General features: G+C 38.3%; 1 protein-coding gene across 1 annotated transcript; it reads left to right on the top strand.

The window, feature by feature from the left end:
• The first annotated feature begins 61,688 nt into the window (after positions 1 to 61,688).
• TUSC3 (tumor suppressor candidate 3) lies at positions 61,689 to 224,305 on the top strand. Its single transcript, XM_032224370.1, has 10 exons — positions 61,689 to 61,861; positions 124,280 to 124,449; positions 146,851 to 146,968; positions 150,178 to 150,318; positions 152,564 to 152,704; positions 169,598 to 169,687; positions 198,103 to 198,166; positions 215,821 to 215,895; positions 217,878 to 217,968; positions 223,984 to 224,305. Exons 1-10 carry the CDS (start codon positions 61,763 to 61,765, stop codon positions 223,997 to 223,999), a joined length of 1,005 nt encoding a protein of 334 aa, XP_032080261.1. The 5' UTR covers positions 61,689 to 61,762; the 3' UTR covers positions 224,000 to 224,305.
• The last annotated feature ends 64,053 nt before the right edge of the window (positions 224,306 to 288,358 follow it).

The raw sequence follows: 288,358 nt of genomic DNA on the forward strand, positions 1-288,358 counted from the left end.
AATCTTACTATAAACAAGGGGAAAGAAAACACTTTGCATTTACTATTGAAGTTCCCAATTCATTGTTCTCACCTTTGAGTAGCTTTGAGCTGAGAAAGAGGAATATGAATCCCCTTTGACCTCTATTGCTTATCAATGCAACAACACAGATGGCCAATGAATCAACAAAATGCATATTCTCATTAATTTCTCAAATTATTTATCTGCTATTGAAAATGAAAAGATTCTAAATCAACATGACCTTTGATAGCCCTTTCAAACCCTTCAAATGTGCAAGTAATGCAACATCCAGAATCCTAGGAATAATAATTTGGACAAAACTATTCCATTGTGACTAATACTAACAATATGAAACTTTACATCTTGCTTAATTATGATCCTATTTTTGTTTGCGCCCAGTTTCCCTCTTTCTGATGTATTGAATTTTTAGGTTATAAAATCTAAACATTCTCCTTGGCAGAATTCTGTCTGGTATTTGTCTTTAATTCAAGGTTTGATATGTCTACTTTGATTTATGGTAGACTGTGGGATACAAAGATGTGGTGAAGCCTTGTCTCTTTCATATTGTATGCTTTTGATAAAATTAAGTTGGTTTCCCATTTTTAATTTGACCAACCAAGTGAGAATGGCAAGAGAATGCCCCTGAGGACTTTTGAACACAAGACACCTTTGAGCACATTTTTTGCTTCTTCCACCAAGGTATCCATTTCAGAGCATGCACAATGCAGCTAAAGCTTTTATGGAAAGTCCAAAGGGAATAGTTGGGAACATCCACATTGATTTGTCCCCTGCCTTGTCCTATAATATTCTGTAATGTACTTGATTGTACTGAAGTCATACATCTACATTTGTAATTTGCTGTAACAATTAAAACACTTGATCCTAACTTTAAGATTAGTAACAGGAATTGATATCATTTTAGGGATCTCCTTGGGAAGATTTGATTAACTGGGGAGCTGATTCTTGTTGTTTATGAAGAAATGTCTGAAGAGAAATGTTTTCCCCATTTCCACTATTCCGTAATAGTTTGTCATTCCTGCCAATTATATTCTATCAGTTAATTTTTGTTTGTTTTTGGAATTCTGCTAGATTTCCATGAACTATTAATATTTTGTTAAAAACAGCCCAGCTTCACAAAAGTTTCATTCTTCCCATCTTTGCTTTTTCACATTATTGAAACATTCATCCACTCCACAGCTTTATACATATGTACAGTACTACACATATTTAGAAAAATACATATGAACCTGATGTTGATAGTAGCCTCTATTGTATAACCTCTGATTCTGTATCACCCTTCAATAGACTTCAATATTTCAAAATCTTGTCAAGGGTTTCTGAATGATTTTATATATGTGTGAGTTTTTATCACTTTTCCACAGCACTCTATTTCTGTTAGCAGTTCCTTCTATTAGACAAGAAAAAATTAGTTTACATTTTATTTAAAGTATGCATTTCTCTGAGCATTGAAAGAAGATGTTTCTGATAAGATGTAAAGCAAATTTACGCAACTAAAGATTCTTTATATAAGCTAGGCTTGTTGGTTGTTCAGCAGATGCAAAATGAATCTCATGTTTTAGCATCTTAGAGAAACTGAGTTCTACATGTCTAATATGGGTCCTGCTTCATAATGAAGCATATAGGGAAAAAATTAGTTTACATACATATACATATACATATACACAAACACACACACACCAACACACACACACACACACACACACACAGACAGATAATATAGATATAGATATAGATATAGATATAGATATAGATATAGATATAGATATAGATATAGATATAGATATAGATATAGATATAGATATAGATATAGATATAGATATAGATATAGATATAGATATAGATATTAGATATAGATATAATTGTTTTATTTGTGCTGATAATAAATAAAGGAAGACTAGTATAGATCTATTTCAAGCTATTTAGCTCTCATCAGCTAGCCATATCCTTACTGGGATTCGAACCTGTGCTGTATTGCATCTTAGGCAAACGACTTAGCCATTATGCCACAGGTCTCCTCCTTATCAGCTGAAGCCAGGGAAGAAGGTATATATTTAGTGTCACAACCCTTGGTAAGCCCCAATTATGGGAGGAAGCTAACTGCTTCCATCATCTGTCAATCGGCTCGTCACAAGAGTCCATCACGACAGAGACCCAAGTAAAAATATTGGGTCTCTGTCGTGATGGACTCTTGTGACGAGCCGATTGACAGATGATGAAGCAGTTAGCTTCCTCCCATAATTGGGGCTTACCAGGGGTTGTGACACTAAATATATACCTTCTTCCCTGGCTTCAGCTGATAAGGAGGAGACCTGTGGCATAATGGCTAGTCGTTTGCCTAAGATGCAATACAGCACAGGTTCGAATCCCAGTAAGGATATGGCTAGCTGATGAGAGCTAATAGCTTGAAATAGATCTATACTAGTCTCCCTTTATTTATTTATCAGCACAAATAAAACACAATATAACAAAGGCAACAGTAAAAATATTGGGTCTCTGTCGTGATGGACTCTTGTGACGAGCCGATTGACAGATGATGGAAGCAGTTAGCTTCCTCCCATAATTGGGGCTTACCAGGGGTTGTGACACTATATATATATATATATATATATATATATATATATATATATATATATATATATATATATATATATATATATATATATATATATATATATTTTCTGAGGTTTTCGCGGGTGTTAGTATGTAGGTCTCTAGTTGTTCGGGTTTTCTCCCGCGTAGAATTGGAGATGTCTTGGCGACGTTTCGACGAAGTCTCATTCGTCATCTTCAGGCTGCTTCAGACTACTTCAGGTTTGGTGTTTCCAGGAGTAGTGTGAGATCTCGGCTGTTTGTTCCTTTTAACTGCCAGTAGGGGATTAAATTTTAACTGCCCTACTGGCAAGACATCTCCAATTCTACGCGGGAGAAACCCGAACAACTAGAGACATATATATAATATATTATATATATATATATATATATATATATAATATATATATATATATATATATATATATATATATATATACACACCACACACACACACACACACACACACACATACATACATACATACATATGTTGTATTTGTGTCTGATAAATAATAAAGGGAGACTAGTATAGATCTATTTCAAGCTATTTAGCTCTCATCAGCTAGCCATACCCTTACTGGGATTCGAATACAAATACAAATACAACACAAATGTAACAAAGGCAACAGTAAAAATATTGGGTTTCTGTCTGGATGGTCTCTTGTGATGAGCCGATGGACAGAGATGGAAGCAGTTAGCTTCCTCCCAATTTTATGGTAAAATGTGAGTCAGTGGCTTAAAATATTAGGGAGTCTCACATATGCATCCAATCTTTAAGGTTTCCATATACATCTATGAAGGTTTGCATATATACCTATGAAAATATTTCATAGGTATGAACAAATTGGCAGTATGGAATACTAAAATTTTGAGATGATGCACGAATTTTGGAAAAGCAAGGATCCCTAAAGATGAAGAGGAATTTCTAGACTATCAGATTGATTAAAACTATGCATCACGCTTTAGTAAAAATTAGATGGTATTATGATAACATCTGTGTAGAAAGTACAATTTTGATAAATAAATTAGCATCAGCACAATGTTTAAAGGATATACGCAGTTTTTAAAACTGAATAATATTGTTATTTTATTACATTTAGTTTACCAGCTGAAACACTGAAAGACCTTTGACCTCAAAAAGAATCTGCATTTCCTATTCTGCTCATATTCTGTTCATATATTTTGGATACATCAGTGTATAGCATACATACAAGGTTGTCTACAGTTTCAGATTATATTTTTAAAGATAAATCTGAATACTTTAGGACAGTGGTCCCCAACCCCGGTCCGCGGACCGGTGCCGGGCCGTGGAGTACCTGGCACAGGGCCGCGCAGTGGCCGGGGGCCATGATCGCTCTTTTAAATCCGCTCCTCTTAAATGCATTTCTCTCCCCCCCCCTTTGGTCCCACCCTCGGCTCTCTCTCCCTCCCTCCCTCGCCGTCTCCTCCCTTCTCTCTCCCCCCCTCCCACACAGATCCACGCCAGGGAAAGAGAGAGTGAGAGAGTGAGAGAGGAGAGAGAGAGGGAGAGAGGGAGGGAGTCAAGAAAACTGTTCCGGCGCCACTGAAATGACTCAGTAACTTTGCGCTTGGATCTGCTTTTTCAAACCTCCCCCAATCATCATCGCCTTCCTTCTCGCCCTGCCGCGCTTGGTCTGGCTCTTTTCTTTTTTTGCTCTCTCCTCGGCTTTTCCTGCTTTCTCCCTGCAATTTTGTCACCCAGATGCATGCTGTGGTTCGCGAGTGCGGCTCGGTTTTATTGTGTCCGCTTCTCTCCCTTTCTCTCCACACCCCCCCCCCACCTCCATTTAATTATTTTTTTTTAAAAAGAAAGAAAACCGTAGTTCTGCCAATTGCAAAAAAAAAAAAAGTGTGTGTACGTGCATATCTGCCGGCGGGTGTGTGTTTGTGTTGGTATGGTAGTGTGTGTGTATGCACGCGCGGAGAGAGACTGGTTGGAAAGGAAGGACAGGACTGGCGGTGTGTGTTTCTGCAGCCCCTCCGGTGGAGGCTGCACTAGCCGTCAGATCTGGTGTGTTTTTTTTTTCCCCTCTCCTTTTTCTGGCAGGTCGTTTAATCCTTGCTAATTACTTTCTGTTCTTCGCTTGCCAGCTTCCTTCCCACCTCCTTCCTCCTCCTCCCCCCCCCCGGCCGGGTGCGCCTCCCCGCTTTACTCCCAAACAGTTATATATTTATATATTTATTTATTTTCTCTCTCTCCACGGCATTCGCGCCCGCGTGCTCTGTTCGTTGCCCGCCGAATGTGGTGGGAAGGGGGAGGGCGGGCAGAAAGGTTGGTCCAGGTTGAGGGTTCAGGATGGTCTTTGAGGAACATAAGTCTGTCCGGGTGGGGGGGGGGCATATTAAAGCACTTTATATTTATGTAATTGTATTTTATTTTGTAAGGCATGTTTAAATACAATAAAATAAAAGTTGTTTAATCAAAACAATCTGATATATAAACAATCAATGTGTCGTCGCGAACAACACCCCCCCACCCCTGCGCGCGCTCAGCGGGCCACGGTAAAATTATCAAAGGCTGACTGGTCCGCGGCGATAAAAAGGTTGGGGACCACTGCTTTAGGACATTCAGATCATATTCTTCTGGAAAAATAGACCTCTTAGCAAAATACAGTATATGAATTTATATGTGCCTATAAATTATGGATGGTAGAATTATAGAACTAAGACCCACTGCGTTAATAGATTTAGCTGAACTTCACTAAAGGATGTAGTCCCCATTTTTGTATTGGTTACTGTGTGTAAGAAAATATACTAAAACTAAGTTAGATAGTCTTCTTCAGGGCAGAAACGTTCTTCTGTAGAGGTTGAGAAGAACCTTATAAAAAGCGTGATCCAGTAAAGTCTGCTACAGCTTCAAAATCTGTCAAAGCCTACATCCGCTGTTACATGACATTAAGGACATGTACTACTGTTAAGTCCTTTACAATATTTTTGATCCTTAATGTGATTCAAATTGAATCCTTATCCTAAGACTCATAGTTCTTGTTTAAAAGAACTTTATAATCCTTCATAAGATTATTCACAAATAAACCTACTGCATTCTGTAGTATTTGTACTTAAGATAGCACCCATTACAATTACATTTAATTATTGTAGCAATGAATAGTTTTTGTTTCGGTACATTAATGTCTCTTCACTGGAAGCATATTCAAATAGATTCCATTATTTACAGCTAATGCTATTATTATTATTATGGGTTGCTCACAGATCTTAGCTCAGTTGGTGGAAATTGTTAAAAGTGAGAGAAGGTTCAGAAGGTGTTATTCCCCTTTTGTGTATGAGTGTAGCATGAAAAAGCATATTTTCACATTTTCTTTTAAACTTGCTCCGTCACTGAAGTTATTAAATCTCTCTTAAGAGGAAGTTATTTTAATGTAGCAGCTAAGTATGTGAAGTTTCTCACATTTTTTAAATACATTCAGACTGGATGCAGAACTATTCTTAATCTATTCTGTATGATATTGTCAAAGAAGACTATAAAAATGGAATACAATTTCTTATACAGTCTGAGAGTTTGCTTCTTCTTGTAGATGACAAAAGTCATAATTCTTTCCCTCTCTTTTGTTCAAATCAATTGGCTAGAGAAATGCATCTCCAAATCCTTTATCAGGCCTAAGGAATACTTGTTGAGCCTGATGTTCCTCAAAGCCTTATTCTTTTATTTACTTAATTAATATTCTCCCTTTCTATTGTGCCATTAGTCACAATTCCCAGAGACTTGCAGAAATTGTTTTTAAATTGCAATATTTAATGTGACAGGAGAAAATGATTAAATGCATGACCGTAATCATACCAAGGATTATGCATTTAAATTAAAATCAAATTTAGCTTATGACTTAACCCCACCTGGGACATTGCAATGAAAGGCTACAGATGACCCTAAGTTGGGAAACTGTTGTACATATTCTTGACATTTTGGGGACAACTGACTATATTGAATGCTGTGCTATAAGTTTGCTATATGGAGATTGAATGCAAGCTAAACATTGCCAGTTTACCTAGGTCACCAAAGTACAAGGGCATATGAGTTCAGGCATGGAAGTATGACTACAAAAGACTATGATCTGAGATGCTCTGCATCTTATTTAAAATATGAGCCAGCAGTGTGCAGCAGCTGCCAAAAAAGCCAATGCAATCCTACGCTGTATTAACCAAAGGATAGAATCAAGATCACGTGAAGTGTTAATACCAATTTATAATGCCTTGGTAAGGCCACACTTGGAATACTGCATTCAATTTTGGTTGCCATGATGTAAAAAAGATGTGGAGATGGGCTTCCGGTGGGGGAGGGGCCTGTGGGAGCTTGTTGTTCTTAACAGCTCCAGATTCTTGGCTGAGTTAAACTGTCTAAACAGCAATTCATCAACTGTTTGGCAGTTTGATTATCTCTTCTTCGGGCTTAGAAGAAGAAGGCGAACTAATTATGCTGGGCAGCGCTCCAACTAACCTTCCCAGACCATAAATCTGGGAAAGGGGAGGGGGGCACCCGACAGCATAATATTCTCCGCACCAAGAATTTCTTCTGCTTTTATCTGCAGAACAAAGGCATCCACCCATCCTTAGCACAATCACAAGTTTGATTTACTGATTCCAGAATGGGCCAGAGCCTCTACTCGTGAACTGTATGTATTGTGAATTGTATGTATTAATCCTTAGTTTTCATTTTCAAAAGAATTCCTTCTGATAAGTTACTTGCTAAAGAGATATACAAAATGGCACCAAGCAGCTTCGTAGCAAATATTTCTACGGAGCTTAGAACATCTAAAGAAAAGACTGATTTGTCATCAAACTAACTTGTTGTACAATTGGCTTGCATAGAATTACTAATTGGCTGAAGAAGATTAAACTTGGAATGGCTTCTAGGCAAAAGGTTCCCTCCCTCCTCCCCCCCTTCTAATATCTCTAAAGTGCGGGCAGCCTCGCCTGCTCCCAGTACGAAATTACAGTCACTACTCCCCCCCCCCTACTGCTGCAGGGGAGCCTCTAACAAAGAAATTTTCCAGAAAGAATTGGTTGAAGCTTTAAAAAAATCATGCAGCTGCGATGGAATTAAAATTAAGGAGGAGATATCTGCTGCTTATAAAGAACTCTCTGATGAACTTGTGACTTGGGACCAGAGGACTAGGGATGATATTTTGGGGGCTTTTAACTCTGCTATCAGGATATGTGTCTGGAATAGAAGATAGATTAGAAGATCTTAGTGATTCTAATATCAACCTGGCATCGAAAATGGATGTGGTTCAACAAAAAGTTGGAGATGCTGAAAATGAAATTATTATGTTACAGTATAGACAAATGGAATTTGCATTAAGAATAAGAGGTTTACATGAAAATAACCAGGAAAATTTGAAACAGATTTTCTCAGAAGCCTTCGATAAATTGATGGGAAGGCCAGGTGGGAATTTTGAATGGCAAATTGAAAAGATTTTCGTGTTAACTCCCTCGCTTGCCAGACAGAAGCAACTACCAAGAGGCATTGTGGTGTACTTTGCTACAAGAGGCATCAGGAATATGATATTGCAAGAGTCTTACAAAACTAAGCTTCAAATTGGGGGTCAGGAGGTGACTGTTTTGAAGGAGATACCACCTAAAATGCTGAGATCAAGGAAAGACTATGCTTTTTTAGTTGAAGAGCTTAAAAATCATCAGTTACAGTTCAGATGGGATGTGCCAGCTGGACTAGCACTCATTTATCAGGGGCAAAGAAACCGTCTTAATTCAGTATGGAAGGCCCGAGATTTCACAATAACATATTGAAGGCTGGACACCCCGCCCCGCCTGGACCCAGAGAAAGAGAACAAGAAGGACAGGATAGACAGCAAACTACACACATATCAACAAGGTTGGATCAACTTTCTCTCTCAGAAGTACAAGGAGCCAAGGAACAAAGACAAACCCGTGTGATTACCAGATGAATGGACCAAGAATTAAAAAAGCAACAATTACAACAAACACCTGCCACCAGCCAAGAAGCTACAGGCATCAGTCTAGAAGCAGTGGGAGGAGCCAGGCCAAAGATTAAATTCCAGGATGTCCAGATGGCTCTTAAAAAGCTTCAGGAAGCTAAAGATGACAACTAAGTTCCTAACATGGAACGTTAATGGATTACATTCCCCCACAGAAAAAGAAGAAAATAAATCACTATCTTAAACAATTCAAGAATGACATAATTTGCTTGCAAGAAACTCACATTAGATCAACTGATCAAAAATACTTGATTAATACAAGACTTGGACAACACTTTATAGCTTCTGCTCCAGAGAAGAAAAATGGTATAGTTATCTACTTAAGGAAGGATATGAGAGCTGAATTAATTGAAACAGATTCCCAAGGAAGATACATTGCAATAGATCTGGTATTAGAAGGGAAAAGGATATTGCTACTGGGAATATATGCTCCCAATCAACAACAAGATAGATTTTATAAAAAGCTCCATGCTAAATTACTACATTGGGATTATAGATCCTGCATATTATTGGGTGACTGGAACGGTGTTATGGATACCAAGAAAGACAAGAAGGCTTTTCGGCAAAATATTCAAATGCGAGCAAAACTACCTAAATCCTTTTTTGATATGATAGATGATTTTGAACTGAGAGATATTTGGCGAGAAAGAAATGCAGAAGACTACGACTTCACCTTTTTTTCTGATAGACACCAATCCTTTTCTAGGATTGACTTCAAACTAACTACCAATGATTTGCTTTCTAGGGTAAAGAAGACAAAGATATGTTCCAGAGTTTTATCAGATCATAATCCGGTTTGGATGGAGTTGGGAGTTGGGACGCAACCAAGAAGGTCTTGAAGATTGAATGAAAATTTATTTAGATATGAGAAATATATTAATGAATGTAAAAAATTGTTAACAGAATACTTTGTTTTTAATATGAATAAGGGTACATCTATGGAAATAGTATGGGACGCAAGTAAAACGTATATTAGAGGAGCTTTGATAAATCTAAATAGATTACATAGACATAAACAGGGGGAAAAGCGAATCGAACTGGAAGATGAAATTAAGAAGAAAGAGCTGGAGTTAATTTTAAAACCAGGAGATAAAAAGATTAAAGAAGCAATTACCTTATTAAAAGATCAATTTAATATGCTGATTTCAGACCAGGTAGCTACTAATCTGCTATATGCAAAACATAACACTTTCTGTAATGCAAACAAATCTGGTAGATGGTTAGCATATTTGATTAGGAAAAAACAAAAATCTTGTAATGTAGCGAAATTACATTATAGAGGGAAGGAAGTGTATCAACAGGATGAGATTCAAAAGGTCTTTCATGAATTTTTTATAGGATTGTACAAGAGTGATAAAATTCATGGCCTAGATATAGATAGATACCTGGACAAAGAGCAGAGGGAAAGATTGAAACCAACCAATAAACTTCGGGAGAAATTCTACAGGTAATTAAACAGTAAAGGTAGGGAAGCACCGGGTACAGATGGCTTGACAGCGGCTTATTATAAAAATCTACAATTAGAAATGGTAGAACCTCTTAAGGAATTATTTAATAAGATTCAAGTGGAAGGCAAGGTACCCCCATCTTGGAAGACAGGCTTTCAGATCCCTGATACCCAAAGAAGATCAAGATTTTACTCAACAAAAAATTATAGACCTATATCATTACTTAATGTAGATTATAAAATCTTTACTAAAATACTAGCGAATAGGTTAACATTGGTTATTCAGCAATTGATTCATAATGATCAAACAGGTTTTATTCAAGGGAGACAAATGAGAAGTAATGTAAGACTAATTGTTTATACACTAGAATACTTGGGAAAGAATAACCAAATCCATGCTGTGCTTATATTTCTAGATGCTGAGAAAACCTTTGATCAAGTTAATTGGCAATTCCTGCTGAAAATATTGCAAAAAAATGGCAATAGGAGAACCACTTCTTACAATCAATCAAAATAATATATCAGCAACAAACAGCTCAAATTATAGTTAATGGAAGTTTAACAGATTCCTTTCAAATTGAAAAAGGTACAGGCAGGGTTGTCCCTTGTCCCATTATTGTTTATCATAACTTTGGAATTATTGTTGAATAAAATACGGGCTTCGGAGGAGTTACAGGGAATTAAGATTAGGCAGCAAGAATATAGAGTACGTGCTTTGCAGATGATTTGGTTATAACATTAACCAACCGCAGGAATCTAGTAATGTCTTAATGACATGATTAATCAATATGGTAAAGTGTCCAGGATTTAAAATAAATTTAGGGAAAACAAAGATATTAGCTACAAATATGAATAATGAACAAGGGAGAACTAGAAGGAATGACAGGATGTGAAATAGTTAAAAAGGTCAAATATTTAGGAATTTATATCTCCACCTCAAATGGAAGCTATACAAGTATAATTATGAACCACTTTGGCATAGTATACAGACAGAGATGAAAAAATGGGGGAAATTACAGGTTATCTTTGCTGGAAGAATAGCAGCAGTGAAAATGAATATTGTTACCTACATTTTTATTTCTTTTCCAATGTTACCAATACTTAAAAAGATGTGTACCTGCTAGAATGGCAGAAGGGCATTAATAAATTTGTCTGGGCAGGGAAGAAACTGAGAGTAACACTAAAATATGCAAGATGTGCACGAGAGGGAGGTTTGAAATTACCAATTTAAAATTATATTACGATGCAATAGTTTTTATCTGTAATTAGTGACTGGATTAATTTAACAAATGATGAATACTTATAATTGAGGGCATGATTTGGTATATGGTTGCATGCTTGGATCTGGTTTGAGGGGTAGTGAGATCTTACCCATGTCATGGTCGGACCACTACCTACTGAGGCTGACTTCGGAGACCAAACCTCACTGTAGGAGAGGGAAACCGATTAGGTGGTTCCACCCCAGGCGACTATGGGAACCCTTTGGGCTTTCAGACGGAGCTTGGTGTTGTTCCTGATACCCCTCGCCCGCAGTCCGGCGGAGACTCTGGTTGCTGCTTGGAATCAGCAGCGGCAGGGGCTCTTAACTTGATTGCGCCTTTACGGCCGATCTGAGGCAGTGGATCCAGGAGGCTCCTTGGTTTACTGAGGAACTCGGGAGATGAAGCGCCAAAAGAGACGCCTAGAGCAATGATGGAGATCCAGTAAGTCTGAGTCAGACCGAGCACTTTTAACTCCAGCATCACGAGCTTACCTCCGGGCAATTAGGACGACTGAAAGAAAACACATTGCCTCTCTGATTGCTTCCGCTGAGTCGCGCCAGCCGCCTTGTTCAGGATAACTCGTTTCCTTTTAATAGGAGGGATACGAGCGATCCTTGCAAGGCAGAGCTGAGGATTATGTCCAATTCCTCGCGGAAATAAAGTTGCTCGGCTTCGGGCGGACCTGGACTCCAATTGCGCAGAGCAGCTGAGGCACCAGGGGAGAATCTGGCAGGACCATCCTGGATTGATTTTCAAGCTGTTACCCCTGAGGACGTGGATAAGCCATGGGAGCTGTAAGTGCCTCCACATGTGTACTGGACCCGGGCACTCTGGCTGGTCGCTAACAGCAGGGAGGTGACATGGGGCTGGATCCAGGTGGTTGTAACCACCTCCCTTCAGGAGGGGTTCTTTCCCCCCGCTCTAAAGGCAGCGGTGGTGAGACCCCCTTCTGAAGAAGCCATCTTTGATCCAGCCGTTTTAAACAACTATCGTCAGTCTCCAACCTCCCCTTTGCGGGGAAGGTTGTTGAGAAGGTGGTAGCCTTTTCAGCTCCGGCGGTCCTTGGAGGAAACTGATTATCTAGATCCCTTCCAGTCGGGATTTAGGCCTGGCTATAGCACGGAAAACCGCTTTGGTCGCATTGAATGATGATCTCTGGAGAGCCAGGGATGGAGGTTATGCCTCCATCCTAGTGCTCCTTGACCTCTCAGCGGCTTTCGATACCATCGACCATGGTATCCCTTCTGCGATGACTGCGGGAGGTGGGGGTGGGAGGACACTGTCCTACGGTGGTTCTCCTCTTACCTCTCGGACAGGTCGCAGTTGGTGTGGTTGGAGGGCAGAGATCGACCCCTAGGCACCTGACTTATGGGGTGACACAGGGTTCGGTCCCTGTCCCCCCTCCTGTTTAATATCTACATGAAGCCGCTGGGTGAGATCATTCGACGGCACGGCATAAAATACCATCAGTATGCGGACGATACGCAGCTGTATCTGTCTGCCCCGTGCCAACTCAGTGAAGTGGTTGACGTGATGTGCCAGGGCCTCGAGGCTGTTAGGGACTGGATGGGGGTTAACAAGCTTGTTCTCAATCCAGATAAGACCGAGTGGCTGGTGTGTTTCCCTCCTACTAATTGGCCAAGTGTTCCATCTCTCAGGCTGGGGGGTCAAACAGTATGCCCCTCAGACAGGGTCCGCAACTTGGGAGTCCTCCTGGACCCACAGCTGACTTTTGAACATCACTTGTCAGCTGTGACCAGGGGGCATTGCCCAGGTTCGCCTGGTGCACAGTTGCATCCCTACCTGAACCGGTAGGCCCTCACAACAGTCACTCGCGCCCTTGTGACCTCTAGTCTGGACTACTGCAACGTGCTCTACATGGGGTAGCCCTTGAAGAGCAAGCGGTGACTCCAGCTTGTCCAGAATGCAGCCGCGCGAGCGATCATGGGTGCACCTCGGTTCACCCACGTAACACCTATCTTCCGCGAGCTGCACTGGCTGCCTATTGGTCTCTGGATACACTTCAAGGTGCTAGGTCGTCACTTATAAAGCCCTTCATGGTATTGGACCTGGGTACTTGAGAGACCACCTGCTGCCAATTACCTCCACTCGACCGATTAGATCCCACAGATTAGGCCTCCTCCGAATTCCATCCACCAGCCAGTGTCGACTGGCGACTACCCGGAGGAGAGCCTTCTCTGTGGCTGCTCCGACCCTCTGGAACGAACTCCCTGTGGAGATTCGAACACCTCACCACCCTCCAGGCCTTCCGCAAAGCTTTAAAACCTGGCTGTTCCGACAGGCCTGGGGCTAAAGAACGGTTGCCCCCGTCTCGAATGGTATGACTGCTGTGTGTTTTAAACCATGTATTGTTTTGTGTTGTTTTTAATTTTGTCTGTATCCCCCCTTCCCTGGGTTGAGTTGTGAGCCGCCCTGAGTCCCCTTCGGGGGAAAAGGGCGGCATATAAATAAAATCAACATTCAACATTCAACATTACCTGCTATATAACAAAAAAGTGGACAAGAATTTTAAAAGTCATATTTTAAGGAATGCTCTACTGCAGGTCTGGAAAAAATATCAATACAAATTAAATGATAAGATACCCATGTGGGCAATTCCCAGACACACAATAGAAAATATGAACATACTACAAAAACAGGATGTAATTACTTACAGACAGCTTCTTACCCTAGAAAGAGGTGTACTACAACTAAAACCCTTGGACGAATTAAAAGAGGAAAAGGTAATCCAAACATGGTTTCAGTATGGGCAGCTACAGGACAGGTGGAAAATAGATCAAAAAAGTTGCTTTATGCAAGTCGAGGATAATTTACTCAAACAAATAAGAGATCAAAGTCCAATGCATATAAAGAGATTATATAATGTATTAATAGAAATGGACTCGGAAACAGAATTAGTTAAAGACGGTATGATAAAGTGGGCTCAAAATATTGAAGAACCAATAATGTTGGATACATGGGAAAGGATTTGGGTAAGAAATGTAAAATTTACACAAGCCCAAACTTGAAAGAAACTTTATAAGATGTTTATAGATGGCATTTAGATCCTAAAAAGTTGGCTTCTATGTATCTGAATTTACAACCTAAATGCTGGAGATGTGGATGCTACATATTTTCATATATGGTGGACTTGCAAAAAGATTAAGGCATTGTGGATAAAAATATGGTGGATTATGCAAAATGTTCTTTAAAAAAGGATAAAGTTTACCCCTCAGTTATTTTTGTTAGGTATAATTACTGATTGTACCGCTGTAGAGATTAATTTATTTTGCACTTAAAAACTGCAGCTAGATTGTTGGTGGCGCAATATTGGAAGAAGGAAGATTTGCCTACTATCCAAGAATGGACATTGAAAGTCACAAACCTAGCTGAGATGGCTAAAATATCTGCATATCTTAAGAACTATTCAAACGAGAGATATATAACGAGAACTGGAAAAAATGGATTGATTATACTCAAAATAATATGGGACTAAGATATTCCAGATAGCTTCTGATTAAGATCAGGAATGATATAAATTGTTTAGAGCTAGCCTAGCAAGGAGAAGCTAAGCTCAATTTAAAGACGTTATTAATTTTCTACTCTCTTTTCAAACATATTTTAGACTGTTTTTGTTGAAGACTTATACCTTGTATTGGTTCTGGGAAGTCGGGGGGAAGGTTGGGGGGTTGGGGGTGTGGGTGGGAGGGAGGGAGGGAAGTATATTAGGCTTGAGGAGGGGTGTTGGGTTTTAAAGTAATATGATTGTACATGTATACTGTCTTGTCTTATTTTTTTTAAACAAAGATATGTTATGTATATTGAAATGGAATTATAAATACCATCAACACAAAATGGAACTTGCTCAGAAGCTGAAATACACCAAGTGAATGAGCGGAAGAGTGGGAAGCAGAGGAGAGAAGAAAGATAGAAAGAGAGAGATAGGAGAGAGGGCAGGGGGAGGGGAGATGAGGAGAATAAGGAGGAGTGGAAAGGGGAGACAGGAGAAGGAGAAAGGAAGGGGAAGTAGAGTAGAAAAGGATGATGGAGGGAAGAAAGGAGGTAGGGAGAGGGAGGAGAGAGGCAGAAGAAAGTGTTGGGTAAGGCATAAATATGGTGTATGGAGAGCAGAAGAGCCAATATTTGGTTTTTCTTTTTTTAAAAAAAAAATTTCGGGAGTTGATGGCAAGATGAATTGATGTAATTATTTAATAACACAACATGATATTGGCTATGTAATAGTATACACGTGATTATATGTTATGAAAATGGAAAATAAAAAGTTTTTATGATAAAAAAAGATGTGGAGACTTTAGAAATAGTGCAGAGAAGAGCAACAAAGATAATGACGGGACTGGAGGCTAAAACATAGGAGGCATGGTTGCAGGAACTGGGTATGTCTAGTTTAATAAAAAGAAGGACTAGGAGAGACATGATAGCAGTGTTCCAATATCTCAGGGATTGCCACAAAGAAGAGAGAGTCAAACTATTCTCCAAAGCACCTGGTGGCAGAACAAGAAGCAATGGGTGGAAGCTAGTCAAGGAGAGAAGCAACTTAAAACTGAGGAGAAATTTCCTGACAGTTAGAACAATTGATCAGTGGAATAGCTTGCCTCCAGAAGTTGTGAATGTCCCAACACTGGAAGTCTTTAAGAAGATGTTGGATAGCCATTTGTCTGAAATGGTATAGGGTTTCCTGTCTAGGCAGTGGTTGGACTAGAAGACCTCCAAGGTCCCTTCCAACTCTGCTATTGTATTGTATTATGGGCAAGTCCATATAAAGGGATCACTTATGGTAAATCTCCAGATTTTAACTGAGATCCCAAACCAATTGGGAGGCCATAGATTACAGAATTAACATCTCTATGGTTGTTGTTTTTTGTATAGTTACTATATTACAATTTCTGAAAATACCTTAAAAGCATTCCAATAAAGCTTGATCATTCAGTCTGGGTAGGTTCAAAGCATAGTCACATTCTTGATATGCAACATTTCACCCGCTAAAACTGACCTAAGAACTAAATGAGCCTAATATCATCTTGGAAACATGCTGTCTGACCACTGAATTCAAATAATACCTAAATTTCAAAGTGAAGTACGAGTGCATCGGTACACTTAAAGTCAATTTTGGCTCCCATCAATAGCACTTTATTTTATTTTGGTGAAGCTTCAGTTTGTTTATTAGTACAAATTACATTTTCCAGACACTATTTAGAAAGTGATGATCTTACTATTATATTATCTGTTATGTCCCATTCCCTATTTTAGAATGGAAAAAACGATTCTTATAGTCTATTCGTGGTTTTAACTCATAGAAACTACAACACTGAACATTTGAAAGCGAGAACTCTTTAAAATCTTAGACTACTTTACTTGGTCAGTAGCAATCTTTATTGAAGACTTTAAAAGCTCCTTTTAAAAAGCTTAGTCTAGAATGGGGGACTAAAATGATGAATATACTATTCTTTTGTATTTTGAGAATCATATCATTTTTAGGTGTCCTACTTTTCTTTTTCCATCTTTCTTCTCTAATATTTCTTAAGGCAAAGCATTGTGAGTTTTGCCACTGCTGTTCTATCAGATACTGTCAATAGGTTGGCAGAGGTCCCATTGGAACAAGTTCATCATACATTTTGACATACGCATAGCACCCCTGGTTGTCCCAGAATATGTAACATTGACTTGATCAAATTTCAAAGGTATCTACTTTAATATGGCATCTACTTTAATATGGGTGGCAGCGGCTCAGAGTTTAAGACTCTCGGTTTATCGGTTGGAAAGCCTGCAGCCCAGGTTCAAGACACAAACACCACAAAACAAAATGAGCTCCCATCCTTGCCCCAGCACCTGCCAATGTAGCAGTTCAAAAACATGCAAATATGAGTAGATACCACTTAAATGGGAAGGTCATGCTGGCCACATGATTACAGAAATGTCTGTAATGTCTCGCTGGCTCAATAACCTTGAAATGGAGATGAGAGAAGGCAATGACTAGCAGAGTAAAACCCGCAGGGACTCCTTTACCATTTTTACCTACTTTAATATTTAAAACAATATAAAGGCAGTAGATGATATGATTTCAATATGTCTGTTAATGTGGATAATATTGAGAACTTTAAAACAGTTTTTCAAAAAAAATTCTCAAAATAACTACATTATATTTTGCATTGAATAGTATACAATAGAATAAAATTGCCATGTCACTCATTTTTAAATCAAGAAAGAATTTTTACATGCTTTTTGTAGCAATGCTTTATATCTATCTCAAACAGTGCTTCATTTTCTACCAGGATTTTCATCATTATTCATTTAATTTTATATATACAACACTAGATAAGGATAAATCCACTAATTATTTAAGCCCTGAACTCCATAACCATGAGAGATATTTTAAAGCTCTATCACCTTAATAATATATTTTGGGCAAATATGTCCATTTAACCTTAGTGTATAAAAAAATAAGAGAGAATGAAAGAAAATTAAAGATTAAGATAGGAAGCAAGCAGCTCAAAAGGAGGCTGGTTTAACAAGAACAACAACACTGATACATATTTATATCATTTTAAAAACAAATAGGAAAATAGCAATATTATTTAGGGCTAAATAGTACCTGACAGGTTCATTCATACGTGAAGAATCACATAGATAAGGAAATGCAAAACTTTCAGCAACTTTTGATATTTAAATATAATTTGGGACTACAATTCCCAGCATTCATAGGTCCCATGAAAGTGAAAGGGTCAGTCAGGAATGGTAAACTTAGCCATGGCATTTGGAAGATCAGCATACAAACAGTATAATCTAGCATTGTGTTATATATCCAAGATGAAATACAGTTGACAAATTCTACCCCAACTCCGATCATGCTTTGCTCGCACAAGAACAAAGCTGAAGGCACCAGCCTGAAGATGGCGAGTGGGACCTCATCAAAACATCACCAAGATACTTTCAATCTTACACGGGAAAAGACCCAAATAAGCCAAGGCCTGCATACCTGTACCCGTGAAAATCTACAAAAACATACATACATACATACATACATACATACATACATACATGCATGCACACACACACACACACACACACACATATGTGTGTGTGTATGTGTGTATACCAAGCACAACCCAAAAATTAATGGGATTAAAGTTAGGTCCAATTTTCAAACCCTTTAAATTTTTTCTGTTTCTCTCCCATTTCTACTCCCATTTTACCATGCAGTGAAGTTTTACATAATCCAACCCTATTGATATCAATGCTCATGAAGAAAAAGTAAAGTGGGGGGGGGGTGGAATACTTGGATTCTTCTAAATAAATCCTTATTTTCTTTAATGGTAGACTTTCTTTCAACTTTAAGATGTCCACAGTTTTTCTTTTAATTTATCCTTTCCATTTAAAAAAATATTCTAATTTGATTTCAGCAGTTTTCTTAGAAGGTTTTAGATATCCATATAATGCGGTATAATCTTCAGAGGTGGGTAGGTGAGAGAAAGAATTTTTAGTTTTTCCTATTTGTTTTGTTGATGAAGTGTGAAGGAGCCTTAGAGGAGGTTTTGCAGAAAAAACAACAATATCTTTTTGGAGCATCTTTTTTCCAATTTTTTTTTCTCTTTTGATGCTTGCAGCATCCATTTGTAGAATAGCAATTTTTCTAATAGGAAAATAATTGAATATTATATTGTTCTATGACTCACACAATGATAGAAGTATAATTCAATAAATTTTGGTCAGAAACTAACAGTAAATATTTATATTTATAATATTGATACTTGGATATATAGTCAAGATCCAGTCTAGAGTACAAGAAAAAGGGCTGATATAGAAGGGCCAGACAAGCAGCAAGTATTGCTAAATCTCAGTTAGAAATTGAATTGTCCAAATGTCAATGGTTAATTTCAAGGAACAGAACAGTTTCTTGCAGTTTGTCATATACATCGTTTTAACATTTGAATAAATCCAGGTATTATTTTAACCCAGAAATTTCTGGTTTCTATGCAAACAGAGCATGAGTTGCTGAGATTTGGAATTATTAAATTTATTTTCATTTATTTTTGCCACAAAACTAGTATTACCAAGACTATGCACATTCAATCTTTAAGAAAAATGTTTTTAAAAGTTAATGTTAAAATAGAAGTTAAGAAATAAAATGTCCATTACCTAGTGAGAACATCCAACACTGAGCAATCAACTTTAGAACATAGCAAACTCTAGAACAACATTTGGCCACCATATATGCTGTACATATGTGAAGGAGAGCCTTCAAAGGGCCAACATGTGGTCTTCCCTGCCTTTGTTACTTTTGCCCCAATGACTTTTAAGGAACACTATTCCATAAATATGCACCAATGACAAAAGTAAAATAGCACCTGAGTGTGAATGTGTGTTGGAAAAAGATTCTTGTTGTGTGAGAGACAGCAGACAGGAGGTATTTGCAGCTGATAGGGTGAAGGAGCCATCAGGACAGGTTCAGTTTACCAATGCCAGATGGTGAAGTAGGAGTGGGCACACTTTTCACAAAACCAGTAACAGAAGTTCTGAAAGGGAAAATGAAGTACACAAATCTCTCTGCTCCAAGAAAGATGCTAACTGCCTACAGCCAGCTGGCCAGTGGTAAAACACCTTTCTGTCCCAATATAGCTAAAAGGCTGTATACAGCCAACTCTTTAGCAGCAGTTTGAAGCCACAAGTAACATTACTGTCAGCTAACTGCAAATTGCCTAAATGGTGGCTAAAATTATTACAACTCAAAATAAGAAGAATTGTTTATAGAACTCTTTAAATTCAATAAATTCATGTAGGCATAGACATGCAGGTACAATAGGTTTGATGATAAGCATAATGTGATAAATTCAGAAATATGTTGAGTTTTTAGTAAAGTCAGAAACTTTATTGTAATACAAAGAGAATAGGAGTGTGTTTATTGATGGCCTAGAAAACCCCCACATCCTTTTCATCTGTATGTTAATAGATAAAATACAAGTCATTGGTGAGCCCAAAGTTTCAGCTAGAATAGAGACAAATACTGAATAAAACCTACTAAACTGTCAGGAAAATAGCCTACTAGGAAGAGACTTACTTTCAAGGATACCTTTTCAAAGGTCTAAAATTATTCATTTCTCTGTTTTCTTGAAGGCCTAAATGTTTTTGTAGACTCGCTAGATGTGTCCTTGTTTCAAATTCCAGAAATTGCAGGGGGGGGGGAGGCAGAAATAAATCTTAAGAACCTGCAGATTTTTATAACCAGCAAAATGTGGTTATTTTTCATAGGAAAGACTAATACAAATTTTAAAAAGAGGAAAGAAGAAAATGAGACAATTCTCTCTCAGTGATCTTTGCCATAAACATGCTTCTTTTGTTCTTCATTGCCCAATTATGTGTTCTTTCCATAGTAACTGAAAAATGAAAGCAGCTCAAAAAGGATTATTTAATTACAGAAAGCCTTATTACTTCTTTATTAAACTCAACCTGTCAGAGTACTGCAATGCGTACGGCTACAAAGAGCTTCAAGTTTACATTCTCACTTCATCTCTTCTCATTTTTTCCACAAGATTTTCCTCATATTGCTACTTTCCAGATATGTTGGAACTATAATTCTAGCAATTTCCAGTGGATGTTTAGAGGCCACCAATTTGGAGGAAAACTCATTCAGAACAAAGAAATTAAATTTGAGCTTTGACCTTTAAAATTTTCTTTAACAAGCAAAGAAAGGTCTGAAATGTTTAGCCCTGCCAGAAACAGGACAGAGAGGGAATCTGATGTAGTAAGAAACTGCAAATTCTAGGCCCACTTTAGGCTCAAAGCCAGCTAGATGACCTTAGCCCCAAAAAAGAAGCAATGGCAAATTACAGGCAGTTTTCGATTTTCGATCTTACCAACCATTGAAGTCACAATAGAACCGCCCTCCAAAAAAGCTACTTATGACATGGTTTTGAAGTTCTGAAATCATGCCCCTCCCAAAATCGAATACATATTTTGAGTAATTTACAACTTGCCCACATGTATGTCTGTTTGCAATGCCCTCACTATCTTGTGACTGCAATTTACAACTTGCAAACTGATATTTACTTTGTTTTTTGGCAAAAAAAAACAACAACCCATTGTGAACAATGTGTTTGTTTAATAACTGCAGTGTGTTCTTAATGATCCCAACAAAGAAGGTCATAAAATTTGGTCCATTCCAGTCTACTATTATTTTTCCATTTTTCCTACTTACCACTATAGCCTCTAGCCATGGGATTCCTTAGTTGTAGGGTTTTTACAGTGAATCATCTGAATGGTGATGAAACGTTGATAGAATTGTTTCTATAGCTAAGAAATTATGGTTAGCAATTCTTCCTACTTCACATTTACCTACTGGTTGTCTTTATTCTATTTTGGATGAAAAAGTGATTCATATTCATGAATGGTTGAATTTGTCTACTTCTCCTCCTAGAAATATTTTTCCTTATCAACAGGCTTTAGAAGAATTGATTATGAAACCACGACGAATATCTTTGCAATTAATAGGTCATGACCTGGATGGAATAGCTTTCACTCGTACTAAACTTGAACATGAACATTTGATGACTGTTTCATATTCATATCTGTTCTGACCCCCCTTCTTCGCTCGTTAACAGACGACAGTCAGACAGACTTAAAAGGAAAGAACTTTATCAGTCTCGGCTCATGCTGGCTGCGAGCCCAAAAATAAACATAAATAAAGTCTCTGACAAAAAGGTTTTACAGAAAGAAAGCAAATCACTTCTCCAAGTGTCTCTTGAATCAAGCAAATCACTTATCCAAGTGCCTCTCACAAACAAACCACGACCGATGAACGATGAACCACGAATGAATGAATGAACGTTGACTTCTGCCACCAGGGCATGATAGTGTGTTGCTGAGGGATGGCTGCAGTCCGCACAATCCTTCTGTTGTTCTTGGGGCAACTCCCTGCCAGGTGTCCAAGATCCCCACAGTAGAAACACAATAGCTCAGCACGTCGTCTATCCATCTCTGTACGTGACACTTGAGGTCTGACAGCACTCAACTCCATGGGCTCCTCACAGTCCACTGCAGTCTCTTGCTGAACCAGCATGCTGGTGGTCTCCTGGAATGCATGGCGAGGCCTTCGCCTCTGTAGCTGGGCGTCTATCCAGAGGCACAAGTGGACCAACGTGTTGAACGTCAGTGGCCTGTCCACCCTCGCCAGTTCATCCTGCAAGGCCTCTGACAATCCATCCTGGAACGTGTCCATCAGAGCTGGTTCATTCCACGTGGAATCCTGGCTACACAGCCTGAATTCACTAACATAGTCCTGCAATGAACCACTCCCCTGCTGCAGTGACTTCAGACTTCTCGCTGATGTTTCCCCCTTGATAGGATCTTCAAACAACTGTTTAAACTACTGACAAAAACCCTGGAAGTTGTCCAACAAAGGGCTCAGCTGAGTTAGCAAGGGGGTAGCCCAACGGGCAGCTGTGCCTGAGAGCAAACTGATAATAAATCCCACCTTCGTCCGATCAGTGGGAAAGTCCTCCACTCTTGAACTCAGGAACAGCTGGCATTGTCCCAGAAATGCGGCAAACATGGCCTGACTCCCATTATATTTATCTGGCATGGCTACTGGGCATTTCCTCCTTGGCTGGGGCGGGGGTTGCAGCGCCCTACAGCTGTGCAATTTGGTCCACCAATACCGCTATCTGTTGAGCCATTTGCCTATTTTCAGCAATTAATTGCTCCATAATTAATCAAATGGAGGCTTGTTTGGCAGAAGTCAATCTGTTCTGACCCCCCTTCTTCGCTCGTTAACAGACGACAGTCAGACAGACTTAAAAGGAAAGAACTTTATCAGTCTCGGCTCACGCTGGCTGCGAGCCCAAAAATAAACATAAATAAAGTCTGACAAAAAGGTTTTACAGAAAGAAAGCAAATCACTTCTCCAAGTGTCTCTTGAATCAAGGTTACAGAAAGCAAATCACTTATCCAAGTGCCTCTCACAAACAAACCACGACCGATGAACGACGAACCACGAATGAATGAATGAACGTTGACTTCTGCAACCAGGGCATGGCACCATCAGTCCTTTTATCTCCAGAAGACCACACTAACGAGCCCTAGCTGCATTGTTATTCCTGCATTCTGACTCAACTCACAGCAAACTTCTGCTGAGTCATAACACATATCAAATTGCCTTTTCACACTACCTTGGTGATATTCAATATTCTTTACCTAAAGATCCTAGAATAAAGATCTTACAAATACATTGAATCTTTCCTTTTCTTCTATTTTTACTCATTCTCCTCTTCCTGAAGCTTTAACAATATTCACAGATGGATCACCCACTCGTGGAGTTGTGGTTTGGACGGATGGTTTTCTAAGTTCACTCCTGTTCAGACATCTGCCCAATGTTCTGAGTTGGCAACTGTTATTTTGGCTCTGAGATTATTTTCTGATCAGCCTATTAACTTGATTGTTGATACCAAATATGTTTTTCTTGCAATGCAATCTCTTCCTTATGCTTATTGTGCTGTTTCTCTTGACGTTAATCTTTTGTCTTTATTTTTATCTTTAAAACATGTTTTGGAAGAACGTGTCTTTCCTTTATATGTTGAGCACATTAGGAGCCATTCTCCTTTTCAAAATCCTTTGACGGAAGGAAATAGACAAGCTGATGAGACTCTCAAAGAAGTCACAACTCTTTTTTCAGATCCTGTTGCTAGTTGTTCATATTTTCATCAAAATGCTAAATCTTTGGCTAAACAATTTTCTGTTCCTATGTCTCAGGCTCGTGACATAGTTCGAGGATGTACTTCTTGTCAACAATTTGCTGTCCCTTTTCCTATGGGAGTAAATCCTTGAGGAACAAAAGCTAATCAAATTTGGCAAATGGATGTCACATGATTTGCTACCTTTAAACCATACACTTATTTACATGCATCCACTGATACATATTCTCACTTTTTATGGATCTCACTGCTGCTAGACATGAGCGCACTTTTGATGCAATGTCTCATTGTCTTTCTGTTTTTTCCGTAATGGGCCGATCAATTCAATTAAAAACTGATAATGGTCCTGCGTATACTAGCAAGGACTTTAATTCTTTTTGTCAACAATGGAACATTCAATTGATACATGGAATTCCTTACAATTCTCAAGGGCAAGCTATAATTGAGCGAGCTCATCATACATTCAAAGCTACATTAACTAAATTAGTAAAAACTGAATCTGGTCCATTCAATTTGATTCAAAATTTGATTTCTATTGCTCTTTATGCATGGAATTACTTAACTTTTCTAGATTCCTTTTCAGACATTCCAGTCAAATTTCATTTTCAGACGTCCCCAGGTTATAAGTTGATCGTGGTTATAAGTTGGACGTGGTTATGCTGCAATTGAAGATTTGCAAACAAAGCAAGCTGTGGGGATTCCAGGCCGGTGTGTTCGTCCTTATCATGGAAAAACAAATGAAAAATTCAAGGATGCAACGTCCTCCAATCTTGCCTTGGAATCAAATTGAAGATCAACCTCAATTGAAAAAAATTCTCTTTTCTCATGTATTGTTTTTTCTTTTGCTTCTTCTTTCCGGTTTCTACTAACTCTGAGACAACAACTGCTTTTTCTCTTAGTCCTAATCTTTGGATTCGTCACGCTCAATATATGTTTTTGATTCATGGTCGTAATATAACTTTATATTATGAACCTTCTATGGCTCTTGGTCAAGTTGCTTTTATTCCTAATCTAATTAATTCTTCTGCTTTCATTGTTTTGCAACTTCAACATATTTCTTCTTCTTGGTTATTTTCTACTCCTCCAAATGAATTAAATTTAGTTAGATGGAACTATATTTGTATCAACCAATTTACTAGAGGTTTATGTTTTTGTTGTTATGCTCGTCATAATTGGCTTAATCAATGGTCTGATTACCCAAAAGCTAAACGTATTTTAGATAAAGTAGGGAATTATAGTTATTGTACTCAGAAATATTGGTTATGGGGTACTATTAAAACATCACAAGGTCATAACACCATACCTGATACGTATCCTGAAAAATTTCTTATTTTTCAAACTGACTCTTCTAATATTGGAACAGGTGGATCAATCTGTGCTGGATGGCAATTGAAAGATCCTGCAATGTGGTTTTTCTTTGACAAATATGCAACTAACGTTCACCCTCAGAAGTATCAATGTGCTGCCATTGGATATTTGTCTTTACATGTACAAGTGGGTGTTTATGGAAGTTTACCAACTCGAAAAAGACGTGCAGCCTTGGGATCAAAATGTTCTGATGAAGTTATTATTGATATTCAATTTTCTTTATTGCCTACTTTTGGACGTGCATTAGTTGGAGCCATAACTAGAACTATTACTTTGGGATCATACCCAGGAATATTAGCTCAAGAAAATAGACATTCTATTTTAGGTCTCACATGCCAATTGGAGAAATCAATTAATGCTACTGCTGCAATTATTAGAGATTTGCAAAATGAAATTGAAGAACTTAATCAAGACTTAATTCAACAACCCTTTGCTATAGACTATTTGCTAGCTTGTCAAGGTGGATTTTGCAGCTTAGTTGGTCAACGTGCTTGCGCTGTGCATTTTCATTCACTTAATAAAACTATTGAAGATGAATTAGCTAATTTACAAGCTTCTATAAAAAATAATGTACATGATGAATTTTCTCCTTATGCTTGGTTAACTAAATGGTTACCTGATATTTCTTGGTTAAAACAATTGTTTTTCTATGGTGTGAACATAATCGCATTACTTATACTTTGTTGTTGTTGTATGCAATGTGTTCCTTCATTTTTTGCCATGTTTCGTAAGTCTCCTGCACCTACTTTTAATGTGATTCAAATGCATGCTCTTGAAAAATCTCTTTTTTCATCATTAAAAACAAAAAGCGAGGAAATGTAGGGTTTTTACAGTGAATCATCTGAATGGTCCTTGGAATTGAGGTTACACGTGTAAGTAAAAACTGCAGCAATCTGCAGAAAATATTTGCATGTCAGCTATTCTTTGCTTGCAGTATTCCCAGGTATGGTTCGAGGGCACAGGATGAAACGAAGTAATAATATGCAACATTTTATTCAATCATTTGATGACATTTGATTTGTTCAGCTATAACAACGTGAACGTTCTCACGTATACCAATGATGTAAGGACTAACCAATTATTGTGCCTTAGAGACTTGTTAGCCAATAATGATATAACACGTAAAGTAGGTAGAGCTCAAAGAAGCTGAAAACACTATAAGAATGATGTTTCATGATGAATAATTTTGTTGTTGATTCTCATGTCAATTCTGGTTGCTCAATAAACTTATGTTGGTTCAGCTATCTGTGGATTGGATTATTTTTCCATCTTCAGCCTTGGGACCCTAAATGCTACACTTGGTGATCTTCCATGCAAGTTGTAACAACTTCCTGCTTAGCTGCAGAGTCCAGCCTATGCATCCATATTTTTTTATTCTTTTTTTAGTTTTCTTTTTTCTTTTTTTGCATTCTGTTCACATAGAAAGTTTTTATTTTCCATTTTCATAGCATATAATCACATGTATACTATTACATAGTCAATATCATGTTGTATTGTTAAGTAATTACATCAATTCATCTTACCATCAACTACCAAAGAAAAAAAAGAAAAACCCAGTTATTGGCTCTTCTGCTCTCCCTACACCATATTTATACCTTATCCGACTCTTTCTTCCCCCTCTCTCCTCCCCCTTTCTACATCCTGTCTTCCCTCCATCATTTTCTACTCTACTTCCCCTGCCTTTCTCCTTCTCCTCTCTCCCATTACCACTCCTCCTTATACACCTCATCTTCCCACTTCAACCTCTCTCCTATCCCTCTCTTCCTATCTTTCTTCTCTCCTCTGCTTCCCACTCTTCCTCTAATTCACTTGGTGTATTTCAGCTTCTGAGCAAACTCCCTTTTGTGTTGATGGTATTTATAATTCCATTTCAATATATATATAAAAGAAAAATAGCAGTATACATGTACATTCATAATACCTTAAAATCCAACACCCCTCCTCCAACTTAGTAAACTCCAGTCCCTCCCACCCTCCCCCCAACCCCCCCAACCTTCCCCCACCCTGACTTCCCAGAACCAATACAAGGTATACATCTTTAACAAAAACAGTTTAAAATATACCTAAAGAGAAAGTAGAAAGTTAATAACATCTTTGAATTGAGCTTAGATCCTCCTTGCTGGGCTAACTATAAACAATTTGTATCATTTCTGATCTTAATCATAAGCTATCTGAAATTTCCTAGACCCATATTTATTTTGAATATAGTCAATCCATTTTTCCCAGTCTCGTTTATATCTCTCGCTTGAATTATCCTTGAAATATGCAAATATTTAGCCATCTCTACTAAGTTTGTGATTTTCAATGTCCATTCTTGGATAGTAGACAAATCTTCCAGGATTCCTGGGTGGAGCCTGCTGGTGGTGGCAGCAAAAAACCAGCTGCCTTCGAATTCCTGGCTACGTACCTGTTTAGAGGATCTTCCATCTGACGTCTTATCAGGTTTTCTTATCCTTCAGGCAAGAAGGAAAGAAGAAATTGTTTTGCTGCCAAATGCTCTTCGATTTTTGCAGCTTTTGTGCTTGCAGGGAGAGGGGGGCTAGCCCAAGGCAGAACGGCTGTCCGTGCTGGGAACTTCAAACTGCCTTGTGCAGGACAAAGTAGGTCTCCCCCACTCAGTTCAAAGTTTTGATTGATTTAATCTTATCACGAGCTGGATCCGTATTACGTGGGCAATAATTGTTTATCAAGATTTTAGCTTCTTTTCTTTTTCTCCTCCGAAAAACTATTTACTTAGAGGTTTTTAAAATGGCGCCAAGCAGGCTGGTTTCTCCGGTAATAATGAACACTTTTTGTTAACTGTTACAAGAATTCAAAACAAAGGAGATTGCTTATCATTTGTTTTGTTTCACAATCGGCCAGCAGAAGCTTTTTAATTAGTTTCATTTCTACAATACTTTCACTCCCTCATTAATCTTGCTTATCTGGAAGTTAAATGGTGATGAATCTGCTGAACTGTCTTGTTACAATGTTTACTCACTGAAAGTTTTGCCAAGCCTTAAACTTCAAAGTAAAAGGGGAACTCAGCTTCTTTACTTAAAGCTGCATATTCAGGCAACAGAGTTTTATTAATTGCAGGCAGATAAATTTTGAAATGGCTTCAAAACTAAATATTAACTTGAAGTCGTCACCCTCTACTTCCAGGGGCACATCCCCAGTGCCTGGCACAAAGCTACAGCCTCCGCTTCCTACGCCCCCTGCTGGGGATGTGCTAACGAAAGAATTTTTCCTGAGCAAACTAAGCGAGGCTCTTAATGCACTGACAATTAAAATGGAAGATAAGTTTAGAGATAATAGAGAGGTGATAAAGCAGGAGAGAAAAGAGGAAATAAAAGAAATGAAAGAAGAATCAAAAGTGAAATAAAAGGACTTAAACAGGAGCTGTATGAGAAAATCGACGCTAAGGTTGTTAAAATTAGAGATGAAATGCTGAGACTTGTAACTGTATTAACAGAACATACTTCTGGAATGGAAGACACTCTAGAGGTTCTTAATGATGCCAATACTAACTTGACATTGAAAACAGAGGTGGTGGAACAAAAAGTGGAAAATGCTGAAAAAGAAATTATTATGATACAGTACCGACAAATGGAGTTTGCATTAAGAGTAAGGGGGCTGCGTGAGGAGAAACAGGAGAACTTGAAACAGATCCTATCGGAAGCTTTTGACCGCCTGATGGGAAGACCAGGGACCAACCTTGACTGGCAAATTGACAAAGCTTACCACGTTAACTCTTGGCTGGCAAAGCAGAAGCAGCTTCCTCGAGACATCGTTATATATTTTACTACAAGAGAGCTTAGAAATATGGTACTGCAAGCGTCTTATAACACTAAGCTTCAAATTGGCGGTCAAGACCTGACTGTTTTGAAAGAGATACCACCTCAAATGTTAAGAGTCAGGAGAGACTACGCTTTTTTGGTCAAAGAACTCAGAAATCATCAGATACAGTATAGATGGGATGCACCATTTGGCATTATATTTACATTTGATAAGCAAAGGTATCGCCTCAACTCTGTATGGAAAGCCCGAGATTTTTATTATAATATATTGAAGGCCGGATACCCTGCACCATCTGGACCTAGAGAAAGACCACAAGAAGGACAGGATAGACAGCAAACTACACAACCACCAGACAAGATGGAGCATCTCTTTCTTCTAGAAGTGCAAGGTGTTATGGAACAAAGACCTAGCTGCATGACTACTAGACGAATGGAGAAACAAGCTAAAAAGCAACAGCATCAACAATCACCGGCCATTGATCAAGGAACTACAATAACAAGTCTGGAAGCAGTGGGAGGAGCTAGACCTAAGGTTAAACAGGCCGTGCAGGAAGCTCTAAAAATGCTTCAGCCAACCAAAGATGACAACTAAGATTTTAACATGGAATGTCAACGGACTGAATTCTCCACAGAAGAGGAAGAAAATATTTCATTATCTCAAACAGTTTAAGAATGATGTAATTTGTTTGCAAGAAACTCATATCAAGTCATCTGATCAAAAATATTTGATCAACTCAAAACTTGGTCAACACTTTGCAGCTTCCGCTATGGAAAAGAAGAATGGTATAGTTGTATTCTTAAGAAAAGATATGAAAGCTGAATTAATAGAAGCAGATCCCTTCGGAAGATATATTGCTTTAGACTTAATCCTAGAAGGGAAAAAGACATTACTTTTGGGAATTTATGCTCCCAATCAACAGCAAGATAGATTCTATAGAAATCTTCATGCTAAATTAGTACAGTGGGACTATAGTTCCTGTATACTATTGGGTGACTGGAATGGAGTGATAGACACTAAGAGAGATAAGAAGACTTCCCGCCTAAATACTAAGATGCGAGCAAAGTTACCCAAACCTTTCTTTGACATCATGGATGACTTTGAATTGAGAGATATTTGGCGAGAAAGAAATGCAGAGGAATATGACTTCACTTTCTTCTCGGACAGGCATCAATCCCTTTCAAGGATTGATTTTATACTAACCACTAATGATTTCCTTTCTAGGGTCAAGAAGACAAAGATTGCGGCTAGGGTCCTTTCGGACCATAACCCAGTTTGGATGGAGTTGGGAAGGGTAGTGCAGGCAAGAAGGTCTTGGAGATTGAATGAAAACTTATTTAGATATGAAAAGTATATTAATGACTGTAAAAAATTACTATCTGAATATTTTGTTTTGAATATGAATAAGGGTACATCTATGGAATTTGTATGGGAGGCAAGCAAAGCGTATATGAGAGGAATCTTGATGAATATAAATAAAACACATAGAAATAAACAAGGGTTAAAACGAACACAACTGGAAGAGGAAATTAAGAGAAAAGAGTTGGAGTTAACAATGAACCCAGACGATACAAAGGTTAAGGAAGCTATTAACATATTAAAATCTCAATTTGACATGTTGATCTCTGACCAGGTAGCCACTAATTTATTATATGCAAAACACAATACTTTTTGTAATGCAAACAAACCTGGCAGATGGTTAGCTTATCAGATTAGGAAAAAAAGGAAAACTCGAAATATATCTAAACTGATTTACAGAGGGAAGGAGGTGTTTCAACAGGAAGAGATTCAAAAGGCTTTTCGGGAATTTTTTACAGAACTGTATAAAGGGGATAAAATTAATGGTTTAGATATAGACAAATATTTAGATAAAGAGAAAATACCTTCAGTTAGAGAAGAGCACAGGCAAAAATTGAATCAACCAATAACCTCGGGGGAGATTTTGCAGGTAATTAAGCAATTAAAGTCAGGGAAAGCACCAGGTACAGATGGCTTAACAGCGGTTTACTATAAAAACTTACAGTTAGAAATGATAGAACCTCTTAGAGAATTATTTAATATAATTCAAATGGAAGGTGAAGTGCCTCCATCTTGGAAGACAGCGTTTATATCTTTGATACCCAAAGAAGATCAAGATACTACTCAACCCAAAAATTATAGACCTATTTCATTACTGAATGTAGATTATAAAATTTTTACTAAAATATTAGCAAATAGGTTAATGTTGGTTATTCAACAATTGATACACACGGACCAAACAGGTTTTATATAGGGGAGACAGATGAAAAGTAATGTCAGATTAATTATTAATGCATTAGAATATTTGGGAAAGAACAACCAGATCTTTGCTGCGTTTATATTCTTGGATGCTGAGAAGGCCTTTGATCGAGTTAATTGGCAATTTCTATTGAAGATATTGCAAAAAATGCAGATAGGAGATATTTTTTTACAGTCAATTAAAGCAATATACCAACAGCAAACAGCACAAATCATAGTCAATGGAAGTTTAACAGACTCTTTTCAAATTGGAAAAGGTACAAGTCCTTTGTCCCCGTTATTGTTTATTATAACTTTGGAAGTATTGTTGAATAAAATACGGGGCTTGGATGGTTTAAAAGGGATCAAGATTAGGCAGCAAGAATATAGAGTCCGCGCTTTTGCGGATGATTTGGTCATAATATTGGAACAACCGCAGGAATCCAGCATGGTTTTAATGAATACGATTAATCAATATGGTCAAGTGTCTAGCTTTAAAATAAATTTAGGAAAAACCAAAATATTAGCTATAAATATGAATATTAAACAAAAGGAAGAATTAGGAGTGATACTAGGATGTGAGGTAGTTAAAAAAAGTCAAATATCTTGGAGTTAACATTTTAACTTCAAATGGGAAATTATATAAGCATAATTATGAACCACTTTGGCATAGTATACAGACGGAGATGAAAAAAATGGGAGAAATTGCACTTATCTTTGCTGGGTAGGATAGCGGCAGTGAAAATGAACATTTTACCAAAAATTTTATTTCTTTTCCAAATGTTACCTATACTTAAAAAAGATGTGAACCTTTTAGAATGGCAGAAGGGTATCAACAAATTTGTATGGGCAGGAAAGAAGCCGAGGGTAAAGATGAAAATAATGCAAGATGTACGTGAGAGAGGAGGATTGAAACTACCTAATTTAAAACTATATTATGATGCAGTGGCATTATCTGTAATTAGTGATTGGACTCATTTAACCAATGATAGAATATTGAATATTGAGGGACACGATCTGGTATTTGGTTGCCATGCTTACCTGTTATTCAACAAAAAATTGGATAAGAATTTTAAAAGTCATATTTTAAGAAATGCTTTACTGCGGGTTTGGAAAAAATACCAATATAAATTAAATGACAAGATACCCATGTGGGCAATTCCTAGACACGCAATTGAAAATATGAATATAGCACAAAAACAGGAAAGAATTACTTACAGACAGCTTCTTACCTCGGAAAGGGGGGTATTACAATTAAAATCTTTAGAGGTATTAAAAGAGGAGAGGGTAGTTCAAACATGGTTCCAGTATGGGCAATTACAGGCTAGGTGGAAAATAGATCAAAAAATTGGTTTTATCCAAGTTGAGGATAACTTGTTTAAACAAATAAGAGATCAAAGTTTAATGCATATAAAGAGGATATATAATGTATTAATACAGATGGATTCGGAAACAGAATTAGTTAAAGATTGTATGATAAAATGGGCTCAAAATATTGAAGAACCAATACTGTTGGATACATGGGAAAGAATCTGGGTAAGAAATGTGAAATTTACACAAGCTCAAAATCTGAGAGAAAATTTTTACAAGATGTTCTATAGATGGCATTTAGATCCTAAAAAGTTGGCTTCTATGTATCTGAATGTACAGCCTAAATGTTGGAGGTGTGGTTCTCTCGATGCTACATATTATCATATATGGTGGACCTGCCAAAAGGTTAAGGCATTCTGGATAAAAATATGGTGGGTTATGCAAAATATTTTTAAAAGAAGGATAAAGTTTACTCCTCAGTTATTTTTACTAGGTATATGTACTGACTTTACAGTGGTAGAGACTAACTTGATTCTGCACCTAATAACTGAAGCAAGACTGTTGGTGGCGCAATACTGGAAGAAGGAAGACTTGCCTACAATCCAAGAATGGACATTGAAAGTCACAAACTTAGCCGAGATGGCAAAAATATCGGCATATCTTAAAGATCACTCAAATGAGAGATATAAACGAGACTGGAAAAAATGGATTGACTATATACAAAATAAATATGGGACCAAGAAATTCCAGTTAGCCTATGCTTAAGATCAGAAATGATTTAAATTGTTTAAAGTTAGTTCAGTAAGAAGAAGCTAAGGTCAATGTAGAATGTCATTAATTTCTTTATTTCTTTTTTCTCAATAGATTTTAGACCATGTTAGTTAAAAAATCCATACCGTGTATGGGTTCTGGGAAGTCGGGGGGGAAGGAGGAGGGGGGTTGGGGGGGTGGAGGGAGGGAGGGGCATACAAAAAAATTGTATTTCAATGTTTTAATGATTGCCGAATGATGAAATATTTGTCTTTTTTAAATCTTCCTTCTTCCAGTATTGCACCACCAACAATTTAGCTACAGTTATCAAGTGCAAAATCAAGTTAATCTCTACTGCTGTACAGTCAGTAATTATACATAACAAAAAATAGGTGGGGGGTAAACTTTATCCTTTTTTTTAGAACATTTTGCATAATCCATCATATTTTTGTCCAGAATACCTTAACCTTTTTGTAAGTCTACCATGTCATTTAATTTATATTAATGTTTTTTCCCCAACCAGCAGTAAGGCATTCCTTAGAATATGACTTTTAAAATTCTTATCCACCTTTTTATTATATAGCCAATAAGCAACCATATACCAAATCATACCCTTCAATATTGAGTATTCTATCCTCTGTTAAATTGATGCAATCACTTAACATTCCAAATTAGAGACTTAGTTACCATCATTAACCCCCTGAAACTTTTTAAGAGCCATCTGAACATCTTGGAATTTAACCTTTGGCCTAGCTCCTCCCACTGCTTCTGATGTAACGCCTGTATGCTCCTGAACGGTGGCTTGTGTACGTTGCTTTTTTAATTCCTGTTCCATTTGTCTAGTAACCACGCGGTCTTGTCTTTGTTCTTTAGCTTCTTGTACCTCTGAGAGAACAAATTGATCCCACCTTGTTAATACTTGAGTGGTTTGCTTTCCATCATATCCTTCTTGTTCTCTTTGTCTAGATCTAGAGGAAGGGGGTTGTCCACCCTTCAGTACGTTGGTGTAGAAATCTTGTGCCTTCCATACTGTATTGAGGCGATGTCTTTTTCCAAGGTAGCTAAATGCAATGCCGGCTGGCGCATCCCATCTAAACTGTATCTGGTGATTTTTAAGCTCTTCAACTAAAAAGGCATAGTCTTTCCTAGATCTCAGCATTTTAGGTGGTATCTCCTTCAAGACAGTCACCTCCCGACCCCCGATTTGAAGCTTATTTTTGTAGGACTCCTGTAATATCGTGTTCCTCATATCTCTAGTGGCAAAATAAACCACTATATCTCTTGGTAAATGCTTTTCTTTTGCCTGCCAGGAATTAACGCGGTAAACCTTTTTGATTTGCCAATCAAGATTCCCTCCTGACCTTCCCACCATCAGGTCGAAGGCTTCAGAGAGAATCTGTTTCAAGTTCTCTTATGTATTTTCAGGGAGGCCCCTTATCCTTAAAGCAAATTCCATTTGTCTATACTGTAACATTATGATTTCATTTTCTGCATCGCTGACCTTTTGCTGGACCGCCTCCATCTTCATTACCAAGTTCGTATTAGAGTCACTAAGATCTTCTAACTTTTCTTCAAGGCCATACACATAACCAGTTAAGAATTCAGAGCCATCAGAAAATCCCCTCTAATCGTTTGATTACATGTCATAAGTTCTTCAGACATCTGTTTGTTAGAAGCAACTATCTCTTCCTTAAGTTTTGCTTCCATCGTATCAGCATGATTTTTTAACACATCGATTAATTCCTTCTGCAGAATTTCCCTTGTCAGGGGGTCCCCTGCAGAAGTAGAAGGGAGTAATGATTGTAATTTAGAAGAAGGCGCTGGTGAATTTCCGGCACTTTTCAATGCGGGGGGGGGGAGGAGGAGGGAATTTTTGCTTAGAAGCCATCTCAGGTTTAATCTTCTTTAGTCAGTTAAAAAGTCCAGGCAGTCCAATTATACAGCAATTGCTATTTGTTTTGATAATAAATCACTTCTTGATAATAAATCACTTTTAGGCTTTGCAAAAGTTCTATCCAAGTCACGCTCGGCGCCATTTTTATAGAACTTTCAACAAGTAATCAGCAGAAGGAATTCTTTGCAAATGGAGCTAAGGATTTATACATACAATTAAGATGTTCACAGATATTGGTTCAGCTCGGCTTGAGGTCCATAGTAAATCATTGTGCTGAGGATGAGCGAAAACCTTCATTCTGCAACAAAAGGCAGAATGAGCTATGCTCGGAGCAGCTATGCAGCCGGTGCCCCCTCCCTTCCTCCCAGCGTTTAGGTTGAGAGGGTCAGATAGAGGGCTTCCGATGCATAACTTCTCACCTCTCTCTTCTAGGCCCGAAGAGAGGGTAAATAAACTGCTAGACAGCTTGATGAATTGCTGATTAGACAGTTTAACGACACCAAGATTCCAGAGCTCTTAAGAATAACAACCCTCTGTCAGGCTCCACCCACCGGAAGTCTTATACATCCATATTTGAAAACATGCTGTATCTATGAATAAACTACAGCATTATAGCACACCACCTTTATTGTAGTTCTAGATGCTGCAGAATCTTTCTGGCTCACACAAAAGCAGGGGGGGCAGGGGGAGATCCATACTGAATTCTTTAATGAATAGCATAGAAATTCTGTATTTCTTCTGCATCATCTTCCAAGGATCTACATACTAGTGCTCAACTGTTCAGTGAATGATTTTTGATTAGTACACATGCATCCTCGGAGGGACAAATAATTTACCAACCTCTGGCTTTATATTAAATAGTACAGTAATGCTTTATCACTACATTGTTCTCATGTTCCTTAGATTGCTTACTGCTTTCCATGATGCCTTCAACTAATTATTTTTATTTATTTATTTGTATTTACGTAGTCACCCACTCACTCTCAGTGACTCTGGGTGGCTTGCAAACAATCAAAACCCAATATAAAACAATACCCACACACCCCTGGTGACAACCCAGAATAAAGAGAGCCAGTGGATAGGTTCCATGCTATTTTGGGCTCCTTAGGCCCCATTGGCAGAACCAGGTCTTCAGGGCCTTATGAAAGAGCGGGGACCAGTCTGGAGAGATTTTGCAGGATGATATTCCAAAGGAGGGAACCACCAGAAACTGGGTTTCACCAGATATACCTCCTTAGAATCAACAATATTTCTTACCTCCCTGCTCTAATGGGTCAGGTAGATGTAACTGGGAAGAGATGGTCCTGTAGATAACTCATCCCAAGCCATAAAGGGTTTTAAAGATGGCAACCAACACCTTGAATTGTACCTGGAAGCAAATTAACAGTTAAAGCAGCTCCCACAGGAGAGATGTAACATGTGCACATGTGGGTCTGCACAAAAACATGCAGGCTACTGCATTTTGAACTAATTTGAACTTCTGGGTGCTTTTCAAGGGCAGCTCCATGAAGAATGCATTGCAATAGTCAAGATGGGAGGTAACTAGGACATGAGTGACTGTGAGCAGGGATTGTTGGTCCGGGAAAGTGTGTAACTGGCGCACACCCCTCAGTTGCACAAAGGGCCTCCTGGTCATGACTGCCATCTGCACTTCAAGAGGACTCATAGATCTAGAGGACCCCCAGATTATGCACTGGGTCTGTTTGGGGCACTGCCATCATTTCCAAGGTGGCAATTCTTCATGGACTAAAGAACCCCAAACCCAGAGCCACTCAGTTTTAAAACCTAGATTATCTGCTTTAGTTTATGCACCCTTATATGTGGAAATCCTCATATTAAGATCTAGTTATAGCGACCAAGAAAAGGAAGCAATTTCCATTATGTTTAGTGTTAATGGGAAAACAAGCATTTTGAAATGTTATATGTTTAATTTTCTTCCTCTACTTCATTCCAAAATAACAATTTCTCTAATTAAATTGTTCTTCCAAGGGTAAGTCAGCAGACAGAACTTTAAGAATGCAGTGGCGCTTCATGTTGAAATCACCTTTTTCAAAAAAGCAGAATTCAAAAGTCACAAAACAAAAGAACTGAGATTTGTATCTCAGTCCTCCATCCCAAGATATGTTATAAGGTGATCCAGATTTATTTTTTCACGACAGACTTTAACAAAATATTTTCCATTTGCTGTAGTTAAGTATAATCTTTATTGTCATTGTACTTAAATACAATGCAATTGGTTATATTGGTTAAATAAATTCTGAAAAGGCTAAGTGAGGCTGGAGTTTGTCTTTTTGAAAACAAAGTTTGGCACCATAGGATTGTTGTTCTATTATTCCACACAAATGTTTAATTAGTTCTCCTTTTTTCTCCTTTGGCAGTGTTTTTTCAAAATATGGAAGTTTATGGATTTTTTTTTAAATAGTTCTATAATCATTTTTGCAATATCTTGTAATTACCTCCTAGTATAGTTATTTAACTATACTTAAAGGTTCCTTCTGCTCTATGATCTCCACATTTGTGTATGTGTTTCTGTAAATTTATATTTGTTTCCCAGTACAATTGTAGAATAAAACGTGCTGTGGACCCAGTCTTGAGCTCAGAATGCAGGGATTATGTCAAATGAAATCAAAAGTTAGTGAGAGCTGCCTTAAAATATTTCTTGCTAGGGGCAATCACAGAATATTATTCACAAAATAAATATTGCCAGTCTAACAAGCCTCTTTACTATGCATTTGCCCTCCAAAAGTTGCCCCTGTCAAAATAAAAGTGGGGTTTACTATCATGTCTAAAACTTTCCAAAGAAAGTGCTGATTGTGAATTAGAGCTGGTGGTTAGCAAAATCTAATGAAGAGGCTTGGATATGTCTTTCATTCCAATGTCTGAATCAGTTATAACTCAAATATTTCTGTGCCATCAAGCTGATCCAATGCTGCAAGAACCATAGTTGATGGGTGGCTATACAAAGAGATGGTTAATTTAAGACTAGAACTGATATTTCAATTCCGAACACATTTCAGAAAGGAACATGGCACTTTAGTCTATGAGATTGAATGAAGGGACTCCTTTGTCCATTAATAGTTTCACTGAAACAAATTGCTTCATAATGTATCAGCACATTTTATTTATTTTTTTATTCAATCTCTATAGTTATCCACTTCAAACAAGACTTTGGATGGTGAACAAAACAATTACAATATACTGTAATATAAAATTAAACAAATATGGTAGCTGAGAAAAAAAATGTTATCATGACTGTCAATATAGCTAGGAAACAGGGCCCTTCACAAACTCAGAGCCCCATGTCTGGGCACAAAGCAAAGTCAAATGCCTTAGAAAAGGTCCACAGTCCTCCTCAACTCTAAAGGGACAATGTTGCAGATGGCAGGGCTTATGGCACAGAAGGCAGGCCTCCTAGTTTCAGCAGCCACATTCTTTGGCAGGCCCAGCCTCCAAGACCAAATTGGAGAGGTAGAAACCACTGGGAAAAGACCCTCAGGTGAACCAGTCCCAAACCATTTGTTGTTTTATGCATTTCAAGAAACTAAATCCAATGTATCCATTTCCTTTCCAGATGTTTATTTTTCTCATACAGTCTGTCTGTCTGTCTATCATCTATCTATCTGGTTTATTTGCTAGAGGCAATTCTGGGCAGCTTACAAACTTTAAAAACAATAAAACATTGAACAATTCACCATCAGTCAATTGCAAAAGGCAGCTTTACTTGGAATAGCTTATATCCTGTAACAATATCTGTACCATCATCAAACATCCACATCTTCCTATCACAGGTCCTTGGGAAAGACTCAACAAGTGGACAAAATGCCATAATAATAATAATTTAAAAGTAAAAAGATGGTGTGCGAGAGAACAGGATATGCAAAGGGCGTATCTTGTCTTAATCAATTTCCTTATTGTTATGCAGTTTTCATGGTATGTACACAACACATTTGTGCGTATAAATTGTATGTGTTTATGTGCGTGTGCACAAACATTTGTTTGTATATATATCTCCTCTACTCTGTGCTACTTATTTGTGAAAGCATTAATGGGCAGGTATGAAGAAATCATGATCCACTGACCGATAACTAAAACAGTGCAACTTTTTGCTTCTTTGATATAATAATCCAGCCACCAACCTAGAAAATCTTAGCTGATCTTGAAAAGGTAAGCAGGGTGAGATTTGGCTACCACTGGACATAACACAATTAGAATTGTAGCTAGAGGGGAAAGTCATGAAACATTCCAGGATACAGCATTGCAAATGACTTAAATATTGCTGTTAAGACAACCCCATGGATATGTCCAAGAATTCACCCAAATTCAAGCCCAACTTGGGGGCAAAGTCTTTGCCAATTTGGTAATCATAGGTGTTCAGTGACATGGATTTAGGTTATCTGAGGATGCCAAATAAAAAGTCTTGTGGCTGCATACTATTTGTGACTGAAGATTTTGTATCCTGGATTACACAAAACAGAAGCTAAACAACAAAATGTAAAACTTTCATTATCTAACGAATTGCAATTGTTTGGTTCTATCTGGACAATCTTGTCAGTTGTTTAATAGCTCAGCCACGTGTCAACCTGAACTAGATAAAGAAGGAATGAATTTGATTTTAAGAACTATCTGATACCGCTAGAAAATTAGCTCTTATCTGGAGTTAGGCAGTGAAATAATAAGATGCGATAACTGACTGTCTAGATATAAAATCAGCTTCATGTCTGCACATCCTGCTCAAGTTAAGAAAAAAAAAAGCCAGTGCCATTTGGTTCATCAGGATTTATGGCACACGAGTTTCTTGCTTGATGGAAATTCTGTTTGTCTCTATACACAAAGGAGACAGATGTGCCACATTAATAAGTGATCTGTGGTGCTGTTAACATCAGTTTGCCTAGAAACAGTTAGCTGCTGCATACTAATCCCACTAAAAGAAAAGATACATATGTTTGGATAGCCTTCTGAAACAGCTGCATTGCCACCTGTCTCAGTTTGATGAGGACGTTTTCTACACTTTATGGCTGTCACCGCAAATCTTGCATCAGATAGCTGTAGGGTTGAAACAATGGCATTTCTCATTTTTATTATCAGCAATGCCCATGGAATGAAACCACAAAGACATTGCCCTAAAATAGTTTTTCTTTTGTTTGTGCATTTCATCTCTATGAACATCATAATTTTTGTTTTTGCACTTAACATTTTGCAATATTCTGGCCAGACAAAAGTAATTCTGTAAACCTATAAAGAGATTTTTGATTCCTTATGAGCCATAAACCACTTGCGGAAGGCCTAGTTCCTCTGTTTGTTGTTACACATTTTTCTATTTATTTGAAGTCTTACAACTGCATGTGACTCTTGGCTCCTCTTTGCAGCTCTTCTGTCTCCTTCCAACCATGTCACTCAAGTTTAGTAGCACAAGATCTGAAAACCAATGCTATTTGGGACAAGAAACATACTCACAGGTATATTATAAAATATTAAATATGTTTCCCATTACTTAAAAATATCCTAAAGGGGAAAAAATCTGAGGTCCACAAAAACAAAAATTAGTCTTTCCTACATATGAGGTGCGGTGGCTCAGTGGCTAAGACGCTGAGCTTGTTGATCAGAAAGGTCAGCATTTTGGTGGTTTGAATCTGTAGCGCCACATAATGGAGTGAGCTCCCGTTACTTGTCCCAGCTTCTGCCAACCTAGCAGTTCGAAAGCATGTAAAAACGCAAGTAGAAAAATAGGTAGCAGTGTTCCATGCACCTTTGGCATTTAGTCATGCCGGCCACCTGAACACAGAGACGTCTTAGGACAGCACTGGCTCTTCGGCTTTGAAATCGAGATCAGCACTGCCCCCTAGAGTTGGGAACAACTAGAACATATGTACAAGGGGAACCTTTACCTTTACATATGAGTCGTGGCCCTACCTATTTTGTTTTAGCAATTGGTACACCATACATCTCACTATACCCAAGTTAAATGTAGATTCTAGGCACCAAATGGTTGTCTATATTTGGTTTTAAGAGCACCTTCTGTCACTCTATACCCTAAAATCCCCATCAGCTTTGACCATTTCATCAGACAGTAAGGCTGGCTAGGGTACTCTGTGAGTTGAAGTCCATAAATCTTAAAACTTGCCTAGATTGGGGAACTAAAGCTAGAGCATTTGGTTCATAATGATTCAATACATTATGCATATCTAGAAACTGGATTAACATGATATAAGAATGTTGTGTAGTACCCTGCCAATGTGCCCTAATACAAACTAAAAGTTTTAAACTTCTAATGTTGAGAATGGCATGCAGCATTTGAGATTGTGCATTTCTCCTGAGCTCCTGTCCTGACTCTCTCAACCTGAAGACATTCAGATCTGTTGGACTGCAAATTCCCCTCTAACCTAGCTCAAAAAGATCATTTTGGGGCAGTTTCACATGGAAACAAGATGCTTTAATTCTATTGAAAGATCAACAAAAGAAAAAAATAAAACACAAAATAATCCTATAAAACTTGAAAATGCTTCAAACAACACTATCACAATTCTTTGGGAATGCATGAGAAGTAAAAGTAAAATATTTCCAAGTCAGTGGTGGGTTTCAAAAAATTTTGGAACCTCTTTTGTAGGTGTGGCCTGCGTTCCGGGTCTACTGGTGGAACCTCTTCTAACTGGTTCGGTAGATTTGACGAACCGGTTCTACCGAATAGGTGCGAACTGGTAGGAACACACCTCTGTTCCAAGTCCACCCTATTAGTAGGAGGCATCATCTCATGGAACAAAGCTGGTGATTTTATTAAATCTTGTTTTTAACAGAAGTAAGAGTATATTTTTGATGCAAATGTTTTTGTCCACCACTCTTTTCTAAGGTCATTTATACAATACAATACAATAGCAGAGTTGGAAGGGACCTTGGAGGTCTTCTAGTCCAACCCCCTGTCTAGGCAGGAAACCCTTTACCATTTCAGACAAATGGCTATCCAACATCTTCTTAAAGACTTCCAGAGTAGGGGCATTCACAACTTCTGGAGGCAAGCTGTTCCACTGATTAATTGTTCTATCAGGAAATTTCTCCTCAGATCTAAGTTTCTTCTCTCCTTGATTAGTTTCCACCCATTGCTTCTTGTTCTGTCCTCAGGTGCTTTGGAGAATAGTTTGACTCCCTCTTCTTTGTGGCAACCCCTGAGATATTGGAACACTGCTATCATGTCTCCCCTAGTCTTTCTTTTTATTAAACAAGAAACACCCAGTTCCTGCAACCGTTCTTCATATGTTTTAGTCTCCAGTCCCCTCATCATCTTTGTTGCTCTCCTCTGCACTCTTTCTAGAGTCTCCACATCTTTTCTACATTATGGTGACCAAAACTGATGACAGTGGTTTTACCAAGGCATTATAAAGTGATATTAACACTTCAACATAATCTTGATTCTATCCATCTATTTATGCAGCCTAGAACTGTGTTGGCTTTTTGGCAGCTGCTGTGCACTGCTAGCTCATTTTTAAATGGTTGTTCACTAGGACTCCAAGATCCCTTTCACAGTTACTACTATTGAGCAACGTACCACCTATACTGTACCTGTGCATTTCGTTTTTGTTGCCTAAATGTAGAACCTTACTCTTTTCACCATTGAATTTCATTTTATTAGATAGTGCCCAATGTTCAAGTTTGTCAAGATCCTTCTGTATCTATAGCCTATCTTCTGGAGTGTTGGCTATTCCTGCCAGCTTGGTGTCATCTGCAAATTTGATGAGTTCCCCATTTATTCCTTATCCAATCACTGATGAAGAGGTTGAAGAGTACTGGCCCAAACAGAGCCTTGGGGTACTTCACTGCATAGGTCCCTCCATGAAGATGCAGTTCCATTGAGGACTACACGTTGAGTGCGGTTGGTCAGCCAATTACAAATCCATCTGGTGGTGATGCTGTCTAACCCACATTCTTCTACTTTATCTAGTAGTAGGTTATGGTCTACCTTATCAAATGCCTTACTGAAGTCCAAGTAAACTATATCAATGGCATTCTTCTGGTCCACTAATTTTGTCACATTATCAAAGAATGCAATAAGATTAGTCTGGCATGATCTGTTTTTGACAAACCCATGTTGGCTTTTGGCTATTACTTTGTTTGCTTCTAGGTGTTTCTTAATTCATTGCTTGATTATCTTTCCCAGAATCTTTCCTGGTATTGAGGTCAGGCTGATAGGTCTGTAGTTTATTTATCTGCATCTATTATTGTTGACTGTGTGAATATAGTTGATAGTACCAGAAGACTATCTTCACATTAACCTATAGCAGCTCTATTATCAGCCATGTTGATCAGGACTTATTAGGAACAATGGTCAAGCACACCTAGAGGGTGGAAAGTTGAAGAATACTGATATGGCAGTTGTATAATCTCTTTCAATTATAACACATGTGATATAAACTTTTAAGCTGATCTTTCTATCTGATGCAGGAACAAAGATAACCTTGCCTTCATGCTTCAATGCACTGTCTATAACTGTCTGAAAATTGAGAACTGCACAACAATGCTACTGATCTCATGTCAGAGAATGGAATGAAATACTGATAATTAGTCTAGCCTTTCCAACTATTTTGAATGTAGCCATCATCAAAGGAAAAATAAGGCAAGAAGTAGTGAAGGGAAAAGGCAGAAAAGAGACCTAGCAGCAGCAAAAGACTAACTCAGCAATGATCAGGTCTTGTATTAGTTTTTATTGTTGCATTACTCCACTGGATTGACAATGGAGGATCGCCTCCTGCCAATTACCTCCTCGCGACCTATTAGATCACACAGATTAGGTCTCCTCCGAGTTCCATCCGCCAGTCAGTGTCGACTGGCAACTACGCGGAGAAGAGCCTTTTCAGTAGTAGCTCCGACCCTTTGGAACGATCTCCCGTGGAGATTCGTACCCTCACCACCCTCCAGACCTTCCGCACAGCCTCAAGATCTGGCTATCCCGTCAGGCCTGGGGTTAAGATTGTAATCCGTCCCCACCCGAATGATGAATGTTGCTTCTATTTTTAATTATGTATTGTTTATATGTCATTGTGTGTATTCCCTACCCCATAAGTTGTAAGCCGCCCTGAGTCCCTTCAGGGAAAAGGGCAGCCTATAAATAAACTTATCTATCTATCTATCTATCTATCTATCTATCTATCTATCTATCTATCTATCTATCTAATTGGATTATTCTTCTTACCACCGGTCTGTCAAACATTACCATCATAGAAACATGCTAGCTCAAGTAAGAATGAGTTGACTAAAGATGTAAAAGATGGTGGTCTGCTGTGACATGATTAGCATCACTGAACAAACTCAGCTAGGACTGGTCTTTTTTTTAGTCAAAACAAACATATTGTGTTCAAAGGTGGATTGTGCATTTGAATCCACTCTGAATTCATATCTGGAAGTTGCTTAACCCATCCCCTGTGTCAAGGAATAACACAGTCTGAGCCACTTGCTGATTTGTGCGTAATTACAATTAGGTGCAACTTTTTCATTCCTTTAGAGCAGTGTTTCTCAACCTTGGCAACTTTAAGATGTATGGACTTCAGTTTTCTTACTTCCCCAGCTAGCATGGAAAATGAACTTACGAGAGATGAAATCCACACAGGTTGAAGTTGTCAAGATTGAAAAAACACTGCTTTCACTGAGAATTCAGTGTAACTAGGTGTGGGGCACAAGCATATTGGATAGGGCATTTATGGATTGTGAATTATGAGCTGCAACTGATTGGTACAGAGGAAGTATTTTCATTTTTTTCCAACACTGTGTACCTGAATCATTATTCCACAGTTTTCTCAAAAATGCCTTTATTCTGCTAATGACATTGTAGTTCCTACTGCACCATGGCCTCATCTAGATTTTCAGCAGGGCAGATTATCTTTCTTTCTTTCTATCTATCTATCTATCTATCTATCTAATCTATCTATCTATCTATCTATCTATCTATCATCTATCATCTATCTATCTATCTATCATCGTATCTATCAAGATATTTTATGTTGCTTTAGAGACTTGGAAGTGCACATAGCAGCATTCTTAGCTATATTTATAACATAATGGTATTGCTATTACATATTTTTGTATTTGTCCAAGCACTTTACATTTTAGTTATTCTTTTAATATGTAGATTAGACCATTGGTACAGTGGGAGGACTTTAACGTAATATTGAATGTAAATGTTGTTGATCAGTGACCAAAATAAATGATAATGATGCTGCGTTAGTAAGTGCAAAATATTAACATTGCAATGATTATAAAAAACAAACTTATCCAGTAGAACATCCTAGTAATTCATTCATCATAGAAGATCATATTATATCCAGAAAACATAACACCATATATCATTACAATTTACCTTCATATATTCTGGGTAGCACTAATTACTCACGTCTTCTATATATTGAAAAAACCACATTTTTTCAGATTTTTTTAAAATATTAGAAATGAAGGTGTGGACATTATTCTTGACATGAAAGCAAATATTCTGATAAGAATTGATATCTTGTTCTCTAACTTAGTTTTTAAAAATCCTCTAAATTTGAATACGAAATCTAAACTAGACTCTAATTTTAATTTTTGAGAAAGGTTCATATTTCATAATGAAATATGATCATCATTCAAGGTTTGATGTAAAGCCTACATACATACATAATTGAGATACCTATGTGTAAGCAACTCTGTATATTCCCTTCCCTTTGTTTAATTATTTTTTGTTAATTAATTATCTGTCTCTTTCTGTCTCTCTCTGTCTCTCTCTCCCCCCTCTCTCTGTATGCCAAAGTATAGTAGTAAGTTAAAAAATTGTTTTTTAACCATGAACCTTAAATCATTGCAATAGAGAATGACAGTCTCTCCATTGAGGTTGGTCTTGCTTCCCCTCCCCCTTAAACCCCCTTCAAAGCTTATTTGAAAATTTTCTTTGTACTGGATTCAAGCTGACATTGTGTGTCTTCCAGTAATTGGTGGGTAAATATTTAAAACATCATTATTTAGCATAGCTTTCTCTGTTGTGTTTGGTTTTTAGATTTCATAATCTCACTTCTTACTCACTGTTGGACTGGTCCCAAACTATCATTATTTGTGTTCACTTGTTGGCATTTCTAGTGAAATTTCCAGGAACGCAACTAAGTTTTGTTGATAGCTATCATTTAAAATACCCTGAGTCTGAGTCTTATCTGATAATGAAGATTGAGGGTTTTCCTTCCTTCTTTCCTTTCTCGTTCACTCCCTTCCTCCCTTCCACCCTTCCCTAAGAAATCACATGACTGCAACTGAGTTTGCCATCATCAGCTTTATTTTGCTTCACAAGGTTGTACTGGTTGCTTATTTTTTCATCATCTTCATAACTGCCTTTAAGTGTAACTATTAAATTAAATAATAGAAATCTACAGTATATTAGCTATCTTTGAAAAACCATTCAGTATGTAAATTCAGATAAAGTCACTTTTGGAGTTTTTTAATTGATGAAATAGACAGGTGATGATTTGGCTGTTAATAATCACTCTGCATGAATGTAATCTAATGCATATTAATTGCTTCTTCGATTTTCACCCTAGCTCTTTTTGGTATTGGAGAAATACATTCTTTTAACTTAAAGATTCCCCCCCCTCTATCTTATTCCAGTAATTTTTAGCTTTTTTATTTCAATATAATAAACTGGCAAGTTCTGCTGAAAGTTAATCTGTTGCTTTGGTTATTTGTAATATGATACTTGATTTTCCTTTCACTTTCCTTTCAGTTCGCTTTCTGGTGCAAGCATTTTGTTTTTATTTTGTTCACTCCAAGAGCCCACCTATAGTCCTTATCTGATCTTTAAAAACTGCCTTCATTTAATATAGTTTTATTGCTACAGCTTGCACAATGCCTATTGAAGAAATAAGGGACAGCCCTTATACGAATCACCAACATGGAGCTGATTCAGAGCTTCTCTTAATTTGTAAATAGTAGCAGTATGCGAGTTGTTTAAATGGCATTTATGCCCTATTTCATGGCAGTGATTCATGATTTCCATGTGCAATTATTGCTAGTCTTAGAAGATGACACACTGTAAGTAGTCTGAACCAGGAACTTTTATACTCCCTCCAAGCTGAATATTGTCAATATTCCTACTGAATTAAATTGAAATGAAAATAGACAGTATTGGCCACACAGTTTAGTGATGCCAGCTTTACAAGTGAAGGTATACTGTTAGAACAATTTATTTCATCTGTGAATGAACAGCAGCGGATGGAGTGAGGTGCACAAGAAACTTCCATATTATAGATTTGTGAGATTTGCCAGAACAGACGTTGTGGAGGCAGGAATCACAGCACTCAATGGCTTTCACTAAAAGAAGTTGTATGTTTCTGAAAGTTGCATTAAAAAGGGGGAAATCATTTTTTAAAAACACACACACATTTCAAATTGCTTCTTAATCTGTTTAACTTCCTGGAAGCCTGAGTTAACATTCCATTAAAACCCTTGGAAACTCAGATATGTCTGACGTTTTTGTGTTTTTGACAGTTATAGTGGATTCCTTATTATTTTCTGAAAATAATGCAGAAGAAACTCAGAAGAGTAGTATTAACGGGCAAATGAAAGAATCTATTACATGTTATTTCCCATTGCCATGTTAACATGCACTGTTCCTGGCCACAAGTTAGCAATATCAACAACAACAACAAAAATAATTGCCCTTATATCCAAGTGCTAATATTTTTCAATAATGAGGCCAGTAAATGGTATTGTCTTTCAAGTTTTCATGTTGGACAATTTAAAAAAAAGGTTGGATTACCCTCCCACTAAGCATCATCTGCTAGTGTAAAAACAACCATATATTGTCTCCTGAATCTGTGTTGGGGAGGGGTTGTCTGGAATGGAGAAATTAGCTATATGTCAGATTGCACTAGTGTTAGAACCCTGGACCTGTTCTTTAAAATATAAAATGGGGAACAGTAACTAATATCTAAAGAGAGAGAGAGAGATTGCTCACAAACATCCTATGGTTTCAGGATCAAACAAGAGAGAATACTCTAGTGTCATCCTACATTTCTTCATCATTTGTTTGACCAATCGTGGTGAGCAGTTTTTTAAGCCAGAGGTATAGCATTATCCTGAAGAGTGTTCAATCATGTTTAAAAATAGGCTAACTTAGAAGTCACAGGTATAGTGACTTCAAGAAACATTAAGCAGCTGAGAGAATTTCTTTGCTTGAACATGTACAGTATAGGATAAGAAACAAAGAATACTAGCCATGTTGTAATATACAGGTCTGATGCTCTTTCAAAAGACTTCTGACTCATGCATAAAAACAGGTCACAAGCCCTTTCAAAGAGTATAAAGGAGATGTGTAATAACTGACCGGCAGTTCCAAAGCACAGGTCAAACATTGAATTGGCATTGACCTTTATGAAAACATTGTGTCCCATTTCTTCAGAAATATGAATCAAAGTGGCTGTGGAATGAAATGTCCAATAACCAGAGGGGAGAAATAACCACCCATAATAATGAAAATCATTTAAAGAAGTTGGAAAAATCTCAGCCCTTGATTGCTGGCATGAAGTGTCATAGGTTTAGCCACAGTCAAAATGGTGTTGGGATATAAGAGATAACACTATTTTAAACTCAATAGCTAAATATGAAGGCAATCTCCTCTGAGAGCTAGCACTACACTTTATTAGCAGGGTATTCTCATGCTATGGTTTGAGAGATAGGGAGATGAATCTATAATTCAATACAATGAACTGGTCAATACATTCCACTATGTAATAACACAAGATGGGTTAGCAATGTTAAGAACTGTGGGCAGCTAGGCTCAATCCCCATGGCCCACATAGGCAATGTGACAGCTTTTTGTGATATCATCAATTGCTTGAAATATCAGATGCTGCTGCTCAGATAAAGAACACTGAATAAACATCCTAAAATAATCTCAGTTTTGTATATAAAGCCAGAAGTCCAAACAATATTACATTTAGATTGCAACAATCAATAGAGAAATTCTAACCCACGGAGATATATGTACTCAGATGAAAGTTTTGTTTCCAGCTTTATTGACAAGGAATTCAGTAGAATCATTATGTTTCTGATAGCTGCCAAACTGAGTCTTTTTGGTTCAGTGCCTTGATGACAGCTTGATGCCAAGTAAGATGAGCTTTCAGGATTGGTAGAAAACAAGGATGGTGAAATCTGATTTTGCTTTTCATTACTTTGTCAAACATTTGCTCATTTAGGTATGATTTACTATGATTAATATTTCTATTACAAAACTGGTGCTTAAGTACAAACCCAGATGCAATTTTCTTCCAACCTATTCTTCATTTCATTTATTTGTCATTCCAAAAGATCTGATACTATGAATCATTCAGAATGAAAAATTATGTCACTTGTAACTTAATGTTGTTCTCTTACCATTTTCTAAATGTTGCTCTGTGGTGCAGGGTTATGAAACTCAGAACTGTCTCAATAGTTAGCAATCTAAAAAATGATTTAAAGAATGGATTATGATTAAATAGATGTTGAGGAACTGCTACTGGACTTATAATTTCTGAAATAACAGATTGCATAATTTTTTTTTGAAACAATAATGGTTTTTAAACTTTCTACCTCTTATTAATGTAAACTGAAGCCTACCATTGGAGATTTATCTGGTAGCACAGACAGGATTTTTAAATACCTTCTTATCCAGGCCTTAGCAAGGCTGCTGATATTGGAAGACTCTGCAGAAACTTATTAAGTCCTTAAGCAGCATTTGCAGATTTGGTTATATCTGGTGAAATCTAATTTTTAGCTCCTTAGAAGAGCAATAATCTGAAGTCTGTAGACTTAAGCATTAAGTCTTAGAGCATTCCAGTCTCAGCAAAGCCAGTTTGAATATTTTAAACTTGAAGAAAATGCTTTGTATTCCACAGCATTGTTCTGTGGGATACAAGTGATGGTATTCCATAAGCTTTGTTATGAGCATATCTCATCCTCAGACTATAGGGCCATTTTTGTTGGAGGTCCAAATTCAATGAAATAAACTCTTCAAAGCTCCAAGACCTCTTGACCAAGAGAGGCATATAAGATGTAGATTGACAGATAAGGATTTATTCTCTTCTTCTTTTTGCTTATCACTTTGCCTTCTATTTTGTCTCTAAGAGATTGTTTATATGAGTCACTTCCTTCTGCATTTCTTCTCAGGCACATACTATAGGACTTTTCTGGATTGTGGGGCCCTTTGCTCAGTCACTCATGCCCTAGTCATCTTTTGCTTGGATTACTATCCCGTGCTATACATGGGCTACCTTTGAAGAATATTTAAAAGCTTCAATTGTCCAGAATGCAGCGGCATGGACAGTTTTGGAGGCACCTAAGTGGCACATATAACTAAGGTGACTGTCACATTCTGAGCATGCTCAATAAAGTTGCATTTAAGCGGGAGTTACTCAACAGCTGATTGGTTGGTCGTTTGACAGCTCCGGGTATAAAAAGGAAGCTGTCCAACGAACAGCTGTCGTTCCTGTCTGAAGCCGGTTCCTTCACTGTTAGCTTGTACTGTTAGGGAATAAAGTTGTTAGCCTCTTTATTCCCGTCTCCGCCTCAGTTATTTCGGCTCGACCCAAGGTCCTGGTACACAATACTGGCGACGAGGATGGAATTGCCGAACTGAAGTCACTAGCTGAGTCACTAGGAACCATGTTTCTCTGCTGCGACGAGACGTCGCTGACAGCCTGACAGAAATGGCCACGTTACATTTTGCGGCATTCAACCATGGCTCTGAGACATGGGAGTCCTACACGGCCCGTTTTGAATGCTTTATGGTCGCCCACAACCTCACAGAGCTAACCGATGAACGAAAATGCACATTCTTCCTGTCAGTTTGTGGAACGGACGTGTTCCATACTGCAAGGGCTCTCACAGCCCCAGACCCTATTAAGGCCATCCCGTGGCCTGTGCTAATGGCTAAGCTGAAGAGCCATTATGCCCCATCGCCTTCTAAAATTGCCCGCTGGCACGCCTTCCATCAGTGGAACCAAACTGAGGGGGAATCTGTCAGCTCCTATGTCGCTGCCCTATGGTCTGCTGCCCTCCATTGTGAGTTCAGATACCTTGACGAGGCCCTTCTCGACCGCCTTGTCTGTGGCCTTCGTGATCTCAAACTCCAGAGACGACTCTTGGCCAAGACAGACCTATCGTTCCAGTCCGCTTTTGATGAGGTTCGCGCCTCTGAGATGGCCGCCGCATCGCTGGCCACCATCACGAAGAGCCAGCCTGCCGCCATTGCACAACCCTCCAGCACCTTCAGCATGGCTACCGGATCCCAAGAGACTGAGAGTGAAAACTCAGACTTCGATGGGGAGGAGGACATTAACCGCCTTCATGAGGCAAACAGAAAGAGCTCCCAAAGGCGGAAGGGCGACCCTAGATCTGCATGTAGTGGGTGCAGTGGCAACCACAAAAGAGCTGAATGCAGATTTAGGAAAGCCCTCTGCCAACGATGCGGCTGGAAGGGCCACATCTCCAGGGTGTGCCGAGCCGCTCAACCTATGTCCTCCTCAAACTTCCAGAGTGACAGATCGCGGCAGTTCCAGGGCAGGAAAGATGGCCCCAAGAAGCCCAGGGTAGATTGCCATGCCATCCTTCGGCACGCCGTGCACGGTGACCGGGCCAACTGGCAGTCGTGCCACAGTCTCCAAAAGAAGATCCAGCTAACTGTCACCATTGAAGGCAGCCCGTGCCTGGTGGAGTTAGATACCGGCTCCGTGACCTCTATTGTCTCCTGGAGCACCATCAAACACCTCATTTCACATCTTTCCAAGCGCCAATTATAGAGTTGCAACTTGACTCTAAGAGACTATCAGGGCAACCTGATTCCAGTAATTGGTGCCAGCAAAGTGAGAGTGAAATTCAAGGGGTTCGAGGGCCATTTACCTCTCATCATTGTCGAAGGGAAGCTGCCCAGCCTTCTTGGCCTTGACTGGTTCCAGTCCCTCGGGCTGCAAATCAGCGGCATACATCACCTCGGCACCTCTGATCTAGACTGCCTTGTTAATGAATTCCCTGCTGTGTTCGATGGAAAGCTGGGCCAATACACAGGCACCCCTGTGTCTTTCAGCCTCGACCCCTCAGTGCCACCGGTCAGAATGAAGCTGTGCAGGGTGCCTATCGCCCTCAAGCTGAAAGTGGATGCTGAGCTTGACAAGCTCGTGGCTCAAGGGGTCCTAGAGCCAGTGAACCATGCGCGGTGGGAAATCCCCATCGTATTGCCAATCAAGCTGGATGGCAGTGTGAGGATTTGCGCCGACTACTGCTGTTCCATCAACCTTGCGCTGCCTTCCAATGCATACCCGGTGCCGGTGGTCCAACACCTCCTCCACACCTTGGGTGAGGGGTCCATTTTCGCCAAGCTGGACCTCGCCCAAGCCTACCAGCAGCTGGTAGTTGACGATGCTGCAGCTGAAGCGCAAACCATTATCACACACTGGGGTGCCTTCAGGTGCCGCCGGCTGCAATTTGGGGTCAGCATCGCCCCAGGACTATTCCAAAGTTTAATAGAGTGGCTGCTCCAAGGACTCTGAGGTGTCGTCCCATACTTTGACGACGTCCTCATCTCTGTTGCCACCCATGAAGACCTAATGGTGCGACTGCGAGTGGTGCTGCACAAATTCCAGCAAGTCGGGCTTAAAGTCAAGCGCGACAAGTGTCAAATAGCTGTCGCTCAAGTGAAGTTCCTGGGGTTTCTAGTCAATGCCCATGGCATTCACCCAACAGCTGCCAAGACCAAAGCCATCATGGAGGCTCCTCCTCCTACAAACAGAGCTGAACTACAGGCCTTTTTAGGCCTTCTGAACTTTTATACTGTGTTCCTGCCCCACAAAGCCTCTGTCGCTGAACCGCTCCACCGCCTCTTGGACTCTGGCGTGCCCTGGGTGTGGGGCCGCCGTGAGGCTACCGCTTTCCAGGCTGTCAAGCACCTCCTGGTCTCCAATGATGTGCTTGCCCAGTACAGCGAGCACTTGCCTCTTGTGCTCGCCTGCGGTGCCTCACCCTATGGGGTGGTCGCGTACTGTGCCACCAACTGCCCAGCAGTGCAGAGGTTCCTGTGGCATTCTTTTCCTGCACCCTGTCTGCCTCTGAACGAAACTATGCCCAGATAGATAAAGAAGCCCTCGCTATTGTGGCCGCAGTGCGCCGTTTCCACCACTACGTTTATGGCCGTCGTTTCCTCATTGTCACTGATCACAAGCCGCTCCTCGGCTTGCTGGCCAGTGACCGGCAGGCCCCACAGGTCATGTCCCCTCGCATGACCCGCTGGTTTGTCTTCCTAGCCGCCTACGACTACTCACTCCAGCACTGCCCCGCAAACAGATCGCACATGCCGATGCCCTCAGCCGATGGCCCCTGCGTGCTGGCCTCGAAGATCCTGCTGCCGTCTCCCCGGTGTTCCTGGTCGACGACCTCAACCTGCCGGTCTCTGCCGCCGACATCTCCCGGTTGTCTGCAAAGGATCAGGTACTTTCCCGAGTCCTAGACTGGGTTAGGCAGGGGTGGCCCAAGGACCCCGTGGAAACCGAGTTCCTTCCCTACAAATCTAGGTTGGCAGAGCTCTCAGTCCAATGGGGCTGCCTTCTGTGGGGCCATTGCGTAATCGTACTGGCCTCACTGAGGACTACTGTGTTGAAGCAGCTACATAGCGCGGATCCTGGCATTGTCCGGATGAAAGCCCTGGGCCGTAGTTATGTTTGGTGGCCTAAGCTAGACTAGGACATCTCTGCCCATGTTCCTGGATGCCCTCAGTGCCAGGCAGGCCAGGCGCTACCGCCCAAGGAGGAGCTCCGCATATGGGAGCCGCTCTCTGCGTCCTTGTCCCAGGTGCATGTGGACTTCGCTGGCCCCATTCTGGCTGCATGCTCCTCCTTGCTGGGGACGCCTTCTCCAAATGGGTGGAGGTCGTCCACATGCCCTCGACTACCGCCGATGCCCTGATAGCGGCCCTCTGCTACTTGTTCTCTACCCATGGCCTCCCTGATGTGCTGGTGTCCGACAACAGACCCCAGCTGACGTCCGCCAAATTCGAGGCTTACCTGGCCTCGCTGGGAATCCGTCATGCCCTTATCGCCCCATTCCACTCGGCTAGCAATGGACTGGCGGAATGCATGGTGCGCTCCGTTAAAGAGGGCCTTGCCAAAATGGGCCCACCTTGGCTGGCAGGAACGCATTAACGCATTCCTCTTGGCTCACCATGCCACCCCATCCCCGGACACCAACACCAGCCCTACGGAACTCTTAATGTGTCACTACATCAGAACGCCCCTGGACCACATGCACCCCGCCTACTCCATCCCAGCACCCCTAGACTCCCATTGGGGTACCCGCTCCTTCGTCCAGGGGGAGGCAGTGTATGCCAGAAATTATGTAGGGCTACCAAGCATTGTGACTGACCAGACCGGACCCTGCTCCTACAGGGTCAGGCTGGATGACAGCAGAACCTGGAAGCGCCATTGCGACCAGTTACGGAGCAGAAGAAGCACACCGACCGACCAACAACCAATAGCGAACAACGCAGGGCCCAGAAACGAGGAGGCCACGACAGATCAAGCAGCCAATGCAGAAGTCGACTTACTTGGTGGGCCAGCCCAGTCCTTGGTACCTCTGCGGCCCGTGCTGTTGCCATCCTGCAAAGCAAGGTCCTCGGCAGATCGACCAGTTTTCCCAGGCGGCGACAGAGGGCCTCACGCGTCCAGCTGCATTAGGCGGTGCCCAGCCTATCTACAGGACAATGCTTGCGTGAGCGTAGGGGAAAGGAGTGTCATGTTCTGAGCATGCTCAATAAAGTTGCATTTAAGCGGGAGTTACTCGACAGCTCATTGGCTGGTTGTTTGACAGCTCCGGGTATAAAAAGGGAGCTGTCCAACAACAGCTGTCGTTCCTGTCTGAAGCCGGTTCCTTCACTGTTAGCTTGTACTGTTAGGGAATAAACTTGTTGGCCTCTTTATTCCCATCTCCGCCTCAGTTATTTCGGCTCAACTCAATGTCCTGGTACACAATAGTGACCAGACGTCCCGATTTCAGCGGAAGAGTCACGATTTATAACAATTTGTCCCGTGTCCCGGGGTGTTTTTAAAAAGTCCCGATTTTCTGGCTTCATGTTGAAAGCCCAGTGAATTTGCTTAAGAAATCCTAACCGCGGCAAGACAAAAGACACTCTGTCTAATCTCTCTCTCTCTGTCTCAGTACTTTCATTGAAGATATTAAAACTTTAAAGCAAGAAAACGGACTCCCCCCCCGCCCCCTTTACTCACTTTTATAAGAAATGACCCAGTACCATAGAGCTCCAGGAAATACTTGGCTAGAGAGGTAGCAAGTGTCCCTTCCTGTATTTTCCGGAGGGGAGGGGCACGGAGGTTGGACTTCGGCTCGTGTGAAAAAATGGTGGCAAAGTTTCTTTCAAAAATATTTCCCTGACTAATTTCACCATTTTAATTTGCTCAGTTCTTTGTATTAACATCTACATCATTCTGGATTGACTTGGAGTGTTCACTTGTGCCTGCTGGTAAGTGAGCTGGGTTTTTTTCTTTTATTTTTTTAATGTATTTTAAAATAATATTTTATTTATTGTGCATAGGATTTTTTTTTAGAATAGTTTTATTCTGTGTGGATTCTATTTTTAAATTGTCTTAGACTATTTTAAAAAAGATTCTCTCCAAAATAAATTGAAGTGAAACCATTTTAAAAAATTCTATGCACAATACTTTGAAATGTTTTACTTCAATTTATTCTGTGTGGATTCTTCTTTTAAATTGTCTTAGACTATTTAAAAAAAGATTCTATCCAAAATACAAAATACCAGCTGCAGTTATTCACTTAAGAACTGTAGCAAGAAAGGTGGTATAGTGACCAAAGTTACAATGGCATTGAAAAAAGTGACTGATGACCATTTTTCACACTTAGTGACCATTTTCACACTTAGCGACCGTTTCAGCATCCTCATGGTCACGTGATCAAAATTTTGATGTTTGGCAACAGATTCGTATTTATGATGGTTTCAGTGTCCTGGGGTCATATAATCACCTTTTGACAAAGTCAAATGGGGAAACCAGATTCACTTATGTTACTAACTTATCAGCTGCAGTTATTCACTTAAGAACTGTGGCAAGAAAGGTGGTATAGTGACCAAAGTTACAATGGCATTGAAAAAAGTGACTGATGACCATTTTTCACACTTAGCGACCGTTGCAGCATCCTCATGGTCACGTGATCAAAATTTTGATGTTTGGCAACAGTTACAATTTATATTTGTAAATTGTAGTTATGTTGAAATAAAAAAAATATTACAATACTATTTTTGCGTTGTATGAAATTTTTTGTTGCTCTGTATAAAATTTTTAATCACCCCCCCTCCCGGGTCAAAGGTGTCCCTCCTTACCAATCTGAAAATCTGGTCACCTTACATATAACATCACTATGTGAGCTGCACTGGCTGCTGATTTGCTTTCTGGGTTTAATTCAAGATGTTGGCTACTAGGTAATTTTAAAGTCCTTTATGGAATCATCTTTCTCCAATGGGATTTCTCCCTCCCTCACTTGTGCTGTCAGGGGCCTACTACAGAACCTATCAGCCAAGGAATTTTGGATCTAGGAAAAGATCATTTTCTGCCATGGCTCCTGCCCTTGGAACATCTTGCCACAGGAGGTAAGATCCACTTCTTTTCTTTTAGCCTTCAGGAAAAATCTTAAAACCTGGCTATGCGGGCTAGCACAGGGTCCTGAAGACAAAAATATTGGCTGGAGATGGTTGGTGTAGTAACAGAGAAGGCACTGTGATGTGGGCGGTAAATAAATTTGATAAATAACATAAATAAAGCACTTTTTGGTTCCTGACTTACACTTGTGTCAGAAGAACCAGGGCACTTCCGGTTGAAAGGATTACTTCCTGACAGGACATAACTATCTGTGCAAGGCTTGCCTACACATATAATAAATTTCCTTTATTGTTCTATAACCTGATTTACTATTCATTTCTAAGATTAGATTCTCAGAAAGAGAATGTGCAGAGAGAGAATACATTAGCTTCCAATACATATTCAGCAGTTTTTTTTCCAGTGTTGTATTGTGATTGGATTGTTATTATGTAGACTGTGATTCACTTCACTTCCCTGCCCCCCAGCTATTTCTAGCCCCATACAGCTAGTACAATAGGAGTGACCGGTTCCATTTTTGTTGCATTGCCTGAGGCTGTTTGGGCCTCATTTAAACATATCATATTTAAGTACATATTTTGTGGAAGGTTGTCCTATTGCCAGACTTGCTTGGGTTGAGATATGGCTCTGTATGCTCTTATAGATGATTCTGGATAATTGATTTCAAACATGAATGTTCTCGATTGCCTAGTAGATTAAGGACAATTCCTTAGAGCAGCTCTTTGTTTTCCATGTTGCTCCCAGCTGCAACTTCAAAAATTTCAGAATTGAACACAGTTGATTGACAATGGGCTAGCTCACGGGTGTCAAACTTGTGGCCTGCGAGCTGGATCTGTCATCCACTGACCATAACCTATCCCCGGTTTAGCGAAGGGGGAAAAAGGGGGAAGGGAGAAAAAGTTGTGATACTGTTCTGACCTAGACTTCCTGAGAAAGCATAAATGACAATCTTAGGCCCCAAACCCTCTTTTATTTAAATGGCTGTGAATTATGGTCATTCCCAGCCCAAAATATTTCACAAATAGTCTGTAAAGAGTCCAACAGATGTCTGCTCGAGTTGCCAGAGTCTTTCAGGGTAATGTTGATAAGCACCCACCTTTATCTCCCTTGAAACGATACCAGAGACCTAATTGCCAATTAGTTTTGCAAGGCCAAATGCAGCACATCAAACAGGAATTCTCAGAGCTTGAATCGACCAGATGAACTAATTGCTTCATGCAAAGGCTCACGTCCATTTGCTCCTCTTTTATGTCTTATGGGAGGGGCCAATCACTCCAAGCCTTACTCCCAAGTCATCCTTTTTGTCTTAATTGTTCTTGCCTTCATGTGCACATTGGGCACAGGCTCACACTGTTCTTCTGCCTCTGATGTCAGACTCGGGAGTTTCCAGAGGCAGCACATAACTACCAAATGGCCCTGGCCCTCTCTCTGCTTCTGATGCAGAGCCCTCGTCCGAGCCTTCCCCAGACTCCAAGACTGGCCCATGTTCCTCTCCAACCTCCTCACTGTCTGACTCTGCTGCCAGCTCCGCAGGCCACTGGCAGACCATAACAGATATATCTCGTGATGACAACATGTCATAAGTTTGACACCCCTGGGGTAGGCTAATGTGCAGCCTAGATTATAACTGCCTTATTATTACTTTGCTTCTTGTCCTTATGGGAAAGACAGGCCTCATTGGTTGGTTCCTTGCTGGATCAGTCTACTGTAGTTCCCTTCTCTTTTTTGGAACTGTTCTTTCTTCTTTAGCCCTTCTGTTTCCTTTGTTTCCCAGGTGTTTGCATGCATGGATGTTTTCACCACAAGTTCCTATATTATTTTCTTTGATATTAACACATATCATTTCTTTTTTCTATTATGGTACCATCATTGTTCTCATGCCAAGTTCTTTTGTTTCTTCCATTCCTGTAAGACAACAAAAACTTTGAACAGGGACAAACTGACAATTCATCCCCATAAAATAAGTAGGAAGAGGAAGGAAAGCCTTGTAGAACTGTGGGCAGGAGGTGGGAAAGCAAGAACATCCAACCTGGACAGAAAATGAAAAGGTACCTACCTGGTGATATGAACAAAGAATTGAGCACAAGCTTCAGGAGCTGAGGGTAGCTCACTTAATGGGGCCTTTGTTGGATCAAAGAATGGACCAAAGTACCGGAAACCATCTGGTCTAAAACCAGATGAGAGCTTGGGTGATAAACAGTTTTGAATTGAAGATGAACTGAAGATTGTGACTGGAATGCATTTGTAATGGGCTGGAAATAGGAGGAATTGCTGTCCTATGTTCCTGGCCCTAAGGAAGTAGGGAATGGCCCACCTTGGTGATGTGCTGAGCAGAAAAAGCAGTTCTCCAAGTCTTAATAAAATCCTTTGCTACAACAAACAAAGTTAAACTTGATGGTTATCTTGAATGCATTTGGTTTCTGTATTGTGTTTCCTTTTGGAGTCATGTAGTCATTTGTCAAATTAGAAAATGTGCATGTCTTTATTAAATTTCTATCTTACTGATGCAGTGACTGTGGGTAACATAATAAAAAGTTAAAAGTGCTAAAATTAGAAAAATTGAATAGTGAAGTTAAAATTATTTAATTGCATCTGTTTTATAGTAGTGTTTGATCTTTTTTTTCTGATGCAAGTTTTGCCATGGATATAATCTACAAAACTTTCTTGACAATAAGGTTAAGAAAGATTATTTGGAGTGACTACAGGAAGTAGTGGTAAATATCAGAGAAGCAAGGGACGAGGGTAAAATTCACGCGGAATGATCTACATTGTTTAAACTCTATTAGAAGGGAAAGCTTGGTGAGATTATTTTGAGACAGAATGCAAATTGATTCTTGTGTAAATTACTATTTGAATATGTGGAATGATCCACACTGCTTAAATCCTACTAGAAGGGAAAGTTTGGTGAGATTATTTTGAGCTAGATCGTAAACTGATCTCTGCATAAATCTGCATAAATTTTTATTTGAATATAAGGTTAAGGAAGATGAATTGGAGAGTCTACAGGAAGATGGGGTAAATAACAAAGAAGCAAGAGACGAGAATAAAATACATATAGAATGATTTATACTGTTTAAACATTAATAAAGATGGGGGGCTGAGCTTAATACAAAGAGTTTTTTCTTTTTTCTTTTTTTTTCTTTTCTTTTCCTTTTTATAATTTGTAATTTCTTTTTATTTAGTTTTTTCTCATATTACTTTTATTTTTAATCCATAGGATCACAAGATACTTCAGAAGGGGTTTGGCAGAGGGCAGTGCCAGGTGTGGGCCCTGGGAAGTCGGGGGGGACTAGGGAGGGGGACCTACTGGGGGTGGGTGGGTGGGTGGTAATATAGTTTCAATAAGAAGAAGAATGCACTTGTATACGGTTGTCTCTTCTTTTTTTTCTTTCTTTATATTTTTTCCCTTGGGTTTTTTTTTTAATCATATTTTGTTTCCTATTTTCTATCTTCATAGCTCAATATTAATAAATAAGAGTTGAATAAAGGAATACACCAAGGGGAGAGGTAGAGGGAAAGAAGAGGGAGGAGCAAGGAGGGAGTAAGAGGGGAATGTAAGGAGGGTGTAAGGGGAATGCTAGGGTGAGGAAGGGGAGAAAGGAAGGTTTGAGGGGAAAGGGAAGTAGGAAAGGGGAGTGTTAGAGGGAGGAAAGGAAAGTTGGAGGGGGAAGATGGGATGTATGGAGGATGGAAGTGTCAGGTGGGGTTTTGTTTTATGCTGAATGATGATGAGTTGTGTTTTCTTTTTTATTTTATTTTATTTCTTTTCTTATAGCAAATATCCAGTATATAAGTGACTGTAAAAATTGAATGTGAAAATGAATAAAAAATATATTTTGGAAAAAAAAAAACTACTTTGGGATTTCTAACTGAATGTCAAAATTACTTAGCTGACAAAAAATAAAACTTTCTTGACAATATTGTTGATGATGCAATCAGAGAGTGGATCAGTCCAGCTTCTCTTAGCTATTGTACCCTACTGGAGGCATATGCTCCATTGTAATCACTGGACATTTTCCTCCAAAGCTATTTTGAGTTGAACTTCAGAAAAAAACTGGATCCCTGGTTTTCAAACATGCATCTGTCACTGTAGTGTCTCGACAATGCACTGTGCAGGCTTATGTAAATGGATCTTGTAAGATTAACCGTATTTGTGTTCTATCTATGTGGGTTTACTGGTGACTACATATGGAACTTTGCAATATTTCTTGACAGTACTAATCAGGCTCGTATTTTATCTCCATCATAATATTCAGGAGTCAAAGAAGAAAAACAGTGCAGAATCTCTTTCCAGATTTTAAAACCATGGAAATAGAAGTTTCCCTAATCCTTATTAAAGTCAATTTATCACCCTTTTATTATTATCCATTTTACTTATTTTAGCCTAAACCTATGAGCTATAGTCTACTTTATTCAGGTTGTATCCTCAGCAAATTCGGCTCAGGACAATCCATTTTCAGCTGCACCAAATTCCGAACTGAGAAACGCCTCCAGTTCCGGACTAAAAAACGACGGTTGCTATTGCTGCATCCTCTTGTAATACAGATAAGCAAATAAAAAGCTCTTCTCTCTTGAAGGGAGAAAGAAAGCGTGCTGAGGGATAGAGGGAGACTACATTTCCCAGAACGCTTTGCCCAGGAGCTTGCTTTTGGATTGGCCGCCGCCCGGCCCAATTCGGGCCGGGAAAGTGGCGTGGATAACGGCCGCTAGCAGGTAGACGGGAGGTATTGAAGGGCGCTGTTGGGAAACCATGGCATCGCTACGGCTCTTAAGGCTGCACCTGTCTGCGGGGAGCTGCCTCCTCTTCCTCCTTTGTTTCCAGTTCGGAGGAAGCCAAAAGAAGAAGGAGGTAGACCCCTCTTCACCTGCCCCATCTTTCCTTCTTCCCCGGGAGCACCGATAAGAACGGGCAATTCTGTCCCCCACCCTTCCCTCCACGCTGCTGGCGCCCTTGTTTTATTTTACTGCATCGCTGCTTTCCTTTCTCGTCCCCACTTATGCCATTCTGACCTCGCTTTCCTTGTTCTGTGCGCGTTTTGTATTTTACGAGCGTCCATCTGGTTCAGAATTGGTTCGCAGCCATTTCACACGCAGCCCCGAATTTTCTTTCGGCAGTCTCGGAGACTGCCATCTCACGGGCTGCCTGCCGAGTAAATTTTCCCTGGGGACCGTGCATCGGTAGCCATTCTCCGTAGGTGCAGAAGTAGAAACAATGGTCCTTCAGGCCTGGCCTTCAAGATGTAAATCAGGTGGAGAGAGAGCCTAGCTGAGGGCTTGAACTAATTATCCAGCCGTAAACTGGAGCTCAGTGACTCAAGAGCCTTTTATTTTCCAAAACATTACAATAAATCAATAAATAAAGCTTATCTTCTTTGATCGCACACTCTGTCTATCATAACTTCCAAAATAAATAAGATAAATTATTCCGGGGCCTGGATTTTTCAGGGGAGGACTCAGTTTCCTTGAGCAAGTATTTGGGAATAAGAAAAATGATTTTGATGTCAAAGATGGTGACTTTTATACAGGACTTAATTGCTGGGAGGTTTTTTCATATTTTTTTCTTATTGCATTTTGCTGATATTTTGAAATTTTCGGCAATATTTAAATCCACCTGAAGCTGATTTTCTAAAAATAGAATTTTATATTCCTTGTTGTGGTCTTACAGGTCTTGATTTTTGGATGCTGAGAAAGCCTTTGATCGAGTCAATTGGCAATTCCTGTTGAAGATATTGCAAAAAATGCAGATAGGAGATGGCTTTTTACGGTCAATTGGTGCAATATATCAGCAGCAAAAAGCCCAAATCATAGTCAATGGAAGTTTAACAGACTCTTTTCAAATTGGAAAAGGTACAAGACAGGGCTGTCCTTTGTCCCCGCTATTGTTTATTATAACTTTGGAAGTATTGTTGAATAAAATGCGGGGCTTGGATGGTCTAAAAGGGATCAAGATTAGGCAGCAAGAATACAGAGTGCGCGCTTTTGCGGATGATTTGGTCATAATATTGGAACAACCGCAGGAATCCAGTATGGTTTTAATGAATATGATTAATCAATATGGTCAAGTGTCTGGTTTTAAAATAAATTTAGGAAAAACAAAAATATTAGCTATAAATATGAGTACTAAACAAAAGGAAGAACTAGGAGGGATGCTAGGATGTGAGGTAGTCAAAAAAGTCAAATATCTTGGAGTTAAAATTTTAACTTCAAATGGGAAACTATATAAGCATAATTATGAACCACTTTGGCATAGTATACAGTTAGAGATGAAAAAATGGGAGAAATTGCACTTATCTTTGCTGGGTAGGATAGCGGCAGTGAAAATGAACATCTTACCAAAAAATTTATTTCTCTTCAAAATGTTACCTATACTTAAAAAAGATGCGAGTCTTTTAGAATGGCAGAAGGGTATCAACAAATTTGTATGGGCAGGAAAGAAGCCGAGGGTAAAGATGAAAATAATGCAAGATGTACGCGAGACAGGAGGCTTGAAATTACCTAACCTAAAACTATATTATGATGCAGTGGCGCTATCTGTAATTAGTGATTGGACTCATTTAACTAATGATAGAATATTGAATATTGAAAGACACGATCTGGTATATGGTTGGCATGCTTACATGTTATTCAACAAAAAATTGGACAAGAATTTTAAAAGTCATATTTTAAGAAATGCTTTACTGCGGGTCTGGAAAAAATACCAATATAAATTAAATGACAAGGTACCCATGTGGGCAATTCCTAGACACGCAATTGAAAATATGAATATAGCACAAAAACAGGATAGAATTACCTACAGACAGCTTCTCATTTTGAAAAGGGGGGTACTACAACTAAAATCTTTAGAGGTATTAAAAGAGGAGAAGGTAGTTCAAACATGGTTCCAGTATGGGCAATTACAGGCCAGGTGGAAAATAGATCAAAAAATTGGTTTTATCCAAGTTGAGGATAATCTGTTTAAACAAATAAGAAATCAAAGCTTAATGCATATAAAGAGGATATATAATGTATTAATACAGATGGATTTGGAAACAGAATTAGTTAAAGATTGTATGATAAAGTGGGCTCAAAATATTGAGGAACCAATAATGTTGGATATATGGGAAAGAATCTGGGTAAGAAATGTGAAATTTACACAAGCTCAAAACCTGAGAGAAAATGTTTATAAGATGTTCTATAGATGGCATTTAGATCCTAAAAAGCTGGCTTCTATGTATCCGAATTTACAGCCTAAATGTTGGAGATGTGGTTCTCTCGATGCTACATATTTTCATATATGGTGGACCTGCCAAAAGGTTAAGGCATTTTGGATAAAAATATGGTGGATTATGCAAAACATCTTTAAAAGAAGGATAAAGTTTACTCCTCAGTTATTTTTGCTAGGTATAAGTACTGACTTTACAGTGGTAGAGACTAACTTGATTCTGCACCTAATAACGGCAGCAAGACTCTTGGTGGCGCAATACTGGAAGAAGGAAGACTTGCCTACAACTCAAGAATGGACATTGAAAGTTACAAATTTAGCTGAGATGACTAAAATATCGGCATATATTAAAGATCATTCAAATGAGAGATATAAACGAGACTGGAAAAAATGGATTGACTATATACAAAACAAATATGGGACTAAGAAATTCCAGATAGCCTATGCTTAAGATCAGGAATGATTTAAACTGTTCAAAGTTAGCATAGCAAGAAGCTAAGATCAATGTAGAGATATTATTAACCCTTTTTTAATTTCTTTTTTTCTCAATATATTTTAGACTCTGTTTGTTAAAAATCTATACTGTGTACGGGCTCTGGGAAGTCGGGGGGGAGGGAGGTGGGGTATTGGGAGGGAGGGTGGGGGGAGGGAGGGATATATACTAGGTTAGATACGATGTGTTAGATTCAATGTAATGCGACTTCACATGTATACTGTTTTTCTTTAATTTCTCTGTAAAAATAGGATAAGTTAAGTACATTGATATATAGTGGAAATACACCAAGGGGAGGAGGAGTGGGATAGAAGAAAGATGGGTAGAGAGGGCGGGAGAGAGGATGGGAGGGAGAGTGAGAAGGAATGGAGGGGGTGGATCGGGAGAGAGGAGTGGTAGAGGGGGAGGGGAAGTAGGGTAGAGGGGAATGATGGAGGGAAGATAGAAAGTTGGAGGGGGGTGGAAGAAAGAGGTGTACGGAGAGTGGAAGAGGTATATTGGGTTTCTATTTTTGGGGGTATTGTTGACAAGAGGAATTGCTGCGATTATTGTTTAATGTTGTATGGCTCCAGCTATGCACAGTATATATGTGAGTGTATGAAAATGAAAAAAAATAGAAAATAAAAATCTTTTTCACATGAAAAGAAAAAGAAAAAAAGAAAAAAAAACAATAAGAAAAAAAAATTAAGATCTTCCTCTAGCAAAGAGGAAAGGACTAGCTGAAAGAGCAAGGAAAAAGAAGAGAGAGACAACCTGAGTGGAGGCAGGACCACATTGATGAAAGGAATATATAATACAAAGGTCTTCAAACTTCCACAAATCTTAAAGTTGCCAAGTTTGGGGACCCCTGATATAATACATCTCTAGGATGCCTAGGCTTTACATTGTGGGTACAATAAATTATATTTTAGTCATTGTTTTAATATAAGTTATGCATTCTAGACAATTTTTATGTAATATTTTCATTGTAAGCTGTAAATGTAAAGTTCTGAAACTGAAAAATAAGTTCATAGGTGTGGAAAAATGAAGAACATCAAACTGGAGATGAAAAAAACCATGAAAGGCAAACTAGAAGCTAAGGAAGAAAAGCAAAAGTGAAATTTAAGACACAGAACATTAAAGAGCATATGAGGAGAAGAAGAAACCTATAGGTATATTCCTTTTTTCCCTGCAAATGCAAGGTCAGCTTTTTTTGGATCAAACAAGTGTTGATGCATTGATTACAGCAGGAAATGATTAATCAGCTTGTCATCCACACCTGATATTAGGTATTGGGGTTGAACTAATTGTCGCTCCAGAAGTTAAATCACTATGGACTCAACGTGCTATTTTATTTTCTAAATTGTTTGAAGATTAAAGCATATATAAAAGATTAACCTCTTTGATCACACACTGATCCATCAAAACTTCTGAAGTGAAGAAAATAAATTATTCAATGTCCTGAATTTTTCAGTGGTGTGTGTGAGAGAGAGTCTGTATGAGATAAAGAACTTTTTGAGAAATTAGAACTATGTCTATTCATTTGGTTACTTTTTAACAAACTTTATATACCATGAAATTTGCTCCTGCGTTTGGAAAATACAACTTTCTTCCTTCGTTTTAATCCTAAGATTTCAGCTGTTTATTTTTGTTATTAATTATACTATTTCAGAGATGTTACATGTGTTGAGGAAAATGAAGCAGTCCTAATATTATGATGTGGATTATTTGGTAGATTATTTTCTGCATGGTAAGGAGGAATAGAAATAAAAAGTTTATGAAATAGCTATCAGTAAACCTGAAAAATGTAATAAGATGCATAAATCCTATTTAATATCCAAACTTTCATTGAACTTAGGTGAGATCATTTGAAATAACCAGCAGTCTAGTTACCTGTGACAATGCAGGTATTCTGGCACCTACTTCTAATTTGGCTACAAAGAATAGGAGAAACAGTAATGAACAGTAATGAAACTCTTGCTTTTGTTCTTAGGTATTTTCTAAATATCGAAATATTTGTATATTGAAGCTGTGACAGCTCCAGTATTGTTTCCTGAAGGGTTACAATACTTTTGAGAGAATGTCCACAACATATAAGTCCTTCTAGACTCTGGCTGTTGCTGGATGGCCAGGTGGAAGCCATGACAATATGGTTTTTTTTTAGCTCCAGTTAATGTTCTAGCTGTTTTTGTATTACCGATTTTTAAGAATGAATTATGTTATGAATCACTGCATATGTTTTGATTTTGGCAGGTACAAATCTAGGAAATGAATAATAACAAAATTATGTCATTATATCAATAAGACTGATAAACCAAATTGCGTTTGAAGGAAACAAATGGGTAGTAAGAGAAGATAGCAGACAGATTATATGAAAACATTTCATTTTAGTGGAAAGAGAAAATTACTTTCTGTCCTTTACAGTTCAGATACTAAACACAGGGTCCACTTCTGAGCTCCCTAAGCCCAATGGTGGTATCTTAAAGCCTCTGATTTCTTGCCTTAATTACAGATTTCCAGTGCGAGATTGTGATTATTGAGGCATTTGAAGTGGGAAAAAAAAGCATCTCAATTTTTGTTACTGAACTTAGAAATATATTTGAAAATCTACCATTGCTCCCCCTTTGCCCATTAGTTATGGAGACTTGATTGGCCTTCAAATGCTTTGGAACTTTTCCTGGTTTTTGCAGGTGGCTAGGCCAATTTTGTTCCTTAGGGATCATGGGGCAAACTGCATCTGCTTCTGGAATTCTGACATGCCAAATTCTATATTTTGATGTGTTGATCTAACCTCCTTTTGTGTCAGGGACAGTGCTTGTTTGCAAATTGTAATTTTAATTTATCATTTCAAGAGGGACATTGCATTACAAGAAAGCAAACCCTAAAATGTTTTCTGGAAACTTAGTGTTTGTTTCTTTCATGTCAAGGCATAGGGTAGTTCTGACATTCCATTCTTTGGATTGAAATGCGTTAAATAGAAGTTGAAATAGCGAAGACTGATGAGCTCCAGGTGAGATAATGAGAGCTGCCATTCTTTGTCATGAACTTTGACATGACTGTTCTTTACGGAACATTTGTAATAAGAACCTGGTTGTTGGAATGTTTTGGCATAATTCTTTTTATAGGTGACAGCAGAATTGGAGTGATGGACATAATATTTGGTTCTTTGTGACAAATATTATTAAACAGTTTTCTTGAAAAAGTCCACACAGTCAATAGAATATGGTCAAATAGATACTGTCACAAGTAGGTGTGGCTCATAAATTGAAATGTCTCTATTATCATTTATCAGGCATGTATATTTTGCTTTGAATAATAATCTGTGAATTCCAGATATCAGTAGGAAAAAAGTTGTGGATACTACAACTGCACAATAAAGATTAGTATGTCTTAAACATCAGTGATAGAAGATATAAATCCTTTTTTGAGTATTATATTTTATTTAATCATATTCAAAATCAATATTCTGTATTTCTTCCAAGTGCTAAAAGTAGCATATATAACATTGCCTTTTAGTCTTTATTATTATAAAAAATATCTATTGAGTAGATTTTGCTGAGTTTGTGTAGTTTGGGATATACGTGAACTTGGATTTCTCTGGTCTTACCAGTTAAACTCCACTAGCTCTAGATCAGCATTTCTCAATCTTTCAAACTTTAAGATGTGTGGACTTTAATTCCCAGACTTCTCCAACCAGTTTGTTTAAAATTGCCACTGGCAATCGTATGATGTAAGTCAACAAGTCCCAGACTATTTGTTGGAATATATTTTGAGTCTGAAGCATGCCTATAAACTGCAGGTCACCATATTGAATGCACCTATTACTCTGTAATCCTGGGAGAAGAGAAACTTGTGCATTCGTGCCAGATTGATAATATACTAAAAGAGAAAGAATGAAAACATTGGTTGCACCAACTCCAGCAATTTGATATATTTCAAGAGAATGTCTAAAGTATTGCCATCACATGGAAAAGGATAAATAGAGACATGTAGTTTTTATTTCTGAATGAGGGATAGGAATTTTTCTTTTTTAAAAATTCTGCAGAAAGCACTAATCTGGAAAAAAAAAAGCATTTCAGATACCGGCAAGCCCAGTTTTAAAATTTTGCAGTGAGAAGCAAAGCTATCTTCTTCATCTTGTCTGCATCAGTTCTGCTGATATTTGTTTGGTTTCTCCCCTCTATTTGTTTATTTATATTATGAAATAAAGAAAATACTGCTGTTCCCTATATAGTTCATGGAACCCATTTCATGGTGTGCAAAGTAATTCTAAAACTCCTAGTCATCAGTTTTCTTTTTAAATGATAAGAATGAAGCAATCTCTTAAATAGGTCAAAAACAATATTACCCTCAATGACATGTGGATACAAAAATATGCTTCCTTATATTTTATGCTTCTTAAAATGAAAGTTGTGTATAAAGCCATTTCTTAAATAGTAATTTTGTTAAAAATTAAAACTCAAATATAAAATACCAACTAAACAAAAAAAAGTGCAGAAAAGAAAATAGAAAGAAAGAAAAAACTATATACATCAATATCTATATATAACTTTATCACAAAAATAAACAATTTTAATAACTTATTATCTCTTAAAATACAACAAATGATAATTTTTCCATATTGAATCTTATCTATAACCAAATTTTTAAAAACGTTATCATTCCAGTCCTGATTAGTAAATTTGAATTTGAATTTCTTGACATTTGTATGCCGCCCACTCCCTTGGGATTCTGGGCGGCTTACAGACAAGACAAAGAAACATATATAAAAATTAAAATAAGAATACAAAGGTTAAAATTTCACACCATGCATACTGTTAGAGTGGGGCTGGATACAGATCAACAGCCCCAGGCCTGCCGGAACAGCCAAGTCTTAGTAGCTTTACGGAAGGCCGGAAGAGTAGTAAGGGTCTGGATCTCTACGGGAAGATCGTTCCATAGGACCGGAGCAGCTACAGAGAAGGCACTCCCCCGGGGAACCGCCAACTGACATTGACCGGCCGACGGCACCCGGAGGAGGCCCAATTTGTGTGATCTTATTGGTCGTTGGGAGGTAAATGGCAGGAGGCGGTCTCTCAGGTAGCCAGGTCCTAAACCATGTAGGGCTTTAAAAGTAACGACTAGCACCTTGAAGCGCGTCCGGAGACCAATGGGTAGCCAGTGCAGCTCGCGGAGGATAGGTGTAACATGGGTGTATCTAGGTATACCTAATATCGCTTGCGCGGCTGCATTCTGGACCAACTGCAGTCTTCGAACACTCTTCAGGGGCAGCCTGTTCATTAAGTTTACCAGATTAACAACGTATCTATTTTAACCTTGATTCAGTGAACCAACTTTACATTCTTTCCTTCTATTTTTAACAATGTTGATATTTAGTACCTTCAAATTATATCCTAAGACTTTTCATTTTTCTTTGTTCCTTCTCACAAAATTCTTCAAAGTTTTAAGAAATATTTTTTGTAAAGGATGATTAACCAGGTCACTCTAATGATTGGTTTTTTGAGTTTCCCATTTAATTATTAAGACATCAGTCAGTTTATGGCAGGTTTAAAGCGTTGGGAGATGAGGAAGTGGTGTCTCACTTAAATCACGATTGACACGTACAAAAGGATTTTGGGTTCACATATCTTTCCTAATCACTTTCACTTGCTCGTTATTTGTGTTTCATCTAGTAGGAACCTTTGTTATCAACAAATTTTATAGCGTTGGGTGAGTTTCCTTCAATCTTTAGTGAAATAAATTATAAATCTAAGTTTTTCTGGAATAACCTTCAAAGGGATAATTAAAACTTTGATTTTAAAAAGTTACATATGGACTAGGTTTCTAGATATATTTGAAATAAAATTTTGGAATTAATTATAAGAATCTTTCCATGGGAAAATACTTTTATTTTGAATTCTGTAACAAAACTCTGAAAGCATGGGATTTGTAGGTTGTACACTTCAGGGAACTAGAAGTAACAAAAAATTATAGTTAAATAACAAGAGAACTTGTATTTGGCATACAAATAGAATGTAGCAAAATATTTTAACATTCAGCATATTGAAGGATATTTTTGAACAATGTTCCCAGACATTAATTTAAAATGATCTGTCTCCATAAAGAGACTGTTTAAAAGATGTTAAGAAAGAATTTCTGAATAAGTTTTAGTGGACTTGAGACTGATCTGAAAATGGATTTAAAATTAATTTATAAGAATTAACGAGTAATGTGGTAAAAGACACAGGACATACAAAAGACGTTGAACCTACGGAAGACTGAGATTAACCAACCAATTTCATTGTATATGTGATGTACAATGACAATAAAAGCTATACTATACTATACTATACTATACTATACTATACTATACTATACTATACTATACTATACTATACTATACTATACTATAGAATAATGGCTTAGTGTAGTAAAACAAGGGGAAGGATTTTTTACTTTGTAACCACAAATTTAAACTCTTGCTTGTGCTACTTTTATTTTAGTAGCTAAATGAAATTGGGAAATATAATCTGCCTGATTTTTGTTCACCTTTCTTTTTGTTTCTAAACTTATTTTGTATACAACATTGCATTTAAATATACCCAGAGCTCCCATGAAAGAGAAAGGCATTTTAATGAACATTATTAAAATGTTAAATAAAACCCATGTGGGGTGTGTGTACACGTTTTTATATTATTCTTATAATATAGCACATAATATATTGTGTGTGTGTGTGATTCAGTGGTTAAAGATGCTAAACTCAGCTGGAAAGCTGACAGCCCGGGTTCAAGATCCGAGTGCTGCACGACAGGGTGAGCTCTCATTACATGCCCCAGCTCCTACCTATTTAGCAGTTACAAAGCATGCAAATGTGATAAATACCACTTTGATGGGAAGATAACAGTATTCCCTGCACCTTTGGCATTTAGTCATGCTGGCCACCTGACCACGAAGGGTCTTCAGACACGCCGGCTTTCTCAGCTAAGAAACAGATAAGCCCTGCCCCTTACAGTTAGACATAACTGGACAAGGGAAACTATTACCTTTATATAATATATTATTTTTTATTCTGGATTCTTAAAGATCGAGGTAATGTATATGACACTCACTTGTCCATGTGTACAATAACAACCATGTGTTGATTTTATTAAAATAATTCTTCAACCTTGCACGGCTGGGGTTGAGCTTAAAACTGAGTACCAGTTGTCTTAATACACCACTTCTACTGGTATATCCTTCCATAGAACTATATTTCCAGCAGTTTCAGAAATGGTTTCTTTTAGAAGAGGAGAAACATTGCCTTTTGCTTTTTTCCAATGATATTGTGGCAATCAAGGATATACAGCATCACATATATATAATCTAATTTTCTGGCAATATGTACTCTACCCTTGACTGCGATACCAAGTGAAATTTTTTACTGTGTGATTCTTTGGAATAAAGTAATCTTACTGTCTGTTCTTTTAGGTATAAAGTACTATCTAGTATGCTTAGTAGTAGTAGGGGCAGTGTAAATATTTAGCAGACAACACATCCATTTTGAGGACTCTATTAACCCAGATCCCATTTTTGGGGAAGTAGTGATGATGTTCAAACTTTATGTAATGCCAGCATAGTATTTGTGAGCCAAGAGGGTAGGTTCCTTTGGGGAAAGTGCTATTATAGAAAAGCTCCACTTCCTAATCCTCCAAGCCCACATTTCCTGGACTTTCTGCTGGATCTGAAGTGAGGAAGTCACATAAATAATAGAGTCCCTTGTTCACAGTTTTAATATAAATACTGTACCTGAATAATAGAATATTTTTTTATAAATACTATAGGATAAAACTATGTATCAACTTAACTCTAGAGTAATTATATTTATTATGTTCTTTGTGCCAGGTATTACTTAATATGAAGTCTAAATTTAAACTGTATAGCCACACCTTTCTCTCAAAATGTTAGTTGGCTACTGTCCAGCATAAAATTAAGCATATTTTACGATGATGGAAGTATGCCTAACTTTGTATTGTAGCTATGTTTCTATAGTTACATATTATTTTTCAACAGGCATCTTGGATCAATATAAAATTGCAATGCAGTTAGAATCAGTATGAATTGCTTTGTGTAAAACATGCTGAAAATTTCTGAAACTAATGAAAGTTGGCTTCAATGTCTTACTACTTTAATTGTCTACAATGTTCAAGCAATAATCAAGTTCCAATTTTCAGAAAAACTATTTACATTTTCTTTTCATATAGGAGGATGGTAATTCTATGCTAGCCAAATATAAGTCACATAACGTTTTTTCAAAGTAATACATAAAGTATAATATTTGTGAACTGCAATACATTTTATTATATGCATGGAATAGCTAAACATATATAAGATTTTTAATTAGGATGCTTGGGGAGAGGGGCTAGTTGGGGAAATATACTATTAATATCAATAGGCAATTGCAGTGTGTTAAAATTCCATTGTGTTTGTTAAGACTTTCTGAAATAGTTTGAAACTCTTTGATGTATGTTATTTCTATAGTTTCACTCTATTGCGCTGGTGTAGTTAGATTAGCATGAAATAGTTATTTAAATAGATCTGTATTGAAATAAGTTACCTGTGCTAGTGAAGTTAGATTAGTCTGAAATAGTTACCATTTAAATTAAGGTGACCAGACGTCCCGATTTTGGTGGGACAGTCACGATTTTTAACAATTTGTCCCATGTCCCGGGGCGTTTTAAAAAAGTCCTGATTTTCTGGCTTCATGTTGAAAGCCCAGTGGATTTGCTTAAGAAATCCTAACCGGGGCAAGACAAAAGACACTCTGTCTAACCTCTCTCTCTGTTTCAGTACTTTCATTGAAGATATTAAAATGTTAAAGCAAGAAAACAGACCCCCCCACCCCTTTTACTTACTTTTATAAGAAAAGATGACCCAGTACCATAGAGCTCCAGGAAATACTTTGGCTAGAAAAGTAGTGAGTGTTCCTGGATTTTCCGGAGGGGAGGGGCACGGAGGTTGGAGGTTGGCTCGTGTGGGAAAAATGGTGAAATATTTTTCTTTGAAAAATATTTCTCTGGGACTACTTTCACCATTTTAATTTGCTCAGTTCTTTGTATTAACATTTACATCATTCTGGATTGACTTGGAGTGTCTGCCTGCTGGTAAGTGAGCTGGGTTTTTTTCTTTTCTTTTTTTAATGTATTTTAAAATAATATTTTACTTATTGTGCATAGGATTTTTTAAAATAGTTTTAAATAGTTTTATTCTGTGGATTCTTTTTTTAAATTGTCTTAGACTATTTAAAAAAAGATTCTATCCAAAATAAATTGAAGTGAAACCATTTTTAAAAATTCTATGCACAATACTTTGAAATATATTGTGCATAGAATTTTTAAAAATAGTTTTACTTCAATTTATTCTGTGTGGAATAGTTTGAAATGTTTTACTTCAATTTATTCTGTGTGGATTCTTTTTTTAAATTGTCTTAGACTATTTAAAAAAAGATTCTATCCAAAATACAAAATAGCAGCTGCAGTTATTCACTTAAGAACTGTGGCAAAAAAGGTGGTATAGTGACTAAAGTTACAATGGCATTGAAAACAGTTACTGATGACCATTTTCACACTTAGTGACCATTTTCACACTTAGCAACCGTTGCAGCATCCTCATGGTCACGTGATCAAAATTTTGATGTTTGGCAACAGTTACAATTTATATTTGTAAATTGTAGTTATGTTGAAATAAAAAAATATATTACAATACTATTTTTGCGTTGTATGAAAATTTTTGTTGCTCTGTGTCCTTTATCAATCTGAAAATCTGGTCATCTTAATTTAAATAGATCTATGTTGAAATGCCCTGAGAGGCTTAATAGTCTGCTATTACTGTTTGAAGTCCTGAGATCAAATTTGGGTCTATTTCTGTTCCTCTGGTTTGTTTATCCAGTATAAAACCTAGAGCAGTATTGCTGGCAAATGATACCATATTATCACATTAGAGGAAGAGCATGTGAAGGCATCACTAACTTTGTGTATAAGGTTGTTTGGGCCAATGATTGTGCTATTGGTATAAATATTGGAGGAAATCTGGATTTATACCCAAGATATGTTGGCATACTTGTTTTGTGTTTCATATTTTTGTGACAATCTGCTTCGGGTTGAGTGGTTGTTTTACATAAGTATGGGACTATAGCCAATACCTGAGAAAGTGTGATGTCATTGTCCAGTATGATCTGTAGCTTTTTAATGGTGCAGTTTGGTACCTTGAGCTATAAGCTGAAAGTGACAACCAAATGGTGTTTTGTTATTCTGTTTTTGTGCTCTGTCTTTGTGTCCTAGAAATTTATCTGCCTCTATTGATTTGTGTTTTGATCTTGTTGAGTGGATCATTCAGTCTCTTGAATGTCAGATTTAATTCTGCTAGATAAACATCTCTGAAAACTGGGTGAGAACAACTTGGTTGCATTGTGGAATCTGGCAATAAATGTTAAATCTGGTGATGTGTTCTGGATGAAAATTGAAAGCATGGAGGTATGGATGAAAATCTGTTGTTTTGCCACATAACATGGTGTTTATACGTTTATTGTGTAATTTTACTATAACATCAAATTTGATCTGTATACAGGTTGAAGCTGACGTTGATGGTGGAATGGGCGTTGTTGGTCAACTTGTTTGGTTATCATTCTTTTCTTGGGGACTTGGACAGTACGTTGTTTTATCCTGCTGAGATTGTCGAAAGGGGGAATTTTTTATTTAAGTTATCATTGTGGTTTCAGTGTTTTGGTGAAAGCGTTCAAAATAAAAATCTAATTCCATGTGGGGGCATTTATTTATTTGGTATTCAGTATCATCTGCAGTGACATATTCTCCCAGTATGTGTTGTGTTGATATTGCTATGTATTTGTTTCTAGTCTTGAACGTAATCCTTAAATCTGAAGTATTTCAAGGTCAGCATAGAGTTGCATATTTTATATGGGCTTAGTGGGGCAAAAGGATAAACCTCATGCAAGAATTGACTCTTCTTCACAGTCAGCATTGTGGCTCACAGCTGCAATGTGTAAGTACCTGATTGAAATATAGCTGGCTATCAAATATATATTGTGTTCACACCTAGTGGTAAGCTTCAAAGTGGTTTGCTTCATTTTAATTTAGCTGAATTCAGCTATTTTGTTTTTTAACCATAATTATGATATAAACTTATCTAATTATGGTTTATATAAAAGGTTTCAGAAAGGGAAAAAATTGTTTAGCAAGTCTGACAGTTACAAAAACAAGAACAGGTGTGAACAAGCGTGTTCATTCCAAAAGAAGAGGTAATCCGTGAAAGATATGAAGAAGAAAAGAACTATTAGAAAATGAAAATGAATTTTTTAAAAAGTTTTTTTGAATCAACATAGATGCTGAACGTTGGTGATAGCAATTTTCCTATTTTTTCCCCTAGTAAACCTTATCCCTAGTTCTTGGATCTGTTTTTGAAATTGCCTCACGTGTTCATTTCTGCTGGTGTAATATAATCTAGGTGTTTATTATACTACTTTAGCTAAGCAAGCTCTGCCTTAATGCAATGGGTGAATTTTGGACCTGAGACTTAGAATTGCTTTTTAAAGGAAAAAAAAGTTTGGTTGCTTTCATTGATAGATGGATAGTTTATTAGGAAATTCTGTAAAGGAAATTTTAGATGCCTTGCGGTGATTATCTCCCATTATCATCTCTCTTCATAATTTGTTGGTTAGCTTGGCGGTCAATTGTCCCCTTATGGCTTTAGCTTTATTACTGTTTTGTCTCCCATAGGATACCTAGGAGCTATGCTTTGTTTTTCTTTCTGTTTTAAGTTTAGCCATAAATAAAACCATTCTTTTTGCTCTTTCCCCTTGCTTCTCCCAAGATAGCTGATGTATCATTTCCACTTATGTTCATGTGTCTTGGGGCAAATAACATTGGCAGCACCTTTGCTTCAATTGGCAAGTATTTCTGATCTCTAAAAAGAAAGTGATGTGGTAATTTTGTTGATGGATCACTGGGGAAATCGATGTAAGAGCAAAGAAGAGATGATATAGCAGACAGTTGATGGAATATGCAAGTTTTAATAAAGAAGAACGGTACTAATAACAGATGTAATGTAGTGGCAAAAAGTGTGACGTTTAAACCTGGATATTCATGGTCCTATCTCAGCCTTGAATTTCCTATTTTGATCAAGCTATTGCTTCAGTTTCCAAAGAATAAAAAAGTAAGTGTAATGTTAGAAACTGTGGTTATGATTTTTTTTTTATTAAATTTTTTTAATTTGAAACAAGTACAACATCTTTCTTTACATGCTATAAAAAGTGTATCAGTCGGTCACAAATAAACTTTGGTACATCTCCTCCACAGTCAACAAACATAACTCAAGCATTTTAACTCAGATATTCATACATATCACCATCATCATCATGGCAGTGGATCTGCGTACTTGAGAGACCGCCTCCTGCCAATTACCTCCCTGCGACCTATTCGATTGCACAGATTAGGCCTCCTCCGAGTTCCATCTGTCAGTCAGTGCCGACTGGCAACTACGCAGAGGAGAGACTTTTCAGTAGTAGCTCCGACCCTCTGGAACGAGCTCCCCGTGGAGATTCGTACCCTCACCACCCTCCAGACCTTCCGCACAGCCCTCAAGACCTGGCTATCCCGTCAGGCCTGGGGATAAAGATCGTAACCTGCCCCCACCCGAATGATGAATGTTGTGTTTTATTTTTACTTGCACTGTTTTATGTTTATTGTTTTATTGTCTTGTACCCCCCCTTCCCTATAAATTGTAAGCCGCCCTGAGTCCCCTCAGGGAAAAGGGCGGCCTATAAATAATAAACTCAAACTCAATCATATATCCATTTTCATTTGACTGTAATTATTATTTAAAGATATTGATAATAATAATATTCTTAAGCAATACATACCCACACCAGTGGGAAAAGAAAAAATCACAAAAAAAGAAAAAAAAGAAAACACACACAAAAAAGAGCAAAAAAGACAAAAAGAACAAAAGACAAGGGAGGGAATAAAAAAAACAAAAAAAAAGAGAAAAGAAACGAACACAGGTATATATTATCAAAAAGAAAAAGTATATCAGCTGGTTACAACATGTTTTGGTGCATCTCTTCCATTATTTCATATTAATTCAAATATCTTAACTCAAATGTTTACCATATTAACATCATTATACCTCCACTTTTAGTTGACTATAGTTGTTTAAACATCCTTCATCCTTAACTATGCCAAAGAATTAATCCATAGCCACATGCTGACATTTCATTACTTGTTTGCAAAATCCTCTATTAACATCAAATCCTCATATCCTATTTTAGCTGAACATCCATAATATTTAATACCAGAAATTCCATCTTCCATGCAGTATAATTTATTATCATTCTCCCTTCTTTATATAGTTATATCATATATCATAACATTTTCCCTATATTAGTTAACATTTAACTGTATATATTTTATTTTATAATAGTGATAATTATTGTAATTAAAACCCTTTATATATAATCCAAAAATATTTCCAACCTTCCTTTCTCATATCCAATTATTATTTATCATATCAACTCCACATTATATACATTACTATCAATATCAATTATTATTCAGCTATATCTATTACAAATAAGAGTAATTAGATTTAGCTAATTTTCAATTTTATTCTTCAATCTATCAGCCTGTGTCTCTCCAATAGCAAAGTCCTCTTACCATTCTTAAAACAAGTTCCCCAAACGTTTTTATAGGCAAGTCCAAACAGAAATATCTTCACACCTTTTACACCTTTTTGCTTAGGATGCTTCTGATGTAATAATGTTGTCCTTGGTTTATTCCACTTAATTTGTCCTGAATCTTCAAGGGTGGTGTCAAAAATTCTGCAGATAATGTTTCATAAAGTACAGATTCTTTAATATTTCTCATTCCTTCTACGCTCTGTCTTTTGAAATAAATTTTCTGTATGGGTCCCCCTCTTGCATCTCTTTCTCTTCCTGCCTCCGAAGTGAACCAGACGCCCGGCTTGTCAACAAGATGAAAGGCTTCCTTTCTAACATTCTTCATTTGAATTTCAGGAGCATTCAAACATTCAACACTCTGACTCTTTCCTTCATATTTTAGTGTTAAAAACAACAAATAGTCTATTTTTTTTTCAGATTCTTTTTCAGATTTTTCATACGTATCAAACAACCTTTGAAAAACGGAAAAAATCTTTTGAAATGAATCACTTGAAGCAAGTACAGACGCCATGATGTGACGCAGAAGATATTCACAAGTGAAGACACGCTGAGAGCTATGCAATCTTATCTGATCTTAGACCAACACAGCCAAGCAATAAAAGTGTCAAGTTATAAGAAGCCAAATTATAGTAAATTGGTTTACAGCCCACTTAAGGGAAGCCCGAGGGGGTGTTGAAATAAAGTAAACTTTTCTTTGTCCACGTAAACAGCATTCAAAACATTTAAGAAATAGAGTAACCAGCAGCCATAAATCCATTAAAGAAAAAGCCAATTCGCCGCTGGATTCTTCTGTTCTTTGGTTTCAATTAGCTTAGATTTTAGTGCGGACCGTCTCTCATTGAGTAATAAAATCAGCTTACCAGGTGAATCCACTCAGGCCATTCTTAGGGGCAACCTGCAGTTTCAGTTAGCATACAGCTAATCCAGAAAGGAGTTGGCAGGAGGGGTTAATTCCACGCCCCCCAGAGACTTTGCGATCGTCTCTGAGGTCACTGGATCTCCCCTTACCTTTCACTGTCTTCTACGGGACAGCTAGGGTCCAACGACCCGTCCAAAAATCCTTCGGAATAGAGGAATTTCAGGAATAGCCTGAAACTCCATCTTCTCACTGCTAAGCCCCGCCTTCTTCCCACTGTGGTTATGACGGTCATTTCTGGGAGTGTCAGGCAACAGACGCTTTTGTAGAAATAAGTGACCACCAGCAGTCTCCTCCCATTGGTGGCGGTTACAACTTTTCGCCGCTCAATGGGAGAAGATCACTACAGATGCGTGGGTCTTACAAACAATAAGGCTAGGTTGGCCCTTGGAGTTCATCTCCTTGCCCCCAAGGCACTTCATTCACTGGCCCATCCCCATTGCCCCAGCCCACTGCCCCTCCAAGAAAACCCTCATAGAAACTGAAATTCAATATCTATTGGAGATCAGGGCCATACAACCAGTCCCAGTAGGGCAGGAGAAGACAGGATTCTATTCCATTCTCTTTCTAGTACAAAAAAAGCTTGAGGTGGGGTGAGGTGGGGTGGAGATAAATCTTAGATGTGAAGAAGTTCAACATCCATCTGGCGTAAAATGCTTCAAGATGGAATCCCTTCAATCCTGGGATGCATTCGAGAGGGCAACCTCTTAACATCAATAGATCTAAAGGAAGTGTATCTTCATGTTCCAATTCGGTCATCCCACATAAGGTTCCTGAGGTTTTTCTATATAGGACACTATTACTAATACAAAGCCCTGCTATTTGTCCTGTCATCGGCTTCCAGGATCTTCATCAAATTGTTAGCCATAGATCCGTGAGAGCAGAGCATATCTCCAAAGTAAACAACATATGAGTGGATTGGCTGAGTAGGACCACAGTTGATCACTCAGAGTGGCGCCTGCATCCATCAACTGTCGCTGAGGTTCGGTCAGTCCACGGTCGATTTATTTGCCCAGCTGGAGAACACCCATCTTCCCAATTTTTTCCTAGGTTCCAGTCACCAGGAGCAGAGGGTGTCAATGCCGCCTGCTGCCCTTGGCCTCAGGGTCTCCTGAATGTGTTTCCACCACTCCCTCTCATCCCAGGGTGATCAGGAAGATCTTGGCAAAGAAGGCGGAAGTTCTTCTGGTTTCTCCCCATTGGCCCACGTGGTCCTGGTACACTGACCTCATCAGCCTCTCCATGGCCAGGCCGTGGAAAATACCCCACGACCATGTCTCTCTCAGCCAGGGGGTCTTACTCCTTCTGGAGCTTCAGTGGCTCCAGTTGGCCGTGTGGCACTTGAGAGGGAGCTCCTGCAGAAGGACAGTTTATCTGGCAAAGTCATCCAAACGATCCAGGCCTCCAAATGATTGTCGACCATTAGGATTTACAACACGACTTGGTCTGCCTTCTCGTAAGGGGTTTTCCAAGAAGCACACTGATCCCATCGGAGCATCAATTCTGTAGGTCCTGGACTTCCTACAGGAGGGTCTCGACAGGGTTGTTTCCCAACACCCTCCGGAGACAAGTAGCAGCTTTGTTCACGATACTAGCAGGTGATGCCCACCAGTCATTTAGTCAGCACCCCAGGGTGTAGCTTTCTGAAGGCCACTATGAACCTGAGACCACCTGTAAGTCCATCGGTACCCAACCTGAGAACTTTCCATTGTTTTACAAGTGCTCACTTCTGCACCGTTTGAGCTGTTGAAATTTCTAGGCTCCGGCATCTGACCTTTAAGACTGCCTTTCTCATAGCCATCACATCGGCCAAGAGAATTATGGAGTTGGTGGTGAGTTGTGCATCATCCACCCGGACAGAGTCATTTTGCGACTGGACCCTTCTTTCATCCCCAAAGTGAACTCCTGTTTCCACAGGTCCAAAAGGTTATTTTGCCGAACTTTTGCCCAGAACCCAGACATCCCAGGGAACAACGTTGGCATACCTTAGATGTCAGAAGGACACTGTGCAGGTATATAAAATGGACTGCCTCATTTCTTCCAACTGGCCTCTTATGGGAGGAAGGTGACCCCATCAACCAGAGGGCACTGGTTGAAGGCATGCATTGCGATGGTGTACAAACATCAGGCCAGACTGGTCCCAGGCCTCATAACAGCATACTCCACCAGAAGTGCTGCCACCATGGTGGCCTGGGCAACGCAAGTACCTATTAAAGCCATTTGTTGGGTGGCAACTTGGGCGTCCCTGTCACCCTTTGTCAGAAATTACAAATTGGACAAGTTTGCTTCTGCTGAGGCAGCAGAATTTCTGGGAAGATAGACAGAAATTAACCCATGCTTGGATTCTCCTGCAGCACTCAGATAATGACTGTTCAGATAAGACCAACGTTCCTTATCTGGACAGTTAAAAAAAAAAACAGTAAGAAAGTACAAGGTACGAGGTATTCTACAGTGTGGGGCCATCACGTAGAAGATTTTTTTTTCTTTCGTTCCCTTGATATCCCTCAGAAATAGATTCCTAAATATCCTCTCCTGGAAGCATACATGGAATGAATGGAATCACTTTGGATGATTCCATTCACATTGAATTGAATATGGAGATGTTCAATCGTCCAAAAAGGTGTTTTTCCAAAAGGCAAATGGATTTTCTTGTTTTTTTTTTTCCTTGAAAATATTTCTCTTCTCATCCAAGATTAGCAAGAGCAATAGCAATACACATATCTACTACTTTGCAGTGCTTTACAGCCCTCTCTAAGTGGCTTACAGAATCCGCATATTGCCCCCAACAATTTGGGTCCTCATTTTGCCGACCTAGGAAATGTGGAAGGAAATGTGGAAGGTTGAGTCTGGTGAGATTTGAACTGCTAAATTGCAGGCAGCCGGCAGGCAGCAGAAGTAGTCTGCAGTACTGCATTCTAACCTCTGCATCATCTCTGCCAAGAAACGTAACCAAGAAGCAAAACGTTTTCAAGGAAAAAATCAAGAAAATCTACTTGCCCTTTGGAAAAGCACCTTTGGGACACGGAATTGAACATTTTCCAAACTATATTTTACGTTCTTTCAGTGAAAACAAGGGCTAAAATACAATCATTTATGTAAACTTTTGCCAACTGGAGGATAGTTTCTGTCTGTTTTAGAACTATGAACTTTAGAACTATAGTTTTGCCTGTTTTAGAACTATGTCTTGAAAAATTTCAGGAACAAACTTTTTTGTGTCATTTGAAATAAATTAAATGCAGCACTTAGAGCAATTCAAGATTCCTTCTGCAATTAAATTGTATTAAACTTTGTTCCCTTCCAGATGCCTTTTGTTGGCAGCCCAGCTTCCATAAGACAGTTCAGCAAGTTAATTGATTTCTATTGAACTGTGCTGCAAGTACTTATCCAACACTTCCTGAATAAACCCATGGAAAATCCAGATTGTCCAGAGGTGTTTGAATTGTAGTGCATCAAATCAGAAAGGTGCCAGAAGGCTGATGCAGTTTGAAACAGTTTTTTAATAGTATGGTGCTATATAGATAGAAGGCTGCTACAGATTCCAGTTGTTGTGTATATCAGCCTTAAGCTCTTTGTCTCCAAAGCATTTCAGCCTGGATTCGAGTTTTTCTTCATCTTTGGCATTACAATAGTTTCTACAGCTTTCAATTGAGCAGCACCTAGATAGCCTTGAAGGAGAACTTCAAGGGTGACTACATAAAATGTAAGGAGAGGGGAGGAAGGAAACTCAGAATTACCGTATTTTTGGAGTATAAGACTCTGGAGTATAAGACAAGGTTTTGAAGAGGCAAATTTTAAAAAAAAGTAGGTAGGTAGATAGAGGGATAGAGAGGGAGAGAAAGAAAGAGAAATACAGTAGGTAGGTAGATAGGTAGAGAGAATAGTTAGGTAGTTAAGTAGTTAGTTAGTTAGTTAGTTAGGTAGGTAGGTAGGTAGATAAAGGGAGAGAGAGAGAAATACAGTAGGTAGGTAGGGAGAGAGTGTAGGTAGGTAGGTAGGTAGAGGGATAGATAGAGAGAAATAGAAAGAGATATATAGAGAGAAATACAGTAGGGACAGTAGGTAGGTAGGTAGATAGAAAGAAATACAGTAGGTAGATAGGGAAAGAGAGTATGTATGTATGTATGTATGTAGGTAGGTAGGTAGATGGGTACTTAGGTAGGTAGGTAGAGGGATATAGAGAGAAATAGAAAGAGAGAGAGAGAGAGAAATACAGTAGGTAGGTAGGGAGAAAGAGAGTAGGTAAGTATGTAGATGTTTCCAGGTGTCTTTATCCATGTGCTGGAGAAGGAAATTTCTGACAAACCTTAAGACTTTGTTTCTGCTGGTGCATCACTTGATCAATGTAATTCTTATCAGTTAAAGAGCTTTCCAAAAAGAAAAAACAAGTTTTTGCACTCTGCAAACCTCCGTAAAAACGCTTCATTTTTCGTGAAAATAGGCCCAGGTTTTTTTGCTCATTTCTTCTCTCCCCAGCCCCCAGGAGCTCTCTGAAAGCCTTCATAAGGCTATGCATAGCAATTTTGGTGAAGGGGGCGAGACTTCAGGAGGCAAAAAATGCTGTATTCAATGTATAAAACACAGCCAGATTTTCAGCCTCTTTTTTGAGGAAAAAAGGTGAGTCTTATACTCTGAAAAATACGGTATTCTGCCTTGATTTTCTGTGATGTAAGGTTAGGAGAATTTCTGTTGTGCTTTTAGGATTATGTTATACCCTTTAGCAATAAAAATGTCCTGAATATTTGTCTTGGGTGATTGGGCTGCGGGGTATCTTCTGAAGAAATTTCACTGTCTTTTTTCTTTTTCTTTTTTCTTTTATTATTTCACATGTGAAACTTCCTAACAAAATAATTATGAAAAGTTTGATAGATCTTTTTAAAAACCAGGTGAAATTAACAAATCTGCCATAGACAGCTATGAGCTTCTGTCCCTCTTGTAATGATATTTTCTAATCTGAATTTCATCATTATTACTCTAACTTTGGCTAAAAGAAGAGAAATCCTAGGAAGAAGATTTCCCTTGCTAAAAAAAAAGTTTGATGTGCACACTACTTTAAAAAACTAGAATTGTGAGCCCAATGGGTCCTTTAGAAGGAATCAAGCAGCCCTGGAGTCCAAGACATAGGGCCAAGGGGGGCAACAAGTTATGATTGGAGAAGAGGGGGCATTCCCACTAGAATGCACAGGATCTTATTGGACCACAGAAAACAGAATATAAATGCAATGTAAATGCACTATTTCTTTAAAATATTACAACAGTCGTAAACCAAGGTAGGGGTCAAATATACAGAAACCCTGAGAGTTCTTCTATGGAGAAGAAAAGATAATGAATAATCACATACAATAAAGATCGAGTAAGGCAGGGAAATAACAGTTGATAGGACTGTAAGGGAACTGTGACATCACCTGCTTTATAGTAACAGAATCTTGCTGGTGTGAAAGCATGTCTCACCTCCCTCCCTTTATGTCCAAGAGGCCAGGGAGGGTCCTTTCTGAGAAGCTTTCCCCAGTCCATTCTTTCTGTAGGCTGAGATTCTTTTTGCCTGTCTGTTGTTTAGGCTGTGACTCTTCTCCTGTCCCCAAGTTTATCTCACAGCTGATTTCACAATTCGACTTAGGGACATACCTACACTTATTTTTTGAGTCAAACAATTTATTGACTTTCCCAAACTGGATTTTTAAAATGATTTCCTATCCTCTCATAGATTCTTTACTCCACTGTTCCATTTATGAAATGGCATTGTCCACATTTCCTAAATATTATGTCTGCTTCTTGTATCAATTTCTTATTTGTGATCAGTTGTCAGCTGTTTCTTTTACTGTTTGGTACCAACCAAATGCAAATTATGAAAAGGCATGAAAATAGGTCAAATGTGGGGGGGGGATCCTTATTCTTCTCAGGCAAAACAACATTTTGTGGTTTTGATATAGTTCTTATGATTAAGTGAAACGTCAAAGCATAAGACCACCCTAATTTTTATACTAAAGAATTGAAGAGAGTTTATAGTGGGATTTTATTGTGAAATTGTCCTTCTAGTAGAAATAGAAATGTGATTGAAATAACTAAAACTGTAAGCAGTGACACTTAGAAACTGTAAATGCATTTAGGACCAACTGCTGTTTGAAAATATGAAAGGGCTGAAAAAATAAATACAGATAGGAAAAACTCCCCTTATGCTCTTTAGGTGGCTAGTTTTCTATCTTAATGTATTTGCTTACCACTGCCTGACTGATTTAAATGTTACAAATCATGGGGACTTCTTTTGAAGTTACCCAGCATTCAATTTCATGTGTCTGTGGTTGACATAACCAGTAGCATTTGGGCTAGATAGCTCATTGGGCTGTTTACTTGAACTACTAGAATATCCAGTGAATTTTATGCAGCCTACTGATAAGATCTTCAACATTCCTCCTAAAATCCATTACTCAACTCTGGGACTCTATTTCCTTTCTTTGAAAGAAGGGCAGAAGCGAGCCATCATAAAATACAGGTAGTCCTCAGCTTACAACCACAATTGAGTCCAACATTTTTGTTGCTAAGTGAAACATTTGTTAACTGAGTTTGCCCTATTTTACCACCTTTCTTGCTACAGTTGTTAAGTGAACCGCTATAGTTGTTAAATTAGTCATTAAGTGAATCTGGTTTCCCCATTTTGCTTGTTAAAAGGTTATAAAAGGGGATCACATGATGCCCGGGACACTGCAACTGTCATAAATATGAGTCAAGTGTCTGAATTTTGATCCCACGACCTTGGAGGATGCTGCAGTGGTTGTAATCATGAAAAGTGTTCAGCGCTGTTGTAACTTAGAATGATCACTAAACGAGCTGTTTTAAATAACTATCAGTAAAGGAAGAGCAGAATTCTAATTATTTGAAAAATATTTAAATATTTCATGTGCTTCCACTGGCTGGCTGTGTTTTTTTGTTAATAGTGCTGCAAAAACTTTCCAATCAAAACTTCAAGAATACATGATCAGACTATTCCATTTTAGGCCAGAAATACTGAAAAATTGATCTTCCACAAACATATAACGTTCAGTTCTGACTGACAGGTAATATTCCAAACAAAGGACTTAAGCTTTAACAGCTTCTCTTATTGCAGGCTTCTTGTGGTGCTCCATAGCAGTCTAGGTTTGGCACCCTGAAGCATTTTCCTCCATGGGGTGCATTATTCAAAATTCATTTCAATGAGCCATCCATTTTTTTAGTTTTCAAACTTGCCTAGGATTATTTGCAAGGAGGAAAGGAGGATCAATTAAGTGTCTAAGAGAAAAATGTGACCACCTACTGTTTAATGTAATTGGAGTGTTCCTTCCTCCCTTTGGCCACCTATAAAGAGGTTCATGAGCACACATCTAAACCATGGGTGGGAACAGCATTGCTTTGTATAGTTGTTACAAAAGTCTTAAGAAAACCCTGCTGAAACAGACAAACAACTGTCCCATCCAGCACTCATGGTCATGCATTGACCAGCTGGTGAATTTAGGAAGGCTATAAACATGGGCAGAAGGTTGACAGCTTTCCTTCACTGTTGTTCTCTATCAGCAAATATTTTAGGCATGGCACCGTATTTTGGAGGTAGCAAATAGTTACCCTAATAGTCATTGTTTTCTCCCTTTCAATAGCTATCTAATTTAGTGACTATCCCCATATTCAGGTCTTGATAGAGTGTTTTCAGTGGTGCCTGTGATATAGTAAAACATACTGGACTGAATGAAAATATGACTTTGTCATAGTGGAATGTGCTTCCAATTGTGAAGTAGGTTGTTCAGTTTCTACCCTTTTCTCGTTTACTGGAACCTTTTTTGCCTCACCATGTTTTGTTAAAACACATTTCCAGTGCTGAGAAACAGCTTTTCTTTATGTGCCATGCTTCCGAGCAGAGAAAAGCAAATGTTTTGGTCAGTGAGCACATTTGGATTTTTGAAAGTAAATTATGGGCACAATCACAAAATGGCTGGTTTGGGCAAGTACATACCTATCCCCCAGTGCTAGGATAACTGAAATCAGCTATAAAGCAGTTGCTTAATTTCTAATAAGGTTGCTGTCTTTGAGATCCCAGCTGGACTTATTTTCTTCCATCACAGTTTATTGTTACCTTATTCTCTGCAAAGGTAAGCACATTGGATTGTAGCTGCATTTTTAATTTTTTGAAAATGTTTGTGGGTCTTATGTAAGATCCAAGGGCATTATTACGATAGAGAGTCATAGCTATATGTACCGTTGCACTAAGCCCGTGATGGTGAACTTATGGCAAGCATGCCAGAGGTGGCATGCAGCACCCTCTATGTGGGCAAGTGCCCCAGTTCAGCTCACTGCACATGCATGCGTGCTTCCCGCAAGCCAGCTCATCTTTGGATCTGCCGCACATGCGTGGGGGTGAAGTGCATATGCAGGCGTGCACGTATGCGTGGAGGGCAGGGCGCATGCAGGGGCAGGTGCATGCAGGGGTGCATGTATGTATTGGGCGAGGCACATGCAGGGGCTGCACATGAACTCACAGGGTTGCAGGGTGCATGTGCAGGAGGGGTGGATGTGCATTGCATTTTGGTGGTTCAGGCACATGTGCATTCGCACGTACATTGGTGCATGCTTTGGGCACTCGGTCCAGAAAAGGTTAGCCATCATTGTATTAAGCCTTTATTTCTTTAATCATGGTTTGAATAAATTGCACTAAATCATAAACTATAGCTGAGGGCTATAGCTTAGTGTTGTGATTAAGGCATCAGGATAGAAACCAGCAAACTAGGAGTTCTAGTCTTGCTTTAGGCACCAAGCCACCTGGGTGACCATGGCTAGTCATCCATTCTCAGCATTAGGAAAGAGGCAGTGCTAAAGACTTCCAAAATCCTCTCCAGACAATTGCCAGGAATTAAAACTGACTTAAAATCATAGGCAGCCAGACAGCAGACAGACAGATATCATAGTTAAACATCACAATGTCAGGATTCATTAAATCAAAATTAACTAAATCATTTTGACTGACTGCCCATAAATAAGACTGCCCATCTATATATAATGTTGCCCAGAAAAGGTAGATTCCTTCATCAATAAATATTCTCAGAACCATGCTTAAGATAAGGGGATTGATACAGAATAGCATAAAATTGCCAGTATGCTCAGATTTTGGTGACCATGGCATATCATGCTGTTAAAGTTACAAGACTGTCCAGTACTGGTGCTGTAGGATTTTCTAGATAATGCTTGATGCAAATTGAATAACTGAAATGTATTATATAGAGCAGAGGTGTCAAACTCATGACAACATGTTGTCATGTGATGTATCACAACTTCCGCCCCTTAGCTAAAATGGCTGGGCGTGGCCAGCACATGAGGCATCCAGTCTGTGGACCGCAAATTTGACACTTCTGATATAAAGGCTTCTGAAGACTGTGGGCAAGCATAAAGAATTTAAGCTTATAACTTTTGGTTCCATTGGATTTTATTTCATGTTCAAAATGTAGTTTGTTTTTCTCTCATATCAAATCTGCATGGAGAGCAAAAACATTTGGCAAAAAGGAACTTAACACAGGATTCTTTGATGCAGAGCACATGCTTGCTCTGCTGATGGAGAATAAATTATAACTTTGTTAGCTGAAACAGCATTTTTTAGCAATTAAAGCGCCATATGATTTTTTTTCATCTCTTTGAAATTAAATGAGCAACTTTCATATGCAAAATTGTCTTGGGAAACTATTATTTTCCAAAACTGTGTGATGCTAAACCCCTTCTGTGATGTGTCCTGATTTATTTTGTAACTGCTGTACATAAATTCTGAAACTATAGAGTGTTGACAAAGAATGGTTTACAACTAAAACCAGGATTTCTAAACAACTTAGAGAAATATGGGAAAAATAATAATTCCAACCAACATAATCCATAATTGTCTTTAAAATGTTTGGCAGTTTTCTCCCAGAAACTTCATTAATTTATTCAACGTTTCCCAGCCTACCTGAAATAAGTAGCAATTGCATTGAAATGAACTGCAGTGTGTATAAAATACCATTTTTGTGTGTGTAGGGAACATGTTTTCTGTTGCAATTTAAATCCTACATTAATTTGTCCTCTATGTGCATCCCAAAAGTAACCTGCAGCTGATGAAATCTTACGACTTTTTAATAAAAAAAAATATGTTGGAAAAGGTCTTACCAGATTCCTTCTGATTTTTTTTGTATTCATAGACTAACAGAGTTCTTGCTCTATAGTGTCTACAGTTCTTATAGGTATATCAAAAAATTAAGGTTTACATTTTTAATGTATTTTCTTGTTTCACCTTGTCCAGATTGGACAGTTCAGAAACTGACAGTATTCTTGCTAAAATATAAAACAGTTCTATGGCTATTTTTTTTTTTGCTATAATCCTCTTAAATTTTGTGTATGAGCAAGCCTAATTCTGTAGGAAATACCAGTTTAGTTTGTTTCCAAATTGTGCATTATGTTAAAAAAGAGGTATGGTTAGCAATCTCTGACTTCTATAACATACAGCACAAGACTTGTAGAAAAACCCAGATGGATTGTGGAAGTGGAGAAGAACATCAAAAATGTCTGGAGAACAGTTTGTTCAAATTCTTCTTTGTGGGGGCTCAGCATTTTTAGTGCATTATGCTCTTCTTATCACAGATTTTGCAAAAAGAAAAATGCACTGTCTGCATACTATTTTACAGATGATGTTCTCTTAGACAAGATGGATAACTAGGACATATGATTGTGTTTATTTTAAACTGTTGTTTCTAAATAGAGATTTAGAAGAGATAGCAAAAGAATAAAGATCTTAGCCCAGAGACTGCCGTTCATGTTTTCAGATAATTCTTCATGGAAAATATACTCTTCTGAAATGAAGAACTTCTGCAGGAGGATCTCTGCAAACATATAAACCTTCCCTCTCCACTTTATTATTTTCGTCCGCTGACTAATAGCAATTATAAGTATGCATCCCAAAAGTAGTAATTAGGTATTTAAAGTCTGCTGGTCATTACAGTTAAATGTAACCATATTAGAACCAGCTGTTGAAAATAAAACCAAACTTCTTAATTTATAAAGAAATTTTACTAATAAGAATGTAGCAGCAGACAGATGTTATGTTAAAAGCTTAATTCTTTATTCTAAAGCATAACTGGGTTTTTTAAAATTGTGAATGGAAACAGAGCTGAATCCTTTATAATTATTGCAACACAGTCTCAGTGGTATTACAGAAAATTGATACACAGAAATAAAAAATCTTGTCAGCAATTCTTGAAAATGCAGAGAAAAGTTAAAATGTTCCTTGATGCATTCTAGTCTTCATTTAATCGGATGGGCTTTCAAATATAGATTTTGCATCCCACCAAGATGCAATTTGTCAGAGACTTGAGCTATGCTGTTTATTTTGAAGTTGGCTTTCTCCTCGTGAGTAGTTTTCATGACCCAGCTATAGAAAATCAGCAAGATAGCAATAACACTTAGACTTAGATATGGCTCCATAGTACTTTACATTACTCTCTTGTGCAGTTTACAAATGTCAGCTTATTGCCTCCAACAACCTGGGACCTCATTTTACTGACCTCGGAAGGATGGAAAGCTGATTCAACCTTGAGCCAGTCAGGATCCTACTTCTAGCTAGGGCAGAGTTAACCTGCAATGCTGCATTGTAACCTCTGTGCCACCATGATGCTCATAACAAGATGTTTCAAGTGTCTCAGAAAAAGTTCACATTTACACCTAGTGCTACTCTATAGTTGATGTTCAGCAGTTGTCCATTTCAGGTTAGTAGATTGATTGGGTATGCCTGAGATTTCTGAAAAACAAGTGACATTAAAACAGTAATAACAGACAACTTCCGGTTTGGGCGTTACCTGAAGGAGTTGTTTTTAACAGCTCCGGACCCTTGGCTACGTTAAGCTGTCTAAACAGCATCCATCAACTGTTTGACAGTTTGATTACCTCTCCTTCGGGCATAGAGGGAGAGGTGAGAAGCTGTGTTTGGGAAGTGCTCCATTCAACTTCCCCCAGAACATAAATTTGGGGTGTGGAAGGTGTGAACTGCCCTATAACTCAGTGATTTCTCCACGCCAAGGATTTTTTCTGCCTTTTTGCAGAACGAAAGCATATGTCCACCCTCAGCTCAATGATTGATTTATACTTGATTCCAACACAGGCAGACGGATACCGGAGAACATCTAATTGTATGTATTACAGACTTTAACTCCATTTTTCTAAAAATTGCTTCTGATAAACTACGTGGCAGAAAGACAAAGATGGCGCTGAACAGCTTTGTAGGAGTGGTTATGCTGTGATGTTATAGTTTTTTACGGAACTTAAACTGTTATAGAGTTCAAGACCATCAAAAGATCATTAAATCAGTAGTGATTTATTAGTAAAATACATAGTAATTATTGCAACAAGCGGCTTTCCTGGATTTAGTAACTGGGGGCAAGAGAAGATTAAATGAGAAATGGCCTCTAAGCATAAATCAAATGCCTCAAAAAGCGCTGGCAGTTCACCTGCTCTGGCATCTAAATTACAGTCATTACTCCCCTCCCAACCCCCTCCTACTCCTGCTGGAGAACCTCTGACTCGAGAAATACTGCAAAAAGAATTAACTGAGGCTTTAACTGAGGCTTTAAAAAATCATGCAGCTGCCATGGAAATTAAAATACAGGAAAAGATCTCTGTTGCTTTTAAGGAATTGTCAGAAGAAGTTATGAGTTCGGTCCAGATTCGTAATCAAGAAATTAGAGATGATATTTTAGAGGCTTTTAAATGCTTATCTGGCTACGTATCAGGAATCGAGGAAAAATTGGAAGATCTTAGTGATTCCAATATTAACCTGGTAACGAAAATGGATGTGGTCCAACGCAAGGTTGATGATGCAGAAAATGAAATTATAATGTTGCAGTACAGACAGATGGAATTTGCTTTAAGGATAAGGGGCCTTAAAGAGAAAAACCAAAAAAAATTGAAGCAGATCTTCTCAGAAGCTTTTGATTAATTGATGAGACGGCCAGGAGGGGATTTCGACTGGCAAATTAACAAGATATATCGTGTTAACTCCTGGCTTGCCAGACAAAAATAACTCCCAAGGGACATTGTGGTGTATTTTGCCATGAGAGATACAAGGAATTTGATATTGCAAGAGTCTTATAAAACCAAGTTGCAAATTGGGGGTCAGGAGGCGACTGTCTTGAAGGAAATACCACCCAAAATGTTGAGATCAAAGAAAGACTATGCCTTTTTAGTGGATGAGCTCAAAAATGGTCAGTTACAGTTCAGATGGGAAGCTCCAGCTGGGTTAGCAGTTAATTACCAGGGACAAAGTCTTAAATCAGTATGGAAGGCTCAAGATTTTTATAATAATATACTGAAGGCTGGACATCCCCCTCCTCCAGGACCCAGAGAAAGAGAACAAGAAGGACAGAACAGACAGCAAGATATCCAAGGATCAGTATTGCTGGACCAACTTCCTCTGTCGGAACTAGAAGGAGCGAAGGAGCAAAGGCAAACCCGCGTCGTCACTAGGCGTATGGAACAAGAGTTAAAAAAGCAGCAAGCTTTGCAACAAACACACGCAACGGTTCAACAATTCACAGGTTTCAGCTCAGAAGCAGTGGGAGGAGCCCGAAAGCCAAACTACCGGATTTTCAGATGGCTCTTAAAAAGCTTCAGGGAGCTAAAGATGACAACTAAGTTCTTAACCTGGAACGTCAATGGCTTAAATTCCCCACAGAAAAGGAAGAAAATAAATCATTATTTGAAACAATTTAAGAATGACATAATTTGCCTGCAAGAGACACATATTAGATTAACAGACCAGAAATATTTGATCAATACAAGACTTGGACAACACTTTGTAGCCTTCGCCTCGGAGAAGAAAAATTGCATAGTTGTATACTTAAGAAAGGACATGAAAGCTGAATTAATTGAAGCAGATCCCCAAGGAAGATATATTGCAATAGAACTAGTATTAGAAGGGAAAAAGATGCTCTTAATGGGAATATATGCTCCCAATCAACAACAAGACAAATTTTACAAAATGCTCCATACTAAGTTAATATAGTGGGACTATAGATCTTGCATATTAGTGGGTGATTGGAACGGTGTTCTGGATACAAAGAAAGACAAGAAAGGTCTCCTGCAAAACATCCAAACAACGCGAGCGAGATTACCTAAGTCTTTTTTCGATATGATGGATGATATGGAGCTAAGAGACACCCGGCGAGAAAGAAATGCAAGAGAACAGGACTTTACATTCTTTTCTGATAGACATCAATCCTTTTCCAGGATTAACAACAAACGATTTGCTTTCTAGGGTAAAAAAGACGAAGATATGTTCCAGAGCTTTAACAGATCACAACCCGGTTTAGATGGAGTTGGAATTTGGGAAGGAAGCTAGAAGGACCTGGAGAGTAAATGAAAATTTATTTAAATATGAGAAAAATGTTAATGAATGTAAAAAATTATTGAGAGAATATTTTGTCTTTAATATGAATAAGGGCACATCTATGGAAATCGTCTGGGATGCAAGTAAAGCGTACATGCGAGGAGTCCTAATAAACTTAAATAGGTTACATAGACGTAAACAGGGGAAAAAAAGAAATGAACTAGAGAAAGAGATTAGGAAGAGAGAACAGGAGTTAATATTAAACCCAGGAGATAAGAAGATTAAAGAAGCAATTACCTTATTACGAGCTCAATTTAATATGCTGATGTCAGACCAGGTGGCTACTAATTTGTTATATGCAAAACATAATACTTTCTGTAACGCAAATAACCTGGCAGATGGTTAGCTTATTTGACTAGGAAGAAACAAAAATCTCGCAATATATTGAAAATACATTATAAAGGGAAGGAAGTGTATCAACAGGATGTGATTCAAAAGACCTTTCGTGAATTTTTCACAGGATTGTACACAAGTGACAAAATACAAGGTTTAGATATAGATAGATACCTGGACAAAGAAAAAAAAAACTATAGTTAAGGACGAGCAGAGGGAATGATTGAATCAACCAATAACCTCGGGGGAAATCCTCCAGGTAATTAAACAGCTAAAGGTAGGGAAAGCACTGGGCACAGATGGTTTGACAGTGGCTTATTACAAAAATTTACAATTAGAAATGGTAGAACCCCCTTAAGGAACTATTTAATAAAATCCAAGTGGAAGGGAAGGTACCCCCATCTTGGAAGACAGCTTTCATATCCCTGATACCTAAAGATGATCAAGATCTTAGTCAACCAAAAAATTATAGACCTATATCATTACTTAATATAGATTATAAATTTTTTACAAAAATATTAGCGAATAGGTTAATGTTGGTTATTCAGCAACTGATTCATAATGATCAAACCGGCTTTATACAAGGGAGACAAATGAGAAGTAACGTAAGACAAATTGTTAATATACTGGAATATTTGGGAAAGAATAATCAAGTCCCCGCAGCGTTTATATTTTTAGCTGCTGAGAAAGCCTTTGATCGAGTGAATTGGCAATTTTTAATGAAAACAATGCAAAGGATGGAAATAGGAGAGTATTTTCTACAATCAATTAAAGCAATATATCAGAACAAACAGCACAAATTATAGTCAATGGAAGTTTAACAGAACCATTTAAAATCGAGAAAGGTACAAGACAGGGTTGCCCCCTATCGCCATTATTGTTTATTATAACCCTGGAATTATTGTTGAATAAAATATGGGGGTCAGATGATTTACAGGGAATCAAGATTAGGCATCAAGAATATAGACTACGTGCATCTGCAGACGACTTGGTTATAACATTAACCCAACCAGAGAAATCTATCAAGGTTTTAATTAATATGATTAATCAATATGGCCAAGTATCTGGATTTAAAATAAACCTAGGAAAAACAAAGATGCTAGTTAAAAATATGAACACTAATCAAAGGGAAGACTCAGAAAAAATGACAGGATGTGAAATAGTTAAAAAGGTTAAATACCTAGGAGTCTACATCTCAACCTCAAACGGGAAACTATATAAGTATAATTATGAGCCACTATGGCATAGTATACAGGCAGAGATGAAAAATTGGGAAAAATTACAATTATCTTTGTTGGGAAGAATAGCAGCAGTGAAAATCTTGCCTAAATTTCTTTTTCAAATGATACCAATACTTTAAAAAGATGCAAATTTGCTAGAATGGCAGAAGGGTATTAACGAATTTGTTTGGGCAGGGAAGATGTACGTGAGAGAGGAGGTTTGAAATTGCCCAATCTAAAATTATATTATGGAGCAGTAGTTTTATCATTAATCAGTGATTGGATTAATTCAACAGATGATAGAATACTTAATATCGAAGGGCATGATTTGGTATATGGTTGGCATGCTTATCTGTTATATGACAACAAGGTGGATAAGAATTTCAAAAGTCATATTTTAAGGAATGCTATACTGCGGATCTGGAAAAAATATCAACATAAACTAAACGACAAGATACCTATGTGGGCAATTCCCAGACATTCAATAGAGAACATAAGTATAGTACAAAAACAGGATGTAACTACATACAGACAGCTTCTCACTATAGAAAGAGGTGTATTACAGCTAAAACCCTTGAATGTACTAAAAGAGGAAAAGGTAATTCAAACATGGTTTCAGTATGGACAGTTACAGGCCAGATGGAAAAAAGATAAAAAAATTGGTTTTACACAAAATGAGGATAATTTACTAAAAAAATGAGGGATCAAAGTCAAATGCACATAAAAAGGTTATATAATGTATTAATAGAAATGGATTTGGAAACAGAATTAGTCAAAGATTGTATGATAAAGTGGGCACAAAATTTTGAAGAACCAATAATGTTGGATACATGGGGAAAGATATGGGTAAGAAATGTAAAATTTACACAAGCCCAAAATTTGAGAGAGAACTTTTACAAGATGTTTTACAGATGTCATTTAGATCCTAAAAAATTGGCCTGTAAGTATCCGAATTTACAACCTAAATGCTGGAGATGTGATTGTGTTGATGCTACATATTATCATATATGGTGGACTTGTAAAAAGGTAAAAGCATTTTGGATAAAAATATGGTGGATTATGCAAAATGTTCTTTAAAAAAGGATAAAGTTTACCTCTCAGTTATTCCTGTTAGGTATAACTACTGATTGTACTAGAGATTAACTTGATTTTGTACTTAATAACGGCAGCAAGACTGTTGGTGGCGCAATACCGGAAGAAGGAAGATTTGCCTATTATTCAAGAATGGACATTAAAAGTAACAAACTTAGCAGAGATGGCTAAAATATCAGCATATCTTAAGGACCACTCAAATGAAAAATATAAACTGGAGTGGAGAAGATGGATTGACTATATTCAAAATAAATATGGGACTAAGAAATTCCAGATAGTTTATGACTGAAGAAACAAGGAATGATATAATCTGTTTAGAGTTAGCCTAACAAAAGAGGAGTTAAAGCTCAAATGAAAGATGATACTAACTTTCTTTAAGTTTATTTTAGAACATCTTTGTTAAAGATTTATACCCTGTATTTGTTCTGGGAAGGTTGGGGGGGTTGGGCTTGGGTGGAGAGGGTGGAAGAGGGGAGGTAAATATTTGTAAAAGCCTTTTTTTAAAAAATAAAAATAAAAAACAGTAATAACAGGAAAGCTCTATGCTTTAAAGAAAAGAAAAACAATGGACTGTTATAAAGCAAGCTATTTACACATGTTAAGTATTCCAGAAAGTTGTGTTCATATTTGGCAAAAGAGAGATCTGTAATGAGACCAGAATAGTAGCAGAATATTAGCTAAAATGATATAAGCAGCTAGCAACTTAATTAGCAATTAATCAACATTTGCTCCAATTGATTGAAGGGAAAAAGAGATCATGCTTTCTGCTGCATTGTTGGAACTACTGGGAACTACTACCCATCAATACAGGCAGTCCCTAGGTTAAGAATATCCAACTTAAAGGCAACCTCTAGATATGAACACGTTTACCTGTTTACCTAGATTCCTTTCAGTCGGGCTTCAGGCCTGGTTACAGCACGGAAACGGCTTTGGTCGCGCTGATTGATGATCTCTGGCGGGACAGGGATAGGGGTCACCCCTCTATCCTTGTGCTCCTTGACCTCTCAGCGGCCTTCGATACCATCGACCATGGTATCCTTCTGCGACGGTTGCGAGAGGTGGGAGTGGGAGGCACCATCCTTCAGTGGTTCTCCTACCTCTTGGACAGGTCGCAGTCGGTGTTGGTCAGAGGGCAGAGATCGACCCCAAGCCCCTCAATTACGGGGTGCCGCAGGGCTCGGTCCTGTCCCCCCTCCTATTTAACATTTACATGAAGCCGCTGGGTGAGATCATACGCCGGCACGGGATTAAGTACCACCAATACGCAGATGATATGCAGTTGTATCTGTCTGCCCCGTGCCAACTCAGCGAAGCAGTAGAAGTGATGTGCCAGTGCCTGGAGGCTGTTAGAGTCTGGATGGGAGCAAACAAGTTGGCACTCAATCCAGACAAGACCGAGTGGCTTCTGATGTTCCCTCCCAAAGATTGGCCAATTATTCCATCTCTCAGGCTGGGGGGTGAGATTATACGCCCCTCAGAGAGGGTTCGCAATTTGGGAGTCCTCCTGGATCCCCAGCTGACCTTAGAACACCATTTGTCGGCTGTGACCAGGGGGACCTTTGCCCAGGTTCGCCTGGTGCACCAATTGCGACCCTACCTGGATTGGGAGGCCCTTCAGACAGTCACTCACGCCCTTGTGACCTCAAGACTGGATTATTGTAACACGCTCTACATGGGGCTGCCCTTGAAGAGTGTTCAAAGACTTCAGTTAGTCCAGAACGCAGCCGCGCGAGCGATTGTGGGTGCACCCAGGTACACCCACGTCACACCTATCCTCCGCGAGCTGCACTGGCTACCCATTAGTCTCCGGATCCGCTTCAAGGTGCTGGTCGCTACCTATAAAGCCCTACAGGGCAACGGACCTGGGTACCTGAGAGACTGCCTCCTGCCGATTACCTCCCATAGACCGATTAGATCTCACAGGTTAGGTCTCCTCCGGATTCCATCCGCCAGCCAATGTCGGCTGGCGACTCTCCGGGGGAGAGCCTTCTCTGTTGCAGCTCCAGCCCTCTGGAATGACCTCCCCGTGGAGATCCGGACCCTTACTACCCTCCCGGCCTTCCTTAAAGCCACCAAGTCCTTGCTGCTCCAGCAGGCCAGGGGGCTTGTGAAACATCCAGCCCCACGGAAACTGTGAATGTTGCGTTTTTTTTAAGTGTTGTCTTTGTCTAGTTATTTCCCCTTCCGTTGTCTATTGTGAGCCGCCTGGAGTCCTTCGGGAGTGGGCGGCATACAAGAGAAATAAATAAATAAATAAATTATAAAATGACAGACTGCTAACCCGTTATAGTACTCTTTCCTCAAGTTAACAAGTCACTGAAATTGCATTGCTTTCATGAGCGTCACAACATAATGTGTATATTTTTAATACATAGATAGCCTATTTTCAGCAGTTTTTGAAAGCATTGTGTGCCTTCAGCAGTTTGTCGGCTTGAGGAAATAGTTTGTCAGCCTTTTTAGTCAGATAACTTTCCTTTTGGGAAACGCTAACCCTTCAGGACGATGAGAGATTGAATTCCAGCACGTTTTCCTTGAATTGGGTTGTCCTTGCTGGACATTTGTTGTGTCTTAATTCAGTTTTGAGGTATAAAACATAACATTGTAACCAGTTTGTTTTTAATGATTTCTCATCCTTGATACGCAAAAGTAGAGATCCAGTAGTCTTATTGATGCGTAAATACAAATTTGGGTTAAAGACAGAGTTAGGGAACAGAACTCATTTTTAAATGGTGGACTGTCTGTACCCTTGTTTCCGTATGTGGGAAGGAATATATTCATGATAGGTTTTATTATAGAGTATGTGTAAGCTTTAGAATGGTCTGTTCATATGTGTAGGTATTTAATGAAAGAAGATAGATTCATGCAGAAGCCAATATCTTTTGTCAAACTGTGTTAACATCATATTGAACCCAATGGCTTGGAACTTTAGCAGTTAAGTTCTGAATGCATTTTACATTAGGTGTAGCTGAGGGAAATGATCATGCCTTTTATGCTTTTATATGATGAAGTGAGTCTGTTTCTTATGTTGTCATTTTTGCATGTACACCTCATAAGCAATTTACAAATGAAAAGTACTGCTTCTATACTTAGAACAGATTTGAAATTGGATTCCTATATGTAACTCTGACATTTATAGAGCAAGGAGAGAAAAACAAGTAATTTTAGCAGATATTCTAAATCATCAATAGGTTGGACATTCATGTTATGCTAATTTTTGCCATTGCCCATTTCCTAGAGCTGAGAGAAAGTGACTGGCCAAAGTTCACCCAGCTGCCTTCCTATCGGACTAGAACTCACACCTTAATTGTTCACATAGGCCTCAATTTACAGCCATTCCGCTGTTTTGTTACGGAGGTGCTGAAAAAAATAAGGACCTGTCAGAGTTTTTGCAGCATGACTATTATGAGATAAACCCAGGAGCAAAACACAGCACCAGAGGTGGTATTTACCGGTTATCCAAACTACTCAAAATTTCTGCTGCTGGTTCTCCAGAACCTGACAGAACCTGATGAATTTCACCCCTGTGTGGACCCATCAGTCTTAAAAGGGTTATACCATAGCTGCAATGAATCATCCTCATTGCATCAGCTTACAGTTTACAACTTACATCAGCTGGCAGCTATTAAATCCTCAGTACCTGATTGGACCAGTCCTTGTAGTTATAACCATCACAGCATCTGACAAATCACATGATCAAAATTCAGGTGCTTGGCAACTGACATGTATTTACAAAATTGAAGCATTCCAGGTCACATGATCACTATTTGTGAGCTTCCCAGCTGGCTTTCAATGTGCAAAATCAGATTTGCCAGATTCGTTTAACAACCATGTGATTCACTTAACAGTGGTAGCGATTTGCTTAACAACCATGGCAAAAAATTTATAAAATTAGCAAGAGCTTTGCTTAACTTTTTTGCTTAGCAATGAAAATTCTGTCACAATTATAGTAAGTTGAGGACTACCTGTATATGTATTAAATGATAAATGTTAAATGATATATATGTTTATAATTTCCTAAGAATAGGAAAGTATACAAATGCTACTTGTTTGTTTTCTGTACAAAAATATGGAGAAGGTGATAATTTAAAACACATGCATCATGATTCAATGTTCATAAGTATAAGTATAGTACCCAGGTTAAATAGATGTGAAGACTGTGTTTAGAAAAAATTATTAAAGCTTGTTTTACCATGGTGGTAGTTCCAATTTTTCAAAAGTTCCAAACTGGAATTTTCCAGTATGCAACTAAATGTTTTAAAGGTATAAATATCATGGATCTCTCTGTGAAAAGGATGCATATTGGCATAGGGATTTTTTGGAGTTGTGGCATTTATCTGACTTGTCTAAGCTAGAGCAGTGTTTGTATAAGAAACCAATCAATAAAGAAACCATCTTAGCCAACCCTAAGTTTCTTGAAAATCTGTTTTGTTTTGTTTTTTGTATTTTATTCACTCATTTAAAATCAAGCACAACAAAAATCTGTTTCCTTCCCAGGATATTTCATAAGCAAAGAATGAAAGAGCTGGCATTCCGGTATTTAGAGAGCAGAGCAGTGGCAGTGCTCTCCCTCTCCCCCCTCCGTGTGTGTGTGTGTGTGTGTGTGTGTGTGTGTGTGAGAGAGAGAGAGAGAGAGAGATATCTTCCTTGTAAGCTATATCTTATCAAAGCCATACATCCATCAGTTCACTTTTATAGTTTTTCACCTATACTATGCTGTTTTCCAGTAATGCCCCATGATTTGCAGCAGTTTAATTTTCTCCTCTCCAAAGCAGCAAAGATATATCATCTTACCCTCTCTTCTTTGAGTACAGAGCAGCACACCTTGCCTTTACTACATTAGTGTTACATTCAGCTGAACATCCTGTTACCTCCATTTTACTTTGCTTCTTAATATTGACTAGCATGTCTCTTAATAAGTGTATTAATGCACACAAAAATGAATTAATGAATTCAGGTTCTTCATGGAACAGGCTGCTAAGATTGGGTGGCCAATAAAAAGTACATGTTGACCTTCCTTGAGCGAACTGTGGTTAATTACTTATCAAAGCAATTTCAAGAACAGGTTTTTGAGAACAGTTGATTAAAAAACAATAAAGTAAAGAATATGCTGCCCTTCATTTCTTGGGATATAAAACTGTGCATATTGGTTCAGCAAATGTTGTTATAAATAAATCCTTTCCTTTTAGTAGTAATTTTGTGTAGTCCGCTTGCTGGTAAACAAGAAAATGATTATAATCATTTTGAACTTGGGAAACATATACATAAAGCTATAGCAATGAAAGGAGAAAATTCTTCAAATGGCCCAAAGAGAAATATATGTGCCCAATAAATACAGAAGTAGAAATTTGAGGGGGGGGGGGCAAAATTGGAAAGAATGCCTAGTTTAGTTAAGAAAAAAGAAATGTCAGACAACTTATAGGCATTACTAATGTAGAGTTTGCTTAATATATATTTCTTTACAAAGTTGTTCGTAGAAAAATGTGAATCACTGCCTGTTTTCCTGTGCACTGCTTGGAGAGTCCAAGCAACGGGTTAATTCAGTCTGGTTGCCCTGGGTCTGAGGAATCTTTTTCCTTGGCCGCGCCTCCTGGTGTTGCTAGTCCCCAGAATTTTTCCTCAGTCTGCCTGTTCAGGACTTGTACTTGTTAGCTCCAGCTGAATTAGCCTTAGGCTTGGACTCTCCATTCTAAATTCTTTTTCCTTCTCCTCCAATTTTTCCCCCTTCTATTCCAAACAGCCTTATATCCTTTTTTAATTATTTTTTCCTGATCCTTTCCATTCAAACTACAAGATGTTGGCTTCTTCGTGGAGCCAGGAGGTAGGCGTGGTGGTGGGTGCTCCGTCACTGTGCCGCGCTGAGTTGGCTTTGGAGAGCTGCCGCTTGCTTTAAGGCGGCAAAACTCCCGGCGCAGCCCGGTGGTTCCCAGCAGCGTTTATTTTATTTTTTGCCGATTTTTGCCTTTTTCAAGGTGTAGCTTGTTGCGGAAGGGGGCGCGACCGCTTGTAACAGCGCGGTCATCGCAGGCCTCCTCATTAACCCCACACCACAGCGGTGGCCATTTTGGGAGGCACTTTTTTGTGCCCTTTCCAGGTCAGCCATTACGCTCAGCCACGCTACTGCAGAAGGCTGCAGGGTGAGCAGATGGCCCTGTCCGGCCTCCGGCTGGGTCACTGCCACCCACCTTGGCCACCTGGTGGCCTCACACCGGACACAGGGAGGGCACCTATACATTTTTTGCTCCGTTTTTTCCTTGTCCTGGCCCTCCTTGACTCTTCTGCCAGGCCTTGCAACCTCGGTGCAGGCCCCTTTCCTTGCCTCCGACCTGTATGGCTGGAAGGGAGTCTCCTTTTTGAGTAATAATAATGAACATTTAAGCCATATCTGCCTTTTTTCTAATGATTCTTCATTACTCCCTATTATTTACAGCACATCCAGCCAGATTATCCAGCTTCCTGTCTCACAACTGCTGTTGGCCTAACATCCTCTGTGGGTCATGGGCTATGGAGGCCCCCATCCCTTTGGGAGGCCCTGACAGTAGACCAGGCCCCTCGCAGACCCCTAGCAAGGGTTCCTCTTCCACCAGGGGGAAAGGGCCTAGGAAAGGCAAGGTGGCCAGTCAGGACAGTCATCCTTATGCCTTCTGTGGCTCAGCCTTCTGTGGCTGAGACCAAGGATGCTGAGAGGCGTCAATGGGCCCTTGAAAAACAATTCAAAAAGGCCCGGCACCAGTCAGCGGAGGGATGTTCCCAGTCCGCCTTCCCTGGGCAGCCATTCATTCTCCCGCCCCCTAGGGCGGATCCCCTCAGTAATCAATGAGGAGGTGGATTCCCAGGACCTCTCCCCGGACAGGTCATTGGCAGGGCTGGGCTCCCCAGCCCCCTCTTGGGTTTCTGACATGGGTCCCCCTCTGTTGGGGCCTGAACAGGATGGGCCTCCTGAGCACGCCCTCACCCAGTGGGATTCCTGCCCTGCGAGGGAGCCCATTGGACAGGACCCCGAGTCGGACCAGGAACCTGAACTCTCCGCCCACATGCAGGCTGTGGGCGCCCATGCTATTGCACAGGGCATAGTGGACGGCATGCAAAAGCAGGATCAACCTACTGCTGCTCCCAGTTCCTCCCAGGCCAGACAGGAGGCCCCTCCACCAGTCAGACGGGTCCATCATCCTTCTCTGGAATCCTCGGCTCTGAGCGAGGCCTCCGCTTTGGAAGACCCTGACCAGGAGGAGCAGGAGCTTTCGGAGGAGGAAGACCTTCCTCCTGATGCCCCTGCCTTCTCAGGGATGTTTAAGCCCAGCCTTTTCAAATCCATCCTGCATAAGGCCAAGAACACGACACGAAGGCCGGGCAGGGTTCATCTGACCCTACCACGGTCAACCCCAACGCAAGCATGTTTGATGTCCAGGCTCCCCAGCAGGAACTGATTGCAGTTCCAGGCTTGTTCTTGGATATCATCCAGCGGCAGTGGACCCAGCCGGCTTCCCTGGCCGCCCCCATCGGCGGGGACAAGAAACTGTACTCAGTTGAACCCGCCCTAGAGGACGTCCTGATCCTTCCATCTGTGGATCCCCCCATAGCTGCCCTTACATCCAACTCAATCCTCCCGGTTGATTTGCTAGAGGGTCTTATGGCGGAGGGCAAAAAACCGGAGAAGACCTGCCATAAGACCCACCAAGCGGCTGCCTGAGCTATCAAAGCGTCTTCATCCGCGTTCAACAGAGCATCTCATCTGGCTACACGAGCTACAGGCCAAACTCCCGGCAGGAGACATCCATCTCCGCCAGGACATCACCAAGATTATTGTGGTGTTCCAATACACGGCTGATGCCTCCTTGAATGTGGCAAAATTCACCTCCAGGGCATTAGCATCCAATGTCACTTCCCGCCGCCTCATCTGGCTCCGTCATTGGCAGGCGGACCAGAAAAATAAGTGGAAATTGGCTTCTGTCTGGCTTGTGTGGGGAGGTCTTGGATCCATTCCTAATTGACTCTAAGGACAAATGTAAGGTGCTTCCCTCCTTACATAAGAAGCAGCACCGCAAATCGGCTCCCTACTTCAAGAGGTAGCCCTTTTGTACTAAAGACATGGCAGGCCCCTCCTTCACTCCTCCCAGCAGACCGACTGGCCAGTCGGGTGATAGATTCCAGGACAGGCAGTCCTTTCGGAACAAGGGTAGGCAGCAGTTCAACTACCGCAAACCCTACCGAGGCGGGGTCTCCAACAGGCCCTTCCATAAGTGACCATCAGTACTCTGCACCCATAGGGGGTCGACTCCAGCTGTTTGCCTCCTATTGGGCTCTGACTACGGAGGATGCCTGGGTCCTCCAGACCGTCAGGGAGGGGCTCTCCTTGGAGTTCCTCTCCCAGCCCCTTCAGAACTTCATCTGCTGCCCAACTCCCTCTTGCCATTTCAAGAGGGAACTCATGAATTGAGAGATCCACCATCTCCTGGAAATCAACACGGTGGAGCAGGTTCCTCCATACCAGGAAGGGAGGGAATTTTATTCCATCCTCTTTCTGGTACCCAAAAACTCAGGGGGGGGTGGAAGGCCATCTTGGACCTCAAGAGCCTCAATCATCATATTGCATACAGGAGGTTCAAGATGCAGTCCCTGCAATCCATCCTGGCGGGGATCCGCCAGGGGGACTTCCTCACCTCCATCAATTTGAAGGAGGCATACCTCCACATTCCCCATACGGCCCCAGCACAGAAGGTTCCTGCAGTTCTATTATGCTGGCCAGCACTACCAATCCAGGGCCCTTCCCTTTGGCCTATCGTCAGCACCCAGGACCTTCACAAAGGTACTGTCAGTTGTTGCAGCACAACTCAGGTGCAGACCTATACAGCTCCAATGTTACTGGATGATATACTCATCCGGTGGTCGTCCAGGCAACAAGCCTTATGGGATCTCCACATAACTATGAGGGCCCTCAGAAGTCACGGGTTCTCCTTGAACCTGGAGAAAAGTCATCACATCCCAACCACCAGACTAATCTGTGGGAGGTCATAGACACCTCAAAGTGCAGGATGTTCCTCTCCCAGATAGAATAGACGGTCTCCTATCCACGACCCACAAGGAAAGATGATATCCTGCATCTCGGTCTTTCCCTGGGCCCGACTTCATTCCAGAGCGTTACAGTGGCTCCTCTTACCTCGCCAGAGAGCCAACAGAGCAATGCATCCACCACCCTCACCACCCTCCAGACCTTCCGCACAGCCCTTAGAATCTGGCTATCCCATCAGGCCTGGGGCTAAACATTCATACCGCCCGAATGGTATGAATGTTGCGTTTTAATCATGTACTGTCTTATATGTAAAAGTCTGTCCCCCCCTTCCTTTTGATTGTGAGCCGCCCTGAGTCCCCCCAGGGAAAAGGGCGGCATATAAATAAACAATCCAATCCAATCCAATCCAAGGTACGCATTCCCCCCCAGTGGTGAAGACATCCCTCAGGTGGTGGTGGTCGTCAGCTCTTCTCAAGGGACACCTGTTCAAAGAACCCACTAGGGTGGTCATCACGACCGATGCCAGCCTCACCGGCTGGGGGCACACATAGGACACCTAGTGACTCAGGACAAGTGGTCTCCGTCAGAGGCTACCTGCAACATCAACTTCTTGGAACTGCAGGCTGCGAGACTAGCACTATGACACTTCCACCGGGACATTCGACATCAACACGTTGTTCTGATGACGGACAATGTGGCCACCAAGGCACATACAAACTGCCAGGGCGGCACCAGGTCCAAAAGACTCATGGCGGAGGCCGAGGCCCTGGGCCACTGGGCGGAACGTCATGTAGCATCCATTCGTTCCAACCACATATCTGGAGTGGACAACACTCAGGCAGACTGGCTTAGCAGGACCACCATAGACACTGCGGAGTGGCGTCTGGACCCAGCTCTGTTCCGCCAGCTGTTCCGCAGATTCGGCACACAGTGATCGACCTGTTCACCACCAGGGAGAACATGCAGCTCCAGCGCTACTTCTCCCGCTTCCACTCTCCGGGGTCGGAGGGGACGGATGCTCTTCGATGCAGCTGGCCCCGGGGTCTGCTGTACGCATTTTCCCCTTCCCCTTCTCCCTCAAATTATTGGCAAGGTCATCGCAGAGAGGGCGGAGGTGGTCCTCGTGTCACTCCACTGGCCTCGAAGGTCATGGTACGCCGACCTTGTCAGCCTGTCGGTGTCCCCTCCATGGCGAATTCCTTGGGCTCAGGTCTCCCTCAGCCAGGGGGCCATCATCCATCCGGACCCCAAGTGGCTACAGCTAGCCATCTGGCACTTGAGGGGGACCTCCTGAGGAGCAAGGGCCTGTCGGAGGAGGTGGTACGTACCATTCAAGTCTCCAGACGCCCCTCAATGACCAGAATCTACGACTCATCCTGGGCTGCCTTCGCCAAGTGGTATGACTCCTACCATCTTGACCCAGCCAACGCTCCAGTATTTTGCATCTTGGATTTCCTTCAAGGAGGCCCCAAATACTCTTCGTTGCCAGGTGGCAGCTCTCTCCACCGTTTGGTCCGGTGATCCAGCTCTGGCCCTCAACAAGATTCCCAGGGTTCACTGCTTCTTCAAGGGCGCCTCCAACTTGCGTCCACCAACGGTGCATCGTAACCCCACCCTTACATCACCACCCTTTGAGCCTCTGCGTACCTCGTCTCTTTGCCATCTCACCTTGAAAACTGCCTTCCTCATCGCTATAACATCTGCGAGGCACATATCATAACTGGCGGCCCCGTCAGTTTGACAAGACCTGTGTATTATCCATCCTGACAGGGTTGTCCTGCACCTAGATCCGTCCTTCATTCCAAAGGTTAATACATGGTTCCACAGGGCACAGGAGATCATCTTGCCTAACTTCTGCCAGCGTCCAGCTCACCCGAGGAAACGCACCTGGCACAATTTGGATGTCAGGTGGGCCCTGCGGATCTACATCAAACGGACTGCAGACTTCTGCAAGTCAGAGGTCCTATTCGTGTTGTTCAAGCCTGGCTCCTTGGGCAGGAAGGTGTCGTCTTCTACGGTAGTCAGGTGGGTGAGAGCATGTATTGCTGCGGCCTACAAACACCAGTCCAGGGCGGTGCCTAGGCACATCACTGCCGACTCTACAAGAAGCGCAGCCACCACTGCGGCCTGGACTACCCAGGTCTCCATTGTCGACATTTGCAGAGCGGCCATTTGGTCTTCACCATCGCCCTTTGTCAAGAACTATAAATTAGATGTTTATGCTTCGGCTGAAGACTCTTTCGGCAGGAGGGTCCTCCAAGCAGTTGTTTCCACGACCAAATCCCGGGCCTGCCTCTCTGCCCGCCCAGATGGCACATAACTTGGGTATGTCCCGTTGCTTGGACTCTCCAAGCGGTGCACAGGAAAAAACCATTGGTTTAGCTGAAAGGTCCTTTTCTGTGTACTGTGGGAGAGTCCAACCCACCGTGGCTGAACCATCCAGGGATTCGGGACCATCGTGGCAGCTGGACTTCCCATCCTATGCTTCTTCACGTTTCCAGTCTTCACAGTTCCAGACCATCTCAAAATTCTGGGGACTAGCAACACCAGGAGGCATGGCCAAGGAAAAAGATTCCTCAGTCCCAGGGCAACCAGACTGAATTAACCCGTTGCTTGGACTCTTCCGCAGTGCACAGAAAAGGATCCTTGAGGTAAACCAATGGTATTTTCTTACTTTTGAGCTTTCTACTGAATAGTTTATAATTAATTCACAAGCCTTTTCCAAACCCATTGAACTTCCTTTTGTTTCAAAAATCAGGTGGCTTAAAAGACTTATCTCTTTTTCATAATTTTATTAAAAGTTTTAATTACAATAGTAAAAGATGATATAAAAGAAGTAACAAATAGAGTGAATAATAGATACAAGAAAATACATAAGAAAAAATAGAGAGAAAAAAAAATCAAGAAAGCAATTTCATTAGTACAAGTTATACTATCACTATCATTTCACTTCATCTTAATTAACAGATATAAACCTCTTTGTCCTATAACTCAATGCTTAAGTACAGGCAAATCCAATAAGTAGCATTGTCTCCAACCGAGGAGTTAGTAAGGTGTCCAAACAGCCCTGAAATAACATTAATTAAAAATGTTAGTCATCATGTCATATCTTAACTCATAACTGTAAACAAATGCATATTTAAAAGTCATAAAGTGGTCCCAATATCAGAGTATAAACAAAAGGCTGAATTTAAAATAACAAAAAGGGAGAATTTCTCCTTTAAAGAGAGTAAGTTCATAAACATTCCTTGCTTTATGGAAAAGACAATCAGATGCAAAGCCCACTTAACTGCTGTCAGATTAGGATACATAAAGTGACTGTAGGAAAAAGACTTAAACACTATGCCAACTGTATGCAAATCCAAAGCACAACATCTTTCTAGTCAGCAGGTCCCCCCCCAAAAAAACCCATCCAAAAATAACATGTTCCATTTCAACCATGATCAAGTAAAACATCTCTATGTTTCTTCCTTTTGCATAAAAACAATGTTGCTCCTTAATCCATTCAAATAATTGTTGATCCTTGTTTCAAATTTCAACAAAACTTTTAAAGAACCTCTTTTTTAAGTCCAGCAAGGAAAAAAAAAACATTTCAATTACTCTCTGAAATTGACATTCTTATTTTGTTCTTAAGTTTTAAGACTCTCACAGTTTTTTGTATTCCTAATGGCAAATTCTTATTCATATTCTCATATTTTATTACAAATCCTTTTATATAACAGCTTTATGTGGGAACAGACTGTTCTTAAGAACAGACAACACAGCTGATATCAGTAGTTTAAAGTCTTATTGCAATTCTTCAAAAAGCTTTGGTTCACCATTATAAGTTGCTTATCATATTTTTCTTGTTATATATCCAGGATCAAAAATAATTTTTCTTTCCACAAAACTACATTTAACCTGAAAATTAATTTCAAAATCTTATTCAAAATCAAATATTCCAATATTTCCAGAGCCCATGTTGTTTAAAACTTTCTATAGCCTGTCTTGTCTTCCTTTTTCATTCTTATTTTAAATTCTTAAAGATTTAAAGAAACATTTTCTTATATTAAGCTTTGAAGGCACTCACCCACTATTTTCACTCACTTGTCATTTCAAAGGTGTCTTAACCTCTTTAAAAAATTATTAAGTGATATCAGAAAAATGTCTATTAACTCAGCAAAGAAAGTCTGTACTGATTCTCAGTCATCCAGGTCATGGTGGTCCCAAAGGTGCTTTTTCAGGAGGCAACTGGGCTTTCTTGTTTTTTTTTTTTTTTTGAAGACGTTTCACTTCTCATCCAAGAAGCTTCTTCGCTCTGATTGGGAGGGGTGAGAATGGAAGGATTTATATTCATTGCAGACAGCTGGTCATTTGCATCCTTTTTGAGGGTTGTTGAAGCACTCGGAATTTTACCTGTGTCCTTGGGATCCCTGAATAGTTAATAGTGCTAATAGTTCCTATAGTCTGAATTTTTTTCTGGAAATCCGTTCATACTTCTACACCATTTGAAAGGTATTCATCCCAAATTGAATAGCTAAAGGTCTGTACTATAAACATCCAAATGCTTCAACAACCCTCAAAAAGGATCCAAATAACCAGCTGTTTGCGAGAAATATAAATCCTTCCATTGCTCCCCATCTAGTCAGAGCTGAGGAAGCTTCTTGGATGAGAAGCAAAATGTCTTCAAAGAAAAAACAAGAATGTCCAGTTGCCTTCTGAAAAAGCACCTTTGAGATTAGTAAAGGAATTGTCCATTTGAAAGCTCCAATTTCGGCTTGAACAACTATGGCAAATTTCTCCTGCTTCCAACACCCCCACTCTTCAGCAACCACTACCTTGGAGTTTCCTTCTGAAGAGCAACCAAATGGAGTGCAGTTTGGTTGATTCACATTCTTTCTGGGTTCAGAAAGAATTAAAGGAGCCAGTCTGTTCATCAGTTCCATGTTCTTAGCTACAATCATCAGCTTCCCTTACACAGAGCTATTTTCAATGTTCCATTCTTCCCAGAAGTCCTGGTAAGACTGATCTCACTGAGCTCATGGAATAGCAATAGCTTAGTTTTTTGTTTTGTTTTTATTTTTTGTATATACCTTTTCAGGGCAGAGGCTTCCAAGTTTAGGAAGATCTGCACTGAAATGTAAATTACAATTGCTGCAAACATCTGATTGTCTGTTCCAATAAGACTTCTTTAATTCAAAAATCTAGAAGTAAGATTTGCTTTGCCCTTTGTACAGTCCAGTGATGGTTTCCGGATCCCGTTGCAACCGGCACGGTGCAATGGGGCTAGGCATTCACCACAGGAACGTGCACAGGATACACATGCGTACTTACTGCCTGCAACTCTCCGTGACGCTCCAGCTGCTTGGCGGAGCATTGCACAGGCGCAGTGCACAGAAGCCCGAACAGCTCAAATATAGGTAAGGAGAGTGGATGGGCAGGTGGGCCCTTCGGAGCACTGTACTGGAACGGTACATGGTGCTTTCAGCAGGCACATAGCAGACCGGTACACCCCGATGGGGTGTACCGGTCATATCCTACCACTGGTACAGTCATGAATTCTGTGGGTTTGGTGATTGGATGCTTTTTTGAAACTGCTCATTATTAGTTGGGCATGGTATTAGTTCTGTTCTGATGGGTCTGCCTTTTCAGTCTGTTGTGAATGGTTTGGATTTTGTACCCGAGTAGGAGGTAACTTGTATCTAGTGTTATTATTCTGAATATGGTTTCTTCATTTGAGCCCAAGGCTTTCAACAATTCTCTGGCTCCTGCTGTTTGCTTAATGAATTATTTCTATGCGTACCTGGTCAAATGTATGGTTCATTTTGAAGGCACAGATAAGTACTTCTGGTCTAACAACTTTGTTGTATTTATGTTCTTTTCTTCTTTGCAATAATCAGCACCTGGCTTGTGTTAATAATATTGGTTGAAATATTTGCAGTTGAATCTGTATGATGTTGGTTCCTTATTGGATGGACAATGCTTTGGTTTACACAAAATTCTTTGTACATTTTTCTCAATTTCAACAGTATTTACTAAGAGACAAAAAGACACTTTAAAAGAAATATAGGCCCAGTGACCATTTGGATATCTGTAGATCTAGTGTTGTTTATGTGAGCATATCTCACAGTATCTGAAATCAGGTTGAAATTGGATTCTGACTTGCAGCCATTTCTCATTTATGTGACTGTCAAGAGCTGTTGAAATCTCTGTGTGTGCCCTATTGAGTGAGTCACAGAACAGAAAATGTTACTGTTGTTCTAATTGACCTTTGGATGCTTCTGGAAGGAGGTAGTGTAAAAGCATTTGGTTCTTCTGGAGTGTGCCTTTTTCTTGGTCCTTTTTGGCATGTCCTCTAGCTCTTGTTCTTTAATCTAATCCTAGTCCTTCTGATTGTCAGTTTCTTGTTTACATCCCAGTTTAATTGCTTAATTCTCACTGTTTCCTTGGTGGGTTTTTTGAGTGTTTAAAGCACTGTTGGCAGTGGTGGGTTCCTGCTGGTTCTAACTGGTTTGGTAGAAGAGGTTCCACAAATCTACCATACCGGTTAGAATCCGTTCCTCACGCCTGCCCCACCCCCTCGCTCGCTTCCTCCGCCCATTCCATCACTGATCGCGGGCGGTAGCTTGTGCAGCGTGGCCATACTCCTAGGACCTCCCTGAACTTGCCTAGGAGACGTGACCACCAGCAAAGCATAGGGGCATTCCAGGACATCCCCCACTGGTTCCCCGCCTCCCTTCCCGGCAAAGTTTTCCAAGGTGTAGTTTTCCTCCCATCCCTTGTGCCCAGCTCCCTCTGAGCTCTGGGAAGGAGGAGAAGAGCCTTTGGGGAGTGAGGAGGAGGAGGCATGGGGAGGCGTGTCACCTGGGCAACCGGCAGGGGCAGGAAGGTTCTCGGGAGTGCCGAGAACCTTCCTGCCTCTGCTGGACTTCGCACTCTTCTCTGCGCGCTCCTCGTGTCTGCAATAGACATCCAGAAGTGGTGGGGGCTGTCGGACTGAAAGAACCTTCCTGCCTCTGCTGGACTTTGCACTCTTCTCCGAGCTTCCCGGCGAGCGAGGGAGGATCAGGCAGCCTTTTGTTGTTCTCTCTCTAAATATTCAATTTAACTGTATCTTTCACTGCCACTTTTGACTTAGAAGACTTTTGACTTTGCACACATATTCTGCAGAATCAGTTTTAGTAACTGCTTGGATCTCTAAGAGAGCTGTTCCATTTACAAAGCTGAAGCTGTATTTTTCAGAGGATCTAAGCTCTCTCCCAGCTTTGAGCCACTTGATCTTAATGGGCTGTGATCCAACTACACGGCAAGCAAGTTGCAGAATCTTGCCTTCATCTATTGTCACTGGTTTAAGAGGTCAATCAAATACCGGAGGCTTTTTAGGTTCTGAAATGTAATAACATTAAGACAGCAAGAGGAGGAAACTAGTTAGATTACCATTCATCTTAAATTTTTAAAAAAGTACATATCAAGGGAAGAACAATATGTTGCAATGAATTAATTCCATTTTCTCAGTACAATTTTTTTTTTATAGGAAAAGAATTTTCTGTTTGGTGTTATATGGAATTCCTATATTTAGTGAGCATGTTTTAAGATGATATACAAAATGTTTGATATGCAATATCCACTACCTATATTTTATGCTAAATGTAACATGAATATTGTCAAGATGAAGGTCATTTTAAAGATGGATGGATGAATACTTCTAGCTGGATCATAGATGGGAGACAGTGAAATGAATGTACATTTTATTGGCATACTTTTATCTATAGATCCATATGCTGGTGAGTCATAAAAATTCCGTATGTATGTATGTATGTATGTATGTATGTATGTATGTATGTATGAATGAATGAATGAATGAATGAATGAATGAATGAATGAATGAATTCTGGGAGTTGAAGTCCACAAGTCTTAAAGCTGTCATGTTTTAACACCCCTGGGTTTTTTTTTCTAAAGGGTTAGGGGTGCAAGGGTCTTGTAACTTAACAGCTTTAAGACTTCCATGCTTCAAATGCCAGAGTTTCTGAGCCAACATTTTGGTTGCTAAGCAAGAGCATTGTTAAGTGAGTTTCACCATATTTTGCAAGTTGGCCATACCCACCCAGTCACATGACTGATAAGCCACTCCCACCCAGTCACATGACTGCCAAGCCACACCCACCCAGTCACATGGCCATCAAGCCACTCTCACAAAACAGGCCACACCTACAGAAGAGGTCCTAAAAAATTTTGAAACCCACCACTGACTGCTGGGTAATCTTCAAGCCACAAAATACCTTCAAAACATTCCAAAATGCATTCTTCATGTTACGACAGTGCAAGTTCAGACTATTCCTTTGGTTGGGGACATTTAAGAATGCATGGGGTGGTATTGGTTTCTCTCCAAGAAGCTTCTTACTCTCATTTCCATCTGTGTCCCCCTTGAAAGATACTGCCCCACTGAAGCAATTTTGTGGTCTTGCAGAAGATAATAAGGCTGTGTTTCATGCCTGAATTCCAAATTTTAGTGATCCCTGGTTTAAAATATTTTAATATATTAAAGATGTGATTTTTCATAAGACAAGATCTGTTAGCCTGAATGTGCTAGAAGAGAAAATAGCTTGGACCAATAAGACGTTAATGAGGGGAAATGATTGGGCTCCATATGGGAAAGTTCTTGGGGTAAAAATCTCAATATATTTGGTTAAAAATAATGCATTCTATGCAAATTAATTACTTTTGAGAACTAAAGAATCAATTAAAATGGATGTTTCTGGGGTAATGGAACGAAATTAACTGATGCGTTATATATAGTTTCATATTTTGAAACAAAATATACAAAGCTGCTTGATTATATACCATCAAGTATGTGGCAACTTAGCAACTACATAGATAGATTTTCTCCACGATTATTGTCAGAGTTTGTTGCAGAAAAATCAAATCCAGAAAGCACACACAGATAACTGATTCTGCTGGATTCATTAACTTCTTTATATGCATAATAACAGATGAATAAATGTACAATACCAATAGTAGATTCTTTCAACATGGTAGAAGTTACAAGGAGAATACAAGTAGCAGTACAGCAGAGAATTTTCAGTTTCAATTCTAAGCACAGACTCACATTTGTTTAAGCTCTTATTGGCTGACTTAGTTGCTATGCATATTCATTAGCTGACCTTGTTACCATGTCTCTCCCAGTCATGAATATTCTAACAATTATCTCTTTCTAATGTGATCCTACAGGTCTTTAAACTATGCACTCATTAACACTGGTCACCATGAGCCAACGTCGCGATGGAACATCGTGCGGACTTGACAGTCCGAGTCCGCCAATGACACTTTTGCCCTTGGATCAGTCTGGCAAGACCTACACCGTCCCGAAGAGACGGTGACTGGGAAGACAAAACCTTGCTGGTCGCAGAGACACCGCAAAGTCCCTGATCGACCCAAGGGTAGCGCTTCTAACTGGCGGCAAACAGGCAGCCCCCAGGCTGACCTAGTCGGAGACGGCTCCTGAAGGAAGAGAAGAAGTGAAAGTGTTCCATCTGGTGAGGTTTTTTTTTTCTTTCTCAAGATTGCCCTAAGAAACTTTAAAAAAAAATAATTAGTCCTCTAAGCAAGAATAAAGCGGCGAATTCAATCCCTATTGGACTGCCTTAGAAAGTTTTTTGTTCCTGCTTGTAACAATGTTTTGTGGATTGAAGTGATTGCAACGTTTCCTGCTTCTCCGCTTGAAGTCTATGGACTGATCTTTTTTCCTACCTTAACTTTTTCTTTTGGCTTAAACCAAAACTTTTTCTTACTTTAACAAATTTCTCCTTCTATTTGTTATAAAATTATACTAAAGATACTTAAGGAAAAAGCATAAAATAATAATAATCGAATCTGCCATTTGAAAGCCTAAGCCTGAAGGTTTTTTTTGAAACAATGTATCCTTTGTTCTTTTCTATTTGGTTTCACTGACTTTGCAACGGAAGGGTTTGGACTCTTGTTTATAAAACCTGATAAAGATTCAAGGGCATGAATAGTGTTTTGCAGCTGCTCTTGGAAAATATTTTGGCAAGAGAAGGAAAAGAAAAGAAAGAGACAAGAACCCTTCTACTTCGAAAATCACAAAAGAACTTGTGTTTAAGATTTAAAATAAATATAGATATATCCCTCAAAAATTATTCACAGGCCAGAGTGGCAGATTCCTTTTTCTTTTTTTCTTTTTCTTTATATTCCTTTACATTTTGAAAAATGGATCAATATTCAGATGAAGAAAACGTAATAATCCAAAACATCCTGGCTGGACTCCAAAATATTTCAGAAGGACTTGAGAGATTTGCTAAGAAATGGGACAGACTATGGGGTATCACAGTAAAAGAGGAAGGGGTTGGAGCCCCAGAGATTAAAGAAGAGAATGAAAATACAGAAAACAAAGACAAGATGCTAGATGAACCTATTAATGGAGTAAATGTGAGTGAAAGCGAAAAGAAGGGAACCTGGAAAAGTGACTTTGACAACTTGGAGCTTTTTCCCAAATTCCAAGGTGCAGGAGAAAAAAAAAGAGTGAAAAAGATGGAATTAAGAAGACAAATATATCCAGAAATAAGTTTGACAACTAAAGTTAAGCCTACGTTAATAACAATTCAAGGGCAGCGAAACTACATGAGAGATCCTTCAAGCTACAAAGTGCGGAGAGAAGTTTTAAACTCTGAAAAGGTGCTAAAAAGAGAATTGACACAACTGCTGGCAAAAGAGAAAGGAACATTTTGCTACTGGAAAGACACTGGTTGATAATGCTAGTCGATAAGAAGCAGCTAACTTTTGATTATTAATAAGTAGGGATTTTAGTATTTTGTATCTTCTAGACTGTTTTAGATTATCATTGAATGTTTATTCATTAACATATAATTTACTATGTTATTAATAATGAAATGATAACCTTAATTAGGATAAATAACCGGGCCATAAAGTGTAAATTGAGATTTGGTGAAAAGACTTATAAACCTTATAAATTTTTGTTTAGATCTTGTTATAAGGTATATATAATTTGGATCAGAAGAGAGGAGACGTGATATAAATAGCAAACAATTGGTTTTTTTTTCTTTTAACTATAAGAAGAAGAAGGAAATGTTAATACATATTCTTGGTGATTATTAACTAGAAATGTCAATATCTTCTAGACTGTTTTAGATTTTAAATGGTTATTTTGTTAACACATTAATAAATTTCTGTTTAGAGGTGGTTATAAAGGCAAATCTTTTTCAGGCCTGTGGAGAGGAGAGGTGAGAAAAATAAATGATCTTTAGCTAACTACAATAATAATAAAGAAATGTTAATGGATAATATATAATGATACAAGCAGGTACGATGTACTAGTAAAAGTAAAATGGACAGAAGCATCAACTTGTGAGTTTGGGGGAGGGAAAAAAAAAGGGAGAGGGAATGTTAGGTATCTTTTTAACCGACTTCTTTCTAGAATAAGTTATAAAGATGTAAAGTTACGGCAGATTCATTGAGACTGGAAAAAGTAATGCCAGTAGGTGGCTGTGTCCTTAAAACCCTATTAAATGAAAATGGTATAGTGATAGTAAAATACATAAATTCTAAAATGTACAATTTAAACTGAATGAAATATATGTGATTGTGGAAGAAACACACGAAATGTACCTGTAACCAATGGATATGCTTTCTACAAGATATAATGAAAGATGATTTTTTTTGTGTGTTTTCTTTTAATTAAAACAATAAAAACTTTAAAAAACCCACTGGTCACCATATCTTTCCTTTCTTTCCTTTCTTCCCACCTTTTCCATTATTACAGCCTCCTCCAGAGAAATAGGCCGGTGCATCCTAAGTAAGATAATTTTAGCCTGGTCATTTGTGCTTTGAGTGAGAAATGACTATTTTCTTCTTTTAACTTTGGTCAAAAAAGCCAATCTTATAAAATCTTCCCTGATTTCTTTAAAAAAACATTAAACTACAACTCCCCCCCCCCAAAAAAAAAAACAACCTCAGGGGTAGTTTGCTTCTCATGTATGTTTCAAAGTGGAAATCCTTCAGAATTTTAGTAGATTGCTTTTCTATCAATAAGTAAAAAGTATGCTTTTGTTTGTCACTTCTAAAAAACGTTTTGCAAATCTTAGCAGAGCTTTTTCTCTATCCAGAAGAAATAATTACCCAGATTAGTTTCCTGGTTTAATATCTGTTCATATCCTTTGGAGAATAAGTCATCCATCAGATTCAGTTTTACTACATTAAATTAATTTCATACTTTCATTGTAGCTGTTTTATAAATTTACCAGAATATGCACTGTCAGTTTTATCAAGCATTTGATACATTCTATCCAAAAATGTGATTGAAAAATATTCAAAAATTTGCACTAAGGATTTCTGCTCCATTTTCTTTGTTCTCTGGCTCTTATGTCCAGCCTTCAAGGTCACCTTATCAGAACAAAACAAAAGGAAACAAAACAAAAAGCAATATACTTTTTCCCATGAGAAAATATCTTCTAAATAATTCCAAATCCCTCTGGTCCCTTAATCTGTTATTAACTTTCTAAAATCCATATACTAAACACCCGTTTGCTGCATAGTTTAAAAAAAAAACATGGACTTTTGAAACCTTTAAAATAAAATTTACACCATTGGTCTTTTAAGGAGGCAGAAACTCACCCAATGAATACAATAAAACTTTGCCAGTCCAAAGGGTCTTAATTTGTCCAATATGCAACAAATAAAATGCAATAAAAATCCCAAAAATGTGATTAAGATACAAAGTTTGGTCAGGCTTTATGTCCATAAAGGCTGCTATGAGAGTGTGATGTAGTCTTGACTCTCACCACTTTATGCATAAGTCAACCATAAAAATGGCAGTTTCTGCAGTCTACTCACGAGGAGTAGCTGTCCTGGGTCATATGGATGATCTCAACTTCTTCTTTGTTCCAGAGAGATTATGACAGCAATTCTCTTCATAAAAGCTGCTGTGCTGGCCAGTGAAAGCCAGCAAGGCGACAGCTCACCATGGCACATTCAGGAAGTGTCACTATCTATATATTCTTTGTAATCTTCTCCAAAGCACAGTTCAAAAACAACAATACTTTTTCTATCCTGTTTCTTCAAAGTCCAAGTTTCTATTCCATAGAATATCACAGGGAATACCTTTTTCTGTTCTATTATTATCTTTGTAGGTGTAGATATATCAAAGCTTTTGAATTTCTTTTCCAAGGTCTTCATTACTGCTCTACTATTATTATATTTTTGACTGCTTGTTGCTTTATTATTGATAATGTCTCATAAAAAAGAAGAAGCTATCTCCCAGTTTAATATCTTACTTGTCAATTTTAATGGTGGTTATTATTTGTATTATTACTTTAGTCTTTATATTTAATTTTAGCCCCATTTTCACTGTGTTCCTTCACTTTTATTCCAAGAACTTGCAGATCCTTCACATTTTGGGCTAGCAAGGTGTATCATCAGCATAGCACAAGCTATTGATATTTCTTCTTTCAGTTGCAAATATTGCTTATCTTCTTTCAAACCAGTTTTCCTTAGTATATACTCAGCATTGAGAGCAGCATAAATTTATTTATCCTTTAGATTTATATTCTGCTTCTATGGCTTTATTAGTAACTCAATAGTGGTAAACATACCTAATTCTCCTCCTTTCCTAAATTTTCTCCACAACCCTATGAGATGAGTTGGGCTGAGAATGAATGCATGACAAAAAAAATGTGTTACAAAACCCCGTATTTCTGCCACACAGCCTTCAACTTTGCAAAGATGTTGGTAGTAAAACTGCCATTTCAGTTGAATAATTTATATTAATCAGAAACTGATGTTGGTGCTACAAATATTGTGGTAATTTGATGTTTATGAAATGTGAGAGTTCAAAATCTTGTATTATTGTTATACTCACTAGCACCTTATTGTCAGTATAAAGTTTAATGCATATATGCAAATAATGACATTTTATTAACCTGGTCTAAGAGGTTTCTTTACCATCATATCGTATAAAAATGTTTGACTGCCACATTATGTTGATTTTCAAGACCATATGTCAATGCATTTCTGACAAACTAATATTTTCAACATTAGACACACAAGGAATTTGGCTCTAGTGCAGAAATTATCAGTGTACATGGAGATGCAACATAACAATAACAGTAATAGTAAAAATAACAATAATATCAATGGGGGGGAGTAAAGAAGATAATAAGGATAAATAATAATAATATAGCCATACTACATGGGTAAATAAACAGACATTAGATAGCACTCTGAGAATTAGGTGTTCAGCAGTGATGATATGAGGGGGAAACTGTCCTTGTATTTAGTTGCTTTGACATGCCCTATTGCACCACCCCAAGGGAGGAGGTGAAACAGTTTATGTCCATATCTTCTCATCCCTCCTTCTGACCTGCACAATATACAGGTGGTCTATGGAAGGAAGGCTGTTTGCAGTTGTTTTTTCTGCAGTCTTAACTGTCTGTTGAAGTCTGTACCTGTCCTGTTTGGTTGCTGTACCAAACTAGACAGTTATAGAAGTACAAATGACAGACTCAATAATTCTTCTATAAAATTGTATCAATAACTCTTGGGGCAGTCTGAACTTTCTAAACAACATTCTTTGGTGTGTCTTTTTAATAATGTGTTAACTGTTTTAAAAGTATTTTTCACCCTGTTCTGTAATTCAGCTTTGATCAGTTGCTAGTATATAGCTGGCATGCTTTAAAGAAACAATGCATTTTTCAGATTGTATACATTGTTTTGAGTTATTAATCACAAAGACAGTAGGTTGCTAGCCACTTAAGATGTTTTTTCAGTTGGCAGTGTTGGCAAACAGCTCTTCCAGCCTGCCATTTATTGTATTCAAGCTTTCTTATGTACCTTGAATAAGTGTTCTTTGGATAGATTTGTTGGTATTATGTATGTATATTTAGTGAATGGCATCTTATTTATATGTATGTCAACTGATTCATTTTTTGTGAGTTTCCATCACTAGAGTTTCTCATTAGCATCATTCAGCATTGTTTTTAATCACTATAATTCAGTGAGTAGAACCAAGAGCTGCTGAGAGGTCCAGCAGAACCAACAGGGATTTTGTACATTTTGTTATGTACTTCCCAGCATAAATAATTTGCCAAGTTGATCGTGTGTATCCGTGTTATTATTTTCTTATTTATTTAGATGTATTGGCTGCTGCAGCCACCAAAAAAAGCCAATTCTAGGCTGCATTAAAGCAGGGATAGACTCAAGATCACACAAAGTGTTATTAACATGTCTTGGTAGGAGCACACTTGGAATACTGCATCTAGTTTTGATCATGTCAATATAAAAAAAGATGCTGAGACTCTGGAAAGAGTGCAAAGAAGAGCAACAAAGATGCAAGATTTGGATATGTCTAATCTAGTAAAAAGAAGGACTAGGGGTGAGATGATAGCAGTGTTCCAATATTTGAGGGGCTGCCTAAAAGAAGAGGGAGGGCAACTTATTTTCCAAAGTACTAGAAGATAAGGCAAGACAAGAAACAATGGGTGGAAACTCAAAGAGAGAATCAACCTAGAACTAAGGAGAAATTTTCTGCAGAACAATTAATCAGTGGAAAAACTTGCATTCAGAAGTTGTGGGTGCTCTATCACTGGAGGCTTTTAAGAAGAGTTTGGACAGCCACTTCTCTGGAATGGTATAAGGTGCCCTGCTTGGCAGAGGGTTCGACTAGAAGACCTCCAAGTTCCTTCCAATTCTGTAATTTTGTTCTATTCTGGACTGGAATATTGGAGATGACCTTGACAGAAATATGCAACTGTTACCAAGGCAAAGAGGAGTGAGACATAGTTTACGTTCTGGGAAGCTAGATAATGTTTGAAGTGACCAGGCAAACATCTCTCAGATTCACTAAGTTATAAGAAAGAGAAGAGAGATGGCACAAACTCTCTCTCTCACACAATGGACCCCTTAGGGTCCATTATTGAAACTTATCTCAATAAAGTATAATTTTTCTTGTGGAGTTGATTCTAGTCTGTTTGCAGGGCTGGCAGTAACCTGTATCCAGGCTTCAAACATTATCAAATCGTAGAGTGATGTTGTCAATATAGGGGGCTGATATTTTTGTCTTCCTGGATTTAAAGAAAGTGTTGAAGCCAGCATTTTATTTTGAAGATATTTTAAAGCTATGTTAGAATTTTCAATCCAGTAAAACTTTCTGTGCCTCAAAATAGTAGAGACACAGCACCATCCAAATAATCATTGCCATCTGAGGATGACATTGAGATGACACAAACATTTTGATAAAAAATAAAATATTGAAGGTTTTTGAAAATTATTTATATGATTGAATTCAGGTTTTCTACTAGCAGCCCTTCAGTTACATTTTCTGTCTTGGATGTTTTTATCAAGCTTCATCTCTTCAAGGTTCTTGTCTACATCCAAATGTCTAAAACTTAAAAAGCATCTAATATAACTGGACAAGCAGAGGCCACAGTATATTTGAGAGATTTATGTAAATCTTAGTATCCTGTGTCAACAGAGATACCAGAGATTTTATTCAGAACAGGATGTGTTATCCATTCAGCCTTGATAACATGACAAGATATTCGGAATCAACTGTTTCATATTGGTAGGAACTCAGCAACTCTCTAATCCTGTGATAATCCTCTCACCTAAATCCTAAATTTGTCATCTATAAGTGTATTGACAACTCAGAAACTGCCATTTTAACCAACCAATGGGTGTTTGCTATATTCTCTGAAAAAGTGTAATAGGAAACAGTTGTATAATTGTATAATTGTAATAGGAAAGTGTAATAGGAAACAGGTGTATAATTTTCTATAAATCATAAACAAGATAGTGGCTTTTACCCCATGAAGATTTATGAATTATTTTTGGTCAACAACCATACATTACATGACATTACAACTATGTAAACCTAAACTACATGATGTAGCTGAGTAGAGCAGGGTGGGGGTGTATATATGTGTGTGTGTGTGTGTGTGTGTGTGTGTGTGTGTGTGTATATACATATATATATATATATATATATATATATATATATATATATATATATATATATATATATATATATATATATATATATATATATATATATATATATGTTGGAGGCAGTTAGCTTCCTCCCATAATTGGGGCTTAACAGGGGTTGTGACACTAATATATACCTTCTTCCCTGGCTTCAGCTGATAAGGAGGAGACCTGTGGCTTGATGGCTAAGACGTTTGCCTAAGATGCAATACAGCACAGGTTCGATTCCCAGTAAGGGTATGGCTAGCTGATGAGAGCTAAATAGCTTGAAATAGATCTATACTAGTCTCCCTTTATTTATTTATCAGCACAAATAAAAACACTATATATATATATATATATATATATATATATATATATATATATATATATATATATATATATATATATATATATATATATATATATATATATATATTCCCACCCTGCTACCCTATATAAAAGGCTAGATTCAATATTTGTTCTCCGAATGCATTAGTGAAAAGAGCTTCCTTTTTCCAATAGATGTACACTAATACAGACCAGAGAGGAAATTAACCTAATCTTCTGCCTGTTTGTCCTATGTAGTGGCTGTTTCAGCAAAGCCCTTCAAAACATCCTAAGTATACCAAGAGACCTTACAGCCCCAGGAGGAGACAAAAAAGGAGATCTATGACTTACAGTGTAGTGACTGCAAAACTATTAGGAGAAAGATGTAGAAGGCTGGCAGAATTTATCCATAAACACCAACCAGCAGTCAGAAGACATGATGAAAACTCTTTAATTTCACAAAACATGGTACAACTTAACCATAGCTTCAATTGGGAAACCAACCATCCTAGACCAATCCAAGTCCAAAAATGCTAAAGAATTTTAGGGACCTGACACTCTGACAAATTAGCCACCAGTAGACATAAACAATATCTACATACTATGCAAAAGAGACAATCAACAAGCAAAAAAGGGAACAAAAAGACCAAAATACCTCCCCATAAGCAATCAGCATCCAGAGGATGATATGTTATTTCCAAGATTAACATCAGACCAATAATCAAGTAAACAATGTCCCAATCAAGGAACTGCAGAACAAGCCAACAGCTCAACCAAAGAATCTCTTAAGACCATCCCCACCAACATTGACAGGGCAAGCTATTAGAATATCAGCTGAGAGCAAACCCCACTCCTTACTAGCACTGAGGTTATCTGGCTTGGGTAATGAAACATTTACAAAAAAAAAAAAAAAAAAAAAAAACGACTAAGCTCAGAGATCACCAAGGACCCCTTCAAGTTCATCATTCCCTATTGAAAGGACCAACATGTGTAATTTCAGAATACTCATTTTTCCCCATTCATTCATTCATTCTGCAAATTTATATGGCTGCTCATCTTTCTTCTTTGACAAAAAGAAAAACACTTTGTGTGTGTGTGTGTGTGTGTTATGTCAAAGCACCTGGTATGCCCAAATATGGGAGGGAGCATACTGCTTCCCTTTTGCCTTTTAGCTCCACCCTAGGAGCCTTCTAGGCAGGAAACCATTTTTTTGTGTTGCATTTTTGTGCTGATAAATAAAGGGAGACTATTATAGATCTATTTCAAGCTATTTAGCTCTCATCAGCTAGCCATACCCTTACTGGGATTTGAATATATTATATTATATTATATTATATTATATTATATTATATTATATTATATTATATTATATTATATTATATTATATTATATTATATTATATTATATTATATTATATTATATTATATTATATTATTATTTTATATTATATTATATCTATCTATCTATATATATATATATATATCTATATCTATATCTATCTATCTATCTATATATATATATACACACACACATACATACATACATACATGTCAGCAAACTGGCATATTAAAACTTTTTAATGAAGCCTTTATCTTTGTGTTTGATTTCAGAATCTTTTAGCAGAGAAGGTGGAACAGCTTATTGAATGGAGTTCAAGGCGCTCAGTCATCCGTATGAATGGAGACAAATTCAGAAGGTTTGTGAAGGCGCCACCTCGCAACTATTCAGTGATTGTGATGTTTACAGCTTTGCAGCCACAGAGACAATGCTCAGTTTGCAGGTAAGTCCTCTCCTCTCCTTGCTTCTCTCTGTAGAAAAGCTAAAAAGCCATTATGAATTTTTTTTTTTTAAATGATAAAAGTTATAATAGCGTTCAAATGTCTTGCTCCTATCTTACCAGTTCCATGCAAATAATAAAAAGAGATTCTTTGTTTAGAGGAGATAAAGTACAGTTTTCATCTGATTCTTCTGCTAATGGCCTGATCTACTATCAGGTTTGGACTATGTGTGAATGTATAAAATTCATATAACTTCTGATTCATAATAATGCTGAATTGCCTCCAGTATGTCTCTTAAAGAAATGGTTAAACATTAATCAGTTATTTTCTATTTATAAAGTAAATTATTACCAAATCCAGCAACTTTTAATTTTGTTTTTAATTTTGAACACTTTTTGTAGCATATTTTTTAAAAGCGTAGTTGACATTTCATTTCTGCTTGGAACTTTGTTCCTGTTTCAATTTGCTCTAGATATTTTTTGTAACATTTTGGAGCCTATTTTCTATGACTTGTGGAGAGTATGTATGAAAGAATGCCTGGCGGAGGGCTGGGGAAGGAGGAGCAGTATACTTAAAATTGTTTTAAAATATGCTACCTAAAAAAGAAGCAGTGATTTGCTTCATTGGCAGTTATGTAGATGGAATCTTACTATTCTGTAATGAACTCAATGCAGTTTATTTAATTTTTATGACACTAAATCTTACAACTTAATGGTGATTTATAACAGTAGACCGTTACATAACAAATTCTAGAATAGAAAAAAATACAGAAGTAACAATTTCATGAAATCAATATCCATTATATAGTTTAATCTCTATACTATTTAAACTCTTGTTGATACCTTGTAATCTTAAATTGGATGAAATATTGCATCATAGAATAACAATTTTTGGAGCAACATAAGCCAAAATATTTACAGACTGCATGGATCCATGATTACCAGGGCATTGAAATTTGGCAAAGTTGAGCCCATGATAACACTACCACATCTTTTGATTACACTTCCTGGAAACCTGTAGGTTGTAGGACACAAGGAAAGTTGGAAGGGTGTATCCCCACTTATTTCTCATCTCCCTTTGGCCCTTGCACCCAATCAGCTGGTGGCAAGTCCTTGTAAGTGACTGACTTTTGGCTGCTTTAGAATGGAGGCAAAATTTGAAATATCTTAATGGTAGTAACCAGTGAGGGAAGAATGAAAGAGTGACCCTGTTGCCTGCTGCTAAGGTAAGGCTGGCTGGGAAGTGGTCTTACTTCCTGGAGGGATGGGTCCTTTGGAAACATGCTGGAATGGAGAGCAGTGGGGGGGGGGTACAGTTTACCTAGTAGTCTATGGCTTCCTTTGTCCTGCCTCCTTCAGTAAAGTGGCAGGCAGTTCTGTGGATTAGCTGAGGAAGAGGAGGAGGAAGAGGCTTCAGCACAACTTTTCTGAGGATCATGAGGGAATGGAAAATTATATATGGAAAGAGCGAGGAGAAGGGAGTAACTGGGATGCCTGCTGACAAAGTATGGCTGGCTGGGGGAGAAGGCTGCTGCCACCATGTTTCCCCGAAAATAAGATAAGGTGTTATTTTCTTTTGACCCCCAAAATAAGCACTTGGCCTCATTTTCAGGGAGGTCTTATTATTTTTGAGGTGCAGGAAACGGCAAGCATGGTCACCTCATGGCTGCTGCCGTGTTGCAATATTTTTGAGGAGGGCTTATTTTGGGGGAGGTCTTATTTTAGGACATGTACTCAAAAGCCTGATTGGGCTGATTATCTGGGGAGGTCTTATTTTCAGGGAAACGGGGTACTACTGTAGCTTCATTGGATTTCTCGTGAAGGTTATGAGACAAGGGGAAATGAGTGCCTCAGATGGGATGATTCTACCGGAAAGAGTTTGACTGGAAGAGAAATATGATTTAAGATATATCCACAAATTTATTTGTGTATTTTAGTATTTTAATTATTTTAATTACCTAGTTCTGAATCTCATAGTTTAGATTAGATTTGAGTGTTCTTTTTGCTGGGCTGGAAAGATTAGGAAAAATTGGTTGTGGTCTGTGCGACTGCAGAAGCACTCAAGGCATTCCTCTGTTCTGCAGCATGCTGACATGTTTATGAGTTGTTGGTGTTGCACACTATAGGAGTTGCTAAAGCTACACATAAGCAGACACTTGCAGTTTTGGCAACACCAGGCCTGTCTTAAGACATGCTCGGGGAGGCATTGGTTGCCAGAATTTGTTATACGCTGAGCTTTATTGGGCTTTTCTAGGCATTTGAATGTCTCTATAGTTCCTCATTGTGTTCAACTTCAGTTTTCTTTTTCCAGGAAATAAACTCTGAACAGGTTCCTGTAGTGCCTTTTTTGAGTGACAGGTTGGCATGACAGAATTGGTTTGGCAAACAGTAAAGGGGCTTATTGTTTGTTGCCAAGAAACTGCTTTATCCTCAGGAGGGTGAAGATCAGGAATGATCAGAGCAGCTTTAAATGCTTACTGCCCTGATTATTACATGAAAGAGCTAGTAACACTTCCCATTATGCTGATCTTGATGTAAATCTTTTTGTTTATGGGATTTTGTACTGCATAAATATTGTCATTTCATAAAAGGATCCCATTTACTGATGGGGTGGGGAAGAAAAGGCTTAAGATTCATCTTTTATATGCCATAGGCTATGAACATATCCCATTAATTTCAGTGAAATCCATCTCTAAATAAATATTAGGACTGCAAGCTCATCATTTTATAAGAATGCAGCTGGACATCTAAAAAAAGAAACAATTAACTCATTGCTTCTAGTTCAAAACATTTTAAATAGCTTGGATTTAAGATCTCAGCTTTGCTATAGGAAAAAAAATGAACTGAATGAAGTTGACATTTCTTTACCTGAAAATGATAACAGAAAGTTAATATTTCTTAAACAATTAAGCAATTAAAAGTTGGGAATTTCAAACATGTACATATAAAAGATAAATTATCCTAAGTTGGTGGAGACAGCAGTCATGCATGGGTTGCCAATAGAACTGAGTCTACCAAAGTGATGTCATAGCCTCTGAGGAGCATGCTCTCGCTTTTTTAGACTCAGTTCGATCGGAACTGGCTGCGCTAATTGCTCTCTCCTCAACTTGACTTATTAATTAACTATCCTAAATTAGAAATTCTGGATATCTTTAGCTCCTGGGCTTCTGGAGAAGCATAGCTGGGGCTTATTCAAGGCTTTTGCCTCCGGATTGGCCTTCGGACTTCAGAGACTCCCCAGCAAACAGCACGATTGGGCAATAGCTGTTGGAGGCTCCACTCAGTGCTGCCACCTCTGCTGGCTTTGCCTGCATCTCCTTTGCTGCCAACGGCGCTAACTGCTGCCAGATGCCGCAGAGAGCCGCCAGAAGCCACAGGGAGCTGCCAAAAGCCGGCACCGCTGCCGGGAAGCGCCACCGCTGCTGCCGAACTTCATTACCATTTGTTTGCATTCCCGCTGTCACTAGACCACTGCTGCTTCGCCCTCGTTTTGCGACCTTGCCGCAGGGCCTCCAACACCCATGTGCAGTCCGCGGCCTCGGCTACCTCGTGGCGCTGGCCCATAAGCTCTGTAGCCTCAGTGGCCATCTTGTTTGGGCGCAAAAATCATCCGGTGGCCATTTTACCTCCTTCAACAAGCCGTGAGTACAGGCCATGGCCTCCTCTCCTAATTCTGAGCCACAAGGGCCTCCAACCTCCTTGAACCCTGTTCCCACCACCGAGTCCCCTTTGTCTGGGACCACAGATGCAGGCCTGCTCCGGAAACTACTCCCACTGGACCCCCTTCCAGGACCCCCAGATCTGATCACAGGGGTGCAGCCAATCCATCCCCTCGGGAAGATGACAGTGCCTCTCAGGCCCTTCCAAAGAAAGCCAGGGCCAAGGCCAAGCACAATGAATCACATCTATTCCAGGCCCAGAGGCCTGTTCACTCCAGTCCTCCTCCTGACCTATCTTCTGGTTCGGAGGATGACCTCTCCCCTGCAGCTTCCATTCTCCATCCTGAGGATGCCAAGGGCACAGGCAATTTGGTCAGCAGTGGGGATGATTCGGATAGTGGCAGGAGCATCACCCCTAATGAGGATTCCCTCTGCACGGAGGACATTTTCCCCCCGCTGCCGCTATTGTTACTCACCTGGCATGGCTGATATGATAACTGAGGCCATCGAACGGGGCATAGCTGCTGGACTTAAACACAGGTCTTTTGCTTCTCCATCGTCCCTTGGGCACAGCTTCACAGCCACTGCCTTCAGTGGTTTCTTCTGCCGTTCCAGAAAACCAACAGCAGTTGCTCCCTACTGAAGGTCAGCTTGACTCCAGAGGTTCTGCAGTCTCTGGACTGGTGGATCTCCCTGGCCATTACTCAGGGCTCCCTCTTCAGGGAACCTCCATGTCTCATAGTTACGATGGATGTGAGCTTGACAGGGTGGGGGGCTCACCTGGAGAATCAGGTAGTTCAGGGTCTCTGGTCGGATTCTGACCTATCACACAGTATGAATTGCCTAGAATTGAGGGCCATCCATCTAGCCCTCCTTCACTTCCAATCCTCTCTTCACAACACACATGTGCTAATTCGGACAGACAACATGACAGCCAAGGTGCACGTCAACCGCCAAAGGGGGGGGGGGGAGCCGCACAATGATCAACCCAGCCAAGTGGAGCCTGAATCGTCACATCTTCGTCACACAAGAGTGGTATCTCTCATGGAATCTGCCTTTCGCCTAGGAATCTGGGAGGAATCCAACCTTTTCTCTCTCCACGCCGAACACATCTCGGGTTCCGACAATGCCAGGGCAGACTGGTTGAGCCGCACAACGATCAACCCAGCCAAGTGGAGCCTGAATTGTCGCATCTTCCACCAGCTGTCATCCAGGTATGGGACACCGACTCAAGATCTCTTCACAATGGCATCCAATAAACAACTGCCCAGGTACATGTCTCGCTATACAACACCAGGCGCGGGTGGAATGGACGCTCTACAGTGCAGGTGGCTTCGCAATCTCCTGTACGCTTTCCCTCCCCCCTGATACAGAGGGTGATTCAGAAAATGATAGAGGAGGAGGCCAAACCCATTCTATTTGCACTCCATTGGCCACGCTGGCCATGGTACGCAGACCTGGTCAATCTCTCAGTATGGCCTTAGTAGCGCCTCACAATGACACCCTCTCTTCTTCATCAGGGATCCATTCACCATCCCGACCTGCGCTGGCTCCGCCTAACCACTTGGAGGCTGAGTGAGCAGTCTTGAGAGCATTAATCTTTTTGAGACTATTATTCAGACCATTCAGGCTTCCTGCCGCCTGGCCACTAATCAGATCTACGAATCCGCGTGGCAGACCTTCATAGTGCCTTTTTCGAGGTGAGGACCCCCTAAAGCCTTCAGTCCCCCAACTCTTGGAGTTCTTGCAACAGGGGCTTGATAAGAGTCTCTCCCCAAACACCCTACAGCAGCAGGTGTCTGCTCTTTCCTCGGTTTTCTCACTTCACTGAGACGAACCCCTTTCCTTGCATCCTCACGTCCACAAATTCATTAAGGGAGCTTCTAATCTCTCCCTTCCTGTCATTCACCATTTCCCCTTGTGGGATTTGACCAAAGTCCTTGACTTTCTCACTGACCCACCCTTCGAACGTCTCAGGTCGGCCTCATTGCATCATCTCACGCTTAAAGCAGCCTTTCTGGTGGCCATCACTTCTGCACAAAGGGTCTCAGAACTGGCTGCTCTTTCCATCCGTGCTGATTTGTGTGTGTTCCACCCAGACTGGGTGGTCCTTTCCATCAACCCCACCTTTGTCCCAAATGTCAATTCGACATTTCATCGATCTCTGGACCTCATTCTTCCAAATTTCTGCCCTGCTCCTTCTCACAGTATGGAGTGCAAATGGCACATGTTAGACGTAAGGCGAGCTCTTAAGATCTACATAGCCAAGACAGCAACCTTTAGACGCACCAAAACTCTCTTTGTCTCTTTCCACCCTACCAACAAGTGGCTGAAAGCTTCTCCATCTATGATTGGCCATTCGATCAGGTCAGCAATATCAAGGGCTTACCTCTCTCATCACCTCACGCTTCCTTCCAACATTACGGCTCATTCCACACTCAGCGCAGCTATGTCAGCGGCGTGGATGCGACAAGCCTCGGTGGAAGAAATCTGCAAGGTGCCTACCTTGTCTACTCCTACCTCATTTATCAGCCATTATAAGGTGGATAGGTACGCTTTGGCGGATGCGGCCTTCGGAAGACGGGTCCTTCAGCAAGTTCTTCCTTCTTCAAGCTCCTAGTCCAGTTTTTTTCCCTCCCAGGGACCCGCCAGCTTTGGTACATCCCATGCATGACCGCTGTCTCCACTAACTTAGGAAAATGGGGCATTGGTTCTTACCTGATACGCCCCTTCTCTGGGCAGGTGGAGACAGCGGTCATCCCCACCCTTTCTAGGTCCTGGCCTAGTTCGCAAAAGGAAGTCTGGGAGCACTATTGTAACATTGCAGGATGGAGAGCAATTGTTTGGCGCATAGTAGTCTACTTATCTCCTTCGTCAAGAAAAGCGGGAGCATGCTCCTCAGAAGTGATGACATCACTTTGGTAGACTCAGTTCTATTGGTTACTGACTGAGTTAACCCATGCATGACCGCTGTCTCCACCTGCCCAGAGAAGGGGCGTATCAGGTAAGAAACATGCCCCATTCTGGTCATGTATGAAGTTTGCTGAAAAAATTTAAAGTATTCCCTATATACTGTTTTATATTAATGGAATGAACATGCATTAAGAACACAGATATTTTAATGACCTTTTTTTCATTTTGTGTTAGAATTACCTTGAAGTGATATACTCAAAGATTTAAGATCTGTGAGCCTCCTTTTGTAGAATATTGTTGTTGTTTCACTGTATTGTATAGTCATGCTTTGAATTTGAAGTATTAAAAATGTGAAGAATATTTTCAGTTTTTAAAATGATGCTCCCATTTTGGCATTAACTGCTGGTATAAAAAATGGAAATATTTTAAAATATATTAATTATCTATTGTCCAGAGAAACTCTGCTAGAAAATAGACTGATACCTTTTGGAATGAAAAGCATAAGAGGATATGTTTGTTTTAGGAAAGGAGAATTATGCTGAGAAATCAGAGGGAAGATTGGTTTTGAGTATTTTCTTTCCATCTTCTGTAATCATGCCATTATGTATAGGCTGCAGACTCCAATGAACTGAGAACCTTCTCTTGAGTGTTTTTTTTTCCTTAAGAATTTGCAAACCTTATGGTTTGGAAGACAAATATTGTGTGTTGCCCATCTCTGCAATCAGAATGATAGTGGGTAGAAGGCCAAGGCACCAGTGCTTGCTAATAATCTTTGCTTCTCCTGGGGCCAGCACAAGAAAAATAAATTATGCAAAGTAAATAGCCTTGCTTAATTGCTGTAATTAGTCAGGTTCAATGATTATCATTTCTCCATATTGGGCTTTTTTTAAAATGTGGACTTCAGCTATAGCTGACCTTGAGAGCCTGGGGTATCATTTAAACATGCTCATCACCGCCACCACCCCCAATATCCAGTTTATCGAAAAAAACTAAGGAGGGCAATCTTTTGGTTACCTAATGTGATCCCACTGACCACTAATAAAATAAGTCAGTGCATTATTTAGGTCTGCCTCTTATCATTAAGTCTCACTTGATCATTCAGGAGCTAATGATGATTAGCCCCTGGAAATTAAGGATTTCCCCCTCCTATTCTGGAAGATAGCTAAGTGAAACTATCAATTTTGCTCAGCAAATGTAGTGGAAAAGCAATCTCCTCTATCAAAAAGCTGCTATTCAAGCTGTAGCTACAACTACTGAAAGTTGGATTGTATCTGTATCAAGTAAATGAGTAAAATTAGAAACTGTCACTGTGAAATATCTGAAAGTATATTACTAGTTTAACTGTAATAGAGTCTAATGTCAACTCTCCCAGCAGTTCATAGCATGCTTTCTGCCTTTTCATTGTTCTCTAATCTTTCCTCTTTTTTTCTTTTATTTCAGTTAGTATTGCTTTTCAGAGAAATTATTATTTCTTATAAAAGTTCACATCAATAATCATAAAAGGCAAGGGCTTGATGATTAGAATTTTCAAACTAAAAGAGACAATACACAAAAAGTGGAGGAAAAAATAGACAAGCAAGATTCAAGGTCATTATTGAAAGACATTGATATCTACATCTTTATAGCCAAGTTGACCACCAATGATGTTGAAGAGAATATAATCGTTCTTAATCCCACAGGTTATAAATGAAACCAAGATTTGCTGCTTATTATCTGTCAAGTCTTCAAACAACTGCTAGTAAGAAGGGAAATATTTTATCTCTCAGGAAGAAACAAACCCCACTTTCTAGTAACTGTCCCTTCACGTGTGTGTTTCTGTGTGTGTGTTTGTGTGTGTGCGTGCCAGGTTTTATATTTGGGGCTTATATTTTATAGTTTTTGTCTACACGAGGGTGGGAATCCTCTTGCCCTTCTAATGCTATTGACCTACAATTCCTATTCCTACCATTATCCATGCTTGGTCCAGTTCTGCAATATTTTAAGACTATAGATTTAGCAAAAGGTCTGAACTTTTCCCATCTTTTCTCCTAAGCTGGATAAAACATAGAGAAGGCATTCCAATTCGTGTTCACTGCAAATTTCCTTTGGGATTTTTTATTTCTCAATTACTTTAGTAAAGATGCAAAATCTTAGGGATAAGCTCTTGAACATGTTTATGATCCCCTGAACACAGGCCAGCATCAGATTTACCACATGCGACTACTGATTTAGGCAATTGCTTGTAAAAGTTAATGTGGATGATAAGTAATGAGCTTTTAGTAGACATGCATAGATAATATCCTTCCTGCAAGCCAAGATTGTTGCAGGCTTCAGTAAGACTTGATGACATTGCACACTATAATGTGTAAGGGTATTGGCAATAGTTTGAAAGTCTCTGGGACCATTCAGATCTACCAAGCAGAATGTGAGACCCTTCAGACTATACATTTATATTCATATTTCAACATGCATGCATGTTTTTCAAGCCATGCTGGCAATGTTACTAGTAGCCACTTGTTTATGAGTATAGGTCATCCCTGACTTACAACTACAATTGAGTTCAAGATTTCCTTTGCTAAGCAAGATAATTGCTAAGTAAATTTTGCCCCATTTTTCAACCTTCCTTGCAACAGTTGTGAAGTGTATCACTGCACTTGTTAAGTTTGCAACACATTTGTTAAGTGAATCAGGTTTCCCCATTGGCTTTGCTATAGAAGGTTGCAAAATATAATCACATGATCCCGGGACATGGCAGCCGTCATCAATACATACCAGTTTCCAAGCACCCAAATTTTGATCATGTGACCATGGGGATGCTGCAATGATCATGTGTGTGAAAAACATAACCCACTTTTTTCAGTGCCTGTGTTAACTTTGAAAGGTCAATAAATGAATGGTGGTCAGTTGCGGACTACCTGTATATTGTGCCTATCTGCAGTAGCAAGGTGTGCATGTAAAAAACTTTCTTATGAACTGAAATGCTGCAATGGTTCCCTTAAGCAGTGGGATTTGGTACTTAAGGTATTGGACTGGCATCAGAAAACCAAGTTTAAGAAGTTATTTTCTCTCTTAGACAAAGATACCTTAGAGTGTTATGGTTAGGAGAAAAAGGAAAATGGAGCTCCTGAAGGAAAGTAGTATATAAATCTAAAACATAAATGTTAGCAAACAAATGTGAAAGCATTTGCATGTCTGGAAAGCCTCCCATCAGCAGACAACTGTGCTGAATATACGTAGATCAGCTGTTCAGTTATATCCTCAGTTCTACTTAGGGGAATTCAATGCAAAAAAATCTGCAGTGTTTTAGCTTTTGTTTTCCCATGATGTTTACAATATTGGAGAGCTGAATAGATTTATTTCTGGTATAGCTGCATTGCAGTAGAAATCAGTCTGAGTCTCATGTTTGTATAGGTATACATCCATACACACAGACGCTGTGGGTCCATTTCTCCTTTGGTGGAGATCTTATTTTACCCTTGCTCCTGGCTATTCACTTTCAGGTCCTATAAGTGGGTTGTTTACTTGATAGCTTTGCAGTTCTTCCTCCATTTCCCAGATGATATGTGCAAATGCTTGACTACTATTCTGTTTTGTCTTGCCCTTTTGTATTAAGTAGATGTGGTGCAATTATTATCACTGTTGAATCTACAGTGGCTTGGATACAGGTCATTCATTTTTGTTAATTTTCCTAAGTCTTTCAGTTGTAAACTGATCATGGATCCTTTTCAAACTGTTTCTGTGAGTTTGTGATACGAAAGGGGCAAGGTAGAAGTGCCCTTACACTGGAAAATTTATATGTGGATGTATCTCCTGAGCAGAGAATGAAAAATTGTTAAGGGTTTGTGGATCATTATCTAATAGTCTTGGTGTTATATTTATAATCTGTAATAAAGATTATGTTAATATTGATTCTTACTTAGTTACAGTGTAGCCATTGCCCAAAGGAAATATATATGTATGTGTGTGTATGTGTGTGTGTGTGTGTGTGTGTGTGTGTGTGTGTGTATGTATGTATGTATGTATGTATGTATGTATGTACTTGGGCATACCAGGGGTTGTGACTTTAAGTATATACCTCCCACCCTGGCTGGCTGATAAGGAGTCGTTCTCTGTAGCTCAAATGGTTAACTCCCCGCTTGGGAGGCAATGGAGCACAGGTTCGATTCCCAAACTTGGGTATGGCTAGCTGATGTGAGCTAAATAGCTTGAAATAGATCTATACTAGTCTCCCTTTATTTATTTATCAGCATAAATATAACAAATGTAACAAAAAAGGCAACAGTAAAAAATATTGGGTTTCTGTCTGGATGGTCTCTTGTGACGAGCCTAATGACAGAGAGTGGAAGTGTGACCTTCCTCCCATACTTGGGCATACCAGGGGTTGTGACTTTAAGTATATATATATATATATATATATATATATATATATATATATATATATATATATATATATATATATATATATATATATATATATATATATGTTATATTTATGCTGATAAATAAATAAAGGGAGACTAGTATAGATCTATTTCAAGCTATTTAGCTCTCATCAGCTAGCCATACCCATGTTGGGAATCGAACCTGTGCTCTATTGCCTCTTAGGCAGATGTGTTAACCATTGAGCTACAGAGCTCGACTCCTTATCAGCCAGCCAGGGTGAGAGGTATATATTTAAAGTCACAACCCCTGGTATGCCCAAATATGGGAGGAAGGTCACACTTCCACTCTCTGTCTTCGGCTCGTCACAAGAGACCATCCAGACAGAAACCCAATATTTTTTACTGTTGGCTTTTTGTTACATTTGTTATATTTATGCTGATAAATAAATAAAGGGAGACTAGTATAGATCTATTTCAAGCTATTTAGCTCTCATCAGCTAGCCATACCCATGTTGGGAATCGAACCTGTGCTAACTGCTTCCATCATCTGTCCTTCGGCTCGTCACAAGAGTCCATCACGACAGAAACCAATATTTTTACTGTTGCCTTTGTTATATTTGTGTTTTTTTTATTTGTGCTGATAAATAAATAAAGGGAGACTAGTATAGATCTATTTCAAGCTATTTAGCTCTCATCAGCTAGCCACACCCTTACTGGGATTTGAACCTGGGCTATATGGCATACTAGGCACACTAGACAGACAGACTAGGCACACTAGACAGACAGGCTTACCAGGGGTTGTAAAAATCTAATAGATACCTGTGGCCTAATGGCTAAGATCACTGTCTAGTGTGCCTAGTATGCCATATAGCCCAGGTTCAAATCCCAGTAAGGGTGTGGCTAGCTGATGAGAGCTAAATAGCTTGAAATAGATCTATACTAGTCTCCCTTTATTTATTTATCAGCACAAATAAAACACACACACACACACACACACACACACACACACACATATATATATAGTGAAATGAAAATGTAAAAAGAATAAAAAATACTGCCTTCTATAGTAAAAACAACTTTTCATGCTAGATACTAATATCCCATTTTTCCAGTTTAGATCATCTAAGAGTAAGTGCAAATAAAAAAATCAAGCCATCAAACTGCTCCCATCTGCTTGATGCTTGCATTAGTCTCTGCTGATTTCATCTCCAAGTGTGTCCCTTAGCACAGAAGTAAGTGGATGAAGAACATTTTTGCAGAGGGAACCAAATAATTGAGTATTTTATGAGGGCTATGGACACATGAAAGCCACTAGCTAAGAATTAGTTGTTTTGCATTTTATAAATTTGTAAAATCTGTTGCTTTGGTATCAATTTCATAATTCTGTAAATGTTTCTTTAGAAGAAATTGCATTAGAATTATTACCACCACTTTAACATGCCTTTTTTTTCACTTAGAATGAAATAAATTGGTTAGGAACACATGTACACAACAAATATTGCAGGGGGGAGGTTGGTGCGGTGCCGATCAGTTGTTCTAGAATGGGCCATGACGGCGGTGGCGAATGTGCCACAGTGGCAGCGAAGGGGAGGTGATAAAGGTGTTGTGGCAGCAAATGGGCCACGGCGAATGGGTGGTGGCGGTGAATGGGCCAGATGAATACTGGATGGATGCTGGGAGGCCGAGGCAGATTTTTTTTCTTGTTTTCCTCCCAAAAATCTAGATGCGTCTTATAGTCCGGAGCTTCTTATAGCCTGAAAAATATAGTATATATAGCTTTTCTATCTCTTCATTCCTTCATATACTCCTGCATTATAAACTTATAAACATGTTATCTCAAAATTTAGGGAGTCAGTTAATCGTATCACCCCTCCTGCCACTGTAGTGATTGTTGCTATTTTTGATAATTTGTTTTGTCTATTGATCAAGCTTTGGTTCTAACGAATCTGATCTTCTCCAAATTGGTGCTTTCCAGTTATGTTGAAATTGCAATTCTCAAAATCTCAGTGGCTGTGCTAGGTGTAAGTTGTAATTCAAATCTAATTTGGAGATTTCCATTTAGGGATAGATCTACTAGGAATGAGTGCAAAATTCCATTGTTATGCGTACATGTGCCTATTAAGGTACTGAGCATCACATAAAATATTATTTAATAGGTAACTTAAAAGACTTCTTATGGTCTGTCATATATTTCAAAGTATTGTGCATAGAATTTTTAAAAATTGTTTCACTTCAATTTATTTTGGATAGAATTTTTTTTTAAATAGTCTAAGACAATTTAAAAAAAGAATCAATACAGAATAAAACTTTTAAAAAATCCTATGCACAATAAATAAAATATTATTTTAAAATACATTAAAAAAATAAAAGAAAAAAACCCAGCTTACTTACCAGCAGGCAGGAACTCCAAGTCAATCCAGAATGATGTAGATATTAATACAAAGAACTGAGCAAATTAAAATGGTTAAATTAATCAGGGAAATATTTTTCAAAGAAACTTTGCCACCATTTTTTCCACATGAGCCGACCTCCGTGCCCCTCCCCTCTGGAAAATCCAGGAAGGAACACTCGAGACTTCTCTAGCCAAGTATTTCCTGCAGCTCTATGGTAATGGATCATTTTTTTTCTTATAAAATGAGGTAAAAGGGGCGCGGGGTGTCCATTTTCTTGCTTTAACGTTTTAATATCTTCAATGAAAGTACTGAAACAGAGAGAGGGTTTAGACAGGGTGTCTTTTGTCTTGCCCCGGTTAGGATTTCTTAAGCAAATCCACTGGGCTTTCAACGTGAAGCCAGAAAATCGGGACTTTTTAAAAACGCCCTGGGACACGGGACAAATTGTTATAAATCGTGACTGTCCCGCCAAAATCGGGATGTCTGGTCACCTTACTGTACTTGAACACAAGGTGTAGGCAGGTGGGAGCGATGCTCTGGAAACTTTTCCCCAGCAGTTTAGTAAACTTGGTGCTCCTTTGTTGAAAGTATATGACATATTCCAACATTTAAACACAGTAAGCTCACCTAGAAAAAGTCCTTTTACAGGAAGACTCTGTCAGATTATTTTGCAGTTTTGTAAGGCTGAAGCTATTTTAGGAAGCTCAGTTTTGAAAAGAACATTAGGTATATTAAATATAATAAAAAGATGGGGGCAACATTTTTTCACGCTGCTGTATTTGAACCTAATTGAACGTATGAGCAGTTTATCATCTTTAGTAATGATTTTTACTATATCTTGATGGAGATCTCAAGCTTTACAGAGCTAGAAAAAGTCATTAGGATCTATTCAGCAAACAATCCACTGAACATGCTCATTGGCTGCAGGTTGCTGAGGGGAGGGAGTGGTGAACAGAACCAGAAATGGAATGGTGTATGCTGACCGGAGAATTCTAGGTATTGAACTCCAGGCATATTAAAGTTGCCAAAGTTGAGAAACACTGGTCAGTTGGACCTCTTAGCAGAACAACTTGAACTCCTGTATTTCTTTTTCTGCAATGGTTCTGATTAAAGTTATAAAGTTATCTTTTTTAGCCATGAAAGTTTATTTTTGGAGCAGCTGCTAAGTTTCAACTGAGGATACAAATAGATATGACAGAGACCTTATAAGGCAAAGTAAAACCTCACCCGTTTTTCTGAACAAATTGTTTTTCATATCTCTACTGTATAATATGTAAGCTAATGTAATGTAATGAGTTTGAAATTTAGGTAGAAATCTTTTGCCAAAGGTACTAAACATTTATCAATTAGTGAACCACTCATTCATAGAATTCATAGAATATAAAGATAGATATATTTGTCTCTTCATGGTTTTGCAGTAATGTAACCCAGCATGTTTAATGTAAATGATTGAGTTGGAGAGAATGGATTTTATTGTCTTGTTTTTGTATTCAAATTTCAGAATTTTTCTTTTATACACAACTAAGCATTGCAGTTATGACTTAAAGCTTGGCATGTCTCATTCAGTGCTATTTGACTGCCCTCTACAGGTTGCTAATGAAAATGCTACTGTATAATACTGTTCATTAATTAATGAAAGTTCAGCACCACAGCTAGATGCTTTGTTTTCCAATTTTGTCACTTAAATAGGATTTTGAAAGACAAGAATAACTTCTATGCTCACCCACTAATAGCAAAAAGATATGAGGAGTTTTTTCTCTTTGTTTCTACTATTAATGAACTCTTGGAAGTGATTTTTTTTTATAACCATGGTGTAGAAATACTGTTTTTCTTTTCAAGGAGAGATCAGTGCACTGAGCTAATGGGGAAATGCACCTTTTTCCCCAAGTGGCATTTTGTTTGCTTAGCAGTGACTGCACTCATCTTTCTTGAATGCCGGTTATTCTTCTGTGCCAAAATTCTGTAGTTACGCTGCAGTACACAGAAGACAGATCTCCCCAAGCAAAACTTGCAGCAAGAAAATATTTGGCATGCCCTGCATTAACCATTTTAGAAGTTTTCTTCACCGCTACAATCTAAAAAGCTTGGATTTCAAGAAAATATAATGTAGCTTTTTCCAATTTGATGTCTTTGAGATGTGGAGCTTAGTTATGTGTGGGTGGATGGATGGAGAGTCTACAGTAATGATGATGATAATGATGATATAATAATAATAAATAACAATTTAATAATTGTATTTGCGGGATGACTTACAATTGTTAAAATATTTTAAAAACAGAGAAGAATAAAACTACGAAAACAGCACAAAGCAAAGGAATAATGATAGCAAAGAAAATTAGCAGAGGGAAACAGAGAAGATGAAAAGGGCATCGATTGTCATCTTTAAAAAGTGAAAAATCAGACTTTAAGACCATTTGAAATAGCAGTAGGAGGGGATCCATTTAAATTTGCAAGGAATCTCATTCCAGAAGACGAGTGCTACTACAGGGGTGGTGGTCTTCCAGGGCCCTGATAAATGGCATTTTTAATTGAAAGAACCTGGAGTGTGCCAACTTTGACAGATGAATCTGCTGAACCAGATATTAAGAGTACCAGGTGGTTCCGTAAGTAAAAAAAAAAAAAAACCTGTGCTGTGTAAGGCTTTATAGGTCATGACCAAGTTCCTTGATTGCCAATGAGTCAAGTTATTTGAACTGTATTAAACATCTGATGAATCTGATTATTTAACAAGCCCTTTAATATTCTTTTGGTTGGTTGGTTAGTTGGTTTTGCTTTTGTCAGTAATTATCATGAAATAGGTAAGATTTGAGGTTTATTTAGTTTAATACATTTATATGCTGCTCATCTTGTGATTCAAAGTGGCTCTTTGCAGCATATAAATTTATGAGATGAGGTTGAAGATTCAGCAATTGTATGAGAAATTATTTGACTGAATATAATGTATTCATTGTTTTTGCATCACCTACCTACTATCATCAAGGTGGTTATGGCAAATTCTAAATAAAAACAATGTTAAAGCCTTAGAATCAATATGAAATGTCCATCAGTTTGAGCTTATCTTCTAATAATTTTATGAATCCATCTAGGTAGTTTCACTTGCAATAGTATTGATGTATTATTTATTGCAATTTGTAGTGCCAACTCTACATGGAGACCTGGCAATTTACTCAGTTTACATAGTTTAGTTACATACATATCGGGTGAAATCCTCCTGGTTTGGCCTGATTCGGCGAAACCAGTAGAGACGATTGTCCCTGGTTCTGCAAACCGGTAGTAAAAAAAAAGCATCCGAGGATCGAGCGGATCAGCTGTGAGCCGTGCGATCGTAGAAAGCTCTCTTTTTTTCACTTTTTAAAGCATTTTTTTTCCTGCCTATTCGCCTGAACCGGGAAAAAAATGCTTTAAAAAGTGGAAAAAAAATTGGTCACACCCACCCAGTCACATGACACACATCCCACCAAGCCACACCCACGGAACCAGTGGGCAAAAAAAAATAGATTTCACCACTGATACATATATACATATCTGCACACACACACACACACACACACACACACACACACACACACACATATACACGCAATCTAAATGGTAGATTGGTAGTATTTCCTAATTATCTTTTCCCCTGCTAATCAACCTGATTATTTTTTTGCAATCATCCAGCTTTACTGCTCTCACTAAGTTGTGCAAAGCAGTAATGTCCAGACTTACTTTTAGGCTGCAACAAAACATTAAAAGAGTGAAAGGTGAAGTCAAATAGTTTTCTATCAATCTAGATGGTAGAAGCTCAGCATTTCTCTGAAGCAATTGAATTCTCTAATTTGAACAGAACCACAAATGCATTTTTCACAAATAAATTCAGAAGTTTATATCACCTTTGAAAATATTCAGTTCAGATGACAATATTAAGGAAAATTATATAATAATCAACATTTTATTCCTGCAATGATCAGCTAGATCAAAGGACAACTCCTTTTGGCTTGGACCTTTTGCCCATAAACATAATAGGTTTTTTTTAAATAAAATCCATTGAGTTTATATGATTATAAATAACACCATTGGAAGTTTTGTTCTGGATTTAAAAGATTAAGAAAAGCATAAGTAATTGAAAGAAGAGAAAATATTATCCACTGAGTACAACTTCCAAGGAGTAATCCTGAATTTTCTACCTTAACAGGCAATTTAAAGTGAGGGAGGTGAGGGATTTTCAATAAAATTTATTCATTATTTATTTTAATCCATTGGTAAGGGCTCCCATTTCGCAAATGCAACTGTGCATGGTTAAGAGAATTAAAATATCAAAACAAAAACAATTTAAAATATAATAATAATAGCAAAAGCATAACATGGCAACTGAGGGACACCAGTCAATCACCAAACCGCACAATCCCTTTGCCTAGGAAAACACTCAGAACAGCTTTCTAGAAATCTAGCAACATCATGATCTATCTAGCAGAGTAGATAGATGTACTCTGGTGCTCCTAAGGGCAGGTGCTGCATCTTATACAAAATTGATCTGGAAGTAAATCCTGCTGCTCAGAATGTACTGCTCAGTAGGTCTGATGTGCACAACCCACCAAAGTTTGCAGCCTTTTTCTCTTGTAAGATATTTCAGATGGTTCTCACTTTCAGTGTCTCTTTAAGTTTATCGGAGAGAATCTCTCATTATTTAACTCAGGGGTGTTAAACTCGCATCATCAAGGCATCATCATGTGATGTATTGTGACTTTTCCCCCCTTTGCTAAACTGGGCATGGGCGTGGCCAGCGCCTGACACATTTGGCTTGCAGGCTGCTAGTTTGACATCCCCGATTTAACTAGTCAAATGATGCATACCAGGTTGAGCCCTTTCAAATGTGTATGGTACATTTTGAATCTACTGTATATACAAAATGTATATTTTTAAAATTAAATAATTTCACAGCCTTGGGGCTTGGCTTGGCTGAGCTTCAAAACTTGTCAAACTCCTTCTTTCCCCCTAAAATCTACTCTGCCTGGATTTTGTTTTGTTTATCATTTCATCAGGTATCATTTTGGGAAAGGGTGAGGGAAATACTATTGTTTTATATTTTAGAACTGTTTATTTTTGCTGTGATCCAGGTATACCTTCAGCTGCCCAGATCAAAATATTCAAAAACTGGTACAGAAGCAGTTATTCATTTTTATTTTTATTTTGTGGAAATGCAAATATTCAAGTTCTGTTCAAATGTGTACAGCAAAAATTGACTCAGTGCTGAGCTAACTTGTGCAGTGATCTGTCTCTATAGAAGCAGCTGATTCTTAATCAGCTCTCGTCTCCTGGGAGCAATGTGTTATATTTGCCCTAGATCAGTGGTCCCCAACCTTTTTATCGCGGCGGACCAGTCAGCCTTTGATAATTTTACCGTGGCCCGCTGAACGCGCGCAGGGGTGGGGGGGGCGTTGTTTTAAATCCACCTTCCCAATTCAACACCTGAATCATATCCCACCTTCCATTTTGTATGTAGATTTTAAGGAATAAACAGCTGAATTAATCAAAGTCAAAGATAAAAAGAGCAAGGGCAAAATTAAATAAGCCAGAGGATAGCAATGTAAAAAGAATACAGTATTAAGGAGAGAAAGGAGAAGAAAAAACCTCGCTTCTGCTGAGGTCAGGGAAATGTTTGATACTGATCTGGCTGGGTAAGAGTCCAAGAGTCCATATCGCCAATAACTACACGTGGGGGGAAAGGAAATGTGTTTTGTGAGGAAGAGAAAGAGCGCACTTCACCGATGCCCGTTGGCGAAATTTTGGAAGAGAGGCAAGAGACTTCAGGCACCGAGCCCCCACCCCTGGCTGCGGCAACTGGAGCGGGCGGGAGGCAGGGAAGGGGTGGGCAAGACCGCTGCTTTTCCACCGTGCGCTGCAATAGCGGCAGCGGCGGCCTGAATCTGGCGACTGCCCCTCACCACCTCAGGCGGCGCTCATACCCTCCCCTTTCCTGCGCTACCATTAGACTCCTCTCAGCCCCCCACCCACGCCCGCGGAGGGCGCCCGCGCGCCAAAATCACGCACCCCCCATCTCCCCTCAAAAGACCCCCCCGCCCTCGGCTGCCCGACGTTCTCTCTCTCTCTCTCTACCTCTCCCGCCGTTCCTTCTCACAAGCCAAGGCCGGGCAGGGAAGCGCCGTCTCCGTCCCGGGCGCGCCGCCCCTCCCTGGGCAACTCGGAGACGACTGAGCCGAGGAGGACAGCGAGAAAAAGAAGAGAGCGGCCAGCAACGACCGCTGGGGAAGCCGCCAGGGCCTCCAAGGGCTCCGCTTCCAGCGCATGGTCCGCCCCCTCCTCGCCTCGCTTCCAGGCGAGCCGACTGAGGCGAGAAAGGAGAAAGAGGCGGAGGCGTTCACTGAGGGGACGGCTGACTCGGGGAGGGGGCGGAGGTGGTGTAGTAGCGGGGGATTGTTCCTCCTCGCCTCACTTGCTCCTGTGCTTCCGCGCAGCTCCCCCCTCCGGCGACGGCGCTGCATGAGTGAAGAGTCGGCCGTTGCATGGCCCCCGGCCGCTGCACGGCCCGGTGCCAGGTACTCCACGGCCCGGCACCGGTCCGCGGACCGGGGGTTGGGGATCACTGCCCTAGATGAATGATAATTTTGCAAAGTCAGTTTATCTAAATGTGCTTTACCTACCTCAACACTCCAGTTCTCTTGCAAGAACTCGGTGTGCCTTGGATGCCCTATGTTCTCTACTCTTAGAGGCTCTGAATGAATCTTATTTCTGTATCTAAGTTTGTAAGATAAAGCATGGCTCAGTGCGTAAGGAAACGATAAAAGCCAAAACTCACAGTTTTAGAACCCTAGAGGAATGTTCTTTTCTATATTTCTAATGTCCTTTTCTTAGAGAAGTGGAATTCATGATAATGTTTTGGAACCCTAGAAATGATGCCCTTGTGTAAGAGGGATTACCACATTTATATTGCACATCATTACTTTGTAATTCCAAACAAGTAAAACACACAGTGATATTGTTGGAAATGAATCAATATTAAGGAGTGTAGTGGTTTCTTAATGAAGGTGCATTACCTTATTTTAGGGGTATGATGAAGAGGTATCAGTTATGCATCCGCATACAGGTAGTTGATTTAAAATAGTTCGTTTAGTGACCGTTTGAAGTTATAACAGCACTGAAAAAGTGACTTATGATCATTTTTCACACTTATGACCATTGCAGCATCCCCATGATCACCTGAATAAAATTCAGATGCTTTGGAATGACTCATATTTATGATGGTTGCAGTGTCCTGGGGTCACCTTTGGCGATAAGCAAAGTCAGTGGAAAACCAGATTCACTTATCCGTATTACTAACTTAACAATTGCAGTGATTCACTTAACAAATGTGTTAAGAAAAGTCATAAAATGGGGCAAAACTCACTTCACAAATTTCTCATTTAACAATATAAATTTTGGGCTCAATTGTGGTTGTAAGTGAGGACTACCTGTACAAGGAGTTTTCAGGAGGAGTTTGTAGGCTTGATTTCAACATGCAAATGATTTTTGTCATCTTTACCCATGAAGAATTGGAGTGCAGTGGAGACACTGCATATTCTGACCTAAGCAGTTTTATACTATTCCTGTATACTTGGCCACACAGACTATTACTTCATTCCATGTTCTTAGTATTCCCTCCATGAAACCAGTTTTTCTGAAAAGATGTTTGCAAAGTGGTTATGCAAAACTCTGTGACCTTTCGGTATACTAAAAGGAAAGAAAGGCTGGGAGAGTTAATATTTGTTGTTGTTGTTGTTGTTGTTGTTGCTTGAGTGGCAGTTGTGCCAATATTTAAACTGGATGAATACAAGTATATGACCATGCTTTCTATGTGCATTCTTCTCAATACACAAATAATGGTATTTTATATTAATACAGTAAGAAAAATGAAAGAAAGCTAATGGGATCCATTAATGCTTCTCTTTTATGTAAACATGATTAATAGATCCTCCCAACACAATTGAATTTTAGAAAAACTGTTACTTAAAAAAAACCCACTAAATGACTATAATTGTGTTAATGATATGGAGTAAGATTTCCCAGTTCTCTCCTTTCTACTTATTTTATCAGCAGCTGACATGGGTCAGTTGTTCTTGTTGTTGTTGTTTTCTTAAAACATCCTCTTAAATTTAATCCAGTGCTCTAAAAAGAAAAAAAAGGATGAAAGCTTTTTTTGCAGTGTAGACTTGTCTTTACTCCTCTCCCCCTCCTCCAAACATGAAATTTCAATCAAGGCATGCCTTTACAGGTGTTCCTCAGCTTACAACCTTTTGCTGGATGATTTGAATTGGAATTAGCCTCCGGAAAAGTTCAATGTAATCTAAATTCAGTTACATCATCCCCACAGTCGCATGATTACAATTTGAGCAGTCAACTCACATTTATGACTGCTTGCACCCTCCCATGGTCTTTGTGATCATGATTTGTGATATTTTTGGCAGTTTACAGCAAAAAAATGGGGGGAGGACACTGCCATTGGAGAAGCCAGATCACATGATTTGACTTACAACTGCAGGACTCATGCACTACACTTTACAACTGTAGTGACTTGACTTGGTACAAATGGTTGTAAAATGGGATTCAGTCATGTGATGCTTTGACTCATGACCACAATAAATTACAATACAAATTCATATCCCAATTGTAGTCATAAGTTGGGAACTACCTGTTTTGGTTTGGCTCAACCCAACCCTAATTCTAACCATCATAAGTTATAAGTTGTTCCAAGTAAGCTGCCTTTTTCAATTGACCAATGGTGATTTTGTCAATGCCAATGTTGTTCAAGTGATATTTTGGCATTGCATCAGGGCACCTATTACTATAGGTACTTTGGAAACAAAAAAATAATTTTGCTTTTATTATTTCTTTCTTTTCAATCTTTGTTATATTTACAATGGGTAAACAACTAATTATTATTTCTGTTTTATTTTTCCATCTTTTGGTTTGGCTCAGATAGCTTAGCAGGGTTTTGCAGGTAATTACTGTATATCAATAACTTTTTGCAGAGAAACAGCTAATTCAAGCTGTTATACTTGCTAAGAACTTGAACATGTTATGTTTATGTTTTACTTTCAGGCAAGCTAATGAAGAATATCAAGTATTGGCTAACTCATGGCGCTACTCTTCAGCATTCTCAAACAAGCTCTTCTTCACTCTAGTTGATTATGATGAAGGTGCAGATGTTTTCCAGCAGGTGAGGGTGTCCCTTAGAGATTACTAAAACTACATTTAAATGAAATCCTTTCTTTGGAAACACTTTGTATTTCTTGTTCTATGCATAATAGTGTAGCATTGATACCTAGTTTATAACTTTTGTTTGGAAGCTAAATTGCATTAGGCCACATCTTTGTTGTAGCTGGTTGGGAGATATATCAAGCCTATAGCTAACATAAGACCCTAAAAGTAAGCAGTGGCAAGCTACTTCTATATATTTGCCAAACTGCATGAATACTGTATGTTTATCATGTCATTAGAACCCAAACGCAGCTTGAATGAGTTTATTAATACCCCTTATTTTCTAACATTTGAAAAATATTCTTCTTATTTATATATATTTTAAAACCCTAAGATGAAACATAATCCTCTTTTGATTGAGATTGTTGGGGTGCAGCCCCACTGTAAAACGTTAATTGGTATCAGAGAAAAACATCACATATGATGTTTACCTGCTTACAAAATGCTAATGAACTCGATCCTTTTGACCCAGCTCCAACATTTATCTAATCCAGGCTTTAGATTCCCCAGAGCAAGTCAGTGAATTTTTGACTAGTTTCTCCCTTGTCTGTCCAAGGTTGAGTTTAATTTGAATTGAACATTCAATGTGTCCACCAAGTCATGGAATATGGAATTCTTATTTTCCCCAAAGGCAAGATGCAAAAAAAAAAAAGAAAAAAAAAAGAATGGGCTAACTGCAGAGGGTGAATTTTAAAGTCCCCCAGAATGAATAGGCCAACAATTATTCCCTTGCCTTTTTGGAGGTGGGGGAATTTCTGGAATGGGACTATAGCTCCTAAAATTCCTGCCCTCCTAGCTGTTCTTTCCCATCCAATGAATCTTAGCCGGACTTTTTATAGGTACCCTCAAATGTTACTCTTGCTATCTTTCTTGTGTAAGAAAAAAGGCAAAAAGAAGAGATGGGAAAGTAGTCTGCCATTAAGTTATTTCCCAGCCATCTAGGCTAATGTGAATTATTAGAAGTATTTGATTATTGCTTTGTTCCAGTCCAACCCAAAGAATAAAAAAGACCTTTAGGAAATAGATTTACCTTTCTGGAGAATGTCATGTCATTATGGTGCTGTTAAAGGAAAATGTATTTATGGAAAAAAGAAAAATGCAGGAAATATGTGATCTATTTTATCCTGTATCAGAGAAAGCAGCACCCACAACATTCCCTTCACCTAGTTATGTATAATTGAGTTTGTGCAAGTAATTATTTGAAGAAATTTAAAAAGATGAAAACTTTCAATTGTCTTAGAGTCACAAAACAGTGTCTTGTTTCAGTCAGGAAATCCACACATCATTATCTGAGATATCACATTTGTCAAAAAAAAGTGTTTCATAGTACCGTATATACTCGAGTATAGGCCGACCCGAATATAAGCCGAGGCACCTAATTTTACCACAAAAAAACTGGAAAAGTTATTGACTCGAGTATAAGCCTAGGGTGGGAAATGCAGCAGCTACCGGTAAATTTCAAAAATAAAAATAGATACCAATAATGTTTTTGAATATTTATTTCAAAGAAAAACAGTAAACTAGCGGTGTATTCAATGAAATACTTCACTCACCTCATGATGCTGATGTCCCGCTGTGATGATGATGTCCCGTGCAGCCGCGGGAGCGATGTCCCGCCTCCTATGACACACGGCACAGTGATTCCTATCATTGGATCACTGTACCAGAGGAGGTGGACATCGCTATGTGGCTGCTTGCCATAACAAGGAGGAGGTGGGACATCGTTGCAGAGCGGCAGGAGGGGGAGGAAGGGGAATCGTAAGACAGCCCTGCATTACATTAGAACGTGAGGAGGGGGGATGGTGCGGTGCGCGCTGCGCGGCAAACTGACACAGAGGGAGGGGAAACTCACAGGGGCACTGGGCCATTCACGAGTGTCACCCAGCGGCATGGCCCCGCCCCCTTTTCTCCTCCATTTCGGGCAAATTTTTCACTGACTCGAGTATAAGCCGAGGCGGCTTTTTTCAGCCCAAAAAGTGGGCTGAAAAACTAGGCTTATACTCGAGTATATACAGTATCTCATATTGCTATTTTATAACACATTGAGCTGTCAACAGATATTCAGCAAAGGAACAGAATACGTTGTAATAGGAATAAATGCAATTATTTAGTATCTCACTTGATTGTAATAGATAATTTGAATTTTGCAATACTTAAATAATATATTTATCTAGCATAATTCAGTTGTGTAGCAAACATACCATCCTGCTGAATGAAAGTAGTTATTTGAGATTTGAGAAGTTTATTTATATGCCGCCCTTTTCCCTGGGGGGACTCAGGGCGGCTTACAACTCGAAAAGGGGGGGGGAAACAAACATTTAACACATAGGACAGTACGTCATTAAAAAACACAACATTCATACCATTCGGGTGGGTTACAGTCTTTGGCCCCAGGCCTGACGGGATAGCCAGATTTTGAGGGCTGTGCGGAAGGTCTGGAGGGTGGTGAGGGTACGAATCTCCATGGGGAGATCGTTCCATAGGGTCGGAGCTGCCACCGAGAAGGCTCTCCTCCGCGTGGTTGCCAGTCGACATTGACCGGCAGATGGGACTCGGAGGAGGCCTAATCTATGGGATCTAATAGGTCGAGTGGAGGTGATTGGCAGTAGGCGGTCTCTCAAGTACCCATAACCCACTTATGCATATATACACATGATTAGAGACAATTTTGTGCCAAACTTGTAATTGTTACAGGGTCATAGCTCTATCAAATTGCAATATGACTTTATTCATATTTATTTGGCCTATTCTTATGCAAGTAAATACAATACTTTACTTCAGTAATTGAAAACAATCACATTGGAAGAATGTTGCTCCGGGGCAAATGCTGAGGTTACCAGGGAGGAAAATGACCTCTTTTTCACTTACAGAGCTGCTTCTCTCACTCAAAATTCCCTATCAGGTTTTACCCAGTTATTTAGCCTTTTGGATATTCAAAATTTCTGAAATTTCAGCGTGTCAGCAATTTTCACAGGGACCTGTAAGATATTTGATATTATTATCATAGCAACATAACTGGAATGTTGTAGGAAGGTTAGTAGCTTTTGAAACACCACCTGTTAGAATTTCTGTATCATATTACGACTTATGATAATGGATTTCAAAGAGACTGATAAAGAATTGGAATGTTTATTTAGTATTTGATGGCATCTTTGTTGTCTATTTCAGCTCAATATGAACTCTGCTCCAACCTTCATGCATTTCCCCCCGAAAGGTAAGCCTAAGAGAGCAGACACATTTGACCTACAGAGAATTGGATTTGCTGCAGAACAGTTAGCTAAATGGATTGCTGACAGAATGGATGTTCACGTAAGTCATTTAACAAAAGAAAAAGACTGACCCACTTTAATCTTCTAGGTTCTGCAACAAAGTGACCTAGGAATTGGAATTCACCCTTCAATGATTTTCCCTCCCCCCCCCCACAATATTCTCCTACAAAAAAGTATTAAAATAATAACAGTACTAACAGTTCCCTTTCATCGTTCTATAGTAATGTAAAGATGAAAAAATAATGATGTATTTCAAACTTGCTTTGCATAGCTAAAATATTAATCTTGCTGTTTCCTAACAGAACATGAGGAATGATAGTATACCAATTAGGTGATTAATGTAAGCATCCACTTGAAATATTACTTATTGCAAGTAATAATTCCAGAAGTCTGACTTTTTAATGCTGTAAGAGTGTAGTTACATAAATACATTGAAAAACATTATTTAACTGCATACGGATATAGTAGCAAGAGTGCTGTCAAGGCAGCCTCTCTCAGTAACCAAGAAAGAAACCACTCAACTCCATTTTGCAGAATTAAGAGTACTTTTACTGGTCATGAGTAGATAGCAGCTAAGCAAAGCAAGATCTAAAGCAAAAATGTGCATAATCATAGATATCCATATGTGACCCGACCCCCTCCCCCTGGTAACCCCATCCCATGATCCAATCCGCACATCTCTCAGGTGTCATGTGGGAGACATCTTCAAAAAGCATCATCAGGTTGGTATGCTGGACAGTTGCCCTTGGCGGCAAATCCTCTATCTGCAGCATGTGCAGTAGATGGTGAGAACAACTCCCTTTTTACAATCACTCCTGTACTGAATACTTCCCCACTCAAATACCATGCCCCCCCTCCCTGTTTCAATGGCAGCCGAAAGCAAGCAGCAAAGCAGAGGCTGACAAGTGCTGCACAAAATTATTGAAATCACTTTTCCACTCATTTGAAGCCTGCTAGTTACATTGATTTGTCTCTTGTAATTTCCAACAAATGGCAGATTTGGGATTCCTATACTGTGAATAATATTAATAATCAAATGAAGATGGATTTGTTTCACATCTTTTGGTGGGGAGATGGGGGTGGAAGCATATTTTGAGTTCATTTATCAAATGATTCCTAATCATATTCCTGAACAAGATGGGATAAAACAAGAACTCTTCTCACCAAGAATAGATCTTGTTCTGTTTTGCATTTGTTTCTATTTTACAGAGAGATTAAACAAAATCCTTTCCAGTTTAAGTTTATTCAGCTTGTTCTCTTCCCATAGCTGCTTTGTCGCCAGTTTGATAATTACCTCCCTCATAGAACCCACAATAGATGTTTCACCCATTATATTGAGCACATTCTCTCAAATATAGTTTTGTGCTTGATTGCTGTTATGATGGACACAACCATGTGTTTCACTATCTGTTTTACTTGAGCTCAGACTTTGAACCATCTGGTTGGAATTGCTGGGACTTAAATTCAGTGACATTGAGAGGGTACATAGATTTTCCAAATTTGTGTTAGATGACACACTGGTCAGAGAACTAAACAAAAACTTTCTCTATAAAGAGATACAGTAGTTATTGTTGCGATATAAATACAGTGACGATGCCACCAATGATTACTTTATACTTGGTAGTAGTCAATATATCCCTGGTGCATTGTATATTGAATTTGTTTTCTCTAGTCAGTTACAATAGTAACACCTATGAAGACCGCATGCTATTATGTTAATATTTTACTATATACAGTACCTGAATAGGCTAGGTCTACTCCTCTATAGCTAATGCAATTTGAATGGGATAAATTTTACTATTCTATATAGTGAAAATGGGTGACATATAAATGTAATAAATATATTTAAATTATGGTAGTTCATTGCAGACTGACTCATTGTATGTAAGATCCTTCCTTCCTTCTTAGATTACAGAACTCCAGACTTTGGGAGATTTTCTGCAACTTTATAAAATTCTTTAAAGAAAAATATTAAGATTGATTTTATTTAATTAACAAAGTACAAATTATGTATTTAGATTGTTTTATTTCCTGAAGCATAACAGTTTCTATTTGGATTTAAGCATGTGTACATGTTCATAGAAACACCTTCTCTTCATATTGGCTTTATGTTTTGAAGATTTTTTTCCTCATAATAGCAAATAAAGTTGTATTTAGATGGCTTGATTGATTTTCATGCAGATGAGTTTCATCATGAGCTGCCAATTTTGTTTAAAGATTGCATTTTCTTTTAGTATCAGAAAGTAGAATTATACTAATCAAATCCCCCTCCTCTCATTTTACAGATCAGAGTGTTCAGGCCACCAAATTACTCAGGTACTATTGCCTTGGCCCTCCTGGTGTCGCTGGTTGGCGGTTTGCTCTACTTGCGACGAAACAACCTGGAATTCATCTACAACAAGACCGGTTGGGCAATGGTTGCATTGGTATGCCAACTTAAAAATAAAAAAAGTTTTGAATTTAAATAATTCATTTCTCTATATCCTGGAGTTTCAAGTCTCCTTTGGACTATTAATGAGAAAGTGCTGCATCAGTGAATAGCTTAGAGAAAGACAGCATTGATTACAAAATCATAACAGGAACAGCTGTGCCTAATCTCAAGGGCAGTAAACAGTATTGGTTGAGTAAGGGCAAGCAGTCAGGAGAGTGCCGGTATTTTAGCTAAATTTTAATTGGTTCCAACATTGGTAAGTGTTTATTAAAGTGACAGTAGTTCTAAAAGATAAAATGTCAAAAAAGAAAAAGAAAATCAGAAGTATATAGAAGGTATCACCATATGAAAATGATATTCATTTCTTTTTCAATCTCATATTACCATTTGGTAATATTTATGAAATATCTCCAGCTTTTTGTGTCAATTCAGTATACCCATGCCTACAAAAACTCCTTTTTTATGTTACAGCTTTTAAGTAGTGCACAATTGGTTACTCACTAAAATGTCCTGCCTGATACTTCTGAGTTTCTCAGTGAAATTCTGCTTAAGGATTATAATTATTCTTTTAAAGCCTGATGGACCTGATACACATACAAATTTGCCCTGCTGTAGACCTTTTCAAGAAGATCAGCTGTGGGTCAGATCCCACCTGGGTAATTATTAGGGCTGTGCAGAGCATTCAAAAGCATTGCAAAGTGTGTTTGTGCAAACAAAATATCCTCCTTTGACGTGTTAAAGCAGTAGCATCCTTTGCCAAGCTTAGCAGTTGCTTAGAGAGTTATCTCCAGCTGTCTTTATGTGCACGCAGAGATGATTCTCTTGACTGATGTCCCAGTAGAAGGGCTGTGCATACAGGTTGTTTTTGAAGAAGCTTTACCAGCTTCTCAACAGCTATATTAACACTTCAAGGAGAAACACTTTGTCCACATTGTCATCTTTAAAACATCTTACACAGTTCTGTCTTATCTCGGGCCAGAGCTGATTGGAAAGTGATGAGCAAATTTCCACATTTCTTTGATTTCAGCCACTTTAATGTTGAAGCTGTTGCTTTTGCTGATCAACAAGCAAGAATAGCATCAGCAATTGATCCCAGAGCTGCTTTTATGTGATATTCAACAAATGGCCACTTGATTTATTATTGTGCTTTTTATTATAGAATAATATTGTAACACTACAATTATTATTTACAGCAAAGACAGATTAAATGATCAATTTCTGATTATATTATATATACATAAAAATGTGAAACCAAAACTGCATATTATTTAACAGGTGTTGATTTTTTAAAAATAATTCAGTTCTTCCCCCAAATTTAAGAAGTCATAATGTAACTGTGATATATGTGTGTATACAAATCTTTTGCAATTGACAGATTAAAATTTTGTCAGGTGTGCAGATTTTCTAAATGCTTTCCAAGATTTTTTGGGATGGTGTGCCAATAATCACTGGGACCATCATGATCATGGAGAGTTTATGCCATAATCATTCCATTTCAATTTTCAGATTTGTGTACTTTGTTTTATAATTACCATAAAATTGTGTGTCCGTAAGTATAAATTATATGTTTTATAATTTTTATTTATTATATAATAATTATTAATGATTATTTCCAAAAAATACAGATTAAAACCCTTTGGTTGGTTGGTTGGTTGGTTTATTCGACTTGTATGCCGCCCTATTCCCGGAGGGACTCAGGGCGGCTGACAAACCAGAAGGGAAGGGTCACAATACAAAAAAGTAAAAAGACAAAAAACAAACAACAGTACAAAAAAAATTTAAAAAGTCACAACACGCACAACAATTCGAGTAGGGGTGGAACTCAGGAGCCCCAGGCCTGCTGGAACAGCCAGGTCTTAACGGTGTTTTGGAAAGCCTGAAGGGTGGTGAGGGTCCGAATCTCCACAGGGAGATCGTTCCAAAGGGCCGGAGCAGCCACAGAGAAGGCCCTCCTCCGGGTGGTCGACAACCGGCATTGGCCTGCAGATGGAATTCGGAGGAGGCCTAATCTGTGGGATCTGATGGGTCTATGGGAGGTAATTGGCAGAAGGCAGTTTCTCAAGTACCCAGGTCCAATACCATGTAGGGCTTTATAAGTAACGACTAGCACCTTGAAGCGTATCCGGAGACCAATAGGCAGCCAGTGCAGCTCACGGAGGATAGGTGTAACGTGAGTGTACCAAGGCACACCCACAATCGCTCACGCGGCTACATTCTGGACAAGCTGAAGTCTCCGAACACACACACACACACACACACACAAACACAAAACAACAACCATCAAGAAACCAAAAAACAACCTACGCGCAAAACAATCAAAAAATTAAAAATATGCATCAAAAATTCACAATATACATATATTATCCCCTCTAGTTGAATAATGATCAATATATTACTACAACATTAGTTCCCACCCCTAACACTCCCAAAAATTTTAAACTACTAAATCTATTTGCAACTTATTCATCTATTTTCTATAGGTTATGTTAATGACAAAGTAGTTAACAGGAAGAACAATAATAATGAAACAGAACAAATTCGAGACCAGTAAGATGGTATGTGGATATATAGGAGTGTATTGCCATGGATGCCAGTAGTTTTTACAGTGTTAATAGATTTTTTATGTTGATTTTGGCGGGTAGACTGCTGTTTTTATTGTTTTCTGTGCTGCCAAGCTATGTAAGTCTATTAAAATAAAATTAATAGCCCAATATAATAAGAAGTCTATACAGGGCATGGCTCTGATCCACTGATCAGTTATATAATCAGTATTGTTAGCAAGCTACTTCTGTCTGGTTTAGAATTAACTTGAGTGACTTCATACATCATAATTTGTTCTTGGAGAAAGCGTGGGATCAGACTCTTTTTTTTCAGATGGGAAAAGTTACCATATTACTTTAGAAAATAAATTGGATAATAATGCTTCAATAATTTGGATGTAGAATGTTCAAGCGGTAAAAAACACCTGAACAACTGCATTACTGTATTATCATGACTTAGTAATTAAAACATTATTAATATAGAAAGGCTGATATGTTCCACAAATAGGAAGAAGTTATTTGCAAAACATAGTATAGAAAGTTTCCTTTCACCATGTGCTTCATGAAGTATTTGCAATTTTGTAGGCCATAGAGTATGTGAATTTGAGATACCTCAAATATGCAATAACAGGAACAAGGAAATGGAACTGAATATTATAAAATGTGAAACAATAAGAAAATGAAAATAAAATGAGCTATATTTCCTAGCATTCTGAAAAGGAAAGCAGCCCAGAGGAAACTACAATGAAGACCAGTGTTCTCTATAAACCCAATTTCCCAAGCATTGTGTAATCATCCAGTTCTAGATGTAGAGGACTTGTATAATGATGTGAGTTTATGTTGCCTCCAGGTTGCATCTGAGTTAGATAGTTCATTAACATCTGCTAGCATTCATGCTAGTTTGTTCCTTATTAATAGATAATGCATTAAAATAGCAAAAAGGTCCAGATGCTGACATTTTTCAAATGGCTATCACACAATAGGCTCATAGTTGTTGAAGCTGTTCTACGTTCAGCTTTGTGAATAGTTGAATGTAGATGTTTTCTTCAGCTTCCAAAAACTTTAAACTCAAGCTACAAAAGCTGCTCAGACTGGAATTATTCTGTATATATACAATGTTTTAAATTTGCTAAAGTGGAGCTCAAATACACTTTTAAATTTGGCGCTGATAAAATTTAAGAAAGGTAAGTCCCTTCCCATTCGATAGCACTTGGCTTTAGGGGGAATTTGGGGATACATTTGTTTCTGCCTCCTAGACTTATTTTCTTAAATAAAGAAAATTAATATTTTCACTCTCAGTGATTCTGGGTGGCCTGCAAAGATAAAAATAATAATTAAAAGCAATAACTCCCCTCCTCCAAAATATTTATTTTTATCCTGCCTTTACTATTTTTATTAGTAACTTAAGGTAGTGAACATACTGTATCTAATATTCCTTTCTCTTAGTTTCCCCACAAAACCCCGTGAGTTGAGTTAGCCTGAGAGAGAATGGCTGGCCCAAAGTCACCCAGCCAGCTTTCATGTATAGAAAATGGATTGATTTGTAAATTTCCAGCATGAGATAAAGACCCACTTATTCAAACAAGCTTTTGATTGAATCTGCCCTGTTGCATTTCCTGCCCTTTTCTGTTCTTCTTGTCCATTTGTGTTAATGATCATGGTTTTCTTTTATTGTTTATTTTATACTCTGATTGGAGATGACTTAATAATAAAAAGGGAATAATAAATCAAATAAATAAATAAATAAATAAGGATGAATGCATTTGCCAGCATCATTTTTTCTTTCCCTGAACTCATGAATCTGAACTCATGGATATGAATAGGGCCTAAGTTCCTTTTTAGACATAAAAAAATCCTCATGAGATTTTTTTTTAATATCTCAGTATTGGCTTGATAGTTTGATAGAAGATAAATGAACATCATAATTCCTATCACTGTAGATTTTAACAGAATAACAGAATTGGAAGGGATTGTGGAGGTCTTCTAATCCAACCTGTACAAGCAGAAAACCTACACCATTTCATACAAATATTGTCCAATCTCTTCTTAAAAACCACCAGCATGCAGAATTGGAGCACTCTCAGTTCAACCATTGTAAAAATAGCACTGCTTCCAAGCTGCATTCATGTGGTTTGGGGGTGCTGACAAATGAGGCACCTTGCTCTCATTCTCAATGCAATCTTCCAGAAGGTACCCTTCATGGTAAAAGGTAAGTGAGCAGTCAGTGACTGAGGTGTGGAGAAATGTGTGGAACCCTTTGACACTTGAGGGGTGTCAAAGTAGGCTCAGTGTCTATAGGGACCTGCAGGACAGGATTGCGGGAAATAGGTGGGTAGGCACACTGTAGCATCTATTCAGTCAGTCATGAGGCTAAATGACCACAGGGCTGCTGTAGCTGCTGAAACTTTTAAACTGGATCATAAGTTACTTTGGGGCATCTTTTGTAATTTGGAATAGTTGCTAGGTGACACTTCGTACAGGGCTGTATGAAAATTCCAGATGTTAACCTGCTTCAGTAGTATTGTTTAATAGGCATTAAGAAGAGGAGGAGGTTGTTTGTTACATAGTATATTTGTTGCTTAATGGGATATGAATTCTGAGTGTAATTTAGCATTAAGCTTAATTTAGGGTCAAATTTGCATGTCTTTAGAAATCTACTGCATTCTGTTTGAGATTGTAATTGCTGCAGACATGGGTTGAATAGCATTTTACATGGCTGTTGCTTTTTATAGTGACTAGCATTTACTGTAGGTATTCTTATTTTTTGAGTTGCATATAAGTAAAAGACAAATAATGTAAATGTAATCCTTGCTTTTCAGCTAAGATTCTACTTTAATGTGATGCAATTAGCAATCCCACCTTCTAACTTATATGTTAACACTATAGAAATGATTTTTTCCTAATTGTATAAGCAATCATGTTCTGAGAAACGGTTGCAAGTAGCTGATTTTCCATTTTCCTTTATCTTATTTACCAGTGGTGAAATGTGGAAGTGAGGTTAGTACCCATGGTGGCATATAATTGTTACAATGATTGGAGAACTACAGATAGCCCTCATTTTACAGATTGTAAAGCATCCCCACCTATCGTACATTGTAAATGATTGTGCTTCCCCCAACCAAGTTCAGTGGGGTAGCCAGCTTTACCACTGGTTGCACAATTTCTTGGTTGCAGGACTATAATTTCTGAATTTTTTGCTAGTTCCTGGCAAAAATACCCTTTCAAATGAATGGGTTTGCTTAACGATTGCATCATTTGCTTAACTTTTGAAAAAAGCCTTAAATTTGGGCCTTGGCTTACAACTGCAGTGACTTACAGCCATAATTCTGGGCTGTATTACTGTCAGACATAAGCAACCAGATCACACTTGTAGGTTTCAATGTAACTATTGTATTCTGCCTGTAATATAAGAATCTCCCCAGACTGCTTGCCTTTTCTTGGGAACAACAAAAAAAGGTCACATGGAACTTAGAAGGAGGTTCATCCCTAGATCTCTCTCTCTTTTTTTTCTAAATAACATAATATTTTTTTATTTCCATTTCATTCTATACAATCAGATGTTTACTGTGCATAACCGGAGCATATAACATTGAGTAATAAACACAGCCCTCACTTATATAGAAAATGCCCCCTACAATACAAACCGAATATACCACCTTGACCCACCATACACCCTCTTTCAACCCCCTCCAACTTTCATTCTTCCTTCTCACATACCCCTCTACACCTACTTCCCCTCCCCCTCTATCTAACCCTAACCCTATCACTCCCTCTCTTAATCCATTCCCTCCCTTCCTTCTCCTCCTCCTCTCTCTCATCCTCTCCACCCTCCTTCTTCTTTCACTCAACTCCTCCCTTCGGTATACTTCTATTACCTTCCAATATATTCGGTTTGTTCTGTTTTAACACTAACATTAAAAAGCCACAGTATACAAGTGCAATCATGTACTTTAGAATTTAACACATATTATGTTTCCCCCTTCCCCCCTCCCCCTAGATCCCCACCTCCCTTCCCTCCCCCCGACTTCCCAGAGCCCATACGTGGTATAACTTTTTGACAATCACAGTCTAAAATATCTCTACATTGAACTCAGCTTCTTACTGTTACCCAAATTTTAAACAGTTTAAGTTATTACTGATACTAAACATAAGCTATCTGAAGTTTCTTAATCCCATATTTACTTTGTGTATAATCAATCCATTTTTTCCAGTCTCGTTTATATCTCTCGTTTGAATGTTCTTTGAGATATGCTGAAATTTTTGCCATTTCGGCTAAGTTTATAACTTTCAAAGTCCATTCTTGAATTGTAGGCAAGTCTTTCTTCTTCCAATATTGCGCCACCAAGAGTCTTGCTGCCGTTATTAAGTACAGAACCAAATTAGTCTCTGCTGCCGTAAAGTCAATACATATACCTAGTAAAAACAGCTGGGGGGTGAATTTTATCCTTCTTTTGAAGATGTTTTGCAGGATCCTTTGTGTTGCAGAAAGTATTATGTTTAGCACATAATAAACTGGTGGCTACCTGGTCAGAAATCAGCATATCAAACTGGGATTTTAATATAGAAATTACCTCCTTAATCTTTATATCACCTGGGTTCAATGTTAATTCCGACTCTTTCCCTTTTTTTTTTTTTTAACAGAACTTTTTTATTTTTCTTTAAAAAAAACACAAATATGTCATTTGTCAATCATTAAAACATTGAAGTACAATTTTTTTTTTGTTGTGTGTACCCCTCCCTCCCTCCACCCCCCCACCCCCCCTCCTCCTTCCCCCCCCCCCGACTTCCCAGAACCCGTACCCGGTATGGATTTTTAACTAACACAGTCTAAAATCTATTGAGAAAAAGGAAATAAAGAAATTAATGACATTCTAGATTGACCTTAGCTTCTTCTTACTGAACTAACTTTTAACAGTTTAAATCATTTCTGATCTTAAGCATAGGCTAACTGGAATTTCTTAGTCCCGTATTTATTTGTATATAGTCAATCCATTTTTTCCAGTCTCGTTTATATCTCTCATTTGAATGATCTTTGAGATATGCCGATATTTTAGCCATTTCAGCTAAGTTTGTTACTTTCAATGTCCATTCTTGGATTGTAGGCAAGTCTTCCTTCTTCCAATATTGCGCCACCAACAGTCTTGCTGCAGTTATCAGGTGCAAAGTCAAATTGGTCTCTACCACTGTAAAGTCAGTACATATACCTAGTAAAAATAACTGAGGACTAAACTTTATCCTTCTTTTAAAAACATTTTGCATGACCCACCATATTTTTATCCAAAATGCCTTAACCTTTTGGCAAGTCCACCATATATGATAATATGTAGCATCGAGAGAACCACACCTCCAACATTTAGGCTGTACATTCGGATACATAGAAGCCAACTTTTTAGGATCTAAATGCCATCTATAGAACATCTTGTAAAAATTTTCTCTCAGATTTTGAGCTTGTGTAAATTTCACATTTCTTACCCAGATTCTTTCCCATGTATCCAACATTATTGGTTCCTCAATATTTTGAGCCCATTTTATCATACAATCTTTAACTAATTCTGTTTCTGAATCCATCTGTATTAATACATTATATATCCTCTTTATATGCATTAAGCTTTGATCTCTTATTTGTTTAAACAGATTATCCTCAACTTGAATAAAACCAATTTTTTGATCTATTTTCCACCTAGCCTGTAATTGCCCATACTGGAACCATGTTTGAACTACCTTCTCCTCTTTTAATACCTCTAAAGATTTTAATTGTAATACCCCCCTTTCCGAGGTAAGAAGCTGTCTGTAAGTAATTCTGTCCTGTTTTTGTGCTGTATTCATATTTTCAATTGCGTGTCTAGGAATTGCCCACATGGGTATCTTGTCATTTAATTTATATTGGTATTTCTTCCAGACCCGCAATAAAGCATTTCTTAAAATATGACTTTTAAAGTTCTTATCCAATTTTTTGTTGAATAACAGGTAAGCATGCCAACCAAATAGCAGATCGTGTCCCTCAATGTTCAATATTCTATCATTGGTTAAGTGAATCCAATCACTAATTACAGATAATGCCACTGCATCATAATATAGTTTTAAATTAGGTAGTTTCAATCCTCCTCTCTCACGTGCATCTTGCATTATTTTCATCTTTACCCTCGGCTTCTTTCCTGCCCACACAAATTTGTTAATACCCTTCTGCCATTCTAAAAGGTTCGCATCTTTTTTTAGTATAGGTAACATTTGGAAGAGAAATAAAAATTTTGGTAGAATGTTCATTTTCACTGCCGCTATCCTACCCAGCAAAGATAGGTGCAATTTCTCCCATTTTTTCATCTCTGTCTGTATGCTATGCCAAAGTGGTTCATAATTATGCTTATATAATTTCCCATTTGAAGTTAAAATGTTAACTCCAAGATATTTGACTTTTTTAACTACCTCACATCCTAGCATCACTCCTAATTCTTCCTTTTGTTTAATATTCATATTTATAGCTAATATTTTGGTTTTTCCTAAGTTTATTTTAAAGCCCGACACTTGACCATATTGATTAATCATATTCATTAAAACCATACTGGATTCCTGCGGTTGTTCCAATATTATAACCAAATCATCCGCAAAAGCGCGGACTCTATATTCTTGCTGCCTAATCTTGATCCCTTTTAGACCATCCAAGCCCCGTATTTTATTCAACAATACTTCCAAAGTTATAATAAACAATAATGGGGACAAAGGACAGCCCTGTCTTGTACCTTTTCCAATTTGAAAAGAGTCTGTTAGACTTCCATTGACTATGATTTGTGCTGTTTGCTGTTGGTATATTGCTTTAATTGACTGTAAAAAATTATCTCCTATCTGCATTTTTTGCAATATCATCAACAGAAATTGCCAGTTAACTCGATCAAAGGCCTTCTCAGCATCCAAAAATATAAACGCAGCAGGGATCTGGTTGTTCTTTCCCAAATATTCTAATGCATTAATAATTAATCTAACATTACTTTTCATCTGTCTCCCTTGTATAAAACCTGTTTGGTCGGTATGTATCAATTGTTGAGTGACCAACATTAACCTATTTGCTAATATTTTAGTAAAAATTTTATAATCTACATTCAGTAATGAAATAGGTCTATAATTTTTGGGTTGAGTAGTATCCTGATCTTCTTTGGGTATCAAAGATATAAACGCTGTCTTCCAAGATGGAGGGACTTTACCTTCCGTTTGAATCATATTAAATAATTCTCTTAAGAGGTTCTACCATTTCTAACTGTAAGTTTTTATAGTAAACCGCTGTCAAGCCATCTGTACCTGGTGCTTTCCCTGACTTTAATTGCTTAATTACCTGCAGGATTTCCCCCGAGGTTATTGGTTGATTCAATTTTTGCCTGTGTTCTTCTCTAACTGAAGGTATTTTCTCTTTGTCTAAATATTTATCTATGTCTAAACCATTAATTTTATCCCCTTTATACAGTTCTGTAAAAAATTCCCAGAAAGCCTTTTGAATCTCTTCCTGTTGAAACACCTCCTTCCCTCTGTAAATCAGTTTAGATATATTTCGAGTTTTCCTTTTTTTCCTAATCTGATAAGCTAACCATCTGCCAGGTTTGTTTGCATTACAAAAAGTATTGTGTTTTGCATATAATAGATTAGTAGCCACCTGGTCAGAGATCAACATGTCAAATTGAGATTTTAATATGTTAATAGCTTCCTTAACCTTTGTATCATCTGGGTTCATTGTTAACTCCAGCTCTTTTCTCTTAATTTCCTCTTCCAGTTCTGTTCGTTTTAACCCTTGCTTATTTCTATGTGTTTTATTTATATTCATCAAAACTCCTCTCATATACGCTTTGCTTGCGTCCCATACAAATTCCATAGATGTACCCTTATTCATATTCAAAACAAAATATTCAGATAGTAATTTTTTACAATCATTAATATACTTTTCATATCTAAATAAGTTTTCATTCAATCTCCAAGACCTTCTTGCCTGCACTACCCTTCCCAACTCCATCCAAACTGGGTTGTGGTCCGAAAGGACCCTAGCTGCAATCTTTGTTTTCTTGACCCTAGAAAGCAAATCATTAGTGGTTAGGATAAAATCAATCCTTGAAAGGGATTGATGCCTGTCCGAGAAGAAAGTGAAGTCATATTCCTCTGCATTTCTTTCTCGCCAAATGTCTCTCAATTCAAAATCATCCATAATGTCAAAGAAAGATTTGGGTAACTTTGCTCGCATCTTGGTATTTAGGTGGGAAATCTTCTTATCTCTCTTAGTATCTATCACTCCATTCCAGTCACCCAATAGTATACAGGAACTATAGTCCCACTGTACTAATTTAGCATGAAGATTTCTATAGAATCTATCTTGCTGTTGATTGGGAGCATAAATTCCCAAAAGTAATGTCTTTTTCCCTTCTAAGATTAAGTCTAAAGCAATATATCTTCCGAAGGGATCTGCTTCTATTAATTCAGCTTTCATATCTTTTCTTAAGTATACAACTATACCATTCTTCTTTTCCATAGCAGAAGCTGCAAAATGTTGACCAAGTTTTGAGTTGATCAAATATTTTTGATCAGTTGACTTGATATGAGTTTCTTGCAAACAAATTACATCGTTCTTAAACTGTTTGAGATAATGAAATATTTTCTTCCTCTTCTGTGGAGAGTTCAGTCCGTTGACATTCCATGTTAAAATCTTAGTTGTCATCTTTGGTTGGTTGAAGCATTTTTAGAGCTTCCTGCACAGCCTGCTTAACCTTAGGTCTAGCTCCTCCCATTGCTTCCAGATTTGTTGTTGTAGATCCTTGATCGATGGCCGATGATTGTTGATGCTGTTGCTTTTTAGCTTGTTTCTCCATACGTCTAGTAGTCATGCGGCTATGTCTTGGTTCCATAGCACCTTGCACTTCTAGAGAAGAGAGATGCTCCATCTTGTCTGGTGGTTGTGTAGTTTGCTGTCTATCCTGTCCTTCTTGTGGTCTTTCTCTAGGTCCAGATGGTGCAGGGTGTCCGGCCTTCAATATATTATAATAAAAATCTTGGGCTTTCCATAGAGAGTTGAGGCGGTATCTTTGCTTATCAAATGTAAATATGATGCCAAATGGTGCATCCCATCTATACTGTATCTGACGATTTCTGAGTTCTTCGACCAAAAAAGTGTAGTCCCTCCTGGCTCTTAACATTTGAGGTGGTATCTCTTTCAAAACAGCCAGGTCTTGACCGCCAATTTGAAGCTTAGTATTATAAGATGCTTGCAGTACCATATTTCTAAACTCTCTTGTAGTAAAATATATAACGATGTCTCGAGGAAGCTGCTTCTGCTTTGCCAGCCAGGAGTTAACGCGGTAAGCTTTGTCAATTCGCCAGTCTTGATTGGTCCCTGGTCTTCCCATCAGGCGGTCAAAGGCTTCCGATAGGATCTGTTTCAGGTTCTCCTGTTTCTCCTCACGCAGCCCCCTTACTCTTAATGCGAACTCCATTTGTCGGTACTGTATCATAATAATTTCTTTTTCAGCTTTTTCCACTTTTTGTTCCACCACCTCTGTTTTCAATGTCAAGTTAGCATTGGCATCATTAAGAACCTCTAGAGTATCTTCCACTCCAGAAATATGTTCTGTTAATACAGTTACAAGACTCAGCACGTCATCTCTAATTTTATCAATCTTAGCATCAAATTTCTCATACAGCTCCTGTTTAAGTCCATTTATTTCACTTTTAATTTCTTCTTTCATTTCTTTCATTTCCTCTTTTCTCTCCTGCTTTACCACCTCTCTATTATCTCTAAACTTATCTTCCATTTTAATTGTCTGTGCATTGAGAGCCTCGCTTAGATTACTCAGGAAAAATTCTTTCGTTAACACATCCCCAGCAGGGGGTGTAGGAAGCGGAGGCTGCAGCTTTGTGCCAGGCACTGAGGATGTGCCCCTGGAAGTAGAGGGTGACGACTTCAAGTTAATATTTGGTTTTGAAGCCATTTCAAAATTTATCTGCCTGCAGTTAATAAAACTCTATTGCCTGAGTTTGCAGCTTTAAGTAAAGAGGCTTTTATTTTGAAGTTTAAGGCTTGGCAAAACTTTCAGTGAGTAAACATTGTAACAAGACCATTCAACAGATTCATCACCATTTAACTTCCAAATAAGCAAGGTTAATGAAGGAGTAAAATTCTTCTATTGTGAAACCAAAACAAATGATAAGCAATCTCTTTTGTTTTGAATTTTTGTGAGAGTTAGCAAAAAGTGTTCGTTATTACCGGTGAGGCCAGCCTGCTCGGCGCCATTTTAGAAGCCTCTGAGTAAATAATTTTTTGGAGGAGAAAAAGAAAAGAAGCTAAAATGTTGATAAGCAATTATTGTCCACAGTAAACGGATCCAGCTCGTGATAAGAATAAATCAAACAAAGCTTAGAGCAGAGTGGGAGAGACCTACTTTGTCCTGCACAAGGCAGTTTGAAGTTCCCAGCACGGACAGCCGTTCTGCCTTGGGCTAGCCCCCCTTTCCTGCAAGCACAAAAGCTGCAAAAATCGAAGAGCATTTGCCAGCAAAACAGTTTCTTCTTTCCTTCTTGCCTGAAGGATAAGAAAACCTGATAAGACGTCAGATGGAAGATCCTCTAAACAGGTACGTAGCCAGGAATTCGGAGGCAGCTGATTTTTTGCTGCCCCCACCAGTAGGCTCCTCCCAGGAAGCCCCCCAACTCTTTCCCTTTAATTTCCTCTTCCAATTCTTTTCGTTTTTGCCCTTGTTTGTGTCTATGTATTTTGTTTATGTTCATTAGTACTCCTCTCATATACGCTTTGCTTGCATCCCATACATATTCCATAGATGTACCCTTATTCATATTTAGAACAAAATATTCAGATAACAATTTTTTACAATCATTAATATACTTTTCATATCTAAATAAATTTTCATTCAACCTCCAAGACCTTCTTGCCTGGACTACCCTTCCCAATTCCATCCAAACTGGATTATGATCCGAAAGAACTCTCGCCATAATCTTTGTCTTCTTCACCCTAGAAAGTAAATCATTAGTAATTAGTATAAAATCAATCCTTGAAAGAGATTTATGTCTGTCGGAAAAGAAGGTAAAATCATATTCTTCTGCATGCCTTTCACGCCAAACATCTCGCAATTCGAAGTCGTCCATCATGTCAAAAAAGGATTTGGGTAACTTAGCTCGAAGTTTGGTGTTCGGGCGAGATGTCTTCTTATCTCTTTTGGTATCAATCACGCCATTCCAGTCACCCAATAGTATACAAGAGTTGAAGTCCCACTGTACTAATTTAGCATGGAGATTTCTATAAAATCCATCTTGTTGTTGATTAGGAGCATAAATTCCAAAAAGTAATGTCTTTTTCCCTTCTAAGATTAAATCTAATGCAATATATCTTCCAAAGGGATCTGCTTCAATTAGCTCGGCTTTAATGTCTTTTCTTAAGTATACTACTATGCCGTTTCTCTTTTCCGTGGCTGAGGTCGCAAAATGTTGACCAAGTTTGGGGTTAAACAAATATTTTTGATCAGTTGATTTGATATGAGTTTCTTGCAAACAAATTATATCATTCTTAAACTGTTTGAGATAATGAAATATTTTCTTTCTTTTCTGTGGAGAGTTCAGTCCGTTAACATTCCATGTCAAAATCTTAGTTGTCATTTTGGGTTGCCTGAAGCTTTTTTAGAGCCTCCCGCAAGGCCTGTCTCACCTTTGGTCTGGCTCCTCCCACAGCTTCTGAGCTTGTTGCTGTAGGTCCTTGATCAATGGCCAACAATTGTTGAGGTTGTTGCATTGTAGCTTGTTTATCCGTTTGTCTGGTGGTCATATGGTTAGGTCTTTTTTCCTTGACCCCTTGCCCTTCCGGGAGGGGGAGATGGTGCATTTTATCTGATGGTTGTGTGGTTTGCTGTTTATCTTGTTCGTCTCGTGGTTTTTCTCCATATCCAGAAGGTTCAGGGTGTCCCATCTTCAGAATCTTATGATAGAAATCTTGAGCTTTCCATACAGAGCTGAGACGATATCTTTGCTTGTCCATTGTAACTATGATACCGAATGGGGCATCCCATCTGTACTGTATCTGACGCTTTCTGAGCTTTTCCACCAGAAAAGCATAATCTCTTCTGGCTCTTAGCATTTGAGGTGGTATTTCTTTCAAAACAATCAGATCCTGTCCGCCAATTTGAAGCTTGGTATTATAGGACTCTTGTAATATCATATTTCTAGATTCTCTTGTAACAAACTATATTACCACATCTCGGGGGAGTTGCCTTTGTTTTGCCGCCCAAGAATTAACGCGAAAAATTTTGTCAATCTGCCAATCAGAATTGGATCCCGGTCTTCCCACCAGACAGTCAAAAGCCTCAGAAAACATTTGCTTTAAGTTCTCCTGTTTCTCTTCACGCAGCCCCCTGACTCTTAATGCAAGCTCCATCTGCTTATACTGTATCATAATAATATGTTTTTCAGCATTTTCAATTTTTTGTTCCACCACTTCAGTTTTAGATGTCAAGTTAGTTTTAGCTTCATTGAGAATCTCTAAGTTGTCTTCCATTCCAGAAATATATTCTGTCATTACATTTACAATTCCCATCATATCATCATTCATTTTGGTGACCTTAGTATCAAATTTATCATATAAGACTTCCATCTCATTCCTTATTTCATCTTTGAACTCTCTAAGCATTTCTGAGTTCTGTTCTCTGGATTCTCTAAACATTTCTAAGTTCTGTTCTCTGGCTTCTCTGAACATTTCCAAAAAAAATTCTTTCGTTAGTACATCTCCACTAGGGGGCATAGAGGGTGGGGGCTGCAACTTTGTGCCAGGTATGGGAGATGTGGATCTAGGAGGTAATTTCGCAGAAGTCGATTTTGATGCCATTATATCTTAGCTTTAAGTATTTATTCTAATTTTGCTAGTCCACTATGCCGTTTGGAGAAAAAGGAGAAATTCCTCCCCTTTTTTTTACAGAGAGTTTTACGGAGGATTTCAAAAGACTGGCATTAAACCAAAACAGTTCAGCAAGACAGGAAAAAAAAACAAAGAGAAACCCCGTTTGGAATGTCTCTATATCAACAAAGAGTCTTTGAAGCTTCAAGGGGGTAGAGCTAGTTAATTTGTAAGAAGTTGTTCCTTTGATTCTGTGCCAGGAAGTTGGAGATATATCATTATAACAAATGCGGAAGCTATAAAATCGCCATTTTGAAAACAATTAAACAAAGGAGTTTTTTATAACATTGAGGCTGGTATTTTTGATAGAGAAAACAAAAAAAAAGTTCTCAGGTTTGGTCTCTGCTCGTATTAATTTTCAATAGCCTAGTTTCAAAAGATTGTCCTGAGGGGGGGGGGGTTACTTGCCTTGTACTGTGAAAAACAGCTGAGAAGATCTGGCCGGAGTTAAATGACTCAGCCTTGGCTAATCCTCCTCCTCCGTTCACAGCCAAAAAAAAAAAAAACTGCAAACTTCAAAGAAGATTCTTGCCAACTGGGTCTCTCTCTGCTTTTTTCTTGCCTGAAAAAAGAGATATCTATTAGATATTAAATAGATAACGAACCAGAACTCTGGGGGCAGCTCTGTTAAGCAAGAGCTTAACGGCAACCTCCCCAGAAGCCCCATCCCTAGATCTCTTGCAGCTGTATAACAACTCAAGGCTAATTCTCCACTTGATCCCTCTTCCTTGCCTAGGTGTCAGTTTCACAACAATTCCCAATACTCAAAGTGTTGTACCTTATGATTCTTGACGAATGTATCTTGTCTTTTTATGTACACTGAGAGCATATGCACCAAAGACAAATTCCTTGAGTGTCCTTGGCCAATAAAGAATTCTATTCTATTCTATTACTGTCCTAAGTCGAGAACTATCTGTATTTTCCTCCCATTTCTATGCAATGGGTCATATGAAAGGTGTATATCCTAATGCTGGCTGGCATTGTCCTCTATTATATCTTGGGCTTCTGGAAGAATGTAATATATACCTGCCATATGGTATGAGTCTGAAAAGAGGATTAGTCTTTACTTAAAAATGAACTAGTTTTCAACCCCAAATAATTGATCTTATCACTGTAATTTTTCATATTGGATAAAAATTAAACCCATTAATGAGGCCAGTCCAGAATAAACCTGTATTCTCATGATAGGATTAAATCATATTTTGCTTATCTATTAAGTCTTCTTTTATTGATAGTGAAGCTAAATCACCAGGCGGATTGTAAAAACCATTTCCACAAATTAGGATTTTCTTTCTAAAGCTGGATTACATCAGTATGTAACGTATTCTTCCCGTCTTTTCTTACCGCCTCTGTAAATAACGTATGTATGTATGTATGTATGTATGTATGTATGTAAATTAATATTTTATTTCTGCTTATTTCTCAGTGCGTTGTTTTTGCAATGACTTCTGGCCAAATGTGGAATCACATCCGAGGACCCCCATATGCTCATAAAAATCCTCAAAATGGGCAAGTGGTAAGTCTTGTATCAGTGCACAAAAATAATAGTGTCATTCTCAAAACTTCTAGATGAATTGATAGAGCGTGAAAGTAAATATGAAAATTTGTGGTGGCTGTTTGCCTTTGGGGAAATTCCCCCCCCCAAAAAAACTATTTAATTCATCATAGGTATCTGATTGCATATATGTTGTTGTAGAGACTGGCAATGAATTTAAGGAAACTGTTAGTCTGTTACAAACAGTTGATATGTAATTGTTCTTCAGTTAAAAGTGTACCAATTAAGTCTTTGTAGAAGAGGATGGGTGAACTGCACTCTCAGATTTCTTCATTCTGTCTATGTTTTTCATGAAGCTTTAAATGTTGTTTTATAGTTCCCTGTTTGTCTTGAGATGGCAATTTTATCCAATAAAGCACAGAATACAGATCTGTTAGTTGTATTCTGATTAGCTAGCTTACTTCACATTAAATGTATAAACAATACAGCTTAGTTGTAATAAATAAAAGTTGCATATTGTTTTTATAGTTGTAAAAGATGCCTTTCTTAGTCTTTCTAAGTCTATGTTAGTCCTTTTATAATGTATGTTTGAGCATTTTTATGGAAACTGAACTCATATCAAAATACACATGATATTTGGCAGCATGGCAAACTGATAGTACTTTTTAAAAATACATAGATAAGTCTCCTAATATGTTGAATGTATCATACAGATCAAAGCTGTTACTTAGCTTTTCATCAGACAAAATCATTAAAATGAACTAATAATTAGTATGTAGGCCTTGTTTATCACCTTGGCAATAATCTGCAGTGAACGATTTGTCACAAAGTATATGCTGAATCAAAGAAGGGCCAGTCCCAATCAAATTAAGGAAAGCAATGGGTGGATTTCTAGATTCAAATGTAGGAGGAATGTACTATATTAGAATCAGAGGTTGGTTCTTACCGGTTTGGTCCAGTTCAGCCAAAGTGGTAATGGTATACTGGCATGGATCACAGAACCGGGAGAGACCCAGGCTGGCCCCGCCCCCAAACCAGTTCCCCAGTCGCCTCCATTTCCCACACCATCTTTTTTATGTGTTCTGTGCATGCACGGTACAATTACTATTGAATGGGCATGCGTATCCAGCACAGGTGCGCAAAGCACGCACATGAGCAAACTACAGTAATGCTGGCTAGAACCCCTCATTGGAATATATACAGCTGTGTAAAAAAGTCCTGCATGCTTTCAGTTTTAAGCTGTATTTACATGTTTAATCAACTTTTCATAGAAACCATGCAAAATTAGTACTTTGATGAAAATTTCTATAGTCGGATTGAGATGCATAATTTTTATTAATATAACCAAAGTCTTTTTAAGATTTTGAGTGAGTTTATGTGCTAAAACAAACACAACTTGAATTTTCGAGAATGTTAGGATCAAAAGTAGCCAATCAGTAGCAAGCTTTGGTGACCAATCAAAATTCAAAGAGGCTAAATCTATGAGGCAATCAATGTTGTCATACTCTCTGACTATAAAGAGGCATGAAAAGCATTGAGACATTTAATTTAACTCTGGCTGTGGGCAAGGATGAAGGCCTTTGCTTTTACCAGTACTGAGCAGCGGCATCGCATCATTGTGCTTCATGAAGAGGGTTACCCCTGTACAGAAATAGCCAAGAGAGTGAAATGCCATCTCCACAGTGAGCAGAGTGGTTGAAAATACCAAATAACTGGTTCAGTTGATGACAGGCTCCATTCTGCAAGACCAAGAAAGTCGACAAAACTGCAAGATTGGGCTCTGCAACGCATTTTGATGGCTGACAGGAAGCTCACTTCACCTCAGATTACAAGAATTTGGGGTGAAATATGTGATGTAAAAGTGTGCACAAGCACAGTGTGTCACAGACTGCTTGCCAGAGGGCTCAAAGATTGCAGGACTCAAAGTAAACCTTTACGCACAGACGCTCACCGCTCTCGTCGACGTTCGTTGGCCAAGAAGTATGCCAAGTGGACCAACAAACAGTGGGCCAAGGTCATCTTCAGCGATGAGAGCAATTTCTACTTGACTGGGAATCAGTGCAATAAGTATGTCAGAAGATTTCCATCTGAAGCATTAGGCTGTACAGCCTGAATCTTTCTATGAAGCATCCATTGCATGTGATGATCTGGGGCCGTATTGCTGCTTCCGGTATTTTTTTGATACAAATCGTGCAGGGAATCATGAAGTCCAATCAGTATGTTGAAGTCCCAGAAAAGACCTTGCTTCCTTCAGCTTAGCAACTTGTAGGGAAGGACTTTTACTTCCAGGATGACAACGCTCCTTGTCATCGAGCCAAGTCCGTTCAGCAGTAGATGAAAAAGTATGGAGTTTGACTCCTGGATTAGCCAGCTCAGAGCCCGGATTTGAACCCAATTGAGAACTTGTGGGCCAAGATTGGTTACAAAATAAGCAAGAAGCATCCGAAAACCAAGCAGGAGCTGATTGAATCCATTATTGCAGCCTGGCACCACATTGCCACCAAAAATCACCTGCAAAGGCTTATAGTCTATGCCGAAGCGATGCTGTCTGGTGATAAGCAATAGGAGCTGGCCAATTTCATAATAGTAACCATGTTTGGTTACCTAAACCGTCCTTTTCAGGGTCACAAACACTAAAAATGTTAACAAAACACTAGCATTGGCCTTAGTAATTGCAACATGTATGCCACTGGGTATGCATCAGTTAATCGGTTTTCATAGTCATTGTAAGCATACTTTGTCATCATGCGAGAAAATTCACAATCCCCATTTAAATAGCACCAAATTGCAAAAAGCTCTTGCTTTTCACTTAAAAAACCACCATAGGTGTTAACATAAAATATCATAAAATCAATGACCTATCCATGTCATGAACCCTAAAGCGTGCAGGACTTTTTCACACAGCTGTAATTGATTCCACCTTTGTAGCATACTTAAATTAACAATGCAATTGTTTACAATGCTTAAATATGTCCTTTGAATGTGAACCAAGAAGGTAGCGTATTTTTAGCATATTAATATTTTTTTTTCATCTTTTTGCGCTTTGAATACTTAGATTATTTTATATTTAATTTGTGTATATAATAATTTTTGGTATAATGCTCCTCAACTTTCCTGCTTGGATAAAAAGGAAGCACACATACTGGTGTTTAATAACAAATAGGCAAATAAATTATCACAAGAATACCAATAATCACAGCTTTGATAGTAAGACATCCATGTGATCAGTTTTCATCCCATCGTAGAAGGACTGGAAATTGAGTTAGTGTAAGATTTTGTTTTTTGTAAATAGCAGAAAACAAAAGAATTCTAATTTTTGCAAGAAAAGATTTTTTATTGGAAGACTACATGAAATTATTTTTTTCTTCCTCCTCTCCCCACTTTATACTGAAATGAACTTCCTACAGTTTTCAAACTTTCTCATTATTGGTTAATGGAAATAATTCGCCTAGCCTTTCAAGAGGAAATTCACGTTTGGTTTTCTTTGATGTTTCACATCATAATTAAAGTAAGAAGAAAGTAGCAACTAGAATTTAATGACTGATCGATTTGGTGACAGAAGGATAGGAGCTGATTGATGACATAATATGACATATTTGGTCTGATAGATGTGTTACGCTGAACTTTGACCAAATAAGTATGAAATAAAGAAATCACTAAAACTGTTTAAAATAGCTCAGACTTTTAATTATTCCATTTCATTATTTAATTTATGATGTGTTTTATATACAGTGACCGAAGGATAAGAGGTTACAGGAGCAGACACTGATTCTAACAATTAAATTATAATGTTTGTGAGAAATGTTAACAATTTGTCCATTTTTACTAATTTACTTGGATGAATTTCTGTATGTTCAGGAGGACTATATAAAGATACATTATTCTTATTACCTTGTCTATTTCTGACTTCTTCAAAAGTATTATCAATCTTCATATAGTATCTGACTTTATCCTCTTTTTGAATTGTTTCCTGATAGATATAAAAATTATTATAAGCAGGACAATTGAATTCAGCACATATTTATACTTATTCCAGTCACAAGTAATGTCACAATTCTCTTTTTAAAGTCTTATTTAGAGAGTTTCCCCTTATATTAAGAATTGTCAGCAGAAAATTGTGATGGATAAATAACTGTCAAGTCCTCAGCTTTAGACGGAGTAAATTATAAGCAATTTTTTTAAAAGTTCCCTTTTTACAAAATGGTTATTTTATTGGAACTGTTCGGTTTATCCAGAATTACATGAAAAGGTTTGAAGTATTTTACAACTCCATAGAGCAACATATTTTCTCCAGTTCTTCTAAAAATAAAATAAACTCCTTAAAATATTTTTAAATAATGTATTTCCTTTTTCAGACTGAAAAATCCAATGTTTTGCATTGCCTTGCCTTCAACTAACAGAGCAAGTGTTGAAAGCATATGGATTGCTGTCCAGGCTCAATGAATTTGAAATGTTTGGCAATTCAGATGAACTGTAAATCACACAGGAAAAGATGCATAAAGTTGGCTTTCAACGCTCAGAATGATTTCCTTATTTTCACTTGTCTTCTAAAGGTGCTCTGGAGGGCAATAGAGATGGAGTCAAGCAGCATCTTAGCACCCCGAATAATGCAGAGTATAATGTATGCAGTGGAGAAAAAGAGATGCTTATTTATTTATATGTATCTGTGGTACTTTCCATCTTTTTCTCTAAAAGCTTACAGCAATATACATATAGCATTTCCTCCTCCAAGTTTGTTTGTCCACAGTTGGGATCTCTCCTCTACTGTGGCCTATAATGTTACCTGGCCTGGAAACATATTGTCTGCAGGAAAACAGCCAAGCTCAGATATCAATAAGAACCCAACAGTATAATTCAAAGCTCTAATTATTCCCTACTGTTTGCCAAAACTGAGTGGGTAGGTTTGTCCAGAAGATGACTCATTGCCCTGTAGAAATTTGTTTTTCCCCCAGAAATAGGTGTAAATCAACTAACTAGCCAAGAGTAATATACCTCCAGAAGTAGCCAATACATTACATCTCTTAACTATATTCTGGCATGGCTAGTAATATATAGTATCAGTGAATCAAAGGTATCCCTAATTGCTACATTGTAATTCTGGGGGGGGGGGGAGAATGGGACCACAGTTAATATATTCAGTGATCAGAGTATGAGTAGTTCAACTGCAGTTTGTAAGCCAGATCTAAGGCATCAGAAGTGATAACACATTAAGGCCTATTGATTAAGGCCTTAATCAAAAGCCTTCTTGAAGCACAGTCTTTTGGAAAAGTTATACAGAGACGTAGCAAAATTGGTTCTAACCATTTTAAATCCTTCCTAAGAACAGAGAGGGCACATACCAGAAAATATCTGTATTTGGCCAAAGGCCATTCATTTTTGAAAACATAGTAAAGAATAAACAATTCTGTCTCATTCTTGCCAACTAAAGCATTAACACCAAGCAGGGGAGACAAGAACTAAGTTAAATACCTACAGCATTGTACCACTTCTAGAATTTAGATGTACTGGAAAATATAGAGATAGACAAATGTTAGAAACAATCAGAGATATGCATTAGAGCTCACAAGAAGCCCAAAAGGCATATATCTTTTCTATCCTCAAGATCAAAGTGAAACATTCTAGGATAAAGATGAATAATTGTATTTTCAAGAAGAAATGAAATTAGATAGATAGCCAAACCTTAAGGATCTAAACCTTAAGAATGGAAGCATCAAAGATAAAGGTGGAAACAGTTCTATCTGTCAACTTTCTAACCTCAGTATATTTGTTAAAGACCAACTTGCACATTCCAATCATAGCCTCTCATGAAAGATTCCTAATTTTAATTAAGAAATTTCACATCAACATCAGCACCAAGTATTTATGATTGACTATCTGAAAAAAAAGTTACGTTTTTTACCTACTCATCACAGTGATCTGAAAAAGCAGCAAAGAAAGCCTAACACAGGCTATTTCCAGAAACAAAACTTTGTGATGAATATAGCCAAGAACCTGCTAGTGCTATCCAAGCAAGTTCTATATCTGGGAGTCAATATTAACACAAAGGAAAGGAAGCTTATCCTGTCCTTGGAATACTCTCATAACTTTTAAATAAAAAGAAATATTAGCATTTAGAAAACTGCCCCTTAGAATGCTTGCAAAACCATAGAATATGGGAATTTTAGCATGGACTCAATGCCATGGACTCAGTTCCTCTTCAAACAATTCTGTTGCTTGATCTTCCATTTCAGGTAATAGTGCCCAATTGGGTAATCCAATTCTTGTACTAATAGCTTGTTCCATGAGGAATATCACCACAGAAGCACCATAAAATCACAAATACAAACTTAACCGAATGAATCAATATACAGAATATGGTATCATGAGGCCATACTTCTGTTCAACCAACTGAAACTGAAGACTCAGAAGTGATATCAGAAGGCTTTCAGATCAGTTGCTACCATCTACCAGTGTAACATAACATAACAAATACTCATTTAAATAATCAAGTTATTTCCAGATCAAAGAACTTTCAAGGGAGTTCTTTTTCCTTTTCCTTCCTTTTAGTAGGTCTAGTTATAATTTTCCTTGTTTTGGTTGTTGTGAACCAGAATCATCGGGAATCAGGTGGCATGCAAGTTTAATAAATAAATATCCAATTAACATGGATGAAAAATATTGAATAAGTAGAATCTCTGTGTGTGTAGCTATAAATATAGATAAATATATAGATACGGGTTCACCAAACATCATAGTAGGCTGGGTGAGTGCAAATGGGACTGATATCTGCATTTTTTTTCATGGGGTGTCAATAAGATGTAACATGCTTATAGTCAACTTGTTTGTGTCAAGGTTTTGTCAGGTTTCCTTTATGTATGATTAGAATTCTTGGTACTCCAGAATATATTTCTATGAATGTGATGATTTTCTCAGAATCAACTGCAATGTTGTAGATCAGGGGTGTCAAACTAGCGGCCCATAGGCCAGATGGATCACGCACAGACCATGCCCACCCCAGCTCCGTGAAGGAAAAAACTTAGCAAAACATTATTTGATGGCAACATGACACTGTGAGTTTGACACCTGTATTGTAGATGGAGAAGAAAATGCAGTGGTGAAAAAAGAAACTGCATTAGCTAAAGCATGTCTAGTAATGATTCTTCAGATACACTTAACATCATCTCAGATAATGAGATATTTCAGGATGTCTTCAACTATTACAAAGGTTGGACATTCCATTCTTTATGTTGGATGAAAAAAAAATCTTCCAATAATGTATGGCAAAGGTCACAAGCTTTAATGAAATGACATCTCATTAGAACAAACTGAGGATGGCTAGGAGGAAAAAATATGGGAGATTTTTTTTATCTGTTTCTAAAATGCACATGTACCTCGCACTTTTGAAAACTTCAGAGTCCATTAGTTTTTATTTCTGGCCTTTCCATTTCCTTATTGAATTATTCAAGATTTAAATAACTTGAACTTCAGGAAAATCCTATCTGTACTTACTATGAAATAATATTTAGTGTATTCAGTATGTGTTACTTGTGAATAAATAGGTCTGGCTTTGTAGCATTATTATTTGAATTTAATATATTTTGTGGGATTTTTGAGAAGAATGTCAAAAGTACTTGGATAACTTTCCTAACAGTATAGAATGTTTTAAGAAAGGATGAATGAATTGCTCAAGAATTAGTCCAGAAAAAGAAGTACAGGAACATCTTCTCTGTGATTTCTCACATTTTAAAAAAAAAGATCTCTCAGCATCTATAATTTACTGAGTACTGGTCTATAGCTCTGCTTGAGAATTTAACTAACAGTACTGAATTCAGTTATATTGTGGTCATTAATCTGATAAATTGGGAAACTAGTTTAAAGTGAAAATTAGTTAAATTAGTTGCACTATTACAGATAATAAGACTTACTTTAGTAAGAGAGTTTACTGTGCATTTCTTACATTATACATGTATGTATTTTATAAATGAGAAATGTTAAATTAATTTACCCTTTAATTTCACTTTGTTAAAATATTGTTGTAAAATTTGTAAATTGATAGAGGGAACTTTTACTTTTAAAAAAAGTATAAATATTTGCACTTGTATCCAGTGGAAAATGTCCTCTAATTTTTAGGGGGGAAATGTGATGTACAAGGTTGATTTGGTTGACATTAATGTTACTTTTTTTTTTTTTTTTTTTTGCAAATTATAATTGTTTGGAGGCAAAGAATTTTTCTTAGAAGAAAACATACAACTCTGTAATAAATGCTCATCAATACGAATTCTAAAGTACCATACATTATATTTTAATTTCCAAAGAATGTAAGCCTCTTCATCATTTTGCATTATAATAGATCTTCTAATGAAAATTATGGGTGTAACAGAGTCTTCTTCCTTCTTCATTTTCTCTCTTTCCCACACATATCTTTTGGGCTTTAACAACCTCCAAAGTAACAAAATACAATTTTTAGGACATCTTTGGCACCCAACAATGTAAGTCAGTTAAATAACAGCTTTTTCTCAATAATTATATAAAGGTTATTGACCTTGCTCCATTTTTGTCAAATATATGTTTGATAATTTTTTTTGTTTTTCTGAGCATTACATAAATACACAATTATTAGCCCCTTAGTAGCTGATACCATGACTCTCCCGTACTTGAGAGTTGAAGATGAAAAGATCCTTTGAAATGTATGAATATAGCCCCTGTCCTTAACCCCTTGAAACTGTTTGATGTTCTTCCCTTAAAAATATGTTCTCTCTCATATTTTATTTTTTACTTTGTTTTAAATAGATGAGAACAAGCAACAGTTTTTCTTTTTAAAAAAGAGTGTAAGAAAAGCATTCAACATCTAGACTATTTTCTATACTCACAGAATAATGGGAGATTGGTCAGGATTCAGCATTGCTCTCCTCACAAGAATCCTTCTCAAGACAACTCTTTGCCTCTTACAGGCCACCTCTAAAGCTATGCTTGGCTCATCCAGGTGAAGTGAAAGACTCCAACAGCCTGTTCAAGTGTTGTTTTTTAAATCCATACTGCTTCTCAAGTGAGCACTTTGGTTAAATCTCACCCTCTGCCAATATCACTTATTTGACATCAGCCTCCTTTAGATGTTCTCCTGCTGAGCACACATGTGTGCAGAAGAAAAAGACATTCACATAGCGAGCTGCACTGGTTTCTAGTGTTCTAGCTCATATGAAAGATAGCACAGCTCTTTGCAAACATTCACAGACAACATTAGAGTGTCTGCAAGAGATCTGCCTTATGTTAAGGTTCTGTCCTATTATAGTGGCTGCAATCTATTTGTATCTCTTAAAATAAAAGGAACAAATCCACAACATTTAGACAGGGTGATCAGTAAATTAGCTTCTGGAGTTTTGAAGGGTTGATAGATAGGAATGCAAGAAGTTATCCATGTTTATAAGAAACATTTTGAAGCATGGTATTTCCACCATCTTTGTTCTTTTTTTGCTTTGCTTTATTGCTTTAAATATTCTCAACGATTTGTAAACTGCTGAGAGCTGCTGTTGCCCAAGGAACTGAGTTTGATTTTTGTTGTAGCTTCGCCTCCTGGTTGCTCCAGAGGCTCAGTTTTAAAAAACTCAATTGCCCTACAGGACGTTCTTTCCAGGGGCTCCAGTCCTTGTGCAGCAAGCTGGACCCCACTTCTTAATATTTCCTAGAGATATTGTAGCTCCTTATTTTTGTTAGAGGTTAGTTAGAGTTAGATAGGTTTCCTGCCTTTCCTACCATCTGCAAAGAGTTTCTCAGTTCACTTCTTCGCGCAGGGAGGCTGCCTGGGGCAATTGCAGCCCAGGCTCTTCCTGGGACTGCTGCTAGGTCGGGTTTTCCCTCGTGGCAAGCTCAGTGAGTATTGGGGAAGGGGCGATCGGCCAGCCATAGCCCTCCTAAGCCCCCGACAGGAGCGCTAGGCTCCAAAAGACCCGATGACGCTCCAGGCGGGCGGCGCAAACGGACGCCATTTAAAACGGCGTGTTTTGGCGCGATTCGTTTCCCAGGCCTCTAATCTTGCCACGTGGCCTCCTTTTGAGTTGCGGATCGCTGCGGAGGGCCGCCTTAAGCCTGGAGCCTCACGTGGGGACCCACGCAGGCTCTTGTCCTCCTTTTGCCTTTTAGCGGCTGCAGGGAACCCGGGCTTCAAACCCCCACCTACCTGCCTCAGCATGGATCAGCAGGAGCTAGGCCGATCTCTACAGCCAGCTCCAGCCTCCCTCTCCTCTCTTCTGCTAACTAGGCCTCTGAGCCGTTAAAGGCCCATCGCATGCATCAGGCTCTGGCCTACCCCAGGCCTGGTTTACTGCCAACGCCAGGATGGATCAGCAGCAGAATTCTACCACCATGGAAGAGAGGCAAGGGGAAAAGACCGGGCCCACTCCCAGTAAACATAGTAGGCCCAATCCATCGGGCAAGGGAGTTGGGGGGGGTATTTCCCCAGGGGAGAAGCAGCCTAAGGTAGGCTCGGCCTCCAAGGCTGAGGAAAAGATGGCACTGCGCCACCAAAAGGCCCTGGAAAAACAGTTCCAGAAGGCCCGGGCCGCACAGTGCAAGATTCCTGGGGAATCCCCCCATAGTGAGTTGGGGGGGTGGATCTCCCAGGGGCGAATCCCAGCGAGGGGAATCTTCTTTAGGCCCATGCAGCGAGGATTTTGGGTTCTCCCCCAATCCTCATAGGGCATCCTTGGGATCCCCTAGCCGTTCCATGGCTATGGATTCCCTACCAGATCTGGATTCGGGGGCTGAGGAGGAATCCCTAGCCCCCTCTGAGTTGGAGCCCCCTCCCCCTCAGGGTCAGGAGTCATTCCTATCCAGGGCCATGGAGGAGGTTGTGGCTCGTGCCATTTCTAAAGGTATCACCGATGGCATGGTGCAGTTAGCGACCCAGTTGCCCTCTGTGGCTCCCAAGCCTACTGCCAGCCAGGCCAAGGCCCCTAAGGCCTCTGAGGCCAGGGCTCCTTCCCCCACCCCATCGGGGCTCAGTGAGGTGTCAGACCAGGAGGAGGCCGAGTCGGAGGCTCTGGCGCTTTCCGATGATGAGACCCCTGCCCCTGCACAGGCCACTATTTAATCCGGCCATGTTTAGGCCCCTTCTTACTAAAGCTAGGGCTGCAGGTCCCCAGATGGGTCTGCCAGCCCCCACAGCCAAACCTGCATCGGATCTGACCACAGGAGTAGTCATAGGTCCCAGGACCCCGGCACAGGCCTTTTTAATGAGGTGCCTCCATCCTTGGACCTCGTGCCGGCCCCCCAATTATTTTTGGACATCATCCAACGACAATGGGTCCAGCCGGGGACTCTGGCCAATCCAAATGGGACGGATAGGAAGTTATTTACCATGGAAGCTCCCGTGGAGGAGCTCCTCAAAATCCCCCAGGTGGACGATCCAATTATGGCTCTCACATCTCCCTCTTCGCTTCCAGCCGAGCTATTGGAAGGGCTTAAGGCTGAGGACAAGAGAGTGGAATCCGCGGCTCTAAAGACGCACCAGGCCACCGCCTGGGCCATGCGCGCTTCCGCCAGCTCCTCTTATTTTGGCAGGGCAGCCCTCTTCTGGCTCCGCAAACTGCGGGCTGGTCTCCCGGCAGGCAACTCCAGAACTAGGCAGATTATTGCCGCCATGGAGTACTCTGCCGACGCGTCCCTGGCGGCCACTAAATTTTCTTCCAGGGCGCTGGCCTCAAATGTCACCTCGAGGTGTCTGCTGTGGCTCCGCCACTGGCAGGCCGACGTAAAAGCAAAATGGAAGGTGGCTTCCGCCCCCTTTAAAGGGGGTAAGCTGTTCGGCGAGGCCCTAGATCCATTCCTTACCGAGAATAAGGATAAGCACAAGGTGCTCCCTCCGGTGACAAAAAAGCAGAAATGGAAAGGTCAGCCCTTTCGCAAGAATTCCTTTCGGAATAACGAGCCCTCCACTTCCACTGCCGGTCCCAGTCACGCCTATGGCACATCGCAGGATCGTGCCCAAGATAGGCCCTCCTTTAGAGACAGAGGGTTCCGCAAACCCTTCCGGGGAGGCTATTCCAACAAGCCCTTTAGAAAGTCAAAGTGACTGTCACAGGGCTCCCCCCATAGGCAGCTGCCTCCAGATCTATGCCGCCCAGTGGGAGGAGACCACGACGGACAGGTGGGTCAGGAACATGGTCCGCCACGGGCTGACCCTGGAGTTCCTGTCCTTCCCCCGTCGACCTGTTTGCCTCGCCGGCCAACGCCCAACTTCCCAGGTACTTCACCTGGTTCCATTGTCCCAGGGCGAGGGCACGGACACTTTAAGATCCCACCGGCCCCCAGGTCGGCTGTACGCCTTCCCCCCGCTTCCTCTGATACCACATGTCATTCGGAAGATTCTGGAGGAGGCTGCAGAGGTGCTTCTAGTTGCTCCTCACTGGCTGAGGAGGACTTGGTTCGCCGACCTAGTCAGCCTGTCGTTGTCCCGACCGTGGCGCATACCTCAGGAGCAAATCTCCCTCAGCTAGGGGGTTGTCCAACATTTGGAGCCCCAGTGGCACTTGACCTCCTGAGGCTTCATTGCTTCTCCGACGGAGTAATCCAGACAATTCAGGCCTCCAGGCGACCGTCCACCATCAGAATCTACGAGGCTACGTGGACGGCTTTCTCCAGTTGGTGCCTCAATCACCACCTTGTGGCATCCTCCGCGACCATCCCGCAAGTCCTGGAATTTCTTCAGAACAGTTTGGACAAAGGGCTAGCGCCAAACACTCTCCGTAGAGAGGTGGCTGCCCTGAGTACCATTCTGTCTTCTGACATTCAACTTCCGATCTCACAACATCCTTTAATTATTTTTAAATATATATAAAACAATTGAAACAAATCAATACACTTAGAAAACCTAACAGGCATAAAGGGAGATAAGCCTATGGATAAAATTCATATTCATGGATGCCACATTATTGATCCCTTCTTGTATGATTTATTATAATTAAAAATGCCTTTACATGTACTTGCCTACTTTTCTGTCCATTGTTTCCTGTCTTTTCTATGAAATAGGATGGAAAGTGGTGTCACAGTTGGGATGCTTTTTTGAGAGAGTCTTGTCTGAATTTATCTGAATACATTTCCATTATTTTCCAGCTTCTGTGTACATGAAAATGCTGGCTCTTGCTATGAGTAGCCTTGATATGTAAATTAAGCTATGCAGATTAATTTGAAATAAGATTTCTATGTATGAGGGGAATGACATAAAGAAAAGAATTTCTTTTGTTAAATGCAAGACTGAAATGGAGCAAACTATTCCTCAACTAGACACTTAGTCATTGATAGTTGTGGCAAATTTCTGGTAATTGGAATCCATTTTCCACTATGATACAATTAACAGAAATGAGGTATGAGGCACTTGGAGTCCTGCATGAATTTTGAGCTTCAATTCTTAATATAACAGTGGTATGAGATCACGGAAGATTTAGTCTTAGAACAGTGTTTCTCAATCTCAGCATTTTTGAGATTTTTCTATGCTAGCTCAGAATTTTAGGATTTGTACCGTATTTTTTGGAATATAAGATGCACCGGAGTATAAGATGCACCAAGGTTTTGAAGAGGCAATTTTTTTAAAAAAGTAGGTAGATAGATAGAGGGATAGAGAGGGAGAGAAAGAGAGAAATACAGTAGGTAGATAGGGGGACAGAGAGAATGTAGGTAGGTAGTAGGTAGATAGAGGGATAGAGAGAGAGAAATAGAAAGATACACAGAGAGAGAAATACAGTAGATAAGTAGGGAGAGAGAAGAAAGTAGGTTGGTTGGTAGATAGAGGAATAGAGAGAGAAATGAGAGAGAGAGAAATACAGTAGATAGGGAGGGAGAGAGAGTAGTAGGTAGATAGAGGGAGAGAGAGAGAGAGAGAGAGAGAGAGAGAAACAAATGCAGTAGGGAGGAAGAGAGAGAGAGTAGATAGGCAGGCAGATGTTTCCAGGTGTAGTTATCCACGTGCTGGAGAAGGAAATCGCTGACAATCTGTAGCACCTAAAAGACTTTGTTTCTGCTGGCACAGCACTTGATCAATGTAATTCTCATCAATCAGTTAAAGAACTTTCCAAAAGGGGAAAAAAAGTTTTTGCACTCTGCAAACCTCCCCAAAACAGCCAATTTTTCACAAAAACCAGCCCTTTTTCCCCTCAAAAAAGCATGAATAGCCTTCGGGGGGGGGCTTGCAGAGTGCTCCTGGGAGGTGCCCCCCCCATGAGCAAAAAACGGCCCGTTCTTCGTGAAAACAGACACATTTTTGTCAAAAAATATGCATGCATAGCCTTAGGGAGGCTTATAGAGTGCTGCTGGGGGCTGGGGGGGGCAAAAATGGCCCATTTTCCACTCCTTTCTGCCCTCCCCAGCCCCCAGAAGTTCTCTGAAAGCCTCCATAAGGGTAGTGGCCAACCAGTCTCTCTGCGCCCTGCTAGAAGTCAGAACCCTGTCCAGGGTCCTCCACATCCTCCAGGGCCGACTCATAAGGCCCGTCATTGTCGGAGTCTGGTGGCAGCTCCAATGGCTCCTGCCGGGCCACAACAGGGCCGGGGCTATGGGAGGCAAAAAAATGCTGTATTTGGTGTATAAGACACACCCAGATTTTCAGCCTCTTTTTTTGAGGAAAAAAGGTGTGTCTTATACTCTGAAAAATACGGTAGTCTACATATCTTAAAGGTTGAGAAAAACTGGTCCAAAATAACAGAAAGAACAAAGATTTACTGTCCCTGAATAGAAAAATCTGAAGTGAATGTTTTTTGTTTATTTGTTTGTTTGATCATTTGAAGAACTGCTTTAATCTATGGCATTATTCACATTTCTTTTAATTAAAAATTAATTTAATTTAATTTTAAATTTAATTAAAATAACTTATATTTATATATAATATAAAATTGCTAGTAGTTCATACATGTTTTATTTAAAAAACGTAATATAGACAATATACCACTGAAGCAAGTTTGGTTATACTGAGATATTCCCTTTGTACAACATGCCAAAATACACTTTTACGTTGTGGTATTTTCTGTTCAGTGCTTTTGTTATTATTGGTTTGGGTTTGTCAAAAAAGATGGGAACGCATTCACATGAATAAAAATTGCATTTTAATTTAATAAAAAAGAGAGTTTCACTGTGAGAACATTTGAATCCAATAAGGCTACATCACATAATACTCAAACTACTAGTTTTAAACAAGGCAATGAAAAGAATAACCTTCAAACTTTCTTGCCGTATCAGTGATAGAAACATTGAAATCATAATATGTGTTTATTCATGAAGGTTCATGAACTGAATAGAGGAAACTCCTTTTGAAGTTAAATTTGCTGAAATTAGAAAAGATAACAGCATTATCAGTGTGTTTTATAGTGTAACCAGTTTCTTATTTCATTTGCTGGGATGAAATTACTACAGTTCAAATATTAGTTGAGTGATAAATATTTTGGACTTGTGAAATAAATTTAGAATTAGACTTAGAGAGGCACTAACAAAAATGTCAGGCTATTTTAGGGAAAATGTACTGCAAGGTCGTCAGCTGTAAAATTGATAATCAAAAAAGTTTGGCCTTTTTAGTAGAACATTGGAAAGTTTTCAACATAAAAAAATTAAAGCAATTTTTACTATTTACTATTCTAATGAATAGTATTGTGAAAAAGTTACAAGTATTCAGCCTCCAGAAGAATTCCTAATCTTGCTGAGGAATTGAGAGGACTTCAGCAAAAATATGCAATATCTTTCAACAAATTGTAAACAATTAGTATCAAAAAACTTACTTACTAAAGATGATGCAAAACATTTGTTTGTTTCTTTGGACTTGAGCAAATGCATCATAGATAAAGATTCAAACTTCAAGATTCATAGAAAATGTGAGTATCCATGGGAAAGAAGCAGCGGAAAAATACAGTTTAGGTAAGGAGGAGCAACATAGTCCTGATGTGAGAGATGGAGAACAAAATGTTTTAAAGAACTTCACTTTAATTAACACGCTGCAATTGACTAGAAATTTACTCTTGCGGTTTTAAACATTAGGTTTTTACCTCAGACTTCCTTTTAGAAATCTGCATTGTTCTTGTGTGTTTACTTGGCCTGACAATTGGTAAGACTAAAACAGGAAATGGACATTAAGAATAAAAGATGAAGGGCTGTAATGGAGGTTGTAACTATGAAGCTGTTAAAGAAAGAGACTTTCCTGAAAGAAAGAGAATTATCTGAAAAATAATAGAGGTGAGCAGTGGCATGCCTAATGTTTGCTAACACCATCCAATTATTTAGAAATGTTAAAACAAAAGAGAAATAGTAAATAATCTATTCAAAATGGGTTAAATGAAGGAGTGGAATGCATATTAAAATGATAAATATTAAATTCAGTGTAAGCATTCATAACATCTCATTTGGGGCAAAAGAAAAGAAAAATAAATTTGGATAAGATGGAACTTCATTTCTGTGATGGAACAACTTTTTCATGGGCCTTAATCTCTTTTTACTGCCTTTCAGAGAGGCGATGATGCTGCCAACTCTTTTGTACATTAGTGCTACTATCTTGCTTTATTAGTGCTCCTGGGTTTATAATAATATAATACTTTAGATATTTTTTTTTCATAATTTCAATTATTTAGTTATCCCGATGTTCAATTGAATGTTTAGGACTTAATCCATAATCTAGACTAATTTTCCAGATGCCTGGATGATATTATAGAACAGTGATGGCTAACCTTTTTTGAATTGTGTGCCAGAAGCAGGAGGAGCGCGGGGGGGTTGTGTGCGGGCATGCCCACACCCATAATGCCATACATGCAACCCCAGCGCACATGCACACACGACCAGCGCAACCTCCTCCAGCTTTTGGTGTGCTTATTTTGCCCTCCCCAGGATCCAGAGGCTTTCTAGGAGGCAAAAACAGCCTCCCCAGTCCCTCTCCCCGAGGCCCTCTGGAGGGCAAAAAACGGTGGTACGAGCAACCCGGACGTTTGGGAACTGTGACTTCTGGTTTGTCCATAGGGCCGTTTTTCACTCTCCAGAGCCTTCAGGAGGCTCCCCTGAAGCCTCAGGAGCGTGAAAAATGGCACACCGGAAGTCCATTCCCGAAATTCCAATTTACACGTTGGGTGGCTTCAGGGAAGCCTCTGGAGGGCGAAAAACGGCCAAAAAAGAAGGCCGAAGTCAGCTGGCAAACGTGTGCTTGCACGCTGGAGCTGATAGGGCAATGGCTGACATTCCCTAACAAATGGGTCCACCTGCCACCTGTGGCACGCATGCCATAAGTTCTCCATCACGGTTATAGGAATTATGTTCTTTATTGAGTGAGGGTATGGAAAAACTTTTACAAAATGATTGCTTAATTATTGTTTTAAACACCATGATGCTTATTCATAAGCTGATGTGATTTTCAATTGCATTCCAAGTACATATAATATACCTGCATTTTATTCTCATTGTGAGCCATGTTTGGAAATTTATTAATGGTATTTTGAGGTGGGAAAGGGAAAAAAAATTGAAGAAAAATTGTAATGTGAAATTAAGGATTTCCTTCTTTTTAAACATAGCATATACGTGTACTATGGTGTCTATCAGTCTATATAATTATACCCAGAGACGCATCATATACACAAGACACCCCAAACCAACCTTTCATTTTATTGTATGTTTGAATGTAACTGCTGTTGTGCTTTTTGGATATACTATGTAACTATTCTAAATGATAGTAAACTTTTGGCATCAATATTTAGATTCTATAGAGATTTAAATTCTAAAAATAGAATATTGTTGCAACAAAATGACATACAATGAGCGGAGCATAAATTTGAATAGAAAAAGCCCAGTTGTAGTACCAGAATATCAGCCTATTTCTTTATGATTTAAATTTCAGTATATTCAGTGTTTATGTAGTTGTGTGCCTAAAGTAAATGGTACACTAAAATGTTTTCCTGTGAAGCTTTTGTCCTCATAAACCTTATTCACACTAGTAATTCCATTAACTCCATTAAATATGTGTGCATATAGGTATAGCAATACTACAACTCTGAGTATACTTAACAGTACTTTTGGATGTCTCTTTTGAAATGCTTACAATCAGACTTGAAAGTTCATATAGAAATAATCTGTATCAGAAGCTGTCTGCACACTCAAACTGGAGAGAATATTTTAATAGCAATAGCTGGGACACTGCTGAGAACTAGGCAGAAATTAAATACTGCTTCTGTGTTAGAAATGAATAAAGGTTATTGGTTGCTGAAAAGTGCAAGTATTTCTTCAGTAGATAAATTCTAACAATTTGCCCACTTGTTGGAAAGTTTATTTACTTATTCTATTTATGTGCTTTTTTACAGTCCAAGACCAAGTCACAGAATTTAAAAATACAGCACACCATTAATACATAGTATACATAACAATATATACAGTACATATATAAAATAAATTCTTATCAAATTAACAGTTTATTAAAAGCACTAAATGGTGAGTCTGCCTTCAAAATAGCTGACTTTTGATCATCTAAATCAGTGGTTCTCAACCTGTGGGCTGGGACCCCTTTGGGATCGCCTAAGACCATCGGAAAACATATTTTTGAAAAAATACAGAAAACATAAAATAATTTTATGGTTGGGGGTCACCACAACTTGAGGAACTGTATTAAAGGGTCGCGGCATTGGGAAGGTTGAGACCCTCTGATCTAAATGATCAAAATTCTCTATTTATAAGGTTATCTCAATATCCTCATAATGAGTGGAATTTTTCAGATTCAGTTTTGTTGTAAAATTGCTGAATACAGTAATTTTTGGGCAAAAGATATCTATGCATTGATATCTTTTGGCAAAGATATCTACTCCTGTCCAAGTACGTGTTTGATCCTTCTATTTCATTGTCCATGTCAAGAGCTAATGTTGTTTGTATCTGGGGGGGGGGGGGTCGGTTTGTCTGTCTGTGTGTGTTTATTCCAGAGACACCCTTTGGAAATCTCATTAAATGGGTTTGACTCTATCATATGAGTCCTAAACTAGAAGAAAATATCTAAATGGAAAAAAAAAACCAAGAGTTCTTCCTCTTTTCCTAAATACTTTAAAGATTTAACTAAGTCTCTCATTTAATAAATATTTCTAAATCTGTATGATAAGATCTAAGATGCAATATAAAATGAATGTTTAAAAAGTCTTTCGGCAGTCTAATGTAAGGCAAGATTCTCCCAGTACACGTACGTACGTACATATGTACGTACCTACGTTCGTTCGTTCGTTCATTCATTCATTCATTCATTCATTCATTCATTCATTCATTTATAGCTTTTGCCATATTCCAAATAGGACTCCTGCTGTTTAACCATAAACAATAAAACAGCATTTAATTGATAAAAACAATTAAATGACAAATTAAATAAAACCCCCTGGCACCCAATCCAGTGGCAGCAATTAGATATTAAATGTTCCATGGAGCAATACTGTTTTTACTATCTTCCCAAATTATACCAAGGTGCGCATCAACCAATCCCCTAGCACAGTGATGGGCAACCTTTTTGGCGTGGTGTGTCAAAAATCGGCAAAAAATCGAGCATAACCCGCGTTGTGTGTCACTTCGACAAAAACATAATTTTGCGCAATTTATAGTTTAAACTACAAAAATGTATAATTGCAATATATAATTGTATTTAATAAACCAAAAACAAATTATTTAACATACCTGCTTAGTAACTTCTTTGTTCATCAGTCGATTTCGTATGTTGCCCTTGATATTATTGAACTTGTTTGGGGTGCCGTGAACCAGGGCTGTGGAGTCAGCTGCTTCCAGCTCCACGTCTTCATCAACATGCCGCTCCAGCCCGCTCCTGCTATGAATATTCCTAGTGACGGGAGGGTGAAGAATATGAATATTCATAGCGGGGGCGGGCCGGAGCGGCATGTTGATGAGGACGTGGAGCTGGAAGCAGCAGACTCCACAGCCCTGCCGTGAACTGAGATAAGTGAGGGGGAGGGCGAATTCTTTAACTAACCAGGAGTAGACTCTCTGTGCCGGCCTGACTGGAGAGAGGCGCGCACTGTTCCCGTGCTCCTCTCCTGCGGGTCCTCCCTTGCCGCGCTGATGACGTGTGTGCGCACGGCACGCACGCCTTACCAGCAGCCCCTGCGCTCAGAAAGGGGCGGCGGCGATACAGTAAGTGAGTGTGGGCGGGGGAGATCACACGTCCCGCCCCCCCGTTCCTCCAGCACAGATTCTTTCATCCTCGGCGGCCGTGCAGGAGCCGAGGATGAATCGCATGAAATCCTGTGCGTGTCACCCCAAATGGCTACGCGTGTCAGCACTGACACGCGTGTCATAGGTTCGCCATCACTGCCCTAGCAGGAGGGTTTGACAAGGGCAGACACTGCAATGGAGAAATACTTCTTCCAAACATCATCAACTAATCAATCTGGAGGATGGAGTTGAAATGGGGGCAGGTGGCTTAAATATCCCTTCTTTAATCTGTTGGCTTTACTGGTTCAGACCTGCCCAACGTTAACAGACCGCTCTGTTTCTGTATCCAAGCACATACATTAATAAGTGCACACATTTATAGCACATCTATACAGTCACAAAGATAAAGGAGATGGAATTTACTCCTTTAAAATAAATTCAGAACCCTGATTCAGAAAGTCAGGTTATTCTCATTGAAGAATTAAATACATGTTTCAATATGTAGCTTCCACATCCAATGAATTTCTTCTCAGCCCATCTGGCAATGGAATAAACAGTGATTTTATATCCCTCTAGTTTTTAAGGAATCTTCTTTTTGAAAAAGATGACACTTTTCTCCTAGTGTGCAAGTCATTCAAAAGAACCTCCATTCCTATTTACCTGGCAGATGAGCACAAGTAAATGGCTGCATCTTCATATGGACCCCTTATTCAGATCTTAATTTCTGGACTGCTTCCTAGTAAAATTTATAGTACATAAAAGAAACTGGATTAATTTGTGATAATCATAAGCTTCTTTATCATGCACAATCCTGGCAACTGAAAGGCTGTCAGATTGGATGTAGTTATGTTTTCAGTGGCAAAAAAGTATATTTGAGACTTGCAATAGCAAAACGATTTTGGCTGCTGCAATAAAAGAATGTTTATTAGTGCTTGTTCAAACCTTTGCACTCTTAGCAGCTGTTTCATTTCTCCATGCCCAAAATGGCCACTTGAAAAGATGTGAATCACTTTTATTCACTTTCTTTCTGTCTTTTCTTAAAAGAGAAAAATATTGTTTGAAAATTGGCCAGAAATGCTCTCTTCTGATGCTTGATTATTAATTTAAATAGATTTTAATTAATGGTAGGTTTCGAACATGTCCTTTTTTAAAAAACAAAAATCACCTGTACTAACACTGAAACACAAATCCCATATTGCTTTATTCTGATAAGAGCGTTTACTTACTGTGGCATTTAAAACATGCAATCATGCTTAAATTTTAATGTGGACTATTTCAGAAGTTAATTGAGTTGCCTTGAGGAGTAAAATCTAACTCAAATAGGTCTCCTTTCCAATTACCATTTCCTATTTTATTTATGCAAGTTAACAGGGGAGAAAGGAAAGAGTGAAATCAACATTTAATTTAAGTGTTTCACTGAACCATGACATATCACTCTGAAGATCACCAACAAATGAAGTATTTAGACAAATTTAAAATTGCAATCCATTATGAGTATCATTGATTATTTCAGAGAACATATACAAAATATGTCTTCTTTACTTTAGTAGTGCTCATTATTTTTGTAGAGCTACTAAATACTTAATTTCGCTTTCTAGAAGTAAATATAAAAGATTTTGCTGATTATAATATCTTGTAAAATTATTGCATTCTTATTACATTCAGTAGGCTGAAGAGCCAAGACTAAAGGTAAATTATAAGCTGAAGAGATGTATGGTTCACTAGTTTAGAGCTTTCTATGTTCATAGATTTCAATGAGTTTTTCATATTCTACAACATGGAAAGTGATTGGAACAATTTTTTTCCTGCAAATTGTAAACATTCCTCTCCAAAGTATGCTATTTTCGTTTGATCTTGAACTTTCAACTGTCAAAATGTACTGTAAAGAAGAATCAGATGCAAATTGAAAGGCTGGTAGCAATTTCAGGCAACTGCCCAAGCCTGTTATTGTCTGTAATTATTAAAACAATCTTTGGAGGATATGTAACCATATAACCATATGCCGTAAAAAATGTCTTTCTACAGCTATCAAGTATGCCTATTTTTAAGGTCTGCAAAATTTGGGTTCAGTAGGGTTTGATATTTGGAATCAAATATCAAAATATCAATTACAAAAGTACAAAGAAAAAAGAAAAAAATAAGGCTATTTTTTTCAAGAAGCAACTGTACTTACTTTTTTTCCTTGAAGAGGTTTCACTTCTTGTCCAAGAACCTTCTTCAGTTGTCTACCATTTGTGCTTCTTCATTTTTATTACTTTGTTTATTTTGTGGTCCCTCTAGTTCTTGCTTCATGTGGCTCCTGAAAGAACTGTTCAGTATGGTTGAACTTCTGACATAAGTTCTCATTCTTCTCGGAGCACACAAGTAAGATAGAAACTCCTGGGGAAATCATTATTATGGTTCGTTGTACAGTCAACCAGATGTTCAGACTTTTGGCATTTTTGTCTACCTATCCTTTCCAAAGATCTAGGCATGGGTATATAAGGATGTTTGATGGTGTTACAGCGCTTATTTCAGGGGTCAAAAGAAAATAAGACCCTGTCTTATTTTGGGGGAAACACAGTATCTGAATTTTCTTGTAAATCACCAGGATCAGAGTATCCCTCCCCACAGCTACATTTCCCCTGCTATTTTGGTTTTCTCCCCAAAAAGAGTCATAGGAACTAGTGACTAATTGCTAGGAAGACAAGCCCAGGATTCAATTGAAAACCAGCATTTTGTGGTTAATCCAATGGGAACATCTTTTGATTTCCATGCACCATTGTCCTCTCATGAGGATTTTCTATAGGAACAAATAATTTCTCTTAATTTAAAATACACCTTTATTTTATTTATTTTATTTATTTTTTCTATCATCCCAAAACAACAGACAAACTTAAGAGAGCTTTTGATGACTTCCACATCTCCACTCAGAATAGCTTAAAAAAATTACTGATGCTGTGATGTGTCCTAATTTGGTTCTGCTTTTGCTTGAAGAGAGAGGGGAAATAGATTTTACATTTACAATTTTAAAAGCTATCATTTCTGCTTCACCCCATCTCAGTACATTGGTTATTTATATGTAACTTTTACCCATAAGATAACCCTTAGGTGCTACAGTAAAGGCTATATGGATATAGACTAATCAGCTTTCCATAGGGAACTTAATTTCATTTAAGCTTCATTAAATTCTATCCCTTGGGTGACTTTCAAAGTATCTTAAAATTTGATAGGATTGTAATGAGCCTGGTATTTATAGGGAGGTGGGGATTCTCCATAAAGAAAGGCAATGTGCATGCCGACATCCAGTGTGGAGGAGGTAATGTTTAAACGAAATTGCCAGAACTGCTACTAGATAAGGAAACTGCTATAAATTATGACTTTTGGGGCTGTACAGTATGATTTGCTATCACCAGCAATTTCTAGGCTCCTAAATCATCCTTGTAAATAATAATTGAAGAGCTGGTTTCCCAGACTTTCATCAATTTATCTGTGCTACTTCCCCATCTATTTTCTTCCTGCTCTCTACTGTTAGGCAATGCGAGGAACCTGCTGATGGTCAACTGTAATAACTGCATTTTCCATAGAGGAGGAGCATCATGTTAGTGAAAGGCTTTTTTTTAGGGGAGAAGGGGGCATAACTGAATAGTGTTCCACATTTACCATTTTTCTGTGCACAAACTTAGAGAGAAAGGGTTGATGATGGAAAATGACTTCTAGTACATTGCCTGTAATACTATCTGAAATCAGAATGTAGTCACGGGAAAATGAACTTTGCGTTCTTTTGAGTCATCTGGGTCGTTTTAGTCTTCTTGTTACTGATTTATCACACACCACCCAGACCCATAGTTGGACAAATGGAGTAAAAAAGGCCTCACATTCTTATATTTAATTTATCAATTGTAAATAAAGAAAAAGAAACAGAAATAATGTGTCTGCTCTTCCTTATTCTTCAAAATAATCCACTAAAATAAGAGCTTTTTCACGTATGATCACAGTATCCTGTCTCTCAACCCATTCCAGAAAGTGGCTGTTCCTATTCTGAGAGCTGGAACAGGAGAACCCCTGGACCAAGGGTGGGTTGCTGCTGGCATTACTGCCGGTTTGCAACCCACACGCATAAGCATGCACTATTCAATGTAAATTGTTCTTTGTGCATGTGCAGAACAGTTTACAGTTGCAATTGCAACTGCAGAACAATTGTCCGTGCATGCACAGAACAATTTACAGTGAACTGCACATGTGCAGTCACTAAAATCCAAAATGGCAGCCCCCAAGCAGCAGCAAGGAAACCGGTTCGGGGGTGATGGTGGCAGGCCTGGGTTGCTGTTGGTACTGCGACCCAGGCCTGAATCCCACTACAGGTTCAACTGAACTGGGCCAAACTGGCAGCAACCCACTCTGTCCTGGACTGCTAGACTGTGCAAGGATGTTTCAATTAGAAGACCATATCCGGAGGCCTTTTCTTCTCAAGCTATTAATGCTGCACTTCTCTGCCTTCTAACTTGCTAGATGCAAGCATTCAGATTACTTTCTGGCAGCAGGGCTGTTTGGAAGAGTACGATCTGGCTCATGAGTTTTGATGTGATTTCAAATATTTTGATCTTACAACAGATTGATACAAGGCATGAATAGTAATACGAAATCTTGCCATAAAGACTGATATAATGAATTAGTGATGATAAAACATTTATCAAACCAGAACCAAGTTACAATATATGGAAAATATGAATTTCCCAGAGCGGGGCGGAGTGGGCCAACAGCTGCCACTTAGTACCAAACCCAAGAAGCAGAAAGAGGGGTTATGTTAAGGGGAAATCCACAAAAGCCTAAAGCTATATTTAACTTTAAATAAGAAAAGAGTACAGTTTCATATAATAAAGTGCTTCAAAGGGTTTTGGTCTTGTCATAGGTGGCACACCTGTCATGTGCAGAGTACCCCTTTGAGTATGTTGGTGTCTTCTACTGAGTACAAACTTGAGAAAGAAGAGAAGAAAAGCCAAGTCCTAGTACTCTCATATTCAAAGAAATGCCCCATCAATTGGTTTCATCTGATTGGAGAATGGTGCCATTTGTGAGGACATAGGACCAGCATTTTGTCCTCTATTTTTTTTTCTCTATAAACACACACAAACACAAATGACTTGGATTAAGAGATAGAAAGAATGGTTATCATTTTTAAGGTGGTGCACAATTAGATAGGATGGTTAATATAGAAAAGTGGAATCAAATTCAAAACAGTTTGATAATTATAAGAGTGAGCTTAAAATAATAGAGCAAATGTAAGTGCAGAGTTCTTTATTTAGACAACTGAAGTCCAAGCTACAGGTATAGATTGGGGGATATCTGGCTTGGAAATATTATTTGTGCAATATATTATGGAATATTAAGCAATTGATTCAAAATGAGTGTGAGCCAGTGGTAGGATATATCGGCAAAAAAGGCAAGTGATTAAGTATAACTTTAAAAATATGGGAAGTGAACATTTTCTTTGATCAGGCATCACCTCAAGTGCTGTGTTTGTTCTAGACATCATACCCTAAGAAAGATTGAGGAAATGTGAACTATATTCAGAAAAAAAAGCCACAAGAATACTCTGGGGATTAGAAAGTAAATGCTATGAAAAAAAAATCTGAAGGAGCTGAAATATTTAGCCATGAAAAATACAAGCGAGGTGGGACATGATCCTACTCAAATATATGAAAGCTTTTCAATAGAAAATCAAGATTTGTTCTTTCTCATTTCAGCGTATGCAATATGAAGTGAACAATTAGAACTGCAGAAAAGCAGAATCTTGATACTTTATTTATTCATTCATTTTTTTATCCCTTTTTCTATAAATGACTCAAGGCACCGAACATACCTAATATCCCTTTCTTCTCCTATTTTTCCCAAAACAGCAATGACCCCTGAGGTGGTTTGGGCTGAGAGGTTGTTGACTAACAGCTGCATTTGCCTGTCCTGTATTCCAAGTACTATCTGCATGTTAGACTGCAGATTATTCTTGTTGTTGTTCCTTCAAGTTATGGTTGACTCTTGACAAGCACCTGAATTAATCCCAGGAGTTTACTTGGCAACATTTCAGAAGTGATTTGCGACTGCATTCTTCTTAGGGCTGAGAAAGACTGACTGGCCCAAAGATATCCAGCTGAATTTCATGCTCAGGGCAGAACTAGAAATCAGTCTCGTGATTGATACATTGAATATTAGGAGGAGTGAAAATTCTTTCTAGAGAGAGAGTTGGTAGGTACCCCTTCATTGAATGTGTTCCAGTATCTGCCCAGGATGACTTGATTCAGATATTTGCCTCAATTGGAGTCTTGTATTTTGATAAGTTAAATTTTGTAAGACTACAATATTATTCTTTTTATTAATATGTTTAATTTTCTCCCAAGGAAAAAAAATAACAAATTATCTCCTAAAGATTCTTTTCTCCTACCTGTATGTGTGAAAGAGCATTGGGGGTGGGGAGGGGAGATAATTCTGGAGAATGAACATTTAAATGACAAAGTGCATTATATCAGCCTGAATTATAATATGGAAGTTGAAATTGGTGATTTTGGTATAGAATTCTAAAAGGGATCTGGGATTCCTAGTAGACAACCACTTAAGTATGAGCCAACAGTGTGCTGCAGCTACCAAAAAAACCAAGGCAGTCCTAGACTGCATCAATACAAATACAGTATCAAAATCACATGAAGCGGTAGAACTGCTTTATATTGCTTTGGTAAGACCTTACTTGGAATACTCTGTCAAATTTTAGTTGCCACAATATAGAAAAGATGTTGATAGTGAGTGCAAAGAACAGTAACAAGGATGGTTAGGGGGCTAGATGCTAAAACATATGATGCAGGAAGTGGGTTTGCCTAGTCTAACAAATAGAAGGTACTACGGACAACATTATAGAGGTTTTCCAATATTTGAGGGGCTGTCACAGAGAAGAGGGTGTCAATGTATTCTCCAAAGCACCCGAGGGCAAGATAAGAAGTAACAGATGGAAACTTATCAAGAAGACATCAAACCTGGAACTAAGGAGAACTTGTCAGTGAGAACAATTAATCAGTGAAATGATTGACCTCCAGAAATTATGGGTGCTCCATCACTTGAGGTTTTTAAAAAGAGAATAGACAGCCATTTAGGAGATACAGTATGGTGGTGCAATGATTAAAATGCAGTATTGCAGGCTACTTCTGCTGATTGCCAGCTGCCAACAGTTCAACAGTTTGAGACTTACTGGCTCATGGTTGATTTAGTCTTCCATCCTTCCCAAGTCGGTAAAATGAGGACCCAGGTTGTTGTGGACAATATACTGACTCTGTAAACTGATTAGCTGTAAAGCACTGTGAGCACTGTAAGTCTAAGTGTTATTGCTATTGTTATCTAGAATGGTATAGGGCAGTGGTGGCGAGCCTATGGCACACGTGACACAGGTGGCATACAGAGCCCTCTCTGTGGGCATGCACCATCACTCCAGCTCAGCTCTGCTGTGCATGCGTGAGCGACTTCCACCAGATAGTCTGTCAGCATGCGCGGGAACGCATGTGCAGGTGCCAGGGGCATGTGTGAAGCGCACACGCTGCATTTTGGGTAGCATGAATGCGTACACGCTTTGTGTGCTCAGTGACAAAAAGTTTAGCCATCATTGTTATAGGATCTCCTACTTGAACAGGGGTTGGACTCTAGAAGACCTTGAGGGTCCCTTCCAACTCTGTTATTCTGTAAATCATGTTCATTGTAATTTGAAAGTTTCAGAAAACAATTGTGTGGCCAGGGAACTCTATCCACCTGCTTTCTTCTTCAGCACAGATAAAAATATAAAGGCACATGTAGACACCAAGGGAGAAAAGCTAAGCATTTTGGCCTATTGAATGCTACCTATTATTTAAAAGCTATTTAATGCATGCATTTTGTTCTATTTAATACTATCATTATAATTAAATTATGGGCAAAACATTGATAGGCTGTCAAGGCTTTTAATAAAGCACTTAGTTTCCTGGATCAGAGCAAATGTTTATCCTGCACAGTGTTCTACTACCAACAGTAGCTTCTGAGAATGCACTAATAGACTTGCAAATGTGGGGAAAGGCTTGCTTTTCTCCTTGCATTTAGGGTTCTTGGGTTTTAAACAGAAAGGTTCAGGACACAATTTTGCAGCTGGGTGTTTGTCATCTTTATATACTACTGTGTTCCTTTGTAATATGTTTTGCTAGGCTATACAAATACACTCTTTAAATAACTAAACAAATATGCAAATGCATGCATATGTATATACACTCTGACTGTTCTATTAGAATGACTGATCTATTATTCATTCTTCCTTCCTTCAATTTTTTTAGAGTTATATACATGGAAGCAGTCAGGCACAGTTCGTTGCAGAGTCCCATATTATTCTCCTTCTGAGTATCCTTCAGATGTTGATGATAGAAGCATGGCAAGACTCAGTCAGAATCCACAGTTAAATGGAATTGCACTGAGAGTATCTCTCATTGAAGTATTTAACAGGTATTGGATTCCCTACCTATTGAATGTTTAGCTTGGTACCCTTTATTTTTGTTGCTTTATTCCTAGAGAATGTTGTGTTTATGTTTATTTTTTGCATTAATGAATTTATGTTTTTCACTCTGAGAAGGTGGATTTAAATATACCTGATAATGAAGAGAGGGGCCATTATTGAAATGAATCTGAACATCCTAAACAATTTTTCTGCAGGAGTATCCAGGTTTTTTTTGAACCAAAGGTCAAAATTGACCTTCAGGTGGCATGTTGGGGATTGCATTGCGGACAAGGGTGGAACTGGGAAAAATATAAGTATTTAATTTAATTGTAAAATTGAAATTAAATATATTAAATTATTACATGAATTGATTGATCCCTGTTTTGTCCCTTTTAAACATTAAATGTAGCCCACAACTTTAAGGAAGATCTGGCAGGCCATAGTTTTTTTTAATTGAGGACCACAATTTATTATTAATGTTATGATTGTATGCTGAGGATTGTATTCCAGGCAAAGGACAATCAGAAAAAGGGCATAAAATTTAGTTTCCTATAGGGAGAATTTACTGAGGCTCTTTTTTTGTCTGAACTTGGCACTTCATTCCCATAGCTGTCTAGCTTATGCTTACTCAATAATTTTGAATAAGTATGCTTATTCAAAATAATTTTTCTAATCAAATTCTTGATAGAACAAATAACATTTTAAAGCACCCTAATCCATCTTTCAGAAACAATCCTTGAAGGTCTTTCCAATAGTCAATAGGGCTGTTTTATTAAAATTTGGAATTCATTGGAGTTTCCCAGACAATGTCAGTTTACATGCAGAGTTTGCACAAAATGATTTCTATTAGCCCTTTTATATTAGCAATAATATTAACTATCCCATTAAGGCTTTCTGATTTTTCTTTTTTAAAAAATCATAAAACATTTATACCAAGCAATATAACCAAACAATCCTATTTGTCTTTCCTGCGGAGTTTACAAAAAATTGTACAAAATAACAAATTTAAGAATAAGAAAGCTCACTGATACTAAAGACTGGTTATTTAAAAAACATAGGTTTGCATTTAATTTGATTAAATACATATGCACTAAAAGTGCTTACATTTTGCTGAATAATGCTGTAAAACGAACAACAAGGCTGTTATTCTTATCACTAAAGCAGTGCATATTGCATATGCTGCTTATTGAATATTCCAAATATGCATTTGCTAAATCTTAAACAGCATTCAGGAAGTCGGTTAACTGCATTTGGATGCATTGTCCAAAGAAACAGTTTGTACTGGTATCTCTACAATGTCAGTGCTTGAAGAACAGAAGTGTTTCTGTTTCTGTTAAGCTTATTATCGTAAGAAAAGCTTTGCTAGACCAAGTTAAATTCAAATCTAATCTAGTCTCCAAATTATAAATCTGGTCAACCAGATTCTTCTGCGAATTTTATTAATATGGTAAGAAAATTGTTTGTTCGCTAAGCAACCATCAAAGGCATACTGAACCTTTAGTAATTATCATTGCATAAAAGATAGTAGATAAATAATTGCCTTAAATAATTTTTCCATTTGGAAAGTTTAGTTCTTTGGAACAAGTAATTTCTGTAGCTGTAGAAAGATAATTGGTTTACAACTTTATAAAAACCAGAGCCAAAAAATTTGTCTTGACAGCTTATAGTTTTTACACAATCCTATTTATAGTCAGACAGACAACAGGTATCCTTCTCCTCCCTATGTAAGGCAAATCATTTTCATAAAAGCTGAATTGAGTTTCAGGTACCAGCAAGCAACTTTCAGTTCTACCCATAGACAGTTTTTTATTAATGAATTGATTTAAGCTTAAAGCTCAATTTAACCTTTGCTTATTACAGCTTGAAATAAATGTTAATCATGTTTACATGGAAAAGGAATATGTATTTGGATATGTTTATGAATGTGTATATATATACACACATTCATGCACATACACACACATATACAAAGGCACACACATACAACCAGTTTTTTAAGGAAATTGATAGCTTTCCATAATGAGAAGGAAGTTGTTAGAAGAAAATAACTTTTCCTCTGTGCAACATCATACCCTTCCTGATTGGAACTAAATATGGGAAAATCTGGCTTTGAAGTGAGTTTTTAAGGAAAATATTGTTTGATATAAATACTGTCTGCTTCTGACATTTGTTTATGTTTTGTTACTGTTCTGATCCAGCAGATTGGATACCCACACAACTGTATCCAAAAGTAGCTGGCCACTCAACCGCTATAACACCACCAACAGAAGCTAAGAAAACTGTAACACTATTCTATGTCAAAAAAAATCTTAGAAACAACTCACAGACTATGGCAATAACAGGGCATCGCCGTAGCACTCCCCCAAATGAAATTTCTGTAAGGAAACAAACAAGTTCAAAAAAAAACCAAAACTCACAATTCAAACCTGAGTTGCATATATTTCTCTTCTATTAGAGTCTTTTAAATTGTAAGCCTGAAAAGATAAATGAACATAGAAATGATGATGTAATACATTTTACAAAATCCTTTCAGTTGAAAAGCAAAATAAAAATAAATGAGGCCATATTATTCCGTCCTTCAGCATGGCTTTGCTGCCAAACAACCTGAGGTATTATGTTATTTCAGTTGCAAGGTATAATGATGAAATGCACCAGCCCAATTCTGAGAAGATCTGAGCTCTTTTGGAGCAGTTGAAATCCTCATAAAAGCAAGGGAGCTATTGTTCCTCATACATAAATGCTGGGCAAGGATTTTTCAATGGCAACCACAAATTGCCGTGTGTGTTTAAGCCAACAGTGTAACACCTTGTAAAGGGAGCATGTGAATCATCTAACTAGATTTGCTTCTGAATTCCTTTTGTTTTCTTAGCAACATGCCCTAGGCAATTCTGGGTACTGCTGGTATTCAAAAAGATAGTCTCAAAGCATGTTGTTGTAAACTCATAGGAATTCTATCTTTTCTGTCCCTTTTCTGTCCCTCCTGCTATTTCCAATCAGCATCTTTTTGCAGTAATAAGTGTCTTGCATGTCTTGTTGATTTCAAAGGAAATCTAAAGCAATTTTATCAAATAATATTCATTTAGAAGTTTATAGACTCTGTAAACCAGTCTTCAGTTGCATAATGGCATTTTGAAAGGCAAGCTTTCCGAAATACAAGTTCTGTTCCCACCAATGATAATCTCCCACCCATTTTCTCTGTATTTTGAGCATCTAAGGACCTATATTTTTAAAGCAGAGGTAAGAAACTCACACCGGATGCATTTGGGAATTGTGTTTAGGTTAGGATTACTTTAAATCTATCACTTTTAACAGCAGCGTCTTGCCGTTTTTCCTCAACATCTGTTCTCATTTATCTTCAACGAGTAAAGTTTTGTTTTTCCTTCCTAGAAGCAACAATCGCTTGTTATCAGATGCAATGGCGAATGAAGCTTTATGTACTGTAAACATATTTGTCACCAGCTCAGTTGACTGATCATTGCCTGAAGGTGCTGTATATAATTTCCCACAAATAATAGTTTGTAGATTTAAGCAGACTTATATCAATATTTTAGGTGCCTTGCATGGTGTTTGCTGTTTCTTTTTAAGAAAGTTATTAATAAATCATCCTCGAAGTGAGATGCGTTTGGAAAAAGTTTAATGACTAAATACAACATAACTGACTGACTGAATAGAAAATCAGCATTAAATAGTCTTACATAAACTAAACAGAGTTTTCTTTTCTTATGAAATAAATTTATTTATTTGGTATTCACATGCTCTTGAGACTTCTAGGAGAGGTGGATGAGTGGGTGAATTTATACAATCCATGGGCAATCCGTGGCTGCAAAGATTTATTGGTGGTGTGCTTGCAGGATTTAGATTGTCATCAGTTAGCACTGTCTTGGTGCATTTCATATCTTCAGTATTAGCTTTACAGGACAGAGATTTCTTTGCTTTAAATCTCTTCGGGAAATGAGGCAGAATCTACTTTAACTCTTTGGGGCATTGCATTTAGTTACAGACGTCAACATCTCCTGACCGTAAATAATATTTTGGATTTTGAGACAGGAAATAACACGAGAGATTTTTCAGAATTTAAACAAGAAAATCTCATGTTGGAATTTATTGCGTGAAGAAATAATACTTTAGATAGAAAACTAAGAGATAGTAATTGGATTTCACTATGACTAACAAAAAATGTCCAGTAAAGCCCAATTTTAGGTTTTTTTTTTAAATAGGATAGAGAATTTCCATAGCAGTATTCCATCATGGAGCTTTCAATGACCTTGAAAGATACATTGTTTAGTTCAAATGCCAAGTTTTTGGTTTTAATGTGGCAGATTGTAAGTCTTTATATATGTATATGTTCATAGCCTTATAAATGTGATGTTAAATGTGGGGAAATCCAGTTTTGAAACAATAATATTAAACTAAATTCCAAAATAGAATTCAGGTTGACAGCATCATTCCTTGCCTTAATTTGTCAGCCTTCTAATACTTGCATTAGAAAATAAATTTTTATCTTTGTTATCTATTATTTACTATTTATATGTGTTTCAATCATATAAATAGTAGAACCATAACTTCTGTGTTTAGGTACGTAGCCATATAAATCTGAATAAGTAAATAGCTAGTTAGCATGTGACAATCTACATATATAAACACAAAAACTCACGCAGGAATCATGAATTCTCCAGAACTGTAAAGCCTACAAACTTGAAAATTGGCATGTATGTTCTTCTTGGCTTCTAGGTGCTCATTAACAAAGGATTTTTCAAAAGGATCATCAGAGCATTAGTGTTTCGTATATTATTATTAACACGCTCGGTTATGCTAAGGAGTTAGACGCTGTACTCCCTTTCCCAACTTGAAAACTTGGATGTGGGCATGGCCATCACATGACTTATCCAGTCTGCTGGCTGGGAGTTTGGAGAGCAGCTGAGGGAGAGAAGGTTATAAGATAGGTGGGGCTTCTGTGGGGCAAACCTGAGAAAGAGAAGGTGATAAGATAGGTGGGGCTTCTGTGGAACAAGCCTGAGGGAGAGAAGGTGATAAGATAGGTGGGGCTTCTGTGGAACAAATCTGAGGGAGAGAAGGTGATAAGATAGGCGAGGTTTCTGAAGGGCAAGGCTGAGGGAAAGAAGGATAGGAGGGGGGAGGATTCTGTGGAGCAAGCCTGAGGAAGAGAAGGGGAGAGGAGAGGTTGATGGTAACTACTCATTAATTTTCAAGCTGTAAATGTCGATTTATCAAACCAGATCACATAGTTTTGTAGCGGAGCACAGGTATTTGGCTAGTAAGTAAATAAGTTTGTGTGCATTTCTTCATACCGGGTAGTATATGTCCAAATAGCACTAAAAGTAAGATAAATTTTTATTTTACTGCAAACATGTATCATTTTGATACACATTTCAGGCTACACTCACTTTGTTTTTTTAGAAACAGAATACTTTTCCTTTAGATTTTCTCAACATATTTACCACCATATAAAAGTTTTCAGTCCGTTCTTCTTTTGCACTCTTTTCAACCCCACCGCTAAAATAATATCCCAGACACTCTGAATTGTTTGTGATTTAAAGTGTAATTTAGATTAAAAAATTATGATCAACTTAGGATCTATAAATGCACAAAAGCCTGAGTGTTGATTTGTCTTTTTCTAATGATATGTTTACTCAAAACAGAAAAGCAACTCTCATAAGACCATCACATATACACTTATTTCTTTATTACTTTTCCCAGCAGATGGGACATACTCTAGAAGCTATCATTTTAAACTTCCTTAACATGAAATTATATCTATTAACTATTTCAATTTTGGCCAAAATTAAGTGTAGTGCTTTGCTGTGTCAAATGGATAAACATAATGTCATAGATGAAATGTTTATTTTTAAATCCCATATTTCTTTCCAATCCATTCAAGAAAGGCGTTTTCATTTCTAATCGAATGTTGTAAGTTTTTTTTTTAACTTCTCACCATTAGGTGATGAATTTAAGTAGAGGAGACAACCTTGACAGAAATGTGTCCTGTAGATAAAAGGAATGAAACTTTATTTTTAAAATCAGAGCAACAACAACACTGAATCAACTCAGTTAGGCACCATCTTGAGTAATTGAAGTATAAGAAGAGGAATGAAGTATAGCACTTTCAGACTTAAAACTTTAAGTTATTATAGACAATCTCAGTAAAAAATACCCTTAGATTTCCTGTAGAGTTGATTTTATATCTAGTAGGGTGACATTTAGCCTAATTTCATATTTAGTCATGGCTCTAATTGCTATATTGTAATTGCTGAGCCTGACATAAAGTGCAAATTGTGAGATCAAAAGAATCAAATTTTCTAAAATTATTTCTAATTGTTCTCCATTTAGGAATATCCTCATCATATATAAATCTTATAAGTATTAATGTCTTTCACTTCCCAATGATGACACTATTCAGTTTTATCTCCATCGTAAAAGGAAAAGATGAAATTTTGAAAGTTGAAGAGATGTGAGGTAACAAGTTAATTTTAAATTTTGAACTTACTGAGGATTTTTTTAATATTCTTCAGTTCTTTAGAAATGTTCGGGGCAAAAAGTAATAGATTTTGTTTCAAATTTGGTATATTTATACATTCCATATTTAATCAGGATATTCATTCTTATTATTTATCACACCCAAATTATTATTAATATAGTTATTGTATGATTTAATATTTGAAATTCCAAAGCCGCCTTCACTATTTTTTTATAGAGAATCTGTGAATAATACGTTAATCCTTAGTTGTGGTGAAGATAATTGACAATATTATGCTTTAGAATACATGAATTTGGGATATTGGTTTTATAGAATTCAAAATTTGTATCAAAATATGGCCTAATTATAGTTAGTATAGATACTACATTTAAATTTTAAAAAGGTATTAAATAAGGTATAATTCCCCAATATTATCTGCCATCTCATTGGAGCCTTTAGAAAAAGAAAAAGAAAAAAATTCTTTTGGACAAACAAGGATTAGAAATTCATCCATTATAAAATAAATAAATTTATAATTTATAAATAAAATAAGTTTTTTGCTGTTAATATTGTGTCTATTGAATTTAACTTTAAACTAGTTTTCTAGGGTACATGCAGGAGACCTTCTACCATTTCAGACCAATGGCTGTCCAATTTCTTCTTTAAAATCCCCAGTAATTATGTTTTAGCTTCTAGTCCCCTAATAATTTTAGTTGCTCTTCTCTGCACTCAACATCTTTTTTATGTTGAAGTGACTAAAACTGCATACAGTATTCCAAATGTGGTCTTACCAGGGATAATAAAGTACTGCTAACACTTCACATTATCTTGATTCTGTCCCTCTGCTAATGTAGCCTTCGACTGTGTTAGCTTTTTTGGTGGCTGCAGCACACTGCAGGCTGATATTGAAGTAGTCGTCCACTAGAACTTCTAGATCACTCTCATCATTACTACTGTTGAATCAGGTGCCATCTATTCTTAATTTTTATAAGAATTTCTCTATATAAATATCTCGGTCAGTGCAAAATATATTAAGTGAATGATCAAGAATTCAAATCTGAAAACACTTTCAAATATCCAGGGATTGGGATTTCTAAAAACTTGGAGCAATTATTTTATTTGAATATTAAACAATTAATTATTAAGACAGATAAATAAAAAGAATGGTCAAAATTAAAATGCCAAAGCTTGGTAAAATAGTGGCAGTAAAAATGTCTACTTTCTCAGTCCTTTTAGCTTTTCTAAATAGTGTGTTTGTCTGTGTGTCTCAATAAACAGCCAAAAGTGAATAAATATACCTTGAATAGTTCTACTTATGTTTGCCTAGATCTGATCTTAAAGCAAATCCTCAAAACTTCCCTCCCTAAATCTAAAAATAATCAGAAAATTCTATTTTCCAAACAAATAGCTTGCCAGTTATCATCCAAGGGAGAAAACCAGGCAAGATACCTATAAATTGGTCATGTAGACTTTTATAAGAAAAATACTATAGTTCTATAGCATTCCCACTGCTAACATAGTACAGTTCCTTGGAGAGCAGCTGAGCAGTCCACAAAACACATTGATGTTTTATGTACTTCCTTGCCTGTGTAGTGTGGCTATTGATTTGATTAAATCAGTCAGGCAGCCAAGAAGCTTTCTGAAGTTATCTTTTATTCCACTGATTTTTACAATTGATCTTCTGCCCTATCCCTCTCAGAGGTCATCATCAAAACCATTCCATCCTTCATTATATTTGCATAAAGATAATGAAAGTATTTGTATTTATTTATATTCATTTTGAGCCATTAGTTTATGTATGACAAAAGGAAACCAAGTCGTATTCTTTGCGTGAAGAAAGAAAACAAAATCATTATGGTGGATAAAGGAAAAGATTATTAAATAAGCATGAGTGAACACAGAGAAAGGTATAACTGCTGTGGTTTGAGCCAATGGCTCCCCAAAATGAAAGTTCCTAGTTTCATATACAACTAAAAGCACATTCAATTGAATTTCCTTCCAGCCATATTTAAAAAAAAATGTATAAAGGTTTCTCTTGGCACTTGTGTCCAGCTCTAGGGGGCAATGCTTATGTCCCTTTCCTAAACAAGGGAGTCAGCATTGTATAAAGTTGCTGTTACCTTTCCAGCAAGGTGGTGCCTGAGAGCATATGCACCAAAGACAAATTCCTTGTGTGTCCAATCACACTTGGCCAATAAATATATATATATTCTATTCTATTTATCTGTTTGCATGCTTTTTAACTCCTTGCAGATCTTCAAATCAACCATACAAAAGAACTTTAAATGAAAATTGTGCATGTGTGTCATCCACACAATACTCTATATTCTGTGAGAGACTACTTGTATAGGGCTGCAGTATGTTGTCAAGTAAATGTTTGGAAACAGCCTTTCAATTATAAGGGACAGCAGGCAAATTTGGGCAATCATCTGACAAAGTAGGAAATAAAGAAAAATGGCTAAACCAGTTAATAAATTAATAAGAATTAAACAATGTTCTTTTATATAAATCCATAGGTTTTGATGACTGTGTTTTTGTTTGGAGTTCTACAGACTCTCAGCCACAGTTTATTTCTTTTTCCAGAGGACAAATCAATGTTTTATCATCTCTGGTCAACAAATCTAGACAGCTGGGCGGGTGATATTTGTGTTTGTTTGTGTTTAAAGTGTAATTGTGTATCTCTGTCTCAATTTTTATTATGGTTTCTCATTTTCAAGCCTTTCAAAACCTATTTTCTCCAACCAGTTTGATTGGCACCTTTCTAAGCAGTCCAGGTGTTAGCTAGCTGAAAAGGAAAGATCTGAACATCAGTGGTCTGTCATCCAGTCAGCTGTAGTTCCATATTATGCTTGTTGTGACTGGGATGGATTGAAATGGGTTTTAAAATCTTTACCTTCACGGATATGATGGTTTTAGTGAGAGTTTTCATTTTCTGCAGCAGAGATCATTTGAAGTAGCCTAGCATTATAAGAACTTTCTTTGAGGAGTTCCTCTAAAAACAATATGAGTGTTCTTTTCAAGTAAGAACTATGATGGTTGAAATTCACACTGGAATTATGCACTCCAATTACTTTTAAAGGCAGACTGATTATCACTGAAATTATGTACTCAAGGCTGCAATCCATACTGCTTTAATTCCTCTAAATAATGTATTCTGTTTTTGCACAAGATGTAGCTTTGACCTTTAATAGTTTTTCAAATTCATTCATAACTTAAATATTAAAATGTTTCTTTTCTGTTTGATTATGAAAATGTAATTTTAACAAATATATAATTGACTAAAACACCATGTCAAATAGACAATGAAGAAAGTGTAACAGATTCTATATAATAAGCTTGGCAGTTTCAAATGTAATGTATATATGTGAACCCTAACTATATAGCAGTGACGTGCAGTCAGTGGAGGCAGGGCCTTACCACTGTCATGAAAAGAAAAAAAAATTAAAAGGAAAAAGGCTGAGGTAGTTGCTGCCAGAGTCACAGTGGATGACTCTGCTTAGTGCTTAACTGTTTAAAAAAGCCTCTAAAAAGTGCCCTCTACAGGAGGAGACAGGAGAACAACGTGCCTCATTTAGTCTATCTTTATGATCACTCGAGCAGAGTTAAGCAAGGGTTAAAAGCCGAAAAATTCCTTATGTAAATGAGGCACGTGGTTCTCTCGCCTCCTCCTGTAGAGGGTGTTTTTTTAGAGGCTTTTTTAAACAGTTAAGCAGAGTCATCCATTGGGGACTCTGGCAGCAGCTAACCCAGCCTGACCTCAGCAGCTCTTGCCTTTTTCCTTTTACATTTTTACATTTTCATCATGGCAGACAAGAGCAGAGTTGAAATCCTCTGTGAAACAGCTGGAAAAGGTGTGTGGGTCGGAAGGAGGGGGAGGAATTCAAAATTAATGTAATTTGTAAGTAATTGTATTATTGTAAGTTGTGTGTGTGTGTGTGTGTGTGTTTTACCTGCCTCTGCTGGCTCACGGGCTGGCACTTTTTTTATGTTGGACATAGCAGCAGGGCTTTTGGACGACCCGGCGCTATGTCCGCCATAGAGGCAGGATGCCTCTATGTCGGACACAGCGGCAGGGCTTTCGGACGCCCCGGCGCTGTGTCCGCCATAGAGGCGGGATGCCTCTATGTCGGACACAGTGGCAGGGCTTTCGGACGGTTTGGACGCCCCGGTGCCGTGTCTGCCATAGAGGCAGACTCCTCTATGTTGGTCATAGCAGCCAGGCGTCTTTCGCCTCTAGCGCCGGGGCAGCAGGGCAGCTTTGCAAAAGCCGCTATGCTGCCCCGGTGCTATGTCTGCCATAGAGGCAGGACGCCTCTATTTTGGACACAGCGGCAGGGCTTTCAGATGCTTCAGGTGCCCTGGTGCTGTGTCCACCATAGAAGCAGGCCTGCTTTCTTGAAAGCGGGCAAAGACGCTTTCAAGAAAGCTTTCTTGAAAGTGGGCAAGAGACGCCCTGCTGCTATGTCCAACATAGAGGCATCTCGCCTCTGTGGCAGACATAGCGTGCTCCCCGGCGCTATGTCCGACAGACATAGCGGCAGGGCGTCTTTTGCCCACTTTCAAGCGCCGGGGAGTGCGTGGTCTTTCTTTTTGCCTCACCAGCCATAAACCTCACCGCACATCACTGCTATATAGTAATAGCAATAGCACTTAGAGTTATATACTGCTCCACAGTACTTTACAGCAGTGATCCCCAACCACCGGTCCGCGGACCGGTGCCGGGCCGTGGAGTACCTGGCACCGGGCCGCGCAGCGGCCGGGGGCCATGATCGCTGCAGCGGCCGGGGGCCATAGTTTCTTTCTGTATGCAAATTAGGGCTAACTGGCACAAGGGGTGTTACTGGACCGCTGGTGGCACTCTGACGTCACCAGCGGCCCACCGCCCCCCTGTGTCCAGCGCCGCCCTTCTCATTCCTTTTCAGCGCTTCAGCGCTGGCCGATTCCTGAAAAAAACCTAAGAGCGCCTGCGCAGCTCCGTAGGGCTAGCGTAGACAGCGCTAGTAGCGTAGCCTTGCACTTTATATTTATGTAATTGTATTTTATTTTGTAAGGCATGTTTAAATACAATAAAATAAAAGTTGTTTAATCAAAACAATCTGATATATAAACAATCAATGTGTCGTCGTGAACAACGCCCCCCCACCCCTGCGCGCGCTCAGCGGGCCACGGTAAAATTATCAAAGGCTGACTGGTCCGCGGCGATAAAAAGGTTGGGGACCACTGCTTTACAGCACACTCTCAGCAGTTTACAAATGCCACTATATTGCCCCCAACAATCTGGCTCATCATTTTACTGACCTCTGAAGGATGGAAGACAGAGTCAACCATGAGCCAGTCAGGAGCAAACGCCTGACTGTAGGCAGGGTTAGTCTACAATACTGCATTCTAACCATTGTGCCACCATGGCTCATATATATTTTGGAGTGAAGAATGGGGGAAGAACCATAAATAATTTGAGGTATGCAGATGATACAATGCCAGTAAGGAAGACTTGGAAAATATTATTTAAAAAATCAAGAATAAAAGTTAAAAAATAGAATTGAGTCTTAACATCAGGAAAACAAAGATAAAGACAACAGTTGCAGATGGACATGAGATGTGTAAAATCAATAAGTAAGAAATTGAATTAGTTCAGTTTATCTTCCTTGCATCAAAAATGAATCATGATGGCAGTTCCACTCCTGAAATCAAACGCCGGATAACCTTAGGCCACACTACAGTGGTTAATATTGTATTCTTATTCTGGAATAGGATCTGGAAAAGCAAAGCTATTGTTAAAAAAAAACAATAAGGTGGCTAGTTAGAGCATTAGTCTTCCCTATAATGATGAATGAGTGTGAGAGTTGGATACTAAGAATGGCTGATCAAAGAAGAATTGATGCCTTTGAATTGTGTTGTTGATATAAATTATTGCATATATCCTGGACAGCCAGAGAAACTAACAGAGATGCTAAATCAAATGAAACCAAACGCATCACTAGAAACTACAATCATAAGACTTATGTCTGATTTACTTTAGCCCATTTCATGTGTGTGAATTCATTAGAGAAGTCAGTGACGCTAGGAGGTTAGCGAAACAAGAAAAAGGGGCAAGCAAAGAACCTGCTGGCTTGATAACATAACATGTGATACAAAGATGAACACCCAATAACTGAAAGTAGTTAAGCTTGACAGGGTGGCATGCAAAGCACCTATAAAATCGCCAAGAGTCAGACATGACTGAATGACTAAAACAATAATTTTATATAATATATAATGTTTTCCTATTATATGTCAAACAATGGAATCTTCTTGCAAGATTTGTATTTACTGCCAGAGAGAGAAACATAAGAAAAGGGTATCTCATTTTTAGATGAAGACAAATTGCAAAAATTACAAATTACCATTTATTTATCAGATTAGGATTATATACAAGGAAAAATGATTCTATACTGATAGCAAACTCAGTCTTGTAGTTGGTAATGCCAGCCACTCAACTAATGCAACCAATTGGCAGAAGTGCTGGAAGCTGTAGTTTAATAGTATCTAAAGTATGTTTCCTGCTTCTGGCTCGGTCCAATACCCCACTAATGCAGCAAATACACTGTTATTTCAGATGCCCATCCATTCTCTGTTTCAAATCTCTTAGCAGATAGTTGTTATGCCTCAGTCCGTCCCTGGAGGAAACGGCTTCTCCAGGGCGGCACCTGGGCACAACAATCAAGGGGGGTCACCCACGAAGCCAATCCTAGAAAGAACTTGAGGACACGAGATCTCTCTGGGTGAAATGACAACTTTATTATGTAGCAAAGCTGAATATATAAACTTTCATACGCAAATGAGGTTTGCAAACCTTGCAAATGTCATTGGTTACAAATTATGCATCTAGACCAATAACAGAATTGATAACTGCGTGCTTCCTAAGTTTCACATGTGCCCTACTTTAGCTGTTTTCCAAGCAAGTACAAAACAAGCAGACAGGTGTCAAGAACAGTTTGTGGTCGGCTACATCCGTCCTGTGTGGCTAGACGTGCAGACTTTGCAAGTCCTACCTAGCTACCTGTCTAAACAGTGGAGGCATGCAAGGAAAGGCATTCTCAGAGAAACAGGATAGCGACAGATAGTCATTTATCATACCCCCAGGAAATTCTTCCTTATGCCTGGTGAAGTATTTTTTTCCCTTGGATTTAAAACTTACTGAAGAAAAAAAAAGGCCAATATTGCTAGCCCACCTTATCTCTTTATCCTTATATGAATATATCTTTTCTTAATGGACCCATGTATTTATAGAATAAAGCTTCAAGGCATATTCTTTTAAATATAATATTTTTCCCTCTAATTTATTTATTTAAACATTGTGTGGTGCCTAAGAAATGTGCTAATAATTCCTGAGCCAACTCCCAAAGGTCATTGATGTCACAGTAATTGAAGAACTTGAGTCAAATATAATGGCTTAATATATTTGGTGGTAAATATCCAGTCCATCTACACAAGGAGACTAGTGTGATGGCTAGTTTCAAAATCAGGTTGTGCTCTGTCATTCATATTTACTACAATTGCTGCAGTGTTCATCCTCTAAACCTTTTTTTCATTCCCTAGTTTAATTTTGATCCCCAAAATTAAGACGGATGAACTGAATATCTGCACAGGAACAGCACCTCATTCAGACTACATACTTGATAAAGGGCACTTTGGAATTTTCAGAAATATTTCTAAAGTAAAACAAACAGCATTCAGAAACAAGCCCTAAGGCACAGCAATCTATGTTCAGCACATTGCAGGAAGGTAATCAAAAGTGTCATGATTGGAAAGTGTTCCAGTTAATATTGAAATGTACTTATTTTTTTAGTCTCAGCTAAGTAATGAAATGTCTGTTGTGTGGTGCTGTTTGCTGGTCTTTATAGAGAGTGGAGATTGCTTGTTAGCCTGCATCAGAGCAGAAAATTCAAATTTCTTTAGGCTTGGATGGTCAAACCTGCGACCCTCCGGTATTAATGATCTGTAACTCTAAGTGTTCCTTGTTCTTGGAAGGAGTGTTCAGCAGCATCTGAAGCGCCATGGGTTCCCATGACAGTTCTCAATATTGTTTCAAAATTTGTTTGAATGTTGTCCAATAAGCAAATTGCTTGAGTTGCAATTAGAATTATTTAGGAATTTAATCCATTTGTCTATATTTTAATGAACATCAGTTGGGCAGAAATGCTCTATACTGAAAAAATCAGATTCTTCATACTTCAACTGAATCTCAAATCATCTTTTTCCATAAGGAAAGGTGGGGCTTGTCTACTGTTAACACATAATATAACACATAAATAAAATCCTTTACAACTTTATTTTGGAACCAGTGATTTTATAGTTTGCGCTGTAAAATGCTATTTACTCTCAGATGATTCGCTCAGAAAGTATGAAAAATAATGGGCAAGGGGTATTTGTGCTAATTTTGGCAAGAACTATATGATGCTGAGCATGTGAATGGAAGGACTAAGACAAGGGCAGCTATCCCATTGGGAACTGATTGAAATCTTGCTGTTACTCCTTGCTGCTTGAGTGTCCTTGAATAACAATAGAACTTTGAAGTAGTTCATCCTGGAAATTGCTACAGGTTCTGAAATGTTGACATTCACTCCTGATGCTCATCCCAAAGGATGCTGTCCGTTGTCAGCTAGTGGCAGACAATGTTGAAAGGAAAGATCATTTGGGAAACTTCAATTGTAGGGAATTGACAGTATTCCTGACCTCATTATTCCATTTGCAGTCATTGACCTCTTCCATGGTGCCAGGATTTAATAAATGTGGGTAATTATCACCCTATGCATAAATACATCTAATAAATGTTGAGTTGGGTTCAATCTGGACTAATCAACAATGCATAGTGCAACCAAACATTCATCTTTTAAAAATTAAAATGAGTATTTGAATGGTTAACTCATAGTAAGCCAATGTCTTTTAATTTTTTTATGCACTAAAACTTATTTACTCAGGTTCAGATGTAGCATCTGTTTTTTCAGCAAGATTTTATTTTTTCAATTTTCCAGTTGAGTTGCCTGAAGGACAAGAAGGCCAAGTGCCTGCCTGCTCACATACAATGAATAAGAAACTTGGCCAATTTTATTTTTCTGTCTTTTTAGCTATATGGGTAGAAATGCCAGAGTCTCTGACATTGATAAAATTAAGTTATTTCTGTCTTTTTTTTTAAAAAAAAGCTCTTATAGCTAATATAAGAAATGTGAACTAGAGAAAGACAGCAACTTATCAGCAGCATTCTGGAGTATGCAGCTTACTTCTAAGTGTTCCAAACTTTTTATTACCCAAACTTTGCTTCAGTTAGCTGGAATTTTAAACTATCTGATGGTCCCTCCAAAATGGAACTGATGGCTCACAGGAAGCTATCTATTGATCATCTTCAGTTTAGATGCTTTCAGATCACTCGTATATCCCCAGTATGTTATGAAACTGCATTTGTTTCTTGATAAGTCACCAGATAGAAAAACATTCTTGATGGATTTTGTCTTTAAAACTTTTTAACAGAAAAACAATGTTCCCTTAAAATCTTGAAGCAATTGTACATGTGTTTTTGACTAGACTCCTCTTGCCGACCAAGTCATAATATAAGAAATAATTAAAATATCTGAAAAAATTATACATGCCCAAATTATATGTGCACTCTACATTTCTGAAGTAAATGTAAAGCTCCTTTGAACTAACCAAAATCAAAAGTGGTAGAACCTATTAAAGAGAAGGAAAGAAGAGGAAGATCTTGAATCATCTCCTCCTTATACATCCCACTCTTGATTTTTCAGTTCATTAACATATTTGTGGAGGCACCAGCTGGATTTTCTGCCTTAGGCATCTTTACTGTGATTTTCTTTTTTTTAGTTTTATTAATTGAGAAAATGGGAAAAAGAAGCACATCAGTGCATGGTACAATGTGGGTCTGTTAAAGGCTTATTAAGCATTGACATTTATTTTATTTGTATATTCTATAAGAAAACCACAGCAACTACAATGTGCTTAAGGCATATGTCCAATCAAACCTTAGAATTTAAAAATTTCTTTTCTTAAATAAAACCTGCTAATTCTCAAACAATTTTGACACTGGTTTTCACGGATGATTACTTTTTAAAACACTATATTTCACCTGCTTCACGGGTACATAGGATGATATAACAAAAAATATGCTTTATAATCAAACAAATAATTTAATGTCCCAAAACAGGGATTGCACCAAGATTGAAAGGGATTAAGGAAATCAGTTTCATTAGAATGGCCCTGGAGTTGTGCTCCCCTTTTTACTGATAGAAAAGTGAATGTGTAACCCTTGCTGAGTCTTTATTTTCACAAAGAAGTTAAGGTGAAATGTAACAAGCACAAATGAAATTGTGATAATAATTGACAAGTTCAGTTTATGCTGTGAATAGGACAGTAAACATTTCCCCTCAATATTACCTAAAATCAAACAATTTAATAAGTTAAATTAAGCTTTTTACAAGAATCACAGTTCTGATTTACTGTTGGCAAATACTGTATATAAATGAACAATTTTAAAACCAGAAGGATTTTGTTTATTACTGGGTTTTTTACTTTCTTTTTAATAAATAGCAGCTTTCACAAAGCATCAATCCTATTTAGTTGTAGACTGAGTGACCAGAACAGATGTTAATTAGAGTTGTATAAGTTGCCTTTTTGTTGATATACTTTCAAATAATTTTAGGAACAGCTTAAGGATATTTGCAAATTGGTTACATTATTTCTTTATATTCTTGTTTGCATTTGTAAAAGCTAGCAATTAAGAGCTAAAAGTTTAGTGACTAAAATATTTGCTGAATGCAGTAATGTTATTCCATTCTTGAAGTATAGTGGGTAGATCCTATCCATCTTGAAGACATATGAAGACATACTTTATGAAATAATTTAAATGTAGCTTTGGGGGAATAAGCATTAACATGTGTATTATAGATAGTAATTAATAATGCATACATTTAGTATTGATAAACACCTTTAGTTTTTTTTAAAACCACTAAATTAATACCTGCTAATGTTAAAGATGAACTGTTGGCTTTGTGAAACTTCAACATTTCTATAGTTTCCTTGACAACAATGATATCGATGCTGCTATCACCATGGGAATGGTTCTTTTGAATGAAGCTGCTACCTCCAAGGGAGATGTTGGGAAAAGGAGAAGTAAGTTGTTTGATGACTAAATGGATATTTTCTTTTCTTCTCATTAAAATATAATTGAAACTATGGCAAACTGCCATGGAAACCCACAGTTTATTAAAAGCTGTGCCCATGTTTATCACAGCATTTTTAAATGTGAATATATTGGCAGCATAAGAGCAAAAGCATACAAGTTACTTGAAATGCATTCCTCCTTCTATTGAATAAGCTGCTTGATGCAGAATAAAGAACTTGTGGGCCATTTAGAACTAGCCATGCTTTGTTATACAGGTATGCATCCTTTATTTTTTCTTAGCAGTGGCTGAATTCCCCAAATGGTGGGTGGAAGTGGACAGTTTATTTATTTATTTATTTATTTATTTATTTTATTAAATATATTTATATACCGCCCAATCCCGAAGGACTCCGGGCGGCTTACAAAAAATAAGAGAGAAAAAAAACACATAACAAGAAAAGAAACAGTTTAAAAACAGCAACACCCTCATACATTCATTCTAATCGGGGCTGGACCTCAACGGTGAGGTCAACAGCCCCAGGCCTGCTGGAACAGCCAAGTTTTTACACTGTATTCCACTGTAATATGCTACATTGAAAGTTAGCCTTTCAAAAGGGATAACTATAGATTTCTGTCTGCACTGACTTTTTGCCAACTACCAAGCTATTTTAGCTTTTATATATGAATGTGGAATCATTTCTCCACATTTAAGCATCAGTAGTCTGTCTGTCGTTCTCCTCTAATTAAAGAACCAGATATAGTAAATATAAAAGAAGCACCCTTCTTTTATGCAAAGAGGATGCTTGAAACTGAATTCACACCTGGAGTGACATTTTCATATCGTATTAAATAAAAAGGAGAACTTGAAAGAGTTCTTTGAAATGTGCTCCATTCCAAGTTGATGAGTTAAACTTTCAGTCATTTTATAAACTACTTTTGTAACTAGGATGGGCCAAGGAGATAAAGAATGTTAAAAAGAATAATCAGAAAGTTGATACAGCTTTGATGCATACCAGTGAGCCAGTTGAAAAATTAAGAAGGGAGTTGGCAGACTTTCGCTTTGAACGAGAAAAGAAATGAGTTGTAGCAGATATTTCTGAATTGACAGAATAGCTAAAGTCTAGTATGAAGGTGAGTGCTAATATAACAATAAGTTAGAAATCATCAAAGCCTTGCTTAGAAAATTTAATTCTAATAATGAAGTGGTGTTATTGCTTACTTTAAAAGTAAAGTAATGAGCAATTTACTAAGCCAGTACAATGTCTTGCAATTAACAGTTGACTGAATTGTGTTTTTAAAATGAAATGGGAAGGGGTGGCATGTGTAGATAATGGTGGTGATAGGGGAGAGAGTTAAGTGGATAATTGGACATTTGCTATGGAAAGCAGAGGATTTTAACATGTTGCCGGTCCAAGCTACATCCATATTCCAAGCAAATTACATTAAACATTCTTTTAAAAAATACATTGGATTTTTTTTACAACAAAAATGATATGTAAACAGAATGTAATCTTCATACAGAAAATCCCATAGTTGTGATTAAGAAAATATACATGGGGTTGTCTAATTTACCCCTTAATATAATAAGACCTGGACAATTCTTCTGCTTCTTTTTTTAAAGTATGCCATGGTCTGGATGCTGAAGATTTGAGAACAATGGGCAAATAAAATGCCCTGGTTTGTTTTTATTTTCCATTCTTCCCAATACTCTAAAATAATGAACATTTCAGAATTATGGAATGCTTTCTTAACTGCTGCCTTTTGTCCTCTTTTTCTTATAGATGGCCATTTTCTTGTTTATATTATTAAGGAAAGCTAATCTGCTGAAAATCTATTTTTCTTAAAAGACTATAGTCTTGCCACTGATAATATAAAAAAGATAACAAGAAATGACCCAATTAGCCTCATGTATTTCAAAGTATGCCTGTATGTCATTTTAGTTAATATGGAATATAATATCTTTATGATAACAGATTTTTTTTCCTTCCAGTAATATGCCTAGTAGGATTGGGTCTGGTAGTTTTTTTCTTCAGCTTCCTGTTGTCGATATTCCGCTCCAAATACCATGGCTATCCATACAGGTAAGCCACAAATAACTTAGCCAAGCCATTCAAGTTACCTCATTCTGCCAGCAATGTGCTTCCAACTTTTTCCCTGAGACTTATGAATTTATGAACAAATATGCTGTAACTATGTATGAAACTTTTATTTAGATGAGCACATAATAATATATTACATTCTACATTTTAGGATAATTCTAAGCAAATTATAACAATATGAAGGACATTCTGTGCATCAGTAGAAACAGGTAGCCTTTCTGAACAGTGATTCATTCTATAATATGAAACAGGTTGATGTTTCTGATAGGACTTCAGCTAGAATTAAAGTAGATTGTGAGGGAAATCAGTTTATGAGTCATTCCATTTCAAGAAGATTTTGGAGCTGAATACTTTACTTGCTGAAGATTAGTAAGAAAAGCATATTTCCTGGAATAGATGTCCAACCTGCAAACTGACTCTGGAGTTGCAATATGGCAGACACAGCATTTGCTTGCCAATAGTATTGCTTGTCAACAGAAAGCACATTCTGGAGGCATTGTCCAATGAAGCCTATGTCCAATGAAGATTATGCAATTATACTTCAGTTTTCAAATCCCACTATCTTGGCTGATTTGGGAAATTATCACATGTTGTTTCCAAAATTACATTCTGAGTACTAAGAAAAGGACTTGTTCCCAATTTTGTCCTCTGTTAAAGATCTTTGTATCCCAGTCATATATGCTGCAGTATTATCAGGAGGAATCAGTTCTATCCTGTGACCCATAATCTGAGGTTGATCTAAAACATTTGTTAACATTGCAGAATGCAAGGGAACATTTGTTAACATTACAGAATGCAATGTTACCAAATCAGTGGGTTTGGGAAAAGCAGTGCCAGTTTTCCTGCTTTCCCATCTGCCAACTCAACTTCTGAAGACATAGGCCAAGTAGCCTTTCCCCTCTTCTTTCTGAGTATTCCTGGTTACTATTTCTAGCAGGCACCAAAAGTAAACTTGGAAATAAATTTCATTTTCAAACACTTTTTTTCCTTCAGTTACACATTTTACATAATATTTTATGTAAATATCATCAGGTAACATCAAGTAATTGCTGCAGTTTTAATGGGAAGAGAGATGCTGATGCAAATACAGATATAATTCATTCAAAATTTCAATCATGACTCCTCTACATTGACATAGCTAACTGCGTTTTTGTAACTTTCCAACTTGTAAGAATTTGGAGAGTGACATATAGTATAAAAACATTTTTTAAAAATACATATAGGCCTGAAGGAGAAAATGTGATAAAACTATTGTTGAGTGACTATGTTTTACATCCCATTTCTGTTGTTCGTTAGAAACTTTTTTTCTCTTCTGTTAAAAAAAGAGAAAATCTCCCTTCCATGCAGATACCCCCTTGTCCTTTCCATGCAGATAGCCTCTGGTCACAGGAGAAGGGCTTGTGTGCACTGTTGCAGTTGAGGACTTCACTGTCTATTATTCAGACATGATACCAGGAAAAGAAATGGAGTGGTGTTTATTGCAAGCAAGAAACTTGCTAGAGCAGAGATAAAATTCTATCACTATCAGTGATAGAATTATGATCATCAGAATTTGTGCCGAACCCCCTAACATCACAGTTATCCAAGTCTATGCCCCAACAATTGTTGCACAAAGCTTGAAACGGCTTTTATCCCATGGTCCAAGAAACTATGAAAAAATGTCTTTAAAAACATTGTTTACATTTGGGACAGCTTCAGTGCAAAAATTGGCAAACAAACAGAGACAAGGATCACTAATCATTTTGGTCTAGGTAAGAGGAACAATGCAGGTGATCATTTGGTACAATTTTTCCAACTGAATAAATGGTTGAAACAGCCCAAGAGCCACTTTTCCACTTTTGCAACCAAATGGACTTCACCATAATCAGATTGACTATATTCTATACACTCATCGATGGCCCAGTTGAGTCCTTGCTGTTAAGATATATTCAAGTACTGATTGTGATTCAGATCATGAATTATTGGTGGCAAAGACTAAAGTCAAATTATGCACAATTAAAAGTCAGTGCCTCCAAAGAAATTTGATGTCACCAAAACCTCTACTATACATAAAATTGAGATGAAATATAGGTTTGAACTACTGGACACTACTACTAAGAAGATTACATGAAGGTTCACACCAGGAATGCATTTATGCAAGTCAGAAAGATCCAATCATCATTTGTTGCTCTGTAAATGCAATGTTGAATATTGAAGATGAAAGAGAAGTAGAAATAGAACTGGCAATCCATGAGGAAGAAGTCATATGGGCAATGAACCAATTGCCAAACAAGAAGACTGAAAAATGTTGACATTGTCCCTGCAGAATTACTGAGACCTGTATCCCCTATAGTCTTTAGAGGTCTGTGCCAGAAAATTTGGGAAACCATCAAGTGGCTACAGGGTTGCAAACCCTCAGGGTTCATTCCACTGCCGAAAAAGGGTGACTCTAAATATTGCTCCAATTACCACACAATTGCTTCACATGAGCAAGATTCTTAAAATTGCTTAAAATTATACAACAACATCTAGCATCAATATTGAAATGGAATTGCCATATGTCCAAGCTGGCTTTCAAAGGGGTCATGACACTTGAGAGCATATTGCAGATCTGCTGGATCATGGAAAAATATCTTGAACATTAAAATATCATTTAGATGTGGTTCATCAACTACAAGAAAGCCTTTGATTGTGTTAATCATGAAAAGCTATGGATAATCCTACAAGATCTGAGAATACCAGCACATCTGGTCGAATTAATATGCTGATGAGGACGCCGGATCTTGAAGAATCAAAATTAGGGGTAAAGATTGGTGGAAAAAACATCTTTTACATGCTGATGATACAACTCTTCACTCAGAAACTGGAGAAGGCCTGGAACATCTTATCAAGAAGAAAGTAAGAATGTTGATCTCTAAACATCAAAAATTGCACATCAAAAAAAGACCAAACTCATGACCACTGCAAGGAAGAGAAATATCCATATAGAAATTGACAGTGAAGAGATAAAATGTGTGGAAAAATCTGTGTGTGTGTGTGTGTGTGTGTGTAAATATTATTCATATATATGAATAAACATGAAATAACAAATGTGTTATTAGAAACACCACAAATAGCTATGACTTACCCCTATATATAAAATTTAATGGGAACCATAAGCAGTCCTTAACTTTTTGATAAATGTTATTTAAGCCCCGTCCAAGCCCCTGTTTAAGTAGGAAACCCTATATGATTCCAGCCAAAGGCTGAAATCCAAATATATTATGTCCACAGAATTTTGCTGGTCCACTAATTTAGTCACTTTGTCAAAGAACGAAATAAGATTTGCTTGGCATGATCTGTTTTTGACAAACCCATGTTGAATTCTGGTTATAATTTTGCTTGCTTCTAGATGTTCACAGATGTGTTGCTTGATTACCTTTTCCAGAATATTCCCAAGTATTGATGTCAGGCTGATCTGTAGTTTCCTGGAACTTTCTTCTCTTTTTTCACGATGTGTACCTCATCAGCTCTTTTCCAAACCTTTGGTCCTTTTCCTCTGGTACTCCAGGACCTTTGAAAGATATGGTTTAAAAATCCCAAGATAACATCTGCCTCCCTTCAGAACTCTGGAATGTAATCCACCTGGTCCTATTAATTTAAACTTGTCTTGAGCAAACAGGTGTTCTCTTACCATTTCCCTGGCTATTTTAATTTGTATTCTTAGTCTGTTTTTTACCATTCCTATATGATTCCAGCCAAAGGCTGCTCAGTCTCTTCTTAAAAACCTCCTATGATGGAGCACCCATAAGCTCTAGAGCAGTAGATCTCAACCTTCCTAATGCCACGATCCTTTAATACAGTTCCTCATGTTGTGGTGACCCCCAATGATAAAATTATTTTATGTTTTCCGTATTTTTTCAAGAATATGTGTCTTCCGATGGTCTTAGGCGACCCCTGTGAAAGGGTCGTTTGACCCCCAAAAGGGTTGCAACCCACAGGTTGAGAACCGCTGCTCTAGAGGCAAGCCATTCCACTGGTTGATTGTTCTCATTGAGAGGAATTTTCTCCTTAATTCTCAAGTTGGATCTCTGTTTGATAAGCTTCCATCTGTAACTTCTTGCCCTTCCCTTAGATGCTTTGGAGAATAGTGGACCCTTTTCTGTGACAACCTCTCAAATATTGGAAAACTATCATATCACCCCAAATCATTCTCTTTGTTAGCTCCCACAAAGTTCATCATACATTTTAGCCACCAGTCCTCTTTACATCTTTTACATCTAAATCATCTTTGTGTGGTGGATTAGCTGAGTCTCTCTTCTACATCTCTCTAAATCTGAGATTCAAGAACATTCAAAGGATGTTTCAATGTAATTCACATTGGTAACAAAAAAAATGAGTCTTAATCACATACTGAATATGCCAACTAGGTTTGCACTGGCAATGTCTAACTAAAAAAGGTATCTTGGGGTTATTTGATAAAAAGAACAAATCCATTCTTGGTCTGCAATTAAAAAGGGCAGCTGATTATAACTTAAATTAAATTTCAAATTGGCATGTTGGGAATTCTTTGAAGAGGAAAAAGTGAAATAATTGAAATGCCTTAGTATAAATCTATAGTAGGACACTCAGGACATTATGGACATTACTAGTCACTGCATCTGAAAAATAATATTGTAGCATTTTCCTTATCTCTACAATATCTCTCTGAAAAGTGTGAGAAAGAGAGGAAGAAAATGGAGTAACTGTCCTTTGGGAAAAAGTTACTATGTTTAAGTCTCTAGCATACAGGGAAGAAGAAAGAAATGTTCTGATAGCAAATATAAAAATATAGTTTATGTGGTGTTGCGAAATTGAATTCTGTACATGGCTGGCAATGGTTACTATTTATGATTATTTTGTTAGCTCATTAAAAGGTTCAAATGAAGTACAATATACACCTTTTAATAGAAAACATGAATGGGAGAATGGTGCTATATTTGTAACTAATAGATTTTTCATCATTTTTGCAACAAAATAATGTAAATAGACCTAGGCTCACAAGGATCTTCAGATACAGTGGGCAAGCTTCTGTGTTACTGCAATCCTTTCCATTAACCAATTATAAAATTACTTTGTTTTCAGTTAACATACATGCACAAAATAATTATAAGGAATAAGCAAATTGGAATATATGTGCATGTGACAATTTTGGTAACATCTTACACATATGTGTGTTCTAGTAAATAGTAACTTGTGGCCATAATAGCAACTACTATGAAAATAGAAGCCACCTCAGGGAAGCCATTTTGTAAGACCATCTATTTCTTGTGTCACAAAATGTTTAATCACTTTTTGTTAGATAAGACTTCACTGATAAAAATCTTGTTCCAGACGAAATTCTACTGAATTCATTTGGCCATCATTCCAAATGATTATGCTGAAATAATTAAAAGTGTTAATTATTTGAAGTGGAGATAGGCAACTATATTAACTGGCATTGCTTTTGTTAAAAAAAATAAACCTGTGAAAGCCTAACATTTTTATTATCTTGCCAGAGGCTGAGACATTTATAATACATTAGCATATCTTTGAGGAAAGATTGTTTAAAAAAATAAATGCTGCTAAAAATTATAAATTTTGCTGCTATATTTTAGTAGTTTTATCTAAGAATATTAAAGGAAACTGGATACCCATTTACAGCCTAAATCCACAGATTACATACTTGTAATTTTACCACTATTTAATTGCAGTTTTGTTTTTTAAAACCTAATATTTGTCACAAATGTTTAAGGCATCCCCTTATATTGCAAAATATATACTTTGTGAAATATCTACTTTTTCCCCCTTTCAGCTCTTCAGACAATTTAAAACATCATTAAATGTTTCCATTTTGTACAGATTCATTATATGATTGGATTGTAATTCTAATATGCTAATATTTATTAGCTTTTCCCAGCCTCCAAAGTTACAAATCTTAATTTTTACTAACAAGAGTAATGTAAGAGCTACATATGTGCCCATTTTTGATGCATTTACTCATTTTCTCTTTCTTTTCAGCTTCTTAATTAAGTGAATTCAAGTGAGATTTGCATAAGGCTAATGTTTACTGCGAAGACAAGCATCTACTGATAGTACTTGTATACAAACATTTCATGTTTTTCAAGAGTCTTTCCATTTCAAGCATCTGTTTCCTGTGATTACTTGCAACACTTGTGTGAAGAAGACAATTTTGTTTTTGTACCTTATTACTAAATGCTTCATAAAATTTATAATGCAGAGTAAACATTGGATATCTAAATAGGAAATGCAATAAACTGAAATGAAAACGTACAGCACTTGTGTTCTTCATTTTCAATAAAGTTAATTTTATCAGAAAAGACTTTGTTTTTGTTGCTCTTATGTGGTTGGACAGACTTCAGGTGAAAGTTTGAAAGTAATCATGTGCTTTAATTAATTATTTAATAACAGCAAACCAGATTTGTATAAGAAACACATAAATGAAATACTATAACACTGATGTTTGTCTTTTAGTTCCCAATGTTCTTTATAAAATTACTACTCTGTTTCCCCAAAAATAAGACCTATCCTGAAAATAAGATCTACCTTGATTTTTACATGTGCACCCAATATAAGGCCTACCCCCCCCCCCCAAATTAAGCTCTAGTTAAGACTGCCCAGTCCATTGCATCTGGTTGCATGAGATGGGGGGGAGGCACAGGTAAAAATCAAGCTGGGCTGGGGATGGGAGGGTGTAGAGCTGCTCCACATCCCTGCTTACGTTAGGACAGTTACAACCAGATACCCCGTGTCCTGACACCTGCATCTCCTTGCCTGCCCACTTCTGCTGCTGCTTGCGCGCATCTCCCCCAGCCTCCATTTTTCCATCAAAGGCCTTTAAGAAAGGCCTCCGCAGCTGAGAAACAAGCTGGGATTGACAGCAAAAGGCCTCTGATGGTGAAACAGAAGCTGGGAGGGCACTGCATGCATCAGTCCGGAGCTCATTTCTCAGCTGTAGAGGCTTTTCCTGAAAGGCTATGACATTGAAATGGAGGCTGGGGGCACCACATGCAAGCAGCAGCAAGGGCCACAGAAGAAGTTGGTTCACAGCAGCCACACGGGCTCTTGCTGGGTGGAATTTTCAGTGTCACCACAAAGTAAGACAATGGAATAGATATCTCCTGAAAATAAGAGTTTTTTGGAGGTCAAAAAATCTTATTTTCAGGGAAACATTGATTTTAGAAATGCTATCTTAAGATAAACTAGTTGATGTTTGTTGCAACGTATGAATATGTTGATTAAGTCTCAAGACTTTCCATTCAGAACTAAATGGGTTTATTGCCCCTTTACTCCAGAAACCTCTGGGCCATTGTTTGACAAGGGATAAATCAAGTGGCATCTCCCTTCCTTTGGTAGCCTGGTCTGGCAGAGATCTGTTGGATGGCTAGATCCATTCCTATAACTAACCATACTGGTAAATTAAGCATTCTAAATAATAATTTTACAGTTTTTACAGGTTTACAGTTTGCAATGTATTATAATTTTGGAGCATCTGGATATTCCTTCTTTATCAAGAAAAAAAGGAGCCACCTTGCAGGCTTCAGTAAGTGGTCAGGAAAACAATTGAGGCATCCTTGCCCTAAAGAATCTTAAGAGAAATTGAGAACTTAAGCATTATGTTAACATTCATCTTCGTATTCACCTATTAAAGAAGTGGCAGCAAGTTTACTCAGTGACTTGATGGAGTTGACATTTCAGATTCAGTAACTTGATAAAGCTGACATTTCATACTCAGAAGTTAAATGGTAGTGAAATCTATGAAGTCTGCCCATGTAAGCCATTTTGCACAAGAACAAGAGTAATTGGGTGAACTACTGCAGCTTGGTTCATTAGTTCATCATCCTACTGAATATCGGAGAGGGAAATGATAGTGCTGAAAAGAAGACAGATCTTATACCAAAGTGAAAAAATGTAATTTTAGTGATAAACTACTAATCAAATAATTTAGATTTATTGGATTAATCCATTTTTTAAAAAGATGTTCAACTGTAAAAATGTCATAGTTTATTAAGAAGTTGCCAACACATTGTCTAAAACAGTCATCACAAATTTAAAAGATTTCTGTGCAAGTGCATGTGTGTATTCCTAGCACTGTTAGAAACAAAATACGGGTAGTCCTCAATTAACCCGTTGCTTAGCGACTTTAAAATTATTACAGACTCACAAAAAGTACTTACAACCCCAGAGTGTGAACATGGTTGCATGATTGCATTTTGGACACTTACTTGCATTGATAGCCATTTGCAGTATCCTGCCATCACATGTCCATAATTTTAAGTTGAGTGGAGTTTTTTAGTTTCCAGCAAAAAATAGCCATATAAAGTATTCACTTAATGGCTGCCACCCAAAAAAAGGTCATTAAATTGGGGGAGTCATGTGGTAACCCATTTAATCACTGCCATGCTTATGACCAATTCCATATTCAATTACAGCATAACAACTCTCCCTCCCCCTCCTTTCTCTGTTTTTCAATAATTTTCTGCCTCTAGCACATTGCAAGATTATCAATTGACAGCATTCTGGTTTATTTAGATTAGCTTGAAACTAAAGGAATACATTTTTGTTGGCTTTAACGTCCTTTCATATTTTGCCAGAACAATGCAAACACAATTCATAATACATGTTACGGTGTTATGAAAAGCTATAAAACATGTTCATTCAGCATATTCTAGACAAGAAAAACATTCCAGATAAAAGTTTTTAAAAGAAAATATTGCATTATGTGCAATAGCTAAGATCTATCTCAGCCAGAAGTGCACTAATTTATTTCAGGCTCTTTAAAAAAACACTGGAATGGTATTGGAGTAAGTATCTGTTTACCAAAGACTCAGCTTTTTCCTGAGAACATCAGAAAATGTCAGGATCCAATAGATTCCAATTAAAAATTTCTGTTGTCTCCTTATATTTGTGTCCTTTGTGAGGGCTGGCGGAAGCAGAATACATTTCACAGTATAAAGACAGCATATAAAACTTGTTCCACAGGAATGAAAGGTCCATAGGTCTTTCCACACACCAGTCTGATCCACTGGGTAACAATGGAGACTCAAATTTTACTACTGGTTTCTCTTCCTGTTGACAAGTTTCACGTTTATGCATATTTATTAGCAAGAATCAAGCCCAATATATATTGCTCAGATATTTCCTTTGAATTGATATCTGCATTGGAATGTGGAAAAATTGCAATTGTATCAAACAGGTTATGTTCAATTTTATTATTTCTTCACACATACTATGGTGTGCATATTATGTTTAAATGATGTTCACGCATAGTTTTTTGAAGAGATTTGGGTAGAGCCTTCATCCCTGAGCCATAGATCAAGAAGCTTTTACAGTTCCATATACCATCAAAGCAGTACCCCACTATATTTTCAGATTGGCATAAATCACAAGATTTTCAAATCTCACAACAAAGTTCATTCAATATCTTGTGCTGATATTGTAAAGTTTCACTGTGGCAAGATTTTATAAATTTTGCAAACTCTTTTTTTATTAAATTAAAACTTTTTTATTAAATATTCAATGTTACACATTTTCACTATTATATAAAATTAATGTTGAGAGTCCACAAAAGCATACAGGTAAAACTCAAAAAATTAGAATATCGTGCAAAAGTTCATTTATTTCAGTAATGCAACTTAAAAGGTGAAACTGTTGAAGCATCCTGGTCTTCCATAACACCTCAGCACTGCCACAGGCTGATAGCTTCCATGCCACGCCGCATTGAGGCAGTAATTGCTGCAAAAGGGATCCAAACCAAGTACTGATGCATGCTTATACTTTTCAGAGGTCCGATATTGTTCTATGTACAATCCTTGTTTTATTGATTGCATGTAATATTCTAATTTTCTGAGATTGTGTTTTTGGGGTTTTCATGAGCTGTACACCATAATCATCACAATTATGACAAATCACAGCTTGAACTATCTTGCTATGCATGTAATGAGTCTTATCTCATATATTAGTTTCACCTTTTAAGGTAAATGAACTTTTGCATGATATTCTAATTTTTTGAGTTTCACCTGTAACTCTGCAGAATATCTTATCCAAAAACATACCAGTATTTCAAGCTTATACCATTAAAAATCAAGTTAGTAATTTGATCCTACATTTTTGATTGAATTAATTAAACATTATATTTTCCTATTTTCTTGAACAATGTTCAAAATCATTTTTCAAAGACTGAATGTAGAATCATAGAGCTGTATAATTGATCTGGAGTGAAAGACCTCTAAAATAAATAAATAGAACTCAAGTAATATTCTTTTTGTTCAGTTTGAAAGATTGAATTAGTGTCAACAAAGTTTTCCTTATTAGGTCATTGAATTGGAATCTCACATGTAATATAGGTTTAAGTTTTTAAAAAATAGCAATCAAATTCAATCCCTTTTTAAAAATATATATCTGTGATAGATTGTGCACTTGGAAAATTGGTGGATAAAAGCTTTGGCAACACCTTTCCCAAAGATGAACTCAGATTAAGATACTGCACAGTGCTGTGATGGATGGGGAATGGGGAAGCCCTGTGGAACGACCTCCCCGTCGAGATCCGCACCCTCACCACCATCCAGACCTTCCGCACAGCCCTCAAGACCTGGCTCTCCCATCAGGTCTGGGGATAGGTTCCCAATTTACCCGCCCGAGTGTTGACTGTTGAATGCAAGTTGTGTTTTTATTATTTTCTTTCTTTTGTTCACATATTGTTTGTCTTTGATAGTGCACCCCCTTCCCTTTGATTGTAAGCCGCCCTGAGTCCCCTCAGGGAAAAGGGCGGCCTATAAATCTCAATAAAATGACTAAAAAAAAAGCCACACCATAGAATCTTTCTTCATATATATCTGGTAGATTAAAAGAAGTAAAAGAAGTATAGTTTAAGTTTGGCAGGATTCTATCATTAGATGTAAGCAAATAAATGATTGGACTCAATTGGATCTCATTGTGTTGTCTCTGAGCTTAAGCATGATATATCATTATAAAACATCTTGGGCTCAGCTTGATTGTTTAGTTGACATCTTTTGCAATATTGATAACTATTTGCTTTTATCGATATGTAATCTGATCTGATTACATCCCAGCCATTTACCAATCAATTGCAAAATCCTTCATGAAATAGCTATTTAGCTGGAGAAGAACTCATCCAATGATTAAAAAAAGGTACCAGATCAAGCTTTTAGAAGAAATCTTAGTAAATCCCTGATTCCTAAGAAGATATTCCAAGAAAACACTATTTCCTAACTATTACTATATGCTATTCAAAATGTGTAGAGAATGAACATCAATGAATGCCTTCTATATATAATTTTATGGAAAAGAAAAACTATAGATTATCTTTGTATCTCTGGACAATCTTTATGCATTCAGTGTTTCAATAGACGGAGTTAGTTTTAAGATTTACCTGGAGCCAGTAATACAAAGTCTCTAAAGATTAAGTTTAAGAAAGCTAAATATGTAATAAAAGATGAAAACAACTGGAAAGGCCAATGTTTTGTTGTAGAAAATTGATAGTATTCACATCAAATGACTTGTGTAATCTTTGCTTTGTACTCTTCAAGATCTAAGCTTTACCAATCCTTAAAATTACTATGTTGGCCTTGTAGACTCTTGCTAGAACAAATGTTCAAGAAGTAAGTGGATTTATTAATAATAGCAATTCTGTCAAAATTATTAGCCTTTCAATTTGGGTGACATTTCTACCAAAGATTAATTTATTTTCAAACCAAAATTCAGAAACCCATAAACAGGGGAATTTTCTTAGAGTTAATATGCTTGAGGCTCAAAATATTCAATGTGTTCTGTTCTTAAGTAGGTAAAAAAGGAAAAAGGACAGGAGTAGAGACAAGGACAATATGCAAAACATCCCTTATATCCATATGTTGAGATAAGCATTTTGGGACTAGTACTCCCAACACATCTGGAAAGAGTCAGATGAATGAAGCAAAATACAATAATAATGCCAAGAACTGTCAGCAAAATCTGCTTAGTTACTGCAGCTGAACTGCCATTGGCAAAACAAAATGTAAGTAATTTTTAACAAAACGAAATCTGATTCAAGAGGTTTAATAGTAACCAATAAAGAAAATGGCCAAATGGAAGTAAGTAAGAAAATATTTTCCTGTACTTTTATTCTTGATAAGTAGAGATCACTCACTAGTGTTATAAGATGGGAAGATGCTTTGGATCCAGAAGGTCACAGAGTCAACATACCCACCTAACCGGCAGCTATAAGTGAAATAAGAGTGAGCTGGATAGAATGAGCTGCTGCTCTAACACAATAGGAATGTTCTTTTAGACATTCAAGAAATACTGAATTCTGGTCCTACCATTTAAAACATAATTTTCTTCACAAGAAAGTGATACAATTTCTTTGTATTTATTTATTAAATTTCTATGCTGCCTATCTCATTGATACAACTACTCTGTGCAGAATAGAAACATTTCCATAAAAGTTCTCAAGAAGTAAGAGCAAAAGGGGCTTTTAACTTTGTAAAACATTGCTAGCTTGGAAGCCTATCACTTACTTCAAAGATGTCTTGGTTTCTCTCAGTGGCTTAACATGAACTCTCTTTCTACAATAGCTTTAGGTCACTTTCTTTCACTTAAAAAATAACAGAGCCACTTGCTAGAGGAGACAGGCATCAAGATACACCTGAACAATTCTACTATGTACATGAGTGGGTAGGGGGTAAATTTGATGCAAAAAAATTACAAGATTTTTCAGATGGTATCCACATTTCGCAAATAATACACCTTCTCCTGACACCCCTTAAAATAATTTGCAAACTTTACTCATTATTTTAAGGTCAGGACTGAGAGACGTCCAAAGAAGTCAAGATGAAGCAACAACTTCTACAACTTCAACCTTAGTTCTAATGTAAGGTTTATTTTATGTGTATCCATTTCCCTTTTCTTTGAGGGGTTTTTTTTTTTTTTGCTCTTGTTTTACCAAATTAATACAGGATGCAACCAGGGAGGAAAAAAGTAGCCACAGCTCTGAGTCAAATGCCACTTTCTAATGTGTGTTGCAATGCTTTCATTGCATTGTTGTGGCTACCATATTGATTTTTTTGTCTACCTCCCTTTGGACAATCCTGGCTAAGGTGCTGGATTGGAAAGTAGAAGACTGATTCTGTATTGGGCATGGAAGCTGACTAGACAAATTTGAAGCAATGACACTGTTCTCAATCTACTTCATAGGGTAACTGCGGGAGCGGCAGTATAAAAGAAGGAAGTAATATGTATATTATCTTGAGTTCCACAAAATAAAGGTGAGATATAAATCTAACAAGAAAAGAAATGAATGTTTGGTTAAATTGGCCATCTCTAGAACTTTGTCTCAATCAGTTGACCTTCTAGTAAGTAATTCATGAGGTGGGAAATAGCCTAAGTAGAGGAAGTTAGCTTTAGTCAGTTTCGTATCCACACAATATATTTATCTTCCTCATGACCCAATTAGGTGTGTTGCCTGATTTGTATATGTGCTCTGTGATACATTGCCATGCTTTAATTACATCACTGCTTATAGGGTTCATGCATCATCATGAAGCCCTTGAATATCGTTGAATTATCCAAAATACTATACTGAACTCATGGTTCAGTAGTTTGGTATGATGCTCAGATACTGCACAGGTGTAGGTTCGTAGAGATAGATCCCTTCTGACTCTGATTAAATTTGAAATTATATCTACAATGTGAGTCCTACTTTTCAGTAATAATTGAAAGGGTTATTTTATAACTATATTAATCTGAAAGGCACTCTAATAATATATTTTGCACTACAACAAATCAACATTCCTAGTGTAAGATAAATGAACCAACAACATTATTTTTTCCAGGTATCATTTGCACTGCCTATGCTTGTTCTCTCTGATCATTACATTGCCAAAAAAAGATAAAGAAGTAGAGGCACCATTATCAGAGAAAGCAAAAACAAAACAGTTTGGTAGTGATATGTTTGGAGTTCTGTCCAGCAAGGAAGTTAATAAAAAAAGCAATCAAAGTAGTAATTTTACACATTTGCAGTTCATTTTATAAAAGAAACATTCCTTTCAATATATGAATATAATTTTCTTCTGCTTATTGTTGAAAAGATACACTGTTAAATTCTGCTCCAGGTAATGTTACGGCATAATAGTGTTGTACAGATAGTCCTGTTGCAGTGTGACATTTGCATTGGAAGTCTCTTGAATGGGCTTGACACATTGGTATTTTTTCTATTTTAAATTAACAGTCAGGTCACCAATATAATGAATATAGCAGACTTGAAAATGTAAAAGTCCACTCTCAGAATCTCTGATTCAGATACTGTATGTCTCGGATATATCTGCCTCATACATATTTACAATCTAATTGTTATCATTTATTCCCTTTATTTTTTTTCTTCTAGAATACAGCTAATATAAAACATTAGATTCTATAAAACATTTAGCCAAACTTGGCTGAGATACATTGCCTTCAAAAACTAAACTAGGTCACCAGGAAATTCCAGGGCTGTAAGCTGAATAGAGAAGTGAAAAGAAGAAAGCAGCAACCACTTACTGTATATACTCGAGTATAAGCCTAGTTTTTCAGCCCACTTTTTGGGCTGAAAAAAGCCGCCTCGGCTTATACTCGAGTCAGTGAAAAATTTGCCCGAAATGGAGGAGAAAAAGGGGCGGGGCCATGCCGCTGGGTGACACTTGTGAATGGCCCAGTGTCCCTGTGAGTTTCCCCTCCCTCTGTGTCAGTTTGCCGCGCAGCGCGCACCGCACCATCCCCCCTCCTCACGTTCTAATGTAATGCAGGGCTGTCTTACGATTCCCCTTCCTCCCCCTCCTGCCGCTCTGCAACGATGTCCCACCTCCTCCTTGTTATGGCAAGCAGCCACATAGCGATGTCCCACCTCCTCTGGTACAGTGATCCAATGATAGGAATCACTGTGCCGTGTGTCATAGGAGGCGGGACATCGCTCCCGCGGCTGCACGGGACATCATCATCACAGCGGGACATCAGCATCATGAGGTGAGTGAAGTATTTCATTGAATACACCGCTAGTTTACTGTTTTTCTTTGAAATAAATATTCAAAAACATTATTGGTATCTATTTTTATTTTTGAAATTTACCGGTAGCTGCTGCATTTCCCACCCTAGGCTTATACTCGAGTCAATAACTTTTCCAGTTTTTTGTGGTAAAATTAGGTGCCTCGGCTTATATTCGGGTCGGCCTATACTCGAGTATATACGGTAACTATTTCCATATTATTGCCAAAAAGAATATATAGATTGTCATGTCCCTATAGTGACAGCCTTTTGAGGCAGAATAAACTGCCTGAAAAGAAACCAGGGTTATGAATGCTAACGCTACTTTTATTACAAGTTTACAGAATACTTTTAAGTTTACAGAATCTTGCAACCTGAATGTGTTTCTGCTTTTTCCCTTTATCTTCAAAAGAATAATGGAAGTTTAAATCCAGCTTTGGGCCCAGATTGCCTTTGTTGTCTCAAAGATACTTTTACAAAAGATCACTGAAGTTTGTTTTTTTCCTTGAGGAAAAGACATTTCACTTCTCATCCAAGAAGCTTCTTCAGTTCTGACTGAACGATGTATGTGGGGGATATGGCAGGATTTATTCCTCATCCCTCTCCCCCCATACAGTCAGAAGTTTTTTGGGTGAGAAACAAAATGTATACCTCAAAGTGGGGGGGAGTCCAGTGCCTTTTTGAGAAAGCACCTTTGTGTCAAACATGACCTGAATGCAGCTTTCCTCCAGCTTTTCAATGTTATTCTTAAATAAAGAGTTAAACTCATTTTTGGGAAATGTGTGTGTGTGTGTGTGTGTGTGTGAGAGAGAGAGATTTATACATAATATATTTATATTATAGTGTTTATATACAGATAGGAATTTGTGTGGGTGGGGGGAGAGATAGAGATTGCAAATTTTATATTGCCTGCTGTTAATTCTCCCTTGTTTTTTTAATGAAAAGAAGAGTAGTATATCTCAGAAGTATCTCTCCAACAATTTATTTTCTTCTTATTACAGTAGTACTTTGTAATAATGTCTCATTGCCTCTTCTGATTTAATTCTTGCTTAAATCAATCACTAACAAAAATAGTTAGAAGCTAGGAACATTTTGTGCCATATGTTGTTCTCACTACAGATTGGGCAGTAATACTGACAAAAAAAAATTCGGGGTACAGACAAAAAAGGAAGCTTACACAGTCTCTACTGATTATTTTTACTCATTTCAATGACGCACAACTGATTTTAAATTATTGGTGACACAGTCAGCAAGATCTATATACTGAGTTTGTCATTTTTGTCATTATTATTAGTTTTTTTATCCTGACTTTTTACGTATAAGCCAAACATACCTAATATTTAAATTTCTATATCTACTGTTCTATTGACAAAATGTTGATTCTTTATTGCATAGTCCATATTTGTGGTGAGAATCTATTTTCACCAACTTTTTTGTTTCGCTCCAAACTTTATGTTGTTTTCCTATGTCTTTTTTGCCAGATAGCATATTATAATATTAAGATTTTGGTCTTCAGCTCTTCCCCATCTTGTATTTATTATTTGTCCCAATGTATAGTATGTCATTTGTACAGTGCAGGAGCTCTTTGTATATAGCTTAAGTCTGCTGCGCATTTGAATGTGACTTTTTTGAAAAAATTTTGAGAAACTTATAACTTTCAAGATTAAATAGTTGCTGAATTCTAAACAGTATAAAATTTTACTCTAGATCTAGTCCAGAATAAGAATTTTAGAGGAAATAAGATCATTTTAGTAACAAATAATATAATAATTAGTTTAAATCAGTCTATCAAATTCTGACCCATTTATGGCCATGCTAGGTGCTTAGCACCCCCTTGGTTTTGCATTCTCGGGCCTTTTATTATCTGATTCCCCTGGTGATCTACCACAATCCTTTCAAAATCTGTATTCAGCCTTCATCTGTACAATCGCTAAAAGATTGAAGTTTCCTCAGATACTGCTGAGTATTTGAGTCACAGCTTCTATTTTGGTCCAGAAATTATAACGTTAAAACTTCTTTTACTTCTTACAATACAAATTCTCCAAAACATTTGGGAGATAACTCAGTGCTAATATTAATAATGTCTACTAATTTATGCAGTGTTCTTAAAAACAAGGAGAGACAAAGCAGCGATCAGCACTTGAAAACTAACAGATAAAAATGCCTTTGAAGACCGAGCATTGAAATGCTTATCCTGTGATTCCTTAGTGCCCCAATTTACATTTGCTTTTTTTCTACAATGATATAGGGAACAGGATTGAGGACTACCTTTTGTTTCCTTGTCAGGTTCTCTGGGATATGCAAGCCATAGAAGTAATGTAATTGCATTGTCAGTATTCATTAAACTGAACTGCTATTCTCTTTCCATCAGGAATGGAAGTACAGAGAATCCTCCTAGTTTCTCTAGGAAAAATTGGTCGAATTTTTCTAACCTAGAAAATGCTATTTGGGAAAGTCCTCTAGACTTTCAAGAATATAAGTCAAGGATTGCCTGCACCACTGGGACAACCACAGAGAGTTTAGGTCATTGTTTTTCCACTTATATTTTCAGATCTTGATATAGGTAGTCCTCGATTTACAACTCAAAATTTCTATTTCTAAGTGAGCCATTTGATAAGTGAGCTTTGCCCTCATTTTAACCACTTAAAGCCGAGGTGGCGCAGTGGTTAAATGCAGCACTGCAGGCTACTTCAGCTGACTGCAGTTCTGCAGTTCGGCTGTTCAAATCTCAGCAGCTCAAGGTTGACTCAGCCTTCCATCCTTCCGAGGTGGGTAAAATGAGGACCCGGATTGTTGTTGGGGGCAATATGCTGACTCTGTAAACCGCTTAGAGAGGGCTGAAAGCCCTATGAAGCGGTATATAAGTCTAACTGCTATTGCTATTGCTACTTTTCTTGCCACAGTTATTAAGTGAATCACCGCAGTTTTTAAGTTAGTAACACAATTGTCAAGTGAATCTAGCTTCCCCATTGATTTAACTTGTCCAAAGATCACAAAAAATGATCACATGATCCTGAGATACTGCAATTGTCATACATATGAACCAGTTGCCAAGTATCTCAATTTGGATCATACGACCATGGGAATGCTGCAACAGTTATAAGTGTGAAAAATGGTCATAAGTCACTTTTTTCTTTGCTGTTCTAACTTCGAACAGTCACTAAACAAACTGTTGTGAGTCAAGGACTACCTGTTCTTTGTGATCTTCTCTAATTCTTTGTCTTTTACTCTGCTATCTTCTGGAATTGCCATTCTAGTTATCCACACTTGCCTTCTTTTCAATAACAGCTAATTGTGGTCTGTGAAAAGCCAAGACTTTTATCATTTTGTATTTGGAATTTCCACAGTATTTTAATCTGCTAATTTAAATGACTGTTTCAACTATATGTTCCCATCACTTTTTTGTTACTGGCACCTGATCATTTTTACAAATGTTGAAATGACAGGGAATCAATTGGTAACTGTGCTATGTCATTGTTCATATTCAGTTTGCACAATCTTCTTGCATCAGCCAAATATATGGACCACTGGTTTTTTTCCCCTGCTTCTTTGCATAATCTGCACTTTGAATCATTGGGTGATCTTTCAGTTCTAGCCTTGACTGCAGGAGCTAATTGTTTATAACCTTAGATGGAGGTAAAGAGTCACTTAATTTATTTATACTTTTTACAATGAAGGATGGAAGTCAGTAATGGGATTCAAATAATTTAAGAACTGGTACTCTGCCCTAATGACCAGCTTGGTAGATCATTGGGTAGGTAGGTGTGGCTTGGGGGTGTCATGTGACTGGGTTGGCATGGCTAACTCAACCTCACTCAGTTCGATGGGCGCTTCGCCTCAGCTGTGACAATGCAATAAGGGTTAACTGGAGAGGCAGTTTCTGTAAGCAGGGCAATAAAGATTAAGCTAGAAACAACACCAGAATGTTTCCTTCCTGCCTTCCTTACAGGATTAGCCCTGTAAAGTGGGGAAAAAAACAAAATGAAATTTCTACCAACAACGGATTCTGCAAACTGCTTAGAAAGTTAACAACCGGTTCCCCCAAATAGGTGCGAACCGACTGAATCCCACCATTGATGGAAGTTAGCTTTTTACATACTTATTTTTCTTTAATATATTCTTACATTTTATTTTTCCCCTTTCCTTGAAGTGTTTGCTTTTTTTCCTTTCCTTTTTGTTTAAGATTAGTTTTCATAAAACATTATTATAATCCAAATTATTAATCAAAATTATATATACTGTATATGTATAAAAAGATACACAGAATGTGTATTAATTTGTATTTTAAGGTGTGTACCTAGGCAAATAAATACTGTCTGTTTCTGGGGCTATTTAGAAACAGAGATAAATTGGATTTAAGTAACTGAACTGTGAAGAGAGCATGAGAAATATACTGGCTTTTTTATTTCTGTCTCAAAATGTCACCTTATTCTGCTACCACTGTCTTTTTGAGCATCCATGCCATAAGTTGAATTTTCATGGTTTGCTGCATCTGTGAGAGTTAAGTCAAACACCTGTAGTTCTCAGCACAGAGATGTCATTTATGTCAACAACCAATCACCATTCAGCTTCAAGACCATGAAGCAAAGAGTTCACTGAAAGTTACGAAAATATGGTTGACATAAGCAGAAACTGCATCTTTACACTGACAATGGGCAAACATCTCTTTCATGTGGCTTCAAACTAGTTGTAATAAAGAACTTTATCTACTTCTGCCATGCTAAGGTGAGCATCTGTGAGACATTGCCCAAGTCAGAGCCTAGATATGTAGGCAAACCATATAAAGTTATGGATTTGGGAGGCTGATAGTACTTTGTGAGCACCGGATCAAACGTAACAGTAGTTAAGAAGCATGATTTTAAAAACTAAAATAATAGGATGGGCAAAGTAGATAGTTTTGAGCCAATTTGCTCTTTTACTCCACTCTTCACTACTTGACAAACCTTTAAAGATTAAAAAACATTAATTGGGTTCCTATAAAGAGTACTTGGAGGAAAGATCTCTAATTTCAGAGCAAAAGTTGAAACTAACGTTTTTTTAGACTTTTTACCTCTTCTACTGAGAAAGGCCTGGGATGGCTTCTATTGGATCCCTATGTGTTTCATAATGAGAGTACAGATAACTGTTTAAATATATTATATAGGTAGTCCTCAGTTAATGGCCATTTGCTCAACAGTTGTTTGAAGTTACAACAGCAGTGAACAAATGGTGGTTATGACTGTTCCTTGGCATTTCAGCTGCTCTACTATCCCCACAGTCATGTGATTATGATGTGGGCACTTGGGCACAGGCCTCCACTTATGACAGTTGCAGCATCCTGCAGTTATGTGATTGTGATTTGATATCATCCTTGCCAGCTTCTCACAATTTCTCAATTTTTGAATAGGAAAGCTGGGCAGGATAGTTTGCAAGTTGCTTTGGTAAATATGGTGAAATCCTGCAGGTTTAACAACTGGTTCATGTTTTGTGTGCACACACCCACGTCTGATGCACGCTTCGCAGATGTGTACACTTTTAGCAAAACTTACCTTCCACATTACTTCTGGGGAGTAACACAGCTGAGGCATGGTAATCAGTTCTGCCACATGAATCAACTGAGAGGATATAGACAAGTAAAGTATGGGGGTGGGCAGGCCGACCTGATCATTGGAGCTACCGGTTCTCCTGAACCAGTCCGAACCATCTGAATTCCATCCCTGAATGTATCCCACCTGTACCTCCTTCCCAAGTCTTGCTACACTCATGTCATACTTCCATACCTTTCATGTACCGTCTCCCAACTGACAGCAACCACCCTAAGCCTTGCTACGCCTGTTCCATAGCTTGCCCGTCACCTATGCATACTGTCCTACCAATAGCAACCATTTATCTCCCTGCCAGCTTGTTTGCAAGGCATTGAGGACCTGCAATTTCCTGATAGTTTATCCACTGATTTTGGTTGTTGGAAGCCTGCAGGAAGGTGTGAAGAAGTGCTCATCTTCACAACTTGCAACTTTTGACTAATTACAGCAACAGGACTTGCTATTACTAAGAAATGCAATCATCTGATGTTATGCTTAATGACTGTAGCAATTGAATTCCAATCCCAACTTCCATCAAAACTTGAGGACTAGATGTGCAGAGCAAAGAGAATGACCTTGAAGGACAGAAGGAAGAGCCTTCACCAAAACAACACATTGTTGTGCTCCAATTGCTTCTGTCCACTTGGTACAATCTTTCAGAGTGGGTTTAGTTCAGGTCCTCTCTATTAACTTTTGTCATCTTATGGAACAGTACAATTGTCCCTTTTCTGATATGGCTTCTGGGCTCTGGAATACCATCTCCTAGAAATATGGTTGGCATCTCTCTCATGGGATTTCAAAAAGCCCTCAAGATCAGTTTTATTTCAGCCTTGTGGCTAATGTGTTGTGTGTTCAGCCTTTATGATTCTTTGATATTATGATAGTTGCTTTCATCCATTTTGTGGCATGCTTTGTAACTGTGTTTTGGGGTTTTGTAAGCTGCCCTCAGTCTATCATAGTGGTTGGGTATAACAGACTTCAATAAATAAATTAAAAAAAGGTAAATGTTGCTTGAATCCAAATTATGTGGAAGAATTACAAAAATGGCTTAGATAGCGTTCCCTTCTAATTCACATGAGTATAAAAAGGGAAGAGGGGAAATACCTTCAGACTTGCAGGGTTATGCTATTATAGCCAATTTAAATAAAAGTAGTTTTAGTCTTATTTCTTGATTTGCTCTTATTTGCTTATAAAAAATTTGAAAGTGAATGACTTTTTAATTAAGGGAAGCTTACTCATCTTTTCTGACTTATGTGCATTAAATGAACTTATGAGGTATCCCACGTTTTTCCATGTCAATGACCTGAGCTACCAGTTAATTATATTTTGGACTGATGATCCTATGTTTATAAGTAAGAAATCACATCCATAACCTGATTTTTAAGACCATATTGACCCTTTTATTGCAAAGTAAGTTTCAATTGCGGAACTAGGGAAATAGTAATCTGAATGTTCTATTACCGGTAACAATATAAGCTTGGATGAAGCAGTTTAAGTCTAGTATACAGAATTGAGCCCAAAGTTTCTGTTGCTAAGTGAATTCTGTCCCATTTTACAACAAACTATTATGTGAATTACTGCATTGTTAAGAGAACCATGAGGTCATTAAATGAATATAGCTTTTCCCATTGACTTTGTTGAATGCTATCTGATAAGATTACAGTAGGAGTCACGTGACCCAGGACAGTGCAACTGCTATAAATGCATGCCAGTTATCAAGTGCCTGAAGGTGGATCATGTGACCATCGGGATTCTGTAACAGTCATAAGTGTGAAAAACAGTCATAAGACTTTTTTTCAGTGCCATTGTAACTTTGAACAGTCACTAAATGCATGTAAGTTGAGGGCTACCTGTACTTATAAACCTCAATGCTATATAAGTATTGTAGAATAATTATGTAAATTTTAACTGATGAGTCAAAATACTGTGGATCTATAGATGAGTTTATTGTGATGCTAACACCAGTAGTAATATAGTGGTGTCATTGACCTCATAGGTAAATCAATTTTCCTAATGATTATTTTTGAAACTCACCAAACTTTATCTTCATCTGGTTTAATTTTCATTGTAAGGTAGAGGAAAAATAGAATAGCTACTGAAAAAGCTATTTGACAGTGAAGTGATTACATTTTACATGAAAATGATATATGCTTAAGTACAAGTCATTTATCATCATGTTGATAGCCTTTAATTTCATTTTTATGTATAACAATATCATGTAAATCCCATTTGTAAATGTATATTCCCAGCAGGCATCTGAACTCCAATATAAAATTTCCAGAAATTTTTAAGCAATAGAGAAAATTAAAAAAAAAAAAATTCAGGGGAAAAAAACACAGAACCTTTAGGAAGAATGAACTATATGTAGCCTTTATATTTAATGCTGCCAACTTTGTTACTCTATAAAATATATTATGTTTCCTGCATCATCCAATTCCAATTATTCTTAAATCTGACATTTTAGACAAGTTCTTCATTCTTCTCTAATAAATGGCTTTAAACATCCTTGTCTGTCACATTTTTAGGCTGCAGGAAAATGGGAGCAGATCCACCATCCTCTAGATCAAAAGTTGTCAAGAAGTAGCAGATCCTTCTTTCTGTGTAAAAAATGTCAGTGCATCCTGCAGAAAATAAGTACTTGTTGCCATTCCATTTGAGAGTTGTTCTTGGAACATTAAGTACAAAAATGTGATCAAGTGTTTTTTGTACAGTGTATAAGTAGAGGAATATTTGAATTGGACAATTGAGTGAAAGTTGAGTCAACTAATTCAATTATTTGACTTTAATTTCACAATAAAATATCAGAAGCTACTTATTAGCACATTGATTAATGCCCTTAAAGGATTTCTTTCTTTAAAGAAAAATCAGACTTGGTTCTGTGATTTTAAAATTTGCAAGCCTGAACAAATATATTTGAGCAATTTTTTTTGAAAGTTTAAATAAAATTAGTTCCACTGAGTTGAAATAAATCAGAAAGTCTAAATCAGACTGATTTTTAGAGCTGGTTAGGAAATTAGAATTGGATGGATGCTTATTTATAAATGTCTATCAAATAACATTACATACTCAGCTTTAAATTATACTTTTTAAAGAATATCTGAAGCCTTTACAAAACCAATTTATTTATTATTTAAAATGTTGGGAATTTTTCCTAATAATATCACATATGTCTAGGTGCTTTTACCAAGACATGGAACATTGCAAAAAAATACAATAATTACAAAACTCCCTGCAATAAAATTTATTTATTTATTATTTTTACAAGCAACTCAAGGAGGGGAACATATCCTTCTTCTTCCCATTTCCCCACAACAACAACCTGTGAGATGGATTGAGGTGAGAGAGAATGACTGACTCCAATCCATTAACTGTCTTTCATAGCTAAAGCGGGACCTAGATTCCTGGTCTCCTGTTTCCTAGCCTGGTGCCTCCACCACTAAACCAAATTGGTTCACACTTAACTGTTAAACTAATCAAATAGACATTGACAACTAAACCCAGGCTATTTTAACCACCTTTCAAATCAAGAGCTAGAACTTATAAAATGACCCACTTACATTTTTAAGGAATAAAAAACAGGTATTAAATTTGAAAGTTTCAACTTTATTAAGAACAAAGAGGAATGATGAAGCCCTCTACAGGTAGTCTTCAACTTACAGCAGTTCTTTTAATAAACTTTTAAACTTACATGGCATTGAAAAAAGTGACTTATAACCATTTGTCATGCTTACCACTGTTGTAACAGCTTCATGGTCACGTAATCAAAATTCAGGTGCTTAATAATTGACTCATATTTATGATGGTTGCAATGTCTTGGGGTCATGTTATCACCTTTTGTGACTTACTAGCAAAGTCAATGGCGAAGCCAGATTCTCTTAGCAACTATGTTATTAACTTAATAAATGCAATGATTCTGTCAGCATCCCTCCATTATATAATTAGGAAAGAAAGACCAAGAGATTCCATGTGTTGGAAATCAAAAGTACTTTTACTAATTACAAATGGTTAGCGAGCAGTTGCGAAGCGAAGTCTGTTTAATTAGGCGCGAAAGCAATTGATATATAGAATAGTCCATTCCCCACCCCTTAGGATCATAGCCTCAGGCCAATCATAAGTCCTTCAAGTGTCAGGTGTGAGATAACTTCAAAAGGCATCACGAAGATGGAATGTCAGGGCCGTTGGTCCAGGCGGGAAGCACCCACACATGCGTAGTCCAACCATCCAGTAACTACTAGAACATTCCTCCAGCACATCGAATAACCCCACCCAAATACCAAACCCTCCCTCCCCATTTCATGACAGCTGAAGCAGTAGCAAGGCAGAAGCTGACAGATTCATTTAACAACTGTGACAAGAAAGGTTGTAAAATGGAGCAAAACTCAATCAAACACTCTCTCATTTAGCAACAGAAAATTTGGGCTAAATTGCGGATGTACATTGAGGGCTATCTGTATTGACACACTGTTAAAATAAAATTCTACCTTTTAAAAGAATATTGATATTATTCAGAGGCAAATGGCAGGAAAAAGCTAATTCCAGAGTTGCAGTGCCAGGTCTTTTGCCATTTGGAACAATTTGGCTCTAGAGTGAGGAAGAGAAGAAGGCCAGCAGAGAAGGATGTGATCAGCTAACAAGAAGAGTACAAAGAGTACGTATAGATCAAAGACTCAATATACCTTTTTATATACTTCAATAGCAAAAGTTGTTGGATTAAATGCCACATTTCTGCTTCCACTAAGCCATAGCTGCATTATTCATTCTCCCATGCATTTTGTGTCTACTATCTCCAAGGTCAGAGATTTAAATTTAGAACCTCAAAGACTAAATTCAGTAGCATTGCAGTGTACTGTAGTAGCTCCCCTCTAGCCTTATGGATGTTGTGTTTGAGTTGGCTTGTTTTTAATGAAGTAGGAAGCTGCTAGCTCCTCTTCTGGATTCCTGAGGCTAAAATTCTATTCCTCAGTGGTAAGCAATGAAGTAGCCTCCAAGTGTTTTGAAGGCCAACTTCCACAAGCTGTTGTCATTTGAGATGTAAGATGGAGTTGAGATCAAAAATATCCAGAGGGCAGAAGGCTTCTTTCTCTTACTATTCCCATTTAGTATCTAGAAATAAGACCCATTCAACTACTTAGGGAGCACTTCTGAGTAGATACATTGCACTGTGAATACTATATGTAAAATTGTGTGTGTGTGTGTGTGTGTGTGTGTGTGTGTGTAAGTGTGTTTGTGTGTGAATTTAGGAAGAAAATTTGAGATTTTTGCCAGATTCATCATGCTGGAAAAACTGTAGAGATATGCAAATATACTGCTTGCAATCATCCCAGCCTCTGACAATATTAGATAAATTAAATGAAACTGATAAAATATTCTGAAACACTAATCAGTAGACATGGGTTTAATCTTAATGAACATGTGGTGTTATGGCTGGAATAAAAACATCTGGGAAAGGTGGAAAATAGCCTGGGTTTTACACAAACTATTTCATATCCTAGATTACAAAATACTTCAATGGTTTTTCTCCTGAAAGTTCTGACTCCAAATTCCAGTTTTGCTTTCTTTCCATCTGTATTTTTTTAATGAAATGACATAAGTTTGCATAAGTTCACTTCCTTGAACCTCTAGAACAGGTCTGTCTTCAGGTTTTTTGTTACCAGCAGCTAACCCTCCAAATGAAATAAAATTTGTGCAAGCTGTATCTTTATTTTTTCAGGTCATCATTCTCATTATTTTCTTGTTTCTTCTTTGTGTTAATTCTTTCCAGGAGCTACCACCTTTTCATATGTTTTCATACTGCAGGTTAATTCATGTATTCAGATCAACCAGGAATCAAGTTGAAGGACAATGACAATTACATTGTCAACCATATTCTAAATCCCACATTTAGAGTTTTGTTAGCATAAAAGTGACATTGAGAGTGTATGAATTTTCAGCCAATGTTTATGGCTATGACTTTCATAGATTTCTTTTTAACGTATCAAAAAAGGTTACATTTTGTAATCCTAATTAAAAAAGGGAAGATAGAATATAGGATATCTCTCTCCAGAGGCAAAATGCCTCTGGCAAGTGATGATAATCCTACATGTCTATGAAAGGGATGGTTGCAAAAACCTTCATATAACTTGAGTTATCATTCTACTAAAGGCTTCTAGGAAATCACCACTTTGTGGTCTCCTGTCAAGAGACTTCAAATTCTGTTTAATAAAAATATGCATTTGCATTTGAGAACTAATGAAAACAGATTCTTGTAATGAGAAAGGACATGGAAATTCTCATTTTTTCTTCCAATGTTTCACATATATGCTTCTATCTCTGGAGCCCTCTTCTAGTCATTTGTGTTCTTTTTTCTTAGGCAAAAGAAAGCATCCTAATTATTATTGATGTGATTTACCTGCCCTGTCCTAACTTTGATGCCTTCTTGTTAACTCTGCTGGAAGAATTGTCTCTGGTCTCTTATTCTTGCAAATAAATAGCAAGTGATCAACAAAATACTGCCTTGATTTATATATTGTTAAAATGTAAGCCTGGCTGAATTCAGTAAAATCTGTATCTTACATATGCAATTGCAGAATTAATTCTTTTATGCATTTTTGTCATATTAATATTATTTCTTACAGAAATATTGGTGCAGCCCATTGCCTATTTTATTTTTGAAATATGTAAGTTACTCTGTATGATCTTATGTTAACTTTATGCTGGATCAGAGATCTGAATCACTGAGTTTTGATGGATATATTTTCCATCCCAGTAATAAATGCAGGAAATTTGATATAGTATCTACAATTTCTGCTTAAAGACCTCTAGATTGTAAGATGGTTTCTGTTTTTCTTCTGCTTTTCCAAGATAAATGTTTGCTTGATTGGGAATTAAAGTATCATGCTTTGTTTATTCACTGTCCAAATATTGTAATTATCATTGTCATTGTATATGTTTACAATATGCTCCAGTCTATTTCAAACTTACTACTTTCTTACTACTCTCTAAGCAGCAGAATATCTATCATTTTCCAGAAGATTGAGACAATACAATTTCCAGGAATGTAAATCCCTGCATCAGACTAAAACACAGATTAATGTTCATCATTAAAACGAATTGTTGTTATCAATAGTAGTAGGAGTAATATTGAAGGCTTCGCAAATTATTAACAGAGAGACATACATTATCTGCCTTTCTTTTTATGAAAGAGTAATATTAAAAAAGGAAAGACAAGGAAACTCCAAGGATTTCATGATTTATGAATTTCAAATCAGATGACAAATCTTGAAGGTAAACTTCCTCCCGTATTTATTTTGCTTGTATTTATCTGTTTTCCTTTCTGGCCTCTGGCCATAACACAGATTTGATCTGATCCAATTATTTAATACTAATGATAATTAAAGCAAGATATGTTGCAAAATTATTGGTTGGGTTAGATGGTAATTTGAATTTGCATGGTTAGCTCGCTCTCCCTCCTTGTCCCAGAATATAAGATTCAATAGAAGATAAGGGAGTAATTAAAAGTATGTATTGATGTATGGATGTACGTACGTACGTACACACACACACACACACACACACACACACACATTTGTGGATTCTCAAGCTCAGAGAAAGGATGCCCAGAGCATTAGTGATAGTAATATAAATGGAGTTATTACCTACTTATTCTAAACCTAAAGTCATATTGCACTCATCAGCATCAGGAAGTAGATGTTTCTCACATTCTCTACTGCATACTTAATAGTCCTACTGATCCCTTTGGACCAATTAAATCTTCTGTTTACATTTTCAAGTTGCTCCCTAGTTTGGCATTACTTACTACATTACTACAATCATGCCACTAGTCTTCTAAATTATTGTTCTTTTGTTCTTTAGAAATTATAAATCTAGACACTTTTTGTTCATTACTCATTACTCAACCAAGTTTGTTCCATGGTTGTTTTTTAAGTTGAAAATGTGTGGAGAAAACAGAGCTAGATTGTATCATGAACTGCTGTGCAGATCCAGCAGATGTTTGGATCTCATACAAGATATTTTAGGATCATAAAAGTGTTTGAAAACCTAGGGGCAAAGCATCCGAATAGTCTGGGAGAACATTGCATTGTTTGAACATTTTTTTTGACAAAGGTTGGACATTGACCAATTCAGTATGAACACTTGGGTGATCCTGTAGCTTTAAATTTTCACAATTGGAGCACATTTAAACAGCCACATATCCAAGCATACACTATTCTAAAAATGCACAGCCTCTTTGTGTTTTTCCGATCTCTTCGGCAACTTCTTCTCTTTATTCTAGTCTAGTTTACTCCACTCTTTAGCCTGCAGTCCATAATCCTAACATAACTAATTATTCCCACTGATGGAGAGGTTTTTCCAGTAGGGGATGAACCATTGTTTAAGCTTTGCCAAGATGCCCTGTCCACCAAACACCGCACTGAAGACAGCAATAAAATAATTATTTTTAAGAAATGCAAACTTATGTTAGGCTCCTGGTATTTTTGTAAATCCAAGGATCAGAGATGCCAAAGCACAAGTCTGTGGCAGCCAGAAAATAATTGTAAAATTAATATATAGGGAAGTGATTCTGTTGTTCTCTTCTCATTTCTTCTATATCTGCCTCAAAAAAGTAATAGGAGAATGTTTGACAAATGTGTAGTGTTAAATAATATTCTCTCAAAGGTCTTTCATTCCCACATATTCTGCCAACAAGTGAAGTAGCTTTAGAAATTAACTTTTTCCTCTGGATTTTTTTAAAAAAATGTATCTTGAATCTCCAAGTAGTTCAGAATAAACAAAGGTGCCATCAAATTTTGAATCAAAACCACAAATTGAATGATGTCCTATTTGTATCTCAAATTTCCACTTCAAATTGAATCAGGGAAGATTCTCACAAGCTTGTTAATTACATCCTTCATTCTGTAGCTATTGACTATCTTGATAACCAAATAGCTAGGCTTTCTTTCATTTGGTGTAACAATTGCAAAAAAGGAATTAGGAAAACCTGTAAATGGAACATAAGCAGCATTGTAATCCTGGAGAGAGAATTTGCAACAACCTATATTATATAAAATTTATAACAGTGGTAAAATACTGTTTACCATAGAGATGGTCCATATAAACATGTAAAAGAAATAAATATCTTAATTATTTCTGAAAATAGATTTACAAAACTCAGGCAAGGTAGTTTTTTTGTATCTCCAGTTAAAATAGGCTCACAATTCTGATTCTTTTCCATTTATTTTTGAAATACTAATCTGGGAAAAAAGTCAGATATGTCTGAATACAATCATTTTGCACATAACACTCAGAAATATATTCCAGTTAGAAGCATTAATCCAGAAGGAAGCAAGCTTACTTTGGAGGAAATTATGGAAAAAAAATTATATTTGAGAAGGTTAATTTTACCCAACATGTTTTAAATCATAAATAGAATCAAGAAAAAATGAAATAAAAATATATGCAGATTGTTTTTGTGGATATTTCTTGATGTGTACATTAAAAAAACTGATCAGGCAAGAATATTTCCCCATTAATAAAATAAAATGCCCTAATGGGAAGGAAGGACTCACTAGACAAGAGCCTAATGCTGAGAAAGATTGAGAGCAAAAAAGAAGGGGACGACAGAGAATGAGGTGGCTGAATGGAGTCACCAAAGCAGAAGATGTAAGCTTAAATGGTCTCCAGAGGATGGTAGAGGACAGGAAGACCTGGAGGAACATTGTTCATGGGGTCGCAATGTGTCCAACATGACTAACAACAACAACAAATAAAACAGATTGATTTGTATATCTCAAACCAAGCATCCTTTGTGAACTAAACTTGTTCAAACATCTACAACAGGTGTGTCAAACTCAAATTCATTGACGGTCACATCAGGGTTGTGTTTGACCTTGGGGGGTTGGGGTCGGCATGGCCAGATCAATATCACTCGTGTTGGGGGCACCTGTGGTGGCCTGAGTATTCTGTCACAAAAAACAGGCTCCCAAACTCTTTTTTAAGCTGTAACAGCCTCCTACAACCCTCTGCTAGAGAAAACAGGGGGGAGGCATGTGCAACCCTCCCGATCTCCATTTTCACTGGGATAAGCACTGTGGGCTGGTCCTATGCTGTTTCTAGGGTAGCCCTGGGGGCCAGATTTAAGCACCCTGTGGGCTAGATCCAGCCCGCAGGCCTTGGGTTTGACACCTCTGTTTTACAAACTACACAGAATTCTACATCTAATATTCATCAGCTGGAAGGTTGAACATGGTTCTGTGACAACCAACATTTTGAAAGTACTATAGCAGCATAGAGTAGAAGAAGTACAGATTAACATAAATATCAACATAAAGAGCAATATTAAAAAGCCTGAATCTTATATTTAAAAAATTGCTTCTTTTTAGTTACATTCACACAGTACATTTAATAATCTATTAATACATTTTTTTAAAAAAAATGTCACTACAATGTCATGTGACTGTGTGTGTGTATATATATTGGTGTGATTATTACAAAGAAGCATGGCTGTTTTTTAGCATTCCTGTTTAAGATGTTTTCCATTAAAACTACTGCTGCTATTATTTATCTACTCCGTGCTTGCTTTGGGCTTCTTTGTCTGCACCTGTTGAACTGGTTTCATTGCAAAGGGGACAGTGATATATCAAAGATATTAATCTGCCACAGACCTGGCTGGCATAGTTTGCTTTTCATATATTAACTATCTTGCATGTCCCCCTTAACCTGCCCTATTCCTCCTGTTTCACAGTTGTGTGGCTTTACTGAAAGGATATTTTGCTTTCACTGTGGGGGGAAATATAGTAAGATCTATAGGAAAGCTGTCGACTACGAATAACAGATTACTGAGACAGGCAAAGCCAGATTAACCCAAGATGTCTTAATTTCCAGAGTTTGATTTTAGGCCAATTACGCTGCTGTCTCTTACTCTATAAAAATGTCTGCCTGATTCTTAAGATGATTTCTGGTATTTGTTGTTAAGGCCAACAAAAGTATTGGAACACAAGTCTGCATTTTGTTTAATTTTATTGTTTGTAATGAATGTTTGGTTGAAACATTGTTCTCATATTTGGGGGTTTTTCCTCACATTTGGTTTTTTTCATTTTTTTCAATAAATTTTTATTTTAAACACATAAACAAAAACAAATACATGACTTAAAACAACATAGGAACAAAGAGTTCCATCGTATATCATACAGCAGTTCTGTATCGGTTTCTTTGCAGTTAGTGTTTTCCCTTCTATACATTTCTATCTTGCATTCATGGTCTCCTTATTCGTTATCCATTTTTATGTACAATTCTATATTTATTTATACTTAGCTATTTATAACCAAACATTGTTTATCTATATTGTGCTTTATATTCTTACTGTCATTTATTCTCTTACATACAATTATAGGTATACATTCACATAGTTATTCTTTTTCTTTGCCATTCTTATACTATTGTTATTCCATTTAAAAGGTTATAAGGTACAGTTTGGATTGCTTTGTTTACCATCCCTAGCGCCTGTTGTAACACCACCTTATTTTCTCTTTCTTTTCCTTTCTCCCTCCCTTCCTTCTCTACTTCCTTCCTTCCTCCTCTCCTTCCCCTTCTTTCTTCCCTTACCTCTCCCCTACTTTTACCCTCTCTCTTCCCCTTCCTACCCTCTCCCCTTCTCTTTCTCTCCCTTCCTCCCTCCTCTCCTTCTCTTTCTCTCCTTTACACCCACCTCTCCTTACCTCTTTCTTCTTCCCTTACCTCTCCTCCACTCTTCCTCTTCCTTTCCTACTATCTCTCCTTCTCTTTCTCTCCCTTCCACCCTCCTCTCCTTTCCCTTCCTTCTTCCCTCCCTTCTCTACTTCCTTCCTCCTCTCCTCTCCTTCCTTCTTCCCTCCCTTTCTTTTTCTATTGTAATAGCTGTCTCTTTCAAATCTCAGTTTATGTTTTCTTGGGGATGGTATTTCTACAAACCCATATAGTTTTGTATATTTCCTTTTTTCTCTTTTGTTCTACAGTCTATATGCCAGCCATCGTCCTGAATTGATTTCACCATTCTTAATCCTCTTATTTTATTAAACACCTGGGCTCTTTTTTTTTGATGCATTCAGTCCATTCAAGTTTATCGAGATAATTGTTATTTCTTGATCCATCTTTTGCTGGAGCTGTTTTTTTTACTTCTAGTTTGTATCTGACTTTTCCCTCTCGCGTGTTCCTTCTCTGCTCTCTCTCTTTCTTGCCTCTGTTCTTCTCTCCTGTTTCTTTCGTTGTCTTCTGATGTTTCTTCCTCTTGACCTCTACTTTCTAATTCCTCTTTGTTTCCTTGTTCTACTTCCCTCTTGCAGTATTCTTCATAGAATTTCTGTGCTTCTTCTATATTCTCTATCTTATATCTTTTTCCTTGCCAAGATACCAGAATCCCTTCTGGTACCAACCATCTGTACATTATTCTGTTTTTATTTAACTGGTTTGTTAAAAATTGATAGTGCCTACGTTGTTCCCGAATTCTCCGTGGAATCTGTTTAAGCGTGATCAACTCTTTTCCTTGTCATCTCTTCTCTGGTTTTTTTGTACACTTCATTTCTCGTTTATTTTAGCAAATCTTACATGCACTTCTCTCGGGAGTCTATGTCTTCTGGCATAATTAGTATGCACTTGATAAGCTTCATCGATGTCTCCTCTCAACTCTTGTTCTTTTTTTGAAGAGATTCAGTGAGGATTTTAATCATTTTTCCTTTCAGGTCTTCCTCCATCTCTTCCGGTATGTTTTGGAATCTTAGGTAGAATGCAGCTCTTTCATTTTCAAGTCGGATTATTGATAGTTCTAATTCTTTATTAAGTTGTTTATATTCCAATTCCATTTTTCCCATCTTCTGATCTGATTGATCTATTTTTTCTTCAATACACTGGATTTTTTGTTCATTGATTGCTAAGGCATTCTGTATCTTTTCAATTTTATCATCTACATTCTTGATAGTTCCTTTCAATTCCCCCATTTCATTTTTCATTTCTTCATGATTCCTCCTTGTCTCTTCATGATTAGTAGTTGTCACTTCTTGGCTTTTCGCCAATATCTCTTGTATCATCTGGAGCATCGATTGCATACTCTGCATCGTTGGAGCTGGTCCCGCTGTTTCTGCCATCTTTTCACCTTTCTCCAACCCCAACGCACTCTCAATTGATCTTTGATTTGATTTGAGGAGAGGGGGTGTTGCTGAGATCACATTGGGTGTAGTTTTTTTCACTAATTTTACTGAAGTTGCCATTTTTATCCCATTTATCCTTGCCCACAATTGCATATAAGTTTTACTTTTACTTCTACTTTATCAGTAATATCAATGATATAAATAATTGTATATTTCAATATTCAACAATAATTAACCTTCCTTAATATCACATTTCAATACCTAAACATTCCTATGTAGTATTCTATCCTATTTGATGATTTGATTTTTGTTCTTTAATTAATATATTTCATAGATTTATATATCACACTATTATCTTCTATTTATTTACCAATAAATTTCTCTCAATTTAATCAATTATACAAGTATTCAATTCTAGTAATTCTCTATGTGTGTGTGTGTGTGTGTGTGTGTATATATATATATATGTATGTGTATGTGTATGTGTGTGTGTATGTATGTATGTATGTATGTATGTATGTATGTATCAGCTTATGTCACCATTAGTTTTCTTGCATCAGACTTCACGGTTCAGATTTACAGTCCACTAGGTGTCACCCTCTCCTCAGTGTCACTGTTAGTATCCACAAAGCAAAGGTCTCCTTCCAAGACAGTCCTCTATCTATTGTCTCTGACACTGTTCCAAGTTCCGAGGCAAATAAATATCAAGTACTTATAAGTTCAACAAAGCAGCAGAAGGAAGAGTAAACAGAAAAAAAAGGAACTCAGTATACCAACCCAACTGTTAAACAATCTCTTCCTTGAACTTTCCTAATCTTTTCGGCAAATATTATTTTCCACTCCTGTTGTCCATGTCGGGTTTTCATTCTCACTGTGGCCAATTCTTTTAACTTATTCCGGCTGTCCCTTTCAACTCAGCATCTCAGCGTCTCTGCTCCACTTCTTTTCGGCAAAATTGAACTGCAAAAACAGCCTCCTTCCCAGCGCCTTCTTCTTTCCAGCTCACCCTCTCTGCCAATTTCACATTGCCCTCCTCTTTGGGTTGTCAGTAATAGTAACAAGTATCTGATTTAAACTGCTTCTCTCTGTTTCCTTCCTTCTTATGCAGTCACCATCGTTCTGGTCCTAACCAAATGGCAGGATAGTTCCTCGTCCATTTAGGGAGGTTCTCCTTTCCGCTGGAGGATTTGCCTTATCATCCCAGTGTCTACAGAGTATCCCCCTTAATCTGCTGGCCCCTTCAGGATCAACAGAGCTCAAAAATGAGCCCAAACGAAGAAGTTAGAATTAGAGGTTAGGAGAGCTCCCTTTCCTCCACTCTAAGCATGGTGACGTCACCACAGGAAGTCCCCGGTTTTTTTCATTTATATGGAAACATAACTTTCAATGTTTTTCAGAGTGTTGTGAGCACGCTTCCTTTATTCTCATGAGTTTTTCCTTCTTTCTGTTGTGATGTGTCTGACTACTTGTTTCAATTATATAACTCACAATTATAATGGCATTATAATAAGATGACATAACAATGACAAATATATTTATAAAATTGCCTTTCTATTCACCAGGGTACTAACAAAAATATGATCAAAGGTACAATAAAAAAATATTAGAGAGCCAGCTTGGCCTAGTGGTTAAAGTACCAGGGTAGAAACTAGGAGAGTGTGAATTCTCATCTACCTCACAGAGTGGTTGTTGTGGAGAAAATAGGAAAAGGAAAGAATATTACAAATGTTTGCTGACTTAAGTTACTTATGAAAATAATAAAGACAAAAAAATCTAAAATATTCTTTTTTCAAAATAAAATCAAGAGCTTGGCCGAAGATGAAGTCATGTAAAACTGGGGCAATTAAAAATGGGGCCCAAATTGGGTTAAGCCAAACTTCTCCATTTGTTGTCCTGGTTCAAAATATTCTGTCTTCCGTTCCATATGAATTTCAGGTCAGCTTGTTGAATAGCATTGCCTGCCATGCAGTATTCTTCTCTTCTCCTTTTACATTTTTTTAAAAGAGTATGATTTGTTACATATGCATGTAATCCCATAGAAAGGAGGAGAGGGTGAGGTGAATTATTGGACACATGTGTTAAGAAGACTCTTCTCAAAGCTGAGTATTCTTTGCAATCCTCAACTATTGTTGGATATCTGCAATAATAGAAGAGGCCACAAGTTTGGGAAGAGATGGCCATGGAGGAAAAGACAAATATATAATGTACAATTGCTATTGCTTCAATCACATCTTTTTTGTTTCAAACACTTTTTTCAAGCAAACAAATCACTTTTTTTGGTCAAGGTGTCATCTTATTCCTATTCTTGGTTTCACCCATGCTTGGATAGCCTCAATGAATCAACTTTCCTTGCTGCTGCTTTCTCATTGCTTCCTCTTCTTAAATCATTCAAGACAATGCTTAATATATTGTTTATAAAGGCAATATTTTAATTTCCCAATAGTTTACTTAGCCCCCCATGCTTATCACCATTTAATTAAATTAACCTCTTTACCTTACATTTTTGTAGGTTAATTTGTGAACAGAATATAATTTAAAATACAGCATGTGGAATTTTAGTGTGCAAATGAGTTCCCCTCATTTGATATTGGCAGATTTTCCATAGATGCTAGCTTGCTACTTGGGTTGGAGAGCTGCTACTTGATTACCTGCCAGCAACTATTTCTCCAGCCAGACCTCATTTTCTCAATGAGAGAACAAGGAGAAGAAGCACTTTCATTTGTTTCCTTTCCAATTCAATAGATTGTTGGAATGGAATTATGTAAAAAACGGTTTGGCCTGCATAAGCCGGAAAAGTGTCCAAAGCCAAAATGGAACGGCACAAATGTGGGGTGGGGGAAGTTGGCTAAGAGAATGAGTTTGAAAACAGACCAGGTCCATCTAAGAGCTGCTCACAACTTAGCAGTGGTTCAAAATGTTGTTAACTATTCTGTAGTCCTCCATTCTTATCAATCATATGAGCAGAACTATTGTGATGGAGATGAAAAATCCAGGCTTCTGCATGCTTTCCTGTGGAGAATAAGAAAGGGATGGAGCAATGGCAATATGCAGGAACCATTCCATGCAGTCCTTGAGTTACAACCATTCATTTAGTTCATAGTTCAAAGTTCAAAATCACTGAAAAAAGGGACTTATGACCATTTTTCATATTTAAGACCATTGTAGCATTGCTGTGATCATGTGATCAAAATTCAATCCCTTGGCAACTGTACCTATGACGGTTGCTGGGATCATGTGATTACTGTTTATGATCTTCTGAAAATGAAAGTCAATGGGGAAACCCGATTCACTTAACAACCATCTTAGTAATTTAACAGCTGCAGTGATTCAATTAACAGCTATGGCAAGAAAGGTTGTAAAGTGGTTCAAAGGTTAATCAAAATTGTCTTGTTGCAACTTTTGGGATCAGTTATGGTACTAAATCTAGGACTACCTGTATTTAGACAATCGGGACTATAACATTATTTAAAATCTTTTGATACATGATAATATTTGGAAGAGGTTCAGGTAGATGCCTATGTAACTCCATTAAAGGTGAAGCAAAATTAGACATTCTAGATTCTGTTATTATAGCTAATGTCAATGAATATACAAGTTGTTTCAACCACTGTGGAGTAGTTTTCTTTATCTGGTCTATCTAATGGGACTATCATTTTCAGCATTTTGTAAACTGAAATCTAGCCTTACAACCCATTGAACTGCTCTGGAATACTCTATGGATTACTACTTAAAATCCATTCATTCATGCATTCATTCATTCGCTCACTCATTCACTCATTCATTCACTCACTGAGTTTAGAGACTGCTCTATTAGATGATTCTAGGCAGCTTGCTTTTTATTTTCAGCACCTGTAAACAGTTTCACGAAATTTTGAGTGTCTTAACAATTTATCTTCTGTTAAAGATAATGACATGCTCTCTCTCTCTCTCTCACCCCTCCCTCCCTCCCTCCCCCCCTCTCTCATATGGCAAATCCGAGCAGCCACTGCTGGGAGCCCGTCCCATGCCTTCTCTCAACCCCCACACCCCTTCTCTCAGCTACTTTCTGCCTTGTGGACCTAGAACTGATTGCTGTCTCCAGGCTGGCTCTCCTCTCCTATTATTGTGGAAAGCATCTCACAAAAACCACTGCAAGGCAGTTGGAAACTGCTGCGTGGTGTTTTGTTGCCAAGTGCGCGGCCGCGCACCCATGCAGCTTAGAGGGAACATTGCTCTCAATGCCACAATTAAGAACAGATTTTGTTCAGAAGCTGATAAAATCTGCCTTCCTATAGCCAAACCAAATTGAGTATGCAGTCAGAAATAAATCTGTGAAGGTCATAATGCCTTCCTACAAATGTCTATCCCTTTGAAGATTAATACTAATTCAAATTAAATATTCAAGGTTTGAATAGAAATTATTATGTTTGCACCTGAAGACAAACTCATTCAATTTGAGTTCAAATTCATTCTGAATTTTAAGATTTATTTTTTTTAAATCATCCATCGCTAGTATCAAAAGGCCTATTTCTTAATATTTTAATGAATGGGATGGAAATTGCAGCGATTAAAAAAACCTTTTAATGAACATTAATGAACATTAAACTTGCAATATTTTAACTGAATATCTTCAAGAATTTCAGTGCAACATGCATGCATGCAGGTATGTATTTTCTATGAGAAAATAATGTATGTAGCTTAAAGTTGAAATTTCCTGGTGCTTTCCAAGCTTGGTTGTTTACATTCAGACATTTCATTACCCAACTCAGCAACATCATCAGTGTGCACTGGTTATATTATCTAGTTGGGTAATGAGGTTGATAACCAGTTCAGGGAGCAGCAAAAATTCCACAGACATGTATTTAAAGTAGTCAGTCTGCGCTTCCTTTACAAGGAATAGTAGGGTTGAAAAAGGGTCAGCATGGTAGACTTTGAACCATGTAGCAAAAGGTTTTTAGAAATTCTGTGCTGAAAAAACATAGTGTCCCACTTTAACTACAACATATTTAAAAATAAATACTATAAAAAGTGTTCACTATGCTGGAAGGAGCCATGTTATGATGTTACAACGTGCAGTCTTGATACTCTGAGACCGCTGTTGACACTTTTGCCACTGGGGGGTCCATTGAGACCTAAACCATCCCGTAGAGATGGTGATCAGGAAGACAAAGTCTTGCTGGTCTCAGGGATATCACAAAATCCCTGATAGACCCAAGGCTTCAAGCCCGCGGTAAACAGGCAGCCCTTAGGCTGATGAAATTGGGACGCTCCAGAAGGAAGGAAGTGAAAAGAGAAAGTGAATCCATCTGGTGAGGTATTTTTTTCTATTTTGCTAAAGACTGCCCAAAGAAATGTTTCTTTAAAGCCAAATTAGATCCTTAAACAAAAGAATTGAGTGGCAAAAATAATCCTAATGGGATCGCTGTGGAAAGTTTTTTTCCTTTGTCATTGTAACTATTTCTTGTGGATTGAAATGCTCGTAACTTTCTTCATCTCTCCTCTTAAAGTGAACGGATTGATTTTTTTCCCTTCTACTTCTTTTTTCTTCTGCTTCTGGATTAAAACCTTCCTTTTTATTTTAACAATTCTTCCTACTACTTGTTACTAAATCACGCTAAAAGCAATCTAAAGAACTTTGTTTCCTACAGAAGGTGAAAATTAACTGCTAGTCAGAGTTTTTTTTAAAGAACTTATCTCTTTCTTTATTTACTTCACTAACTTTGCAGCTGAAGGGTTTGCAACTTGTTTACAGAAACTGATAAAAAACCAAGGGCACGAACTGTTTTCACAGGTGCCTCTGAGAATTATTTTGGCAGAGAAATAAATAAATAAAGGGGGGGAACAGAACTCTTCCCCTTTGAAGAGCATAAAAGAACTTGTGTTTAAGTCAATTTAAAATAAAAGTAGGAGAGGGAAGACTAGACTGGCACTCCCACAGACCGATCAGATCTCACAGGCTAGGTCTTCTCCGGATTCCATCTGCCAGCCAATGTCAGCTGGCGACTCCCCGGGGGAGAGCCTTCTCTGTTGCAGCTCCAGCCCTTTGGAATGACCTCCCCGTGGAGATCCGGACCCTTACTATCCTCCCGGCCTTCCACAAAGCCACTAAGTCCTGGCTGCTCCAGCAGGCCGGGGGGCTGTTGAAATACCCAGCCCCACGGTAACTATGAATGTTGTGTATTTTAAAGTGTTGTTTTGTCTATTTATCCCCTTCCCTTGTTTATTGTAAGCCGCCCAGAGTCCTTCGGGAGAGGGCGGCATACAAGACCAATAAACATCAAACATCAACACATTAGTCATTATTAGTTTTTTTTTCTTTCTCTCTTCTGTTTTGGAAACTTGGGTCAATACTTAGATAAGGAAACCTTAACATTCCAAAATATCTTGGCTGGAATTCAAAATCTATTGGAAAGATATGGGAGAATTGAGAAGAAGCTGGAAAGACTAGTCTTCCTCACAGCAAAAGATGATGGGGTTGGAGCCCCCAAAATTAAAGGGGAGAATGAAGATATAGAAGATAAAGATAAGACAATAGATGAATTTATTAATGGAGCAAATGTGGGTGAAAATGGAAAAGGAATGTGGAAAAGGGAATTTGATGAATTGGAGCTCTACCCCAGATTCCAGGACACAGAAGAGAAAAAAATACTAATGATGATAGACATAAGAAGAGAAATTTTTTCAGAAGCAAGATTGACAAACAAAGACAAGTTAACTTTAGTAGCAACTGGTGGGCAAGGAGATTATCTGAGAGACCCTTCAAGCAACAAAGTGCAGAGAGAAGTCTATAAAAAATGTATAAAGCAGATAAAAAGAAGACTGACTCCACAATTGGCAAGAGAAATAAGACTGTTTTGTTACTGGAAAGATACAGGTTGACAATGAAAGTTGGTAATAAAAAAATAGTTTTTTTATTATTGGTGATCAATAAGTAGGAATTTTGTAACTCCTAGATTGTTTTAGATTGTTATTAAATGTTTACTCGCTAACAATTAGTTAACCATAAATAATAATAATGAAATGATAATGGATACAGCGTAATGATATATACATGTATTGACAATTTAGTAAAAGAAATTTGGATATAAATTGTAAATTGTTACTTGGGAAAAAGACCTATTAACAAATTTTCATTTAGATCTGGTTATAAAGGTGTAAGGTTTTTTTGGGGGGTAGGGGCCCTGATGAGAGGAGATGGGGCATAAATAGTAAATGATTTTTAGCCAATTATAATAACAAGGAAATGTTAATGGACATTGTTTAACAATATATACATGCTATGATATTGGCTAAAGTAACTTAGATATAAATTTTAGTCAGTGAGTTGGGGAAAAAAGGGGGGAAAGGCTTAGAAACTTTATTAATTGATTTACTTAAAAGATGCTATAAAGGTGTAATGTTATTGGAGGATTTTTTGAAATAGCTAATGAATGCCATTGTGTCTTTAAGTATGAATGATTTGAGGTAAAAGCATGTTCAAATAATTTTAGTCAAATGAGAATTGTGGTACATTGATAGTAAGATATACAAAGATTTTTGACCTAAAGTGTATAATCTAATATGAACTATAAGTAATGACTGTGGAAGAAATGCACGAAAGTTATCTGTAACCAATCGACATGCTTTCTACAAGATGTAATGAAAGATGATTCTTTTTTTGTGTTTTTTTTCAATTAAAATAAAAAAGAAATAAAAAAGTGTTCACTTTTAAGTTTCCTTTTCTGGGATGCCAGACTTGGCAAGAACATTGAAGATTGCCAACTGACTTGTGAAATATGATAGTTCTGTTCCCTTGATCACTGAGGTTTGTTGGGCATCTGGAGAGGTAGCATAAACAGAGGGGAAGCTTGCTCTTTCCTGGGAAAACCCTATCATTCCTCATTTGGTAGTGTGTGATGCTGCCCAGTATACATTGTCAAAATGTGATGCCTTCTGGGTAGGACTCACTTATAAAAGGGGTGATGGCTGTGAATGTGCTTGATACTTAGCCATAACAGAAGAAGCAGGCTGGCACAGTAAGATCCAGTGCTACAGGGAGAGGAGATTACAAAGAAAGGTTACAGAATAAGTGGAATTCATAGCCTTTTTTTTTATCTCTTTTCTTAAGAACTGTAAATGTGGGCCAGTTCCTGTAAACGTTAGACTGACAGTCATTAATTTTTCTGTACAAAGGTTTTGCACAGCCATGCAAAATTTAAAAGTAACACTTGACTCAAGAGTTTCTACTAAACTGGTCAGCCTTGAGTCCTTTATTCAGAGGGCTGACAGCTGAGTTTAATTCCCAGTTATATTAACAAGCCAAGTATAACTGACAGAAAAAGAGTTAATTTGGCCAGTCATATTAAAGAAGTGAAAGCTAAGAAGATGAATGAAGCCCAAGGCATTGTTAGTTTTTCCACAGTAGATGTGCAAAATTACACTTCTGGTGACAGACCATTCTTTGGGGAATGGAGAAAATCTTATTTCTGTCCAAAAAATTCTACATTTTGCTTACCTAGGCAACCCTTGATTATGTTTCTCTGTCCCAATTACTGCCTTTGCTAAAAGTGAAGTTGATTGTGGCCATTGATAAAACTGTTCAACATTTTTGAGATCTTTTCTATGACTACAATATCATTGTATATAATACCATAGCTGCAATCTTCATTTTTAGCAAAGGCAAAACACTAGAACCTTAGAAAAACCAATAAAACCAATTGGCAAAAATACAAAAAAAGGATTGCTTCTAACATGAACAATTAATTATTGAAGTTCTTGGTCCAAAATGTAAAGATACTCACCAGCTTATATGATTTTTTTAAAGGATTAGGCAAATTTATGCAGACTTTCAATGGTTCTTCTTCTTTACTTTTACCGCTTTGGGTGTCAAGGAACATACAAAGTTCTGATTTTGCTCTTCTGGTGGCATCAGTAGCTGTAGTGTGTCTTTGGTGTTGTCTCTTCATCTTTTCTGACTTCTCTTTTTGTATATGGCAGCCTAGGTCTGTCAAACTGGCAGGCCAGATGCGTCATGCACAGGCCACACCCACCCCGGCTCTGCAAAAGGGAAACACATCACGATACGTCATGATATGTCACATGACGCAATTGAGTTTGACCCCCATGGTATATGCCTTGTATAATATGGAAGCTATACATCCTCTTTCAATGGTTGTAACTTTATAAATAACAGTTGCCTTTAATATCAACTGCTGAGGAACAACATTGAGTTGTGGGAGTCTTACAAGTAACTAGAATAGCTGCTTTTAGGTACTGGGTTATCTGCCAGATGTCTAAAACCAGCCTCCTGGTCAGTAATATTCTGAGGAATCTTAAAATGTCATAAGAAGTCTGCAATTCTTACAAGATTTCTGTAGGGAAATACAATTGTCACCCCTGAATTGAAATTCCAAAGATGGTTAATAACATATAGCTATGAGAAGTAGGTTGCTATACCAGATAGCTGCAGTTAAAGGGAATCTTTCTTTAATAGGAGTGTTATATTTTTAATTGGGGGTAAAGGTTTAGTTTTCCAACACATCAACATCCTAAATTATTTTACTGTCAGGTTGTTTTTGTTTGCTTTTGTTAAAGTATGGTTCTTTTCTTGCAGGAACTAGCAAATGTGCTATACTAATGAGGAGTAATAAATGTTTCTAAATTTATGGGCAAACAATTTTGCTTGCTGTGCTGTGACATTCAACTAATTTATAACTTTATTTTGAATAATAAAATTTTAAAAAATGATATTTTCTGATGCTTTTAAAAATGATCATTGGAAGTCTGATTTTCATTTCATTTTCATTTCATTTCATTTTTCATTTATTAAGATTTATAGGCCGCCCTTTTCCCTGAGGGGACTCAGGGCGGCTTACAATCACGGGGAAGGGGGTGCAATATCAAAAAACAAACAAAATGTGAACAAAAGAAAAATAATAAAACACAACTTTCATTCAACAGTCAACACTCGGGCGGGTAAATTGGGAACCTATTTTTCAGAATTGTGTTGATTTAAAAGTCTTCCTCAATATAAAGCCTTGCATTTTGTTTGATAATTATGAGACCTCTGGAGAACTTCAGGTTGGGAAAGACTAATGCAGAGCCTAATGTATTCTTCAGGATGCAAATCCTTCTTAGGTGAAATGGCTCTTGAGTATTGTTTTATGTATTTAGGATGCAGGTGGAGTATAATATCTAGCTTCTTTTCTATTTCCAAACATAAAATATTAGTTCTTCAAGTGTGAACAATTGGGCAAATTGCATAATTAAATGCAGTCGTGAGTTGACATGCAATTGTTCAAAACTACTTCCAGCAGGAATTGGATCTTACGTTATTACTTCCATTAATAAAACATGGCATTAATGCATTGAATTCCAGTGGTCCCGGAGCATCAGACATGCTCCCTTTTGGTTCATGTTCTCATTTTATTTTCACAAAACCCCTTCGAGGCAGGTTAGTCAGGGAGATTATGATTACCCTCTTTTATGTAACTGAGCTTTGTGGCAAACTGAAGATTGGTCTTGTTGATCCAAGTGCAGAATTCAAGCTCTCTTTTTAAACTTAATATGGCATATGCAGGCAGCAAATGAGCTGATTATACTGTACATCATTTGCAATATTAAGGAGAGAGAAGAGGAAAGGATTATAAACCAACCTCAAGGCAATACAACATAATATACCAATATAAAATATGATCCTAAAAAGAAATGCAAATTTCTCCACCAAATATATTGTGATTTGCATAATTTGTTTTGTTCTTTTCTGGACAGCAAAAACCAGTATGTAGGATGACATTGAAACATGCAATAAGAGTGATGGCCTGGGTATCATCATTAAGCTTCTCATATTTTAAAAAAAATGGCCAGTGAGCAATCAAATCTTTATTACAGTCAGAGACCAGCATAAGGAAAACAGAACACAGACAATAATTTTTTAAAAGCTAAAAGATATAAAAATGAAACTTTAGCAAGATTCAAAAGCACTAAAAATGCATTTAAAAAAGAAGGTTTAAATGTTTTTATATATATAATCAGAATACAAAAAACTCTTAACTAACAAATAAAATGCTAGTGAAGGCTGGCTTAAAGCAGAGGTTTCAAGACAGATTTCAAGCTGCTAATGTGCAGAATATTATAGTGTAGATTGTAGGATGATTAATGCTGTAAGCACTACTGCAATGCGCTCTACATGGGGCAGCCTTTGAAGAGTATTCAGAGACTTCAACTCATCCAGAATGCATCCGCGCGAGCGATTGTGGGTGCACCTCGGTACACCCACGTTACACCTATCCTCCGCGAGCTGCACTGGCTACCGATCGGTCTCCGGATACGCTTCAAAGTGCTAGTCGTAACTTATAAAGCCCTTCATGGTATTGGACCTGGGTACTTGAGAGACCGCCTGCTTCCAATTACCTCCCAAAGACCCGTCAGATCTCACAGGGTCGGCCTCCTTCGGGTTCCGTCCACCAGCCAATGCCATCTGGCTACTACCCGGGGGAGGGCCTTCTCTGTAGCAGCTCCGGTGCTTTGGAATGAACTCCCTGCGGAGATCCGGACCCTCACCTCTCTCCAGGCCTTCCGGAAAGCCGTCAAAACCTGGCTGTGCCGGCAGGCCTGGGGTTGATGAGTTCCCCTCCCCTCTTGACTGGTATGGCTGTGTGATTTTCGTGTATTTTAATTATGTGTACTGTTGTTTAGGTTACCTTTCCCCTTTGAGTTGTTCGCTGCCCTGAGTCCCCCCTGGAGAAGGGCGGCATACAAATAAACCAAATACTAATACTAATACAGTAGGGAAGTATAGAATTTATCTCTGCACTCTGGATGCTTATGCAACAGTGGTATGAGGCTAGTACAAATGGCTCCATAATGTAAGCACTGGACAGACCCATGTGGTTTCTGTGTGTCCACAGAGACAGTATCTGTTGGGTACACTGTAATAAAAGTTGAGGATCTAGCTAGGTTCAACTGGCACCTTGTGTCCACAATACACTGTTGAACAACAGTTTTGATCTGAATACATCCCATGTTGAGTAGAAGGCCTGGAAGAAAGGCCAAGAATGTTAATTGTCACTGTCTTTTTCCATGTGAATTCAAAATCATTGTTATTAATTAATGAGGTGAGGCCATGGGAAAAAAGGATACCTTTAGCCATAGTTGAGTATGGTCACCCACATGTTAGCCTCTCCTTTCTTGTCATCTGCATCTAGACTCAAGATGGTATTACAGATACATTTTGAGGTTTGAATGGCCGATCTTAGAAATCGGGATTGAACAAGTTCTAATGGTCCAAAGTTGGAAAAGCTGGGCACATAAACAAGGCCAGTGCCTTTGAATAATTTGAGTATACAGATATATGAGTGCAATCTTTTGTCTTGAGGGTGCTAGTTTGATTCCTCTGTGCATTTTCAGCAACATAGTGCACCTGGTTTCCTGCTACTAGTAGAAAGACCATTCCCTGGTAGCAGGAGTAGTTTCTCCTGGCCAGTGAATTAGTTGCACTTCTGTTTTCATTTGATAGATTTAGTTCTGTTCTATCAGGTCAACAGCCATTGAAGCATGGCATTAAATAAATTCCAGTGCCAACCAGATGAGCACAGAGGTGTCCAACCTTGGTGACTTTAAGACCGGTGGACCTCAACTCCCAGAATTCCCCAGCCATCTATGCTAGCTGGGAAATTCTGGGAGTTGAAGCCTTTAGGCCTTGAAGTTGCCAAGATTGGACACCCCTGTTTGAGGATGAATACACAAAGAGGTTGTTCTTCTATAATCAGTATTTAGAGACTTTCTGCTCCTAATCTAGACAAGACATTAAGCCTGATCCTTAACAAGACTCCATAAAGTTATCCAATCCCACTTTATGGCACTCTAATTCATTACCATCCTGTGATGATGAATTTTCAGGTTAATTACAAGCTTCTTAAAAAAACAAAACAAAAGCTGGCCCAGTATTGATAACAACTATGAAGTAGCCTGTGATAACAATGTGGCCCTATGTTTTATTCATTTTGTTTCATATAATCAGTTTATACATAAGAAAAATATGTGTTGACATATTAAATTACATTTATTACCTTGGAACTAATTCTGTAAATCAGTATTATAACAGGATAACTTTTCATTTTTCTTGGAGAAATTCAATATCTTCTCCTTAACTAGATGTTAAATCATTACATTCTTTATTCACTTTCAATGTGGAAGTTCTAAGATTAAAAAAATACCATGTAGACTACTAAACAGCCCCAATATTTATTTCTCAGAGACAAATCTCCTTTGTGGTCCTTTCCTGATTTCTATAATATTAATTATTTTTCAGAAATCCTACTACATTAGGTAATCACTTTTGCAAAGAAATAAAATTCACGCTATGTGGTGCTATCTTAATACAATGTAGCACACTTGCCCGGCACCACATTAATATATTTCACAGCATTCTGCAAACCATTTTTTATTGCCCATAACCTGCGGGAAACTGCGTCATTTTGATCAATGGGAGTGAGAAAACCTTTTTCTTCCCATCTTCATTTTTGAGAGTACTCATCTTTCAAGAGTTGGTTATTTTCAGAACCAAAATCACTTCTAAGACAATAAAGTAAATATCCCATTGCATTAAAGAAGATCAAAAGGTTTGATTGTGTAAAAGAAACAAAATCTCTCTCACACACATACACACAGTCCTGGCTTAGGAAACAACATTGTTCTGATTAATAGTTTGATTAAACCATTTGGATTTCCTCAATAAACACTTACTTTTCTATACATTTCATATATGGTTTGTTAATATGATTAAGGGTTAATTAAGGTGAAATAAATAGGGAAAGACAAACCCTTGTTAGTTAAACTTAACCTATCTTTCATGCCTTCCTTAAGCATGGGTAAAAAAACCCTCTAAAATGGTAATTTATTTTGAGAATAAAAATGGGTATTGTTAGAAACCTAGAACCACAGAAACCTATGACCTGAGAATGACTCAGTATAGTAAGCTAGACATTCCATCTTAAACTCTTTCATATCCTAAGAAAATAAAATTTATTCTATATAACAAGTCTGTGTAAAAAATATCTGATTTTAACCGAGGAAGCTCGGGTCTGAAATTTCCATAGCTAGGAAACACTGCTTGATGTTGAATATTCTCTAAACTTAGTTTATCTTATCTTGTAAGTTTAATGTTTCAATACAGTGTGCTGTTAAAAGTCTGACACAAATGTAAGTTGTGTATTTAGACTTTTGAAGCTATAAGGGCACAAAACATTCACTACACATGTATCAAAATTTGTCATCTGGTCAGCTTCATTGTAAGGTGAGAAAGTCTTTACCAATCTTCTGCTTAAAAGCTAATTTAAGTCTTGTCATTTGTTTTTTTGTAATTCAACACCACTGGCAACTCCTATGTACATCCCAAATGAATGCACCAGAAGGATTGGAGATATATTTTTGATCAATTTCAATTGAAAACAAAGTGTTGATCAGGAAGCAGAGATATAATGGCTTGACCAGCATTTGAAGAAAAGAAGATTTAAATTTCTTCCTTGAACTAGTAGGATAATGTCTCTCATTCTGTATAGGAAGGGGATTAACAAATAATTTCTTGGGACGTTCAACAGTTAAGTGGAAATTTGAAATTAATCTGTTTATGAGAAAGCAAAATGTTGCTTAATAGAAGTAGTAGATTAATTTCAAATTCAGTTGATAGAATGATGTATGTTAAGGATATTAGATATAAATACTGGGAACAATCACCATAGATTATTTGGATATTTCCAGAAGTCTGCATATATTTAGGCTGATAAAAACTTTCTGTAATAATACAATAACACTTTCCATTTCATGGAAAAAGATTGCTACAGACTCATCCTTATAAAGCATTTTGGAGAATGTAGACTAAATGGGGATTTATGGAACAATCAAGATTACAGTAGATTACAAACAAAAAAAAGGAAGGGAAATAATGGAATTATGTAATGGCCTCATCTTTCTCAAAAAATGTAACTCTACTTCAATAGTGCAATCACATAGTGTAGGCTGCTTAAATGTAATCATATTGTATTCTCTTTTGGAAAGTAAAATAAATAAATAAATAATTTTTTTAGACATCAGCTGCACTGAGAGTTCCTTGTACATAATCCTGTTAATAAATATAAATTGGTCCTAAACTGTTAATACATATAAATTGGTCTGTGAAGTCAGAATTTGGACTGTATTGGGGGATAAAGGCCAAAAAGCATTTAATTTGTTGATTGAAATTCAAAGATGGATTCTGTTGATATTGCTTTAATTTTGAAAAATCATTGCAATACTTCCTTCACTGACAGCAACCACATGATTTCATATATAAGAGCCAAGGTGGCGCAGTGGTTAAATGCAGCACTGCAGCTACTTCAGCTGACTGCAGTTCTGCAGTTCGGCTGTTCAAATCTCACCGGCTCAGGGTTGACTCAGCCTTCCATCCTTCCAAGGTGGGTAAAATGAGGACCCGGATTGTTGGGGGCAATATGCTGACTCTGTAAACTGCTTAGAGAGGGCTGAAAGCCCTATGAAGCGGTATATAAGTCTAACTGCTATTGCTATTGCTATATATACAGATTTAGCAAAACATACGTTCTGACAGCTCTCACTGTTCCTCAGTACTTTAATGTAATTCAAATAACTGTATGTATTGTTACACAGAACTACTTGGAAAAATGAATACAAACTAAAAGAATACATTAAAAGGGCGTTGGTACTTACCGATACGCCTCTTCTCATAGGGTGGAGGTATCATCTAAACTGGGTTGACATCATCCCCTCACTGATAGGACTGAGTCTGATGACAAGTGTTAAGCCACACCCTTTTGCTAGGCAGACCCCCCTTTCAGCGAAGGAATTCTATCAGACTCGATGCATTACCCTTCAACGAATTTCACATTATCGTCTAACACCATACTCTTGATGAAAATCCACTAAAATGTCTAAAGTCATAGTTAGTCAAGTAAATTGTGAATTCCGAGGACCAGTGTATCTTCGGAGGGGCTGGATGATACCTCCACCCTATGAGAAGAGGCTATCAGGTAAGTACCAATGCCTTTTCTATCTTATACTTTCTGATAAAAGGAGATGGGGAAGTCCAAGTAGCTGCTCTGCAGATCTCAGCCAAAGACTCCTATGTGACCCAAGCTGCAGTAGTTGCTGCACTCCTGGTAGAGTGAGTAGTTATTTTTCCAGGAGGCGCTGTAGATTGGGCTGTGGTAATGCAGGTCCTCAACCACCTACCAACTGTGGGGGCAGTAACCTTGTGCCCCATAGAAGCCAGCTGGAATGATATCAATAGTGCCTCAGATTTTCTGAACGAAGAAGTTCTTTTCAAATAAAACTTTAGATCCCTCGTCACATCCAAGGTGTGCCACTTTTTCTCCAGCGGATGAACAGGCTCTGTGAAAACAGGAGCATACCTTGGGGATGAAGGAGGGATCCAGCCGGAGCATCACCTGGTCATGGTGAAATATACAAAGATCCTCTCGGGATGAGAGGGTTTGCAGTTCTGATATGCACCTAGCAGTTGTAATGGCTATCAGAAAAGTTATCTTCAGTGTAAGAAACCTTGAGGACACTGTGCATAAAGGCTCAAATGGATTAGTGGTGAGTGCATCAAGAACTTTAGGGAGATCCCATGAGGGATACCTATGTACCTGTGGCAGTTTGAGGGTAGTCAGCCCTCTTAGAAATGGTCTAACTGTCTGGTGTTGTGTTAAAGATTGGCATCTCTTGCAATGAAGCACCAAAGAGATATCCGCTACTTGCCTTCTCAAGGTATTAGGAGACAATCCCCTGTCCAGACCATCCTGGAGAAAGTCCAGGACCTGTGCAATAGTTGCCCTAAGAGGTTGAATGTTCTTACCATCACACCAGGTACAGAATGTGCACCAGATCGAGTCATATATTCACTCTGTGGATGGTCTTCTAGCAGCTTGAATTGTCCGGATGACCCTGGAGTAGAATTTGTCCTCCCTCAGGATGCTCCGCTAAAGTGCCAGGTAGTCAGCTGGATCCACTGAGGTTGCTCTGGATGACTGCAACCCCCAGCTGAGGAAGAGCCTTTCCCGAGGGATCCTCCAGGGCCTGTCCACTAATAGAGTTCGCAGGTCGTCAAACCAGGGCTGACGGGGCCAATGGGGGGCTATCAGCATGACTTCTGCTTCTTCATCCAAGATCTTCTGAATCACCCTTGGCAGGATGGGTACATGGGGGAAACCATATAAGAGACCCCAAGTCCAACTGCAGTGGAGGGCATCGACCCCCTCCCTCCACCTGTTGTGATGGGAATCTTGAGTAGAACGCAGGACCTGAGAGTTGTGAGGGGTGGCAAACAGATTGATTATTGGAAGGCTGAAGCGGTCCACAATGTCTTGGAAAATCAACGGGTGCAGGAGCCACTCTGCATTGTCCACAAAGGTCCGGCTGAGCTAATCGGCCTGCACATTTGCCACCCCTGAGATGTGCTCCATGGTTATGGATAGCAGTTCCTCTCAGCCCATGACCCTAATTTGCTGGCTTCCTGCATTAGAGATTTGGACCTGGTCCCTCCCTGCCTATTTATGTGGCTTTTGTGGATATGTTGTCCGTTAGAATATGTTTGCCAGCCACAGTATGGTGAAACTGTCGTAGAGCCAGGTGGACGACTTGCAACTTCAACCAGTTTATACTGTGCAGCTGGTCCTCCTGGCTCCACAGGCCCTGTGCCATCTATGACTGGAGGTGGGCCCCCTAGACTACTAGGCTGGCATCTGTGATGAGGATTAGTTTGTCTGGTACCTTGAAGCAAATTCCCCTAGAGATGGCAGGGGATCTCCACCAGAAGAGGGAGCATATGACCTCCGTGGGAAGGTTGATCTTGGCCAGGGAATAGCTCAATGATTTTCTCTGAAAGGGTAAAAGACACCATTGTAGGTTCCTGGTGTGCAACCGTGCCCAGGACACAATGCCTATGGCAGACACCATAGATTGCGGGCCCTCTCTGAGGGGGCTAAAATTTCTCCCCCTATCATCAAAGATGGAACAAGATGCACAAATCGGGATGATGGAAACCACAGCCACTCACAGCCTCCAGGCATTGGGACATCATGTCAAGGGCATTGCTTGGGTGGTTTGGGGTAGAGATGAAAAGTTGGGTATCATCAGCACATTGATGATACCGTACCCCAAAACCACGGATGATCTCACCCAGTGGTTTCATATATATGTTGAACAGGAGGGGTCAGAGAACCGACCCCTGCGGCACCTCACAAGTGACGCACCTCGGGGTCGATCCCTGCCCTCCAGTCAACACAAACTGCAACCGATCCAACAGGTAGAAGGAGAACCACCGTAAAAAGGTGCCCCCCACTCCCAACCCCCCAAGTTGTCGCAGTAGGATACCATGGTCGATGGTATCGAAAGCCGCTGAGAGGTCTAATAGGACCAGGACAGAGGAGCAGTCCCTGTCCCGGGCCCGCCAGAGATCATCGACCAACACGACCAATGCCATCTCCGTGCTGTATCTGGGCATGAAACCGGATTGAAACGGATCCAGGTAGACAGCTTCATCCAGGGACTGGGGAAGCTGACGTGCTACTGCACTCTCGACAACCTTCGCTACAAAGCAAAGGTTGGAGACCGGACAATAGTTGGCTAAAGAAGCTGGGTCCAGAGAAGGCTTCTTAAGGAGGGGTCTCACCACCGTCTCCTTCAAGGCAGTGGGAAAGAACCCCTCTCTCAACAAAGCATTGGTAATCGCCTGGAGCCAGCCTCGTGTCACCTCCCGGGAAGCCGAGACTAACCAAGAGGGACACGGATCCAGCACACAAGTGGCAGCACTGAGTCTCCCCATAACGCTGTCCATGCCCTCGGGGGGTCAGAGGCTCAAACTCATCCCAGATGGTCTCCACAAGATTCATCCCGTCGACTCACCCGAATCTACCCAATCAGAGTCCAAGACTGTCCGGATCTGAGCGATTTTATCCTGCAGATACTGAACAAATTCTTCAGCCCTACCCTGCAAGGGGTCTTTCCAAGCTCCTTGGTTAAGTAAGGAGCGGGTCACCCTGAGCAGAAAAATGTTGCCATTTTGCCGCTTTTATCGCCACTAAGTAGGATTTAATATGAATTCTTACTAGTGTTCAATCAGATTTGGATTGGACTGGCCCTCCGACCACTCTCTAGGCGTCTTTTCCGGTGTTTCATCTCCCGGAGCTCCTCGGTAAACCAGGGAGCTACCCAGGATCGACACCGGGTCAGAGGCCGCAAAGGCACAACACGATCCAAAGCCCCATTGGCCGCCGTATCCCCGGCTTCCACTAGGGCTGCAGTCAAGTTGTGAGCAAGGGATTCAGGAAAAGTCCCAAGCTCCATCAGGAACCTTTCAGGGTCCATCAGGCACCTGGGGTGAAACCATCTAATTGGTTCCGCCTCCTGCGGTGAGGGGTAGCAGTATGGAAGTCAAGCCTGACTTCCGGGGAGGGGCCTGTCGCCGTCGGCAGCTTAACAGAGCTGCCCCCAGAGTTCTGGTTCGTTATCTACTCAATATCAAGAAGATAACTCTTTTTTCAGACAAGAAAAAAGCAGTGAGGAATCTCAGCTGGTAAGAATCTTCTTTGAAGTTCACAGTTTGTTTCTTTTTGGGCTGTGGACGGAGGGGGAGGATCAACCCAAAGCTGAGTCATTCAACTCCGACCTGAACTTCTCAGCTGTTATTTACAGCACAAGACAGGAACCCCTCCCCCTTAGGACAATCTTTAGAAAACAGACTATTAAAAATCAATACAAGCAAAGACCAAACTTGTGAACTTTAAAACTTTTCTCTATCTGAAATACCAGCTTCAATGTTATAAAAATCTCTTTTGTTTAATTGTCTTCAAAATGGCGTTTACAGCTTCTGCATTTGTTATCTTCAGCTTCCTGGTACAGAATCAAAGGAATAACCTCTTATAATCTAATTAGACCTACTCCCTTAAAGCCTTCAAAGACTCTTTGTTGTTGATACAGAGACATTCCAAACATTCCAAACGGACTTTCTCTTTTGAAACCCTCCGTAAAACCCTTTGTAAAAAAAAAAAAGGGGGGGGGAGGAATTTCTTTTTCTCCAAACAGCACAGTGGATTAGCAATTTAGAATAAATAATTAAAACCAAAATATAATGGCATCCAAATCAACCTCTGTGAAATTACCTCCGAAAACGTCTCCCATACCTGGCACAAAGTTGCAGCCCCCACCATCTATGCCCCCTAGTGGAGACGTACTAACAAAAGAATTTTTCTTGGAAATGTTCAAAGAATCCAGAGAACAGAACTTAGAAATGTTTAGAGAATCCAGAGAACAGAATCTAGAAATGCTTAGAGAGTTCAAAGATGAAATAAGGAATGAGATGGAAGTTCTATATGACAAATTCGATACTAGGGTCACTAAAATGAATGATAATATGATGGGAATTGTAAATGTGATAACAGAATATATTTCTGGAATGGAAGATAATTTAGAAATTCTCAATGAAGCTAAAACTAACCTGATATCCAAAACTGAAGTGGTGGAACAAAAAATTGATAATGCTGAAAAACAAATTATTATGATACAGTATAAGCAGATGGAGCTTGCATTAAGAGTGAGGGGGCTGCGTGAAGAAAAGCAGGAGAACTTAAAGCAAATGTTTTCTGAAGCTTTTGACCGTCTGGTGGGAAAACCGGGATCCAATTTTGATTGGCAGATTGACAAGACTTTTCGTGTTAACTCGTGGGCGGCAAAACAAAGGCAACTTCCCCGAGATGTGGTAATATACTTTGTTACAAGAGAATCTAGAAATATGATATTACAAGAGTCTTATAATACTAAGCTTCAAATTGGTGGACAGGACCTGATTGTTTTGAAAGAAATACCACCTCAAATGCTAAGAGCCAGAAGAGATTATGCTTTTCTGGTGGAAGAGCTCAGAAAGCGTCAGATACAGTACAGATGGGTATCCATCTGTGTTTGTATTATAGTTACAATGGACAAACAAAGATATCGTCTCAGTTCTGTATGGAAAGCTCGTGATTTCTATCATAAGATTCTGAAGATGGGATACCCTGAATCTTCGGGATATGGTGAAAAACCACGAGACGAACAAGATAAACAGCAAACCACACAACCATCAGATAAAATGTATCATCTCCCTCTCCCGGAAGGGCAAGGAGTCAAGGAAAAAAGATCCAACCGTATGACCACCAGACAAACGGATAAACAAGCTACTATGCAACAATCTCAACAATCGTTGGCCACTGATCAAGGAGCTACTGCAACAAGCTCAGAAGCTGTGGGAGGAGCCAAATCAAAGGTGAGACAGGCCTTGCGGGAGGCTCTAAAAAAGCTTCAGGCAACCAAAAATGACAACTAAGATTTTGACATGGAATGTTAACGGACTGAACTCTCCACAGAAAAGAAAGAAAATATTTCATTATCTCAAACAGTTTAAGAATGACATAATTTGTTTGCAAGAAACTCATATCAAATCAACCGATCAAAAATATTTGTTTAACCCCAAACTGGGCCAACATTTTGCGACCTCAGCCATGGAAAAGAAAAACGGCATAGTAGTATACTTAAGAAAAGACATTAAAGCTGAGCTAATTGAAGCAGATCCCTTTGGAAGATATATTGCATTAGATTTAATCTTAGAAGGGAAAAAGACGTTACTTTTGGGAATTTATGCTCCTAATCAACAACAAGATGGATTTTATAGAAATCTCCATGCTAAATTAGTACAGTGGGACTTTGAGTCTTGTATATTATTGGGTGACTGGAATGGCGTGATCGACACCAAAAGAGATAAGAAGACATCTCGCCCGAACACCAAATTCCGAGCTAAGTTACCCAAACCCTTTTTTGACATGCTGGACGACTTTGAATTGCAAGACGCTTGGCACGAGCGGCATGCAGAAGAATATGACTTTACCTTTTTTTCCAACAGACATCAATCTCTTTCAAGGATTGATTTTATACTAATTACAAATGATTTACTTTGCAGGGTGAAGAAGACAAAGATTATGGCGAGAGTTCTTTCAGATCATAATCCAGTCTGGATGGAATTGGGAAGGGTAGCCCAGGCAAGAAGGTCCTGGAGGTTGAATGAAAACTTATTTAGATATGAAAAGTATGTTAATGATTGTAAAAAATTGCTATCGGAATATTTTGTTCTCAATATGAATAAGGGTACATCTATGGAATATGTATGGGATGCAAGCAAAGCGTATATGAGAGGAGTATTAATGAATATAAACAAAATACATAGACACAAACAAGGGCAAAAACGAAAAGAATTGGAAGAGGAAATTAAAGGGAAAGAGTCAGAATTAATATTGAATCCAGGAGATACAAAGATTAGGGAAACAATTGCTATATTAAAATCTCAGTTTGATATGCTGATCTCTGACCAGGTAGCCACCAGTTTATTATATGCTAAACATAATACTTTCTGCAATGCAAATAAACCCGGTAGGTGGTTGGCTTATCAGATTAGAAAAAAAAGGAAAGCTCGAAATGTATCCAAATTGTGTTACAGAGGGAAGGAAGTGTTTCAACAGGAAGAGATTCAAAAGGTATTTCGGGAATTTTTTACAGAGTTGTACAAAGGGGATAAAATTAAGGACGTAGATATAGACAAATACCTAGATAAAGAGAAAATCCCCCTAGTTAGAGAAGAACATAGGCATAAGCTGAATCAACCTATAACCTCTGGGGAAATTTTGCAGGCAATTAAACAATTAAAGTTAGGGAAAGCACCAGGCACAGATGGTTTAACAGCTGTTTATTATAAAAATTTACAGTTAGAAATGGTAGAACCCCTCAGAGAACTATTCAATAAAATTCAATCGGGAGGGAAAGTGCCCCCTTCGTGGAAGACTGCGTTCATATCGTTGATACCCAAAGAAGACCAAGACCTTACCCAACCAAAAAATTATAGACCTATTTCATTACTCAATGTAGATTATAAAATTTTTACTAAAATATTAGCAAATAGGCTAATGGTGGTAATTCAACAATTGATACATACCGATCAAACTGGTTTTATACAGGGCAGACAGATGAAGAACAATGTTAGATTAATTATTAACGCTTTAGAATACCTGGGAAAGAACAATCAAATCCCGGCCGCATTCATATTTTTGGATGCGGAGAAAGCCTTTGATCGAGTTAATTGGCAATTCCTGCTGAAGACATTGCAAAAAATGCAGATAGGAGATGGCTTTTTACGGTCAATTGGTGCAATATATCAGCAGCAAACAGCCCAGATCATTGTCAATGGAAGTCTGACAGACTCCTTTCAAATTGAAAAAGGGCTGTCCTCTGTCCCCATTATTGTTTATTATAACTTTGGAAATACTGTTGAATAAGATACGGGGCTTGGGCGGTCTAAAAGGGATTAAAATTAGACAGCAAGAATATAGAGTCCGTGCATTTGCGGATGATCTGGTTATAATATTGGAACAACCGCAGGAATCTAGTAGGGTATTATTGAACACGATCAATCAATATGGTCAAGTCTCGGGATTTAAAATAAATCTAGGAAAAACCAAAATATTAGCTATAAATATGACTATCAAACAGAAGGAAGAACTGGGGGCGATGCTAAGATGTGAGGTAGTTAAAAAAGTTAAATATCTTGGAGTTAATATTTTAATCTCAAATGGGAAATTATATAAGCATAATTATGAACCACTTTGGCATAGTATACAGTTGGAGTTGAAAAGGTGGGAAAAACTGCATTTGTCCTTGCTGGGTAGAATAGCGGCAGTAAAAATGAACATTTTACCAAAATTTTATTTCTTTTTCAAATGTTACCAATACTTAAAAGAGATGCGAATCTTTCAGAATGGCAGAAGGGTATCAACAAATTTGTGTGGGCAGGAAAGAAGCCGAGGGTAAAGATGAAAATAATGCAAGATGCACGTGAAAGAGGAGGATTGAAATTACCTAACTTAAAATTATACTACGACGCAGTGGCATTATCTGCAATTAGTGACTGGATTCATCTAACTAATGACAGAATTTTGAATATCGAGGGATATGACTTGTTATATGGTTGGCATGCTTACCTGTTATTTAACAAAAAAATGGATAAGAAATTTAAAAATCATATCTTAAGAAATGCTTTATTGCGGGTTTGGAAAAAATATCAACATAAATTAAATGATAAAGTGCCCATGTGGGCAATTCCTAGACATGCAATTGAAAATATGAATGTAGAACAAAAACACGATAGAACCACCTATAGACAACTTCTTATCTCAGAAAGAGGGGTGATGCAACTAAAATCTTTAGAGGTACTTAAAGAAGAGAAGGTAGTTCAAACGTGGTTTCAGTATGGTCAACTACAGGCTAGGTGGAAAACAGATCAAAAAATTGGCTTTGTAAAAGTTGAGGATAATTTGTTTAAACAAATAAGAGATCAAAGCTCAATGCATATAAAGAGGATATATAATGTACTAATACAGATGGATTCTGAAACGGAACTGATTAAGGATTGTATGATAAAATGGGCTCAGAATATCGAGGAACCAATAATGCTTGAAACATGGGAAAGAATCTGGGTAAGAAATGTGAAATTTACACAAGCACAAAACTTGAGAGAAAATTTTTATAAGATGTTTTATAGATGGCACCTAGATCCTAAAAAGCTTGCCTCTATGTATCCAAATGTTCAACCTAAATGTTGGAGATGTGGTTCTTGTGATGCTACATATTTTCATATATGGTGGACATGTCGTAATGTCAAGGCATTTTGGATAAAAATATGGTGGATCCTGCAAAACATCTTCAAAAGAAGGATAAAATTCACCCCCCAGTTGTTTTTACTGGGTATATGTATTGACTTTACAGCAGCAGAGACTAATTTGGTTCTGTACTTAATAACGGCAGCAAGACTCTTGGTGGCACAGTATTGGAAGAAGAAAGATTTACCTACAATTCAAGAATGGACTTTGAAAGTTATGAACTTAGCCGAAATGGCCAAAATTTCAGCATATCTCAAAGAACATTCAAACGAGAGATATAAACGAGACTGGAAAAAATGGATTGATTACATAAAAAGTAAATATGGGACTAAGAAACTCCAGATAGCTTATGCTTAGTATCAGTAACAATTTAAATTGTTTAAAATTTGGGTAACAGTAAGAAGCTGAGTTCAATGTAGAGATATTTTAGACTGTGATTGTCCAAAAGTTATACCACGTATGGTCTTTGGGAAGTCAGGGGGAGGGAAGGGAGGTGGGGATTTAGGGGGAGGGGGGGAGGGGGGAAATACAATATGTGTTAAATTCCATGATTGTATTTGTATACTGTGGCTTTTCAATGTTAGTGCGAAAATAGAACAAACCGAATATACTGGAAGGTAATAGAAATATACCGAAGGAAAGAGTCGAGTGAAAGAAGGAGGGTGGAGAGGGTGAGAGAGAGGAGGAGGAGAAGGGAGGGAGGGAATGGATTAGAGGGAGTGATAGGGTTAGGGTTAGAAAGAAGGGGAGGGGAAGTAGGCGTAGAGGGGTGTGTGAGAAGGAAGAATGAAAGTTGGAGGGGGTTGAAAGAGGGTGTATGGTGGGCCAAGGTGGTATATTGGGTTTGTATTGTAGAGGGCATTTTCTATATAAGTGAGGGCCGTGTTTATTACTCAATGTTATATGCCCTGATTAAGTACAGTAAATATGTGATTGTATAGAATGAAAACATAATAAAATATATATAAGAAAAAAAAAAAAAAGGAAGTCAAGCCTGATGAGGAAATGATTCGACCATGACAAGGGTTAGATAGAAATATCCCCTAAATCTAAATCATTCATCCACTGCCCAGGGACAAAAATCAGGTCGAGTGTGTGTCCCCCATTATGGGTGGGGTCTTGAATTAACTGAGTTAGGTCCATAGCCGTCATGGAAGCCATGAACTCCCGAGCTGACTCAGATGTCTTGTCAATGGAAGGCAGATTGAAATCCCCCAGGATCATAAGCCTGGGGTATTCAACCGCCAATCCAGCTAACACCTAAGAAGTCTCTTCTTCACATGCCACCTCTCGGGATCCCAAGATCCATCATTAAGGAAGTGTCTTGATAGGCAAGAAGGCCATCCCCGGGAAAGGGGGAGTTCCTGAAGGGAATAAAATTATGTCGCAGTATAGCATAGAGGAGAGTATGGCATCAACCAAATGGGATGACATCATGGGGAGATGGAATAAGGAGATGACATGTCCACGGGGGGGGTGGGGGTGGTAGCTGACAGTGTTCAAGGGGGGTAGCGGGAAGCTGCTGCTGGGCACACCCACGCCGGCTGCAGAGATCCCAAGCCGGGCGACCCGCCGCCGCTGCCGCTGAGCACACCCACGCCGGCTTTGGAGACCCCAGGCATGGCTTTCTGATGACCACACCCCTGCCAGCTGTGTTCAAGGAGGATAGCGGGAAGCTACTGCTGAGCACATCCACGCCGGCTGCAGAAATCCGAAGCCGGGCATCCTGCCGCCGCCGCTGACCGCATCCACACTAGCAGCCGCCGACGCTCTTCATTCTCCTCTCACCACCAGCTGCCCCCTTTCACTCATGATGTTTCAGCTACGAAGCAGTAAATTGCAGCTCAAGGGTATCCCCGAGGTCCCAGGAAGTTCTCATAGCTAGAACTGGAACCAATGATGGGACAGGGTTCCTCTGCAAGCCCCCGAGAAGGACAATCATCTCCCCAAAGCTCTCCTCAAATGCGACAGGACACCATCTTGGGCATGCGCAGAAGAAAGAAAATTCTCCTGTTTAGAAATTATCCTTGGCTCCACTTGTTCAGAAAGGCATAGTTTTATTAAAAGTCATGTGTATTGCAATAGCGCATAGCCAGTACTGAGAATTGTATGACAAAAGTCCTAAGTTTCATCTTCCCATCCCTTAGTTATTTCCCATCATCCACCCTATGCAACCACTCAAGTTCAGGCAGGATGTTTTTGTATTGATCAATACATGTACAAGAAGGTATGCAGTTAGTAAGGGGGATGATCTTGAAAGAGATTCTCAAAGAGATGCAGAATATACTTTCATTTCCCCCTTTGCTTTCCTTCCTCCTTCCTCCCCACAGTTCATGGCACCATACTGTAGCGAAGCACAAGCAAGCATAAGGTGCCTTTGATGATAGTAGAACCCCAAATAATTTGCTTATGCACAGATTTATTGGTTCAACTTTTTTCTGGAATTAGTTGAAGAGTTTATTTTTCTGGTTTATTTTTTTTGTTTCTGTGTTCTGTTATAATTTTGTCTGTGCCTAAGGCTCTTCTTCTTTTTCCTTTTGAACTTGCTCAGATATTTTTTAAGAACCAAAAACACAATGAGAAGATTTTATTTTATGAGCCGGCTCTGTTTCCCTACTAGATTTGCTGCAGCCCATTGGGGGAATATTATATTTTCACAACTGAACAGCACAAAATATGAACAAGCAGTGCTAACACACACTTTAGTTTATAGAACTCTCATTGTCATAATTCTTTTCAGACACTTAATTTGGGATTAAACTAATGGCAATGTGGGTAGCATTGCAATTGTTCAAATCTACTTCAAATACAGCATTTTCACTCACAAAGAGATAGCATTACATGGGGACTTCCCTATGATGAAGACCAGTGTTTCTTAATCTTGACAACTTTAACCTTTAACCTTTGGCATTGGAAAATTCTGAGAGTTGAAGTTCACCCATCCTAAAATTGCCTAGATTGATAAATGCTGCTATAGACCTTGGATACTTCTGAATGGATTTTTAAAAATAATTCCTGTTGAACATTTACCCCAAATTGCATGTTTAAAGAATTTACAGTACATTTAGAAGCAGAAATGCCATCAATGTTGTTTGCTGAATGATCTTTAACTTGAATCTCTCTCATTTTTCAAACATTTCATTGAGAGGTTCTTAAGTGTGGTTAACCTATAGCGCTTTATCTCAGAAATATTTCTGAATTGTTAAGCATTTAAGGGGAATGAAGACAGAGATATCAATATAAAACCTGTCTATTTTGCTGCTTATATTAGGGAAGTACTCTGGTTTTTCAACATAATTTTCTTTGAAGAATGATGGTTTTGTAAGCAGGTTTATAAATGTGCATTATTTTCCAGACACATTTCTCATAAATAAATATAATGCTTGCTGCTGTTCTTTAGAATTTTGCTAGAGAAATATAGGCCCTCATGGATTTTGTATATTTCAGCTGTCTGTCATAAAAGAGTCCACATGGACAGAACTTGAGAAAGTGGTAGCCTTTCAACTCCGGCAGTCCTTGGAGGAAACCAATTATCTAGATCCCTTCCAGTCAGGATTTAGGCCTGGCTACAGCACGGAAACCACTTTGGTCGCATTGATTGATGATCTCTGGAGAGCCAGGGATGGAGGTCATGCCTCCGTCCTAGTGCTTCTTGACCTCTCAGCGGCCTTCGATACCATCGACCATGGTATCCTTCTGCAACGACTGCGGGAGGTGGGGGTGGGAGGCACTGTCCTACGGTGGTTCTCCTCTTACCTCTCGGACAGGTCGCAGTCGGTGTTGGTCGGAGGACAGAGATCGACCCCTAGGCCCCTGAATTATGGGGTGCCACAGGGTTCGGTCCTGTCCCCCCTCCTGTTTAATATCTACATGAAGCCGCTGGGTGAGATCATTCGACGGCATGGGATAAAATACCATCAGTATGCGGACGATACGCAGCTGTATCTGTCTGCCCCGTGCCAACTCAATGAAGCGGTTGACATGATGTGCCAGTGCCTCGAGGCTGTTAGGGACTGGATGGGGCTTAACAAGCTTGTACTCAATCCAGATAAGACCGAGTGGCTGGTGTGTTTCCCTCCTACTAATTGGCCAAGTGTTCCATCTCTCAGGCTGGGGGGTCAAACAGTACGCCCCTCAGACAGGGTTCGCAATTTGGGAGTCCTCCTGGACCCACAGCTGACTCTTGAACACCACTTGTCGGCTGTGACCAGGGGGGCATTTGCCCAGGTTCGCCTGGTGCACCAGTTGCATCCCTACCTGAACCGGGAGGCCCTCACAACAGTCACTCGTGCCCTTGTGACCTCTAGACTGGACTACTGCAACGTGCTCTACATGGGGCAGCCATTCGGAGACTTCAGCTTGTCCAGAATGCAGCCGCGCGAGCGATCGTGGGTGTACCTCGGTTCACCCACGTAACACCTATCCTCCGCGAGCTGCACTGGCTGCCTATTGGTCTCCGGATACGCTTCAAGGCGCTAGTCGTTACTTATAAAGCCCTTCATGGTATTGGACCTGGGTACTTGAGAGACCGCCTGCTGCCAATTACCTCCACTAGACCGATTAGATCCCACAGATTAGGCCTCCTCCAAATCCCATCTGCCAGCCAGTGTCGACTGGCGACTACCCAGAGGAGAGCCTTCTCTGTGGCTGCTCCGACCCTCTGGAACGAACTCCCCGTGGAGATTCGGACCCTCACCACCCTCCAGGCCTTCCGCAAAGCCCTCAAAACCTGGTTGTTCCGACAGGCCTGGGGCTAAAGAGCTGTCGCCCCCGTCTCGAATGGTATGACTGTTGTGAGTTTTAAATTATATATTGTTATGTTGTTGTTTTTAAATCTTTTGTCTGTATCCCCCTCCCCGGTTCGAGTTGTGAGCTGCCCTGAGTCCCCTTCGCATAGAAATTTAATAAACTGAACTGAAACTGAACTGAACTTACAAATGTGTTCCCACAGAAACCAGTTGCATATCTAGCAGAAATGCTACTTTAGAAACCATGCCTTCTTCGGTGTTTGCTGGCCATATTGGTCACCACATTCATGGGAAGTTAAAATGCTGCTTGGGTTAACTTTGTGTGAACCTTTTTATTCCTATTTCTCTTTAGTATGTATCCAAAGATGACTAGCAAAAGTTTAGCAAATAAATTAATGATGTAATGGAAAACCACAGGTTTGGTAAAAATGACTATTTCTCATTAGCTCATCTTCCCTCATAAAAGATAGGAGCGAAGTCACAGATTACTCTTGCTAAATTATAATCAAGTCTGGCATGATGAATCAATTTATTGTCAGGGAATTCAGTCTTTGCTAAGTACTTCTTTACTAAATGACTTGGCATCATTATGAACTGGAGTAAATATTTATTTATTTATTTATTTATTAATAAAATTTATAGGCCGCCCAATCCCGAAGGACTCCGGGCGGCTTACAAAAAGAAGGAAGAAGGGATAATAAAAAAAAGAAAAGACAGATTTGAAATTACCACACATGCATTTGTTCTGATCGGGGCTGGACCTCAACAGTGAGGTCAACAGCCCTAGGCCTGCCAGAATAGCCAAATATCAATGAACCAGTATAATTATCCATTACTTTTTGCTGTTCAATACTTTGAGATAGGAAGGAAGGAAAGAAGGAAGGAAAAAAGGAAAGAGGAAATTTCACATGATGCATAAATGATATAAATAATTTCATTTTCAAAATACTGTTTTTGTGGAGCATACTAAAGAAAGGCAGCATTCAAAATTCAATATGTGAAGGGTTTTTTTTAACAAATGTTATTTAAAATCCCAAAGCAAGTTCTTTCTGTCAAAACTCTGTAGCTATAAACTTTACTAGAAATGAACAACCAAGGAACAAGTCTCTCTGAGCTCTGATTAATTAGATTTATTAAGAAAAAGATTAAATGACAGCATGAGAATTCTGAACAATAACTTTCCTTTGCAATGATATATGTTCGAAGCAATAAATGTCCAACTTTCTCCTATTCTTTTGCTGGAGTCCATCACTTCTAGGAATGTGAGCCACTGGGGCAATATTTATACAGCAATTTCCAGCTTCTTTATCATGTGAGAATTTACTCTCATATTTTGCAGACTCAAGAATCATTTGGGCATAATAATAATGTTTTTTTTCAAAATCCAATATTGCATGATGGGAAGCAGTAGGAACTATAAGCAAGTGAACTGGTAGCAATATGATTTTGGGAAATCATTCAAATTAAAATGCAATGAACCCCAAATCAAATATATTACCTCATCAAAGTAAGGGGTACATTTGTGATGTATCTCCTGCTTTCTTTCCTCTGAATTCTGCCTTTTCCTTTCCAACCTTTTACAGCTGTGTGAAGAAATCCTGCATGCTTTCAGATTTAAGCTGTATTTACATGTTTAATCAACTTTTCACTCATAGAAACCACACAAAATTATTACTTTGATGAAAATTCCTGTAGTTGGATTAAGATGCATAATTTTTATTAATATGAACAAAGTCTTTTTAAAGTTTTGAGCGAGTTTATGTGCTAAAACAAACACAACTTGAATTTTTAAGAGTCAGGATTGAAAGTAGCCAATCAGCAGCAAGCATTGGCTGACCAATCAAAATGCACAGAAGCTAAATCTATGAGCCAATCAATGTTGTCATACTCTCTGACTATAAATAGGCATGAAAAGCATCGAGAAATTTAATTTAGCTCTGACTGCGAACAAGCATAAAAGCCTTTGCTTTCACCAGTACTGAGCAGCGGCATTGCATCACTGTGCTTCATGAAGAGGGTTACCCCTGTACAGAAATAGCCAAGAGAGTGAAATGCCATCTCTCCACAGTGAGCAGAGTGGTTGAAAATACCAAATAACTGGTTCAGTTGATGACAGGCTCCATTCTGCAAAACCAAGAAAGTCAACAAAACGGCAAGATCGGGCTCTGCAACGCATTTCAATGGCTAACAGGAAGCTCATCTCACCTCAGATTACAAGAATATGGGGTGAAACATGTTGTAAAAGTGTGGACAAGCACAGTGTGTCGCAGACTGCTTGCCAGAGGGCTCAAAGGCTACAGGGCTCGAAGTAAACCTGTTGAGTCCTGAGTAAGTCCTCGGACTTACGAATGACAGCTTGGCAACAGCCAGGCATGCCTTAGCCAATCAGGCACGACCTGCAAGTTGCCGGGATGTCATACGCGCAGCTATTGGTTCTCCTGTCTGACAGCTCTATATAAATAGCTGTCAGACAGGGAGAGGGTGCCGGTCTACTTCTTTTGTATTGCATTGCCTGTAATAAACGTGTTTTGACTTACAGTTTCCTCAGACGCCTCCCGCCTGATTCTTTCCGAGAATCTAACAAAACCTTTGCTCACAGAAGCTGTACTGCCTGAATCTATCTGTGAAGCATCCATTGCACATTATGATCTGGGGCTGTATTGCTGCTTCTGGTTTTGGTTGGATACAAATCGTGCAGGGAATCATGAAGTCCAAGCAGTATGTTGAAGTCCCGGAAAAGATCTTGCTTCCTTCAGCTCAGCTTGTAAGGAAGGACTTTTACTTCAAGGATGACAACGCTCCTTGTCATCAAGCCAAGTCTGTCCAGCAGTGGATGAAAAAGCATGGTGTTCGACTCCTGGATTGGCCAGCTCAGAGCCCGGATTTGAACCCAATTGAGAACTTGTGGGCCAAGATTGGTTACAAAATAAGCAAGAAGCATCCAAAGACCAAGCAGGAGCTGATTGAATCTATTATTGCAACCTGGCACCACATTGTCACCAAAGATCATGTGCAAAGGCTTATACAGTCTATGCCAAAGCGATGCCGCCTGATGATACACAATAAGGGCAGGACAATTTCATATTAGTAACCATATTTGGTTACCTAAATGGTCCTTTTCAAGGCCACAAACAATAAAAATGTTAACATCCCCATCCAAACAGCACCAAATTGCAAAAAGCTTATGCTTTTCACTTAAAAAAACACCAGTATGTATTTAAATATAACAATATTTGCATAGCAGTTAGCATAAAAACCGTAAACCATAAACCATAAAGTGTGCAGGACTTTTTCACACAGCTGTACATGCTGTGTATAATACATATGGGAATGTTTACCTCAGAGTTTGGTGGCAAATAGATAAACAGTTAATGTAGGAAAGTGATTTGAGGGTTCATTCTCAAAACTGTAAAGTAATCTGAGCAGGAAAGAATTAAATACTGTATAGTTCAATGTCCCTTGAACCCTGTCTTTGAACATGTATTATATTGAGAGTTACATTACCTTAATTTAATATTGAGATAAAATGTCCATGCTGAACCATTGTCAATTGATCCCGTAGTCTCAGCTGGTCCTGTTGCTTGGGCTACAAAGGATACAAATGATGGAATGTGAAGACCATACATTCAGGAAGTTGACATAAAAGACCCATTCTTGAGCATTTTGCTATGCTGCAGTGAGCCAACTAATAGTCATTCAAAATTCTTGGAGCATTTTATTCCTAGATGATTGGCTTTCCTCACTTTACAGGTATGAAAAACACAGCTTGGGTAAAGCCACCCGGTAGGAAATATCATTTGGAAATGAGTGCATTAGGAAATATCCTGAGAGAAGGTTGAACTGTGACAACTCAAAATAGGAAAGTTTTGCCCACTAGCTGAACTCTTCATAGTATTTAGTTTTGCTTTTTTTCCAGTTTCAGACAATTTTTCCCCCACTACATTTTCAAAATAAAATAGCTTTTGGTTTTCTTGTCAGCCAAGGAATATAAATGCAGAGAACATGTAAGGAAAGTTGAACAGAAGAACCAGTCTCTCTTAGCTTTACCTACAATTAAGGTAAATATCTCTTAATAGAGATTTAAAACTGCCTTCTCTGCACTAGTAACAACTAACATTTACATTTATATTGTTTGTTTCTTATGTAAACTTTAATATAAGATTTAATTTGTATTATGTATTTCTTTTGAACAGAAATTGAGGGATAGATATACAAATAATAGAATAGAATAGAATAGAATTCTTTATTGGCCAAGTGTGATTGGATACACAAGGAATTTGTCTTTGGTGCATATGCACTCAGTGCAGGGGTGGTAATCACTTACCTTCCCTACCGGTTTGCAAATGTGAGCATCTGTGCCAGGGACGTGCAGTCACGAGAGGCAGGGGAAGCAGAGCCTCACCACTGTCATCATGAAAAGAAAAAAATGTAAAATGAAAAAGGCAAGACCTGAGATCAGGGTGAACTAGTTGCTGCCAGAGTCACTGTGAATGACTCTGCTTAGTGCTTAACTGTTTAAAAAAGCCTCTAAAAAAGCCCCCTCTATAGAAGGAGGCAGGAGAACGACGTGTCTCATCTAGTCTGACTTTAGGCATTTTATGATCACTCGAGCAGAGTTAAGCAAGGGTTAAAAGCCTAAAAATTCCTGACGTAAATGAGGCACATCATTCTCCTGCCTCCTCCTGTAGAGGGCACTTTTTTAGAGGCTTTTATAAACAGTTAAGCAGAGTCATCCACGGTGACTCTGGCAGCAACTAGCTCAGCCTGACCTCAGCTCTTGCCTTTTTCCTTTTACATTTTTTTTCTTTTCATGATGACAGGCAAGAGCAGAGTTGAAATCTTCTCTGAAACAGCTGGAAAAGGTACGTGTGGGTCAGAGGGAGGGGGAAGAATTCAAACTTCATCCTCAAGTGTAGATCCCACTCCAAGTGTAGTTTGATTGCAGACAGAGCCACGTTGCCTTTTCAAACACACACACACACACACACACACACACACACACACACACACACACACCTGGATAAAACTATATAAGCCCAGCTTCACTGATTACAAGTTTGAAAAGGCAACGTGGCTCCACCTGCAATCAAAGGCTCAGATTGGCTCCAATCCAACTTCTATGTTTGTGTTTGTTTGAGAGAGTGAGTGAGAGAGGGAAGGAGATAGTCCAATCCAACTTCTCTGTGTGCATGTGTCTGTTTGAGAGAGGGGGGAGGGAGAGAGAGAGGGAGGAAGGAGGGGGAGGGAGAAGAAAAAGAAAGAAGGAAACTTTTTCGCAAAGGAGAAAAAGAAATGCTGTTGCTTTAAATAGGAACTGAGCATGCCTGGAGGTGGAATTCTGGGAGTTGAAGTCCACAAATCTAAAAAAATTTGAAATCCACCACTGTGTCAGTGCCTCACCAGCCATAAATCTTGCTGCACATCACTGCATTCTGTGCATGTGCATCACCTTCTGTGCATGTGCTTTGCCTTTAAAAAGGGCCTAAATGGTATGTTGTAGAGCCGATTTCTTCTACTGATTTGGGTGAACAGGTCCGAACCAGTAGAATACCACCAGTCTCAGTGAACATAAAAGAAAAGATATATTTGTCATAAATCACAAAGTACAACACTTAATGATAGTTATAGGGTGCAAGTAAGTAAGCAATCAAATCATACTAGGAAACAATCAATATAAATCATAAGGATACAAGCAACAAAGTTACAGTAATACAGTCATAAGTGGGGGAAGATGGGTGATAAAAACGATGAGAAGATTAATAGTAATAGTAATGCAGACTTAGTAAATAGTTTGACAGTGTTGAGGGAATTATTTATTTAGCAGAATGATGGCATTTAGGGAAAAAAACTGTTCTTGTGTTAATTGTTCTGGTGTGCAGTGCTCTATAGCATCGTTTTGAGAGTAGGAGTTGAAATAATTTATGTCCAGGATGTGAGGGGTCTGTAGATATTTTCCCAGCCCTCTTTTTGACTTGTGGAGTAATTAGGATATGCCCCGAGTCTGCATATATCTCAAATGATCAGATGGTTTTTAACTGATTTGGGGCAGATTGGCTGAATATAACTGCTCTAATCTCCAACTCCAGCTCTATAAACTAAATAATTAATCTATACTGCAAAAGAAGAAAATATTAAAAAGCACTTTTAACTTCTTTTTTCAACATCTTGGAGGTTGGGGAAAACTACATTCAGAGATCAGGAGAAACTTTTTATTTATTTATTTATTATAAAATTATATGCCGCCCAATCCTGAAGGACTCTGGGCGGCTTACAAAAAAGAGGAAAAAAAAGACACATAATGAACACATAACAAAGGAAAACGGTTTAAAATAGCAAGACCTCATACATTCATTCTAATCGGGGCTGGACCTCAACAATGAGGTCAACAGCTCCAGGCCTGCTGGAACAGCCAAGTTTTAACAGCTTTCCTGAAGGCCATGAGAGTGGGCATGATCCGGATCTATGGGGGTAGCTGATTCCAAAGAGTTGGAGCAGCCACAGAGAAGGCTCTCCTCCGGGGGCCCGCCAGCTGACACTGTCTGGCTGATGGCATCTGAAGGAGGCCCAATCTGTGGGATCTTACTGGCCGCTGGGAGGTATGTGGCAGTAGGTAGAGCCGAGGTGGCGCAGTGGTTAAATGCAGCACTGCAGGCTACTTCAGCTGACTGCAGTTCTGCAGTTCAGCTGTTCAAATCTCACCGGCTCAAGGTTGACTCAGCCTTCCATCCTTCCGAGGTGGGTAAAATGAGGACCCGGATTGTTGGGGGCAATATGCTGACTCTGTAAACCACTTAGAGAGGGCTGAAAGCCCTATGAAGCGGTATATAAGTCTAACGGCTATTGCTAGGTGGTCTCGAAAGTACTCTGGCCCTAAGTCATGTAGAGCTTTAATGGTGATAACCAACACTTTGAATTGTGTTTTAAAGACCAATTGGTAGCCAGTGCAGCTCGCGGAGGACAGGTGTAACGTGGGTGTACCTCGGTGCACCCAATATTGCTCGCGCGGCCGCATTCTGAACTAACTGCAGTCTCCGAACGCTTTTCAAGGGTAGCCCCATGTAGAGCGCATTGCAATAATCCAGCCTTGAGGTGACAAGGGCGTGAGTAACTATTTGAAGTGCCGCCCGATCCAAATAGGGCCGCAATTGGTGCACCAGACGAACCTGGGCAAAGGCCCCCCTGGTCACAGCCGATAAATGATGTTCCAGGTTCAGCTGCGAATCCAGGAGGACCCCCAAATTGAGGATCCT

The sequence above is a fragment of the Thamnophis elegans genome, chromosome 9 (genome assembly GCF_009769535.1).
Source record: "Thamnophis elegans isolate rThaEle1 chromosome 9, rThaEle1.pri, whole genome shotgun sequence".
In the NCBI taxonomy this organism is placed as follows: Eukaryota; Metazoa; Chordata; class Lepidosauria; order Squamata; family Colubridae; genus Thamnophis; species Thamnophis elegans.

Bases quoted from the DNA above. Each gene is read 5' to 3' on its own strand.
- TUSC3 (XM_032224370.1), top strand. From the start codon at position 61,763: ATGGCATCGCTACGGCTCTTAAGGCTGCACCTGTCTGCGGGGAGCTGC. The intron at 61,862-124,279 runs GTAGACCCCTCT...GTTTGATTTCAG, and splicing joins GAAGCCAAAAGAAGAAGGAG to AATCTTTTAGCAGAGAAGGT. The intron at 169,688-198,102 runs GTAAGTCTTGTA...CAATTTTTTTAG, and splicing joins ATCCTCAAAATGGGCAAGTG to AGTTATATACATGGAAGCAG.